At 49.3% G+C, this 288,358-nt stretch overlaps 2 protein-coding genes across 3 annotated transcripts in view; one reads left to right on the forward strand and one right to left on the reverse strand.

Moving 5' to 3' along the window:
* LOC142249191 (caveolin-3-like) overlaps positions 1 to 1,274 on the forward strand; it is a 2,470-nt gene extending 1,196 nt beyond the window's left edge. Inside the window, exon 2 of the mRNA XM_075320795.1 lies at positions 848 to 1,274. Within this exon, the coding sequence (XP_075176910.1) occupies positions 848 to 1,186 (339 nt within the window). The 3' untranslated portion in view covers positions 1,187 to 1,274. The remainder of the gene's footprint in view (positions 1 to 847) is intronic.
* Positions 1,275 to 9,714: 8,440 nt separating this feature from the next.
* Positions 9,715 to 206,478, reverse strand: CACNA2D2 (calcium voltage-gated channel auxiliary subunit alpha2delta 2). 2 transcript variants are annotated; one of them, XM_075321643.1, is made up of 39 exons: positions 206,254 to 206,478; positions 165,068 to 165,149; positions 116,791 to 116,907; positions 84,453 to 84,512; positions 60,281 to 60,325; positions 60,061 to 60,199; positions 58,869 to 59,000; positions 58,688 to 58,745; positions 42,933 to 42,983; positions 42,164 to 42,263; positions 41,922 to 42,080; positions 39,767 to 39,874; positions 39,611 to 39,689; positions 39,478 to 39,527; positions 38,234 to 38,323; positions 38,067 to 38,150; positions 37,799 to 37,882; positions 37,648 to 37,722; positions 36,165 to 36,236; positions 35,707 to 35,778; positions 34,973 to 35,034; positions 34,503 to 34,579; positions 31,364 to 31,384; positions 27,860 to 27,920; positions 27,449 to 27,546; positions 26,934 to 27,024; positions 26,530 to 26,592; positions 24,246 to 24,349; positions 23,803 to 23,901; positions 23,615 to 23,709; positions 23,465 to 23,515; positions 23,239 to 23,310; positions 17,822 to 17,974; positions 16,092 to 16,144; positions 15,953 to 16,008; positions 15,444 to 15,567; positions 15,244 to 15,353; positions 14,730 to 14,812; positions 9,715 to 12,903 (listed from the first exon to the last, which is right to left on the reverse strand). In XM_075321643.1, exons 1-39 carry the CDS (start codon positions 206,346 to 206,348, stop codon positions 12,781 to 12,783), a joined length of 3,348 nt encoding a protein of 1,115 aa, XP_075177758.1. In that variant the 5' UTR covers positions 206,349 to 206,478; the 3' UTR covers positions 9,715 to 12,780. The 2 variants fall into 2 exon arrangements, with proteins under 2 accessions (XP_075177758.1, XP_075177759.1); XM_075321644.1 differs by lacking the exon at positions 31,364 to 31,384.
* Positions 206,479 to 288,358: the final 81,880 nt, after the last annotated feature.

Below are 288,358 nucleotides of genomic sequence, written 5' to 3' on the forward strand. Positions count from 1 at the left end.
CCCACTGTCCCGCACAACATACTAAACCTGATCCTGATGACAGGTTCTTTAACATGTCAGCACTATTTTCTATTGTAAATACATGGCTGTAATACCGATTAAATTGATACCTTTGGTATCTGCTTTTTGTTTCTTCTTTAATCACCATTTGAAGTTTTCTGCTAATTAGATTTCAGTGCACAGGGGCCGGATTGTACACTGGGTCTTTTCCTCCTGCCTGTGATCCCTTGCCACTCTGCCTGCCTCTGGTCTGTGATCCCTGGCCTGTCCACCTGCCCCCGGCTGGTCCGCCTGCCTCCGGGCTGCAATCCCCGGCCGGTACGCCTGCCTCCTGTCTGTGATCCTGGGCCCCTTCGCCTTCCTTTGGTCTGTTAGCACCAGTCGGTCCACCTGCCTCCGGTCTGTGATCCCCAACCAGTCTGCCTGCTTTCGGTCTATGATCCCAGGCCCCTCCCTCTTCCTTTGGTCTGTGATCCTCAACCCTGCTTATTTAGTGACCTATCTCCTCAGTTTGAAATCTCAGCAGTGACCGGTGATTCACAAATCTGAAGCAGGCTCACAGATCGGAAGCAGGGGTCGGGGATCACAAATCGTAGTCAGGCAGAGGGGCCAAGGATGACGGACCGAGGCAGGCAGAGGGTGAAAGATGACAGACCGAGGCAGGCGAAAGGGACAAGGACTCGGAGAGTAGAAATCCTAGGATTGGTAGATTTTGGGGATCACCTGGGATATAATAATGTTACTGGCAACTTATTAGGATTCTAGTGACAATATATGCAGGTCAATGGGCTGAGCATCCGGGGAACCCTCCACTCATGGATCCTACGTTTTTGTACTTTTCTTCCAGGTTCTCTTTGAAGATGCTTTCGGGGAGCCTGATGGGTCTCACAGCATCCCCGGGGTCTGGGGAATGTCCTACAAGACCTTTGGAGGGGTGAAGAATTGCTGCTACATTGTGCTTTCGGTGCTGTGCGGTTGCCCGTTGGCTTTCTGCTGGGCGCTGGAGTTCGCCTGCATCCAATGCTGTCACATCTGGTGCATCGGACCCTGTATAAAGATATGGAACATGAACTTCTCCTGTCTGAAGCTGTTCTGGAGCTCCTGCGTCCACTGCTTGTGTGACCCGTGTTATGAGGCCTGCGGCCTGTGCTTCAGCCTCATTCGGGTGCAGAATAAGAACGGATAACCCCAGTGCACATCCAAGGCACCCCATAACTACCATCTGCCATCAGGTCAATGAGCCGACTTACCCACCATCCCCCGATCAGACACGAAGTCGAGCTGTAGCTCCGGTAAACATCCTGTGCTTGAATAAAGAGGTTTTCACATTAGACTCTGTGTCATCTAATGTATCACAAGCCCTAAAAATGCCCCACACCCCGGTGTCCCTGCCCCAGGTAACCGCCCTCTACACCTACTTAGCAATGTTACCTTTCTCTTAGTGGCACAAAGGATCGCATCACAGGTACGGTGATCTAAACCTCTCCACCGTCTTTGTCGGCGTATTCTGGACTCAACCCGAATGTCATGGGATGATTTCCACGCACCCATAGACTTGAATGGGTGTGCGTGAACTGATTTATACTGCAATTTTTTTTTCTCATGCCAAATCTGCATGCGAAGAAAAAAATGCTGGCCGGCACTGCGCCATAGTATATCATGGGAGAGAGTACTATCCAATAAACCATCAGATAAGTCGTCCAATTTTTATGCTTATTGTGATGATGGGAGGTTGTAACTGTAAACCGTTGTATTGGACGGTGGAGCTGAGATTCCTGGTCACTCACATGCAGACATTGTTATTCGCCCCTCCCTTGTCGATTTGCAGCCACTCGCTTTACACACAGATTTATGACCAATCACAACAATGTTACAGATGATGAAATTGGTCGTCATTTACACCAACAGATAATCTCCCACCCTGATAATGTTGGCGGTTTTCATCTCGTCACTTCCACATTCATCGCTAATGGCAGATTCTAAGCATTAGATCAGTCCTAGCCAAGGAGACCAGTTTGACATGGCAATTATGGCCAAATTGGTCAGATATATGTATCTGGAGATGTATCTGCAAATTAAGAGCTAGGAATCCCCACATGACAAATTATAGTTATAATAGTGCCCCCCTATTGATTATGGGAAGCTGCAAATTATTTTATCCTCTACATTGTCATAGCTGCATCAGAGCCTCAAAAAAAATATTACCTCCTCCACTGCAGAACTTCATAAGGCCTGAAACACACATCCGTGAAAAAACACGCACGTGTGTTACGTCCGTTTTTCGGGTCCTTGTCCCGTTTTTGTGTCCGTTTTTATGGTACGTGTGGCATCTGTGTGAACTGCGTATGCTAGCCGTGTGTGCGTGTGGAATGTCAGTGTGTGCGTGTGAAACTTAACTGACGTGTGAGTGTGTTGTCCGTGTGAAATGTCCGTGTGTGATGTAAAATGTAGTTGCTACATGTCGGCAGACAGCGACGCGCGCTGAGAATGAACTCAGGTGAACTTCACCCGACTTCATTGTCATACCGCGGCTCTGTCTGTGTCGCGTCCTGATTAGCGGTCACCCGTGAAGGACTCACCGGTTACCGCTAATCCCCTGAGTGACTGAAATGAGCAGCACGATTAGCGCTGCCGTCACTCAGGTTACCCGCGGCTAGCTGGATCCTCCCCCCGTGACCGCAACTCATCTGTGACTTCATCGCTGTCACTCGGGCGACTTGTTGTCACAGGTGGGGGATCCAGCGGTGGCCGCGAGTAAACTGAGTGACAGCTCAGCTGATCAACTCAGTTGCTGCATGGAGCTGTCAGGAGCAGCGGTGTTCTTCTGCAGCTCCTGTCACCTTCATGTAGCAGAGCTGGAAGCGATGCGAGACCTCCGTGGATTACGCCGGACATGGATGGGTATTTGGGGCATAATAAATTGGTGAACGCGGGTTTTTTGAAGTGTTTATTATTTCAAATAAAGGATTTTTTCACTGTGTCTATTTATTTACTGTAACTTACAGATTAATCATTGGGGGTGTCTCATAGACGCCTGCAATGATTAATATAGGACTTAGTGGCAGCTATGGGCTGCCAATAACTCCTTATTACCCCGATTGCCAACGCACCAGGGCAAATCGGGAAGAGCCGGGTAGAGTCCCAGAACTGTCGCATCTATTGTATGCGGCAATTCTGGGCGGCTGCTGGATGATATTATTAGGCTGGGGGGCTCCCCATAATGTAGAGCTCTCCATAATGTGGAGCTCCCCATCCTGAGAATACCAGCCTTCAGCCGTATGACTTTACCCTGGCTGGTATCAAAATGGGGGGGACCGCACGTCGTTTTTTTTTTTTTTATCTTTTTTTTACTGCACAGTATAGACCCGCCAACCGGCGGCTGTGATTGGTTGCAGTGAGACAGCTGTCACTCAGCGTGGGGGTGTGTCTCACTACAACCAATCATAGGTGCCGATGGGCGGGGAAAGCAGGGAATACGAGATTGAATAATGAGCGGCCGGCTTTTTCAAAATAGTAAAAGCCGCCGGAGTTTATTGAACAGCCGTGCAGCGCCGCGCCGGTGATCGGGGAACGGTGAGTATGAGAGAGGGGGGAGACTGACTGACAGACTGTCAGAGAGGGACAGAAAGACAGAGAGACCAACCGATGGACTGAGGGAGATTGACCGACATACACAGAAATAGAAAGAATGACAGACATCGCTAGAAAAAAGCACAAAACGTACACGGAACATACAGAGATGCATCCATGTCACGTTATTGTGCGCACATACCCATTGACTTTCATGGGGTCCGTGTGTGCGTGTTCCGTGCTGAAAACGGACATGCTTCCATGCAAAACGGAAACACATACGGATCACGGACACGGACACACGTACCTTATGGAATCACGCATGTGTGACCTCAATGATAGATTAACATTGGTGCATGTTTGTCCGTGTCTCCGGTACATACGGAAACGGGACAAACACGCACGTGTTTAACGGATGTGTGTGTCAGGCCTCATAGAAAGAGCACCACAGCTGCTGCAGAACCTCATTATATGGTCACCACCTCAGCTGCTGCAGAATCTAATAATGCAGATACCGACTAAGCTTCTGCAGAACCTTATAAAAGAGAGCACCCCAGAGGCTGCAGAACCTCATCATAGACACCTTCTCACATGCTGCAGAACCTCACAATTCAGAGAGCACCTCAGCTGCTGCAGAATCTCACAATATGGAGAGCACCTCAGCTGTTGCAGAACCTCATCAAACAGCAACAGCACCTCAGCTGCTGCAAAACTGATGGACTCGCCTCCTCTGTGGCTTCTGCAGCAGTCAGGAGGGCAATATGGCGAAGACCCCATATATACCACACAGGGTCTCACCGCTGGAGTCCAGACGTGGAGATCACATCAGATCTCAGCTCATGTTTAATTTTCTGCACCTGCAATTGCTGGACACACATGGGCCCTCACCCACGGACAGCTGTAATGTGCACTAAGGTGGCCCCAAGCTGCCATCTCTACTGTGAACTACCATTAATCCGGAGAGGCGAAGGGTACGTCGGTTGGTGGAAGAGGCCAATCCACCCGGGTATTTTGTTCATCTCTACAGCGCAAGTTATCCTTTTGACGTATACACTGACAGCAGAGCCTACACATACTGAGGGATTGAAATACAAAGTTTTTATAGAAGATTGCAGAAATTTTTATTACTTGCTTATTTAGATTTGTTTAGAGAAGATTGGACGACGGCCCTTTAATATCTGCAGACGGTGATTAGTGAAGCTTCTTTAAGGCCCTCTTAACACATCCGTGTCTCCAGTACATGTAACGTCTGTTTTCACACGTACCGGAGACATGGACACACGTAGACCCATTATAATCAATGGGTTTGGCAAACAAACGTGTTTTGACACGAACCATGTGCTCCACACGGCGACATGTCCTTTTTCTGTCAACAGCACGGGTGTCACACGGACCACACACTGATATGATCTGTGTGAGACCGGAGAAAACACAGGTCACATAAAAATAAAGAATTTTTATACTTAACTGTCTCTGCTGTTATTTCCGGGTCCGCTCACTATGCGCATGAATATTCACTGCACTCACTGTGGACCCAGAAGTAACAGCAGCACCGGAGACAGGTAAGTATACCAGCTCATGCTGTCCGTGTGCTATCAAGATGTCACACAGCTAGCACAGGGACAACACACATAAAACATACACACGGACACACATACGTACCTTCACTACGGACAGTGCGAAACGTTTGTGACTTCCTTCATTTACATGTTCACTCCCTAACCATGAGCCTTTTGCACCCCCTTATTGTGGGCACCTTGCACCCCTTGATCGTAGGCCCCTCGCATACCATAATTGTGGGCCCCATGCACCCCATGATTGTGGGCGCCTCACTAACAGCAGCTCCTTGGAGGGGGATCTGTACATTAACATAATCAGTCTTTATGTACTTGCACATCGGCTCCTCTGGACACATATAGCAGTGGGAGTATAATGTGTGTCACTGACCTTGTCCAAAGCAATAATGGAGGCCATATTGGTTGTCACATTGTTGTCCCTGGAATTATTAGGAGATTCAACCACATAAGGCCACCTTCACACGTCTGTGATTCTGGTACGTATGTGCTTTTTTATTTTATACGTACCAGAATCGCTGACATACGCAGACCCATTATAATCAATGGGTCTGCTCACACATCAGTGATTTTTCACTGAACGTGTCTCCGTGCAGAGTACACCCGTGGCCGTGATTCTGCACGGAGACAAGTCAGTTTTTTTTCTGGCATCACTGATGACCCACGGACCACACTATGGTGTGATCCGTGTGTGATATGTGAAACACGCACCAGAAAATCACGGACATATTAAATATTTTCAACTTACCTTGCCTGCGATTCGCTCTGGAGCCTCCGCTCTCGACAGCTCCTGCCTGGCTCATGAATATTCATGAGAGCAGGAATAGCTGACCTGGAAGTAGCTGCAGAGAGCGGTGGGCGGATGCTGCAGAGCCGAGGAGTTCAGCACCATGGACAGCAGGAGCGAAGGCAGGTGAGTAATGTCCATATGCAATCACGGATTGCACATGGACAACCCAAGTGTGCCGTGAATCACGGAACACGGAGGGACATGTGCGTGTTTTACACGTCAGTGAAGAATGTCAGTGTTTTTCACTGACGTGTGAAACGGGCCTAACACATTGGATTCTGTCTGCACTTTTCAGGATTTGACATGAAGAAACGCTCACCCCTGTCATCTGCTGCATGGACAGCCGGGCCCCCATGGGACAATCTTCTGTCCCCGTTCAGATAATGAATGGTTTCCAAAATGGTAGAGTTGTCACCGCTCTGGGCAGGAATGGGTGAAGTGTTGATTATCTCTTAACATCGAAACTTGGGGTATAAGAAGAATTAAATCTGCACGAAAAAAATAAGTAACGTGTGCTTGAGACTTAAGGAATCTCAGTCCCTTTGCTGGCATCAGGAAACCCTTCAGGTTTTATGTGACATACATAAATGTCACACGTCAATTCCTTCAGCATTGTTACTGCAGATTTCACTCATACTAATGAGTGGGGAAAACCTGCACCAAAATGCATAAAAAAATGCACCTACTTAACGCATTTTTCTTGCCAGATGCAGAAATGGTGCAGAAACTTCTGCTTAAAATCCTTAATGTGTGCACATATCCTATAATGTCATACATTGCCGATTTAAAAGCATAAGGGAGGAGTATTAGACCAGGTTTTTCGCAGTGGGTGCCACCATGAGGAGGGGGAGAATAACCCCCTAATACAGAACATGAGACTGGAATGATTCTGCGATGCTGAGTGTCTGACACGTCATGGCTGTGAAGCTGATACTTATGATGCAGTCTCATGGGGTCTCTTTGAAGACACTTTTTGGGAGACTAATAGGTCTCGCAGCATCCCTGGGGTCTGGGAAATGTCCTACAAGGCTTTTGGAGGGGTGAAAAATTGCTGCTATATTGTTCTGTCGGTGATGTGTGGTTGCCCGTTAGCTTTCTGCTGGGTGCTGGAGTTCGCCTGCATCCCGCGCTGTCACATGTGGTGCATCGGACCCTGTATAAGGATGTAGAACATGGAGCGTCTGTCTGAAGCTGGTCTGGAGCTCCTGCGTCCACTGCTTGTGTGACCAGTGTTATGAGGCCTGCGGCCTGTGCTTCAGCCTCTTCTGGATGCAGCTTAAGAACAGGTAACCCTAGTGCCCACCCTGAGCAGTTCAAGTCACCCAACTACGGTACCATTAGACTAAGAGTGGATAACCACAGTGCCCACCCCGGCCTGTCCAAGTCCCCCAACTACCATTAGACTAAGGGGGGCTTTACACGTTGCGACATCGCACCGATATATCGTCGGGGTCACGTCGTTAGTGACACACATCCGGTGCCGGTAGCGACATTGCAACGTGTAAATCCTACCGGTAGGTGCGACAATGAACGAGCACAGAATTGTACAATATCGCTGATCTGTGTAACGTCGGTCATTTCCATAATGTCGGTTCGACCGCAGGTATGATGTTGTTTGTCGTTGGTGCAGCTCCACACATCGCTGTGTGTAAACCCGCAGGAGCAACAAACATCTCCTTACCTGCGTCCCGACGGCAATGCGGAAGGAAGGAGGTGGGCGGGATGTTATGTCCCGCTCATCTCTGCCCCTCCGCTTCTATTGGCCGGCCAATTAGTGACGTTGTGGTGACGTCGCTGTGACGCCGAACGCACCTCCCCCTTGAAGGAGGGATTGTTCGGCAGTCACCGCGACGTCGCCGAGCAGGTATGTGCGTGTGAAGCTGCCGCAGCAATAATGTTCGCTACGGCTGCAGTCACCACATATCGCATGTGCAACGGGGGCGGGTGCTATCGCGCTGGACATCACTAGCAATTGCTAGCGATGTCCCAACGAGTAAAGTACCCCTAAGAGTCAATAACTACAGTAGCCACCGCAGCCCCTCCAAGTCATCCAACAACTACCATTAGAATAAGAGCGGATAACCACACTGCCCACACCTGGCCCCTCCAAGTCACACAACAACTACCATTAGGCAAAAAGCGGATAACCACAGTGCCCACCTAGGGCCGCCCAAGTCTTCTGACAACTACCATCAGACAAATAGTGGATAACTCCAGTACTCACCCCGACCCATCCATGTCAGCTGACAACTACCATCTGGTGGCTTCCTTCGGACCTTTGAGTCCAACCACACGAGGAGACGGAGGCCTTAAGGAGTCTCCATGAACATGATTCTACGAACAGATGAGCATGACTCCTCTCTCTTGACACTTCCCTCTTGTGGCAGGGGGACTTTGAGTCTCCTAGGTTACTGGAGTCCAGGGGTGGCTTCTATCTCTGCACCCCTGACTATATATCTGTATACAGTGTGTCCACCCATAGCCTGGCCACCGCCATTAACTTGAACGGCGACAGCTATAGGAATAGAAGTGGTGTCTAGGTATAGTAAAGTAGCCATGCGCTACGCAATGAAACCACCTATAGCGCCACCTGGTGAAAAGCAACGGTTTTAGCATTTTTATCTTGAAAATGGAACGAGATAGAGAAAAAAAAGCGAATTAAAAATTGTAGGGCATCATCAATTCAATACGAATCGACACCTTGCATACAGAAATGCTATGATATGAAATCCATGACCCCCCATAAACATTGAATGCTGGTCACGCATATGGCACTCATTTAACTTTGATGCTCAAAGTGGCCCCCGTCAGCTGCAATACACATCTGGACTCTGGACAGCATACTGTATCTTGCTGCCCGTTGTGCAATATGGTAGGTGACACGTTTGCACAAGCATCTGTGATACGTCGTCGTAGCTCCTGCAATGTTGGTGGAGAGGTCGCATACACCTGCTGTTTGATGTGACCTCACAGAAAGAAGTCCAATGGGGTCAGGTCAGGTGAGTGTGGAGGCCCCTCCACGCAGCCACCATACCCAATGACTTGTAGGAAGGTCTCCCTGAGGTATCGCTTCACGTCCGCAGCTTTGTGAGTTTTACACGTTCTAATCATAGCATTTCTGTATGCAAGGTGTGGATTCGTATTGAATTGATGATGCCCTACAACTTTGTAATTCACTTTTTTTCTCTATCTAGTTCCGTTTTCAAGATAAAAATGCTAACTCCGTTGTTTTCCACCAGGTGGCGCTATAGGTAGTTTCATTGCGTAGCGCATGGCTACTTTACTATACCTAGACACTACTTCTATGCCTATAGCTGCCGCCGTTCTCAAGGTAATGGCGTTGGACAGGATATGGGGGGACACACTGTATAAAATGACCTTCTGTATATAGTGGCACCCAGAAAGGGGCTGCTCCAATAATAACATTCAGTGGCCTACTACACAATATTCTGCAATGTTGATACCAGACCCATTAACCCCCTCCTTCCTATAGAATATTACCTTTTCCCTGTTTCCCTATGACAACACTTCCAGCCCTTGTGTTGTGGAAGCTCACAGAGAAACATTACAGACAAGAGAGATTTTTCCCCATGACACTTTTTGCCTTTTTGCTCCATCAGGGCCTTACGGCAGCCAATCAGATTGCAACATGCTTTATTCCTGAAGAGGCAGACATCTGATTGGTCATTGAGGCGCCATGTTCCTATGATAACACTGCAGGTGTTGTCATGGGGACACAAAGGTGATACTCAGACAGTGAAATGAGGGACGAGGCCGAGCTGAAGTGAAAATATGCACATTATTTATTAACTGATTCTTTGTAATAAACCATTTGAAAATATTTTACAGGAATCACGCACGACTCATACAAACTTTCTGTCACTTGTGGAACTTTTTTTCTGTACAAATAAATAAATAAACTTTTGCTCCAGTCACCGGATAAAAGCCACTAACTGATGAGGAGAAGTCGATGACCTCGCGCCGGCCGCGGACGGGATATATATACTATTTATAGATATTTATACCTATTTATAGCTCTCTCGCTCTGGAATGGAGGATCGGACTAGAAACGCGACGGACGCCGGGCGCACGCACATCACCCACCCCCTCAAAACAAGATCCAAACACACAGCCAAGCTACAAGCAAAGAAAATCACCATTTAGGGGTTCGACCCTCCCCCCCGTCCCCGAGCTCTGGCCTGGGGCGTCTCTTGGCAGAAGGAGGGGGTTCCCTCCCACCTCCCCCCCATTGTTCATACGGGGTCTCATCATCACTGGAGGTGGACAACAAGCAATATGGCGGCATGAATGAGACGTAGACGAGGATGAGGATGGACGCCAGAAAGGCAACAAAAGGAGCCAAGTCCACAGATTGGGGGACGTTACCCCCCAGAAATATAAGACCACCCCTCACTATCTGCTCTGGAGAAAGCTGGGTGATACAGCCGCCAATACACAAGCAGAGGAGGATTGTGGGCGCTATGATTTTGGGGGGCTTGGCACTTCGTTCTCACCTTCTGCTCTTAATACTGGATTCAAGGATCGGATCGCGTGGCGCTGGTTCAGCAGAAATTGAAAACGATTGGGATCAGGGCGAAGCAAAAGTGAGTCCCCTCCCCCATCTTGTGCTATGACTGGACAGTGTGCTGACCCGGTGTGACAGCTTCATGTGCGGTTTTTGGGGCTCGCAGTTCCCCTGTGCTTGTGAAATGGTTGTGCCCTCTGTCCTGGGATTATCACAGCTGGCGCTAAGTATTTCAGCAACAGCGTCTAAACGATGGCAACACTACAAGAGCGACGCGCCGTCATGAATAAGGGGACCGGCTGAAGACAGTGATCCCAAAGAGACGGTAACCCATGAGAGTGCACTAGGGCTTCACCTTTTGCCTCGCACTGTGTCGCGGAGCGGACTGGTGACAGCGACAAACCGGACTCTTTGGTGCAATTGCATATGATGGGGACAGTAGTCTGTGGGGGCAGAGCTTGGTGGCCCCAGGACCAGAGGGTGAAGGAAGGAAAACGCAGCTTTGGCACTTAATAACCTGCAGAACTGTAAGATCCTGGAAGTCGCAGTTCTGTAGGAAGGAGTGAAAAGGCAAAATGCTCCACGCTACTGAAGGGGGCAGCCGGGCCTGTAGTCAAGGAGCAACGTAGCAGCCGGGCCTGGAGTCCAGGAACTAAGGGGCAACTGGGGTCCAGGAACTAAGGGGTAACCGGGGCCTGGGGTCCAGGAACTAAGGGGTAGCCGGGGCCTGGGGTCAAGGAACTAAGGGCCAGCCGGGGCATGATCCCTAGGAACTAAGGGGTAGCCAGTGCCTGGACTCCAAGAACTAAGGGACATCCGGGGCCTGAAACCCAAAGGAAAAGTGGCAGCTGGGGCATAGTGTCCAGGGGCAATGGGGCAGTTGGAGCCTGTAGTCAATGAGTAAAGTGGCAGCCGGGGCCTGGAGTCCAGGAACTAAGAGGCAGCTGGGACTGGACTTCAGAAAATAAGGGGCAGAAAAGGCTTGAACCCTAGAGGAAAAGGGGCAGCTTGGGCCTTGTTTTCAGAGGCAATGGGGCAGCCGGGGCCTGTAGTCAATGAGCAATGTGGCAGCGGAGACCTGAAGTCCAAAAACTAAGGGGTAGCCGGAGTCTGGAGGCCAGGAACTAAGGGGCAGCCGGGGTCTGGAGGCCAGGAACTAAGGGGCAGCCGGGGTCTGGAGGCCAGGAACTAAGGGGCAGTCGGGGCCTGGAGTCCAGGAACTAAGGGGCAGCCGGGGTCTGGAGGCCAGAAACTAAGGAGTAGCCGGGGCCTGGACCTGAGGAACTAGGAGGCAGTTGGGGCCTGGACCCCAGAGGAAAAGGGACAGCTTGGGCATCGTTTTCAGGGGCAAAGGGGCACTTGGGGCCTGTAGTCAATCAGCAAAGTGGCAGCCAGGGCCTGGGGTCCAAAACCTAAGGGACAGGTGTGGCCTGAATTTCAAAGGAAAAGGGGCAATGGGGCCTGGAGTCCAATAACTGAGGGGCAGCTGGAGCCTGGAGTCCAGAGGAAAAAGAGCAGCTGGGGTCTGGAGTCGAGGAGTCACTGCTCACTTTTTGCTGAATGTCATTTGTCCTGATCCCCTCCCCTGATGTGAGCAAAACTCCAACTCTTTTGTATATGATAATGATATGGAAAGCTGTGACAAGATGACAAAAAACAGCAGTGACGTCATCACCAAGGACAGCAGTGACATCATCACCAAGGACAGCAGTGACATCATCACCAAGGACAGCAGTGATGCTATCGCCAATGGGTGGATATGTCTGTCAACCTGCTAGCAATGACTTCATCATGGGTACATGACATCACCAAGGACAGCAATGACATCATCACCCTGAGTATATCGTCACTATGGGAAGCTAGAACATCATTACTAACAGTAGATATGACATCATCGGCCTGGGAAGATATGACATCATCACTACGAGCTCTGGCTGATACAGCAGCTGTAGAAATGGATGAGGACGTTGAAGGCCATTGACCCTGTGTCCCCCACAACTTATAAAACAGAAATTCAGGTGAACAGACAGGAACCATGGAGACAGACGAACAGGAAACAGGGAATCCTGGGAGCTGCCATGGCTCCACCCGCTCGCTGGGTAGGTGCTACTACTCCGCCATGATGGTTTGTTTTCCTGGTTGCCATGGTAACTCCTGATGACATTAAAAGGTCTCCTTGTTGTCGCCGTAAAATCATCCAAATCAAGTGGTGGTTGTCGTGGTAACAGCCCAACGCGCAAGAGGCGCTCGCCTGTTTGTCATGGTAACCACGTCACTGAACAAGAAGTGGCCTCAGGAAGGAGGGAGGAAGTGGAGACGACCTAAAGGCCCCGGCCCACGGAGGACGAGGTGCAGCCGCCCAGCAGGAGCAGGAGCTGAAGACACAACAGCAGGAGCCACGACGGCCGAAACATGGAGCCCCGACCACAGTCCGAGGTGTCCTCCTGCAAGGCAAAAATGGGAGTGACAGGTGACACAGCAAGGGGAGCCGAGCCCAGCAATTACATGGGACTGCAGGCTATAACTAATGTATGCAGTGTTACATAGGACTGCAGGTAATATCTACTACATTATCTGTATTCAGAGATATATCACCATTATCTGTGGTGTTACATAGGACTGCCGGTAACATCTACTACATTATCTGTATTCAGAGATATATCACCATTATCTGTGGTGTTACATAGGACTGCAGGTGACGTTTGCTATACTATCGGTACTCAGAGATAACTAGTTATCACTGTGTTATCCATGGTGTTACATAGGACTGCAGGTGACATCTGCTACATTATCTCTACTCAGAGAGATAACACCATTATCTGTAGTGTTACATAGGACTGCAGGTAACATCTACTACACTATCAGTACTCAGAGTTATCACTGATATCTGTGGTGTTACATAGGAGTGCAGGGGACATCTACTACATTATCTGTACTCACAGAGATATCACTGTGTTATCTGTGGTGTTACATAGGACTGCAGGTGATATCTACTACACAATTGGTACTCTGAGATATCACTCTGTTATCTGTGGTGTTGCACAGGATTGCACATGACATCTACATTATCTGTACTCAGAGAGATAATACTGCGATCTTGTGGTGTTACAGAGGACTGGAGGTGACATCTACTACACTATCGGTACTCAGAGATATCACGGTGTTATATTTGGTGTTACATAGGACTGCAGGTGACATACATTATTTGTACTCAAGAGTGTTATCACTGTTATCTGTGGTGTTACATGGGACTGCTTGTAATGATGAGCGAGTTTCAAAATACTCGGATTCGTGATACTCGTAACGAATACTGTCTAATACTCACGTATTCATTCCGAATAGTGTGTGCAATGCAAGTCAATGGAGGAAAACTCGCAATGTAACGAGTAACCTGAATGCTGTACTATTTGTGCGAGTAGTGAATAGTGAAGAATTCCGGTTACTCGTTACATTACGAGTTTTTATAAACTCGTGTGATCTGGGCCTAAGGGGTACTTCTCACATAGCGAGATCGCTACCAAGATCGCTGCTGAGTCACGGTTTTTGTGACGCACCAGTGACCTCATTAGCGATCTCGCTGTGTGTGACACTGAGCAGCGATCTGGCCCCTGCTGTGAAATCGCTGCTCGTTACACACAGTGCTGGTTCATTTTTTGGACGTTGCTCTCCCGCTGTGAAGCACACATCGCTGTGTGTGACAGCGAGAGAGCAACGATCTGAATGTGCAGGGAGCCGGCGTCTGGCAGCCTGCGGTAAGCTGTAACCAAGGTAAATATCGGGTAACCAAGCGAAGCCCTTTGCTTGGTTACCCGATATTTACCTTGGTTACTAGCGTCCGCCGCTCTCAGGCTGTCAGTGCCGGCTCCCTGCACAAGTAGCTGGAGTACACATCGGGCAAATAAGCAAAGCGGTTTGCTTATTAACCCGATGTGTACTGTGGCTAGGAGTGCAGGGAGCCAGTGCTAAGCGGTGTGCGCTGGTAACCAAGGTAAATATCGGGTAACCAAGCGCTTGGTTACCCGATATTTACCTTAGTTACCAAGCGCAGCATCGCTTCCACGCGTCGCTGCTGGCAGGGGGCTGGTCACTGGTCGCTGGTGAGATCTGCCTGATTGACAGCTCACCAGCGACCATGTAGTGACGCACCAGCAATCCTGACCTGGTCAGATCGCTGGTGGGATCGCTGGAGCGTCGCTAAAGTGTGACGGTACCCTAAGAAGCACAATCAGCTCTGCTACATCTGTGATAGGTAAAGTAAACAGACCAGTACCATTGTGTTGTAGTCAAAGCAGACGTGAGGTCCTTTCCGATATCGAGGCATCTGCACCAGCTCACACTGCTCCGGACCCTCAGCTGTGACGAGTTAATGGAAAAAAGCAAGCAACACAGGAACTAATGATATAAAACTGCACATTTCAGTTCTAAGTCCTCATGACACTCAAGATCTCTGCTTGCTGTCAGTGTATAGGGAAAGCGGTATCATCAGAGGTTTATGCTGCTTTGTTTAGGTCATGGTGAGTCCATCACTTTGGATAGGGTTGGCCATAGACCTGAGTTCCCCAACTCCAGTCCTCAAGGGCCACCAACAGTGCATGTTTTTAGGATTTCCTTAGCATTACATGGGTGTTGGAATGATCACCTGTGCAATACTAAGGAAACCCTGAAAACATGCACTTTTGGTGGCCCTTGAGGACTGGAGTTGGGGACCCCTGCCCTAGACAATCTGGCATTCTGACAGACACCCCATTATGTGCGCCCCCATATTATTCTTGCCAGAAGGATACAGCGCGTCTCCACCTGGTCCAGCTTCATGGAGTCGCACTGGCTGCAGATCATCGTCTCCGCCACCACAAAGAGCAGGTTTGTGTTTGCGAGTCTCTGGGCATGAAAATATCTGACGGAGGAAAAAGGTTAAGACACAAAGGGGTTAATTAACCCTTAACACCTGTGCCTGACCAACCCCCAGCCCCTGAACCTGACTGACCGGGAGCAGGGCCCGCAGTCGATGACAGCCGTGTACGTGGCATTGACGCTGCTGAAGTAATACTGTGTCTGCTTCATGATGCAGCTGGCTTCTCGGGGCTCCAGGTTTTCAGCCATGATGTCATCTGTGGAGACAATGGGGAAAGTGGGAACAGCAGAGTCACAGGGACAGACAATATGGCGTCATCCCACTACTCCATGATGGCAGCATCTGTGTAACACAATCTTCTGAACCTTTACTGTTCATTTGTGTCCGTATGTTGTGCATGGAAACCATCAGCAAGTAGGCGTTAGGTCTGTATGTGGTTATCGGACTATTTGAGTCCTAATATGGTAATTGGCAGCTTACTGACGGTTTCCAATTCTATTGTACAGGAAAAAAGCAAAGAGGGCCCATCAGGAAGAGGCGGTGGAGCCGTCAGTCGCCATGCTGAGGGTCCTCGCAGTAATCCCACCACCACTGTACAACTTGGGTGTAGTCACTTAGTAGAGGAGCACCCCGGCTCTTACCCGCGTGCATCCAGCTGGTGTACATCAGACTGACGAACAGATGCTGCAATAATGACCTGTGGAGAGAGACGATTATAAGGTGGAGATTATAAGCACAGGGGCCGCAGACTCTGGGAAATGTGGAGCCGAATCTACTCACCAGGCAGCAGCAGATGACAGCCAGGCCAGATTCAGCATGTCAGCGATTGTCGGCTGAGGAACAAGAGACGAAATTCAGCCGCGTAAAGTCAAACACATTCATTTTACACTCTAGTTGCATCCACAGATGTGCAGTCCATTTCTCATGGTGCACCGCTCTGTGGAGGAGGAGCACCGCTCTGTGGAGGAGGAGCACTGCTCAATGGAGGAGGAGCACTGCTCAATGGAGGAGGAGCACTGCTCTATGGAGGAGGAGCACCGCTCTGTGGAGGAGGAGCACCGCTCTGTGGAGGAGGAGCAGCGTCGGTGGAGGAGGAGCACTGCTCTGTGGAGGAGGAGCACTGCTCTATGGAGGAGGAGCACCGCTCTGTGGAGGAGGAGCAGCGTCTGTGGAGGAGGAGCACTGCTGTATGGAGGGAGCACCGCTCTGTGGAGGAGGAGCACTGCTCTGTGGAAGAGGAGCACTGCTCAGTGCAGACACAGCTAGAATAAGCAAGCAAGTCTGGGTAAAGCTCTGGCTGTGACTGGAGTATAGACTTTAATTCAGAATGCAGCAGCCTCAGGGAGGATCTGACGCTCATGTGGAGGAGGAGCACCGCTCTGTGGAGGAGGAGCATTGCTCTGTGGAGGAGGAGCACCGCTCTGTGGAGGAGGACCACCGCTCTGTGGAGGAGGAGCAGCACCGCTCTGTGGAGGAGGAGCAGCGCTCTGTGGAGGAGGAGCACCGCTCTGTGGAGGAGGAGCACCGCTCTGTGGAGGAGGAGCACTGCTCTGTGGAGGAGGAGCAGCACCGCTCTGTGGAGGAGGAGCACCGCTCTGTGGAGGAGGAGCAGCACCGCTCTGTGGAGGAGGAGCAGCGCTCTGTGGAGGAGGAGCACCGCTCTGTGGAGGAGGAGCACCGCTCTGTGGAGGAGGAGCAGCACCGCTCTGTGGAGGAGGAGCACCGCTCTGTGGAGGAGGAGCAGCACCGCTCTGTGGAGGAGGAGAACCGCTCTGTGGAGGAGGAGCACCGCTCTGTGGAGGAGGAGCAGCACCGCTCTGTGGAGGAGGAGGACCGCTCTGTGGAGGAGGAGCAGCACCGCTCTGTGGAGGAGGAGCACCGCTCTGTGGAGGAGGAGCAGCACCGCTCTGTGGAGGAGGAGCACCGCTCTGTGGAGGAGCAGCACCGCTCTGTGGAGGAGGAGCACCGCTCTGTGGAGGAGGAGCAGCACCGCTCTGTGGAGGAGGAGCAGCACCGCTCTGTGGAGGAGGAGCACCGCTCTGTGGAGGAGGAGCACCGCTCTGTGGAGGAGGAGCAGCACCGCTCTGTGGAGGAGGAGCACCGCTCTGTGGAGGAGGAGCACCGCTCTGTGGAGGAGGAGCACCACTCTGTGGAGGAGGAGCACTGCTCTGTGGAGGAGGAGCACTGCTCTGTGGAGGAGCAGCACCGCTCTGTGGAGGAGGAGCACCGCTCTGTGGAGGAGGAGCACTGCTCTGTGGAGGAGCAGCACCGCTCTGTGGAGGAGGAGCACTGCTCTGTGGAGGAGGAGCACTGCTCTGTGGAGGAGCAGCACCGCTCTGTGGAGGAGGAGCACCGCTCTGTGGAGGAGGAGCACTGCTCTGTGGAGGAGCAGCACCGCTCTGTGGAGGAGGAGCACTGCTCTGTGGAGGAGGAGCACCGCTCTGTGGAGGAGCACCGCTCTGTGGAGGAGGAGCACTGCTCTGTGTCTCCTGCTTGCTCGAACAACTTACCACAAAGATCCCTCTGGGGGCCGCGCCTTTGTTGCTCTCGGTTTTCGGGGCACACAGTGACTGGTAATCGTAGGACTCCTTTCTGGTGAAGAATGAGCTGTTGTACAGAGCACCCATGAGGTTGGGGTCCACTTCACTGAAGAACTTCCCAACCTAAGAGAAACATAAGGGGTTAATGTGATGAGGAGCATGAGGGCAGAACAGACTGCAGGTGTACTGCAACTCCCAGCATACTTTAACCTCCTCTGATGTAGTCTCAGGGTAAAACCGCAAATTTCGTGCACTTTTCCCATTTCCCAGAAGTTATTGGAAATTGTTCCAGCTATCTTAGATCATCAGTGTCACAGTCTGATTTGATTGATAACAGAGAGCAGCAGATCTACACTGTTATTGGGTTCTGGATACACCCAGCTCCACAATCTCTCCATCCTCATCACTGACGGCTTTTCCTGTCACTTTTTCTGTTTCTCAAAATACCTGATTTCTAAATTCCCGGAGCCTTAACACGGCAATTACCAGCACGAAAGATCCATGAAAGGGCAATTAACCTCCAGAACGATGCGCGTGTTTATGTATCAGCATCGGCTGCGGAGCAAATAAACCGACACCGCGCCAATCAGGAGGATCCAACACCGAACGCAACACGTGTTTATGTATTTAGTCACATAAAAACGATAAAATATACGTCAGCAACAATCTGATCCGTGTGTCATATATACAAATCAGATCACACATATATACAGTCACTGTGTACATACATTACATTATTTATATGAGTTACCTCCTGTATTATACTCCAGAGCTGCACTCACTATTCTGCTGGTGCAGTCACTGTGTACATACATTACTTATCTTATAGTGGTCTTAAGTTACATCCTGTATTATACTCCAGAGCTGCACTCACTATTCTTTTTTTTTTTTTTAAATCAGATCTTTTTTTATTAAACAACTAAGAATCAATACAGAGAAAATATATTGTATCTTATATAACTAGTAAAAGCGTACATTGAACCAACATATGTTGTCTATAAATCAGGTTCTTCCTCTGTATATATAAAAAAAAAAAAGATTCTAAGGCCATGTGCCCACGGGAGCTTGCTGCGGAAAACCTGTGGATTTTTCTGGATTTTCCAGATAAATCCGCAGGTTCTAGCATGTACAGGCACTCCCCATGTTACCCTATAGGACATGGGGGGTGCTGTGTCCACGCTGCGGAAAGTGCGGCTGCGGAATCTCCTGCGGAGATCCCTCAGCCGCACCTAACTGCATGTCAATTATTCATGCGGATTTACTTGCGGAGATCCCGGCCCTCCGCTATGGAGATAGAGGCCGGGACGTCCACAGGTAAATCGCGTGAAACTCCGCATGTTTCCCGCAGCTATTCCGCTGGAAACTCGCAGCTGAAAATAGCTGCGGATGCCGGCGGGCAGCTGCGGGAAACATGCGGCCGTACCTGCGAATATATCCGCAGGTACGAGTGTCCCGTGGGCATATGGCCTTAGGCTATGTGCCCACGGGAGCTTGTTTCTGCGGATTTTGCCGTGGAAAACCTGCGGATTTTTCTGGATTTTCCAGATAAATCCACAGGTTTTAGCATGTACAGTCACTCACCATGTTATCCTATGAGACATGGGGAGTGTCTGTGTCCATGCTGCGGATGTAGGCATCCGCAGGTATAATTGCATGTCAATTATTCATGCGGAATTACCTGCGGATGTCCCGGCCCTCCGCTATGGAGATAAGAGGCCGGGACGTCCGCAGGTAAGTCGCATGAATGTCCACATGTTTCCCACAGCTATTCCGCTGGAATCTCGCAGCTAAAAATAGCTGCGGACGCCGGCGGGCAGCTGCGGGAAACATGCGCTCGTACCTGCGGATACATCCGCAGGTACGAGCGCCCGTGGGCACATAGCCTTAGATCACAGTTATATAAATTGAGCCTACAAACAACATGGCTCCACAGATAAACAAAAGTTTAAATTATGCAATAATGCCTCAGTCTAATAGAAAAGTCTCCTCCATTAGCCGTGTCGCTCCACATCATATCTCCATACCCGCTTGCCTCTCTCTCCCCGTTTAATCATCAATCGCACCCTTCCGGCCCCCCCCCACAGCGCCGCTCAAAGTCCACTCCGCCACGTAAAACACTAGTTTTAACTTTTACTCCCCAAACGTTCCATTCACTGCAAGCACAACAGTAACTGGTCCAGCATTGCACCCTGCACTAGTGCCCCAGAGGGAGACCCGGACACTCCATCCATGGCTGACAGATTTTGTAAAACTTTCTCAGTGTTTTTCTCTTTAAATAAACTCCCCTTTCCAATCTAATGACATTATTTAATTTATTTTTAAGCTCCAGTAATGTTGGTGGTAGAGGATCTAACCAATGGTATGCCAGTATCTTCCTTGCTTGATACAGGATACGGGCTATTCCCAGGGCTGTTGGAGAGTCCGGGTCTACTCCTCCCTCCCACAGACTCAACAAACATAAACAAGGGGACGGCTGGATTGTGATATGATATATTTGGTCTATGAGTCCCAGGGTTGGTTTCCAGAAATCACCAATGTGTCCACACTCCCACATAACATGCATCAAATGGGCATCATCCTGTCCACACCTAACACATTGTGCATTTGGTCTAAGTCCCATCCTGAATAATAGGCTGGGAGTTTTATATACCCTGTGGATGAGATATATTTGAGAAAGCCTTTGGCACTCAGAGACCGCCAGTTTAGGGACCTGTTCTAGAATGTCGGACCACTGGTCTTCCGTCAGGGGACCAACGTCCCGTTCCCATTTACTTTTAACAGTCAGTGGGTATGTCTCCAGATGGGCAGGTAATAATCTTTTGTATAGTTCAGAAATAAGACCTTTAGAGGACTCAGATGTAAGTAGCATATGTAATGTTTGATTATGTGTCCCTGTCACCGGGTTTGTCCTCCCCTGTCTTTCCAGTGCGTGCCTCAGCTGTAAGTATTGATAAAAGAAGACATGCGGGAGGTGAAACTCCGTTCTCAATTGCTCAAAACTCTTAAGAATACTATTTTGTAGTACTTGTGACACTAAATGGATCCCTTTATCTTCCCATCCTCTGAACCCCACTAATTCTTTAATTTCTGGCAAATCCGGGTTCCGCCACAGTGGCCAGAGCTCCGTAGGCCCATTTATCTTCAAAAGAAACTTACCTCTGTCCCATACCCGAAATATCATAGCCAACGTGGGATATCGTGCCCCATTTATCTGTCTTTGTCTCACATCCAACCGGCAACCCGGATATTTCCATACCGATCCCTCTCTCACTAGATCACCACTGGTATCATACCCTCCTTCTTTGCCCCAACCCCTAAGATGTTGCATCTGGGAGGCTATATAGTATATATATGGGTTTGGTACCGCCAGTCCTCCCTCCTCCTTTCCCCGCTGTAGCACTTCCAGTCGAATCCTAGCCTGTTTTTTCTTCCAGATAAGTTCTCGGAATAGTGTATTAATTTTTGCAAAAAATTCCCTACGTATCCACACTGGAGAATTATGTATAAGATATAGCAATTGTGGCATCATTACCATTTTGATTAAGTTGGATCTACCGATATTTGATAGCGGCAAGCGACACCAGGTGTGTACCTTTGCTCTGAACTGCTGCAACAGGGGTTCCAGATTTAGGGCCTGGAAATCCTTCGGATTTGGGCTAACAGTTACTCCCAGATACTTAAATTCTCGGACCACAGGAACCGGTATCTGCAAGTCCGAGAAATCCACCGGGGGAGGGTCTATCGGCATTAAAGCCGACTTGGACCAATTAATCCGAAGGCCAGACCTCCGCCCAAATTCTTGAAGGATATCCATTGCCGGCAAAATCGAGGAATGTACCCTGTCTAGATATAAAGGTAGGTCATCCGCATATAATGATACTTTCTGCTCCACTGTTCCACACCTAAATCCCGTTATCTCCCTGGACTTCCGTATTGCAACTGCCAATGGCTCCACTGCAGTAGCAAATAGCAAGTGCGAGAGTGGGCTCCCCTGTCTAGTACCTCTTCCGAGAGGAAAAGACTCAGAGACCCTGCCATTAGCCCTAACCTTCGCCACCGGTGAGTCATATAGCAGCTTCACCCAATTTATAAATCTGTGTCCAAAACCCATTTTCCGAAGTACCGCCCACAAATACCCCCATTCTAAGCTATCGAACGCCTTAGCGGCGTCTAAGGACAAAATTGCCCTTTCCCCTGGCTTCTCAGAACTATGCTGAATCCCTAAGTATAATTTTCTAAGATTCATAGATGTGGCTCTACATGGAATAAATCCTGTTAGATCATTCTGTATAATAGATGAGATGACTCGGGACATCCTATTGGCGAGCACCTTGGCCAGTAATGCACTCACTATTCTGCTGGGCCAGTCACGGTGTACATACATTACTGATCCTGAGTTACATCCTGTATTATACTCCAGAGCTGCACTCACTATTCTGCTGGTCAAGTCACTGTATACATACATTACTGATCCTGAGTTACATCCTGTATTATACTCCAGAGCTGCACTCACTATCCTGCTGGTGCAGTCACTGTGTACATGCATTACTGATCCTGAGTTACATCCTGTATTATACTCCAGATCTGCACTCACTATTCTGCTGATCAAGTCACTGTATACATACATTACTTATCATGTACTAATTCTTAATCATGTCCTGTATTCAACTCCAGAGCTGTACTCACTATTCTGCTGCTGCAGTCACTGTGTACATACATTACTTATCCTGCACTGATCCTGAGTTCCATCTTGTATTATTCTCCAGAGCTGCACTCACTATTCTGCTGGTGGGATCACTGTACACATACATTACATTACACACCCTGTACTGATCCTGAATCAGTTTATAACTAAACCAGCAAAAATGTGAGTGCAGCTCTGGAGTTTGGTGACTGCCTATGTAGCTTTATTCTATATATAAACTGTAATCTGAGGCTCCTATATGTGTATATAAATTATTTATCCTGTACTGATCATGAGTTACATCCCTTATCATACTCCAGAGCTGCACTCACTAGTTTGCTGGTGCAGACACTGTGTACATACATTAAATTACTTATCCTGTACTGATCCTGAGTTATATCCTGTATTATACTCCAGAGCTGCACTCACTATTCTGCTGGTGCAGTCGCTGTGTACTTACATTACATTACTTATCCTGTACTGATCCTTAGTTACATTCCTTATTATACTCCAGAGCTGCACTCACTATTCTGCTGGTGCAGTCGCTGTGTACATACATTACATTACTGATCCTGACTGAGTTACACCCTGTATTACACTCCGGAGCTGCACTCACTATTCTGCTGGTGGGAGTCACTGTGTACATACAGTACATTGCATTATTTATCCTGTATTATACTTCAGAGCAGCACTCATGCATTACCTGTGACCAGTGGTCCACCTGATTTGACATGACAAGGAATCCGCCATCATCAATGAGAACACAGAGTAAATCCTGAAGGAGAAACACATCATACATGTCGTCTACACAGAGAAGAGAGCTCCGGTGGGGCAGGGACGCTTTATGGGGGTGCTACATTAATAGATAACCGGGGTGTTGATTGTACCGGTGGGGGGCTGTTGGGTCACAGATGATGGGGGACACTTACCTCGCTGTTGATGTCGCAGTCCATCTCGCAGCTGCTGGAAGGACTACATTGCTGGAGACAAGAGAAGTCGCTTCAGTCTACAGAACAATGTGAGGCCAGAGGGACATATCAGAATTGGACGAGATCTGGGGGGATGCAGGGGCCGCTCACCTTGCGGGGTCCTTGAGGATTTACTTCTGAATGGTTACTGGCCAGGATTTTGAACTTTTCCACCCAAGCCTCAAGATCCAATTTTACTCCAACAACTAGAGGAACAATGGAGAATGATGATGTCTCCAGTCTCCCCTCATAGTCCAGCTGAATGTAGCGCCCCCCACAGTCCCAGCTATGCAAATCACCTGCAGGTTTGAGCTTTTTGCCGTCAATCTCGAGGTCCACAGCCGTGCTCACCAGTATCCCCACAGTGTTATTCTCCAGATCTGATGGTTGGTAACCAGCTGATGAGGCAAAAGAGGATCAGGAATTTAAGACTTGTTCTCTTCTGTCCTCAACTCATGTCTTCCTAAAAGAATCCATCCCCATCCCCAAGGCTCATCCCGCACTTCTGACTAATGCTCATGCTCCTCATCACTCTTCTCCAGCCCATCCTTCAAGCAGATTTTCTTCTTCCCTCCATACTTCTCGCTTCTTGCGCTCCCTGCGCTCCTCCTCGCCTCCTGAGCGCTTTCTCACCCTCCCACTCACCTTCAGTGCTCCTCCTCACCCCCCTAAGCTCCTCCTCACTTCCCTCCCTCCCTCACGTTCTTGTCATTTCTCAGCTCAGTTAATGGTCATAACTCACGTTCTCTATAAGGTGCACGGAATATATAGCCCTTGTTGTCAAGACTTCTTCTATAAAATGTGGAGTTATGAGGTTCCATGTCCTCCATCCAGTCATCTGCAGCCCTGGAAATGCACAAATCATGAAAAAGCAGACGCGAGTCCAGAAGGTGGGGCAGACGAAAGTCCAGAGGACGGGGAAGACGCGAGCCCAAAGGGCGGGGCAGACGTAAGTCCAGCGGACGGGGCAGACGTGAGACAGACACGAAAGAGAAGGCAAGACAGACGCAAGTCTAGAGGGAGGAGCAGATGAGAGTCCAGTAGGTGGAGCAGAAGCAATACAGAAAATGGAACAGATGAGAAACAGAAAGCAGGGCAGACGCAAAATAGAGGGCGGGGCAGACGCAAAACAGAAGGCGAGACAGATGCAAAACAGGGCGGGGCAGATGCAAAACAGGGCGGGGCAGACGCAAAACAGAAGGCGGGGCAGACACAAAACAGAAGGCGGGACAGATGCAAAACAGAAGGGGGGCAGTTTCGAAACAGAAAGCGGAGCAAATGCGAGACAAGGTGGAGCAGCCACAAAACAAAGGGTGGACCGGACGCGAGAGAAGGCGAAACAGACTCGAAACAGAAGGCGGATAAGAGGGGAAACCAGAGGTTGGAGCAGGAGCTAAAGAGGAGGTGGATCAGACGTGAAAACAGAGAGTGGAGCAGAAGCTAGACAGAAGGCAGAGCAAATGCAAAACAGAGGGCAGAGCAGATGTGAAACAAAGAGCAGAGTAGATGCAAAACAGAGGATGAAGCAGATATGAGAAAGAGGACAGAGCAAATGCGAAACAGATGGCGCAACACATGCGAATCAGATATGAAACAAAGGGCAGAGCAGATGTGAGATAGAGGGTGCAGAAAACATTAGAGATGCGAGACAGCGAGTGCAGAAGATATGAGAGGTAGAGCGCAGAAGCCGCGAGAGGGAGGGCGCAGAAGCCGCGAGAGGCAGGGCGCAGAAGCCGCGAGAGGCAGGGCGCAGAAGCTGCGAGAGGCAGGGCGCAGAAGCAGCGAGACAGAGGGCGCAAAAGCCGCGAGACAAAGGGCGCAGAAGCCGCAAGACAAAGGGCGCAGAAGCCGGGAGACAGAGGGCGCAGAAGATGAGACACAGAGGGCGCAGAAGATGAGACACAGAGGGCGCAGAAGCCGGGAGACCGAGGGCGCAGAAACCGGGATACAGAGGGCGCAAAAGATGCGAGACAGAGGGCGCAAAAGATGCGAGACAGAGGGCGCAAAAGATGCGAGACAGAGGGCGCAAAAGATGCGAGACAGAGGGCGCAAAAGATGCGAGACAGAGGGCGCAAAAGATGCGAGACAAAGGGCGCAAAAGATGCGAGACAGAGGGCGCAGAAAATGGGAGAATGGGGGGTGCAGAAGATGCAACACAGAGGGCGCAGAAGATGAGACACAGAAGGCGCAGAAAATGAGACACAGAGGGCGCAGAAGATGAGACACAGAGGGCGCAGAAGATGAGACACAGAGGGCGCAGAAGATGAGACACAGAGGGCGCGCAGAAGCCGGGAGACCGAGGGCGCAGAAACCGGGAGACAGAGGGCGCAAAAGATGCGAGACAGAGGGCGCAAAAGATGCGAGACAGAGGGCGCAAAAGATGTGAGACAGAGGGCGCAAAAGATGCGAGACAGAGGCCGCAAAAGATGCGAGACAGAGGGCGCAAAAGATGCGAGACAGAGGGCGCAAAAGATGCGAGACAGAGGGCGCAAAAGATGCGAGACAGAGGGCGCAAAAGATGCGAGACAGAGGGCGCAAAAGATGCGAGACAGAGGGCGCAAAAGATGCGAGACAGAGGGCACAAAAGATGCGAGACAGATGGCGCAGAAGCCGGGAGACAGAGGGCGCAGAAGCCGGGAGACAGAGGGCGCAGAAGCCGGGAGACAGAGGGCGCAGAAGCCGGGAGACAGAGGGCGCAGAAGCCGGGAGACAGAGGGCGCAGAAGCCGGGAGACAGAGGGCGCAGAAGCCGGGAGACAGAGGGCGCAGAAGACAGGAGACAGAGAGCGCAGGAGACAGAGGGCGCAGAAGACAGGACACAGAGGGCGCAGAAGACAGGACACAGAGGGCGCAGAAGACAGGACACAGAGGGCGCAGAAGACGCACAAGATATAAGAGATTGTGGAGAACATGAGAGAGTGCAGAAATCATGTGGTATAGAGGGATGTGAATACGATGGGCCCATGATATATTCATGCTGTCTTTAGACTGTGCTGTTTCCAGAAATATTCTCGGCGGAGAACTCACTTGTTCGGGAAGACTCGGGTGATGCCTCCATCTGTAGCAGAAAAGACGGCAAGGAGCCCATACCTGCAAGGAGAAAAAAATGAATGAGAAGAACATAGAAATACAGGGAGAAGGCATCATCTACAGTACAGCAGTCAATGGACTTCTCTGCACCAGTGACAGCTGTAGACGGTCTCTGATGAGACGTTAGGTGCTGTCTATAGTATTGGTAGATGTAACACCAGGTAAACATGTAGAGTAACCCGTGCCATGACCCGAGGGTCACATTGTCATGCTGTATCTTTTGGACAATTCTTGTTTTCCTGATGACAGTCACCCAGTCTTCCTCTGACGATCACCACTCATGGCCGGGTGCTGTCCCTCTTTGGGGTGTTCCTGTGAAACCAAAGTCAGAGTCTCCTTACGTGAGAAGGTCTTTATCCTTCCAGACTCGGTCTGCCAGATCACGCGTGATGCCTGTATCCAGGATCAGGTTATGAAGGAGGAAGCTGTCACCTGTGGAACAGGAAAACAATGTCATCATCATCATCTTCCATCACTATCATCATCATCCACCACCACAATTATTATTATCCGCTACCATCATCATTCACCACCATTATGCTCGTCTAGCACCATTATGATCATTCACCACATTATCATCAGCCACCACCATTATGATCATCTACCACCAATATCATTCATCACTATTATCATCATCCACCATATTATCGCCATCCACCACTGCAACAACTTTCATCATCATCATCATCATCATCAACCACTACTGCATCCCTAATGATCATCTATCACCTTCACCATCATCCACCACTGCATCATCCCTTCGCCCACTATCATATCATACTCCGCGGCATTATTATATCACATCGGCTTCAAACATCACCACCATCATCCTCCATGACCCCTCTACAATACTCACACTGCTTGGAGTCTGGCGTCACTTTCTCCATAAGTGAGATGAAGTTCAGCAAAAATTCGGTGTTGTTTTCTGACTGTTCCAGGTCCTGGCAGTACTGCCTGTGAGCGAGGAGATGAGGAGAAAGAAGAACATGGAGGAGAAAACGGAGAAGCCTCGTCAGAAACCAAGACCAGGAGGGATGAGTATTGGGTACTGTGACGGCTCTTTATAATATGGCCACTGGGTGGGCACCCAATCCCTTGACAAGTCATGTGATCGATCTCCTTTCTACTGATTGGCTTATACAGAGGCAACTGGACTCTTCCTGTGATTGTAGGAGTCCAGGGGGTGGAGCTCTATTTGCCTTATTTGCATTTTGAGGGATTATACAGGTGTGGGGTCTGGTAAAGTTCAATATGAAGGTTACGTTACCTTGGAGCCAAAAACACGCGACCTTCAGACTCAAAGGTATTCGGCATCAGAGACTCAAAATCTGTAACAGATAAAAAGAATTATCCAGCAAGTGAGAGGAGAGGCCCTTCCTGTCCACATAGGGGGTCGCACCCTGTGTGGGGGCTGCTCCTGCAATGGTGGCTGTAGGGGACCCCTCGCTGTGCTGGCACCAGGATCTGCTCGGCATGGATGGATGGACGAGCGGGATCCGGCCACAACCTTCAGATGAACGATGGAAGCCAATGAGGTGGAGAGGAGAGAAGGAGGAAGAATTGCCCAAGTGCTGAGGAGGCAGACGAATCTGCCATGGCATGCTGGGACTTGTGGTGGTAGTCGGACAGTCCCAGAGTGCTGCCGCTGGGAGGATGGAGGAAGACTATTTATGACCTTGGGAAAAGCTTAGGCGTCGTAGAAAACCATAGCTGCTTTGTTCCAAAAACCAGTCCACAGCTCAGCCCCATTCACTTTAATATAACGGTGATGCTGGAAGAAAGCAGCCATGTTTTTGTAATCCTGACCAGTCAAGATGTCACCAACCCTGAAAATCCAAACCATCGTCTGGGAGAGCTGCAGTACCCAGTCTGTGAGGACACACAATAACCAGGTCTAATGGTTTAGTCATCCATGAGCACTGGACAGCGCCATCTAAGTCCATCAGCGGAACTACAGTGTAAGGAAAGGGAAGACTACAGACTGCATTCTGCACCATTGTTTATTTTTGGCCATACTGATGATTACCCAGAGTATAATGCAGCGGGTTCAGGATTCTGTGGTCCTGCATCTAACCACTGTCAGTACAGGGGACATCACCTCAATAACGGGGCCCATATGGAGTCTGTATCCCGCCACTCGTTCCTTGCCATGACCCTCAGGTCATTTCTCTTTCCTTGTGTTCACTATCCCATCAGTTCCTGGAGAGGGACATCAGACCCAGGTCCTCATCTCACCAGCCAGGAGCCAATGTGACAGGACCAACCATGGACCTCAAGGGTCCATAACTACATAAATACAGCACCTCCTAGTGGTCTAATGTCTGTATTGCTTGTGATATAAAGAACAGAAGTGAATGTATATGAGCCTCAGATTACAGTTTATATATAGAATAAAGCTACATAGGCAGTCACCAAACTCCAGAGCTGCACTCACACTTTTGCTGGTTAAGTTACAAACTGATTCAGGATCAGTACAGGGTGTGTAATGTAATGTAATGTATATGTACAGTGATCCCCCCCCAGCTGGATACTGAGTGCAGCTCTGGAGTATAATATAGGATGGAACTCAGGATCAGTATATAAGTCATGTAATGTATGTATACAGTGACTGCACCCGCAGAAAAGTGAGTGCAGCTCTGGAGTATAATACATCATCTAACTCAGGATCAGTACAAGATATGTAATATAATGTATGTATACAGTGACTGCACCAGCAGAAAGTGAATGCAACTCTCGAGGATAATACAGTATGTAACTCAAGATCAGTAAAGGTTAAGTAATGTAATGTGCAGTCAAGTCACTGTGTACATACTAGCAGAATAGTGAGTTCAGCTCTGGAGTATCATACAGAATGTAACTCAAGATTAGTGTAGGATAAGTAATGTAATGTGTAGTCACTGTGTAAATACTAGCAGAATAGTGAGTGCAGCTCTGGAGTATAATAAAGGATGTAATTCAAGATCAGTATAGGATAAGTAATGTAATGTGCAGTCACTGTGTACATACTATTAGAATAGTGAGTGCAGCTCTGGAGTATAATACAGAATGTAACTCAAGATCAGTGTAGGATAAATAATGTGATGTACAGTCACTGTATACATACCAGCAGAATAGTGAGTGCAGCTCTGGAGTATAATACAGGATAAATAATGAACATACATAATGACGCCATTCATTATAGAGGCTCTTTCTATATATGAGCTGTAACATGGGGGTTCACTCTTTTTTTGCGTTTGTGATCGGACGCTGGTTGGGCTATTTTTGCTCTTGGCGAGGAATGAAGGTAACTTACCTGTGTACTGCGCGGCCGTGCTGCTCAGCAGTGTGTGCTACGTTCATTGTGTGCTTGGGTGTGTACGTACACGTGTGGCACGCTTGTTACTACGCTGATAAGTGGCCGGTTCCCCCGCATCTTAGTAAGTGCCCATTAGACATGCATGGAGTACTTGGGTGCTAAGTTCAACTGGACCATTCGGGGAGCACGGAAATACTGTGTTCAGGCACCTACAAAGCCACACCGAGATACCCAGCAAGTCAGTCCAAGCATACGAGCCACCCAGACAGGAGGCACAGTGCATTGTGGGGGACCGGGTCGGCACTACCATGTACTGGTCAGATGCAGGCCATCTTGCCCATGGTTTGGATTAATAACTGGGATTTAATATGGTCCGTGATGCAAATATTGGATTAATTTTTGCACAAAGATTACTCTTTTCTCTGTTTTTGAGATGATGTTGCCGAAAATTTACCACCCACAATGCACTGGGGTGCACAGCTGTGGGGTGGCCTGGAAACACGCAACTGATTGGACTGTTACCTTCTAATAGAGGTCAAGGTGGGGGAAGGGCAAGCGATGGCAGGAGTGGGGGTCGGAGTCAGATTACAGAACACTACCATTGTGTCATCAGCATCGCCAATACAGGATCACTGGGGATTGGGCAGAAGCTGCAGGGGTCCGTGCTGGCTCCAACAAGCTCTTCTTCTGCAACTGGATGATGGAGAACCCCGACCCCCCAAAAATTCAAAATTATCCCTCGTGTGGTCTACCCAAGACTCAGCACGGACCCCTCCCAGCTTGTGCGGAAATAAAGAAGGTGAAGGAGTGAGAGGAACGGGGGAGACGGGTGGTACCAAAACTAATACCCATTCATGAGAACTAAATGATAGCCACAACTCCATCGCAAGTGGCCGCACAAGGAGAGGCAGCAAGGCAGATGAGGGGTGAGGTGGACGGAGACACCCGGTGAGGAAACGGGTGGGGACTTACAAGGAGACAGGAGGGCGACAGACAGGAGGGCGATGGGGAAACAAGAAAAGAAAAGGGACGGAGACATCTGGAGAGAGAGGAGGTCAGAGAAGAGTAAGGAGCAAGAGGGATTGACCATTACTTGCCTGATTTAACCCCTTAATTAAGATAGCTAAATTGGGCCTAGAACCAGCCATCATCATGTGCACACGCTTCCCCTATATATATATTGCCAGGAATATATATATATATATGGCGCCACATGAGACCGATTATCACTGAGGGGATCAGAGAAGGCAGTAACATGAAGAGGACGGATGCAGGAGGAGGAGATGCACGAGGGTCCCACTTCATCCCACAGGGAGGTCCGGGGGACTGACAGGAGGGTACAGACAGGAGGAGGAGTGACAGGTTCTGTGAGGTGGTAGTAGGCATCACGGGCAGGGTGACGGGCAGGCAGGCGGGTGGTTGGGTGGGTGGTGGGTTGTGGGGGGGCAGGAAGATCTATTGCTGGAATATACTTGCCCTTAGTTTTCTTGTTTGGATCTGTGAAAATCCACCAGAGAGGCAGAAAAACAACACAAAGAAAAAGAACACAAAAGAAAAAGAAGGAGGAACGGGTGGAAAGGAGGAGGCATTACAAACAATATTTTATTCAAGAGCGGATTGAATAAAAATATTGTATCTCATAATTGTACTGAAACCAAAACAGAAAAGAAATACCGCAAGAAACACCATGAAACATAAGCAGCAAACAAGAAATGGAGAGAGAGAAAGGAGGAGAAGGAAGAGAGCGAAGAGAAGGAAGAGAAGAAGAGAAGAAGAGAAGAGAGCGAAGAGAAGAAGAAAAGGAAGAGAAAAAGAGAAGGAAGAGAGCGAAGAGAAGAAGAAAAGGAAGAGAGCGAAGACAGGAAGCAGAGAAGGAAGATAGTCAAGAAAGAAAGAAGAGAAGAAGAAAAGGAAGAGAGCGAAGACAGGAAGCAGAGAAGGAAGAGAGCCAAGAAAGAAAGAAGAGAAGAAAGAGAGTGAAGAAAGGAAAAAGAAAAGGAAGAGAGAAGATAAACAAGAAAGAAAAAAGAGTGAGGAAAAGGGAAGAAAAGGGAAGAAAAGAAGGTAAAAAGAGAGAAGTGAGAAAGAAAAGAAAGAAAGAAGAGAGGAAGAAAAAATGTAGAGAGAGATCGAGAGGGAGAGAAAGAGAGAAGAGTACAAGATGAATAAGAAAGAAGAAAGACAGAAAAGAGAAGGAAGAGAGAAACAAAAGATCGAAAAGAAGGAAACGCGAAAAGAAGTAGAAGAAAGAAGAGAGACTATCTGGAAGAATAGGATGAGAGAAGATGAACAAAATGACAGAAGAAAGAGAAAATGAAGAAAGAAAGGAAAGAGAAGAGAAGGAAGAAGAACAGGAAAAGACAGAAAAGAAGAAAAAGAAAGGAGAGAAAGATAAGCAGGAAGAGAGAGAAGACAGAAAGAAAAGAAAGAAGAGAAACGAAAGGAAGAAAAGGAAGAGAGAAGAGAGGAAAAAAAAGAAGGAAAATAGAGGAACAAATGAAGGAAGAGAGAAATGAGGAAGAACAGATGGAAGAGATAGAAGAGAGGAAGTAGAAAAGGAAGTAAGAAGAAAGAAGAGAAGAAAGAGAGGGAAAAAATGAAGAGAAAGAAGAGAAGAGAAAGAAGAAGAAAAGGAAGAAAAGAAGGAATAGAAGTAAGAGAGAAAAGCACAAGGAAGAGAAGAGAGGAAGAAGTGAGGGAAGAGAAAGAGGGAAAAAAAGAAGGAAGAGACGAAAAAGAACAGGAAGAGAGAGGAGAGTGGCAGTAGAGAAGGAAAAGAGAAGAGAGGAAGTAAAGAAGGAAAAAAAGATGAGAAAGAAGACAAAAGAGAGGAAGAAGATAGAAAGAGAAAAGAGAAAGTGAAGGAATAAAGAGAAGAGAGTGTAAGAAGTGACAAGATAGAGAAGATAGGAATAAAAAAATGAAAAGAAAGAAGAGAGGAGGTAGTGAAACAAAATAAAAATGAGAGGAAGAAAAGAACGAAGAAAGGAAGGTGAGAAGGAAGAGATAGAAGACAGGAAGATAATCATGAGGAATAAGAGAAGCAAGAGAGGGAAGAAAAGAAGAGGAGGAAAAGAGAGAAGAGAGGAAGAAAAGGAGGAAGAGAAGAAGGAAGTGAGGAAAGAATAGAAGAAGAAGAGAATCAAGAGAGAGGAGAGTGATAATAGAGAAGGAAAAGAGAAGAGAGAAAGAGAAGAAAGAAAAGAGGAAGACAAGAAGGAAGAGAGAAAGAAATGAAAAAGATATGTGAGAGGAAGAGGAATGAACTAAAAAAGTGCTAGAGTGTACAATTGTGCTGCAGAGAGAGCGCTAGAGTGTACGACAGAGCTAGAGAGAGAACAGTAGAGTGTAAGAGAGCATGGCAGAGTGTACGAGAGCGCTGTAGAGAGCAGAAGAGTGTGAGCACTGTAGAGGGCGCGAGAGCGCTGCAAAGAGCGGCAGAGTGTCCGAGAGTGCTGGAGAGAGTGGCCGAGTGTATGAGAGCAATGTAGAAAGCGTCAGAGTGTGCAAGAGTGCTGTAGAGAGCGTGGTAGTGTGTCCGAGAGCGCTGGAGAGAGCGGCAAAGTGTCAGAGAGAGCTGGAGAGTGTGGACAGCGGCAGAATGTCCGAGAGCACTGGAAAGAGCAGCAAAGTGTCCGAGAGTGCTGGAAAGAGCGTGGTACTGTGTCCAAGAGCGCTGTAGAGAATGGCAGAGTGTCTGAGAGCGCTGGAGAGAGCGGCAGAGTGTCAGAAAAAGCTAAAGAGAGCGGCAAAGTGTACGAGAGCACTCGCGAGAGCAGCGGAGTGTACGAGAGCGCTGGAGAGAGCAGTAGTGTACAAGAGCGCTGGAGAGAGCATCAGAGTGTACAAGAGCGCTGGAGAGATTTGGTACAGTATATGAGAGTCCTGGAGAGAGCAGGGTAGATTGTATGAGAGTGCTGGAGAGAGCAGGGTAGAGTGTATGAGAGAGCTGGAGAGAGCAGGATAGAGTGTATGAGAGAGCTGGAGAGAGCAGGGTAGAGTGTATGAGAGAGCTGGAGAGAGCAGGGTAGAGTGTATGAGAGAGCTGGAGAGAGCAGGGTAGAGTCTATGAGAGAGCTGGAGAGAGCAGGGTAGAGTGTATGAGAGAGCTGGAGAGAGCAGGGTAGAGTGTATGAGAGAGCTGGAGAGAGCAGGGTAGAGTGTATGAGAGAGCTGGAGAGAGCAGGGTAGAGTGTATGAGAGAGCTGGAGAGAGCAGGGTAGAGTGTATGAGAGAGCTGGAGAGAGCAGGGTAGAGTGTATGAGAGAGCTGGAGAGAGCAGGGTAGAGTGTATGAGAGAGCTGGAGAGAGCAGGGTAGAGTGTATGAGAGAGCTGGTGAGACAGGAAAAGACAGAAGCATCTGATCAGAGATTACTCTGAATGACTTGAACTGAAAGACATCCATTATGGATCCGATGGACAGAGAGCGTCATGCACACACCTCCCGGGCAGCGAGTGACTGCCAGGCTCCGCATGCTGCCAACTTCTGCCCTCACCCCCAGACATGTCCCCCCTGAACAATGACAAATCTGGGGGATGGCCGGGGGCAGGCGTGAGCTGGGGGACAGGAAAAGGGGACGCACTGGGAGACAAACAAGCAAAGGGGGAACTTACACTGAACCTGGAGGATCTGATCGCTCAGATTAGCGCGGAGGTAATAGGAGCTGTACAGAGGCAACACCAGACCCAGGCTGCGGCACCAGGAGCGGGAGAGAATGGGGGGATGGGGGTCCGGGAGAGTGATGGAGAGAAGCCGGAGAATGGGGGCGGACAAGGAACAAGGGGAGAGGGAAGAGAACATGTTACTACAGGTTCAGAGCTCAGCAGCCAAATACTACACGTCACTGCACACATAAAGGGGCACCCCGCAGCAATAGTGCTAATATGATAACTAGTGGCGGCCTCGGTCTGCAGGTCCGCTGCAAGCCCTATGCTTGTCCACAAGATGGCAGCACACTGGCCATGGGCAGAGGAGCATTATGGGAGTGTGGTGCATTGTGGCATCTGTGTAAGTGGACAAAATCTCCTGAAGAACATGGGACATCTGCAGCAATGGAGGCCCCTAGGAGCTGGCCCCAGCTCACCTGTAATTTGTGCTGTGTATGGGGGCGTAGGTGTAGGTCCGCTCCACTTCATCAATGTATCTCTGAGGGCATATAACACAGCAATGTGACAAAGAACCACAGCAATAATGACCCTACCCCTTGGGTATCACCCTACCCTAACCTCACCACGAGTGTGCCCCTGCCCCAAGTGTCCCCCCTACACTGCCTACCATGTCATGGGTCTCACCCTACCCTAACCTCACCACGAGTGTGCCCCTGCCCCAAGTGTCCCCCCTACACTGCCTACCACGTCATGGGTCTCACCCTACCCTAACCTCACCAAGAGTGTGCCCCTGATACCGCCCCAGGTGTCCCCCCCCACATTGCCCACGCCTCAAGGATCCCCTCATTGTCCTTGAACCATGGGTCCTGCCCTACTATAACTGCATAACTGCACCCTGAGTGTGCCCCGGGCACTGCCCTGCCCCCATTACACTGAATCCATCCCAGGTGTGCCCCTAAATGGCCTTAAGTGTCCTCCCCAGCACTGCCCCAGCACTAAGGGTCTCCCCTACCCTTACCCCCCTGAGTGTGCCAGCACACCAAGAGTACCCCTCACCCCCTAATTGGCCCCAACATCCTAATAATTAATGTGACCCGGCCACTGCCCGGCCTGTACCCCCCTACACTGACCCTGTCTGAAATTTCCCCCGCTACACTGCCCTCACCCCAAATGCCCCCCAAAATCATCAGTTCCTGTACCCATTCCCTACCTCATCCAGTGATTTCACCAGCGTCCGGATAAACTGATGTCCTTCTAAACCATCAATCATTCTCCTGCGAATCTGGTGAAAGATGCAGAAATGATAAATAAACAAGCAGCTGATGCGGACACCGAGGGGCACGGGCGGCACAAGCTGGGAGGCACAGCACGGCACCTTCCGGGGGGCACAGCACGGCACATGCCAGGGGGCAGAGCACTGCATACACAAGGGGGTACATAACTGCACACACTGGACTGCACTGCACTAAACACGCCAGAGGGCACAGTGTGGCTCACACCGGGGATACAGAGTGGTGCACACAAGGAGGCACAGAGTGGCGCACATCGGGGGGGCACATGTGGCTCACGCCAGGAGGCACAGAGCAGCAGAGACTGGGGTCAGAGTGCGGCACACACCAGGGAGCACATGTGGCATAAACCACGTATCAGAGAGCGGCAGACACTCACCTCCTCCTTGTTCTCATCCTCCAGCTCCGCGTCCAGGAAATCCAGTGTTACCGGTTCCTGGAAGTTAATGACCTGTAAGGAGAAGAAGAAGCCAGATCAGCCAGAGATGGAAATGGCGCTGAGCTGAGGATTCCATGGATGTTGTCCCACAATATTACCTCCATTACATAGAGTGGATATAAAACCTCTACACTCCTGATAAAATCCCAGGTTTTTATCATGTAAAATAATCCTACCAAGAATCATTTCAGAACTTTTTTCACCTTTAATGTCGCCCATATCTGTAAAAATCCGTTGAGAAACAGAATTAAATTTTTTTTGGAGAAATAAAAATAAGAAAACGACAATAAAGAGTTGCATATGTGAGACCCCCTCTTACAATTGTTCAGAATCGGCCACAATCAATTACAGCAATTCTGATCACCCTATAGAAGGTTTTGCTGTTTTAGGAGGATTTTCCTGACACCTTTCTGGTCTATAAACAGCTGACAACCCAGCAAAGGATCTCATTATGGAAACCTATCAATCAGGAAAAGGTACAAAATTATTTCCCAGGCTTTAGATAGATCATGTACACTGTGAAGACGTAATCAAGAAGGAATAGGATGACAAGACAGAGGTTTTTCTTTGTAAGAAAAGGTATCAAGCCCAGTTTTGCATTATCAAAAGCTCAATGACATCTACCAAAGCATGTGGGAAATGTGTTATGTCTGATAAGACAAAGAAAAACCTTTTGGCTATGATTCCTAAAGGTACAAAGTCACCACTGTGCTTCACCAAAAGATCACCATCCCCACAATGAGGCATGGTGGCGGAAATATTACGCTTAGGGGCTGTTTGTCAGCAGCTGGGACTGGGGCTTTAATAAGAGTGAAGGAATTAAGAAATATCAGTCAAATAGATATTAAAACTTTCAGGCCTCTGCTAAAAAGGTGAAGAGGAAGAGGCATTTCACCTTGGAGCAATCTGCAAAGCACCAAAAGAACGGCTTCACCAGAAAATGAGGAGAGTTCTGGAGTGGCCCAGACCAAGACCAGACCTGAGTCCATGTGACAATCTGTGGTGACCTGTAGTTGGTGCTGTACACCAGAGATGCCCCCTCAATCTGACAGATGTGGAGCTACTGCAAGGGAGAGGGGACAAAGATTGCCAATTCTAGATGTGCCATGTCCGACCCAAAAATACTAAAAGCGACAGAAAATTTCTGGCACCTTTACCAAAATATCAGTCTTAGGGTGTGCAGATTTATGCAACCACAGTTAATTTTACTGCTTTCTTTTTCCACCAGAAATTATATCAGTTTGTTTCTCAATGGATTTGGACAGATGATGGGCGACATAATAGGGAGAAAAAGTCCTGAAATGTTTATCCTTGGTAGGATTATTGACAAGACAAAATCCTGCCTGGGATTTTACAGGGATGTGTAGACTTTTTAAATCCACTGGCCATACAGACATAACACTCGCTGCTATCTGCATCTTACTTGTGGCTTCAGGTTGGGATGAAGCAGGACGTAGCCATTCAGGTCAATGGCGAACATGTAACCATTGGCCCCCAACTGTGAAGAGAGACCCCAGAATTACAGGTGGGAACAAGGAACACATCCCTTCCCCCCACATCTACCCGGCACTTACACTATAACGCGGCATCAGTCTCTGGATATCGTCCAAGGCGACGTCAATGCCCATAACCCCGAGGATCAGCTGGTTCTGCCGATTCTGAGACGAGAGGAACATGGAGAAAGTAAGAAGTCAGCATTACAGATCAGTGACGTCATCCTGGGTGTCATGTGACATCACCGCAGCACTGTGCGGGACGCCTGCGTCATCATGTCATGTGACCACAGCTTTCTTGCTATTTCAGATGATAAGGAATGACATGAACGTGCTTGTGGGTCCTCACCTTACTGGGGTTTCCAGATTCATCTGGTCCAGAAGACGTCAGGTTAAATACGGGCAGTGTCCCAGTCACCACCAGACCCAGACCCTGCGAAGAAGAGGGGGATTGAGACAGGGATGAGTGGGTGCAGGGTGACGGTAATGCTCTATGGGCGGTGCCACACTCCTCACCAGCGCATCCTGGTAGACGTTCGTCCATTGAACTTGCTTCGCTTCATTTCCAGCTAAAACCATTGGGCGCCCAAGAACGTCCAGATATTCCTAAGTCACATAAAAGCCGAGATGGAAAAAGAAATAACATCAAAAAAGGGAACTGCAACATAGAAAAAGAAAAAGAACTGCAACACAGAAGAGGCGCCACAGCACAGGAGAGCCATCGCAGCACGGAAGAGGCGCCACAGCACAGGAGAGCCATCGCAGCACGGAAGAGGCGCCACAGCACAGGAGAGCCATCGCAGCACGGAAGAGGCACCACAGCACAGGAGAGCCATCGCAGCACGGAAGAGGCGCCACAACACAGGAGAGCCATCGCAGCACGGAAGAGGCGCCACAACACAGGAGAGACACCACAACACAGGAAAGGCACCAAAACACAATTGCAACGCAGAAGAGGCGCCACAGCACAGGAGAGCCATCGCAGCACGGAAGAGGCGCCACAACACAGGAGAGCCATCGCAGCACGGAAGAGGCGCCACAACACAGGAGAGACACCACAACACAGGAAAGGCACCAAAACACAATTGCAACGCAGAAGAGGTGCCGCAGCAGAGAAGAGGCACCGCAGCATGGAAGAGGAGCCACAGCACGGAAGAGGAGCCACAGCACAGGAGAGCCATCGCAGCACGGAAGAGGCGCCACAGCACAGGAAAGCCATCGCAGCACGCAGCACGGAAGAGGCGCCACAACACAGGAGAGACACCACAACACAGGAAAGGCACCAAAACACAATTGCAACGCAGAAGAGGCGCCGCAGCATGGAAGAGGAGCCACAGCACGGAAGAGGAGCCACAGCAGGGAAGATTCACCGCAGCACGGAAGATGCGCCGCAGCACAGAAGAGGCGCCGCAGCACAGAAGAGGCGTCACAATATGGAAGATGTGCTGCAGCACGGAATAGGAGCCACAGCACGGAAAAGGAGCCACTACATGGAAGAGGCACCGGAGCACGGAAGAAGCACCACAGCACAGAAGTGGCATTGCAGTCCAGAACAGACACCGCAGCACACAAGAGGAGCAGCAAACCAAGGAGAGGCACCACAACACAGGCGTGGCACCACAACACAGGCGTGGCACCACAACACAGGCGTGGCACCACAACACAGGCGTGGCACCACAACACTGGAGAGGCACCACAACACAGGAGAGGCACCGCAGCACAAGAGAGGCAAACCACCACCCCCACACATCCCCGATTACCTGAGTGTTTATGCGGATTGCTCCAATTGATGGGATCTCAAAATAGTAACCTGTAAAAACAAAGACATTGAGACGAGGCAGACACATGTGACGCCATACTGCACAACGCCCGGAGCTGGTGGCGCACAATTACCCTTGTTAGCGCAGGCCATCCACTGCAGGGGAGTGACATCATAATTATGCTGTCCGACTGAGAACGTGAAAACGCGAACCTGCAGACAAGCGTACAGTTATTCTATGTAATCTGTGTAATACACAGCATCTCGTATTATAATGGACGGTGACTTACAGTCTTGTTTGGCCAGTTGTATTTCTCAAAAACATCCTGCACCCGATCCTCACCGCCGTCCGTGAACATCATAATCATCTTATTACAGTTTGCACGAGTGACGTTCGTCTGAAGAGAGAAAGGAGTGTGACCTCTGCTGGTGACAGTGATGTACTGCACGTGATAGAGACCCCTGGTGGTGACAGTGATGTACTGCACGTGATAGAGACCCCTGGTGGTGACAGTGATGTACTGCACATGAGAGAGACCCCTGGTGGTGACAGTGATGTACTGCACATGAGAGAGACCCCTGGTGGTGACAGTGATGTACTGCATGTGATAGAGACCCCCTGGTGGTGACAGTGATGTACTGCACATGAGAGAGACCCCTGGTGGTGACAGTGATGTACAGCACGTGATAGAGACCCCCTGGTGGTGACAGTGATGTACTGCACATGAGAGAGACCCCTGCTGGTGATAGTGATATACTGCACGAGATACATCTGCAGGTAAAAATGATGTTCTGTATGTGATAGAGACCCCTGCTGGAGAAAATGATGTACTGCACATGATACATATGCTGGTGATAATGAAGTTCTGCATATAACGGAGACCCCTGCTGGTGACAGTGATGTACTGCATGTGATACTGACCCCTGCTGGTGTTAGTGATGCACTGCATGTGATAGAGACCCCTGCTGGTGACAGTGATATGCTGCATGTGAGAGACCCCTGCTTGGGACAGTAATGTACTGCATGTGATAGAGACCCCTGCTGGTGATAGTGATATAATGCATGTGCTAGTGACCCCTGCTGGTGATAGTGATATACTGCATGTGAGAGACCCCTGCTTGGGACAGTAATGTACTGCATGTGATAGTGACCCCTGCTGGTGATAGTGATGTACTGCATGTGATAGTGACCTCTGCTGGTGATAGTGATGTACTGCATGTGATAGTGACCTCTGCTGGTGATAGTGATGTACTGTATGTGATAGTGACCTCTGCTGGTGATAGTGATGCACTGTATGTGATAGTGACCTCTGCTGGTGATAGTGATGCACTGTATGTGATAGTGACCTCTGCTGGTGATAGTGATGCACTGTATGTGATAGTGACCCCTGCTGGTGATAGTGATGTACTGCATGTGATAGTGACCTCTGCTGGTGATAGTGATGTACTGCATGTGATAGTGACCTCTGCTGGTGATAGTGATGTACTGTATGTGATAGTGACCTCTGCTGGTGATAGTGATGTACTGTATGTGATAGTGACCTCTGCTGGTGATAGTGATGCACTGTATGTGATAGTGACCCCTGCTGGTGATAGTGATGTACTGCATGTGATAGTGACCTCTGCTGGTGATAGTGATGTACTGCATGTGATAGTGACCTCTGCTGGTGATAGTGATGTACTGTATGTGATAGTGACCTCTGCTGGTGATAGTGATGTACTGTATGTGATAGTGACCTCTGCTGGTGATAGTGATGCACTGTATGTGATAGTGACCCCTGCTGGTGATAGTGATATAATGCATGTGCTAGTGACCCCTGCTGGTGATAGTGATATAATGCACGTGCTAGTGACCCCTGCTGGTGATAGTGATATAATGCATGTGAGAGACCCCTGCTTGGGACAGTAATGTACTGCATGTGATAGTGACCCCTGCTGGTGATAGTGATGCACTGCATGTGATAGTGACCCCTGCTGGTGATAGTGATATACTGCATGTGAGAGACCCCTGCTTGGGACAGTAATGTACTGCATGTGATAGTGACCCCTGCTGGTGACAGTAATGTACTGCATGTGATAGTGACCCCTGCTGGTGATAGTGATGTACTGCATGTGAGAGACCCCTGCTTGGGACAGTAATGTACTGCATGTGATAGTGACCCCTGCTGGTGAGGTACAGCATGTGATAATGACCCCTGCTGGTGACAGTAATGTACTGCATGTGATAGTGACCCCTGCTGGTGATAGTGATGTACTGCATGTGATAGTGACCCCTGCTGGTGATAGTGATGTACTGCATGTGATAGTGACCCATGCTGGTGACAGTGATGTACTACATGTGACGTTGATGTCTGTTAGTTTCACCAGCGAGGTATTACACCTCAATGTTGGGGACAACAATGATTTCGGGTGATTGTCGGCCATTCTGTTGTTTCTATCACTCACATTCTGGAGCTGGCTGAAGGCGTATTCAAATCCTGCTTTGTAGTCCGTGGTTCCTCGCGCCACCATGTCCTGCACGGCTTCTTTGATCACCTTTTTATTCCTCACGTTGGCCTGGACCAGCTGCCGGAAGCAGGACACGGGCTCGGCCTTCTCATGAAACTATGGACAACGCAAATCATTCTTATATGTGTCGCCCCGATCCCTCCACCCCCCGCATGCCATCCCATTATGGGGAGACTTACAGAAGCCACGGTCACATAGTCATCATCAGACAGAGTATCCAACATCTCCATGACCGACGTCTTCATAAGCTTCAGGGTGAGACCACTCACACTGCCGCTCCTGTGACAGGGGGTACATTACATAGAGCACGCTCATACAGCAGAAAGCAAAGGGGTAACAGCAGCGCCTCTTCATGTCCACCACTTTCCCTCATCACAGCCTTCCCCTTCCTTTAGGTGTCAGTCTTCACTGCTGCTCTGGCATTAAATTCCTGAGCCAAAATGCCCATAATCAACTATCCTCCCATACAGTAAAGAACTGTATGGATCCATTATATTATATGATATAATCTATGCCCAGGATCGGTACCGACAACTGAAGCCTCATTACATTCCTGCCGCCACGCTCTGTATCTGACATTACGTGGCGACACTTATAATTTGGCGGTGAGGCCTGTCACCACGTCTCCACATTATTGGCATGTGCTGCCGACTGTTGTGACACCGAGGCGCTCACCGGAATTGAAAAATAAATTGATTTAGAAAGAAACATGTGAAGGCGAGCGGCCGCAGCGCAGAGGAACGTCTGCTCCGGGGGTTAACGCCTGACATGCTGCAAGGAAATGACAATGTGACGAGGACAGAGCGACGCACTACAGCGGAAGCGGCCACTACATATACCGCAGAGGTGTCCTCCAGACTGGATGCACATAATAGGATCAGATATGGGCGTCACCCGAGGATTCACAGGAATGTCACACGTACACCCCGATGGCGGCTGCATACTTACACGTCCACTATGATCACCATGTCCTTCGGAGAGGACGCCCCCTGGATATACCTGAAATACACAGATGAGAAGCACACCGATTAATGTATAGAGTTAGCAGAAAAGAAAGCTGATAACAGAGAATAATAGATTGAATGCACCTGCATATGCAGGTTAGTGTCCCATTAGGGAGAAGTCTGCAGCGACTAAGAAGTAGAACGTGCTAATTATGACTCTGCTCCCCAGAGATGGACCTGATAATGCGGCCGAAATAACCGCATGTTCTGATTCTGGCGATTACGGAACGTCACTCACATATCAATATTACTGCTCAGATGTCGCCGACGTAAAAATGGCGATAATTGAAATAGTCCCAATATATTGCGCTAACGCTCATAGTCTGTTTCAGTGTCGTCTGCTCACTCTCACATTCATCTCTCTTCGTGTCTCCTGCTCGCTCTCACATTTGTCTGTCTCAGCATCTTCTGCTCGCTCTCCTGTTTGTTTGTCTCAGTGTCTCCTGCTCGCTCTCACGTTTGTCTGTCTCAGTGTCTCCTGCTCACTCTCACATTTGTCTGTCTCAGTGTCTCCTGCTCACTCTCACATTTGTCTGTCTCAGTGTCTCCTGCTCGCTCTCACGTTTGTCTGTCTCAGTGTCTCCTGCTCGCTCTCACATTTGTCTGTCTCAGCATCTTCTGCTCGCTCTCCCGTTTGTCTGTCTCAGTGTCTTCTGCTCGCTCTCCCGTTTGTCTGTCTCAGCATCTTCTGCTCGCTCTCACGTTTGTCTGTCTCAGTGTCTCCTGCTCGCTCTCACGTTTGTCTGTCTCAGTGTCTCCTGCTCGCTCTCACGTTTGTCTGTCTCAGTGTCTTCTGCTCGCTCTCACGTTTGTCTGTCTCAGTGTCTTCTGCTCGCTCTCCTGTTTGTCTGTCTCAGTGTCTCCTGCTCGCTCTCCCGTTTGTCTGTCTCAGCATCTTCTGCTCGCTCTCACGTTTGTCTGTCTCAGTGTCTCCTGCTCGCTCTCACGTTTGTCTGTCTCAGTGTCTCCTGCTCGCTCTCACGTTTGTCTGTCTCAGTGTCTTCTGCTCGCTCTCACATTTGTCTGTCTCAGTGTCTTCTGCTCGCTCTCACGTTTGTCTGTCTCAGGGTCTTCTGCTCGCTCTCCCGTTTGTCTGTCTCAGTGTCATCTGCTCGCTCTCCTGTTTGTCTGTCTCAGTGTCTTCTGCTCGCTCTCACGTTTGTCTGTCTCAGTGTCTTCTGCTCGCTCTCCTGTTTGTCTGTCTCATTGTCTTCTGCTCGCTCTCAAGTATGTCTCTCAGTGTCTTCTGCTCACTCTCACATTCATCTCTCTTCGTGTCTCCTGCTCGCTCTCACATTTGTCTGTCTCAGTGTCTTCTGCTCGCTCTCACGTTTGTCTGTCTCAGTGTCTTCTGCTCGCTCTCACATTCATCTCTCTTCGTGTCATCCACTCGCTCTCACGTTTGTCTGTCTCAGTGTCTCCTGCTCGCTCTCCCGTTTGTCTGTCTCAGCATCTTCTGCTCGCTCTCACGTTTGTCTGTCTCAGTGTCTCCTGCTCACTCTCACATTTGTCTGTCTCAGTGTCTCCTGCTCACTCTCACATTTGTCTGTCTCTGTGTCTCCTGCTCGCTCTCACGTTTGTCTGTCTCAGTGTCTCCTGCTCGCTCTCACATTTGTCTGTCTCAGCATCTTCTGCTCGCTCTCCCGTTTGTCTGTCTCAGTGTCTCCTGCTCGCTCTCCCGTTTGTCTGTCTCAGCATCTTCTGCTCGCTCTCACGTTTGTCTGTCTCAGTGTCTCCTGCTCGCTCTCACGTTTGTCTGTCTCAGTGTCTCCTGCTCGCTCTCACGTTTGTCTGTCTCAGTGTCTTCTGCTCGCTCTCACGTTTGTCTGTCTCAGCATCTTCTGCTCGCTCTCCTGTTTGTTTGTCTCAGTGTCTCCTGCTCGCTCTCACGTTTGTCTGTCTCAGTGTCTCCTGCTCACTCTCACATTTGTCTGTCTCAGTGTCTCCTGCTCACTCTCACATTTGTCTGTCTCAGTGTCTCCTGCTCGCTCTCACGTTTGTCTGTCTCAGTGTCTCCTGCTCGCTCTCACATTTGTCTGTCTCAGCATCTTCTGCTCGCTCTCCCGTTTGTCTGTCTCAGTGTCTTCTGCTCGCTCTCCCGTTTGTCTGTCTCAGCATCTTCTGCTCGCTCTCACGTTTGTCTGTCTCAGTGTCTCCTGCTCGCTCTCACGTTTGTCTGTCTCAGTGTCTCCTGCTCGCTCTCACGTTTGTCTGTCTCAGTGTCTTCTGCTCGCTCTCACGTTTGTCTGTCTCAGTGTCTTCTGCTCGCTCTCCTGTTTGTCTGTCTCAGTGTCTCCTGCTCGCTCTCCCGTTTGTCTGTCTCAGCATCTTCTGCTCGCTCTCACGTTTGTCTGTCTCAGTGTCTCCTGCTCGCTCTCACGTTTGTCTGTCTCAGTGTCTCCTGCTCGCTCTCACGTTTGTCTGTCTCAGTGTCTTCTGCTCGCTCTCACATTTGTCTGTCTCAGTGTCTTCTGCTCGCTCTCACGTTTGTCTGTCTCAGGGTCTTCTGCTCGCTCTCCCGTTTGTCTGTCTCAGTGTCATCTGCTCGCTCTCCTGTTTGTCTGTCTCAGTGTCTTCTGCTCGCTCTCACGTTTGTCTGTCTCAGTGTCTTCTGCTCGCTCTCCTGTTTGTCTGTCTCATTGTCTTCTGCTCGCTCTCAAGTATGTCTCTCAGTGTCTTCTGCTCACTCTCACATTCATCTCTCTTCGTGTCTCCTGCTCGCTCTCACATTTGTCTGTCTCAGTGTCTTCTGCTCGCTCTCACGTTTGTCTGTCTCAGTGTCTTCTGCTCGCTCTCACATTCATCTCTCTTCGTGTCATCCACTCGCTCTCACGTTTGTCTGTCTCAGTGTCTCCTGCTCGCTCTCCCGTTTGTCTGTCTCAGCATCTTCTGCTCGCTCTCACGTTTGTCTGTCTCAGTGTCTCCTGCTCACTCTCACATTTGTCTGTCTCAGTGTCTCCTGCTCACTCTCACATTTGTCTGTCTCTGTGTCTCCTGCTCGCTCTCACGTTTGTCTGTCTCAGTGTCTCCTGCTCGCTCTCACATTTGTCTGTCTCAGCATCTTCTGCTCGCTCTCCCGTTTGTCTGTCTCAGTGTCTCCTGCTCGCTCTCCCGTTTGTCTGTCTCAGCATCTTCTGCTCGCTCTCACGTTTGTCTGTCTCAGTGTCTCCTGCTCGCTCTCACGTTTGTCTGTCTCAGTGTCTCCTGCTCGCTCTCACGTTTGTCTGTCTCAGTGTCTTCTGCTCGCTCTCACGTTTGTCTGTCTCAGTGTCTTCTGCTCGCTCTCCTGTTTGTCTGTCTCAGTGTCTCCTGCTCGCTCTCCCGTTTGTCTGTCTCAGCATCTTCTGCTCGCTCTCACGTTTGTCTGTCTCAGTGTCTCCTGCTCGCTCTCACGTTTGTCTGTCTCAGTGTCTCCTGCTCGCTCTCACGTTTGTCTGTCTCAGTGTCTTCTGCTCGCTCTCACATTTGTCTGTCTCAGTGTCTTCTGCTCGCTCTCACGTCTGTCTGTCTCAGGGTCTTCTGCTCGCTCTCCCGTTTGTCTGTCTCAGTGTCATCTGCTCGCTCTCCTGTTTGTCTGTCTCAGTGTCTTCTGCTCGCTCTCACGTTTGTCTGTCTCAGTGTCTTCTGCTCGCTCTCCTGTTTGTCTGTCTCAGTGTCTTCTGCTCGCTCTCAAGTTTGTCTCTCAGTGTCTTCTGCTCACTCTCACATTCATCTCTCTTCGTGTCTCCTGCTCGCTCTCACATTTGTCTGTCTCAGTGTCTTCTGCTCGCTCTCACATTCATCTCTCTTCGTGTCATCCACTCGCTCTCACGTTTGTCTGTCTCAGTGTTTTCTGCTCGCTCTCACGTTTGTCTGTCTCCGTGTCTCCTGCTCGCTCTCACGTTTGTCTGTCTCCGTGTCTCCTGCTCGCTCTCCCGTTTGTCTGTCTCAGGGTCTTCTGCTCGCTCTCCCGTTTGTCTGTCTCAGGGTCTCCTGCTCGCTCTCCCGTTTGTCTGTCTCAGTGTCTCCTGCTCGCTCTCCCGTTTGTCTGTCTCAGGGTCTCCTGCTCGCTCTCCTGTTTGTCTGTCTCAGTGTCTCCTGCTCGCTCTCCCGTTTGTCTGTCTCAGTGTCTCCTGCTCGCTCTCCCGTTTGTCTGTCTCAGTGTCTCCTGCTCGCTCTCACGTTTGTCTGTCTCCGTGTCTCCTGCTCGCTCTCCCGTTTGTCTGTCTCAGTGTCTCCTGCTCGCTCTCACGTTTGTCTGTCTCAGGGTCTTCTGCTCGCTCTCCCGTTTGTCTGTCTCAGTGTCTCCTGCTCGCTCTCACGTTTGTCTGTCTCAGTGTCTTCTGCTCGCTCTCACGTTTGTCTGTCTCAGTGTTTTCTGCTCGCTCTCCCGTTTGTCTGTCTCAGTGTCTCCTGCTCGCTCTCACGTTTGTCTGTCTCAGTGTCTCCTGCTCGCTCTCACATTCATCTCTCTTCGTGTCATCCACTCGCTCTCACGTTTGTCTGTCTCAGTGTTTTCTGCTCGCTCTCACGTTTGTCTGTCTCCGTGTCTCCTGCTCGCTCTCACGTTTGTCTGTCTCCGTGTCTCCTGCTCGCTCTCCCGTTTGTCTGTCTCAGGGTCTTCTGCTCGCTCTCCCGTTTGTCTGTCTCAGGGTCTCCTGCTCGCTCTCCCGTTTGTCTGTCTCAGTGTCTCCTGCTCGCTCTCCTGTTTGTCTGTCTCAGTGTCTCCTGCTCGCTCTCCCGTTTGTCTGTCTCAGTGTCTCCTGCTCGCTCTCCCGTTTGTCTGTCTCAGTGTCTCCTGCTCGCTCTCACGTTTGTCTGTCTCCGTGTCTCCTGCTCGCTCTCCCGTTTGTCTGTCTCAGTGTCTCCTGCTCGCTCTCACGTTTGTCTGTCTCAGGGTCTTCTGCTCGCTCTCCCGTTTGTCTGTCTCAGTGTCTCCTGCTCGCTCTCACGTTTGTCTGTCTCAGTGTCTTCTGCTCGCTCTCACGTTTGTCTGTCTCAGTGTCTTCTGCTCGCTCTCCCGTTTGTCTGTCTCAGTGTCTCCTGCTCGCTCTCACGTTTGTCTGTCTCAGTGTCTCCTGCTCGCTCTCACGTTTGTCTGTCTCAGGGTCTTCTGCTCGCTCTCCCGTTTGTCTGTCTCCGTGTCTCCTGCTCGCTCTCCCGTTTGTCTGTCTCAGTGTCTTCTGCTCGCTCTCCCGTTTGTCTGTCTCAGTGTCTCCTGCTCACTCTCACATTTGTCTGTCTCTGTGTCTCCTGCTCGCTCTCACGTTTGTCTGTCTCAGTGTCTCCTGCTCGCTCTCACATTTGTCTGTCTCAGCATCTTCTGCTCGCTCTCCCGTTTGTCTGTCTCAGTGTCTCCTGCTCGCTCTCCCGTTTGTCTGTCTCAGCATCTTCTGCTCGCTCTCACGTTTGTCTGTCTCAGTGTCTCCTGCTCGCTCTCACGTTTGTCTGTCTCAGTGTCTCCTGCTCGCTCTCACGTTTGTCTGTCTCAGTGTCTTCTGCTCGCTCTCACGTTTGTCTGTCTCAGCATCTTCTGCTCGCTCTCCTGTTTGTTTGTCTCAGTGTCTCCTGCTCGCTCTCACGTTTGTCTGTCTCAGTGTCTCCTGCTCACTCTCACATTTGTCTGTCTCAGTGTCTCCTGCTCACTCTCACATTTGTCTGTCTCAGTGTCTCCTGCTCGCTCTCACGTTTGTCTGTCTCAGTGTCTCCTGCTCGCTCTCACATTTGTCTGTCTCAGCATCTTCTGCTCGCTCTCCCGTTTGTCTGTCTCAGTGTCTTCTGCTCGCTCTCCCGTTTGTCTGTCTCAGCATCTTCTGCTCGCTCTCACGTTTGTCTGTCTCAGTGTCTCCTGCTCGCTCTCACGTTTGTCTGTCTCAGTGTCTCCTGCTCGCTCTCACGTTTGTCTGTCTCAGTGTCTTCTGCTCGCTCTCACGTTTGTCTGTCTCAGTGTCTTCTGCTCGCTCTCCTGTTTGTCTGTCTCAGTGTCTCCTGCTCGCTCTCCCGTTTGTCTGTCTCAGCATCTTCTGCTCGCTCTCACGTTTGTCTGTCTCAGTGTCTCCTGCTCGCTCTCACGTTTGTCTGTCTCAGTGTCTCCTGCTCGCTCTCACGTTTGTCTGTCTCAGTGTCTTCTGCTCGCTCTCACATTTGTCTGTCTCAGTGTCTTCTGCTCGCTCTCACGTTTGTCTGTCTCAGGGTCTTCTGCTCGCTCTCCCGTTTGTCTGTCTCAGTGTCATCTGCTCGCTCTCCTGTTTGTCTGTCTCAGTGTCTTCTGCTCGCTCTCACGTTTGTCTGTCTCAGTGTCTTCTGCTCGCTCTCCTGTTTGTCTGTCTCATTGTCTTCTGCTCGCTCTCAAGTATGTCTCTCAGTGTCTTCTGCTCACTCTCACATTCATCTCTCTTCGTGTCTCCTGCTCGCTCTCACATTTGTCTGTCTCAGTGTCTTCTGCTCGCTCTCACGTTTGTCTGTCTCAGTGTCTTCTGCTCGCTCTCACATTCATCTCTCTTCGTGTCATCCACTCGCTCTCACGTTTGTCTGTCTCAGTGTCTCCTGCTCGCTCTCCCGTTTGTCTGTCTCAGCATCTTCTGCTCGCTCTCACGTTTGTCTGTCTCAGTGTCTCCTGCTCACTCTCACATTTGTCTGTCTCAGTGTCTCCTGCTCACTCTCACATTTGTCTGTCTCTGTGTCTCCTGCTCGCTCTCACGTTTGTCTGTCTCAGTGTCTCCTGCTCGCTCTCACATTTGTCTGTCTCAGCATCTTCTGCTCGCTCTCCCGTTTGTCTGTCTCAGTGTCTCCTGCTCGCTCTCCCGTTTGTCTGTCTCAGCATCTTCTGCTCGCTCTCACGTTTGTCTGTCTCAGTGTCTCCTGCTCGCTCTCACGTTTGTCTGTCTCAGTGTCTCCTGCTCGCTCTCACGTTTGTCTGTCTCAGTGTCTTCTGCTCGCTCTCACGTTTGTCTGTCTCAGTGTCTTCTGCTCGCTCTCCTGTTTGTCTGTCTCAGTGTCTCCTGCTCGCTCTCCCGTTTGTCTGTCTCAGCATCTTCTGCTCGCTCTCACGTTTGTCTGTCTCAGTGTCTCCTGCTCGCTCTCACGTTTGTCTGTCTCAGTGTCTCCTGCTCGCTCTCACGTTTGTCTGTCTCAGTGTCTTCTGCTCGCTCTCACATTTGTCTGTCTCAGTGTCTTCTGCTCGCTCTCACGTCTGTCTGTCTCAGGGTCTTCTGCTCGCTCTCCCGTTTGTCTGTCTCAGTGTCATCTGCTCGCTCTCCTGTTTGTCTGTCTCAGTGTCTTCTGCTCGCTCTCACGTTTGTCTGTCTCAGTGTCTTCTGCTCGCTCTCCTGTTTGTCTGTCTCAGTGTCTTCTGCTCGCTCTCAAGTTTGTCTCTCAGTGTCTTCTGCTCACTCTCACATTCATCTCTCTTCGTGTCTCCTGCTCGCTCTCACATTTGTCTGTCTCAGTGTCTTCTGCTCGCTCTCACATTCATCTCTCTTCGTGTCATCCACTCGCTCTCACGTTTGTCTGTCTCAGTGTTTTCTGCTCGCTCTCACGTTTGTCTGTCTCCGTGTCTCCTGCTCGCTCTCACGTTTGTCTGTCTCCGTGTCTCCTGCTCGCTCTCCCGTTTGTCTGTCTCAGGGTCTTCTGCTCGCTCTCCCGTTTGTCTGTCTCAGGGTCTCCTGCTCGCTCTCCCGTTTGTCTGTCTCAGTGTCTCCTGCTCGCTCTCCCGTTTGTCTGTCTCAGGGTCTCCTGCTCGCTCTCCTGTTTGTCTGTCTCAGTGTCTCCTGCTCGCTCTCCCGTTTGTCTGTCTCAGTGTCTCCTGCTCGCTCTCCCGTTTGTCTGTCTCAGTGTCTCCTGCTCGCTCTCACGTTTGTCTGTCTCCGTGTCTCCTGCTCGCTCTCCCGTTTGTCTGTCTCAGTGTCTCCTGCTCGCTCTCACGTTTGTCTGTCTCAGGGTCTTCTGCTCGCTCTCCCGTTTGTCTGTCTCAGTGTCTCCTGCTCGCTCTCACGTTTGTCTGTCTCAGTGTCTTCTGCTCGCTCTCACGTTTGTCTGTCTCAGTGTTTTCTGCTCGCTCTCCCGTTTGTCTGTCTCAGTGTCTCCTGCTCGCTCTCACGTTTGTCTGTCTCAGTGTCTCCTGCTCGCTCTCACATTCATCTCTCTTCGTGTCATCCACTCGCTCTCACGTTTGTCTGTCTCAGTGTTTTCTGCTCGCTCTCACGTTTGTCTGTCTCCGTGTCTCCTGCTCGCTCTCACGTTTGTCTGTCTCCGTGTCTCCTGCTCGCTCTCCCGTTTGTCTGTCTCAGGGTCTTCTGCTCGCTCTCCCGTTTGTCTGTCTCAGGGTCTCCTGCTCGCTCTCCCGTTTGTCTGTCTCAGTGTCTCCTGCTCGCTCTCCTGTTTGTCTGTCTCAGTGTCTCCTGCTCGCTCTCCCGTTTGTCTGTCTCAGTGTCTCCTGCTCGCTCTCCCGTTTGTCTGTCTCAGTGTCTCCTGCTCGCTCTCACGTTTGTCTGTCTCCGTGTCTCCTGCTCGCTCTCCCGTTTGTCTGTCTCAGTGTCTCCTGCTCGCTCTCACGTTTGTCTGTCTCAGGGTCTTCTGCTCGCTCTCCCGTTTGTCTGTCTCAGTGTCTCCTGCTCGCTCTCACGTTTGTCTGTCTCAGTGTCTTCTGCTCGCTCTCACGTTTGTCTGTCTCAGTGTCTTCTGCTCGCTCTCCCGTTTGTCTGTCTCAGTGTCTCCTGCTCGCTCTCACGTTTGTCTGTCTCAGTGTCTCCTGCTCGCTCTCACGTTTGTCTGTCTCAGGGTCTTCTGCTCGCTCTCCCGTTTGTCTGTCTCCGTGTCTCCTGCTCGCTCTCCCGTTTGTCTGTCTCAGTGTCTTCTGCTCGCTCTCCCGTTTGTCTGTCTCAGTGTCTCCTGCTCGCTCTCACGTTTGTCTGTCTCAGTGTCTCCTGCTCGCTCTCCCGTTTGTCTCAAGGTCTCCTGCTCGCTCTCCTGTTTGTCTGTCTCAGTGTCTCCTGCTCGCTCTCACGTTTGTCTGTCTCCGTGTCTCCTGCTCGCTCTCCCGTTTGTCTGTCTCAGTGTCTCCTGCTCGCTCTCCCGTTTGTCTGTCTCAGGGTCTCCTGCTCGCTCTCCTGTTTGTCTGTCTCAGTGTCTCCTGCTCGCTCTCCCGTTTGTCTGTCTCAGTGTCTCCTGCTCGCTCTCCCGTTTGTCTGTCTCAGTGTCTCCTGCTCGCTCTCTCGTTTGTCTGTCTCAGTGTCTTCTGGTTGCTCTCACGTTTGTCTGTCTCAGTGTTTTCTGCTCGCTCTCCCGTTTGTCTGTCTCAGTGTCTCCTGCTCGCTCTCACGTTTGTCTGTCTCAGTGTCTTCTGCTCGCTCTCACGTTTGTCTGTCTCAGTATTTTCTGCTCGCTCTCCCGTTTGTCTGTCTCAGTGTCTCCTGCTCGCTCTCACGTTTGTCTGTCTCAGTGTCTTCTGCTCGCTCTCCCGTTTGTCTGTCTCAGTGTCTCCTGCTCGCTCTCACGTTTGTCTGTCTCAGTGTCTTCTGCTCGCTCTCACGTTTGTCTGTCTCAGTGTCTTCTACTCGCTCTCACGTTTGTCTGTCTCCGTGTTTCCTGCTTGCTCTCACGTTTGTCTCAGCATCTTCTACTCGCTCTCACGTTTGTCTGTCTCCGTGTCTCCTGCTTGCTCTCACGTTTGTCTCAGCATCTTCTACTCGCTCTTATGTTTGTTCTGTCTCAGTGTCTTCTGGTCGCTCTCACGTTTGTCTGTCTCAGTGTCTTCTGCTCGCTCTCACATTCATCTCTCTTCGTGTCATCCACTCGCTCTCACGTTTGTCTGTCTCAGTGTTTTCTGCTCGCTCTCACGTTTGTCTGTCTCAGTGTCTTCTGCTCGCTCTCACGTTTGTCTGTCTCAGTGTTTTCTGCTCGCTCTCCCGTTTGTCTGTCTCAGTGTCTCCTGCTCGCTCTCACGTTTGTCTGTCTCAGGGTCTTCTGCTCGCTCTCCTGTTTGTCTGTCTCCGTGTCTCCTGCTCGCTCTCCCGTTTGTCTGTCTCAGTGTCTTCTGCTCGCTCTCCCGTTTGTCTATCTCAGTGTCTCCTGCTCACTCTCATGTTTGTCTGTCTCAGTGTCTTCTGCTCGCTCTCTCGTTTGTCTGTCTCAGTGTTTTCTGCTCGCTCTCTCGTTTGTCTGTCTCAGCATCTTCTACTCGCTCTCACGTTTGTCTGTCTCCGTGTCTCCTGCTTGCTCTCACGTTTGTCTCAGCATCTTCTACTCGCTCTCATGTTTGTTCTGTCTCAGTGTCTTCTGGTCACTCTGTTTGTCTGTCTCAGCATCTTCTGCTCGCTCTCACCTTTGTCTGTCTCAGTGTCTCCTGCTCGCTCTCACGTTTGTCTGTCTCAGTGTCTTCTGCTCGCTCTCACGTTTGTCTGTCTCAGTGTCTTCTACTCGCTCTCACGTTTGTCTGTCTCCGTGTCTCCTGCTTGCTCTCACGTTTGTCTCAGCATCTTCTACTCGCTCTTATGTTTGTTCTGTCTCAGTGTCTTCTGGTCACTCTGTTTGTCTGTCTCAGTGTTTTTTGATCGCTCTCATGTTTGTCTGTCTCAGCATCTTCTGCTCGCTCTCACCTTTGTCTGTCTCAGTGTCTCCTGCTCACTCTCGTTTGTCTGTCTCAGCATCTTCTACTCGCTCTCACATTTGTCTGTCTCAGTGTCATCTGCTCGCTCTCATGTTTGTCTGTCTCAGTGTCTCCTGCTCGCTCTCATGTTTGTCTGTCTCAGTGTCTCCTGCTCGCTCTCATGTTTGTCTGTCTCAGTGTCTCCTGCTCGCTCTCCCGTTTGTCTGTCTCAGGGTCTCCTGCTCGCTCTCCTGTTTGTCTGTCTCAGTGTCTCCTGCTCGCTCTCACGTTTGTCTGTCTCAGTGTCTTCTGCTCACTCTCTCGTTTGTCTGTCTCAGTGTCATCTGCTCGCTCTCTCGTTTGTCTGTCTCAGTGTCATCTGCTCGCTCTCCCGTTTGTCTGTCTCAGTGTCTTCTGCTCGCTCTCACGTTTGTCCGTCTCAGTGTTTTCTGCTCGCTCTCATGTTTGTCTGTCTCAGTGTCTCCTGCTCACTCTCCCGTTTGTCTGTCTCAGTGTTTTATGATCGCTCTCACGTTTGTCTGTCTCCGTGTCTCCTGCTCACTCTCCCGTTTGTCTGTCTGTGTTTTCTGCTCGCTCTCACATTTGTCTGTTGCAGTGCCTCAGAGTCTTCTGCCTGCTGTAATGTTTGTCTGTCTCAGTGTCCTCGTATTTTCTGCCTGCATCTGTGGCTATTTACTGGGTGTGGCTACTTGCAGATCAATCATAATATTGAGGCCACATAGCCACACCCCATTGGTCAGCTTCTGGCGCCTGTTGGCAGATGGTTCACCTTTCCAGCTGTAATTGCGCCAATTCTCATACACTGGCTGATATATCCCTCACCCTCCCGCGCCCGTGACAAACATCGCTTAGTGTTTACCAACTTAATCGCACTCTTCTAATAAAAACACGAAGCCGGCGCGGCGGCAGCAGAACATATACATAACAATGTACACACGAGCGTCTCCAGGCGCCGAGCCGTTATTTGAGGCATTTTCCAGTAGCAATGATGCGTGAAATGAAAATTGGACAGGGGTGTACAGAGGTGGGAGAGAGAGACAGAGAGACAGAGAGAGACAATCTGCAGAAGATGCTGGGACAAGGAGACAGGCGATGAGCATGAGAGTGAGCAGGAGACGCGGGGAAAAGGAGACAGACAACTAGCATGAGAGCAATCAGGAGACGCGGGGACAGACGAAGAGCATGACAGTGAGCAGGAGACGTGGGGACAGACGAAGAGCATGAGAGTGAGCAGGAGACGCGGGGACAGACGAAGAGCATGACAGTGAGCAGGAGACGCGGGGACAGACGAAGAGCGTGAGAGTGAGCAGGAGATGCGGGGAGAAGGAGACAGACAACTAGCATGAGAGCAATCAGGAGACACGGGGAGAGACGAAGAGCATGACAGTGAGCAGGAGACGCGGGGACAGACGAAGAGCATGACAGTGAGCAGGAGACGCGGGGGACAGACGAAGAGCGTGAGAGTGAGCAGGAGATGCGGGGAGAAGGAGACAGACAACTAGCATGAGAGCAATCAGGAGACGCGGGGACAGACGAAGAACATGACAGTGAGCAGGAGACGCGGGGAAAAGGAGACAGACAATTAGTATGAGAGTAAGCAGGAGACGCAGGACAGACGAAGAGTGTGAGAGTGAGCAGGAGATGTGGGGACAAATGAAGAGTGTGAGAGTGAGAAGGAGTTGCGGGGAGATGGAGACAGACGAAGATCATGAGAGCGAATAGAAGACAAGGGCATAGATGAAGAGCATGAGAGCGAGCATGCGATGCAAAACTGGACGAAGAGTGTAAGAGCAAGCAGGAGATTTGGGGACGGACGAAGAATGTGAGATCGAGCAGGAGATGCGGGGACAGACGAAGCGCTCAAGAGTGAAATAGGAGACACAGGGATAGGCAAAGAGTGTGAGAGCGAGCAGGAAACGTGGAGACAAATGAAGAGTGTGAGAGTGAGCAGGAAATTATCACAATGGCATTTCAGGAGGAAAAACAAAAGCAGGAAGGAAGTACAAAACAAGAGGGGTAAACTCCACAACTGCAGAAATAAATAAGCACAACACTAGCAGGTTTTGGACACCACACCTCACAGACCAAGAAAAACAAACTATATCTGGCATGGGTGGAAGGATTCAACCAGCATAAATAGAAGGGAAGCAGATGTGATAGGCCCTCCCATAACATGTGATCAAAGTAGGAAGCAAACCAGCAGAGATTAACTCTTGCTAGCTTGCCTATGAATCAGCACACATCAGGTCGACGCCCAAGTCAGTCTGTGTTGATCTCAGACATCAGAGATACCACTGGGTATACCGATTGTCAGAATCTGCAATCTCAACAGAGCCCGACATTGCCATTACAGTTGGCGAACTTTGTGCAAAACTCTGTGTGACAGATGAAAAGTGTGATAGTGAGCAGGAGACGTGGAGACAGACGAAGACTTAAAGAGTGAGCAGAAGATGAGAGGACAGACGATGAGTGTGAGAGTAAGCAGGAGATGCAGCACAGACAAAGAGTGTGAGAGCAAGCAGGAGACGTGGGAACAGACGAAGAGCATGAAAGCAAGCAGGGGACACGAGGACAGCTGAACAGTGTGAGAGCAAGCAGGAGACACGGGGACAGACAAAGTGCATGAGAGCGAGCAGGAGACGTAGGGACAGATGAAGAGTGTGAGAGTGAGCACTAGATGTGGGGACAAGGAGACACACGATGAGCGTGAGCGAGCAGAAGAACTAAATATGACAACTGGACAAATTTAATGGGCAGTGGCTTCAGAGTTGACACTGTGTAGGATGTACAGTGCCTTGAAAAAGTATTCGTCCCCCCTGGCTTTTTACCGATTTTGTTATATTACAGTCAGCACAGAGACCAAAGGTAACCCCTGAAGTAGCTGCAGAGTTCCCATACAGAGAGTCGAGGATCTGTCCATACGACCATAATAAGCGGTATACTCCATAGAGCTGGCCTTTATGGAAGGGCGGCCAGAAAAAAAGCCATTACTTACAGTCAAAAACTGGACGGCTTGTTTTCAGTTTGCCAAAAGACATGTAGGAGACTCCCCAAATGTATGGAGGAAGGAGCTGTAGTCAGCTGAGACCAAAATTTAACTTTTAGGCCATCATGGTAAACACAATGGTAGCGCCAAACCAACACCCCAAGAACACCATCCTCACAGTGAAACAAGGTAGTGGCAGCATCATGCTGTGGGGAGGTTTTTCAGCAGCAAAGACAAGAAAAATGGTCAGAGTTGAAGAGAAGATGGATAGTGTGAAGTACAGGGATATTTTTGAGAAAACCTGTTTGTCTGTCAGTAATTTGAGACCAGGATGGATATTCACCTTCCAACAAGACAATGACCCAAAGCTGCTGCTCAAGCAACACTCGAGTGGTTTCAGGGGAAACATGTAAATGTATTGCAGAGGCCAAGTCAAAGCCCAGACCTTAATCCAACTGAGAATCTGGGGTCGGACTTGAAGATCGCTGTTCACCAAAGGAAACCATCTAAGGCCTCTGCCACACTCACGTGAAAATCACGCATGTGCCGAGAGACACGTATTTCCCCTGCGTGTTGCGTGCAGGTAAGTACGTCTCTCTGGTACGTGCGGGCCACGTATGTTCTACATGTGCTATCTGCGATAGCAGACGTAGAACCGGTAATTTACATACTCTTGTGGTCCTTCCTGCTGTCCGCGCTGCTGTCCGTGGTGCTGATCCTCGGTCTCCAGCCCTCCCGTCTCCCCGCTGCTGCTGCTGCTGCCAGGCAGTGAAGTGAATATTCAATGAGCATAATGAGCGGCGGTCGGCAGCAAGTGGCAGCAGCGGCAGAGACAGGAGGGCTGGAGAAGGTGAGTAAATGTTTTTTTTTTCCCTGACACGTGTATTTTCTCCGGCGCGTGTCACACGGGACCACATCCACACTACACCCGTGTGGTAAGGGTGCGGGCCGTGTGACACCCGTGCTGCGGGAGAAAACACTGACATGTCAGCGTTTAGAAAAACGCACACACGTACAAACGCACACGGACACACGTTCCGTGTGGTTTTACGTGTGTGTGCCTGCTACAATAGGGTAGCATTGCTTAACGTGTCTCCGTGCCGCTGGTACATGCAAAAAATGACAAACACGTGCCGGTGGCATGGATGGGTGTCGCAGGCCTTACCTGAAGGAGCTGGAGTAATTTTGCTTTGATGAATGGACAAAAATCGCAGTGGCAAGATGTGGAAAGCTCATTATCCAAAGTGACTTGCAGCTGTAATTACCGTAAAAGGAGGCTCTACACTGTACTGATCTTGGGGGGGGGGGGTGAATACTTATGCACACTAACGTTTTCAGTTATTTTGTCCTATTTGTTGCTTGCGTCACAATAAAGAGAAAACCAAAAGTTCACAGTTGTAGCCATGATCTTTACATAAACTGATGCAACCCTCGCAAAAAAACAAAACTGTGAAATTCCAGATTGAGGTAGAAAACCCCGAAAAACATCAAGTGGGGGGGGGATACTTTTACTATGCCCTGCATCCACTTACAGCACTCATCACTTACACAGAAAATAATGGCGCCCCCCACAGGACAAGTCTAAGAAGTGAAGGTGTCCAATCAAATACAACTGATAGCGTAAATTACGTCATAAACATGATTAACCCTGATCAATGGAGTCACCTGTAATAATGGAGAGTTTTGCAACATTTAAATGCATGTTTCAATGGTATCCAAGATCTCTGCTTGCTGTCAGTGAATGCAAGCATTGGAGTAAATACAGAGGCTACAGCCTTGCACAGGTCTAATATGTTCCACTGCTGATGGTTTGCTACAATTGTATCCTCTACAGAATGGTCTCCAGACTGATGCATTTCATGTACTGACACATTGAAACAAATCAACATGGTAGCAAAAATGGGTTCTGTTGATGTATCCGGTGTTCCTAAATACAGACCCCCCCAGTTACAATGTATCAGTCTGGTGAATGGTCTAGACTGGATACAATTGTAACAAACCCTCAGCTGTGAGCAATATCGCTTCAGGAGAGATTTTCCATCTTTGAATGAGAAGAACAATCCCCGTTACTGAAAAATGTAGATGCAAAAGTGAAGTTGGTCGGGAGGCGACTGCCCGCTATACTCACCATGGTCTCCTGCGGACGTCGTACAGGTCGATCTTACTGGGAGCCCTCCAGGGGGTGGCTGCGAAGACAGAGAGAGTTAGAATCTAATTATATATATCTAAGTCACTAGATGAGTCCATCCCCAATCATCCAGAAGACGCCATTACACCCCTGTATCCTCAACTGCAAGGTCAGCCCTTACCTGGGTAGTATCGGGTCACACCGGTCGCACTGCCGAACACCTGCCACAGCAGTGTGGGGTCCTCCTGCCGATTCTGGATGAAGACGTTCTCTAGGGCGTCCGTCCAGTTCAGCTCGTTCAGGATGACTGTAGCTGGGGGGACACGAGGCAGCGGTGGGGGAGAATGATCAGCCATGGGGGGACTGGGGTCATAAGGGGTCTAAATAAGGTTTCAGTGCTCAGGAGGTAAAATAAAAAGTAGTAGAGAGGAAAAACACCCAGGAGGAGGCGGGGCAGTGGGAGTGACATTTGGGGGTTCACAATTGGGTTCTTAAAGGGAATTTATCAGCAGGATTTTGTTATGCAAGCTAAAGACAGCATGCTGCAAGGGTTAAAGCATAGAATTCAGGGATGCCTGCGTTGTCAAGGTCCAATCTATTATTTATTTGCTATATTTGTTTAAGCAGCAGGACTTATCATTACTCAGACTACAATGTCACGTACGTCCACTCCTCTGATTGACACCTCACTCTAAATGCACAATCTCTATTGAAACCTCTGTTGCATGGCTAAATGTTCTGTCTGTGTTGTTTGTGGGGTTTGTTACAGTGTGTACAGCCTGACTCAAGGGTGGGGGAGAGGGTAAGTAAGAACAGGGCTCGGACAGGAGTCAGGGTCACATTGGGGGCTCAGACCTGGCTACAATTAAGCTTACCTCTGGGATAAGGGACAGGCAGGGACCCCAGTATGAGGGCCAGTATAGGTGTCCTGATTTAGTCATTTTATACCCCGTGATACAGACTTTGCATTTCAATTCCTCTCCATTTTGGTGATCTCTGTTTGCTGTCAATGAAATGAAACAAACCCTAACTTCTTACATTGAGAGGTGTTAAATTGCTCTGTTCCCAGACTGCTAGAATGTATCAGAAGCCAATCCTGGACACATACACACTGTAGCAAACCCTCAGCAGTGTTAGCAGTAATAGGTCAGCGCAAGTTTTATATCTCTGAATGGAGACGAAAAATAGATCACAGTCAATGACAAAAAGCAGAGATTCTGAAAATGTCACAGAATGGAAATACGAGGTGCACTCCTATTCCTATTCCCCAATTTGCTTTGTGTCGCCTGAAGACTACAACTCCCAGCATGCCGTGACACCTGGATAAGGAGTGACATGACCGCGCGGTTCTTCAGGGGGCTCGGGGTACTCACAGCCCTTGTAGATGTCCGTTGGGATCTGCACCGCTGTGTACGAGTAATTCACTTTTGCCCTGAAGTTTGGATCATCACTGAATTCTAGTTTTAGAGAGTTTGACTGCTCCTTAGGTTCATCCTCGCCCTCCAGATCATCCTAAAAGAGGAAAAAGACAATAAGCCCCCAACGAGGCGACACAAAACCGCAGATCACACAGGGGACGTTGCGGGGGCTTACATATTCTGTGTCTGCCTTGGAGTCGTAATACTCGATATCTTCTTCCTATCAAAGAAGAAATAAAAGGAAAGTTATGATATCAGAATCTCACTTCAAGGCGCTGAAATACTCTGTGCTGCTGGGCGAGACCCTACTCCTTCTACGTCTATAACGTCCCATGACATACTCTGTGCTGCTGGATGAGATCCTACTCCTAAGTCTATAATGTCCCATGACATACTCTGTGCTGCTGGGCGAGATCCTACTCCTAAGTCTATAATGTCCCCTGACATCCTCTGTGCTGCTGGGCGAGATCCTACTCCTTCTAAGTCTATAATGTCCCCTGACATACTCTGTGCTGCTGGGTGAGATCCTACTCCTTCTAAGTCTATAACGTCCCATGACATACTCTGCGCTGCTGTGTGAGATCCTACTCCTTCTAAATCTATAATGTCCCATGACATACTCTGTGCTGCTGGGCGAGATCCTACTCCTTCTAAGTCTATAACGTCCCATGACATACTCTGTGCTACTGGGCGAGATCTTACTCCTTCTAAGTCTATAACGTCCCACAGACGTCAGCAGAGTTCTCTCCTGACATACTCTGTGCTGCTGGGTGAGATCCTACTCCTTCTAAGTCTATAACGTCCCATGACATACTCTGCGCTGCTGGGTGAGATCCTACTCCTTCTAAGTCTATAACGTCCCACGGACGTCAGCAGAGTTCTCTCCTGACATACTCTGCGCTGCTGGGTGAGATCCTACTCCTTCTAAGTCTATAACGTCCCATGACATACTCTGTGCTGCTGGGTGAGATCCTACTCCTTCTAAGTCTATAACGTCCCATGACATACTCTGTGCTGCTGGGTGAGATCCTACTCCTAAGTCTATAACGTCCCATGACATACTCTGCACTGCTGGGCGTGATCCTACTCCTTCTAAGTCTATAACGTCCCATGACATACTCTGTGCTGCTGGGTGAGATCCTACTCCTTCTAAGTCTATAACGTCCCACAGACGTCAGCAGAGTTCTCTCCTGACATACTCTGTGCTGCTGGGGACCCAGCTCTCAAAAATCATTTCACTATGATGTCATACAAGGCAGCGGCGGCTGATGTCTTAGGTGGTCATATCTATAATATTGGGTGTTTTATAAGATTGGCGCTGATTTCTCCAGAATCACGTTCCATATTCGCGGGGCGATGTAGCGGATTGTGCGCACGTCTTTGCCTCTGTTATGTTGTGGCACAGGAGGGGGTTTGGATTCTACCAGTGATGACACATAAGTCCCCCCCACCCTGACCATGAAGGCGGCTCGGACATGAGTGTGGAGACGCGTCCGTCCGCGCACTGACAGTAACAGATCATCGCGTCTTCCAGGCTGCAGTCTCGCTTCAGCTCCATTCCATTGCTATTCCAGTCATTCATCCCCCCCGATTCCCGCACTGTCGCCCCCTCCTCCTCCTCGCTGACCCCCCCTTCTTCCCTCCCCCCCTCTCCGCTCCTCGCCCTGGAGCGTAATGAAACCTGACATTATATCAAACATTATAAAGACTCTCATTTGATGAAGATCATTCGTCAACACACAAACCTATTAACCAGCAGAAAATTCTCGCCGTGCGCCTCTCCCCGAGCACGTGCGCTGTGTATCTGAGAGCGACGCACCTCACGCCGCAGACTCATTCCGACTGCAGATCACACGCTCCACGCTCCCTGCTACCAACTTTCAGGTGAACTCAGCCTCAAGGTCATTGCCAAGGACGAGACTGACAAATTCTTTTCTTAAACGATCGCACTTTGCTTACTGGAAAGGTAAATTTGTGCAATTGCACATTACTCAGACAGTCCACAGAGCAAACACAGGCGAGGCCGCGGGATAACGGCATTTCTGTACAAAAACAGGGAAAATGCACAACCAAGAACACAGTGCAAACATACAAGAACTCACACCTCTCTGCAGTATTATATATTCTTGTACATAGGGGGCAGTATAATAGTAGTTATATTCCTGTACATAGGGGCAGTATTATAGCAGTTATATTCTTGTACATAGGAGGCAGTATTATAGTAGTTATATTCTTGTACATAGGGGCAGTATTATAGTAGTTATATTCTTGTACATAGGGGGCAGTATTATAGTAGTTATATTCCTGTACATAGGGGGCAGTATTATAGCAGTTATATTCTTGTACATAGGAGGCAGTATTATAGCACTTACATTCTTGCACATAGGGAGCAGTATTATAGCACTTATATTCTTGTACATAGGGGCAGTATTATAGTAGTTATATTCTTGTACATAGGGAGCAGTATTATAGCAGTTATATTCCTGTACATAGGGGCAGTATTATAGCAGTTATATTCTTGTACATAGGAGGCAGTATTATAGTAGTTATATTCTTGTACATAGGAGGCAGTATTATAGTAGTTATATTCTTGTACATAGGGGCAGTATTATAATAATTATATTCTTGTACATAGGAGGCAGTATTATAGCAGTTATATTCTTGTACATAGGAGGCAGTATTATAGTAGTTATATTCTTGTACATAGGAGGCAGTATTATAGCACTTATATTCTTGCACATAGGGAGCAGTATTATAGCACTTATATTCTTGTACATAGGGAGCAGTATTATAGCAGTTATATTCTTGTACATAGGGGCAGTATTATAGTAGTTATATTCTTGTACATAGGAGGCAGTATTATAGTAGTTATATTCTTGTACATAGGAGGCAGTATTATAGTAGTTATATTCTTGTACATAGGAGGCAGTATTATAGCACTTATATTCTTGCACATAGGGAGCAGTATTATAGCACTTATATTCTTGTACATAGGGAGCAGTATTATAGCAGTTATATTCTTGTACATAGGGGCAGTATTATAATAATTATATTCTTGTACATAGGGGGCAGTATTATGGTAGTTATATTTCTATACATAGACGCAGTATTATAGTAATTATATTCTTGTATATAGGGGCAGTATTAGAGTAGTTATATTACTGTACATAGGGGCAGTATTATAGTACTTATATTCTTGTACATTGTGGCAGTATTATAGCAGTTATATTTTTGTACATAAGAGGCAGTATTATAGTAGTTATATTCTTGTACATATGGGCAGTATTATAGTAGTTATATTCTTGTGCGTAGGGGCAGTATTATAGTAGTTATATTCTTGTACATAGAGGCAGTATTATAGTAGTTATATTCTTGTACATATGGGCAGTATTATAGTAGTTATATTCTTGTATATAGGAGCAGTATTATAGTAGTTATATTCTTGTACATATAGGCAGTATTATAGCAGTTCTATTCTTGTACTTAAGTGGCAGTATTATAGTAATTATATTCTTGTACATAGAGGCAGTAGTATAATAGTTATATTCTTGTACATAGGGGGCAGTATTATAGTAGTTATATTTCTATACATAGGGGGCAGTATTATAGTAGTTATATTCTTGTACATAGGGGCAGTATTATAGTAGTTATATTCTTGTACATAGTGGCAGTATTATAATAATTATATTCTTGTACATAGGGGGCAGTATTATTTTAGTTATATTTCTATACATAGGGGCAGTACTATAGCAGTTATATTCTTGTACATAGGAGGCAGTATTATAGTAGTTATATTCTTGTACATAGGGGCAGTATTATAATAATTATATTCTTGTACATAGGGGGCAGTATTATGGTAGTTATATTTCTATACATAGACGCAGTATTATAGTAATTATATTCTTGTATATAGGGGCAGTATTAGAGTAGTTATATTACTGTACATAGGGGCAGTATTATAGTACTTATATTCTTGTACATTGTGGCAGTATTATAGCAGTTATATTTTTGTACATAAGAGGCAGTATTATAGTAGTTATATTCTTGTACATATGGGCAGTATTATAGTAGTTATATTCTTGTGCGTAGGGGCAGTATTATAGTAGTTATATTCTTGTACATAGAGGCAGTATTATAGTAGTTATATTCTTGTACATATGGGCAGTATTATAGTAGTTATATTCTTGTATATAGGAGCAGTATTATAGTAGTTATATTCTTGTACATATAGGCAGTATTATAGCAGTTCTATTCTTGTACTTAAGTGGCAGTATTATAGTAATTATATTCTTGTACATAGAGGCAGTAGTATAATAGTTATATTCTTGTACATAGGGGGCAGTATTATAGTAGTTATATTTCTATACATAGGGGGCAGTATTATAGTAGTTATATTCTTGTACATAGGGGCAGTATTATAGTAGTTATATTCTTGTACATAGTGGCAGTATTATAATAATTATATTCTTGTACATAGGGGGCAGTATTATAGTAGTTATATTCCTGTACATAGGGCAGTATTATAGCAGCTATATTCTTGTACATAGGGGGCCGCATTACAGTAGTTATATTCTTGTACATAGAGGCAGTATCATAGTAATTATATTCTTCTACATAGGGGCAGTATTATAGTAGTTATATTCTTGTACATAGAGGCAGTATTATAGTAGTTTTATTCTTGTACCTAGGAGCAGTATTATAGTAGTTATATTCCCTTTTCCATGACTAATAACAGGTCGAAACGCGTAGGAAAAAGCTCCTCTGTCCTACTATTTGTGCCTCTTTTCTTGTACCGATGATAGATCATTTTAAAGATTAAATAAAGAATCTATTTTTATTCTACTATTATCCTGGAGACGCTGGAGTTTTCTTCTGTACATTCCCTTACATAGGGGCAGTATTATAATAGTTATATTCTTGTACTTTGGGGGCAGTATTATAGTAGTTATATTCTTGTACATAGGAGCAGTATTATAGTAGTTATATTCTTATACATAGGGGGCAGTATTATAGTATTTATATTATTGTACATAGGGGGCAGTGATATAAAAGATATACGCTTGTACATAGGGGCAGTATTATTGTAGTTATACACTTGTATGTACAGGCAGTATTTTAGTAGTTATATTCTTATACAATCGGTACACTATTATAATAGTTATATTCTTATACATAGGGGCAGTATTATATAATACAGTAGTTATATTCTTGTATATAGGTGCAATGTGATAACTGTTATATTCTGATTCATTGATTTTATAAATATGGGTGGTCTTTTCCTGGGGGGTTCATGTACTTAATATGTTCCTTGATTATATTTACTGGTGCTCGCTGCTGAACTACCATCCTCACCAGTAACATCGGACAATGTCTAATTATGTGACTGCCGCATCCTCAGGACAGAGGACAGAACGTTCCATCAGACGGAATCATAATGACACAGATTTACCCCACCAGGAGCCTGCGGCAGCCGCTCACGTGATGACATTTCTTTTGCACAGATCATTAGGATCTGGACGTGTCCGAACCCTGAGCAATAAAAGTTGAGCCTCCAGATGTGAAGTTGAATGGCCAGACTCTATCACCAGAATACAACCATTGATTTCTAAGGGGAAGAAGGAAGACGAGGAATTCATGACAATGTTGGCGGCACATGTCCCATTGATGGTTACACACTTCCATCTGTATTTTCCCCTACACATTGGCGCAGTACGACAATTGCTCGTAAGATGAGATGTCAGACCGCACACCCCCGTCATTCTGTGAGCCTGGCACATACATCCAGACAGCAGCCATCTGCTCTGCTGAGCCAACTGTCTGGACACAGTGCCCAGCGCGCTGCCCAGACTTCAGACCGGGCGCACTGCTCGGAGAGGAAATACAGGGGTCCCAGAGTGAGGGATGCGGGGGTCACTTTTTTTTTTTAAACAATTCACTTAGCTTGATCCATCCAGCTCGACTTGTCATTACATCACCGACAGTCACATCCAGAGCTGCAATCACAATTCTAACTGCAGTTTTTCACAGTTTATATAAGACACTGTCTCATTGCATAATGGGAGCCTCAGCGCAGATGTGGAAGGTGCGGACCAAAGCTCTAACAAACATGAAATAAGCAGGTAACAGCCAACAACTCCAGCATCAAACACTAGATTAATTTTTATATCTAGATAGAGTTAAAGTTTTGTAGTTTTTCAGATATTAGTATATATTTATAGGGGTCAGATGTTTCTGATACATAGCACTAAATTCCCTATAAGTAAAGTTACTTGATACATTTAGTCATTCTGCTGTCATTAATAGTGATTGCATAAATCTGTATACAGGGAGCTCCCCCTAGTGGTGGCTGCAGACAGAATCTTATTATGTATTTCTGTATACAGGGAGCTCCCCCTAGTGGTGGCTGCAGACAGAATCTTATTATGTATTTCTGTATACAGGGAGCTCCCCCTAGTGGTGGCTGCAGACAGAATCTTATCATGTATCTCTGTATACAGGGCGCTCCCCCTAGTGGTGGCTGCAGACAGAATCTTATTATGTATTTCTGTATACAGGGAGCTCCCTCTAGTGGTGGCTACAGAAAGAATATTATGTGTTGTGAATGTCAGTTATGTTTTTGCTGCTGTGAGGCTCCCTCTTGTGGCCAGGAATGGTTTGGACAGAGACCAGGTGTGTTGAGCAATGGGCGTTTCCATTGCTAACTCTCTGCTTATTTAAGCCCTGATCTGATAGCAAGCTATGCCGGATGTCAGTTGTTCTTTTTTCACCAGCCTGCTTCATCCTGCTCCACACCACATCTACCTCAGATAAGTGCTTTGCTCTTTATTTGTTGTCTGAATCTTTTGGCTCTTATCTGAGTGTCATTTGCTGTGGTTTTTGTCAGTTTATTTGCATGCAGGGATCTTCCCTCTCAGTTGCTTTGCTGGGAAGCTCCCTGCAGCCATGTTTGGAGTAATGCTCCTATAAGTCCATGTGTTTGTTTCTTCTTGAATTTGTAATGATTCCTGCTTTCTATTCTTTGTTATGACAAGAGCACCTGGTATAGGACGGAGTTCAGATCTAGTGATCTGAGGGCTTTTTGTACTATCAGGTTTTTGGATTTTTGCAGGGTTTTTCTCTGGCCACCATCAGTGCCTTTCCTATCCTGTCCTATTTAGTCAGTAGGGCCTCACCTTTTGCTAATCCTATCATCTGTGTATTGTGTTTTCCGATATCACCGCAGTCTTTGAATGTGGGGGGCTTGCTATTCTTTATCTATTTTCTGAGGCAGAGAGTTATTCATCTTTCCTTCCTTTAGGATAGCTAGTTCTCCGGCTGGGTTCGCGGTGCACAGGATGTTAGTTCACCCCTCGGCTACTTCTAGTGTTGATGGTTAGTAAGAGGATGGCGGCCAGATTAGTTGCCAATGATCTTGTCACCTTTTACCAATGATTTATGGTGGTCTGACATGGTTCCAGATCATAACAATTATGTATCTCTGTATACAGGGAGCTCCCCCTAGTGGTGGCTGCAGACAGAATCTCATCATGTATCTCTGTTTACAGGGAGCTCCCTCTAGTGGTGGCTGCAGACAGAATTTTATGTATCTTTGTATACAGGGAGCTCCCCCTAGTGGTGGCTGCAGACAGAATCTTATCATGTATCTCTGTATACAGGGAGCTCCCTCTAATGGTGGCTGCAGACAGAATATTATGTATCTTTGTATACAGGGAGCTCCCCCTAGTGGTGGCTGCAGACAGAATCTCATCATGTATCTCTGTATAGAGGGAGCTCCCCCTAGTGGTGGCTGCAGACAGGATCTTATCATATATCTCTGTATACAGGGAGCTCCCCCTAGTGGTGGCTGCAGACAGAATCTTATCATGTATCTCTGTATACAGGGCGCTCCCCCTAGTGGTGGCTGCAGACATATTCTTATCATGTATCTCTGTATACAGGGCGCTCCCCCTAGTGGTGGCTGCAGACATAATCTTATTATGTATTTCTGTATACAGGGAGCTCCCTCTAGTGGTGGCTGCAGACAGAATATTATGTGTTGTGAATGTCAGTTATGCTTTTGCTGCTGTGAGGCTCCCTCTTGTGGCCAGGAATGGTTTGTGCAGAGACCAGGTGTGTTGAGCAATGGGCGTTTCCATTGCTAACTCTCTGCCTATTTAAGCCCTGATCTGATAGCAAGCTATGCCGGATGTCAGTTGTTCTTTTTTCACCAGCCTGCTTCATCCTGCTCCAGACCACATCTACCTCAGATAAGTGCTTTGCTCTTTATTTGTTGTTTGAATCCTTTGGCTCTTATCTGAGTTTGTCATTTGCTGTGTTTTTTGTCAGTTTATTTGCATGCAGGGATCTTCCCTCTCAGTTGCTTTGCTGGGAAGCTCTCTGCAGCCATGTTTGGAGTAATGCTCCTATAAGTCCATGTGTTTGTTTCTTCTTGAATTTGTAATGATTCCTGCTTTCTATTCATTGGTATGACAAGAGCGCCTGGTATAGGACGGAGTTCAGATCTAGTGATCTGAGGGCTTTTTGTACTATCAGGTTTTTGGATTTTTGGAGGGTTTTTCTCTGGCCACCATCAGTCCCTTTCCTATCCTGTCCTATTTAGTCAGTAGGGCCTCACCTTTTGCTAATACTATCATTTATCTGTGTATTGTGTTTTCCTATATCACCGCAGTCTTTGAATGTGGGGGGCTTGCTATTCTTTATCTATTTTCTGAGGCAGAGAGTTATTCATCTTTCCTTCCTTTAGGATAGCTAGTTCTCCGGCTGGGTTCGCGGTGCACAGGATGTTAGTTCACCCCTCGGCTACTTCTAGTGTTGATGGTTAGTAAGAGGATGGCGGCCAGATTAGTTGCCAATGATCTTGTCACCTTTTATCAATGATTTATGGTGGTCTTCCATGGTTCCGGATCATAACAATTATGTATCTCTGTATACAGAGAGCTCCCCCTAGTGGTGGCTGCAGACAGAATCTCATCATGTATCTCTGTATACAGGGAGCTCCCTCTAGCGGTGGCTGCAGACAGAATTTTATGTATCTTTGTATACAGGGAGCTCCCCCTAGTGGTGGCTGCAGACAGAATATTATCATGTATCTCTGTATACAGGGAGCTCCCCCTAGTGATGGCTGCAGACAGAATCTTATGAATCTTTGTATATAGGGAGCTTCCCCTAGTGGTGGCTGCAGACAGAATCTTATCATGTATCTCTGTATACAGGGAGCTACCCCTAGTGGTGGCTGCAGACAGAATATTATGTATCTTTGTATACAGGGAGCTCCCCCTAGTGGTGGCTGCAGACAGAATCTTATCATGTATCTCTGTATAGAGGGAGCTCCCCCTAGTGGTGGCTGCAGACAGAATATTATGTATCTTTGTATACAGGGAACTTCCCCCTATTAAGGGAAACTAAATATCTTAAGATAAAAACACATTACTAATAAAGCCCTTACATAGATCCACTTTGTCCTGCACTGGTGCCCTCTGTTACACGAGCGTGGTTACCAAAAATGTATAATAGAGGAAGGGTAATGATGAGTGAAACATTGTAAAGAGTAAACAGGGGCGGCGGTGCAGGATCTTCCTCGTCCGTCGTGGTCGGATGAGATCAGTAACGCCGTAGTCATTAATATGAAACGTTCCTTTGGCGATGTAAGATGGAAAGGCAGCCGAGTCTTCCTGGAGGACGGGAGTGACAGGAAGAGAATGAATTTCGTCTATGAAAATGGGCGATTACTGCAAGGATCGTGCGGCTAACGCATCTAAGGTCGTTTACCTAAAATACACGCGTGTTCCCCGCAGAGCACCGGAGCGCTCAGGGCCAGGAGAGCGCGCAATATTCCCTTACTGACAACCTTGAAGCAATCAGTGAGCAGCCATGCAGGGGGGTGTAATCAGAGCGAGGGGCAGGCGGGAGGCACGAGGTGAGGATACGGCTCTGGGCTCTGTCGCACATAACACCTCTTGGCCATCTGTCTGCACTGGGCAATGAGAAAACACAGGGACAAGGCTGGCAGGATCTGCATGATGATCAGTGGAGGAGGGGGCACAGGACATCTGGATGGAGCCTCAATCAGAACCGGAGAGGGAGGGCACGGCGGCTGCCAAGCCATGAAATCACTGCTCTAACGGTGCCCTGCACAGCCAAAGCCGGGCAAGGGGGTGCTCATGTCATGGCATCCTTGGCATCGAATGAAGGAATGAACATTTGTTTTTTTATTTGCATAAATGGCTTAATTTCATCTGTTGTGGCACTACAAGTGCCAGCGTCAATAAATGCTGGAACCTTGGCAAAGCCAGTAACATATACTGAAGACACATCGAAGATTCACAATTATGCTGCATTACTGTTAGCCAGCGAGCTCAGTGACTTTACACCTCTGTGCACCCCCTGCTGCTTCAGTGTCTGCACAGAACATGATCTCTATTTTGGGGGACATTGGGGCTCATTCACTAGTAGGGGTTACTGAACATCGTGGACTGGTAGCGGTATGTGTGGTACTGTAGACTGAGTCCTCGCGGGCAGAGACCTCTCTCCTCCTGTAGACTGTGAGCCCTCGTGGGCAGGGTCCTCGCTAATCCTGTAGACTGTGATCCATCATGGGCATGGTTCTCCTGTAGACTGTGAGCCTTCATGGGCAGGGTCCTGTCTCCTCCTGTAGACTGTGAGACCTCGGGGGCAGGGTCCTCTCTCCTCCTGTAGACTGTGAGCACTCGGGGGCAGGGTCCTCTCTCCTCCTGTAGACGGTGAGCCCTCGGCGGCAGGGTCCTCTCTCCTCCTGTAGATTGTGAGCCCTCGGGGGCAGGGTCCTCTCTCCTCCTGTAGACTGTGAGCCCTCGGGGGCAGGGTCCTCTCTCCTCCTGTAGACTGTGAGCCCTCGGGGGCAGGGTCCTCTCTCCTCCTGTAGACTGTGAGCCCTCGGGGGCAGGGTCCTCTCTCCTCCTGTAGACTGTGAGCCCTCGGGGGCAGGGTCCTCTCTCCTCCTGTTGACTGTGATCCTTGTGGGCAGGGTCCTCTCTCCTCCTGTAGACTGTGAGCCTTCATGGGCAGGGTCCTCTCCTCCTGTAGACTGTGAGCCCTCGGGGGCAGGGTCCTCTCTCCTCCTGTTGACTGTGATCCTTGTGGGCAGGGTCCTCTCTCCTCCTGTAGACTGTGAGCCTTCATGGGCAGGGTCCTCTCCTCCTGTAGACTGTGAGCCTTCATGGGCAGGGTCCTCTCTCCTTCTGTTGACTGTGATCCTTGTGGGCAGGGTCCTCTCTCCTCCTGTAGACTGTGGGCCTTCATGGGCAGGGTCCTCTCCTCCTGTAGACTGTGAGCCCTCGGGGGCAGGGTCCTCTCTCCTCCTGTAGACTGTGAGCACTCGGGGGCAGGGTCCTCTCACCTCCTGTAGACTGTGAGCCCTTGTGGGCAGGGTCCTCCCTCCTGCTGAACACTGTGATCCCTTGTGGGCAGGGTCCTCTCTCCTCCTGTAGACTGTGAGCCTTCATGGGCAGGGTCCTCTCCTCCTGTAGACTGTGAGCACTCGGGGGCAGGGTCATCTCACCTCCTGTAGACTGTGAGCCCTCGGGGGCAGGGTCCTCTCTCCTCCTGTAGACTGTGAGCACTCGGGGGCAGGGTCCTCTCACCTCCTGTAGACTGTGAGCCCTTGTGGGCAGGGTCCTCTCTCTTCCTGTAGACTGTTTGTCCTTGCGGGCAGGGTCCTCCCTCCTGCTGAACACTGTGATCCCTTGTGGGCAGGGTCCTCTCCTCCTGTAGACTGTGAGCCCTCGGGGGCAGGGTCCTCTCTCCTCCTGTAGACTGTGAGCACTCGGGGGCAGGGTCATCTCACCTCCTGTAGACTGTGAGCCCTTGTGGGCAGGGTCCTCTCTCCTCCTGTAGACTGTTTGTCCTTGCGGGCAGGGTCCTCTCTCCTGCTGAACACTGTGATCCCTTGTGGGCAGGGTCCTCTCTCCTCCTGTAGACTGTTTATCCTCGCGGGCAGGGTCCTCTCTCCTGCTGTAGACTGTGATCCTTTGTGGGCAGGGTCCTCTCTCCTCCTGCAGACTGTGATCCCTTGTGGGCAGGGTCCTCTCTCCTGCTGTAGACTGTGAGCCCTTGTGGGCAGGGTGCTCTCTCCTCCTGTAGACTGTTTGTCTTCGCGGGCAGGGTCCTCTCTCCTGCTGTAGACTGTGATCCCTTGTGGGCAAGGTCCTCTCTCCTCCTGTAGACTATGATCCCTTGTGGGCAGGGTCCTCTCTCCTCCTGTAGACTGTTTGTCCTCGCGGGCAGGGTCCTCTCTCCTCATGTAGACGGTGAGTCCTCGCGGGCAGGGTCCTCTCTCCTCCTGGTGACTGTGAACTCTCTCGTGCAGGGTCCTCCCTCCTCCTGCACATGTCTGTGCCTTGGATTGTTCATTAATATTGTACTTGTTTTTATTATGTACACGCTTTTTCACATGTAAAGCGCCATAGAATAAATAGCAATATAATAATAAATAATCATTTTCTCCAGCACAGCGTCCCCCATGTTGGGGAGTATACTGCAGAAAACAGCAGCTCAGAGACAGCAGCTAATGCTGGAGAAGATAGCAATGGCTGAGGGTTAATTCTCCCATAATGGGACCTAAGGTATGGTGGTGGAGTCTGTCAGCACAGTGCTGATGGATTCCTACTAGCAGGTTGCAGAATTATGAATGCAGCTCTGGGTGTGACTGAAGTATAATAAATGGAATGATATGAGCTGTGATGGGAATATTATAAGATCCAGTAGGTCTCTGGTTAGTGACTATTAGGTCGGTATTGTGGGAGCTAAACATTAAAGGGTTATTCCTATAATCATAATGTTTTCTGTACCTCTATTATTCAATCTGCCCTGTTTGCTGCCTTGAACTCCTAGTGATGCCCTCACCCCAGGTTTTCTTTACCTTATATTGCCATTAGATCTGACCTCCAGTGTTTCTGATGGTGTTGGTCCAGCATGCTCAGATGCACCTAATGACACTGTACAATTTACATCTGACAGCCGGGTTTTAGCTCTGTCGTGCTAAACTCTGCCGCGCTATGCTAGGAGATGCAGGGTCATACTATGAATATCCGCATAACCACCAATGAATTGTGGAGTTTGTGCATAGCAATGAATATTGGTCACATAGTGGGTCCCATACTACATTCAAAACTATCAAAGGTAACCTCATTTATAAGAATATACATTTCCCATGTTGAGATCCATCAATCAGGAGCACAGAGGAGAGCTGAGGGAGGAGCCTGCAGCACTGAGGAGAAGCAGGGTGCTGCTGGGAAATGTATTTTCAGCAGATAAGAATACGAGTGCCCATTGTTGCAGCAAAGGAAGGCAGAAGGAGATGAGAAATGACACAAAAAGGTACAAGAAAGAAACGTTATGTTGGGTTTACATTGGATATTAACAACAGTCATGCAGATACTGAGCTACACAAAACAATACTGCCAATGTGGTAAAAACCCTTTAATCCTGTGTATCGTGGCCTGCCAGCAAGACGGAATATGTGTTCCAGTCCCGCTCGCTTATTAAGCGCTTTATATTGATGTGTGGACAGCAAACATTGGCAGATAGGTTCTCATTATTGGGAGGATAACTAATTGGCGGTGATTTATCAGTTCCAGCCATTGTCCTAGATAGCTGTGTTTAGCGTGAACACTGCTATTCCTTAATCTCGTAAAAACTGGATGAGAACGGCTGCGCCAATCGCAAAAGTGAAGAAGGGGGCTTAAAATCCGGGAACACACGTGTATATGAGATTAGCACAGGAACAAAAATCCCACGGGAAGAAAACATGGTAAAACCAGAGACCACAGTAAAGTGAACAACGTGGCAGCTCTTGTAATCTCTCCACATTAGACTCCCGCACAGTGCAAACACTACAACCTCCAGCATAGCAGAGCCAGCACAGTTGTCAACATCTCACATCTTGGCTCCTTCATCCACTATAATGTGGTTCACCTGATACAAACTATATTTCCCACGACGACTCTCATGCTGCAGAGAGTGAAGTATACAGTATACTGCGTGATGTGTATACAGCAGTGTGGGTGTATCCTATGTGATGTGTATACAGCAGCCTCATTTCCTATGTGATGTACATACATTACATAGGATACATTTAGAATGTTGTATGTACACAACAGTCTCACTATATCATATGTGATATGTAAACAGTAATCTGGATGTCTTCTATGTGATGTGCATATATCAATCTGAGTATCCCCTACATGGGGTGTATACAACATTATGTGTGCCTCCTATGTGATATGTATACAGCAATCCTAGTGTCTCCAACATGATGTGAATATAGCAGTCTGGGTGTATCACCTGTATGTCTTTATTGTAGTCTGCGTGCATTCCATGTGAGGTGTATACAGCAGTCTGAGTGAATCATACGGTATGTGAATTGTATACAGTAGTCTGGGTATATTCTATATAAAGTATACACAGCAATCTGGTTGTATCTCATGTGAAGTGTATACAGCAGTCTGGGTGTATCCCATGTGAGGTGTATACAGCAGTGTGAATGTACCCTACAGCATGTGAATTGTATACAGCAGTCTGGGTGTATTCTATATAAAGTGTGTACAACAATATGGTTGTATCCAATGTGAGGTGTATACAGCAGTCTGAATGTATCCTACAGTATGTGAAGTGTATACAGCAGTCTGAATGTATCCTACAGTATGTGAAGTGTATACAGCAGACTGGGTGTATTCTATATAAAGTGTATACAGCAATCTGAGTTTATCCCATGTGAGGTGTATACAGCAGTCTGAATGTATGCTACAGTATGTGAAGAGTATACAGCAGTCTAAATGTATTCTATATGAAATGTATTCAGCGATCTGAGTGTATCCCATGTGAGGTGTATACAGCAGTCTGAATGTATCCTACAGTATGTGAAGTGTATACAGCAGTCGGGATGTATTCTATATGAAATGTATTCAGCAATCTGAGTGTATTCCATTTTAGGTGTTGTGAGATAGCGACCACCAATGTTGTGGATGGTCGCAGTGGAGAAGGATCCCCCTGTGATATTAAACTGAAGGTGTGACTGTGGGACTTGTAGTTCCACAGAACTTGGGTTGTAATTAAGGGTTAGGTTCCCTTTAAACTGTGACCAGTGTGATGGACAGAGCTGGAGAATCACATACCTCCACCTGTGGGTGTGTCCGGTTGGGTTTTAAGAGACTGTTAGTTTTAGAAACAGGGAGAAGCCTGAGAGTGCTGCACATGGAGGATGTGTGCTGGAGTTCTCAGTCTGTGTCAAGACTGAAGAGAGACTCCTGGAAATCAGTCCAGGTGAGGGCTGGGGGAAAATACTGCAGCCTAGCTGGAGAGGGCTGGAGGCTGCAGGAAGCACCACAGTGATTTGTGTTCGCTGGCTGGAGCCAGAGTGTGGAGAATCCACTATGGACATTTAATTGGACTGGAAGCCCACGGTATGTGGATGTTATATTTTCCTTTAAGCCAGGAGAGGCTTTGTTACATTTGGAAGGGCAGTTTATGTTGTACTAATAAACTGCTGCATTTTTGAGAGACTGCGTTGCCTGTGTATGCCTAAGCTACCCTCCACCGCTGCAAGCGAGTAAACCCCCCGGGTTGCGGTAAGCAACGTTCACATATGGTGTCTCGAATGCGGGCATGCGGTCTGGTTGCTAAGGGCAACTGCCTAGGACGTATTGCTGTGGATCGGCGGGTCCACGAAAATTCTGTCTGCGCACTCAAGCAGCTGGCGGTGGATCGGCGGGTCCACGAACAGGGACAGCGTGCTCCAGCTGCTGGCGGTGAATCAGTGGGTCTGCAGGGTTCTGTGCTGCAGTGGCGAGAGACCAGTGACTGGAGGTTCCAGGCCAACCCGGAATTGCGGGGCCCTGTTTGGTGAGCAGTGATACACCACAGGCTGGAGATCCTGGTTGTACGGGCGGTACAACCAGGAAAGGTTAGTGGTTCTCTAACCCCCTCCCCCCTCTTTAGACCACCGGGTATTACCCATTGGAGCGCCCCTGCTGTTTGTTTTCTTGTTTCAGCATGGAGGGTGCACAAATGGATGCTATGGAGGAGCTGTACCAGTTCCTTGTGCGTGGACAGCAGGAGCCGTCAGTGCGGACCGATGTGGCAGCAGTGGACCAGTTGATAAACTCCCTTCTGGGGCCAGTACGAACACAGGGTGCCCAGCAAGATAAAGGGGAACTGTGTGAACTGGGGTCTAAAGACACTGCAAGGAAGCCACAGAAACCCCAAAAGGGGGTGGAATCCCATGAAGGGGTGGTTGCCCAAAAGGGGATGGAGCATCCCATAGACAAGGGTGCAGTGGCGCAGATGGACAGTAGTCAAGCACAAAGGTGTTCATGCTGCAAGTGTCCTGTCTGCAGTATAGACCACCCATCTGACGAGAAGCCACGTCTGTGTACCGTGGAAGTGGATGGGGAATCTGTAACTGGACTTGTAGACTCAAGGAGTTTGGTGACCCTGGTGAGGGCCACATCTGATGTCTACCTGATTCCTGGAAAGAAGTTCCACGCCAACTGCACCCACAATAATGATAAAGAATACCCAATGACCAGTGTGGTCATTAAGACCAAAACAGTAGTGGTGATGTCCCCTATGATTTCCTGGTGTGAGGCTGATGGTCTATTGAGTGAAAACCCTATAGGAGAAGAAATCCTGGAGGCTGTTGGTGGAGGAAAAATCCACAAAGGTCATGGTGAGCAGACCAGTGATCCAACCAGTGCTGGCGTGAATAATAGTGCAAACGGCACAAAAGCTGTTGTAGACCCCAGAGAATCTGAGGTTGAAGGTATGGAGTGCAAGAAAGCCTCTGAAGTTGCAGAGAATCAAGAGGAAATTGAGGGAGATTCTGCAGAGTCCCAAGAGATGGCTGAAGTTGCAGAAATTGAGAGAACCCTTAAAGTAGGGAAATTTAGCCCAGAAGTCCCATCAGCAGCTGAGAGCTTAACTGAACTTACTGGTAAGACCAAGATGGAGGCCATAAAGATGGACTTGGTACAGAAGATTGAGAATCTTGAGCCCAAAGCTGAGGAGAATGCAACTCCAAAGGTGGAGCCTGTGATAAGAAAAGAGGATGGATATGGAAGACCCAAGGAACGGTCCGATGGCCTTACAGGTAAAGAAATTCGGCCAGTCTTTACGTGCATGGTAGAAGTCCCTGCAGACTTGAGAAAAGCCTGTGCCAGTGAGGCGGTACATGAAAAATTCAAGACGGCCGTAGGAGCCTATAAAGTGTACTTTGCCCCAGAGTCTTGTCGCTTGGTGGTGTGCTCTGTAAGTGATGTCACAAAGAAGCGGGTGGCTATCCTGAGTGGCATGCACCTACAGTGTCTTCGCACGAAGTGGCTCATCTCTACAAAGATGGAAGAAGACACCAGACGATTGGAGCATATGAAGCGGCTCGCCGCAGCGTTTCAAGAAGTGGTGGTTGTGAAGAAACCATTAATTGGGCTTGCAATAAGAGCGCTGAGAAGTAACATTCAGCAAGCCAGGAAGGTTCCAGGTATTACAGCTATTGAAGTGGAAAAACCCAGTGGAACATTCCGAATCTATGGGAAAACTGCAGAAGCAGTCAAGACAGCTCGAAGGTTGTTGGAGTTTGTGGAGGAGGTCACACAAGTGCCCAGAGAACTGGTTAAGAAGCTTATTGGAAGAAATGGAAGAGTCATGCAGGAGATGGTTGACAAGTCCGGTGTGACGAGAGTAAGAATTGATATTCATACTGAAGCCAAGATACTCTGTGAAGTCGGTATGGTCCCATGTGTCATTGTGGGAACAAAGGAGTGTGTTGGAAATGTACGAGTCCTACTAGAGTACCGCCTGGGTTACCTGGAAGAACTAAGGCAGTTGAACCTAAAAAGGCAGAATATTGCAGAACAACTCCATCAAGTGGGTATGAGATGGAGACCGCTTTCAGGCTGGGGCCAGGAGAAGGGTTGCCCACCTGATAAAGGTGTTGCTTCAGTTGGCACAGAAAGTAGGTCCTATAATGAAAGGAACCAAGGTCATGGAAGACCTAACTACACTTTGGGCTATAGCATAGACTCTGAATGGTCCAAGTCCTCTACTCTAAACTCCAAAGGAATGGATGAAGGGAGTGATGCATCTACAGCGAAGGATGGTCTTGAGAAAACACACCAACAGAGCGATGACAACCGAAGACGCCATGGGAGAACAAGCCATAGTAAATCTGCAAAAAGAGAATGCAGACGGTCTAGATATAGCAGATCGTCTATCCGCTCAGTGCTTAGGTGCCCAGACAGTAGCCCTTCTAGTGGATTAGATGGCTCGGAGTCAGACCAGACAGTAGTTTCGACTGGAAGAGACTTTCGCTACTACACTAGCCGTTGGAGACAGTCATGGAGAGATAGGTCTGACTGGGGGGCGTACCTGACAAGGAGGTTGACTGAGACGAGTCTGGTGGCAATGACCGACTTTCTGTCAGGAGCTAAAGCTCGAATTTATCAGAGAGGGCCCTCTCGACTTGTAGGGCAAGGTGACACTAATGCCCTGTCTCAGGGCCCCTGTGGGTTATCAAATGTTCAACCCTACAAGTGTGAACAGAGGGGGGGGATATGTGAGATAGCGACCACCAATGTTGTGGATGGTCGCAGTGGAGAAGGATCCCCCTGTGATATTAAACTGAAGGTGTGACTGTGGGACTTGTAGTTCCACAGAACTTGGGTTGTAATTAAGGGTTAGGTTCCCTTTAAACTGTGACCAGTGTGATGGACAGAGCTGGAGAATCACATACCTCCACCTGTGGGTGTGTCCGGTTGGGTTTTAAGAGACTGTTAGTTTTAGAAACAGGGAGAGCCTGAGAGTGCTGCACATGGAGGATGTGTGCTGGAGTTCTCAGTCTGTGTCAAGACTGAAGAGAGACTCCTGGAAATCAGTCCAGGTGAGGGCTGGGGGAAAATACTGCAGCCTGGCTGGAGAGGGCTGGAGGCTGCAGGAAGCACCACAGTGACTTGTGTTCGCTGGCTGGAGCCAGAGTGTGGAGAATCCACTATGGACATTTAATTGGACTGGAAGCCCACGGTATGTGGATGTTATATTTTCCTTTAAGCCAGGAGAGGCTTTGTTACATTTGGAAGGGCAGTTTATGTTGTACTAATAAACTGCTGCATTTTTGAGAGACTGCGTTGCCTGTGTATGCCTAAGCTACCCTCCACCGCTGCAAGCGAGTAAACCCCCCGGGTTGCGGTAAGCAACGTTCACAGTGTATACAGTAGTCTGAATGTATCCTACAGCATTTGAAGTGTATACAGCAATCTGGGTGTATCCATGTGAAGTGTTACAGCAGTCTGGGTGTATCTCATGTGAAGTGTATACAGCAGTCTGGGTGTATCTCATGTGAAGTGTATACAGCAATCTGGGTGTATCCCATGTGAAGTGTTACAGGCGTCTGGGTGTATATCATGTGAAGTGTATACAGCAGTCTGGGTGTATGTTATGAAGTAAGAACCCCAGCACTCAAATCGTAGACAAATATGGTAATTTTGAATATTTTTATAAGTATTTTTTTGATAGTCTGCAAAAAAGTGCACCAAGTAATTTAGCAAAACTCACGACGTTTCGACTACTGGGGCCTTTTTAAGGCTTTGCGTGTAGGTAAAGGAGAGGCGACATGGGTCACTGGCGGACTGCCATCAAGGACACGCTGTGAGGTGCCACACTTTCACAGTATATCAAATTCGACCAAAGGTCAGGAAATGAGGAAATTATGGAAATGAAATGCCTCTGCAGGTGATTGCCTGGGGAAGAGGAAGATTCTTGGTGGAGTAGTGGTGACAGTAGTGATGATGCCGCCATCACTACTGTCACCACTACTTCACCAGGACTCTTCCTCCTCCCCAGGCCCTCACCTACAGAAGCATTACATTTCCATCATTTCCTCATTTCCTGACCTTTGGTGGAATTTTATATACTGTGGAAGTGTGGCACCTTGATAGCAGTCCGCCAGGGACCCATGTCGCCTCTCCTTTACCTACACGCAAAACCTTGAAAAAGGCTCCAGTAGCCGAAACGTTGGGTGTTTTGCTAAATTACTTGGTGCACTTTTTTTTGCAGATTATCAAAAAAATACTAATAAAAATATTCAAAATTACCATATTTGTCTACTATTTGAGTGCTGGGGTTCTTACTTCTTAGTTTGTCTATTTACCCCAATAGCACCTATTTACTTAACATGGTTGAGCCTGGCTTATCCTACCTGCGTGTATCCCATGTGAAGTGTATGCAGCAGTCTGAATGTATCCTACAGTATGTGAAGTGTATACAGCAGTCTGGGTGTATTCTATATAAAGTGTATACAGTAATCTGGGTGCATCCCATGTGAAGTGTATACAGCAGTCTGGGTGTATTCTATGTGATGTATCCAAAACAGTTCAGTGCACCCTATGATGCATCATCACAAGTCTTAGAAAAATACAGAGACAAATGCTGGGTGTGGGGAGAGAGCTGCCAGCAGGAATTGCCTGATTGGAGTTCAAATGATAAATCTTCCCAAAATGAATGGGTTAATGTATCTACGGAAAAACTACTGGGATGAAATCAGTCACATCTGAAATCAAATCTGCAATGTTGCTGCCGAGACACCATTAAATGTGCAATAAAAAATATAGAAATACTAGTGTAAGCCGTTAGATATTGTTCTCAGAGACCCCCACTGTTCCCTCCATGTCCCAGCCGCCATCTTCCTGCATACATGTATAACTGAGACAGAAGTGCACGAGAATCCATCTTTCTGTGACCTCTGCAAGCTGGCGGCGGCTGCAGATTTTCTTTCCTTCTCTCCTCCATCCAGTCTCCAGTGAAGGCAGACCCTCCACAGCCGCAGCAGAAGCCCCCCTCACCTCCTACTTATATGTCCGAGAGCTGACACCGGGCAATGACAATCTGATCCAAATTACCTCATTCACTTTCATCAGATCTGGCAGAAGCCGGGAGAGCGGAGGAATGAGGGGAGAATAAAGCAAAGGAATAATGAGAGGAAAGAGGCGGGGGAAGAGAATGAAGATGGAGAAGAGCAAGAGGAAGAAAAAGGAAAAAGAAGAAGGTAACAGGAAGAAAAGAAGAGGAAAGCGAAGAAGGTAACAGAGGAAGAAAAGAAGAGGAAAGCGAAGAAGGTAACAGAGGAAGAAAAGAAGAGGAAAGAGAAGAAGGTAACATAGGAAGAAAAGAAGAGGAAAGAGGAGAAGGTAACAGAGGAAGAAAAGAAGAGGAAAGAGAAGAAGGTAAAAGAGGAAGAAAAGAAGGAAGAGGGAGAAGAGCAAGAGAAATTACAAGAGGAAAGAGAAGAAGGTAACAGAGGAAGAAAAGAAGGGAAATGGAGAAGAGCAAGAGGAAGAAAAAAGAGAAGAAGGTAACAGAGGAAGAAAAGAAGAGGAAAGAGAAGAAGGTAACAGAGGAAGAAAAGAAGAGGAAAGAGAAGAAGGTAACAGAGGAAGAAAAGAAGAGGAAAGAGAAGAAGGTAACAGAGGAAGAAAAGAAGAGGAAAGAGAAGAAGGTAACAGAGGAAGAAAAGAAGAGCAAAGAGGAGAAGGTAACAAAGGAAGAAAAGAAGAGGAAAGAGGAGAAGGTAACAGAGGAAGAAAAGAAGAGGAAAGAGAAGAAGGTAACAGAGGAAGAAAAGAAGAGGAAAGAGAAGAAGGTAACAGAGGAAGAAAAGAAGAGGAAAGAGAAGAAGGTAACAGAGGAAGAAAAGAAGAGCAAAGAGGAAAAGATAACAGATGAAGAAAAGAAGAGGAAAGAGGAGAAGGTAACAGAGGAAGAAAAGAAGAGGAAAGAGAAGAAGGTAACACAGGAAGAACAGAAGAGGAAAGAGAAGAAGGTAACAGAGGAAGAAAAGAAGGAAGAGGGAGAAGAGCAAGAGAAATTACAAGAGGAAAGAGAAGAAGGTAACAGAGGAAGAAAAGAAGGGAAATGGAGAAGAGCAAGAGGAAGAAAAAAGAGAAGAAGGTAACAGAGGAAGAAAAGAAGAGGAAAGAGAAGAAGGTAACAGAGGAAGAAAAGAAGAGGAAAGAGAAGAAGGTAACAGAGGAAGAAAAGAAGAGGAAAGAGAAGAAGGTAACAGAGGAAGAAAAGAAGAGGAAAGAGAAGAAGGTAACAGAGGAAGAAAAGAAGAGAAAAGAGAAGAAGGTAACAGAGGAAGAAAAGAAGAGCAAAAAGGAGAAGGTAACAGAGGAAGAAAAGAAGAGGAAAGAGAAGAAGGTAACACAGGAAGAAAAGAAGAGGAAAGAGAAGAAGGTAACACAGGAAGAAAAGAAGAGGAAAGAGAAGAAGGTAACAGAGGAAGAAAAGAAGAGGAAAGAGAAGAAGGTAACAGAGGAAGAAAAGAAGAGCAAAGAGGAGAAGATAACAGAGGAAGAAAAGAAGAGGAAAGAGGAGAAGGTAACAGAGGAAGAAAAGAAGAGGAAAGAGAAGAAGGTAACACAGGAAGAAAAGAAGAGGAAAGAGAAGAAGGTAACAGAGGAAGAAAAGAAGGGAAATGGAGAAGAGGAAGAAAAAAGGAAAGAAGAATGTAACAGAGGAAGAAAAGAAGGAAGATGGAGAAGAGCAAGAGAAATAAAAAGAGGAAAGAGAAGAAGGTAACAGAGGAAGAAAAGAAGAGGAAAGAGAAAGTAACAGAGGAAGAAAAGAAGGAAGAGGGAGAAGAGCAAGAGAAATAAAAAGAGGAAAGAGAAGAAAGTAACAGAGGAAGAAAAGAAGAGGAAAGAGAAGGTAACAGAGGAAGAAAAGAAGGAAGAGGGAGAAGAGCAAGAGAAATAAAAAGAGGAAAGAGAAGAAGGTAACAGAGGAAGAAAAGAAGGAAGAGGGAGAAGAGGAAGATAAATAAAAAGAGGAAAGAGAAGAAGGTAACAGAGGAAGAAAAGAAGGAAGAGGGGGAAGAGGAAGAGAAATAAAAAGCGGAAAGAGAAGAAGGTAACAGAGGAAGAAAAGAAGGAAGAGGGGGAAGAGGAAGATAAATAAAAAGAGGAAAGAGAAGAAGGTAACAGAGGAAGAAAAGAAGGAAGAGGGGGAAGAGCAAGATAAATAAAAAGAGGAAAGAGAAGAAGGTAACAGAGGAAGAAAAGAAGTAAGCGGGAGAAGAGCAAGAGGAAGAAAAGAGGAAAGAAGAAGGTAACAGAGGAAGAAAAGAAGGGAAATGGAGACGAGCAAGAGGAAGAAAAACGAGAAGAAGGTAACAGAGGAACTGAAGAAAGAAGAACAAAAGACAAACAGAACAAGAGAAAAAAAACAGTTAAGAGGGAAACGAGAAAGAACAAGAGAACAAGAAAAGAAAAAGTGAAAAAAGAATGAGAAGAGGAAAAAGAAAGAACAAGATAAAAAAGAAAGCAAGAACAAGAGAAAACAAAAGAAAGAAGAGAAGGAGAACAGGAGAAGAAAGAGAAGAAGCTAAGAAAAGAAGTAGAAAGAATGAGAAGAGGAAAAAGAAAAAGGTATAGAGAAAAAAGAGAATAAAGTTAAGAAAGGAAGAAGTGAGGAAAGATGGAGATAGGAAAGAGACAAAAAAGGAGAAGCAAAACGATATAGCAAGAAAAGGAACATTGAGAAGAACAAGAGAGGAACATACATAAGAGTAATGGAAGAAAACAAAAAGAGTGAAGAAAAGAAAGGAGGAAATAAAGAGATAGAAGAAAAAAAGAGAAGGAACATGAAGTAGAAGAATGAGAAGAGAATAAAGGAGGTTAAAAGAAGAAAGGGAGAGAAGAAAAAAATAGAAGAGGAAGAAGGAGCAGAAAACAATGAAGGAGATAAAACACGAGGAAGGAGAAGGGGAAGAAAATGGAGAAAGGAGAAAGAAAAGAAGAAATAAGAAAGGTAGAAAAGGAAAGGAAGTAGAAGAAAAAGTAGGAGAATTGGTGAAGGGTAAAGGTGAAGAGAAAGGAGAATTTTTTAAGATAAGAATCAAAAGGACAGAAAAGATGAATACGTTAGCAAAGAGAAAATAAGAATTAGCAGAAGAAAGTGAGGAAAGGAGAGAAGAAATGTAATTAAGAGGAAAAACATAAAAAAGAGAATGAAGGGGAGGCAGAAGAAAAAATAGACAGGAGATGAGATGTGGTAATGGGGAAGGATCAGAATGAAGAGGACGGATCACACATCAGGTCTGTAGAAGGACGGCAAGAGCGGCCAGGAGGCATCAGATATGAGCGCAGTGGGGGGGTCCCACAGGAAGACCACTCTAGGTGCCCACTGCGCCACACTGGACCCATGGGATGACGTGATTGCAATCGCTTTACATATAAAACGCTGTGTGGGTGAGGAGGAGACGTCAGTGGATCCTGCTGGGCGCACACAGAGAAGCGAAACACACGGGTGGAATGGGCACTCACCCTAATGTTATCCTGCCAGCGGTGATTCCTCTGGAACTCCTCTGCAGCGCGCGCCAATCTCTGCAAAACAAAAGCCACAAGAGGTTATCAGCACGATAGAGCGGCACAATGCACCCGATATCACACCATAAGCGCCCCCCATAGTTGGCCGTGTAGGTCTTGACCCCTAAAGTCAGTAATGGCTTTATACCCCCGAAAACCAGACCCAGAGATACAAGCGACCGCACAGCAGCCATTACTGGACCCACAGTGGTGTCGGCAGGGTACGTGTCAGTCTTCACTATTCTGGAGTTCTGCTCATGATAACCTGAGTCAGCAGCCTCCTGGATACGGGGGGCGCAGAGCATGGGAATATGGGGGTGTAAGGAAACTCATTGACGACACTGCAGCAGTGAGAGCGTCAGATGAGCCCCCTCCAAGAGGGATATAGATTTATTCAGAAAAACTATCACGTGTACGGAGAGTAAAGCGCAGAACAGCGTCCCACCGGGAGGAGAGCGAGCGGAGAATGCCCCCCACACCGATAACAGCACTGCTCCACTGGACTACAACTCCCAGCATGGCAGGACATCATCCACTCCAGCCCAATATGACAGAGCGAATCCCGTCAGATTAATAATGCATAATCCGCGCTCCTTCCCTGTGCTGTCCAGCGGATGACGCTGCTTTACTGCCATCCCAGACCTGTTACCATCCCATAACTATCTCTCCTAGAGCCGTGCTCCCTGACACTGGCACACGTGCACTCGGGCATCGTCCGTATGTCCTTGCAGCGAGCGGCGCACAGAAGCGGCTGCTCAGCGAGTGCAGTTCATGCAATAATTGCGCAGTAAAAGCTCTACCTGAAAGGCGGATATTCTGTGGGCGGAATAAGTGGCGGAGCACAGCGGGAGCTGCCAGTGACTGACGGCAGCGGTAACCCCTCCACTGCCAGAGCACTTACCGCCACACAGGACTGCCGCTAACAATACACAGTACAGGCACCCACACAGCACTGCCGGCCGAACAATGTGCCGCCATAGACACAGGTACAGAGACGTTACATAGGACTGCAGGTGACAACTACTGCATTATCTGTCCTCAGAGAGGTATCACTGTGTTATCTGTGGTGTTACATGGGACTGCAGGTGACATCTACTACATTATCTGTACTCTAAGCAGTATCACTGTTATCTGTGGTGTTACATGGGACTGCAGGTGACATCTACTACATTATCTGTATTCAGAGCAGTATCACTGTTATCTGTGGTGTTACATGGGACTGCAGGTGACATCTACTACATTATCTGTACTCAGAGCAGTATCACTGTTATCTGTGGTGTTACATGGGACTGCAGGTGATATCTACTACATTATCTGTATTCAGAGCAGTATCACTGTTATCTGTGGTGTTACATGGGACTGCAGGTGACATCTACTACATTATCTGTATTCAGAGCAGTATCACTGTTATCTGTGGTGTTACATGGGACTGCAGGTGACATCTACTACATTATCTGTACTCAGAGCAGTATCACTGTTATCTGTGGTGTTACATGGGACTGCAGGTGACATCTACTACATTATCTGTATTCAGAGCAGTATCACTGTTATCTGTGGTGTTACATGGGACTGCAGGTGACATCTACTACATTATCTGTACTCAGAGCAGTATCACTGTTATCTGTGGTGTTGCACGGGACTGCAGGTGACATCTACTACATTATCTGTATTCAGAGCAGTATCACTGTTATCTGTGGTGTTACATGGGACTGCAGGTGACATCTACTACATTATCTGTACTCAGAGCAGTATCACTGTTATCTCTGGTGTTACATAGGACTACAGGTGACATCTACTACATTATCTGTACTCAAGAGAGTTATCACTGTGTTACCCGTGGTGTTACATGGGACTGCAGATGAAATCTACTATATGATCTGTACTGAGAGATTTATCACTGTTATCTGTGGTTTTACATGGGACTGCAGGTGGCATATACTACATTATCAGTATTTAGAAATATCACTGTTATCTGTGGTGTTACATAGGACTGCAGGTAACATCTACTGTATTACCTGTACTCAGAGATATCACCATTATATGTGGTTTTACATGGGACTGCAGGAGGCATATACTACATTTTCAGTACTCCCAGATATTGCTGTTATCTGTGGTGTTACAATGGACTAAAGGTGACATCTACTACATTATCTGTACTCAGAGAGATATCAAAATTATCTGTGGTGTTACATGGGACTGCAGTTACGCCTATTGCACTTGTTTTCAGGGGTTATTGTGGTATTTAGAGATCAGTTCCTAGCTCAGCTCTGCTACATGTGTAGTACACGGCGGTGCAGTGTAGGTGTGTGTTCTTGATGCCGAGCACACGGCGCTGGCCTGGCGTCACGCGTCTCCTCATCTCTGCCTCTGCGGCTGTATTAAAGCATTTAGAGGAGATCAGTGAGGGGTTAGCAGACTTAGCACAGCGAGGTGGAGGCGCGCGGAGCTCTGCAGACCGTACATGGAGCAGCAGATAATATTCTTAATCCAAATATATAAATAAAAAGAAAATAAATCATACAAACAGCCGCGGGCGCAAACTATCAAGTCGCCGGCGTTTCTGCAGCTACACGGAATGTGACCTTTTCCAGCCCAATCTCCCGTGTTCCGGTCGCCGCGTTGATGGAAAAATTAATACAATAGATTTTATTTAAAGGGAAAAAGGTCACGAAGAAACGGGGAAAACTAATCTCAGGATGTAGGATCAGACCTTTCCAGAGAGTGACTGTGCCCCTCCCCCGCCTGCACCCCCACAGGCCGCTACAGTCTGGTTCTGCGCCAACAGGTAACTCAAAAGCACGGAAATCACACCCTCCCATACCACAGAAATATGCTGCGTGCCACATCTTGGGCACCTTGCTGGCTGCAGGCTGTGTGGGCAGTGGTTTGGGTGCAGCCATAGATGGATGTATGGGCATAGCCTTGGGTAACGGTCTGAGGGTATGAATAAACTATTAGATCATCCATGGGCAGCAGTGCGGGCACACCCATGGGCAGTAGTGTGGGCACACCCATGGGCAGTAGTGTGGGCACACCCATGGGCAGTAGTGTGGGCACACCCATGGGCAGTAGTGTGGGCACACCCATGGGCAGCAGTGCGGGCACACCCATGGGCAGCAGTGTGGGCACACCCATGGGCAGCAGTGTGGGCACACCCATGGGCAGTAGTATGGGCACACCCTTGGGCAGCAGTGTAGTCACACCCATGGGCAGCAGTGCAGGCACACCCATGGGCAGCGTGTGGGTCCACTTATGGGTCGCAGTGTGGCCATACCCATGGGCCGCAGTGGGAACCCTCCTATGGGCAGCAGGGTGGGCTCACAAATGGACCACCCTGTCGGCAAATCCATGGATGGTAGTGTGGGCACACTTGTGGACCACAGTATGGGCAGCGTAGGCACATCCATGGAAAACAGTGTAGGCACATCCATGGAAAGGACACCAGTGTAGGCACATCCATGGACAGGACACCAGTGTAGGCACATCCATGGTCTGCAGTGTGGGCCCTCCCATGGGGCAGCAGTATGGACTCACAAATGGGCTGCCTTGTAGGCAATCCATGGGCGGCATTATGTGTAGTGTGGGCACTGCCATGAGCATCAGTGTAGGTACATCCAAGGGTGTATGAGCACACCCATCGGCCGCAGTGTGGGCACATCCATGGGCCACAGTGTGGGCACATCCATGGGCAACAGTGTGGTCACACCCATGAGCCGCAATGTGAGCACATCCATGGGCCGCAGTGTGAGCACATCCATGGGCCGCAGTGTGAGCACATCCATGAGCTGCAATGTGGGCACATCCATGGGCCGCAATGTGGGCACATCCTTAAGCCGCAATGTAGGCACATCCATGGGTCGCAGTGTGAGCACATCCTTGAGCCGCAATATGGGCACATCCATTGGCAGTGGTGTGAGCAAAGCTTTGGATGGTGGTGCAGGCAAAGTCTTGGATACCGCTCTAAGAGTATCCACGAGCATCAGTATTCTGTGGGTACATCTAAGGGTAGCAGTTAAGGCCCACCTATGGACAATATTTGGGGCTAATCTATGGGCAGAAGGATGAATCTATGACTGTGAAGGCACAAGAGTGGAGATCTTACAGCAACGTGAGCAGTGCCGGTGATAGACATCAGTGCCCTTCCATGGTGGTGATGGGACATTACAGGGCACACAGAATTATACAATCATATATAACCCGTCCCTGCTGGCACGTGGCTTCCAGCCGTCCGACAATGACAGTCCTGCTTTTTGGGAGATTTGACACACCGTGTCCTGTCCTGTGTTGGATCCCACAGGGACCCGACTCCTAAAATATCCCACATGAGAGTCTCCTTGACTATATTAACATTAGGAGTCTAATCAGCAATCAGGCAGCTCATAATTTTCTGATTAGCTCTGATTAAACTCCCGGCATTGCCAGAGCACAAGGAAGACTCAGGAAGCAGAAACCTAAACATGGAGCCCGGGCCCCGAACACAACTGAAGGTGGCACCCTACAGGGAGGATGGAAGAGAGTGAGGGGAGCAGGCAGGCATCAGGAGTACACAAAATACGGTGCAGTGATGTCATCACCAGGGGGCGGGGCTGACAACCTCTCATACACCATATACAGGCTGGTTGTCAGCAGTAATAGATGAAGGTGCTGTAGTATAAGGGGAGTGGTCTTGTGTCTGATCACGCCATTATATCAGTGATGTCATCACCAGGGGGCGGGGCTGACAACCTCTCATACACCATATACAGGCTGGTTGTCAGCAGTAATAGATGAAGGTGCTGTAGTATGAGGGGAGTGGTCTCGTGTCTAATCACGTCATTATATTAGTGATGTCATTACCAGGGGGCGGGGCTGACAACCTCATACACCATATACAGGCTGGTTGTCAGCAGTAATAGATGGGGAGCTGGTGCTGTAGTATAAGGGGAGTGGTCTCGTGTCTGATCACGTCATTATATCAGTGATGTCATCACCAGGGGCGGGGCTGACAACCTCATACACCATATACAGGCTGGTTGTCAGCAGTAATAGATGAGGAGCTGGTGCTGTAGTATAAGGGGAGTGGTCTCGTGTCTGATCACGTCATTATATCAGTGATGTCATCACCAGGGGGCGGGGCTGACAACTTCATACACCATATACAGGCTGGTTGTCAGCAGTAATAGATGAACTGATGCTGTAGTATGAGGGGAGTGGTCTCGTGTCTAATCACGTCATTATATTAGTGATGTCATCACCAGGGGGCGGGGCTGACAACCTCTCATACACCATATACAGGCTGGTTGTCAGCAGTAATAGATGAAGGTGCTGTAGTATGAGGGGAGTGGTCTCGTGTCTGATCACGTCATTATATTAGTGATGTCATCACCAGGGGGCGGGGCTGACAACCTCTCATACACCATATACAGGCTGATCGTCAGCAGTAAGTACCACCTTGGATCTCTTGAGATGTGAATCAGCCTGGATTTTCAAACTAGATTGTCTTGCCCCATCTGGTATAAATGAGGATCTTTTATTTACGGGGTTTTACAAACGGAGGTGATTTTCCCCTTTTCTTTCCCTCTGTCTGGGACTCTGGGCTATCCTGGTTTGTGTTGGGAACTCTATAGGTGATTTACTTCACATTTGTGGCTCTCTTTAGTCTGGGCCTTGGAAAGAAGAAAAATAAAATATGTGCCTTTTTTGTATGTAGATTATATGTTGGGGGGTTCAATATCCCTTTATTTGGGGAACTTCCCTGGTGTTTTCATTATATGCACACTATACCAAATAACACTAAACTACTTTCCAGACTATACGGGCCCAGATTTGAGCGATCCTTAAATGGGAGTGATTTAGATAATATATATAACTGTTCCCTTTGCTCTTGGCAACCCATGCTTAATCTGCTCCTTTTCCATCTTATGCTTTGAGAGGGGGTTTAAAATAAGGTACTCTTGATTTGTAATATTCCTTGCTTCATTGAAAGAACGGCACTTTTTGAGCATTTGTCTCCATACATGGCGGCCGCCATGTTTTCGGAGTCCCGCGCATGCGCGGTGCCCGAAAATATTCAATACTCTTTTTCGTCCTCCTGATTGGACGCCAGCGAGCATGTGACTTCCGGGACGCCGGGCACACGCTGAACGCGGCGATTTCAACTAACAGGTGAAGTTACAAACAGCTGTCATACTAATTTTTGGGTTATTTAAACCCTAGCCTTCTATGTGGGCACAACTTACCCCTGATGAAGCTGTCCTAGGGGACAGCGATACGCGTGGGGACTCTTCCATCCTACCCTGGCTATCACTTGAATCTCTATATGGTGTCCTCAGTATGGGCTGGTAACTTGGTTATCCTGGGGTTTTATATCTCCTCGGCTGCTATTTATGCTAATACTTTATTAGCTGGTGAATGCTTTACCCTATGCAAGTGAATCTTTGTGTAATTTAACATGAGTATATCAGCTTTATGTTGTTTGGGCTACTACTTATGCTGACACCTTGCACTGCCATTGTGATCTATGGTATCTGGTGGTTATACCACTATCAGCTTTATACTATTTGGGTTATTACCTATGCTAAATGTTTTGTACTCTATGATACCTGGTGGGTACACTACTTAGGGTAATTACACTTGTCGTTTAAATCAATATATTTACACTTATCATGATGTTGCATTATTAGGATTTACTATGTATTAGCTACAGCCTTACCAGGTTAACCCTGTGACTTTCTTTGGGGGATCTATGGTATCTGGTGGTTATACCACTGTTAGCTGTATATTGTCTGGGTTACCACCTATATTTATACCCTATACTGCTATTGTGTTTTTGGTAGCTATACCATCTTGGTTAATTACATCTGCTGTTTAAACCAACACATTTTTGTATTACCAGGATCCCCTTGTATTAGTTACAGCCATACTGGGTTAACTTTGTGACCTCTTTATTGTGCCAGGGGGATGTTGTTTATCCCTTATAGGGGATAAAATGATTTATATAGGCTCTATACGCCTTTTTTAAGTGGTTTTAATATGTTTGTGTCCACATACTTTGTTATAAATAAAGACTCTTTTTGTATTGTCACACAGGTGTATCCCTGTTAATTTGCACACCGTCTTTCTCTCCTTAATCCAATATATCAGTGATGTCATCACCAGGGGGCGGGGCTCACAACTTCATACACCATATACAGGCTGGTTGTCAGCAGTAATAGATGAACTGATGCTGTAGTATGAGGGGAGTGGTCTTGTGTCTGATCACGTCATTATATTAGTGATGTCATCACCAGGGGCGGGGCTGACAACCTCTCATACACCATATACAGGCTGGTTGTCAGCAGTAATAGATGAAGGTGCTGTAGTATGAGGGGAGTGGTCTCGTGTCTGATCACGTCATTATATTAGTGATGTCATCACCAGGGGGCGGGGCTGACAACCTCTCATACACCATATACAGGCTGGTCGTCAGCAGTAATAGATGGAATTGCTTTTCCGAAGGCGAACAATTGATTATTATGTAGGGTTAAATGCTTATGGTAAAGGGCAGACGCTACAGATTACTCTGGATGAGTGAGTGCTGGGCGATGCTGTTGTTCGCTGTTATCAGTCAGTCCCGCCGTGCTTTATACTCCGGTCTCGGTGGAGATTTTGTCACATTAGCTGCAGCATTTACAATGGTTGCTTGGATACGCGCTGCGGTGGAACGTATACGTGTCATTACTGGGGCTGAGCAGGAGTCTGGCTGCTTGGCTTGTGGGCGATATATGGGAACAGAGGGTACAACACCCACCGGAACGCCACGGGGCGACTTCAAGAGGAACGCCGAGTACTGGGACAGGAGCGCGGTCTGTACGTCCGGGATCATCGTTACTAGGACTGGTCGGGATATCTCCCTCGCCGTCACTCCAATCACAGACACACGGAGCGTATATTGAGCGGCCATTTTTATTGTGGCCGTTGTTACAACCCTCACCCCCCAGCCCTCCTCCCATGGAAGAGCTGAAATTTACTTTCAGATATCACCGACACAGCATTTGAATAACAGGAATAGTGAATGGCATGTTAGCAGCATGGCATACATGACGTTGTGCCAACATGGCTAATTAAACGCTGCGCCTGGGATCTCCGAAAGTTAGAGATTTGTGAACCTCAAGGTCAGAGACTCCTGACCTACCCAACAGCCCTAGTCCCTCGCAGTGATCCACCCATCACCAATATGTGATATCACAGCTCACCTCCGCCTTTTCCCTGAAGAATTACCTCTGAACAGGTCACAGAGCATGATTACAACATTCTCGATGAGCTCGGGGCAGGCAAGGAGTTCCCAGATGGGCCAGGGGCAGGCAAGGTACTCCACAATGGGCCGTGGGCAGGCAAGACGCTCCCTGACGGGCCAAGGCAGACAAGGCACTCCCCATTAGGCCAAGGGCAGGCGAGGTGCTCTTCAATGAGCCAAGGGCAGGTAAGGTGCTCAACTATGGGCCAGTGGCAGGTAAGGCACTCCATGATGGGTCGGGGGCAGGTGAGTCGTTCCCCGATGGGCCGGGAGCAGGCGAGGCGCTAACCAATGGGCCAGGGGCAGGCGAGGCGCTAACCAATGGGCCAGGGGCAGGAGAGGCGCTGACCAATGGGCCAGGGGCAGGAGAGGCGCTCCCCAATGGGTCAGGGGCAAGTGAGGTGCTCCCCAAAAGGTCAGTGGTAGGCGAGGCGTTCCCCGATGGGCTGGGGGCATGAAAGGTGCTCCGCAATGGGCCGGGGGCAGTAGAGGTGCTACCCAATGGGCCGGGGGCATGCGAGGCGCTCCCCAATGGGCCAGGGGCATGCGAGGCGCTCCCTGATGGGCCAGGGGCATGTGAGGCGCTCCCCAATGGCCTGGGAGCAGGCTAGGCGCTTCCCACTGGGCCCGGGGCAGGTGGGGCACCATCCAGTGTCTGCTTGCTGTCAGTGAATGCCAACGCTCTGGTTCACATACAGACACAGAAGCGTCATTGACCTAACACTTTTCACAGCAGATGTTTTGTCACATTTGCATCCAAGCCTGGATTATAGTAGACGTTCTGGACTGACACATTGTAACGACCTGTGCTGCTGCATTACATGCTTTACACATGTGTGATGTGTATCTGGGGCGCACCGGCGTGCAGGGTATACAATCGGTTACAATGCGGGTATGTAATTAGCCAGGGGTGACCTCTACCAAAAAAAAAAAAAAAACACTTCAATGATAGCGAGAAAATCTCTCCTAATGTTATGCAAATTGTCAGAAAGGCAATCAGCCTGTGCAGCCCGTTAGCGAGGCCGGCTACCGCTGGCGTGCAGCAATTTGCATGCAATTACCCAGAGTGCCCTGAGACTACCCCATTCCTGGTCCTGGCAGAGGCACATGATCAGACAAGACGGAGGAGGGGAAGACAAGCCGGTGAACAAGGGGTGCAAGGATAGGCACGGTGACCAGACGGCACGGAGCGGTTACCTCTAATTACCTCCATTAGCAGATTATACCCCCCAGCATCAGGGCCGCCTCTTCAGACGTCCGCAGCTCGATGAGGGTTATAATACGGAGAGGTGATGGCGGGAATTTAGATTGTGAGTCCCAATGGGGACAGTGTTGCTGATGTTTGTAAAGCGCTGCGGAATATGTTGGCGCTATATAAAAATAAAGATTATTATTATTAGGAGGGTGAATACAGCCCCCCACTCTATCACCCCAGTAATACCAGGAGTGCGCAGACGGGGACGTGACCGCGCACAATGCCCGCCGGTGCCCTTCACCTTCACGTGGTCTGATGTGTTCCCATTCAGCAGAGTTCCTCTGATCTTGTAATTATCTTCCATTTCTAAAAGAGCAAAAGCAACAGTGACACAAATAAGCCCCCGATCGATATCGCACTGCGCTCCGCCACCATTGTGCCGAGGGGTCGGACCGCTTCGATCCATGCTGCAGCAAGAAGAAAAGAGATCAGACAAGCCGGGCCGAGTGGCAAGACTATAATCATTAACCCGCTCACTCTATCAGATGTAGCGCGCCTCTCCGGGCTGGCACCTCGGTCACTGGCAGCGCCGTACCATCTTCATGCCAACCTGCCTGCGCCAGAGACAAGCAGCAGTCTAGTGCCAAGTCATTGTCACATACCGCCAAAGTGTGTGCCGCCCTGATACACTAACTCCTGTGCCACCCTATAGGTTCTGTGCCACCTTATCACTGTGATGCCTGTGCCATCCTGCCACACTGTCAGGTCTCTGCAGTCCATGTTTGCCATGGCTGACACCCTCCTCATGCCAGTTTGCCGGTGCCAGAGCCAAGCCTCAGTCTAGCACCAAGTCATTGTCACATGCCACCAGAGGAGTGAAGTCTGTGCCACCCTGACACTATGTAATTCACATTTCTGAGGACTGGCACCCTTTCCCTGGCAATTGGGCATCATCCACATGCCAGTCTATCTGTGCCAGTGCAAAACGTTAGTCTATTAACAAGTAATTGTGGCATACCAAAGAGGAGCGTGCCATTTGGACATACTAATGTCATGCCATCCTAATAACATGTACTCTCTTCCTTTGCCCATACCTGCGGTAACCTTCTGCCTGGCACGGCCTCTCCTGACATCCTTCCATGCCCCCGCACTACACATTATATGTTACCGGTGCCATCTGATCGCTGCTGGTGTCACTCCTTCCTGGCAGCGCCACCCTCCATACTGATGATGTGACACATTACACAAGTGAGCAGACACTTTCCTTTCCAAATAGGTCATCGTCCGACACTGCCAACTGTGGCGCCCAGTGACTAACACCTGTCACCGTCTTCTCAGACACCTGTGCCACCCTACGCCAGCTGTCCGTACACTTGCCCACCTGCTGAATCTACTGCAAACACTTAACATTCCAAGCTGCGGTCATCACCCATTATTCACCCGCTGCATGAGGGACCCCCTTAATCCAGGCACCCCCCTAATTAGAAATATGGGTGGCAAAGCTAGATGACGCCCAATGTGGGCACTGACCAGCGGGTATCACCATGTAACCAGGTTGATCCTCAATGCGAACATCACTGACATGAATGAAATGATGAGAGCGCAGAGCCTCGTCCGCAGAGCTGACACTCCGGGGTGACTGGCACTATTTGGCAGGCGTGGAGGAGGGCAGAGCGCGGTGCTTGTCTTTCTCTTACTGACATTATGACTCACGGCTTCATTAAGTCACAAAAGGGACAAATTATCTCTTGTCAGACGTGACTGACGTCTAATTGTCGCATAATTGCCGCATCGCGCAGACAACACTTCCCTCGCTGGATCGCAGGATTACCCAGAAGCCACTGCAAAGACGCCGATATGATGGTGGCAGCTTCCCCCACCGCCACCTGATGCTCCAAGGTTCTTGTGTATCCATTCTTTTTTCTGCGGGAGGCTCTGGAATATTCATATAGGATGACTGAAGGAGAAAAACAACTATCCCCAGCATGGCTGAGCCTCGCAGGAGAGGTCAGCCCCAACTGCAGGGACTGGGGATCAGCGCCGCAGCGACAAAGCTACAGGAAGAGACGTTACAGCAAAAAGAGTTCATGTCCTAACAAAACTGCGGATAACCCAATAATAAATGTGGTGATGTCACCGCTGATCTCTGGTGATGGATAGGCAGCATTCTCAGTGATGTCACCGCTGATCTCTAGTGATGGATAGGCGGCATTCTCAGTGATGTCACCGCTGATCTCTAGTGATGGATAGGCGGCATTCTCAGTGATGTCACCACTGATCTCTAGTGATGGATAGGCGGCATTCTCAGTGATGTCACCGCTGATCTCTAGTGATGGATAGGCGGCATTCTCAGTGATGTCACCGCTGATCTCTGGTGATGGATAGGCGGCATTCTCAGTGATGTCACCGCTGATCTCTAGTGATGGATAGGCGGCATCCTCAGTGATGTCACCGCTGATCTCTAGTGATGGATAGGCGGCATTCTCAGTGATGTTACCGCTGATCTCTGGTGATGGATAGGCGGCATCCTCAGTGATGTCACCGCTGATCTCTAGTGATGGATAGGCGGCATCCTCAGTGATGTCACCGCTGATCTCTAGTGATGGATAGGCGGCATTCTCAGTGATGTCACTGCTGATCTCTAGTGATGGATAGGCGGTATTCTCAGTGATGTCACCGCTGATCTCTGGTGATGGATAGGCGGCATTCTCAGTGATGTCACCGCTGATCTCTAGTGATGGATAGGCGGCATTCTCAGTGATGTAACCGCTGATCTCTAGTGATGGATAGGCGGCATTCTCAGTGATGTCACCGCTGATCTCTAGTGATGGATAGGCGGCATCCTCAGTGATGTAACCGCTGATCTCTAGTGATGGATAGGCGGCATCCTCAGTGATGTCACCGCTGATCTCTGGTGATGGATAGGCGGCATTCTCAGTGATGTAACCGCTGATCTCTAGTGATGGATAGGCGGCATTCTCAGTGATGTCACCGCTGATCTCTAGTGATGGATAGGCGGCATTCTCAGTGATGTCACCGCTGATCTCTAGTGATGGATAGGCGGCATCCTCAGTGATGTCACCGCTGATCTCTGGTGATGGATAGGCGGCATCCTCAGTGATGTAACCGCTGATCTCTAGTGATGGATAGGCAGCATTCTCAGTGATGTCACCGCTGATCTCTGGTGATGGATAGGCGGCATTCTCAGTGATGTAACCGCTGATCTCTAGTGATGGATAGGCGGCATTCTCAGTGATGTCACCGCTGATCTCTGGTGATAGATAGGCGGCATTCTCAGTGATGTCACCGCTGATCTCTGGTGATGGATAGGCGGCATTCTCAGTGATGTCACTGCTGATCTCTAGTGATGGATAGGCGGCATTCTCAGTGATGTCACCGCTGATCTCTAGTGATGGATAGGCAGCATTCTCAGTGATGTCACCGCTGATCTCTAGTGATGGATAGGCGGCATTCTCAGTGATGTCACCGCTGATCTCTGGTGATGGATAGGCGGCATTCTCAGTGATGTCACCGCTGATCTCTAGTGATGGATAGGCAGCATTCTCAGTGATGTCACCGCTGATCTCTAGTGATGGATAGGCGGCATTCTCAGTGATGTCACCGCTGATCTCTGGTGATGGATAGGCGGCATTCTCAGTGATGTCACCGCTGATCTCTGGTGATGGATAGGCGGCATTCTCAGTGATGTCACCGCTGATCTCTGGTGATGGATAGGCGGCATTCTCAGTGATGTCACCACTGATCTCTGGTGACGGATAGGCGGCATTCTCAGTGATGTCACCGCTGATCTGTGGTGATGGATAGGCGGCATTCTCAGTGATGTCACCGCTGATCTCTAGTGATGAAGCGGTAGCATTCTCAGTGATGTCACCGCTGATCTCTAGTGATGGATAGGCGGCATTCTCAGTGATGTCACCGCTGATCTCTAGTGATGAAGCGGTAGCATTCTCAGTGATGTCACCGCTGATCTCTAGTGATGGATAGGCGGCATTCTCAGTGATGTCACCGCTGATCTCTAGTGATGGATAGGTGGCATTCTCAGTGATGTCACCGCTGATCTCTGGTGATGGATAGGTGGCATTCTCAGTGATGTCACCGCTGATCTGTGGTGATGGATAGGTGGCATTCTCAGTGATGTCACCGCTGATCTCTAGTGATGAAGCGGTAGCATTCTCAGTGATGTCACCGCTGATCTCTAGTGATGGATAGGCGGCATTCTCAGTGATGTCACCGCTGATCTCTAGTGATGGATAGGCGGCATTCTCAGTGATGTCACCGCTGATCTCTGGTGATGGATAGGCGGCATTCTCAGTGATGTCACCGCTGATCTCTAGTGATGGATAGGCGGCATTCTCAGTGATGTCACCGCTGATCTCTAGTGATGGATAGGCGGCATTCTCAGTGATCTCACCGCTGATCTCTGGTGATGGATAGGTGGCATTCTCAGTGATGTCACCGCTGATCTCTGGTGATGGATAGGCGTCATTCTCAGTGATGTCACCACTGATTTGTGGTGATGGATAGGCGGCATTCTCAGTGATGTCACCGCTGATCTCTAGTGATGAAGCGGTAGCATTCTCAGTGATGTCACCGCTGATCTCTAGTGATGGATAGGCGGCATTCTCAATGATGTCACCGCTGATCTCTAGTGATGAAGCGGTAGCATTCTCAGTGATGTCACCGCTGATCTCTAGTGATGGATAGGCGGCATTCTCAGTGATGTCACCGCTGATCTCTGGTGATGGATAGGCGGCATTCTCAGTGATGTCACCGCTGATCTCTAGTGATGGATAGGCGGCACTCTCAGTGATGTCACCGCTGATCTCTAGTGATAGATAGGCGGCATTCTCAGTGATGTCACCGCTGATCTCTGGTGATGGATAGGCGGCATTCTCAGTGATGTCACCGCTGATCTGTGGTGATGGATAGGCGGCATTCTCAGTGATTTCACCGCTGATCTCTGGTGATGGATAGGCGGCATTCTCAGTGATGTCACCGCTGATGTCCAGTATAAGCTGCATTATGGTGTTGATCTCTTGATATACAGTTAGGTCCAGAAATATTTGGACAGTGACACAATTTTCGCGAGTTGGGCTCTGCATGCCACCACATTGGATTTGAAATGAAACCTCTACAACAGAATTCAAGTGCAGATTGTAACGTTTAATTTGAAGGTTTGAACAAAAATATCTGATAGAAATTGTAGGAATTGTCCACATTTCTTTACAAACACTCCACGTTTCAGGAGGTCAAAAGTAATTGGACAAATAAACCAAACCCAAAAAAAAAAATTTTATTTTCAATATTTTGTTGCGAATCCTTTGGAGGCAATCACTGCCTTAAGTCTGGAACCCATGGACATCACCAAACGCTGGGTTTCCTCCTTCTTAATGCTTTACCAGGCCTTTACAGCCGCAGCCTTCAGGTCTTGCTTGTTTGTGGGTCTTTCCGTCTTAAGTCTGGATTTGAGCAAGTGAAATGCATGCTCAATTGGGTTAAGATCTGGTGGTTGACTTGGCCATTGCAGAATGTTCCACTTTTTTGCACTCATGAACTCCTGGGTAGCTTTGGCTGTATGCTTGGGGTCATTGTCCATCTGTACTATGAAGCGCCGTCCGATCAACTTTGCGGCATTTGGCTGAATCTGGGCTGAAAGTATATCCCGGTACACTTCAGAATTCATCCGGCTACTCTTGTCTGCTGTTATGTCATCAATAAACACAAGTGACCCAGTGCCATTGAAAGCCATGCATGCCCATGCCATCACGTTGCCTCCACCATGTTTTACAGAGGATGTGGTGTGCCTTGGATCATGTGCCGTTCCCTTTCTTCTCCAAACTTTTTTCTTCCCATCATTCTGGTACAGGTTGATCTTGGTCTCATCTGTCCATAGAATACTTTTCCAGAACTGAGCTGGCTTCATGAGGTGTTTTTCAGCAAATTTAACTCTGGCCTGTCTATTTTTGGAATTGATGAATGGTTTGCATCTAGATGTGAGCCGTTTGTATTTACTTTCATGGAGTCTTCTCTTTACTGTTGACTTAGAGACAGATACACCTACTTCACTGAGAGTGTTCTGGACTTTAGTTGATGTTGTGAACGGGTTCTTCTTCACCAAAGAAAGTATGCGGCGATCATCCACCACTGTTGTCAACCGTGGACGCCCAGGCCTTTTTGAGTTCCCAAGCTCACCAGTCAATTCCTGTTTTCTCACAATGTACCCGACTGTTGATTTTGCTACTCCAAGCATGTCTGCTATCTCTCTGATGGATTTTTTCTTTTTTTTCAGCCTCAGGATGTTCTGCTTCACCTCAATTGAGAGTTCCTTAGACCACATGTTGTCTGGTCACAGCAACAGCTTCCAAATGCAAAACCACACACCTGTAATCAACCCCAGACCTTTTAACTACTTCATTGATTACAGGTTAACGAGGGAGATGCCTTCAGAGTTAATTGCAGCCCTTAGAGTCCCTTGTCCAATTACTTTTGGTCCCTTGAAAAAGAGGAGGCTATGCATTACAGAGCTATGATTCCTAAACCCTTTCTCCGATTTGGATGTGAAAACTCTCATATTGCAGCTGGGAGTGTGCACTTTCAGCCCATATTATATATATAATTGTATTTCTGAACATGTTTTTGTAAACAGCTAAAATAACAAAACTTGTGTCACTGTCCAAATATTTCTGGCCCTGACTGTATGTTGCTCAGGGCGCACACCAGCCATACATTGGTCTATAGAGTGATGATGCACCGGGTTCTGCCCACATTCACAGCACCACCTTCTCTCATACTGCGGCTCAGCATGTCTGTGCCAGTGTCCGGGCATGCCTAGCACTCAGTGGGTTAATCGCTCTTCTGCATTTAATGCGTCTGCAGGATTACTCACCGGCATATTAAGCCCCCCACTCCCCTGACACAATAAATACAGTGATTTGTAGCACTCTCCTCCTCTCATACTCAGCCCCCCACAGGCAGGACCTCTTGAATTAGCTCATATACATAGCTCCCAGAATGCTCTGCTCAGACACTATGGAAAAAAAAACCTCAAGCAGAGTGGAAAAAGTAGAGAGTGCAGCTCCGAAGGACGTGGAGGAATAAGAAATGCAGAAACAGCGATTCCAGAGGATATGAAGTCCACTAATGTTCTGCATCGCACCCCACACTGCCCAAAATGTCAGTCCACCCCTATGTTTTTTTCCACACGCAGCCACGCTGTCCACATCATAGAGCCACCACCATCCCCGTCACACACGGACCCCACCGTCCCCGTCACACACGGACCCCACCGTCCCCGTCACACAAGATCAATGAAAACCCAATAGTCATTATCTCAAAAAAATTAGAATATTATATAAGACCAACTGAAAAAATGAATTTACCCTCAGAAATGTTGGCGCCTACTGAAAAGTCTGTACAGTAAATGCCTCAATACTTGGCTGTGGCTCCTTTTGCATGAATTACTGCATCAATGCGGCAATGTGGCATGGAGGTGATCAGCTGTGGCACTGCTGAGGGGTTATGGAGGCCCAGGTTGCTTTGATCGCAGCCTTCAGCTCATCTGCATTGTTGGCTCTGGTGTCTCATAGATTCTCTATGGGGTTTAGGTCAGGTGAGTTTGCTGGCCAATCAAGCACAGTGATATTGTGGTTAGTAAACCAGGTATTGGTACTTTTGTCAGTGTGGACAGAGGCCAAGTCCTGCTGGAAAATGAAATTGTAATTTCCAAAAAGCTTGTCAGCAGAGGGAAGCATGACGTGCTCTAAAATGTCTTAGTAGACGGCTGCGCTTTGGTCTTGATAAAACACAGTGGAGCTGCACCAGCAGATGACATGGCTCCCCAAACCATCACTGATTGTGGAGGCTTCACACTAGACCTCAGCAGCTTGGATTGTGGCCTCTCCACTCAAATTCAAATTCAAATTCAAATTCAAATATGCTTTATTGGCAGGACCAAAATGCAGTTAGTGTTGCCAAAGCAAGAGTAATACAGTAAGTAAGGTGGGAGGGGATCAGGGTTATGGGGAGTTGGGAGGCACACTCTTCCTCCAGACTCTGGGACCGCGATTTCCAAATGAAATGCAAAATTTACTTTCATCTGAAAACAACATCTTGGACACTGAGAACAGTCCAGATCTTTTTCTCCTTGGCCCAGGTAAGACGCTTCTGGCGTTGTCTATTGGTCATGAGTGGCTGGACACAAGGAATGTGACACTTGTAGCCCATGTCCTGGATACGTCTGTGTGTGGTGGCTCTTGAAGCACTGCCTCCAGCAGTGAATCTGTGCATTGAACTGAGCAGTGAACTGCCTCCTTGTGAATCTCCCCCAAATTTTATAATTTAATTTTCTTAACAATCCTATCAAGGATGCGGTTATATACCGGTTGCTTGTGCACCTTTTTCTATCACACTTTTTCTTTCCACTCAACTTCCCATTAATATGCTTGGATACAGCACTCTGAACAGCCAGCTTCTTTAGCATTGACCTTTCGTGGCTTACCCTCCTTGTGGAGTGTGTCAATGACTGCCATCTGGACAACTGTCAAGTCAGGAGTCTTGTGTAGCCTACTGAACCAGACTAAGGAACCATTTTAAATGCTTAGGAAGCCTTTGCAGGTGTTTTGTGGTAATTACTCTAATTTTGCAAGATAATGACTTTTGGGTTTTCATGGAATGTAAGCCATAATCATCAACAATAACAGAAATAAAACACTTGAAATAGATCCCTCTGTGTGTAATGACTCTATATATCTATATAATATATAGGAATAGATCCCTCTGTGTGTAATGACTCTATATAATACAGTTAGGTCCAGAAATATTTGGACAGTGACACAAGTTTTGTTATTTTAGCTGTTTACAAAAACATGTTCAGAAATACAATTATATATATAATATGGGCTGAAAGTGCATACTCCCAGCTGCAATATGAGAGTTTTCACATCCAAATCGGAGAAAGGGTTTAGGAATCATAGCTCTGTAATGCATAGCCTCCTCTTTTTCAAGGGACCAAAAGTAATTGGACAAGGGAATCTAAGGGCTGCAATTAACTCTGAAGGCGTCTCCCTCGTTAACCTGTAATCAATGAAGTAGTTAAAAGGTCTGGGGTTGATTACAGGTGTGTGGTTTTGCATTTGGAAGCTGTTGCTGTGACCAGACAACATGCGGTCTAAGGAACTCTCAATTGAGGTGAAGCAGAACATCCTGAGGCTGAAAAAAAAGAAAAAATCCATCAGAGAGATAGCAGACATGCTTGGAGTAGCAAAATCAACAGTCGGGTACATTCTGAGAAAAAAGGAATTGACTGGTGAGCTTGGGAACTCAAAAAGGCCTGGGAATCCACGGATGACAACAGTGGTGGATGATCGCCGCATACTTTCTTTGGTGAAGAAGAACCCGTTCACAACATCAACTGAAGTCCAGAACACTCTCAGTGAAGTAGGTGTATCTGTCTCTAAGTCAACAGTAAAGAGAAGACTCCATGAAAGTAAATACAAAGGGTTCACATCTAGATGCAAACCATTCATCAATTCCAAAAATAGACAGGCCAGAGTTAAATTTGCTGAAAAACACCTCATGAAGCCAGCTCAGTTCTGGAAAAGTATTCTATGGACAGATGAGACCAAGATCAACCTGTACCAGAATGATGGGAGGAAAAAAGTTTGGAGAAGAAAGGGAACGGCATATGATCCAAGGCACACCACATCCTCTGTAAAACATGGTGGAGGCAACGTGATGGCATGGGCATGCATGGCTTTCAATGGCACTGGGTCACTTGTGTTTATTGATGACATAACAGCAGACAAGAGTAGCCGGATGAATTCTGAAGTGTACCGGGATATACTTTCAGCCCAGATTCAGCCAAATGCCGCAAAGTTGATCGGACGGCGCTTCATAGTACAGATGGACAATGACCCCAAGCATACAGCCAAAGCTACCCAGGAGTTCATGAGTGCAAAAAAGTGGAACATTCTGCAATGGCCAAGTCAACCACCAGATCTTAACCCAATTGAGCATGCATTTCACTTGCTCAAATCCAGACTTAAGACGGAAAGACCCACAAACAAGCAAGACCTGAAGGCTGCGGCTGTAAAGGCCTGGCAAAGCATTAAGAAGGAGGAAACCCAGCGTTTGGTGATGTCCATGGGTTCCAGACTTAAGGCAGTGATTGCCTCCAAAGGATTCGCAACAAAATATTGAAAATAAAAATATTTTTTTTGGGTTTGATTTATTTGTCCAATTACTTTTGACCTCCTAAAATGTGGAGTGTTTGTAAAGAAATGTGGACAATTCCTACAATTTCTATCAGATATTTTTGTTCAAACCTTCAAATTAAACGTTACAATCTGCACTTGAATTCTGTTGTAGAGGTTTCATTTCAAATCCAATGTGGTGGCATGCAGAGCCCAACTCGCGAAAATTGTGTCACTGTCCAAATATTTCTGGACCTAACTGTATATAGGAATAGATCCCTCTGTGTGTAATGACTCTATATAATATATAGGAATAGATCCCTCTGTGTGTAATGACTCTATATAATATATAGGAATAGATCCCTCTGTGTGTAATGACTCTATATAATATATAGGAATAGATCCCTCTGTGTGTAATGACTCTATATACTATATAGGCTATATAGGAATAGATCCCTCTGTGTGTAATGGCTCAATATAATATATAGGAATAGATCCCTCTGTATGTAATGACTATATATAATATATAGGAATAGATCCCTCTGTGTGTAATGACTATATAATATATAGGAATAGATCCCTCTGTGTGTAATGACTCTATATACTATATAGGAATAGATCCCTCTGTGTGTAATGACTATATAATATATAGGAATAGATCCCTCTGTGTGTAATGACTCTATATACTATATAGGAATAGATCCCTCTGTATGTAATGACTGTATATAATATATAGGAATAGATCCCTCTGTGTAATGACTATATAATATATAGGAATAGATCCCTCTGTGTGTAATGACTCTATATACTATATAGGAATAGATCCCTCTGTGTGTAATGACTATATAATATATAGGAATAGATCCCTCTGTGTGTAATGACTCTATATAATATATGTGTTTTCCCTTTTTGTATTGAATAACTGAAATAAATTAACTTTTTGATGATATTCTAATTTATTGAGAAGCACTTGTGTAGAAGAATAACAACTTATCATGGACTTTGAGTTTCACTTCTGCAACCGTCAAGATCTCTGTGGCTGTCAGGGAATGAGGACATTTGTTTTCATTCACAGGCAGTAATCCTGTTCTGCCCTCAGCTGTGATTTGGAGACAATCATATCCAGTGTGAGGACAACAAAACTCTGATTAGGCTCCAGAATGATACATAGTAACAAACTCAGAGCAAAGTGAAGACCATGCAGGTCGCTCAGCTCTCGAATTATCCCAGAGAGGTGGGCACTTGCTCCTGCAGAGTGGACCACTGTGCTCCGAGCTGCAGATGTGCTGAGCTCACAGAGCGTTGTCTGCACTGGGTGTGATGCACGTCACCAGCAGAGGGCTCACTGGTGGTTTGGTACAATGTAACAGTCCTCTTCCGACTTTCTGCCTCTGAACAGAAACAAGATTGTTAATGTTCTCACTCACTGATACAGGTCTTGAAAATGTTGAATCAAAACAAAAAAATCTAGTTTTAGAACTGTTCATTTATGCCGGAGGAAGCTTCAGCGCCAGGCCCCAATCTGGGACTACTCTGTGCTCCATGCCAATACCAGGGCACCTTAAAATTTCTTCTGCCGCAGACTCAATCATCACGCTTTATAACTTTCATTATTCAGTCACTTGACATGTAACGTCGCTCCAATGTCTCCATGTATCGTCTGGTCTGTCCACAAGCCCCCTACACCACAGCAAAGAGCAAGAACCTGCTGCCCCAGGGCAAATACCACAAACCCGCCACCCGAGAGCAAAGCTCAAGAACCCGCCATCCCAGAGCAAAACCCAAGGACCCGCCAGCCCAGAGTGAAGACTAAGAACCCGCCGCCCCAGAGCGGAGACAAGGAACCCGCCGTCCCAGAGCGGAGACAAAGAACCCGCCGCCCCAGAGCGGAGACAAAGAACCCGCCGCCCCAGAGCGGAGACAAAGAACCCGCCGCCCCAGACAAGAGACAAAGAACCCGTCGCCCCAGAGCAGAGACAAAGAACCCGCCGCCTCAGAGTGAAACCCAAGAAGCCACCGCCACAGAGCGCAGTCAAAGAACCCGCCGCCCCAGAGTGAAATCAAACAACCTGCCGCCCCAGGGTGAAACCCAAGTACCTGCCGCCCCAAAGCAAAGAGAACCCGCCGCCCCAGAGCAAATAACACGCTGCCCCAGAGCAAAGAACAAGAATCCAGCGACCCTCAGCAAAGATCAAGAACCCAGCGCCCCAGAGCAAAGACCAAGAACCCAGCGCCCCAGAGCAAAGACCAAGAACCCAGTGCCCCAGAGCAAAGACCAAGAACCCAGCGCCCCAGAGCAAAGACCAAGAACCCAGCGCCCCAGAGCAAAGACCAAGAACCCAGCGCCCCAGAGTAAAGACCAAGAACCCAGCGCCCCAGAGTAAAGACCAAGAACCCAGCGCCCCAGAGCAAAGACCAAGAACCCAGCGCCCCAGAGCAAAGACGAAGAAGTCACCGACCCAGAGCAAAGACCAAGAACCCAGCGCCCCAGAGCAAAGACCAAGAACCCAGCGCCCCAGAGCAAAGACGAAGAAGTCGCCGACCCAGAGCAAAGACCAAGAACCCAGCGCCCCAGAGCAAAGACCAAGAACCCAGCGCCCCAGAGCAAAGACCAAGAACCCAGCGTCCCAGAGCAAAGACCAAGAACCCAGTGCCCCAAAGCAAAGACCAAGAACCCAGCGTCCCAGAGCAAAGACCAAGAACCCAGCGCACCAGAGCAAAGACCAAGAACCCAGCGCCCCAGAGCAAAGACCAAGAACCCAGCGCACCAGAGCAAAGACCAAGAACCCAGCGCCCCAGAGCAAAGACCAAGAACCCAGCGCCCCAGAGCAAAGACGAAGAAGTCGCCGACCCAGAGCAAAGAACAAGAACCCACCGCCCCAGAGCGAAGACAAAGAACCTGCTGCCCCAGAGCGAAGAATAAGAACCTGTCGCCCCAGAGTGCAGAGCAAGAGCCCGCCACCCCAGAGCAAGAATTCGCCGCCCCAGAGTGGAGAGCAAGAATCTGCTACCCCAGAGTGAAGCCCAAGAACCCACCGCCACAGAGGAAATCCCAAGAACCCACTGCCTCAGAGTGAATCCCAACAACCTACCGCCCCAAAGCAAAGACCAAGAACCTGCTGCCCCAGAAAAAACACCACAGACCTGAGAGAAAAGATGAAGAATCCGTCGCCCCAGAGCTGCCCCAGAGAGTAGAGCAAGAACCTGCCACCCCACAGCGAAGACCAAGAATCCGCTGCCCTAGAGCGAAGACCATGAACCCGCCATCCCAGAGCAAAACCCAAGGACCCGCCAGCCCAGAGTGAAGACTAAGAACCCGTCGCCCCAGAGCGGAGACAAGGAGCCCGCCGCCCCAGAGTGGAGACAAGGAACCCGCCGCCCCAGAGCGGAGACAAGGAACCCGCCACCCCAGAGCGGAGACAAGGAGCCCGCCGCCCCAGAGTGGAGACAAGGAGCCCGCCGCCCCAGAGTGGAGACAAGGAACCCGCCGCCCCAGAGCGGAGACAAGGAACCCGCCACCCCAGAGCGAAGACCATGAACCTGCCGCACCAGAGCGAAGACCATAAACCTGCCGCCCCAGAGCGAAGACCATGAACCTGCCGCCCCAGAGCGAAGACCATAAACCTGCCGCCCCAGAGCGAAGAAGACTATGAATCCGCCACCCCAGAGAGAAGACCAAGAATCTGCCGCCCCAGAGCGCCGGCCATAAGAGTACTACTCCAGAGCATTTACAATTAGACTACTACTCCAATCTTTGTCCCCCACTTCCGCTACCGTTGCACCCCTTACAAATCAGCGGATAGTAATTACGTGTGATCTCCCACGGTAAAGAAGTGTCCTCTCCTTGGTGTCTGCACACGATCCGGCCTCACCAGTCTGAAGTTTCCGCGCCCCCTCCCCGGTTTGCGGTTTCTTTTCTTCAAGATGCTACAGCAGATGGTGTTGACATATCCACAATCTCACTCACCGCTGCACCAGACGGTATTGTGGGTAAACCCATGGATAGGTGCCCTCCTTCCGCGGCTGGCACATTCAGTGCCCGGACTCCCAGAGAGACAAGCATTTGGCAAAGAGATAACTTGGCAGTCAGCAGGGAAGTGTTATCAGCTTCCTACCGACTACCCCACGTACGAGTGGAGACCAACCGCGCAGAGCCGGCGCCAAAGACACACCGTTAACCCTTCCATCGCTGACAAAGAAATACACCAATCGAGAAATTCTGAGCAGTAAATAGCGGGAATGTTTGGGGAGGTGACGGGAATGATGGGGTGGGAGTAGCGGGAAGGTTTGGGGGGGTGACGGGAATGATGGGGTGGGAGTAGCGGGAAGGTTTGGGGGGGTGATGGGAATGATGGGGTGGGAGTAGCGGGAGTGGTGAGGGGGGTTTGCCAGGTCTTTCATCCAGGAGGATTACAATGAAGCCACGAGTCCAAGATTTCCTGTATGAAGGGATAAGACGGAGCCGGCAGGACATACTCAGAACCTCTCGACTCAATGAGGCAGACAATGGCCGCACCGCCAGATGTAAATGAGGTGACACACAACATCAAGGAGCTCTTCAGCTTCCGTTGGACCCAACATCTAGGCGGCCATTTTATCAGTAAGACACATGAGCACCTTTATCACATTTCAGGGCCGGGGCACCAGCTGCCTCGTACCTCCGTGCCCAGGTGAGCCACGCCATGCTGTCACATGATCACGATGCCCGCACATGGAGCACCCCCCATGGGGCAGTCGGGGCCTGTGCTAATAAAACCATCAGTGAATGAGGAGGAGGGGGCGGCTGCAGACTAATCAGCCTGAACTAGAAGCATTTGGAGCAGAAAAGCCCTGACAGCGCCGCCTCGCCCTCAGTATTCACTACTAATTGGCACTCGGAGCATCACTTCACCCTCCAAGAGATAGAAATTACAGGCCGAGGTTGTCCCATGTCCAATTGTGGATCCTAAAATCACATGTGGGAGACACCAAGCAGTGCCCAAGGGACCGCACCGGACAAGGAGCTGGACAATCAGGTGACTAGCTGCACCAAGTGTCACTGTATGAAAGCGAGGGACAGGGGCTCCTATGCTGTCCCTCACGCGAAGATCCCTAACCTCAGAGTTGCCCCTAATGGTGTGATGCTTGAGTCAGATGCCACACTATGCTCCTGACCAATCTGATTCCCCCCTCCGACCGGGGAGGGAAGGGGCAGGAGTGAGATAGAAACACAGATAACGACAGACAGGGGAAAACCAAAACTCTAACACACTAAAAACACATAGAAAAACAAACAATGAAAGACTCAGGAGAAAAGCAAGAGCAGGAAGGTAGCAAAAAAAACACAACAAGGGTTAAAGGGAACCTGTCATCGGATGTTTATAATACTCACCTAACGGTCGGTGCAGTGCAGACTGGTCGGATGGAAGTCTCCATTCTCCGGGTCCACGAATCCTCTTTCGGCCATCTTTGTCCTCTTTCTGAAGCTAGTGTGGATCACACCTTCTACGTCATCCACACTATCCGACATTGAGGTCCTGCGCAGGCGCACTACAATACTTTGATCTGCCCTACTCAGAGCAGATCAAAGTGCGCCTGCGCAGGACCTCAATGTCGGCTAGTGTGTATGACATAGAACGCATCATCCACATTAGCTTCAGAAGGAGGACAAAGATAGCCGAAAGAGGAGGCGCGGACCTGGAGAACAGAGACGCCCATCCAACCAGTCTGCTCCGCACTGACCGTTAAGTGAGTATTCTAAACATCCGGTGACAGGTTCCCTTTAACTGCACAAAGCAACAAGTGCTACAACCACCAGTAATCTGGATCACACCTCACCAGACCAGCTTAGATAAACTATAGCTGGCATAGAACGAAGGATCTAGCCAGCATATATAGGAGGGGAACAGATGTGATTGGCTCCCCCACAACATGTGACCAAAGGAGACTCACAAGCAGACTAACAAAGATTAACTCTTGCTAGCCTGCCTATGAACTACCACTTTGCAGATCGATATCCGAGTCTGCCTGCGCTGATGACCAACATCAGAGAAGTTATAAGGCGGAGTGCAAGAATCTGTAGTCTGATCAGAGCCTGACTCCGCCATGACACTCGGTGAGGTTTTAAAAAACCTCCATGTGACACCAGGAGAGTCATTAATATGAGCGAAGGATAAAGCCAAGAGACGTCGGACGACCCACTCTACCGGACAATGTCAGGACCCCTCATATCTGACCACAAGAGTCAAAGAAAAGAGGAGACGGAAAGAAGGGGGGGGGGGCACAAAAAATACTAAATAAATCGTCCTCCTCCGGAGAGGCCAGTACAGAGTGACAGTCTCCGATTTCCAGGAATCTAAGGACTAGACCCCACAGTGACGACCCTCCAGCTGTGAGACGCTTGCTTCTGGATGCATTTTAGAAACAGTGATGAATGGAAACACGAAGTTTATAAGAAAGTGGCAGAACTTCTGGTAGCAAGATGGTCGTGTTTTCATGGACGCCGGCCCTTTAAAACAAAATGTAAAAGGAAAAATGCGCAGAGAAGGAAACGAGAAGCAGAACGTGAGCGGAGGCCGCTGCGCGCTGCTCTCTGGTATCTGCCCAGCTCCAGGACAAACAATACAAATAAATAAAAGGCGTCTGGATTTGAAGAATTAAAATGATAATTAAAACAATGCAGGGAGCGGGTAATTAGCGGCGGGGGAAGGGGCCGCATTGTCATTATTAATTACCCTGAGAGGATTTGCTGAACTCTCCGACTGCCGGAGTTTAGTGAAGGATTTGTGCGCCGTTCACTGCTTCAGGGGGAAAAAAGCCGCTGCACGAAAGCCATCAAGTCCGCACCGGGGGAGGGGCGGACAGCGCTAAAAAACCCGTCAATGTCAGTCACTACGGACCACTGACAACAAGGAAAGTCACCGACACGGTGGAAACATCCAGACATCGGGGGACTGGGACGAAGATCCAGGAAATGTGATTATAAAGAGCGCCGCAGGTCAGCTCCTGTGCCAAGTCCCTATGATAACTCTTCCTGTCACTGCATTCTGACAGCTCAGTATTGTGATGGGGTCTGAGACAATGATAGGGAGAATCAGATTATAAAACGATGCTCCAGTTAGAGGATCTGGGCTACATCTGCGGTATGTCCACATGATAACTCTTCTTGTCTCTGCATCCTGACTATTGTGGTACCAGGTCTGAGATCCGATTGTTAGGCTATGTTCACACTAGAAAAATGATTTTTCTTAAGAAATTTCTTAAGAGTGAAGGATTAGTGCACCTGCGTTTTTGCCGCGTTTTGGTGCGTTTTTGGTGCGTTTTTACCGCTGGTTGCTCCCTGCGTTATTGTGCCAATTATCTATGGCAAATAACGCAGTTAGCTGCAGAAAAGAAGTGACATGCTCATTCTTTTTCTTAAGAAAATCTACTGAATGAATTTTCTTAAGAAAAAAACGCAGTGTGCGCACAGATAATTTTTTTTGCCATAGGTTTTGCTGGGGAATGTCTGCAGAAAGGTTACAAGAATTTCTCAAATTTCTGCAGCAAAAACGCACAAAAAACGCAGGTAAAAAACGCAGTGTGTGAACATAGCCTAACCATAGGACCCTCAGATAAACCTGCAGGGAAATCTTCCCTACTGGCGACATCAGAAGAAGGCAAGGGTTGTTTATAGCCCCCTGCACACCGTCCATCATGGCCACCACTTGCACTCTGTCGATCATAGCCGCCCCCTGTCCATCATGGCCGTCCCTGCACACCGTCCATCATGGCCGTCCCCTGCACACCGTCCATCATGGAAGCCCCTGCACACCGTCCATCATGGAAGCCCCTGCACACCGTCCATCATGGAAGCCCCTGCACACCGTCCATCATGGAAGCCCCTGCACACCGTCCATCATGGAAGCCCCTGCACACCGTCCATCATGGAAGCCCCTGCACACCGTCCATCATGGAAGCCCCTGCACACCGTCCATCATGGAAGCCCCTGCACACCGTCCATCATGGAAGCCCCTGCACACCGTCCATCATGGAAGCCCCTGCACACCGTCCATCATGGAAGCCCCTGCACACCGTCCATCACGGCCGCCCCTGCACACCGTCCATCACGGCCGCCCCTGCACACCGTCCATCACGGCCGCCCCTGCACACCGTCCATCATGGAAGCCCCTGCACACCGTCCATCACGGCCGCCCCTGCACACCGTCCATCATGGAAGCCCCTGCACACCGTCCATCACGGCCGCCCCTGCACACCGTCCATCATGGAAGCCCCTGCACACCGTCCATCATGGAAGCCCCTGCACACCGTCCATCACGGCCGCCCCTGCACACCGTCCATCATGGAAGCCCCTGCACACCGTCCATCACGGCCGCCCCTGCACACCGTCCATCATGGCCACCATTTGCACTCTGTCGATCATAGCCGCCCCCTGTCTATCATGGCTGCTACCTGAACCCTGTCCATCATGGCCGCCCCCTGCACACCGTCCATCACGGCCGCCCCCTACACCCCGTCCATCATGGCCGCCCCTGCACACCGTCCATCATGGAAGCCCCTGCACACCGTCCATCAAGGCCGCCCCCTGCACACCGTCCATCATGGCCGCCCCCGCACCCCGTCCATCATGGCCGCCCCCTGCACACCGTCCATCATGGCCGACCCCTGCACACCGTCCATCATGGCCGCCCCCTGCACTCTGTCGATCATAGCCGCCCCCTGTCCATCATGGCCGTCCCTGCACACCGTCCATCATGGAAGCCCCTGCACACCGTCCATCATGGAAGCCCCTGCACACCGTCCATCATGGAAGCCCCTGCACACCGTCCATCATGGAAGCCCCTGCACACCGTCCATCATGGAAGCCCCTGCACACCGTCCATCATGGAAGCCCCTGCACACCGTCCATCATGGAAGCCCCTGCACACCGTCCATCATGGAACCCCCTGCACACCGTCCATCATGGAAGCCCCTGCACACCGTCCATCATGGAACCCCCTGCACACCGTCTATCACGGCCGCCCCTGCACACCGTCCATCATGGAAGCCCCTGCACACCGTCCATCACGGCCGCCCCTGCACACCGTCCATCATGGAAGCCCCTGCACACCGTCCATCACGGCCGCCCCTGCACACCGTCCATCATGGCCACCATTTGCACTCTGTCGATCATAGCCGCCCCCTGTCTATCATGGCTGCTACCTGAACCCTGTCCATCATGGCCGCCCCCTGCACACCGTCCATCACGGCCGCCCCCTACACCCCGTCCATCATGGCCGCCCCTGCACACCGTCCATCATGGAAGCCCCTGCACACCGTCCATCAAGGCCGCCCCCTGCACCCCGTCCATCATGGCCGCCCCCGCACCCCGTCCATCATGGCCGCCCCCTGCACACCGTCCATCATGGCCGCCCCCTGCACCTCGTCCATCATGGCCGCCCGCTGCACACCGTCCATCATGGCCGCCCCCTGCACACCGCCCATCATGGCCGCCACCTGCACCCAGTCCATCACGGCCGCCCCCTACACCCCGTCCATCATGGCCGCCCCTGCACACCGTCCATCATGGAAGCCCCTGCACACCGTCCATCATGGAAGCCCCTGCACACCGTCCATCATGGAAGCCCCTGCACACCGTCCATCATGGAACCCCCTGCACACCGTCTATCACGGCCGCCCCTGCACACCGTCCATCATGGAAGCCCCTGCACACCGTCCATCACGGCCGCCCCTGCACCCCGTCCATCATGGCCGCCCCCTGCACCCCGTCCATCATGGCCGCCCCCGCACCCCGTCCATCATGGCCGCCCCCTGCACACCGTCCATCATGGCCGCCCCCTGTACACCGTCCATCATGGCCGCCCCCTGCACACCGTCCATCATGGCCGCCTCCTGCAGACCGTCCATCATGGCCACCCCCTGCACCCCGTCCATCATGGCCGCCTCCTGCACCCCGTCCATCATGGCCGCCCCCTGCACCCCGTCCATCATGGCCGCCTGCTGCACACCGTCCATCATGGTCGCCCCCTGCACACCGCCCATCATGGCCGCCACCTGCACCCAGTCCATCATGGCCGCCCCCTGCACACCGCCCATCATGGCCGCCACCTGCACCCAGTCCATCATGGCCGCCCCCTGCACACCGCCCATCATGGCCGCCTCCGCACCCCGTCCATCATGGCCGCCCCCGCACCCCATCCATCATGGCCGCCCCCTGCACACCGCCTATCATGGCCGCTCCCGCACCCCGTCCATCATGGCCGCCTCCTGCACACCGCCTATCATGGCCGCCCCCGCACCCCGTCCATCATGGCCGCCTCCTGCACACCGCCCATCATGGCCGCCCCCGCACCCCGTCCATCATGGCCACCCCCTGCAACCCGTCCATCATGGCCGCCCCCTGCACCCCGTACATTATGGCCGCTCCCTGCACCCCGTCCATCATGGCCGTCCCAGCATATGTGTAGTACGTGACCTCTGACATTTGCGCCGTCTTCCTTCCATTTTGCAGCACCTGTATCAGTAAGGATCGTAGGACCTCCCGTGCCGCTGTCAGGACCCCTCCCCCGCCCCGAGGAGTCATGTCTTCATTAGTTAATCTGCTTTACTGCTGCATTTCTAATCCAATAAAAGCCGTGAGCCCCGAGTGATGGAGATCAGCAGTCGCTCCGGACAGGACAGCGCCAGAAATACTGAGGGGCAGGAAAGACCCCAACCAGCGCTGAGCTCCTACAACATGCTGCGCTCAGTACCAGTCTGTACAGATGATGCCGTCCTGAAACCATGAGCACAATAGTCTGGAGGGGGCACCACGAGACCACCGGCAATGTTTACTATTATTGGTTAATGTCACACCATTACAATGCACAGATCGCCTTTTTCCTCTGCTACACCTCCTGTCACTGTAGTACTGAATATCTATTCATGAACCAGAAGTCTCAGGATGAGCACAGCAAGCGACAGAGAGCAGCGTCCGCTGTGCGCCATTACTGACACGTTTCATCTGGGTGCCTTTTATATCTGGCTGCCTGTAGAATGGCGCAGGTCACATGACCCACGCAGGGCGCTCAGCTCCAGGCGGCGATACACAGGGGACGTTTCACCGCCGGATTTCACGGGTGGTTTTGTCTCGCTGCGTCCCATTAGTAACGTAATGAGGAAGGAAAACGGATGGAAGAAACTGCTGGAGCGACTGGAGAACGGCGGGTGAGAGCAAGCGGGGCAAGGAGAGCGCCAACATATCCAACACAGAGGGGGGCGGCGGCTGCCGGGTACACACACAAGCTATTACTCCCTGTTATCAGCCATTACTGGGAGAGAGGAGACTGTAGGACAGAAGACTACAATCTATTACTCTCTGTTATCACCCATTACCGGGGAGAGGTGACTGTAGGACAGGTGAGTACAATCTAGTACTCTCTGTTATCAGCCATTACTGGGGAGAGGTGACTGTAGGACAGAAGACTACAATCTATTACTCTCTGTTATCACCCATTACCGGGGAGAGATGACTGTAGTTCAGGTGACTACAATCTATTACTCTCTGTTATCAGCCATTACTGAACAAGGCGACTATACTATAGGTGACTACAATCTATTACTCTATCTACAATCTATTACTCTGTGCTGTCAGCCATTACCGGGGAGAGGTGACTGTAGTACAGGTGACTACAATCTATTACTCTCTGTTATCAGCCATTACTTGATGAGGCGACAATACTACAGGTGACTACAATCTATTACTACCTGTTACCAAGCATAAGTCTACATGCGCACGCTACATCTTTTTGTGTTCACAAACTGCACCTTGTCAGAGAGAGCCTGGAAATGTCACAAAAAACGCATGTAATTTTAGGTGCGTTTTTGGTGCGTTTTTGTGACAAATGTTGACAAAAACGCAGAAGAATGAACATGCTGCATTTTTTTTGTCACAAACCTTTGACAAATAAAACGCTGACAAACTGCAACGTGCGCATGACAAATCTGACTTCTCATAGACTTTGCTGGGAAGTCAAATGTCAGAAAGTTCTGCTGACAAAACTGCAGCCAAAAAAGCAGCAAAAAAGCAGGAAAAAAAGCAGCGTGCGCATGTAGCCTTACTGGGAAGAGGCGATTGTAGGACAGGAGACCACAATCTATTACTCTCTGTTATCAGCTATTACTGGCACAGATGACTACAATCTATTACTCCCTGTTATCAGCCATTACTGGGAAGAGTAGATTGTAGCACAGGAGACTACAATCTATTACTCCCTGTTATCAGCCATTAGTGGGAGAGGAGACTGTAGGGATCGGAGACTACAAACTATTACTCCCTTTTATCAGCCATTACTAGGACAGGTGACTAGAATCTATTACTTTCGGTTATCAGCCATTACTGGGAAGAGGCGATTGTAGGACAGCTGACTACAATCTATTACTCCCTGTTATTAGCCATTACTGAGGAGAGGTGACTGCAGGACAAGTGACTACAATCAATTACTCTCTGTTATCAGCCATTACCGGGGAGAGGTAACTGTAGGACAGAGGACTACTATCTATTACTCCCTGTTATCAGCCAGCGTGTGCCCAGGTTATCACCACACAGGGTCCGTAATCACAGATCACCAGAAGGAGAGAAGCAACATGGCGACAGCAGCGCAGACAGAATTCACTCACCTTCAGAGCTCGCACTTTCTTGGCGAGGAGGGTCTCGACGTCGCCTGCCACCTTCTCCACCAGCCTGCGGGGGACATTCTCCTTCACTTCAAACAGATTCCTCTTGTCTCTGTAGAGCTGCGGGAAGATGGAAAACAAATGTCAGGAAAGTGGGCACCGTGCAGATGATGACACAAAAAGCCCGGACTGATACACTGTAACAAATCATCAGCTAATACTAGTAAGGAAAGGTCGAGCTCTGGACAAGATCTTATTCACTGACACCAAGCAGAGATCTTAAGGCTATGTGCGCACTTACCGGATTTTGCCGCGGATTTTCCGCAGATTTGCTGCATGTTTCGCTGCAGAAAATGTTCATAACATCTCTGCAGTGAATCACCAGCAAATCCTATGGAGAAAAAAAATCCTGTGCGCACTATGCGGAATTTGACAGCTGCATGTTTTGCTGCGGAAATCCCGCAGCAAAAACAATTGCATGTCACTTCTTTTCCGCAGGTAGCTGCGGGTTTTCCCTAATCTAATGTAAAAATCACGCAGGGAACAGCTTGCGGAAAAACTGCACCAAATCCGCACCAATTCCGCACCAAATCCGCAACAAAACGCGACAATCCGCATGCGGATTTGGGTGCGGATTTGAAGCGGATTTCTTCCGCAGGTGATAAGATCTTTGAGAGCCTGCGGAATTTACGCAAGGAAATTTCATTTCCCAGTGCGCACATAGCCTTAAAGTGGTTGGAAATTGTAGCAAAAAGTGTATTAAAAAGTTTCAGAACGTCTTGTTGTACACAGACTGGACACCGGCCCTTTAAGTATGAGATTCGGTGCCCCCGATATTCCCTCTCCCCATTATTTCACTGCTCCGTCCTCTCTTTGCTGAGCTCAGCTGCTTGTCTGCCGCTCCCACCGGACCCCTCACAGCTGTGCTCATCGCCGACCGCCTGAAGATTATGGGAAGGGGATTGCGCTCTTACACGGCGGCGCGGTGCTGAGTCAGCATCTGACAACCGCAGATATTAAATCAGATCTTTATGTGCTGAGTCTGAAGATCTGAGCCGCGAATCCCCAAACTCCAGTCCAAGCACCTAATGGGGGCAAGCGGTGGTCCGGAGGCAGAGAGGGGGTGTTATCCCTTGTAGAGACCCCTGAGGATATCAGCAGACTCTATGCAGTGGTCCGGTCACAGAGGGGGAGCGTTATCCCTTATAGAAACCCTGAGAACACCAGCAAACTCTGTGCAGTGATCCAGGGGCAGAGAGGGGGTGTTATCCCTTGTACCCTGAGGGGTGTTATCCCTTGTATCCCTGAGGACACCAGCAGAGTCTGTGCAGTGGTCCGGGGGTAAAGAGAGGGGGTGTTATCCCTTAGAGACCCCTAAGGATATCAGCAGAGTCTGTGCAGTGGTTCGGTCGCAGAGGGGGAGCGTTATCACTTATAGAGACCCTGAGAACACCAGCAAACTCTGTGCAGTGATCCGGGGGAAGAGAAGGGGTGTTATCCCTTATAGAGACCCCCAACGAAACCAGCAGAGGATACGCAGGGGTCCAGGGGCAGAGAGAGGGGGTGTTATCCCTTATAGAGACCCCTGAGGACACCAGCAGAGAGTCTGTGCAGTGATACGGGGGCAGAGAGGGGGTGTTATCCATTACAGAGACCACTGAGGACACCAGCAGAATCTGCGCAGTGGTCCGAGGGCAGACAGGGGGAGCGTTATCCCTCATAGAGACCCCCGAGGACACCAGCAGAGAGTCTGTGCAGTGGTCTGGTCGCAGAAGGGGATCGTTATCTCTTTATAGAGACCCTGAGAACACCAGCAAACTCTGTGCAGTGATTCGGGGGCAGAGAAGGGGTGTTATCCCTTAGAGACCGAGCTAGCACCAAGTGCACAAATCCTGCCCTGTCTCACCCCTGCCCCTACTATTGTCTATACTGGAACTGGAAGATGGCTGCTTAGAAATCTAAGGCCTGGACTCACAAGAAACCAGCAGAATAGTGACTACAGCTCTGGAGGTGACTGGAGGATAAGACACAATGTAACAGCAGAATAGTGACTGCAGCTCTGGGAGTCACTGGAGGATAAGACACAATGTAACAGCAGAATAGTGACTATAGCTCTGGAGGTGACTGGATGATAAGACACAATGTAACAACAGAATAGTGACTGCAGCTCTGGAGAGAAGACATGATGTAATGGCAGAATAGTGATTGCAGCTCTGGAGGTGACTAGAGAAAAAGAAGAGGTAATGGCAGAATAGTGACTGCAGCTCTGGAGCTCACTGGAGGATAAGACGAGATGTAAAAGCAAAATAGTGACTGCAGCTCTGGAGGTGACTACTTAAAGACATGAGGTAACAGAAGAACAGTGACTGCAGCTCTGGAGGAAAAAACATGATGTAATGGCAGAATAGTGATTGCAGCTCTGGAGGTGACTGGAGAATATGATATGACGTCACTTTAGTACCATGAGATTGCAGTATAGTGTAGCGGTCGCTTGTATCACTTTACACATCAGATCATGCCAAAGTAACATATGAGAGCTATCCGGGGTCCCCATGGGGTGATCTGGCAGCAGAACCTGTCAGTCCCGGGATTGTGGAGCGCATTATCCGGGCCATGGGGCCCAGCAGGCAGTGACCTGTGACGGCCGAGCTCCTCCCACCGCGCAGCTATTCCCAAATCTCTCAATTACTCAGAGAATCTGAATCCTGCTGCAGGAAGGCATCGATCTGTGCCATCATCCTCCTCGGAGACCTGCAGAGCATCGCTCCCCGGCGCGCACCTCACATCACGGAGGCGATTTATTATTCCGGAACATCTGTCAGGCTTTTATGGAGGCGATTACTCCCGGAGATGGGAAGGGGCGAGAGGCGGAGGGGAATCGCAGATTCTTCCGAGTCACAAATGTCACGTCCGGGTTTATGCTTCATCGCCAATTCTGCCTCTCAAACGTCACAAAATCCCAGTAAACATATTGGTGTCTATCTGCTACCGGGAAAGCTGGCCGGCCACCAATATACCGCCATGTCAGCCTCCACAAAACACAGCACTCAGCTTTCCAGGCTCCTGAATGGCAGATCTGCAGTAACACAAGGAGAGAATCATTATATAACAAGGGCTATGAACCTTTCAGGAGTCTGAAAAAGCCGAAAACCTCATTTGCTCTAGTCACCCCCAGAGCGGTACATCGGCCAGAGTATTTGCCTATTTCTTTCTATAACAAGGCAGGTTGTCCGGAGCCTGAGAAAGCTGGGTGACCATAATGGATGCCGTAATGGTTAGTACCATAACAATCGCAGTCGCAGGGATCGTGATCGTGACCGATCCTGGGGGTACAGGGCGCCCGCAGACCCCAGGAGCAGATGAAGAAATATATACCAGGATGGGGATATTGTGGGGCCATATATACCAGGATGGGGACATATACCAGGATGGGGCAATGATGGGGACATATACAGTGCCCACAAGTAGTATTCAACCTCCTGCAGATTTATCAGGTTTGATAAGATGCAAATAAGTTAGAGCCTGCAAACTTCAAACAAGAGCAGGATTTATTAACAGATGCATACATTTTACAAACCAACAAGTTATGTTGCTCAGTTAAATTTTAATACATTTTCAACATAAAAGTGTGGGTCAATTATTATTCAACCCCTAGGTTTAATATTTTGTGGAATAACCCTTGTTTGCAATTACAGCTAATAATCGTCTTTTATAAGACCTGATCAGGCCGGCACAGGTCTCTGGAGTTATCTTGGCCCACTCCTCCATGCAGATCTTCTCCAAGTTATCTAGGTTCTTTGGGTGTCTCATGTGGACTTTAATCTTGAGCTCCTTCCACAAGTTTTCAATTGGGTTAAGGTCAGGAGACTGACTAGGCCACTGCAACACCTTGATTTTTTCCCTCTTGAACCAGGCCTTGGTTTTCTTGGCTGTGTGCTTTGGGTCGTTGTCTTGTTGGAAGATGAAATGACGACCCATCTTAAGATCCTTGATGGAGGAGCGGAGGTTCTTGGCCAAAATCTCCAGGTAGGCCGTGCTATCCATCTTCCCATGGATGCGGACCAGATGGCCATGCCCCTTGGCTGCGAAACAGCCCCACAGCATGATGCTGCCACCACCATGCTTGACTGTAGGGATGGTATTCTTGGGGTCGTATGCAGTGCCATCCAGTCTCCAAACGTCACGTGTGTGGTTGGCACCAAAGATCTCGATCTTGGTCTCATCAGACCAGAGAACCTTGAACCAGTCTGTCTCAGAGTCCTCCAAGTGATCATGAGCAAACTGTAGACGAGTCTTGACATGATGCTTTGAAAGTAAAGGTACCTTACGGGCTCGTCTGGAACGGAGACCATTGCGGTGGAGTACGTTACTTATGGTATTGACTGAAACCAATGTCCCCACTGCCATGAGATCTTCCCCCGGAGCTCCTTCCTTGTTGTCCTTGGGTTAGGCTTGACTCTTCGGACAAGCCTGGCCTCGGCACGGGTGGAAACTTTCAAAGGCTGTCCAGGCCGTGGAAGGCTAACAGTAGTTCCATAAGCCTTCCACTTCCGGATGATGCTCCCAACAGTGGAGACAGGTAGGCCCAACTCCTTGGAAAGGGTTTTGTAACCCCTGCCAGCCTTGTGACCCTCCACGATCTTGTCTCTGATGGCCTTGGAATGCTCCTTTGTCTTTCCCACGTTGACCAAGTATGAGGGCTGTTCACAAGTTTGGGGAGGGTCTTAATTAGTCAGAAAAGGCTGGAAAAAGAGATAATTAATCCAAACATGTGAAGCTCATTGTTCTTTGTGCCTGAAATACTTCTTAATACTTTAGGGGAACCAAACAGAATTCTGGTGGTTTGAGGGGTTGAATAATAAATGACCCTCTGAATAAACTTTTCACAATTTAAAAAAAAATAAATAAAAGAAATAACATTCTTTTTTGCTGCAGAGCATTTCACACTTCCAGGCTGATCTACAGTCCAAATGTCACAATGCCAAGTTAATTCCGAATGTGTAAACCTGCTAAATCTGCAGGGGGTTGAATACTACTTGTAGGCACTGTATACAAGGATGGGCTATGATGGTGACATATATACACTGTGTGCAGAATTATTAAGGCAAATGAGTATTTTGATCCCATGATACTTGTTATACATGTTGTCCTACTCCAAGCTGTATAGGCTGAGAGCTAACTATCAATTAAGTAAATCAGGTGATGTGCATCTCTGTAATGAGGAGGGGTGCGGTGTAATGACGTCAACACCCTATATAAGGTGTGCTTAATTATTCGGCAACTTTCTTTCCTTTGGCAAAATGGGTCAGAAGAGAGATTTGACGGGCTCTGAAAAGTCCAAAATTGTGAGATGCCTTGCAGAGGGATGCAGCAGTCTTGAAATTGCCAAACTTTTGAAGCGTGATCACCGAACAATCAAGCGTTTCATGGCAAATAGCCAACAGGGTCGCAAGAAGCGTGTTGGGCAAAAAAGGCGCAAAATAATTGCCCATGAATTGAGGAAAATCAAGTGTGAAGCTGCCAAGATGCCATTTGCCACCAATTTGGCCATATTTCAGAGCTGCAACGTTACTGGAGTATCAGAAAGCACAAGGTGTGCCATACTCAGGGACATGGCCAAGGTAAGGAAGGCTGAAAACCACCACCTCTGAACAAGAAACATAAGATAAAATGTCAAGACTGGGCCAAGAAATATCTTAAGACTGATTGTTCAAAGGTTTTATGGACTGATGAAATGAGAGTGACTCTTGATGGGCCAGATGGATGGGCCAGAGGCTGGATCAGTAAAGGGCAGAGAGCTCCACTCCGACTCAGACGCCAACAAGGTGGAGGTGGGGACTGGTATGGGCTGGGATCATCAAAGGTGAACTTGTGGGACCTTTTCGGGTTGAGGATGGAGTGAAGCTCAACTCCCAGACCTACTGCCAGTTTCTGGAAGACAACTTCTTCAAGCAGTGGTACAGGAAGAAGTCGGTATCGTTCAAGAAAAACATGATTTTCATGCAGGACAATGCTCCATCACATGCATCCAACTACTCCACAGCGTGGCTGGCCAGTAAAGGTCTAAAACATGAAAAAATAATGACATGGCCCCCTTGTTCACCTGATCTGAATACCATAGAGAACCTGTGGTCCCTCATAAAATGTGAGATCTACAGGGAGGGAAAACAGTCCACCTCTGGGAACAGTGTCTGGAGGCTGCGGTGGCTGCTGCACGCAATGTTGATCGTAAACAGATCAAGCAACTGACAGAATCTATGGATGGTCGGCTGCTGAGTGTCATCAGAAAGAAAGGTGGCTATATTGGTCACTCATTTTTTGGGAGTTTGTTTTTGCATGCCAGAAATGTTTATTTCTAAATATTGTGCAGTTATATTGGTTTACCTGGTGAAAATAAACAAGTGAGATGGGAATATATTTGGTTTTTGTTAAGTTGCCTAATAATTCTGCACAGTAATAATTACCTGCAAAACTGATATCCTCCTAAGAAAGCCAAATCTAAAAAACCCACTCCAACTTCCAAAAATATTAAACTTTGATATTTATGAGTCTTTTGGGTTGATTGAGAACATAGTTGTTGATCAATAATAAAAAAAATCCTCTAAAATACAACTTGCCTAATAATTCTGCACACGGTGTACAAGGATGGGCCATGATGGGGACATATATACCAGGATGGAGCCATGATGGGGACATATATACCAGGATGGAGCCATGATGGGGACATATATACCAGGATGGAGCCATGGTGGGGACATATATACCAGGATGGAGCCATGATGGGGACATATATACCAGCATATAGTCATGATGGGGTCATACACCAGGATGGGGGACTTATTTACCTGGACGTGGTCCAGGATGGAGAGACATTAGTACAGGACGGGGAAGTGGAGCGTCATACTACACAATTAAGGGGATGTGGGGGGGTGCAACTCATATGTCTTTATAGTATTTTGAATGCTACAATGGCCCAAATGGGGGAGCCCCGGATCAAACTTTGCACCGGGGCCCATTGGACTCCAGTTATGCTACTGGTTAGTACTCAGCTGTCCTGGACTCAGATATGACTGGAGGGCTGGTTATATGAGGGTGCCGCACCCCAGTATGTATTGGTCACATCTCTGTACAGGGCTGGCTGCAGGGGGCAGTCTCATCCGGGCCCTGGAGATTGATGAGGGTCTAATGGACCGGGACCAGAGTCTCAAGTTCACAGATCTGTCAGATGAGCGGGTACACTGGAGCCTGGCCCCTGCTGGCGCCACACCTGATTTTCTCCGCTTGGTCACATGGGGAGAGAGCATCGGCAGCACCACCTTCCATGTGATGGTTGCGGGGTCCGGGGCTGGCGGGAGGCTACAGGTGGTCACCTTATTAGCGCACTTTCTGCCATTAATGATCAGAAGAAAACGATTTTTCACTGGGTCAGACGGCACAATTAGCACGCAGCGCGGAATATTAATTGTCGCGGCTGAATGAACGGAGCAGTTATTAGGACTGGAACAGATTCCCATCTTTTCTCATTCCTCCCCCCACCAATCCTGATAACGGCGTCATTTCTGAGACCGCCGATCACACGCTACCATCTAACGATGAGGATTTAAAGGGTCCGACCGCTGTGGGCTCAGATGATCTCTGGTAACATGGGGGTCCACTGACTGCAGCAGTTGACCAGGCATCTGTGGAGTAAGCCGAGCAGGCTGGACGGATGTGGGGTATGACGGTGGAGCGATTTTTAGGGCCACGCTAGTGAGACCCCCGACAGAGTCAGTTTCTGCTAGAAAGCACAGTTGGTCGGATGCATATTTTGTGGGGAGTCCAGAAGCTCCATGTTACTCCTGTGGATCTTCATCTATACATACACAGCTTTGGTGCAGACTAAAGAAAGTTGTAATATGGTTCTGGCAGGGGCAGAACGATCGCGGTCACCAAGGCCTGGGGATGCAGGGCGCCTGATGGTCCTAGCCTCTGCTTCAGCTGGATGTGCGTCCGAGGCGGCATAGCCAGCTGAAATGCATCGCAGTGCAGAAACCCGTCAGGTCCCTGCTCTGCAATACACGCTGCCAGCCAAACAGTGGCAGCTAACATTGACATCCCCGTGACTGAGGCGACGCATGACAATGACGTCATGCTTTGCCATAGCATGGATGCCAATGAAAGCTGCCTGCCACTGCGTGCCGGCTATAGAGGAGGATGCCGTATGACGTGGGAGCTGGGGATGGTGAGTATAGTCTATACCAGGAGGGGGACAGTAAGTTCCAGGAGGGGCCCAGAAGAGGAACCTATATACCAAGAGGGGGGCAGTATATAGCACGAGGGGTCCAGGAGAGGAACATATATACCAGGAGGGACCCAGGAGAGGAACATATATCCCAGGATGGGGACAGTATATACCAGGAGGGACCCAGGAGAGGAACATATATACCAGGAGGGGACCAGGAGAGGAACATGTATACCAGGATGGGGACAGTATATGTACCACCCCCGTGCCAGCAGCCGGGCTGCTCAGATCCAGATCCGCGGTGGCTCGAGGGGTCTTCGGACCAGGGGGTCGTGCGGCCACTCGAATTAAAGGGGGAATATTTACAGGGGACAGTGTCTATAGTTCGTGATGCCACCCGTGGTGTGTAGTAAGGTGCAGCAGCTGGGAGTGGGCAGCCAGGTGTTTAACCTCTCCACGGGTAGGGGGAATGCCCCGGGACTCAGTGATGGTGACAGGGAGGTGCCGTTGGGGAGGTAAGGGTCACTTGCGTTCTCACTCAGTCCAATAATGCTGACACCGACAACTGTAGTAAACCAAAGTTCTGGACACCGCTGCCGCTGAGGGGAGCACGCCTGGATCATGTGCCTGTTGGTGTTGCCTGTTGATCTGTGACCTTTCGCTTGGCACTCTGTTTCTCACTGGTTGGTCCCTGTAGCCTGAAACTAGTCGGGTCCCGCTCCCCAGTATGGCTAACTGAGGGAGCTTGCTCTCAGGGTTCACGCTTGGGATTTCTTGGACCATATTTGTGGAAAGTCCTATCCCCCTCGTTGCGCTAGTACCCCAATTTTGGAGCGGGTGGAGAGCGGATCTTGAAGGCTCCGTTCTCGTCGGGTAAATTGTCAGGTTGCCTGAAGCTAGTCCCTGACCAAGGGTCCACGTACCCCGTCGTGCCCTGTTCCCAGCCAGGTGATGGTACAAGGCCGCCAGCCGTCCTCCACAACAATGCCGTGCCCCTTGTCACGATCCCCTGTGACCGGGGTCCAGCTCCTACCAGGCCCAGACCAACTTCCAAGGAGCCCAGCTCCTGACCTCCTCTCACTTTCTCCTCCAACTACAACTGACTGACTCCTGACCCTATTCCACTCAGGCCGTCCACTGGTGTGTGTGGTGGGTGTGGTGCAGCGTGTTCCTAGGATTTCGATTAGCTGGTCTTTGGCAACACCATTTGGTTAGGGACCCGTAACCAAGGAGGAGGCGGATATTGCACAGAAAAGCAGATTGCACAATACCCTGTGACAACCTGGTAGGCCAGGGCATCACATATATACCTGGAAGGGGACAGTATATACCAGGAGGGGGACAGTATATACCAGGAGGGGCCCAGGAGGAAGAAAGCATATACCAGGATGGTGGACATATTTACCAGGAAGGAGCCCAGGATGGGGGACATTACTACATAATGGGGGAGAGGGCAACTCGTATAGGATTTAGAATGCATATACACATACATACATCTGACCAAATATACCGGGATGGGGGGGCACCAGGTCCAATTTTTGCACTGAGGCCCATCAAACACTAGTTATGTCACTGGGTTCTGGTAAATGCATGCCCTGGCAAGAGGGGCAGAATCAGGCACAGCAGGGGCAAGTTATGTCCCCCCCCATCCTGCTGTTCATTCTACATCAAATACTGAAAAATCAACGACTGCAGGGAGAGGTGGGAGGACCCCAAACCCCACATCCCACCGTCCTTCCACTCACAGACAGAAATTAGGAGGCAGCAAAATGGATGAAATTACAGCTTCCAGGACGCGGCGGATAATAACGCGGCTTCAATCTGCAATCTGCAGCGCTCTGCATGGGAATTAATTGCTTCATAACTGACCCCGGACAGCTGGAGATCACAGGAACATTGCCCACACGGGGCGAGAGGCGCAAAAACGAGGAGGAGAGAGACGAGCGGCGCCATCATCACAGAAATCAGATACTGCGCGAAAAAGACGGAAAATCAAGAGCAGCTCGGCCGCCGCCGCACCATAGTACGCCATTTATAGTATGCAGACAGTCGTGAGTGCCAATAATGACACAGGTGTCTGCTAGGCTAGGAAAAGCCGAGCCCAAGAGGGAAGAACAGCAGCCATTCACTAACAGCAAGCAGAGATCCTGAAATGGTGTAAAGAATGATGCACAACTTGTTATTATATTATGATGAAGCTTAGGTCTTCAGATGGGACACCAAGCCTTGAGGACAGCCCCCCAGAGTCCGTGCAGCCCCCCAGTGTTTGTACAGCACCCCAGAGACCGTGCAGCATCCCCAGTCTATACAGGCCCCCAGAGTCCTTGCAGCCCCCGCAGAGTCCGTGCAGCCCCCTAGAGTCCGTGCAGCCCCCCAGAGTCCGTGCAGCCCCCCAGAGTCCGTGCAGCCCCCCCAGAGTCCGTGCAGCCCCCCCCAGAGTCCGTGCAGCCCCCCCCAAAGTCCGTGCAGCATCCGCCAGAGTCCGTGCAGCATCCGCCAGAGTCCGTGCAGCATCCCCAGAGTCCATGCAGCAACCCCAGAGTCCATGCAGCAACCCCAGAGTTCGTGCAGCAACCCCAGAGTCTGTGCAGCAACCCCAGAGTCCGTGCAGCGCCCAAATGTCCGTGCAGCATCCCAGTGTTGGTACAGCCCCCCAGAATCCGTGCAGCCCCCCAGAGTCCGTGCAGCCACCCAGAGTCCGTGCAGCCCCCACCACAGTCCGTGCAGCCCCCACCACAGTCCGTGCAGCCCCCACCACAGTCAGTGCAGCCCCCACCACAGTCCGCGTAGCGTCCCCCAGAGTCCGTACAGCTCCCCAGTGTCTGTATAGCTCCCCAGAGTCCGTGCAGCACTCCAGCAATATATGTATCAGTCACAGGTCAGCAGAGATGCTGGGAGTGGTAGTTCTCCAGGCAGCTGCTCCTTCGTCCGTGCACTAATCCTCGGCTCCATGCGATGTGCGCGGCGGGCCGGCTCAACTGCAGGGGTCACACTCATTTACTGTTTTAATCCGTTATCATGGCTTCATCTAAGAGGATTTCTCCGGACAGACGAGATTTGCACAAATTCTCTCTGCGATAAATATATTCATTTAATGGGTTTATCTTGTAGAGGATGGAACATATTGTCTGCAGATAGCAATAAGAAACCGAGCGCGGACACGACGGGGACAGTGCAACCAGCGGCGGCGGCCATATTGGAAGCTCACCCCAGAAATCACTAAATCCCCAGAAAAGATAAATCCACAAGTCGTCTCCATCTGCAGAGAGGATAGAAAGACGTAAGATCCGCTACCTCGTTGTTTACGTTTCTGGGAAAGCTGGGTGACACCCAACATGGCCACCATTACCACTCCATCTGTGCTCATGGGGCTTGGCTGTCCTCGGATAGGCTACTTTCACACATCAGTTTTTTGGCATCAGGCACAATCCGGCGTGTGCCTGATGCAACGGATCCGGCGCAAAATATGCAAAAACGGATGCGCCTGATCCTTTTTTTTTTTCACAGATCTGGTATACCTGATCCGTCAAAAAACGGATCCGGCGCATCCGTTTTTGCATCCGTTTTTTCCAATACATTGGAGCATGCTCAGTTTGCAAAAACGGATCTGGCGGCTGCATCCGTTTTTTGCCGCATTACGCCGGATCCGGCGTCCATAGGCTTTCATTGTAAATTTCGCCGTATCGCGCCGGATCCTGCAACGCAAGGCCATCAGGCACAATACGCCGCTAATACAAATCAATGGGGATAAAACGAATCCGGCGCCGGATCCGTTTTATCCGTTTTTTTCCGGATTGTGCCTGATGGAAAAAAACTGATGTGTGAAAGTAGCGATACATTGTTACGAGGAGCGGCGCCATCCTCTTCTCCTGGAAACAATGTATCGCTCCCCGCTCTGGATGTGCTCGGCTCCCGGGGGCACAAGTCATGTGATCAGAGGAAAGCGGCAGCTTCATCCGTCATTACCTGCCTGATAACCAGCGCTAACGGGCGGCTAATTTGATGACAGCAGCGCGGCCTCCTCTGTGGCTTCAGATAAGTAAATGAGATGTGCGACGTGTCACCTATTATCGGCACAGAGCGCAGCAGCACGAGCGTCCTCCGGAGCGGCCGTTATCATGCCGATGCATCTACACTCATCAGCCGGAATAATAAGGCCCCCTCCTAATATTGTGCAAGACCCCCCAATCTATCCATCCCCAGACTTCACATCCTCTGTAGGCTCCTGTGCCTGCTCCGTGCAGCCGCCATGGGTCGGGGAGATCTTCAATCCTAGATCATTCCTGACCGACCATTAGGGAATCTGCTGCCATGAAGGGAGCGCTGTACAATATTTGGGTACAAGTTACATCCATAAGTCCATTTGATGCCAGAACATTGCCGTCAACTAGAATATCGCAACATCATCCAGCAGAGCCTCGCCCCATCATCCAGCAGAGCCTCGCCCCATCATCCAGCAGAGCCTCGCCCCATCATCCAGCAGAGGCTCGCCCCATCATCCAGCAGAGGCTCGCCCCATCATCCAGCAGAGGCTCGCCCCATCATCCAGCAGAGATTCGCCCCAACATCCAGCAGAGCCTCGCCCCATCACCCAGCAGAGCCTCGCCCCATCATCCAGCAGAGGCTCGCCAGTTGCCCCATCATCCAGTAGAACCTAGCCCCATCATCCAGCAGAGCCTCGCCCCATCATCCAGCAGATGCTCGCCAGTTGCCCCATCATCCAGCAGAACCTAGCCCCATCATCCAGCAGAGCCTAGCCCCATCACCCAGCAAAACCTAGCCCCATCATCCAGCAGAACCTAGCCCCATCATCCAGCAGAACCTAGCCCCATCATCCAGCAGAGCCTAGCCCCATCATCCAGCAGAGATTCGCCCCAACATCCAGCAGAGCCTCGCCCCAACATCCAGCAGAGCCTCGCCCCATCATCCAGCAGAGGCTCGCCCCATCATCCAGCAGAGATTCGCCCCAACATCCAGCAGAGCCTCGCCCCATCACCCAGCAGAGCCTCGCCCCATCATCCAGCAGAGGCTCGCCAGTTGCCCCATCATCCAGTAGAACCTAGCCCCATCATCCAGCAGAGCCTCGCCCCATCATCCAGCAGATGCTCGCCAGTTGCCCCATCATCCAGCAGAACCTAGCCCCATCATCCAGCAGAGCCTAGCCCCATCACCCAGCAAAACCTAGCCCCATCATCCAGCAGAACCTAGCCCCATCATCCAGCAGAACCTAGCCCCATCATCCAGCAGAGCCTAGCCCCATCATCCAGCAGAGATTCGCCCCAACATCCAGCAGAGCCTCGCCCCAACATCCAGCAGAGCCTCGCCCCATCACCCAGCAGAGCCTAGCCCCATCACCCAGCAGAGCCTTGCCCTATCATCCAGCAGAGCCTAGCCCCATCACCCAGCAGAGCCTCGCCCCATCACCCAGCAGAGCCTCGCCCCATCATCAAGCAGAGCCTCGCCCCATCATCCAGAAGAGCCTCGCCCCATCTCATTGCAGAGCCTCACCCCATCATCCAGCAGAGCCTCTCCAGTCATTCCATCATCCAGCAGAGCCTCACCCCATCATCCAGCAGAGCCTCACCCCATCATCCAGCAGAGCCTCGCCCCATCATCCAGCAGATTCTCGCCCCATCATCCAGAAGAGCCTCGCCCCATCATCCAGAAGAGCCTCGCCCCATCATCCAGAAGAGCCTCGCCCCATCATGCAGAAGAGCCTCGCCCCATCATCCAGAAGAGCCTCGCCCCATCACCTTAGCTTCTAACCCAGGTAAGTGACGCGCACACCTCCGATCATCCATGTGTTAGTACACGTTATGTATTGGACTGATCCTCAGATAGAGGCTAATCTTATTTTACTCACTTATAATACTCCATTGATTCCGCAGCGCTTTACAGATATGATCATCACTGTCCCCATTGGGGCTCACAATCTAAATATCCTCTCAGTATCTCTTTGTAGTGTGGGAGGAAACCAGAGTACCTGGAGGAAATCCACACAAACACGAGGAGAACATACAAACTCCTTGTAGATGCTGTCCTTGGCTGATGATCAACCTCGACATGTGACAATCCGTCCTAGGCCTTGTCAGCGGTCAGGGGCTTCCTCACTGGGTATTTCCGGGTAAGCCGGCTTCCACTGGTCACTTGCAGTAATAGCGGCCATATTGGTGGTCACCCAGCTTTCCACAGAATTTCTGTATTTTTGCCATCGTCCCGCCTGATCTGTCACAGACGCTGCGGTGGAGGAAGTAACCGGCAGAAGATGGATAGAAGATGGAGGCGATTTCCTTTCCTATAAGCCAAGTATTGATTTCACATCGTGTCCTGAGGCGAGAGGGCAGGAGCCGGAGAAATATCCTCTTGAGAAAGATGAACGGGCCTATTAACCAAGAGACAGACTGTGTCCTGTGCGAGGGCCGAGGCGGGAAATTGAGAGAAGGCTTCAGAGCAAAGGTCTAATTACTGCAGGACTACAACCCTCAGCAAGCTCTTATGCGGCCCTATAAACCGTAATCACAGTGGGGGTAAGTGATCCTGCTGATAACGGAGGACAACAGCGCGCTCTGGTGAGGTCATCATCGTTTTTCTCATTTGTGAATCAGGTCATTCGTGGTGACCTCTGGGCGCCGTCCGCACACAGCCGCGCGTGGTCAGACACAGATTTACTGGGGGTGTACGCAGCTGTCAGGACTGAGCAATGGCGGTCGGGGACCTCGGAGATCAGGAGACGGACGGCCAATCTCCCAGCGCAATGAATCTTCGCTCAAACAGAGGACAGTGAAAAATCCTCAACAGCAAACAATCAAAGGAAGATGGAAGGCTATGAAAAATGCGCCACGTGCCGGGTTAAGTAGGACAGAAATATGGCACCGTCCAAAGACGACGCTGGACACGTGAGTAGTCCACGAATCCAACAAGAACTGGCTGTGAAGAATCAAAACAAAACTGTGCCCGGGGCGGACGAGCTTCAACGAGGATGATGGAATATAGGGTGTGTAGGACAGAATATGGCGGCACTATACATAGGAAGGAAAGTATGAGGAAGTACCAAGCGAACGGCGGAAGGGAAACCTGTGTCTAGGGAAAGGGAAGATGGTGACCCCTGACCAAACCTACTGCTGGTCCCTGGGGTCCTCACCACCCTAGATAGGTTCCTCACCTATGCGCCGAGCCGGATACCTGGCCCTAGGCATCCCTAGTGTTGAACCCTAAATAGGGAACGGATGGGATGAGCTCTTCATCAACCCCAATAAACGCTAAAGAAGACACAAGGAGGACACATGGGGAAAAACATGAACTACTTATCCATAAATGACTCAGGTAGAAGTTTAGCAAAGTTTCAGCAACCATACCACAGAGGAGAACAAGCCACCTGCTTGCAATCAAGGCTTGAACAAACTGAAAAATATCATCAGCACCAGTCCAAGGAAGGAAGGGAGTATTTAAGCACCAAGAGAATACTGATAATCAGCAGCTGGATGGAAGGAGAGCTCTGCTGGGTCCTAAAGGGGAAGAGATGAAAACCCAGCAGGAAAGATACCTAATACAATGAATACTGATAGAAGGAACAATGGAAAGTCAGGGAGCATTCTACTCAGCCAAACGCTGTGACCTTCTATGGCCAGAAAGCAAATGACTGTCTGTCACTTATGAGAAAAGGTTGGGCTGATGTCTGACGCTCTGCCTCATATGATGCAGATGCCGCCACTTTATGCGACACTAGACTCAGTGGTACACAACTATCCAGAAGAGATCTGAATGGCGGCCATTTTTATTACAGTTCTAGAGTCACTGACAAAGCATGGAGGTCGATGGAGGAGGACCAGATTGGGGTGTGTATACTTCCAACCAGATCCCTCGCCGTTATCATACATGGGTTGAACAGATCGGATTGATCTGCAGATCTCTACACTTGGAGGATCGTTTACGCCATTGAATTCTGTAACCTGGAGAATCCGTAGGTTTGGTGAATTGATCGGGTTGATTGTTCTTCTGGACAATTCTGTCTGCAGATACAGAGTATCCGGATCTGCCGGGGAGATGGCTCTGTGGGGCCGGGCTGTGTGACGTGATGCAGAGTGGCATCACAGGGCCGCGGGTGAAGCCAAATCGCTGCACTCAGCGCATCCTACAGAAATAGGCAGCAGAGCAGACGCCGGAGCGCCCACTCCAGGCTTCCACGCCAGTAATGCCCCTATCTCTGCCACCATGAACCAGGCACTTGGCATTTAAGTGCTCCAGCAGGCAAATACCGTCAGAGCGCAGGAGCTAGCACTCCATCACAATCCGGCTGAATATCCGCAGCGCGGTGATCTGGCACGCAGGAAACAAGCTGCTGACTAATTAACTCAAGGCTTTGATGTGTCTAATTAATCAGCGAGTCTTCACTCCTCCTTCTACCGAGCTACAAGCACTGCGAGCGCGAAGGGGACAATGCACCCTAAAAGGGCCAGTAATCCTCGCAGTGCGGCGCTAAGGGGCAGGAGCGGCCGATATCACCCACATATAGAAGGGTCTCAGCACTGGAGATAAAGAATGGACTCAGCCGCTCCCCAGACGAAAATGGCTGATAACACAGAACAATAGATTGTATGGAACTGCCCAATAATACTTCTCTACATGCAAACTCTGTGCAAACAATGAATACGCAGGGAATGCTGGGAAATTGCACCTCTGAAGCTGCAGAATATTGAGTGCAGCTCTGGAGTATACCGTAATACAGGATGGAACACAGGATAAGTAATGTAATGTATGTGCACAGTGACTCCACCAGCAGAATAGTGAGTGCAGCTCTGGAGTATAATACAGGATGTAACTCAGGATCAGTACAGGATAAGTAATGAAATATATGTACACAGTGACTGCACCAACAGAATAGTGAGTGCAGCTCTGCAGCATAATACAGGATGAAACTCAGGATCAGTACAGTATAAGTTATGTGTGTACACAGTGACTGCACCAGCAGAATAGTGAGTGCAGCTCTGGAGTATAATACAGGATGTAACTTAGGATCGGTACAGGAGAAGTAATGTATTGTGTGTACACAGTGACACCACCAGTAGAATAGTGAGTGCAGCTCTGGAGTATAATACAGGGTTAGTAATGTATGTACATGGTGACTCCGCTGTTTATACAGATTCATCCTATATGTAACGGTATTTAAAGGTGAGCAGACGCTGTAGGGCTCGTCGTCGGGTACAAGGCTCACTGTACTTCTAGTTTGATTTATATAATGTATTTTCCATCACTTCAAAGACTTCAATCAGGATGTTAATATCAGTCTCTGCCACCTGCGGAGCCGCCTCGGGCACATACACAGGCACCAGGGCCAGTTTCACAGGGAACCAATTAACCTAGCAGTATGTTGTTGGGCACATGAGAAGAACATACGATCTTCATGCAGACGTTGCAGTGCTGGGATTTCTGCCCGGGGCCTCGGTGCAGCTACGAGACAGTTATCCACCGCCGCAGACAAACATAACCAGAGCCGAGGCAAAGGTTAAAGACAGTAGAGTGGTTACTGACTGTGATGTCGGGGTCCTCCCACAATCTTCTGCAATGTTCATCCTGAGCCTCCTGGTTCATGAGTAGACTTGCAGCAGCACAGTATTGATCCGTGTGCTGTGGTCCTCATGGGCGTATTGGGATGGCGGTCTTGCACAGCTTTCTTTGCAGCACAGACACATCGGGAAGACGTCAGATTAGCGTCTTTGTTGTGTGAACGAGACAGATCATTTAGACACCGCGCCGGTCAGGGACTTAACTGCTAAATGAGCTGTAACGTGTCACATTTCCTATGCCTTCCACTTGACAGCCTCCGCTGCGCAGCATTATCCTCTCCTGCATGTAGCACATCAGCGGCGGATGTGGAACTACAAGCATCACAATGTCCTAGAGATTATATAGGCCTACAAGGTACTACAACTCCCAGTATCATCACTCCGCCAGCTCTGCAGCACTGCTGGATTTCAGCACAACCCAACACATCTGCAATCCCATCCGAAATCTCCCATGATGCTCAGCTCACTGCACGCGGCCGCCCATGAGCCCCTCAGGGTAGAAATTATGACAAGCGATCATATGATCACATAAAACAGCCACAGACGTGACTCTGGGGGTGCGGACTGGAGAAATATACCCATGTGGGGGTAATATATATACAGGGTGGTCCAAAAGTAGGTGGAGAGTATGTGTAATAGGGTTATCAAACATGGTGTAAAGTGAAACTGACTCAGTTGCCCTTAGCAACCAATCAGATTCCACTTTTCATTCTTCACAGACTCTTTGGAAAATGAAAGGTAGAATCTGATTGGTTGCTAAGGGCAACTGAGTCAGTTTCACTTTACACCATGTTTGATAACCCTATTACACATACTGTCCACCTACTTTTGGACCACCCTGTATATATACGTATTGTCAACGGTCAAAACCCGCCTGGAATTGAGTAAAAATGGTCGGATGCAAAGTTACGGCGATGGCGACAGAGCGGTCCTGTGCGTGACCACCCTATATACCCCCTCCCCCCACTACACATAAGGAGTGGGGCCCACCGCCCAGAAAGACACAAATCCCCCCGCCTCAATCATTCTGGGTAGAGGAGATGTAAATCTAGTCCTAGGTATATATGGCGCGGGCCGCGGACCTCTCCCGGCAGCCGTCACTAAAAATTAGGTCACATTCGCTTGTGTCAGGAAGGAAAAAAAAATTCTGCAGATCTGTAAAAAAAAAAAAATGACATGAGCTTCCCGGAGCGGAGGAGCTGCGGTTATTATTATCGTCAGCAGCGTGACAGCGCCAGGACTGGGCGGCCCGGCCTCTCGACAGTAGAGCTCGCAATCTAATGTGGGAGGATACAAGTGTCGACGGAAATCGCTTGTGTCAATGTAAAAAAGTAATCTCGGACTCGTCACAATGTATCCAAAGACGGGCGCAGAGTAATGGCGGCTCTGGTCACTCATCTGGACCATATAGAGCCAGGCGCCAAAATCTGACTCCTCCGTACACCGCGGACACTGAGAGAGATAGCATCTGGAGGAGCGCAGCACAGAAACTGAGGGAGACGGCATCTGGCAGAGTGCAGCGCAGAAACTGAGGGAGACGGCATCTGGCAGAGCGCAGCGCAGAAACTGAGGGAGATGGCATCTGGAGGAGCGCAGCGCAGAAACTGAGGGAGACGGCATCTGGAGGAGCGCAGCACAGAAACTGAGGGAGACGGCATCTGGCAGAGCGCAGCGCAGAAACTGAGGGAGACGGCATCTGGCAGAGTGCAGCGCAGAAACTGAGGGAGACGGCATCTGGAGGAGCGCAGCGCAGAAACTGAGGGAGACGGCATCTGGCAGAGCGCAGCGCAGAAACTGAGGGAGATGGCATCTGGAGGAGCGCAGCGCAGAAACTGAGGGAGACGGCATCTGGCAGAGCGCAGTACAGAAACTGAGGGAGACGGCATCTGGCAGAGCGCAGCGCAGAAACTGAGGGAGACGGCATCTGGCAGAGCGCAGCACAGAAACTGAGGGAGACGGCATCTGGCAGAGCGCAGCGCAGAAACTGAGGGAGACGGCATCTGGCAGAGCACAGCGCAGAAACTGAGGGAGGCGTCATCTGGCAGAGCGCAGTACAGAAACTGAGGGAGATGGCATCTGGGAGAGTGCAGCGCAGAAACTGAGGGAGACGTCATCTGGCAGAGTGCAGCGCAGAAACTGAGGGAGACGGCATCTGGTGGAGCGCAGCGCAGAAACTGAGGGAGATGGCATCTGGCGGAGCGCAGTGCAGAAACTGAGGGAGATGGCATCTGGCAGAGCGCAGCACAGAAACTGAGGGAGACGTCATCTGGCAGAGTGCAGCGCAGAAACTGAGGGAGACGTCATCTGGCAGAGCACAGCGCAGAAACTGAGGGAGGCGTCATCTGGCAGAGTGCAGTGCAGAAACTGAGGGAGACGTCTTCTGGCAGAGCGCAGCACAGAAACTGAGGGAGACGTCATCTGGCAGAGTGCAGTGCAGAAACTAAGGGAGACGTCATCTAGCAGAGTGCAGCGCAGAAACTGAGGGAGACGTCATCTGGCAGAGTGCAGCGCAGAAACTGAGGGAGACGTCATCTGGCAGAGCGCAGCGCAGAAACTGAGGGAGACGTCATCTGGGAGAGCACAGCGCAGAAACTGAGGGAGGCGTCATCTGGCAGAGCACAGCGCAGAAACTGAGGGAGGCGTCATCTGGCAGAGTGCAGTGCAGAAACTGAGGGAGACGTCTTCTGGCAGAGTGCAGCGCAGAAACTGAGGGAGACGTCATCTGGCAGAGTGCAGCGCAGAAACTGAGGGAGACGTCATCTGGCAGAGTGCAGCGCAGAAACTGAGGGAGACGATATCTGGTGGAGCGCAGCGCAGAAACTGAGGGAGACGACATCTGGCAGAGTGTAACGCAGAAACTGAGGGACACAGCATCTGGAAGAGCGCAGCGCAGAAACTGAGGGAGATGGCATCGGGAAGAGCGCAGCATAGAAACTGAGGGAGATGGCATCGGGAAGAGCGCAGCACAGAAACTGAGGGAGATGGCATCGGGCAGAGTGCAGCGCAAAAAACTCAGGGAGACGGCATCGGGCAGAGCGCAGCACAGAAACTGAGGGAGACAGCATCAGGCAGAGTGCAGCGCAGAAACTGAGGGAGATGGCATCGGGCAGAGCGCAGCACAGAAACTGAGGGAGACAGCATCAGGCAGAGTGCAGCGCAGAAACTCAGGGAGACGGCATCGGGCAGAGCGCAGCACAGAAACTGAGGGAGACAGCATCAGGCAGAGTGCAGCGCAGAAACTGAGGGAGATGGCATCTGGAAGAGCGCAGCACAGAAACTGAGGGAGACGGCATCGGAAAGAGGGAAGTGCAGAAACTAAGGGAGACGACATCGGGCAGAGCGCAGCGCAGAAACTGAGGAAGACAACATCTGGAAGAGTGCAGCGCAGAAACTGAGGGAGAAGACATCTGGAAGAGTGCAGCACAGAAACTGAGGGACACGGCATCTGGTAGAGTGCAGTGCAGGCCAGCTTCCACCAGCACCAGCACTATGGCATCGGGCGCGGATCAGATGGATTTGCGGTTTTGGCGCAGTCGTATTTTGCTTATTTTCTGCTACACCCTGGAAATAGAAACGCTGTTGGTATTATACCGCCACGGTGCTCCGCATCTCCCGGGTCTGCAGAGTGGAGGAGGCCTGTGTAATCCGGGCTGTCGCCCCCTCCGCTCGCCCTTCTCCCCCCTCCTACACATGAAATCTGTGCACACAGACAAGGAGCAGGTAATTTTCCGCCGTTCCACACTGCATCCCGCACTCGTGTCCCAGGATCCTCAGGTTGGACAGATTAGCGTTTAGCAGATTGGATACTGGTGGGGGTAGTAGATGAGAACGATGGGGGTTATTAATATTCAGAGAAGAAACCATCTCCAGAAGTCAAGAAGCCAAAAAAAAAGAAAAAAAAAAAATCAACTATAAATAGGATAAAGCTGCCGGTTAATCGGGACGAAGAGCGGAGCGGCGTACAGTCGGCGGCTTTCCTTTACACTGAGCCCCCGTCCTGCACAGACCACTGCGCCGCTATCCGCAGACGCCGTGCCCCCGCCAAATATCTAATTACACTGCACCGAGGCTGCGGAGAAGGGGTAACGGTTTATTGTTTTAATTTTTGGAAAAAGATAAGGCGAGAACTGAAGTTATAATCTGTATATAGCAACAGAGCCCCCTCCCCTACTGGAGCCCTCTCCCCCCCAATACAAGAGCCCCTAAATACATATAAACCCTCCTCTTCCATCAAGGAGGGTAACCACTATTACTGTCAGGTATGTCACAGAGGACTAGTAACGTGAGGGGATGTGGCCACTAAGTGACAACCAACATGGCCGCCGTCACAGCTCCCATGGAGGTGATATCCAGCTCTACTGAACCCCTGAGTGGTAAATCTGCCTACAGCAATGGTAGATGTTATAGCCCGCACTTCAATGGTCACCCAGCTTTCCTAGACAACCAAGACGGCTGACAAGCAATATGGCCGCTGATATCTCCCGCAGTGGTAGTCACCCAGCTTTCCTGACTCCTGCATGGCAGGTCATCCCAAATACTCTCGGTATCACTATATAGGTAAGCAGATTTGTGGGGTCTCCCCCAGGGAGAACATGGAGACCCCAGTTCCCACCAACATAGCCGCTGTCACAGCTCCCGTGGAGGTGATCTTCCAGCTCTACTGAACCCCTGAGTGGTAAATCTGCCTAGAGTAATGGTGGATGTTACAGCCCGCAACTTGGTGGTCACCCAGCTTTCCACACAATCAATATGGCCTCTAATATCTCCTGATGTGGTAGTCACCCAGCTTCCCTGACTCCTGTATGGAAGATCATCCCAAATACTCTAGGGATCCCTACATAAGAAATCAGATTTGTAGGGTCTTCCTCTCGGGAGAACATTGAGGCCCCAGTTCCCGTTTTTGGAGGAGAGGAGGAAGTGCGGACAGTGATACCATCAAGAATCTAGGAAAGCTGGGTGAAGACCAATGAACATGACTGTAAAAGCCACCAGCAGCCCCGTGATCCCGGCGCCACAGCTCCGAGCATTGGCCCCGATGAAAAATAAACGTCTGTACGAGCCGACGCCGAAGAGCCGCTCTCCTCCCCATCCATCCATCGAGCGCCACGGGCCCTGGGCAGACCACGCACCGCGGAGATAAATATTTTAAATAGCGACACTCCGGTAACACACGGTTCTGCCAGACAAGGAATAATTAGAAAATAAATTACATTTTTTTTTCCTCTGCCCCATTGGATGAATTAGATTAGGGGAAAAGTGTGCGCCCCTCCTCCCGCCGCCGCCAGAACCTGCAGATAAGACCGCGCTCGTGTGTGCGGAGAGGAATCAGCGCCGCGTTCAGACATAGGCAAGACGCACAGCAAACATGTCCGCCTAAGAAGAGCTCCTGGGCTACAAGTGAGGGGGCAAACACTATAGAGTGTCAGACAGCATAGAGAAGAGACAGAGAGATGTGACATATGAGACAGTCACGAGAGACAGCCAGTTATACAGGAGGGGGAGAAGAGACAGGCAGTTATACAGGAGGGGAAGAAGAGACAGCCAGTTATACAGGAGGGGGAGAAGAGACAAGCAGTTATACAGGAGGGGGAGAAGAGACAGCCAGTTATACAGGAGGGGGATAAGAGAAAGGCAGTTATACAGGAGGGGGAGAAGAGACAGCCAGTTATACAGGAGGGGGAGAAGAGACAGGCAGTTATGCAGGAGGGGGATAAGAGACAGGCAGTTATACAGGAGGGGAAGAAGAGACAGCCAGTTATACAGGAGGGGGATAAGAGACATCCAGTTATACAGGAGGGGGATAAGAGAGAGGCAGTTATGCAGGAGGGGGATAAGAGACAGCCAGTTATACAGGAGAGGGAGAAGAGACATCCAGTTATACAGGAGGGGGATAAGAGACAGCCAGTTATACAGGTGAGGGAGAAGAGACATCCAGTTATACAGGTGAGGGAGAAGAGACAGGCAGTTATACAGGTGAGGGAGAAGAGACAGGCAGTTATACAGGAGGGGGAGAAGAGACAGGCAGTTATACAGGAGAGGGAGAAGAGACAGGCAGTTATACAGGAGAGGGAGAAGAGACAGGCAGTTATACAGGAGGGAGGGGGAGAAGAGACAGCCAGTTATACAGGAGGGGGAGAAGAGACAGGCAGTTATACAGGAGAGGGAGAAGAGACAGGCAGTTATACAGGAGGGGGAGAAGAGACAGCCAGTTATACAGGAGGGGGAGAAGAGACAGCCAGTTATACAGGAGGGGGATAAGAGACATCCAGTTATACAGGAGAGGGAGAAGAGACAGGCAGTTATACAGGAGAGGGAGAAGAGACAGCCAGTTATACAGGAGAGGGAGAAGAGACAGGCAGTTATACAGGAGGGGGATAAGAGACAGGCAGTTATACAGGAGGGGGATAAGAGACATCCAGTTATACAGGAGGGGGATAAGAGACAGGCAGTTATACAGGAGGGGGATAAGAGACATCCAGTTATACAGGAGATGGAGAAGAGACATCCAGTTATACAGGAGGGGGAGAAGAGACAGCCACTTATACAGGAGAGGGAGAAGAGACAGGCAGTTATACAGGAGGGGGAGAAGAGACATCCAGTTATACAGGAGAGGGAGAAGAGACAGGCAGTTATACAGGAGAGGGAGAAGAGACAGGCAGTTATACAGGAGAGGGAGAAGAGACAGGCAGTTATACAGGAGAGGGAGAAGAGACAGCCAGTTATACAGGAGAGGGAGAAGAGACAGGCAGTTATACAGGAGAGGGAGAAGAGACAGGCAGTTATACAGGAGGGGGAGAAGAGACAGGCAGTTATACAGGAGGGGGATAAGAGACAGGCAGTTATACAGGAGGGGGAGAAGAGACAGACAGTTATACAGGAGGGGGAGAAGAGACAGGCAGTTATACAGGAGGGGGAGAAGAGACAGCCAGTTATACAGGAGGGGGAGAAGAGACAGGCAGTTATACAGGAGGGGGATAAGAGACAGGCAGTTATACAGGAGGGGGATAAGAGACAGGCAGTTACACAGGAGGGGGATAAGAGACAGCCAGTTATACAGGAGGGGGAGAAGAGACAGCCAGTTATACAGGAGGGGGAGAAGAGACAGGCAGTTATACAGGAGGGGGATAAGAGACAGGCAGTTATACAGGACGGGGATAAGAGACAGCCAGTTATACAGGAGGGGGAGAAGAGACAGGCAGTTATACAGGAGGGGGATAAGAGACATCCAGTTATACAGGAAGGGGTTAAGAGACAGACAGTTATACAGGAGGGGGATAAGAGACAAGCAGTTATACAGGAGGGGGAGAAGAGACAGCCAGTTATACAGGAGAGGGAGAAGAGACATCCAGTTATACAGGAGGGGGATAAGAGAAAGGCAGTTATACAGGACGGGGAGAAGAGACAGCCAGTTATACAGGAGGGGGAGAAGAGACAGGCAGTTATACAGGAGGGGGAGAAGAGACAGGCAGTTATACAGGAGGGGGATAAGAGACATCCAGTTATACAGGAGGGGAATAAGAGACAGGCAGTTATACAGGAGGGGGATAAGAGACAGGATGTTATACAGCAGAGAGGTATAAGACAGTTATACATGAGGGGGATATAAGATAGTACAAGAGACAGCCAAATATACAGAATGGGGGTACAAGATACAACCAGATATACAAGGGGAGTAAAAAGAGACAGGCAGTCGTACAATGGGGGAATAATAGAGACAGGCAGTTATACAGGAGGGGGGATAATAGAGACAAGCAGTCGTACAGTGGGGGGATAATAGAGACAGGCAGTTATATAGGAGGGGGGATAATAGAGACAGGCAGTTATACAGGAGGGGGGATAATAGAGACAGGCAGTCGTACAGTGGGGGGATAATAGAGACAGGCAGTTATACAGGAGGGGGGATAATAGAGACAGGCAGTTATACAGGAGGGGGGATAATAGAGACAGGCAGTCGTACAGTGGGGGGATAATAGAGACAGGCAGTTATATAGGAGGGGGATAATAGAGACAGGCAGTCGTACAGTGTGGGGATAATAGAGACAGGCAGTTATACAGGAGGGCGGATAATAGAGACAAGCAGTCGTACAGTGGGGGGATAATAGAGACAGGCAGTTATATAGGAGGGGGGATAATAGAGACAGGCAGTTATACAGGAGGGGGGATAATAGAGACAGGCAGTCGTACAGTGGGGGGATAATAGAGACAGGCAGTTATACAGGAGGGGGGATAATAGAGACAGGCAGTTATACAGGAGGGGGGATAATAGAGACAGGCAGTTATACAGGAGGGGGGATAATAGAGACAGGCAGTTATACAGGACCTCGACTGTCAGGTAAATGGTAATGACATTCCAATCTGGATATTTGTGTAATAAAACTGCCTCCTGTCCTGTGCCCCTTCCTTCTCGTCTATGCCCCCATTAACGCTTCCCTCACCGCAGTCTGCTGCGCTCTGAGCCTTCAGGTGAGAGCGGGCGTCTCCATCCTCCTCCTGACTGCAGACACCTGGTGCCCTCCGCCTGACCCGAACCCTGTAGCTGCTGTGCCCGTCTACGTGCCGCCGCTTAATCCTACCTGACAACTGACAACACATCCCTGCCCCATCCGACCCTGCATGATCCTTCACCGCTCTTCCCTCTCAATGATCCTGACGGCTCGTCCTGTTCAGTTCTGTTATTTCCAGTCTAGTCTCCCCGCCGAGCCGCCATTGCCGAGCCGCCATCCTATGCTCTTTAAACATTCTGATTAAAACAATCTACAACTTTCTAATAAAGTTTCAATTCTCAGCAATCAATTACAGATAATCTGTCAGCAGGTTTGTGTGGCCCCATCTGACAGCTGCATGATTCCGGCAATGTGTCACTTGCTGCACTGCTTGCTGCAGTTTTATCTGCTGCAGATCTACGGTGCTCTGAATGCTGAGCCCTGTATAAGCCCGTCCTCAGCACTGATTGGCAGCTTTCTCTGTATAACCCAATACTCCCCACTAAAAGGCAGCTTTCTCTGTATAACAGTGCCCACGCCATTGATTCGCAGCTTTTTCTGTATAACCCCACCCACACCTCTGATTGGCAACTTTCTCTACTTTCTCTATATATAGCCCAGCCCACACCTCTGATTGGCTGCTGCCTCTGTATAACCCTGTCCACATCACAGAATGACAGCCTTGTCTGCATAACCCCGCCCACACCATTGATAGGCAGCTTTCTCTGAATAATCCCGCCCACACCTCGTCGTGTGGGCATGGCTGGTGAAGTCATAATCTCCTGCTTTATAAAACTACAGCAGACAGCCCAGTAAATGACATTGCTGGAATCAAGGCCTCATGCTGCTCTTAGACTATAGGCTGCTTTACACGGTGCGGCATCGCTAGCGATCTCGTTAGCGATGTAACACGCCAGATCGCACATACGGTTTGCCAAGATCACACATGCGACCGGTGCTAAAAAAAAAAAAAAACCTATGTGCGATCTCGGCAAATCTTATCTGCGATCTGGCGTGTCACATCGTTAACGAGATCGCTAGCGATGTCGCAGCGTGTAAAGCACCCTTATGGAGGAAAAATTTGCTGACGGATTCCCTTTAAGATCTCTACTTGCTGTCAATAAAGAAATCATTCATTGTTTATACCCAGTAGCTGAAAACCGAGCACTTCTCATGTCAGATCTGTGCTTCTGTTCCGCTCACTGAGGATTGTCCAGACTGAATATATTGTAACAAACCCTCAGCTGTGTGTATTTTCTCACTGCAAGCAGAGGTCTTGTACTGACATTATTCAATGATTCAGCTCTATTTACTTTAACTAAAAAACCTGATTCACATCCACAGGGATTTTCCTGGCACCTCGGCCCGCCGGCCATTGACCGGGGCGTTTCTTCTTTTACAGGAACACTGATTGATTTGGGTACCGAAAAAAAAGACAAAAAAATGTTAAAATGTTATCTTGCCAAAATGCACTGAACTGACGCCAGGACGATCACCAGCTCCTCCAATGTGAAAAAAACGGGAAGCCGGAGAGGCCCGAACTGCCGGAGCCGCAGGTTCCTCCTCTCCATCCTCCCGCACTGAATAATTAACGGTGATCAATATTTCACACGCTGCGACTGGAGCTAATTATCCGAACAAAGGAGTCACTGTATACTATGTACCCCAGCCCAGCCCCCCCTATCACACGCCCGCTCCACTGTATACCCCACACATTACATGTCCGACCCACTGTATACCCCACACCACAGCCCTCCATCCATCAAATGCCCGCCCCACTGTATACCCCACACATCACATGTCCGACCCACTGTATACCCCGCACCACAGCCCTCCACCAATCACATGCCCGCCCCACTGTATACCCCAGACCACAGCCCCCCACCAATTACATGCCCGACCCCCTGTATACACCACACTACAGCCCCCTAACCAATTACATGTCCAACTCTCTGTATACCCCGCACCACAACCACCCACCCATCAAAGGTCTGACCCTCTGTATACCCCAGACCACAGCCCCCCACCAATCACATGCCCAACCCTCTGTATACCCTGCACCACAGCCCTCCAGCCATCACATGCCCGCCCCACTGTATACCCCAGACCACAGCCCCCTACCAATCACATGTCTGACCCTCTGTATACCCTGCACCACAGCCCTCCACCCATCAAATGCCCGCCCCACTGTATACCCCAGACCACAGCCCTCCACCAATTACATGCCCGACCCCCTGTATACACCAAACTACAGCCCCCTAACCAATTACATGTCCAACTCTCTGTATACCCCGCACCACAACCACCCACCCATCAAAGGTCTGACCCTCTGTATACCCCAGACCACAGCACCCCACCAATCACATGCCCAACCCTCTGTATACCCTGCACCACATCCCTCCACCCATCACATGTCTGACCCTCTATATACCCCAGACCACAGCCCCCCACCAATCACATGCCCAACCCTCTGTATACCCCGCACCACAACCACCCACCCATCACATGTCTGACCCTCTATATACCCCAGACCACAGCCCCCCACCAATCACATGTCCAATCCTCTGTCTACCCCAGACCACAGTCGCCTACCAATCACACGCCCGCCCCACTGTATACCCCAGACCACAGCCGCCTACCAATCACACGCCCGCCCCACTGTATACCCCAGACCACATCCGCCTACCAATCACATGCCCTCCCCACTGTATACCCCAGACCACAGCCCCCTACCAATCACATGTCTGACCCTCTGTATACCCCAGACCACAGCCCCCTACCAATCACACGCCCGCCCCACTGTATACCCCAGACCACAGCCCCCTACCAATCACATGTCCAATCCTCTGTCTACCCCAGACCACAGCCCCCTACCAATCACATGCCCGCCCCATTGTATACCCCAGACCACAGCCCCCCACCCATCACATACAAGCCCACTTTATAACTCGAACAACCCCCCACCCATAAAATGCCCACCCCACTGTATACCCTGCACTTCACATGCCCGCCCCACTGTATACCCCACACCACAGTCCCCCACCTATCACATGCCTACCAAATTGTATAACCCCCAGCCCCCCAACCATCACGTGTTCGACCTGCTGTGTACACTGTACCTCAGTCCCCCATCCATCACGTGTCCAAATCACTGGATACCCCGCATCCTGGCCCAACCCCACACCCATCACATGTCCAACTCTCTGTATAGCCCACACACCAGTCCCCACCCATCACATATCCGCCCCACTGTATACCACACCACAGCCCCTCACCCATCACAGCCCCTCAGCCACTATATACCCCAACCATCACATGTTCACCTCACTATATACCCCACACCGCAGCCCCCCACCCATCAGATGTCCCAACCTCTGTGTACCCTGTACAATAGCCCCCCACCAATCATATGTCCGACTCGCTGTGTAGCCTGCATCTCAGTCCCCCACCCATCACGTATCCAAGTCGCTAGATACCCCGCACCCCGGCCCAGCCCCTCACTCATTACATGTCTGAGCCACTTTATACTCAGTACCTCAGACCAGCCCCCCTACACATCACATGTCCAGGCTGCTGTATACCATACATCTTAGGCCTGCCCTCCCCACCCATAACATGTACGAGCTACTGTGTAACCCCCAGCCCAGCCCCTCATCCTAAACAAATGCGAGCTGCTGTATACTCCATGTCCCAGCCCAGACCCTCATCAATCATGTCTGAGCTGTTGTATACCCCACACCTTAGCCCAGCCTCCACACATCACATGTACAAGCTGCTGTATACGTTCATATCCCAGCCTAGACCTGCACCAATAATATGTCTGAGCTGTTGTATACCCCACAGCAGCCTCCACCAATCACATGTGAAGACAGAAGATATTACTCCAGTGTCATCTTCATTACTTGAAATGTGCCCAGTGCGGTTGTCACATCCCCTCCCCCACCCTCTCAGTCAGTGGAGGCACAATGAGTGCGGGAAGAGGGAACAGACGCCTCCTTTCTGGGACCGACACATTCAGAATAGGGGCTCAACCACGTATTATATATAAAGCAGTATAAATTCTGTCATTCCTTTCCAGATGCATTTATATAATTTCCATGAGCTGCACATTCCAGCAAATTAGAATTTACCATTTTTACACCCTAGAAACAAACGAGATCCATGTTTCAACATTCATATTACGGATTTCTTACGTTTGCATTTTTTTTTTCGTATTTTTGCAGAAAAACAGATAAAGAATAAAAAAAATGATCTACAACTATATAAAAAAAACCCGGAACAAGCAGTGATAAAAAAAAAAATCACGCCTCTATATCTGATCCGTATTTTGGTGTGAATGAGCAGCGCCTCTGATCTGGATCCAACTCTGATGCAGGAAATGAGACGGCGCGATCATCGCTGCGGAGCATCACGGCGCAGGACGCGGAGGAGCAGGGCGAGGGACGCAGTGGAGTAGGGTGAGGGACGCGGTGGAGTAGGGCGAGGGACGTGGTGGAGCAGGGCGAGGGACGCGGTGGAGCAGGGCGAGGGACGCGGTGGAGCAGGGCGAGGGACGCGGTGGAGCAGGGCGAGGGAGGCGGTGGAGCAGGGCGAGGGAGGCGGTGGAGCAGGGCGAGGGACGCGGTGGAGCAGGGCGAGGGACGCGGTGGAGTAGGGCGAGGGACGCGGTGGAGAAGGGCGAGGGACGCGGTGGAGCAGGGCGAGGGACGCGGTGGAGCAGGGCGAGGGAGGCGGTGGAGCAGGGCGAGGGAGGCGGTGGAGCAGGGCGAGGGAGGCGGTGGAGCAGGGCGAGGGAGGCGGAGGAGCAGGGCGAGGGAGGCGGTGGAGCAGGGCGAGGGAGGCGGTGGAGCAGGGCGAGGGAGGCGGTGGAGCAGGGCGAGGGAGGCGGTGGAGCAGGGCGAGGGAGGCGGTGGAGCAGGGAGAGGGACGCGGTGGAGCAGGGAGAGGGACGCGGTGGAGTAGGGCGAGGGACGCGGTGGAGCAGGGCGAGGGAGGCGGAGGAGCAGGGCGAGGGACGCGGAGCAGCAGGTCGATGGATGCGGAGGAGCAGGGCGAAAGAGGCGGAGGAGCAGGGCGAGGGACGCGGAGGACCATGGAGACGGATGCGAAGGAACAGGGAGAGGGACGCGGAGGAGCAGGGCAAGGGACGCGGAGGAGCAGGGCGAAAGACGCGGAGGAGCAGGGCGAGAGACACGGAGGAGCAGGGCGAGAGACGCGGAGCAGCAGGGCAAGGGAGGCGGAGCAGCAGGGCGAAAGAGGCGGAGCAGCAGGGCGAAAGAGGCGGAGCAGCAGCGCGAGGGACGTGGAGGAGCAGCGTGAGGGATGCGGAGGAGCAGCGCGAGGGACGCGGAGGAGCAGGGTGAGGGACGCGGAGGAGCAGGGCGAGGGACGCGGTGAAGCAGGGCGAGGGAGGCGGAGGAGCAGGGCGAGGGACGCGGAGCAGCAGAGTGAAAGAGGCGGAGGATGGAGACGGACACGGAGGAGCATGGAGACGGACGCGGAGGAGCATGGAGACGGACGCGGAGGAGCATGGAGACGGACGCGGAGGAGCATGGAGACGGACGCGGAGGAGCAGGGCGACGGACGCGGAGGAGCAGGGTGACGGACGCGGAGGAGCAGGGCGAGAGACACAGAGCAGCAGGGCGAGGGACGTGTCGAAGCAGGGAGAGGGACAAGGAGGAGCAGGGAGAGGGACAAGGAGGAGCAGGGAGAGGGACAAGGAGGAGCAGGGAGAGGGACAAACTGGAGCAGGGAGAGGGACAAGGAAGAGCAGGGAGAGGGACAAGGAAGAGCAGGAAGTGGGACAAGGAGGAGCAGGGAGTGGGACAAGGAGGAGCAGGGAGACGGACGCGGAGGAGCATGGAGACGGACGCGGAGGAGCATGGAGACGGACGCGGAGGAGCAGGGCGACGGACGCGGAGGAGCAGGGCGACGGACGCGGAGGAGCAGGGCGACGGACGCGGAGGAGCAGGGCGACGGACGCGGAGGAGCAGGGCGGGGGACGCGGAGGAGCAGGGCGAGGGACGCGGAGGAGCAGGGCGAGGGACGTGTCGAAGCAGGGGGAGAGACAAGGAGGAGCAGGGAGAGGGACAAGGAGGAGCAGGGAGAGGCACAAGGAGGAGCAGGGAGAGGGACAAACAGGAGCAGGGAGAGGGACAAGGAAGAGCAGGGAGAGGGACAAGGAAGAGCAGGAAGTGGGACAAGGAAGAGCAGGAAGTGGGACAAGGAGGAGCAGGGAGAGGGACAAGGAGGAGCAGGGAGAGGGACAAGGAGGAGCAGGGCGAGGGACAAGGAGGAGCAGGGCGAGGGACGCGGTGGAGCAGGGCGAGGGAGGCGGTGGAGCAGGGCGAGGGAGGCGGTGGAGCAGGGCGAGGGAGGCGGTGGAGCAGGGCGAGGGACGCGGTGGAGCAGGGCGAGGGACGCGGTGGAGAAGGGCGAGGGACGCGGTGGAGAAGGGCGAGGGACGCGGTGGAGCAGGGCGAGGGACGCGGTGGAGCAGGGCGAGGGACGCGGTGGAGCAGGGCGAGGGAGGCGGTGGAGCAGGGCGAGGGAGGCGGAGGAGCAGGGCGAGGGAGGCGGTGGAGCAGGGCGAGGGAGGCGGTGGAGCAGGGCGAGGGAGGCGGTGGAGCAGGGCGAGGGAGGCGGTGGAGCAGGGAGAGGGACGCGGTGGAGCAGGGAGAGGGACGCGGTGGAGCAGGGAGAGGGACGCGGTGGAGTAGGGCGAGGGACGCGGTGGAGTAGGGCGAGGGAGGCGGAGGAGCAGGGCGAGGGACGCGGAGCAGCAGGTCGATGGATGCGGAGGAGCAGGGCGAAAGAGGCGGAGGAGCAGGGCGAGGGACGCGGAGGACCATGGAGACGGATGCGAAGGAACAGGGAGAGGGACGCGGAGGAGCAGGGCAAGGGACGCGGAGGAGCAGGGCGAGAGACGCGGAGGAGCAGGGCGAGAGACACGGAGGAGCAGGGCGAGAGACGCGGAGCAGCAGGGCAAGGGAGGCGGAGCAGCAGGGCGAAAGAGGCGGAGCAGCAGCGCGAGGGACGTGGAGGAGCAGCGTGAGGGATGCGGAGGAGCAGCGCGAGGGACGCGGAGGAGCAGGGTGAGGGACGCGGAGGAGCAGGGCGAGGGACGCGGTGAAGCAGGGCGAGGGAGGCGGAGGAGCAGGGCGAGGGACGCGGAGCAGCAGAGTGAAAGAGGCGGAGGATGGAGACGGACACGGAGGAGCATGGAGACGGACGCGGAGGAGCATGGAGACGGACGCGGAGGAGCATGGAGACGGACGCGGAGGAGCAGGGCGACGGACGCGGAGGAGCAGGGCGACGGACGCGGAGGAGCAGGGCGACGGACGCGGAGGAGCAGGGCGGGGGACGCGGAGGAGCAGGGCGAGGGACGCGGAGGAGCAGGGCGAGTGACACAGAGCAGCAGGGCGAGGGACGTGTCGAAGCAGGGGGAGAGACAAGGAGGAGCAGGGAGAGGGACAAGGAGGAGCAGGGAGAGGCACAAGGAGGAGCAGGGAGAGGGACAAACAGGAGCAGGGAGAGGGACAAGGAAGAGCAGGGAGAGGGACAAGGAAGAGCAGGGAGAGGGACAAGGAGGAGCAGGGAGAGGCACAAGGAGGAGCAGGGAGAGGGACAAACAGGAGCAGGGAGAGGGACAAGGAAGAGCAGGGAGAGGGACAAGGAAGAGCAGGAAGTGGGACAAGGAAGAGCAGGAAGTGGGACAAGGAGGAGCAGGGAGAGGGACAAGGAGGAGCAGGGAGAGGGACAAGGAGGAGCAGGGAGAGGGACAAGGAGGACCAGGGAGAGGGACAAGGAGGAGCAGGGAGAGGGACAAGGAGGAGCAGGGAGAGGGACAAGGAGGAGCAGGGAGAGGGACAAGGAGGAGCAGGGAGAGGGACAAGGAGGAGCAGGGAGAGGGACAAGGAGGAGCAGGGAGAGGGACAAGGAGGAGCAGGGAGTGGGACAAGGAGGAGCAGGGAGTGGGACAAGGAGGAGCAGGGAGAGGGACAAGGAGGAGCAGGGAGTGGGACAAGGAGGAGCAGGGAGAGGGACAAGGAGGAGCAGGGAGTGGGACAAGGAGGACCAGGGAGAGGGACAAGGAGGACCAGGGAGAGGGACTCAGCAGCCAGCCTCATGGTTCTCTAGTCTGTTAAGTGTCAGTGTTAATGATGAGTGTATTAACCTAGGTGCCACTAATCTGCTGCCTAATTATGTCCCCCCTCCCGGCTGGCACGCTCCCACCACACGCCGCTGTCTCTTTATAGTAACACTCTGTGAAAGGTGAAAAAAAAAAAAAAATCTTATTGCTATGACTGTCAGCAGCCGCCCACCTCCTCTCCTAGAGAGACGGGAGACGTGCGAGCCCAGCGAGGCAGCAGACGCCCTAAGCCCCCGATCTGTGCAGCCGCAGCGACAGGGAGGCTCAGATTCATCTCTTCGTATTAAAGGGACCTGGAAGAAAAAAAAAACAAAAAAAAAAAACAAAGGCGCGCTCGTATCCGCCGCTGACGAAATTGAAAACAATGTAATTTTATGGCCGCTATGCATTATAACTGCAGCGGGAAGCGGGGTCACAAGCCATCAGCGCCGAGAGGTTTAAAATAAAAAAAAAAAAAAATGAAAAAAAATAAAAAACATGGCCGCTGCTGTCGAGCTGGATGAAGATTTTGCAGCCTAATGACAAGCCTCCTTGCACACGAGATTACAGACAAAATGCAAAGTATTTGCAGCGAGCTGCGGCCGGCTTAAGCACAGCTGGGCAAATTTCCTTATCTCTTCTGGCCGCCAAAGGTCAGCGGGCAATGCCAGGCGCGGAAAACCTTCTGCTGCATAATCCCGGAGGTTTGTCCCTCCGGACGCCTCTTCTAGTATTTGATGGTGGCAAATGAAACAGATGACTTTACGCAGAATTTAGCATCGTCTTGTAACTCTGTGCAATCTGCAAGCTCCTCCGGCGAGGGTCAAGTCATCTGGTGCTGGGTCACTCCGCTTTATCGGGAAAAACACCAGAAATGATCGTAGTAAGGTAAATATGGCGACTGGATGACAAGTGGATGAACCATGGCTGAGCGCAAAAATGCCAGGCTACACCCCCCTCCGACACCAAAGATAAAGCCACCAGGACATCGGCAGATATGGCGCCCTCATCTGCCCGTCCAGTTCCGAATTTCAGTCCAACTATCGGGAGGCGTTCTTGGACCTGGAGCCGCTAGGATAACCTTGCCCTAAATGTAGATACAAGGCCATGGGCACAAGAGCATTTTACTTTTCTTCTCCTGATTTTGGCTCTAAAATATTGATGTAACATACTAACTAAATACTCAACGTGTGAACGTGGCCTAAGACTGATCATCCAAGATACAGATCTACAGGGCATGAGCATTGGTCGGGCCACCTCTAAGATGACGATTTTTCATCGGTGCGGGGCACAAGCATTGGTCAGGCCACTTCTAAGATGACGATTTCCCATTCGTGAGGGGGCATGAGCATTGATTGGGTCACCACTAAAATGATGATTTCCGATTTGTGCGGGGCATGAGCATTGGTCGGGCCACCTCTAAGATGATGATTTCCCATTCATGCGGGGAATGAGCATTGGTCGGGCCACCTCGAAGATGATGATTTCCCATTCATGCAGGGTATGAGCATTGGTCGGGCCACCTCTAAGATGACGATTTACCATCTAAGCATGGCATGAGCATTGGTCGGGCCACCTCTATGATGACGATTTACCATCTAAGCATGGCATGAGCATTGGTCGGGCCACCTCTAAGATGATGATTTCCCATTCATGCGGGGCATGAGCATTGGTCGGGCCACCTCAAAGATGATGATTTCCCATTCAGGCGGGGTATGAGCATTGGTCGGGCCACCTCTAAGATGACGATTTACCATCTAAGCATGGCATGAGCATTGGTCGGGCCACCTCTAAGATGACGATTTACCATCAAGCATGGCATGAGCATTGGTCGGGCCACCTCTAAGATGACGATTTACCATCCATCCTTGTCATGAGCATTGGTCAGGCCACCTCTAAGATGACAATTTCCCATCTGTGCGGGGCATGAGCATTGGTCGGGCCACCTCTAAGATGATGATTTCCCATTCATGTGGGGTATGAGCATTGGTCGGGTCACCTCTAAGATGACGATTTACCATCTGTATGGGGCATGAGGAGAGCATTGGTCGGGGCACCTATAAGAAGACTATTTCCCATTCATGCGAGGCACGAGCATTGGTTGGGCCACCTCTAAGATGATGATTTGCCATCTGTGCAGGGCATGAGCATTGGTCGGGCCAACTCTAGGATGATGATTTCCCATCCGCAGACAGGTCAACTACATAGAGTCGGAAATGGTGAATATGACACACTGAGCATGGATGACGTGACCGCAGTAAGTCTGGTATCAAACGGCATCGTGGACATGAGCAGCCTTTTGGATACAGTTAGGAGCGATTTTGTGACATTTTGCTGAGAGTTGCAGCTTCACAGCCAATGCTACCAATTGGAGAAAGCGGAGAGTTATTTTGGGGGTTATACAGCTGCTTCATCATGTCCCTTCTGTAAATGAACCCTGTAAAATTGTGTTCTGCGCACATACGAGGCCCCAGCGCTTTTTTCTGATATTTTCTCTACTTTGATCCACAATGGAGGTCACCCCAGGTGAATCTCTGAGACATTTTGTAATGTAAATGAACTAAGTGCAGAAAGGTGATGTGAAGGCAAGCTCGCGAGCATGCTGAGACTTGTGCTCCCCCACAACTACCTCCAGCAGGACACCATTAGTCCTTGGGACGTGCCAGCTGTTCCTCGCTCAGTGTGGCTCTATACTGCGGCACAGTCAGTTGCTAGGAAGGCACGTCACCCTGACACTCTGCCCGCGGGGGATAATGAGACGTCTCTTTCACGGGCTCCAGCGCTGAAGTGGTCGCTGAAATTTTGCACGCCTCGCACTAATCTAAGATCTGCTATTTATGGGCCCGAAATTAGTAGCTGCAGGATAAATTTAGCTGTCCACCTGCAGGTCACGTGAGAGGAAGGAGCGGGGGGCCGGCGCGCACATCACCCAGACGTGCGCCAGCCTCCCTGCGCCACGCTGAGTGCCAATGATCAGGAACTGATCTGCACCTTCAGCTGCCACGTACCGGAGCGGATCTGCCGCTGGCACAGGTCGTGTGCACAGGACTGCTTGGCCTCTTCGCCCGTTCACTCCGCTCGACCCCAATTATTGCTCCATTGTCTGTTTATTCCGTCTCATTTCACCATCAAATAGCGACAATTTCAGCTCCGGCGAGGAGACAACTAAACGAATTAGTGTCCGTGACCCCATCCCTGACCGGCAGGTGTCCCCCGGGGAGACGCCGACAGATCGAAACCCTCATCAACACCAAAAAGTGTGGATTACGTGAGCGGCCGCGGCAGCCAACACAGCGGCACAACCTTTACCCTTTGGATTATGTTTTCACCACTTTAGGAAGCAAGTGCAGATACACGGGAAACGCTGCGGATAGTCACGCTGCACATCATCCTTTCAGTGTGACATGGACTAATACATCTCAAAGCTGAGGGTTTGATGCAATTGTATCCAGCGTAAAGCATACACTATAAAAATCGACCCGAATAACTTGCAGGACTCAGATCGGCCACATTTGTAGTCTGTGGCTACCAGACCAGGGTCCTACAAACCTCCTACCTGCCGGCACCTCTTCTAATTAGTAGATCTGCCGTGATGTCATCATTGCGGCATGAAGCGCGTGATGTCGCACCGGCCCAGGTCATCAGAAGTAGTTGGGATGCCGGCAGGCGTCTCTGATCTGACAACGATGGACAGATGTGGCCACTGGACCAGGGTCCTGCACACCTCCTATCTGCTGGCTACTTTTCTAATTAGTAGATCTAATGTCATCATTGCGGTACGAAACGCATGATGATGTCGCATCGGCCCAGATGATTAGAAGAGGTGGGGATGCCGGCAGGCGGCTTTGATAACCATGGACAGATGTGGCTACTGGACCAGGGTCCTGCATACCTCCTACCTGCCGGCACGTCTTCCAATTAGTAGATCTGCTGTGATGTCATCATTGCGGCACAAAGCACGTGATGTTGCACCGGCCCAGGTGATCAGAAGAAGCAGACGGCTCTGATCATGGACAGATGTGGCCACTGGACCAGGGTCCTACAAACCTCCTACCTGTCGGCACCTCTTCTAATTAGTAGATCTAATGTCATCATTGCGGTACAAAACGCATGATGTCGCATCGGCCCAGATGATCAGAAGTGGTGGGGATGCCGGCAGGCGTCTCTGATCTGATAACTATGGACAGATGTGGCTACTGGACCAGGGTCCTGTGTGCCGCCCCCGTGCCAGCAGCCTACCGCTGCTTGGATCCGGACCTTCCGGTGGGTGGCTCGAGGGTCTCCGGACCCGGGGGATCCCGCGGACACTCCGAATGAAAAGGGTGAGGGATGGTGGACGTAGGACGTATATTTACGGGCTGAGCCATATTAAGTTCGTGACGCCACCCACGGTGTGTGGTGAGGTTGGACACCACCGCTGCATTTACGGGGCACCCGGGGGAGATGTTATGCAGCAAGTTGTTAACCCCTCCGTGGGCAGGGGTAGTGGCCCCGGGACCTGTTGGGGTTTGGTGCAGGAAGATGGGCGACCGCAGGGTGCTGGTGTACTCACTATTAAGGAAACACAAGAGTCTCTGGTAAACCAAGGTGATGGTGGTCGGTGCCCGCAGCCGGCTGCATTCCGATTCCCACACCCGGCTGGTGGTCTCTGTCTTTCTCCTGCACCTTTTTAGAACGGTGGACTGCCTGTGCTTGCAACTTCAGGAGTCCGCTCCCGGCTGGATGTGGCCTCAGGAGCCCTTGCCCGCAGACGCTGGCCCGTGGGATCTCTGAGCCCTGGCGGTGGCCTTCTATCCCCCTCGGTGTTCTGTTGTCTTCTAATAGGGACTTTGGGTGGGACAGGACCTCTAGTCCTAGCCTCAATCGGTTAATTAACCGGTTCCAGTTGCTTCTGGTCCCGGCTTCAGGGTCCGAGTACCCCCCTATGTGCTCCGGTTTCTGAATCGGGTCCCCGGGTTCATACCGGCGGGCTACAACCCTGTCCCGGTCCACCTCGGTTCCACCGAGCCGTCTTCCCGACTCCTGCAGACGGAGACCGCCGTCTGCCTCCTAGCCAATGGCACCAGGGCTCCTAAGCTGGCGCCGTTCAATTTGGGGTATTCGCCTCTGCTGGAGCTGGACACAGCTCCAGCCCACACTCCTCTCCAACTTGAACTCCAACACTTCACTGTTTACTTTCCCGCCCCGGACTGTCTAGACTCCTCGGTGGGCGTCTTCCAACCGCCTGGTTCCGCACCCTGGTGTGTCTATCTAGCCCTGAGGGGGGTGACTAGGATTTTGAAGGTCGGCTGCTATTACCTGTGAGGGAAGGTGTTCTGCAGGGGCCTATTTATGACTACCTGGCCCGGCCAGGGCGTCACACCTGCATACCTCCTACCTGCCGGCACCTCTTCCCATTAGTAGATCTGCCGTGATGTCATCATTGCGGCACAAAGCGTGTGATGTCGCACCGGCCCAGGAGATCAGAAGAAGCAGGAAGCTCTGATCATGGACCGTTGTGGCCACTGGACCAGGGTCCTGCCAATCCGGAAATTCAACTGTGCTCATTATAAAATAAAGATCTACAGTAGAGCTGATCCATGGTAACAATCAGAAGAGAAAGAACTGTGCAGCTGATATAAATTTAACAACCCCTCAATTGTGACAAACCCTGGACATCCTGATGTGTTTAACCCTATAGGAGCGGCCGTCGACTCGGTCAGATGTGATGTGATACAGCGCACGGGATAACGCCGTTATCTCCGCAAACACCTCAATCTGTGCAAGGGGTGAGGCTTATCAGCCAATCACATCGAGCAGCCGGCCTGATTAATTGCGTGTCCGCTCAGAATTGCCGCGTTACCAGAAAACTGCCAACGTCTGGACAGATTACACACACAAACCCCGCAATGTGACAGAGGGGACATATACCAACATGGCGACTGTGAGAAGGACACTAACCAGAGAGGAAAAGCCTGACAGCGAGGCATCCGAGACAAACACCAGACTATACAGAGGAGCGGCGAGGACCACGGCTAGAAGAAGAAAGAGAAAATATTCATCTCACACTTTGTGGTTTCTCACAAACTAAGTTCATTTTAAGGTTGCTTTTAATCAATAGATCTTGGAATAATAATAATTTCAACAATTGGATGTGATTAAAAAATATTCCTCTGCTGAGATAATCTTATATATATTCTTTTACCTAGGAGCAGTATTATAGTAGTTATCGTCTTGTACATAGGAGCAGTATTATAGTAGTTTTATTTTTGTACATAGGGGGGCAGTATTATAGTAGTTATATTCTTGTGCATCGGAGCAGTATTATAGTAGTTATATTCTTGTACATAGGAGCAGTATTATAATAGTTATATTGTTGTACATAGGGGGCAGTATTATAGTAGTTATATTCTTGTACATAGGGGGCAGTATTATAGTAGTTATCTTCTTGTACATAGGAGCAGTATTATAGTAGTTATATTCTTGTGCATAGGAGCAGTATTATAGTAGTTATATTCTTGTACATAGGAGCAGTATTATAATAGTTATATTGTTGTACATAGGGGGCAGTATTATAGTAGTTATATTCTTGTATATAGGGAGCAGTATTATAGTAGTTATATTCTTGTATATAGGGAGCAGTATTATAGTAGTTATATTCTTGTATATAGGGAGCAGTATTATAGTAGTTATATTCTTGTATATAGGGAGCAGTATTATAGTAGTTATATTCTTGTATATAGGGAGCAGTATTATAATCATTATATTCTTGTACATAGGGGCAGTTATTATAGCAGTTATAATCTTGTACATAGGAAGCAGTATTATAGTAGTTATATTCTTGTACATAGGGGCAGTATTATAGTAGTTATATTCTTGTACATAGGGGGCAGTATTATAGTAGTTATATTCTTGTACATAGGGGGCAGTATTATAGTAGTTATATTGCTGTACATAGGGGGCAGTATTTTAGTAGTTATATTGTTGTACATAGGGGGCAGTATTATAGCAGCTATATTCCTGTACATAGGGGGCAGTATTATAGTAGTTATATTCTTGTATATAGGGAGCAGTATTATAGTAATTATATTCTTGTATATAGGGAGCAGTATTATAGTAGTTATATTCTTGTATATAGGGAGCAGTATTATAGTAGTTATATTCTTGTATATAGGGAGCAGTATTATAATCATTATATTCTTGTACATAGGGGCAATTATTATAGCAGTTATATTCTTGTACATAGGGGGCAGTATTATAGTAGTTATATTCTTGTACATAGGGGGCAGCATTAGGCTATGTTCGCACGTACCTGCTGAATATTCTGCAGCGATTTGACAGCACATGTGCGCTTCAAATCGCTGCAGAAACACTGCGTAATGAATGCAGTGTTTCAGCAGAACAAATGCAGAATTCATGCGCTTGGGATGCTGCCCCCACCACAGACAGAGTGGGAGCTGCATCCAAAGCGCACAAATTAATTGACATGTTGCTTTTTTGAACGCACAGATTTGGGTCAAAATTTAAGCATCCCAATCGCTGCGTTCAAAAAAGCATCATGCGCTTATCGATTATGCACAATCTTCATAGATTGTGCTGGGGACGCAGGACGCATGCATTTACACTGCAGTGCTAGACGTAGCGTAAATGCATGCAATACGCACACATGTGCACGAGCCCTTATAGTAGTTATATTGTTGTACATAGGGGCAGTATTATAGTAGTTATATTCTTGCACATAGGGGCAGTATTATAGTAGTTATATTCTTGTACATAGGGGCAGTATTATAGTAGTTATATTCTTGCACATAGGAGCAGTATTATAGTAGTTATGTTCTTGTACATAGGAGCAGTATTATAGTAGTTATATTCTTGTACATAGGAGCAGTATTATAGTAGTTATGTTCTTGTACATAGGAGCAGTATTATAGTAGTTATATTCTTGTACATAGGAGCAGTATTATAGTAGTTATGTTCTTGTACATAGGGGCAGTATTATAGTAGTTATGTTCTTGTACATAGGAGCAGTATTATAGTAGTTATGTTCTTGTACATAGGGGCAGTATTATAGTAGTTATATTCTTGTACATAGGAGCAGTATTATAGTAGTTATGTTCTTGTACATAGGGGCAGTATTATAGCAGTTATATTCTTGTACATAGGAGCAGTATTATAGTAGTTATGTTCTTGTACATAGGGGCAGTATTATAGTAGTTGTTGGGTGGAAGCTTCTCTGTGTGTAGGATCCCAGCATGGTCGTCCCCACATCTTGCAGTAATACACATACTTTTGCATTGCGGAGCATGGTGTCCGGTCGTCCCTGGATTTTCTCTCTGTATTATGGCAGGTGGATGATTTCTCAGTCCACTCGCTTTTCTCTGGTCTCCTGGAGTCGTGTCACTCGCCCGTCAGTGCTGAGAGCTCGCCCCGGGGAAGATGCAGAACGAGTGATTTAATGGTAATAACAGGATTAGGCGGCCGCCTCCTTCTCGGCCTCTGTCACCCACAAGTGTCACCTCCAGGGACAAGAAATCCAATCAAGATCCGCCACTGTCTTCAGGAAGCTCGCAGCCCAAAGCACAGCGCAGATTGCCAAAAAAAAAAACGCTAGCAGCGCCGGGCGCACATTAATCACCACCCAGGGGGACAGGTCCCAGCCACATTCATTTGTCAGAAGCCGCTCCACATAAGTTATTGCAGACACATTAGCATCTCATTTGCATGTCATTAGCGGAGCGAGCGCCTGGTGTTTGTGGGACGCGGTATACGACGCTACCAGCACCATCAATTGCTGGAACCAGCTCTCCGAATCACAAAGCTGGAAAGGGGGAAGGGGGGATATGAGGGAAGCATCTAAATTATTCCACCCTGCATGATTTAATAGCGCTAAATGGCTGCATTACTTCCTGTAAGTGCTGCTATCATTTAACCTCTCCCAAAATGGCCTCTCCCCGCTGCGCATAATGTGCATTGATTGCTCCGCAGAACGTGCCCAACGATGATCCCTGACCCCCCAGCTGTTGTCAGGCAGCGCCGGACACTGGAGATCAGCAACAGCTAAAAGAAAAGTTCTGTGTACAAGGTCTCGCTTCCAGGGTCCTGCACCAGCACTGCCACATCCAAACCCGCCACGTCCTAACCCAATAAATATAAAACCGCCATATCCAAACTCAATCAATCCAAAACTGCCACATCCTAACACAAAACAATCCCAAACCGCCAAATCCCAAACCAATATATCCAAACCCAGTAAATCCAAACCTGTCACGTCCATACCCAATAAATCCAAAACTAACAAATCCTTACTCAATAAATGCTAAACCGCCACATACTAACCTAATAATTGCAAAACCGCCACATCCTAACCCAAGAAACCCCAAACAGCCAAATCCAAACCCAATAAATCCAAAACCGCCTTGACTACTGTAATTCACTATTAATTGGTCTCCCCCTAACTAGACTCTCTCCTCTACAGTCCATCCTTAATGCAGCAGCCAGGGTCACCTATCTGGCTAACCGCTCCTCGGATGCCTCTGCTCTGTGCCAGTCATTGCACTGGCTGCCCATATATCACAGGATCCAATTCAAACTGCTTGTTCTCACCCACAAAGCTCTCCACAATGCGGCACCCCCCTACATCTCCACCCTCCTCTCTCTATCACCCCACCCGTTCTCTACGCTCTGCTAATGACTTTCGACTAGCATCTACACTAATGTGAACCTCCCACTCCCGGATCCAAGACTTCTTCCGAGCCGCACCAATCCTCTGGAACGCTCTACCCCAAGAAGCTAGGACGAATCACAACTTACTCAGCTTCAGACTCACCCTAAAAACGCATCTTTTAGGGTACCTATCTCACTCCCTAGCCAAACTAAATTCACATAGTCCCTCCACAACTTCTCAGAACATAACCCCACGTCAAACTCCATGGCACCCAGATGCATCTCAAGGTTCTGGCCAACTGGTCCAGGAAGCCATTATCTATCCCCCATTTCCTTGAGATGGCACGGATTGTGATTGTAAATAAGCACTTGTACCTTGTCCCCCCCCCCCCATTTCATTGTAGATTGTAAGCTTTCTCGAGCAGGGTTCTTTTTTCCATACTCTATAACTGTTACTTGTTTGTATATGATCCTCCTGAATTGTAAAGCGCTGCGGAATATGTTGGCGCTATAGAAATAAAGATTTATTATGATTAAATATTATTATTAATTATTATTAAAACCGCCACATCCAAACCTGCAGCATCCCAACCCAATAAATCCAAAACTAACAAATAAAAGACTATTAAATCCGAGCAAAATAAATCTCAAACCGCCACATTTAAACCCAATAAATCCAAAACCAATAGATCCAAAACCTCCATGTCCTAACCCAATAAATACAAGTTATTAGAAAAAAACTCACCAAAATGATGTCTCCACTACCGTCATAAGCGTAAGATGGATCATTCAGCCCTTCAGTCACAACCGGGCAGTAATCGACCAAGAGGTCTTCATCGTAAAATCGTTAATGGAATTTGAATAAAGAAACTATTTTATGATAATACATCCAAAAACAGGCACCTACTAACCCAAAAATTCCAAAACTACCATGTCCTAACCCAATAAATTTAAAACAGCCAAAACTGTTAAATACAAAGTTAATACATTCTAAACCGCCATGTCCTAACCCAATAAATCCAAAATCGCTACATTAAAACCCAATAAATCCATACCTGACACATACTACTCAAATAAATCCAAAACCGCCAGGTCCAAACCCAATAAATCCAAACCCAATAAATCTAAACCCAATAAATCATAGCCCACAAAATCCAAACCCAATAAATCCACCACGTTCTAACCCACTAAATCTAAACCGAATAAATCAAAGCCCACAAAATCCAAACCCAATAAATCCGTCACGTTCTAACCCAATAAATCGAAAACTGCAACATCCTAACCCAAAAATTCCAAATCGGCCACGTTCTAACCTAAGAAGTTGAAAACCGCAACATCCAAACCCAATAAATCCAAAACAGTCAAATCCAAAACTGTTAAATACAAAGCCAATAAATCCAAAATCGCCGCATTCAAACCCAATAAATCCAAACCTACCACATACTAACTAAATAAATCCAAAACCGCTAGGTCCAAACCCAATAAATCCAGACCTAATAAATCTAAACCCAACAAAATCTAAACCCACAAAATCCAAACCCAATAAATCCGCCACGTTCTAACCCAATAAATCCAAAACCAATAAATCTAAACCCAATAAATAAAAAACTGCAACATCCAAACCCAATAAATCTAAATCCGCCACGTTCTAACGCAATAAATCGAAAACCGCAACATCCTAACCCAAAATTTCCAAATCCGCCACGTTCTAACCCAATAAAACCAAAACAGCCAAATCCAAAACTGTTAAATACAAAGCCAATAAAGTCTAAACCGCAACATCCTAACCCAATAAATCCAAATCCGCCACATTCTAACCCAATAAATCTAAACCGAATAAATCAAAGCCCACAAAATCCAAACCCAATAAATCCGCCACGTTCTAACCCAATAAATCGAAAACTGCAACATCCTAACCCAAAAATTCCAAATCGGCAACGTTCTAACCTAAGAAGTTGAAAACCGCAACATCCAAACCCAATAAATCCAAAACAGTCAAATCCAAAACTGTTAAATACAAAGCCAATAAATCCAAAATCGCCGCATTCAAACCCAATAAATCCAAAACTACCACATAATAACTAAATAAATCCAAAACCGCCAGGTCCAAACCCAATAAATCCAAACCTAATAAATCTAAACCCAACAAAATCTAAACCCACAAAATCCAAACCCAATAAATCCGCCACGTTCTAACCCAATAAATCCAAAACCAATAAATCTAAACCCAATAAATAAAAAACTGCAACATCCAAACCCAATAAATCTAAATCCACCACGTTCTAACCCAATAAATCGAAAACCGCAACATCCTAACCCAAAATTTCCAAATCCGCCACGTTCTAACCCAATAAATCCAAAACAGCCAAATCCAAAACTGTTAAATACAAAGCCAATAAAGTCTAAACCGCAACATCCTAACCCAATAAATCCAAATCCGCCACGTTCTAACCCAATAAATCGAAAACCGCAACATCCAAACCCAAAAATTCCATAACCGTAACATCCAAACCCAAAAATTCCATAACCGTAACATCCAAACCCAAAAATTCCATAACCGTAACATCCAAACCCAATATACCCAAAACAACCACATCAATAATCACTGCATCCTAACCCAATAAACCCCAATTTGCCACATCCAAACCCAATGAATCCCTGACCGCCAAATGCAAAACCGATAAATCTAAACCCAATAAATAATAAAACGCCACATCCAAACCTGAAGCATCCTAAAGGGTACTTTACACGCTGCGACATTGCTAGCGATCTCGTTAGCGATGTGAAATTCTAGATCGCAAGTGCGATCTTTTGAGATCGCACATAGGTCCTTTTACTCATGTGCGACCTCGAAAGATCGCACTTGCGATCTAGAATTTCACATCGCTAACGAGATCGCTAGCGATGTCGCAGCGTGTAAAGTACCCTTAATCCAATAAATCCAAAACTGCCACATCTAAACCCAATAGTCCTAAACCGCCACATCCAAACCTGACACATTCTAACCCAATAAATCCAAAACCGTCCCATCCAAAACCGCAACATCCAAACCCTATAAATATAGAACCGCCATGTCCAAAACCAAGAAGTCCAAAACTGCCACATCCAAACCCAATAAATTAATGAATGACCACATCCAAACCTGCTGCATCCTAACCCAATAAATCCAAACCCGTCACATCCATTACCAATAAATGTAATACCGCCACGTCCAAACTGTCACAAATCCACCCACAGTTCTGTCATATGTTCATTTTATTCATCCTTCTCTGGAAAAAATGGGTGACAACCTGACAGCCATACGAGCTATACTTAGAAAAGGTAATTGTCACCCCGTGGGGACGTAGTAATGGAGGCCATTTTGTTTGTCAATCTGCTTTCTCAGATATGGATACAAGTCTCTGAGGAAATGCAATCTGGGAAATGACAGCTGTACTAAATAATTACTGGGACTTGTAGTGCGCCTGCATCGGCTGACAACGCAAGATGGATCACGTAGATTTAGCGCGCACGATATTCTTGAAATTGCACAATCCAGACGTGTGTAACAGACCAGGCCGCGTCCGGCGGTGCTCACAGCGGAGATAGCGCCAGGCCGGCTCCTCCTGATGCGACATTACGACGCCGCTCTTAATTAAAATAATAAACAACATATCAGTGACAGTGTGACACCATCCGGAGGAGGCCACCGCCGGCAGGACGCACATGCATTATTCATGAGAGGCGGCCTCATTATGCAAATTCATTAAGAGCCACAACATATGTTCCTCCTAGATGTGGAGAGAGATGGATGACGAGGGAGGGCGGCACGCTGCTTTCCCAGAACCCTGAAAGGAGATTATACGGGACAGAGCGGCCAATCAGAAGGAAGCTGACCGACACCTCCCAGAGCTGCATTGACAGCCATTGGTTGTCAAATCCGAATGCAACACTACAGGTATTGGGAGAAGCGTCACCGTGTATCCGGGCAGATCCGCTCAGGGGTCAGGGAAAGCTTGGTGACTTCATATTCACGACAGCTCAGCGCCATCACCTCCAGCCATCTGTTCACAAACGGCAACCTAACGGCACAATCAGACTGACCAGATGCCGGACAGAAATTGGAATGAATCTGAAGACAAGAGAAGTCCCAAAATGTCAACAGATGACGCAGCGGAGCCCCTGGAAGCCCCCCGGACTGAGGAATCACAGACTCGGATCTGACGGTTCATGTCTGGGATGATGGAGTAGTAGTACTCACCCCCTGTAACTGCTGAGACCCCGCAAAGTTCCTCATGACTTGGTGAAACTCTCGCTCCAGACGGGTGGCCCAATACTGCATCCTGCAAGAGAGAATGGAAGGGGTCAGTAAGAGGATAGGGGCAACAAAAGGGGCAGAGGACGGGGCAAAAAAGAGGGACAGAGGACACAAGCAATAAAAAGGGCAGAGGACGGGGCAATAAAGAGGGACAGAGGACACAAGCAATAAAAGGGGCAGAGGACGGCACAAAAAAGAGGGCCAGAGGACACAAGCAATAAAAGGGGCAGAGGACGGGGCAATAAAGAGGGACAGAGGACACAGGCAATAAAAGGGGCAGAGGACAGGGTAATAAAGAGGGACAGAGGACAAGGGCAAAAAAACGGGTCAAGAGTACTGTATGGAGACAATAAATGGTCAAAGAAAACAGGCAATAAAAGGGGCAGAGGACACAGGCAATAAATGGTGCAAGTGGACGGGGCAATAAATAGGGGCAGTGTACAAGGGCAAAAAAACGGGGAAAGAGCATGTGGACAATAAGCGGTGCAAAATGACAGGGGCAATAAACAAGGGCAGGGGCTGGGGCCTATACAGTGTCATCAGTCATGACTATATAGAGTTCTCCAACTTTCCAGCTCGTAGCTGGGTTTGGCTTCGCTCATGGTTAATAATCAGGGCTGAGCGGCCTCTGTTGGCAGATGATGACCCTTTGCTGCAAGATTTCTCGTCTTGGCCTAGTTCTGCTCTCACAGCTGAAGGTTTATTACAACTGAATCTAGTAGCACACATTTTTCTTTGGCCCCGACATCCTGCAGCATTCCCTTACCCGACACTCTGCAGCCAATGCCCGACACCCTGCGGCGCCCCTACCTTGAAGTATTCCGCTCCCCGACACCCTACAGCTTTCCGCTCCCTGACACCATGCAGCGTTCCCCCACCCAACGCCCTGCAACACTCCCCTCCCCAACACCCTGCAACACTCCCCTCCCCTTCAACCTGCAGCGGCCCCCTCCTTGACACCCTGCAACACTCCCCTACCTGACTCCCTGCAGTGTTCCACTTCTCAACACCCTGCAGCGCTCCTTTACCTGCAGAATCCAACTCCCCGACACTCAGCAGCCAGGTCCAACACCCCCTGCAGCACCCCCCTCACTGACACCCTGCAGCGATCCACTCCCCAACACCCTGCAGCACCCCCCTCACTGACACCCTGCAGCGTTCCACTCCCCAACACCCTGCAGCACCCCCCTCACTGACACCCTGCAGCGTTCCACTCCCCAACACCCTGCAGCACCCCCCTCACTGACACCCTGCAGCGTTCCACTCCCCAACACCCTGCAGCACCCCCCTCACTGACACCCTGCAGCGATCCACTCCCCAACACCCTGCAGCGGCCCCCTCCTCGACACCCTTCAACACTCCCCTCCCCGACACCCAGCAGCGCCCACCACCTCAACACCCTGCAGTGCTCCTTCCCCTACAGCATCCACCTCCCCGACACTTGACCCTGCAGCGTCGGACAAATACCCTGCAGCATCCCCCTACCTGACACCCTGCAGTGTCATCCCCGAAACACTACAGAACCGGACAGACACCCTGCATCACCCCGTGTCCTGCCTCCTAGCCAACACACTGCAACTCCAGACAGACACCCCATAGCGCCCCCTCTCGCCACACACATACCCTACAGCCAGAATAAAGACTTTGCATGAAAATTATTCCATTTCCATTCACTAAAAGCAAGCGGAGATTTTGTATATACTGTAAAATGATAACAGCCTGCGGGAATATCCCTGTGGTTCTCCGTACGCACAGATTCTGCGTCACTTGCAGGACGCTGGACGTGGCGTTTATCGCAGCCAATCAGGTGACAGATCTGCAGCATTTGATATTTTTTTACATTATAATTAATAAAACATAAAAAGTCGTCCGTCACGTAGCGACACGAGCGGCAGTGATGAATGACTGGACCGGCGCGAGCCGTAACGCACAGCTTATAATGAAGTGCTATTAATGGCGGTGGCGGCGGTGACCGTCATTAAACACTGCGCACAGGACCTGTCCCCCGCCGCCTGCTTTATCAATGTAAACCAGGACATCCGGCTCAATCAATAGCGCATTATCAGCGTGTAATGGCGGCATCCGCGCCACAGGGCAGCGTCCCCATCGTGTCTCCATCACTCAACGGAGGGAACCTGTGATGAGATTAACCCTTAGAAGTCGCTGTGAAGAGCAGACAAAGGTGAGACAGGGTAAAGCAAGGAGAGCGGGCATTTACACCTGTGTAGGACTACAAGTTCCAGCATGTCACTGCTCACACTACCAACACTGTTACTGCTCACACAACAGTGATAACCAATATGGTCGCCTTTACAGCAGAGTCTTGGAAACCAATCGAAAACCAGCTCTACAATAGTCAGGGCTGCCATGTTGGTTGTCACTTAGCCCTACAATATTCAAAGCAAGAAGGCCTGCGGAGACACCATCACATGTTTCTCAACGCTGGCAGGAAACTAGCCAGGTCTTTCACCGGGAAGGAACAACCACGGGAAGGACAGTCTCCAGTCAAGAAGACCACCTATGCCAAACATGGTATCCATCCACAGACAGCCGTTTCGGGGTATTTGCCCCTCATCAGTGTGGAGTAGGAATCTGGCTAGTGGGACATTGCCTAGTAAAAGACTATGTGAGCAAGGATGGTTGACCTTAGGGAGATCAACATCCACCACTGCGGAGACACCATCACGTGTTTCTCAACGCAGTGATTCTAGAGCAATGGTGGATGTTGATCTCCCTAAGGTCAACCATCCTTGCTCACTTAGCCCTACAATAGTCAGGGCGGCCATGTTGGTTGTCACTTAGACCTACCATAGTCAGGGCAGCCATGTTGGTTGTCACATAGCCCTACAATAGTCAGGGCGGCCATGTTGGTTGTCACATAGCCCTACAATAGTCAGGGCGGCCATGTTGGTTGTCACTTAGCCCTACAATAGTCAGGGCGGCCATGTTGGTTGTCACTTAGACCTACCATAGTCAGGGCAGCCATGTTGGTTGTCACTTAGCCCTACCATAGTCAGGGCAGCCATGTTGGTTGTCACTTAGCCCTACAATACTCAGGACAGCCATGTTGGTTATCACTTAGCCCTACAATAGTCAGGGCGGCCATGTTGGTTGTCACTTAGCCCTACAATAGTCAGTGCAGCCATGTTGGTTGTCACTTAGCTCTTCAATAGTTAGGGCGGCCATATTGGCTGTCATTCAGCCCTACAATAGTCAGGGCTGCCATGTTGGTTGTCACTCTGCCCTACAATAGTCAGGGTGGCCATGTTGGCTGTCACTCAGTTCTGCAATAGTCAGGGCGGCTATTTTGGCTGTCACTCAGCCCTACAACAGTTAGGGGGGCCATGTTGGTTGTCTCAGCTCTGCAATAGTTCAGGTGGTATTGTTGGTTGTCTCTCAGCACTACAATAGTCCTGGCAGCCGTGTTGGTTGTCACTCAGCTCTGCAATACTCAGGGCGGTCATGTTCGTTGTCAGCCAGCACTTCAATAGTCAGGACGGCCATGTTGGTTGTCTCTCAGCTCTGCAATAGTCCTAGTGGCCTTGTTGGTTGTCTCTCAGCACTACAATAGTCCTGGCGGCCATGTTGGTTGTCACTCAGCTCTGCAATAGTCTGTGCAGCCATATTGGTTGTCACTTAGTTCTGCAATAGTCCCGGCGGCCATGTTGGTTGTTACTCAGCTCTGCAATAGTCCGGACGGCCACGTTGATTGTCACTCAGTCCTGCAATAGTCCTGGCGGCCATGTTGGTTGTTACTCAGCACTACAATACTCCTGAATAGAATATGCCCCACTACACAGGGATGGGATGTTTAGCTGCATTTGAGAAAGTTTTGTAACAGCTATTATGGATGCCATGTTGGTAGTTACTCAGTTTTCCCAAAAATGGCCTTTATCATAGGAGCATGAAGATTCTCAGCACCGCACGTACATGTCCCTGCTGCTGCTCTACAACTCCCATCATCAGCCATTCCAATCAGTATGATCTGACACCGACTCCACACTCATCCTATGATTTATCGCTGGTTGTCAGACCCTCCAGCCATCTAAAATACGCCAGAATTTCCGTCCGTGCGCAACAGCGGTGGTATTAACCAGGCGTGTGCCGGGAGGCGCCGACCCTGAAAGGGTTAATGGTGCTCATGACATCATGATCTCTTTTTTAGCTAGAATAATGGCTTCCTTCACAGGCCGACAGATTGGAAATTACCTGTGAAATATATTTCCCCAGGCACACAATCGGCAGCCATATAAATTACCCGGTTTAATGGCCTTTGGAATTTTTCTCCCACTAAATTCCTGTCAGGGTCTCTTCTTCCTTATTGTACTGGACGCTGCAAAGTAAAAAATTCGAACGATGTTATGAAGGCGCCGTCCGGCGAGAATGTGCTGCCGCCTGGTGCCCCGGATTCATCCCCTCCCCCAGTAACGGGAGAATCGGCCTCGTTCCTAAATTCAGCACTGACCTCGTTACTGTCAGCGGTTTGCAGTATTTCGCCGAAGTTTATGCTGTGGAGTCAAGAATCCTGTGTGACAGCGCCATAAATGAGCAAATTATAAGGGGCGCATGCGAGGACCCCCACACTTCTCTATAATGCTACCGGATGGAGAGTTTCGCAGGAAACCGTGGCCAACACAGGTGACTGCAATTACAACCTTCTAAACAGACACCGGACCTGAAGAAAACGACGCAGATGGTGACAACCCCGCGCTGAGCAGCCAAACCCTGAGCCCACCGACTGCCACCAATGACACAGCAAATCCAGCTTACCCGGTGAGCATGCGCCCCCATGCCAACATCGGCAAGCTCGAGCCCCTGACCAACGTCGAGGAGCCCGAGCCCCCTGCCCAACAACGGCAAGACCAAGCCCTTGAACAACGTCGGCGAGCCCGAGCCCCCTGCCCAACATCGGCGAGCCCGAGCCCCCAGCCCATCATCGGCAAGGCCATACCTATGCCCAACATCAGCGAAGCCAAGCCCTATGCCCAACGTCGGCAAGACCGAGCCCCCTACCCAACGTCGGCAAGTCCGTACCCCTGCCCAACGTTGGCAATCCCATACCCCTGCCCAATGTCGACAAGCCCCTACTTAACATCGGCAAGCCCCTGTCCAAAGTAGGCAAGCCCGTACCCCTGCCCAATGTCGGCAAGCCCGTATCTCTGCCCAAAATCGGCGTGGCCATACCCCTGTCCAGCATCGGTGAGGCCATACCCCTGCCCAGTATCAGTGAGGCCGTACCCTTGGCGAGGCCGAGCCCGCTGTCCGAGCCATGGCCTTGTTTTACGCTTAACTCATATTGCCATACTGCACAAACACTTTCCCACTGACAGCTGGTCTTTCCCTTTTCCCAATCAGAGTTGGTCTTTCCCTCAACCTAATCAGAGCTGGGCTTTCCCTTTACCTCAGCAGTGTAAGCGATGCCTGTGGCCTGTGCCTGTCAGTCGGGTGTTTCTCTGCGGAGGGCGGTCGTGTCGTGTGATAGTGGAGTCAATGTACATACAGAACTGTTCTGCTGCTCGGTGTCTGTATGACGCCCTGACAAAACCAGGTAGTCACAAATAGGCCCCGTTACCTTACTAGGAAACACACAGCCAACCATTAAACCCTAGTCAACCCCTTAGGCACAGATAGACACACCAGTGGGCGTGGCCAGGCGGTTGGTGCAAGCCCACCCAGGGGTTTAGACAGCCCAGGGCGGGAGAACAGTCAGATCAGTCTTTGAGTTCAGTAGTGGTCAGGCCTAAAGTAAACTGACAGGTATCAGGGTAGGAGCCCTGGTGCCTTGGCTAGGAGGCAGATGGTGGTCTCCGTCAACAGGAGACGGGAAGACGGCTCGGTGGAACCGAGGTGGACCGGGACAGGGTTGTAGCCCGCTGGTACCGACACGGGGAACCGACCCGGAAACCGTAGCACAAAGGGGGGTACTCGGACCCTGAAGCCAGGAACCAGAACCAACTGGAACTGGTTAATTAACCGATTGACGCCAGGACTAAAGGTCCTGTCCCACCCAAAGTCCCTCATAGAAGACAACAGCCCACCGATTAGGGATAAGAGGTCACCGCCAAGGCCCATAGATCCCACGGGCCAGCGTCTGCAGGCACGGCTCCTTAGGCCACATCCAGCTGGGAGCGGACTCCTACTTTTCATACAAGGAAGTCTTTTCTACTAAAAAGGTGCAGGACAAGGCTAGAGACCACCAGCCGGGTGGGGGGATCCCGAACGCAACCGACCGCGGCACCGTCCACCACCATCTTGGTTTACCAGAGACTTGTGTGTTTTCCTAGCTGTGAGTACACTAGCACCCTCTGTCGTCATTCCCCCTGCACCAGAGCCATCGGGTCCCGGGGCCACCATCCCTGCCCACGGAGGGGTTAACAACTTGCTGCACAACATCTCCCCCGGGCAGCGGTGGTGTCCCACCTCACCACACACCGTGGGTGGCGTCACAAACCTATTACGGCCTAGCCCATACAGCTACGTCCCCCATTTTATTCGGCGTGTCCGCGAGACCCCCGGGTCCGGAAACCCTCGAGCCACCACCCCTGAACGTCCGGATCCGAGTAGCAGCGGCTGCTGGCACGGGGGCGGCACATCTGCTCCTTCCCTCTGCAGTAATAAGCCGCATACACGGGACCCCGTGGCCAATGACCATATAACAGACGTCCAGGAGAGGATTGTGAGAAGCCCTGGAACGCTGTACAGTACGGCCGTCACTCCTTCTTTATTCCATACATACCACACCTGGATACAAGGGGATCAGGAGGGATAATCATGGCCGACCCTATGCTGCTGCTGCCGCCATCCTGTGCATCACCATCATTAATCCCCCACAGTGAATGACCCTGAGGGCAGGAAATGGCGCCGCGCTGCTGATGGCAGCTCGTTACTCAAGAACGTGTGGATGTAGAATGACCGGGCAGAACCCCAACTCTTCCCTTCACCACGGCAACCGTGCGACAGCACTAATTATAGTCATATACAGTATATACATATACAGACTGCTGGTCAGCAGGAATGTCACATCAGTGATGTCATCACCAGGGGGCGGGGCTGACAACCTCTCACACAGGATATTCAGGCCGGTGGTCAGCAGTATTAGGCCTTGTGCGCACGGTGCGGTTTTGATGCAGTTTGGTGCCCAAATCTGCATGTCTATCCTTATGCCAGCAAAGTCAATGACAATTCAGAAGCGCTGTGCGCACGTTGCTTCTTTTTTCCTTGCAGTTTTGGGTGCAGAAAGCATGTCAGCTGTTGGTGTGTTGTTTTCCTGCGTTTTTTAGCCTTTCCAGACACTGATTTTGCAAAAAAATGAATGACACAAAAATGCACCATAAACGCATGTTTTTTTTGGTGCGTTTTTCTGCCACAAGGTGCTTTTTCTGGGGTAGAAAATTTCTGCACCAAAAACTCAGCGTACCCTTAGATAATGAGTTGTATTATACGGTATGTGGATACTTTCTGTCCTCCTTTATGATCACATTAGTCTTAAGCCCACTTTACACGTTGTAATTAGTTGTACAATCGCATTTGCGATGTGACACGCCCAGGTTGCATACGGGATCTTATGAGATTGCACGTTGGTCGTTCATTTGCTGTCACACGTGCGTTAGTAGTCTATGTTAAATTGATCAATTTTATGTGCGATCCTTTAGATCATGTGTTCTGTGACGTATGCATTGGGCACCCTTTTTTTTTTTTTATTTATTGACTTGCCAAGCGTGTGTACTGTGTAGGGATGTGTTTTTACTATGTCACCTGCCATTCAGCTCTGCTACATGGCCGCTGACAGCAGCCACAGACAGCCATGTAGCAGAGCTGAATGGTAGATGACAGCAGACACAGAAAGAGCCGCACTGTCAGAATGAACTCGGGTGAACTTCACCCGACTTCATTGTCATGCTGCGGCTCTGTCTGTGTCGCGTTCTGATTAGCGGTCACCAGTGAAGGACTCACCGGTGACCGCTAATCCCCTGAGTAACTGAATTGAGCAGCCCTCTCTCATATACTCACCGATCCCCGATCCCCGGCGCTGCACGGCATTCACACTGCTCCGGCGGCTTTTACTGTTTTGAAAAAGCCGGCCGCCCATTAAACAGTCTCGTATTCCCTGCTTTCCCCGCCCACCGGCGCCTATGATTGGTTAGTGAGACACGCCCCCACGCTGAGTGACAGGTGTCACACTGCACCCAATCACAGCAGCCGGTGGGCGTGTCTATACTGTGTAGTGAAATAAATAATTAAATAATTTAAAAAAACGGCGTGCGGTCCCCCCCAATTTTAAAACCAGCCAGATAAAGCCATACGGCTGAAGGCTGGTATTCTCAGGATGGGGAGCTCCACGTTATGGGGAGCCCCCCAGCCTAACAATATCAGCTAACAGCCGCCCAGAATTGCCGCATACATTAGATGCGACAGTTCTGGAACTGTACCCGGCTCTTCCCGATTTGCCCTGGTGCGTTGGCAAATCGGGGTAATAAGGAGTTATTGGCAGCCCATAGCTGCAAATAAGTCCTAGATTAATCATGTCAGGCGTCTATGAGACACCCTCCATGATTAATCTGTAAATTACAGTAAATAAACACACACACCCGAAAAAATCATTTATTAGAAATAAAAAACACAAACATATACCCTGGTTAACCACTTTAATCAGCCCCAAAAAGCCCTCCATGTCCGGCGTAATCCAGGATGGTCCAGCGTCGCTTCCAGCGCTGCTGCATGGAGGTGACCGGAGCTGCAGAATACACCGCCGCTCCGGTCACCTCCACACAGCAACTGAAGACAGCCGCGCGATCAGCTGAGCTGTCACTGAGGTTACCCGCTGTCACTGGATCCAGCGGTGGCCGCGGGTAACCTCAGTGACAGCTCAGCTGATCGCGCTACTCACCGCCGCTCCTCTTACCTCCACGCAGCAACTGAGGTGAGTAGCGCGATCAGCTGAGCTGTCACTGAGGTTACCCGCGGCCACCGCTGGATCCAGTGACAGCGGGTAACCTCAGTGACAGCTCGGCCGATCGCGCTGCTGTCTTCAGTTGCTGTGTGGAGGTGACCGGAGCGGCGGTGTATTCTGCAGCTCCGGTCACCTCCACGCAGCAGCGCTGGAAGCGACGCTGGACCATCCTGGATTACGCCGGACATGGAGGGCTTTTTTGGGCTGATTAAAGTGGTGAACCAGGGTATATGTTTGTGTTTTTTATTTCTAATAAAGGATTTTTTCGGGTGTGTGTGTTTATTTACTGTAATTTACAGATTAATCATGGAAGGTGTCTCATAGACGCCTGACATGATTAATCTAGGACTTATTGGCAGCTATGGGCTGCCAATAACTCCTTATTACCCATGATTTGCCAACGCACCAGGGCAAATCGGGAAGAGCCGGGTACTGTCCCAGAACTGTCGCATCTAATGTATGCGGCAATTCTGGGCGGCTGCTGGCTGATATTGTTAGGCTGGGGGGCTCCCCATAACGTGGAGCTCCCCATCCTGAGAATACCAGCCTTCAGTCGTATGGCTTTATCTGGCTGGTTTTAAAATTGGGGGGGACCGCACGCCGTTTTTTTTAATTATTTAATTATTTATTTCACTACACAGTATAGACACGCCCACCGGCTGCTGTGATTGGGTGCAGTGTAACACCTGTCACTCAGCGTGGGGGGCGTGTCTCACTGTAACCAATCATAGGCGCCGGTGGGCGGGGAAAGCAGGGAATACGAGATTGTTTAATGGGCGGCCGGCTTTTTCAAAACAGTAAAAGCCACCGGAGCAGTGTGAATGCCGTGCAGCGCCGCGGATCGGGGATCGGTGAGTATATGAGAGAGGGGGATAGACTGACATGGACAGAGAGTGAGGGACAGAGATAGTGACCGACTGACAGAGATTAGTGAATGACAGACATTGTGAGGCGCTTCAGAACGCAGCTTTTCAGATGCGCTCTGAAGCGGACCTTTTTTAAGCTGCGGTGCAGAGCGCACACCTGCGCACATAGCCTCAGACATCAAAATCGTATGAGGGATGTCACACGTTACAATTGACTAGGTTCGTGCAACAAAACGCTCAATTCTAGACAAAGATACGATGTGTTTGCGATCAACGGTTTTGCGTTCAATCCTGATCGCACTTAGGTGTCACACGCAGATACCTCACAAACGATGCCGGATGTGCGTCACTTACAACTTGACCCCAACGACGGATTGTGAGATATATTGAAGCGTGTGTAGCGGGCTTTAGATATAGACCTGTTTTTGCCTAGCTGACCGCACGCTCCGTTCTTCTTGACACCGCTTTGCTGCCCAGTTATGCGGGTGGAGGACACATATCAGAGAGAAGAAGCCGCCGTGACCTCCCGAGTAATCCGTGTTGGTGGCAAGGAGATCAAGGCTTCCATGAAGAGGATAACGGGGCGTTGTCCTGGCACCTCCAGGGCCCCAAGATGCCAAAATCAGAAGCACCCTCCAAATATAGAACCTGATGGCAGATACGAAACTCTCGGCTGAAGTTCAGCCCCCTCCCCCGGCAGGGAATCTCCGGTTAGTATCACTTCGCCCTTGTCCGTCTGCTTTAAAGCTTTACTCAGATGTTTTTTCATTCAATCAGATTCTAGTAAAGCTGGGTGACAACCAACTAAGATATTGACAGCTGAGCACTCGGCTTCCGCAGATGCCTCAAGATGAGCCACAACATTTCCAGCACAAAAGCCACATCCATACTTTGGTAGCCGGACCAGAGCCCTGCGATCCTCCCCGTACATACTGGGGTCTCCGGCACCTCTTCTGATTAGTAGGAGCAAAATTATCCTGCACCTATTTAGAAAATGCAATACACAAATAACCCCCTAAAAAACAACACAAGGCATCTCCGAAAAACAATACCTGCTCATATAATAGAATTAACCCACAGTGGGGACCAAGAGTACAAATTGTCTTTATATCAAGCACCTACGCACCAAACCAGTGACGGATCAGTAACTATTTATTACATTTAGATATAGAAGGTCGGCACTCACATAAATCCTGTTCCTTTTCTATTTTAATTCATTTCTAAGAAGGTTTAGAGACACGCGTTTCGGTCTGTTTGAGAAAGGACTGATATGTGAGATCGAAACGCGTCACTGTAAACCTTCTGAATATAAAAGGAACAAGATTTTCGTTAGTGCCAACCTATATTTTGTTTGTCCTGGGGTCCATTCTAGGATTCGTGTACCACAATAGAGAAGAAGTGCCCGCCGGATTTTCTATTGGATCTATCTATTACATTTATGGATGCAGCACGGGTTTCGATGGATGGGTGCACGTTGTAAAGACTTTTTGTGCCTTTGTTTCCCACTTTAGCAGGTATTTTTGCCGATGCCCTGTGCTGTTTTTAAGGGGGTCATTTGTGCATTGTCTTGAGGGGGTCCTTTCTATTTAATCACAAGAGCCATCCCAGATGCCATCAGGAAGGAGGGGTTTCGTAGGGCTCGGCCGGGGGCCACAAAGAACAGACATGGCTTTTGGACCAGGGTCCAGCCAATCATCTAGCTCAACTGTACTTGATATCGAGTTATAACTAGTGTTGAGCGGACCCGGATCGGCAAAATCCGGATCCGCACGGTTCAAGAGTCCGATCCGAGTCCAACCATTACCCGGGATTCGGGGTGCACGATCCAGTTCCGGAATTTTTTTTTTTAACTCATGCCAAATACAGCTGAGAAATAAAAAAACTAGATCTGCACTGACTCATTGAATAATATTAGTCCGAATGCAATCCCTTTTTTTTGGATTTCACTTGTCCAATTTATAAGCACGTGTGAGTGAGCCCTTACACAATTTCTCTTCCCTTGTGTCTATTAAGCTCATTCTAAGCGGTTAATGATGCATCATAAGTAAAAGATACAACTTTCCAATCAATGATAATTGAGTCATATCAAAGTTTGACCTCTGGGACCCCAATTCATCAGCATAATGAAGGGGCAGCCGAAATCTGGCATACCAGAAGAGCTGTGGTATTGGGCACAGCCAGTGGTAAGGATGAGGGTCGTAGAACCATTGTTGTACTGATCTTTGAATCTCCCCAAAATAAGCATTGATGTCTTGATGTCTATATTATAAGTATTGATGTGTATATCATAAAAGTGAGTACACCCCTCACATTTTTGTAACTATATTTTTGTAAATATTGTATTATATCTTTTCATGGGACCATTGATCTGACCCTGTGATACAATGTACAGTGTCAGTGTGCAGCTCGTATAACAGTGTAAATTTGCTGCCCTCTAAAAAAAACTCAACACACAGCCATTAATGACTAAACCGCTGACAACAAAAGTTAGTACACCCCTAAGTTAAAATTGACAAATTGTGCCCAATTAGCCATTTTCCTTCCCCGGTGTCATGTGACTCATTATTGTTACAAGGTCTCAGGTGTGAATGGGGATCAGTGTGTTACAATTGGTGTTATCGCTCACACACTCTCTCATACTGGTCACTGGAAGATCAACATGGCTCCTCATGGCAAAGAATTCTCTGAGGATCTGAAAAAAAAAAATTGTTGCTCTACTTAAAGATGGCGGAGGCTATAAGAAGATTGTCAGCACCCTGATACTGAGCTGCAGCACGGGGGCCAAAACCATACAGAGGTTTAACAAGACAGGAACCGCTCAGAACAGGCCTCGCCATGGTCGTCCAAAGAAGTTGAGTGCACGTGCTCAGCATCATATCTAGAGGTCGTCTTTTCAAAATATATGTAGTCCAGCCAGCATTGCTGAATAGGTTACAGTGGTGGGGGAGGGGTCCGCCCTATCAGTGCTTAGGCCATATGCCGCATACTGCATCAAATGGTCTGCATGGCTGTCATCCCAAAAAGGATGCCTCTTCTAAAGATGGAGCTTAAGAAAGCCCACAAACAGTTTGCTGAAGACCATCAGACTAAGGATATGGATCACTGGAACCATGTCCTGTGATCTGATGAGACCAAGATAAACGTATTTGGTTCAGATGGGTTCAAGAGTGTGTGGTGGCAACCAGGTGAGGAGTACAAAGACAAATGTGTCCTGCCTACAGTCAGGCATGGTGGTGGGAGTGTCATGGTTTGGGGCTGCATGAGTGCTGTCGGATGTGTTCACTGACGGAACCATGAAGGTCAACATGTACAGTGACATACTGAAGCAGAGCATGATCCCCCCTTCCCTTCAGAAACTGGGCTGTATTCCAACATGATAAGGACCCCAAACACACCTCCAAGATGACCACTGTATTGCTAAAGAAACAGAGGGTAAAGGTGCTGGACTGGCCAAGCGTCTCCAGACCTAAACCCTATTGAGCATCTGTGTGGCCTCCCCAAACGGAAGGTGGAGGAGCGCGAAGTCTCTAACATCCACCAGCTCCTCGATGTCGTCATGGAGGATGGAAGAGGCTCCTCCTGTGAAGTTCAGAACTCCATGCCCAAGAGCGTTAAGACAGTGCTTGGGAATAATGGAGATCACACCAAGTTTGGGCACAATTTTGCCATTTTTACTTAAGGGTGTACGCACTTTTGTGGACAGCGTTTTAGACATTAGCTGTGTGTTGAGTTATTTAGAGGACACCACATTTACACTGTTATACAAGCTGCACACTGACTACTGTACATTGTATCAAAGTGTCAGATCTTCAGTGTTGTCCCATGAACAGAGCTAATAAAATATTTACAAACATGTGAGGGGTGTATTAATTTTTGTGATATACTGTAAGTTATAGTCCTAGATTCCTAGAAGATCATAAAGGGTATTGCCTAGCTGCCATGTTCCCCAATAATGAGTTGATCATGGGGACCCCACCGATGATCAGGTCTAATGACCAAGGAAGTGGTCATTTTCCTATAAATATGGAGCGTATCAAGGTCAACGAGAGCCCAGAATGGTGTCTTGTCTGGTGGATACTGCCCCTTCTCATTACTCGACCACCATCATGGCCGGATAATCTGCCCCTAACCAACGCTATGCGTCAATTTCCCACCAAATAGATATGAGTCAATTCAGTTCAATTTCCCAAAAATAAGCGAGAAACATGCAATATGGATTTGGTAAGTTACATAGGTTGAAAAAAGACCTAGGTCGATGTTCCGAAATTCAGCGCAATTTAGACCAGATTCTATTTTAAATGCTTAGATCTAGATGGAACCAAAACGAGATCCGACAACTGCTCTGCCCCCGATCCTCGCCCACCCCGGCCGCTGCCACTCCACATTCCGAGAGCGTCAGCGCTCAGAAAGGGCAACGCATAATGGGAAACAAAGCAACAGCTCGGAAAACAAATGAGCCCTCACCACACGGAGCGGCCAAGAATAATCATTATAATAAGCTGCGTCCAGCTCCACCGACCGGGGAGAGAATACAAAATGGATCAGATCTACCGCTGAGCGGACGGCGAACACCATAGAGATACGGCGACTGTATGGAAAGCACCGGGTGTCACTGTGATGTATGGCACCGTATGTTATAAATAAATAAAGCACCGCGTGCAGCCTGCAAATATACAGCTGCCGGCTTTACATACAATCCACCGGTGGCAGCTGGACAGGAAATGGTTAGTATAGGGAGCTGGGGGGGCAATGAGGGGTGTCACAATCAGACAGACAACGATCCGCTGCAGACCATTAACAGCAGCTTGTGTCAACATCCCACCGCTACACAACTTAATACCCAATCAATAAGCTATGAACTGCCTGCCGCAGGACCGCCGGGAGCATAACCCCTTCCCTGCCGCCTCGCTGCACCACTCAGCCCAGAGAACAACCAATCTGATTGATTCAGCCTGAATTGGTTGGAAATTGTGGACGAAGGATGAACAGTTGACTTTGGTGGTTGTGTGTGAAGGAGGCCTAATAGGGTCAACTATTTTTACCGTTTTTTTATATTTTTTTTATTATTTTTGCATTTTGTAACGTGTGTTTTTTTATGGAGTTTTTCCAGTCCACGATGAGTATTTTGAGTGTTTTTAGGCAGTATTTCTACACCTATTCGGCAGAGATCTGAGCCAGGTGAGATAAAGCCACCATTATTGTCCCACACAAGATGTGACGAAGATTTCATTGTATAAATGGATATATCGGACAATCAGAAGCCCAATAACCAATGTGGGGGGCTCCACCTGTGGCCGGATGGTAACCCCGCTCTCATAGGGTCCCCAGAAGATTTACCATACAGGAGGCAAGGAAAGCGATCAACTACTCAGGAGTCACAGAAAGCCGGGTGATCACGGACCACTGGAGGAGCCCCAACTGCAGCCATAGTCACCCTACGTAAGAACAGATGTTAAATATATTCAAGAAATTAGATTTACTTGTTATTTTGGGGGGATATGATGGGTGTGACAGCTAGAAATGCTGACCAGTGATGGGAGATAGCAGGGCGTGTAAACATTTGCATCTCAGATGGGAACAGCTGTGAGTGAGGTTAAAAACGCTTACAGAGTGGTATCAGTTGCATCCTAAATAGTATGTTCCCCACCCCATCGCTATGTACAGGGAGAGCCCCTCCCAGCACACAGGCGTCCATATTTATCTACGAATTTCAACAGATCACATCCCCCTACCCAGAGCCAAGTATAGACACCCGTCATGTCCCTCCGGTATAGACGCCTCCTCCCCCGCACAGTATTTACAATGTACATAAATCTCAGGTTTCATCGATCAATAATCAGTGAAAACACAAGTTCTGCGCACATTGATTCTGTCACATTAACAATGATGGACGGTAGAAACTGGGAAATGTGATATTCCCTGAATGCGGTCAGACATCCGATGACCAAAAGTATTAACACCCTCCTCGATTATAGGCTGAGCAAGCAGATGACAGGCGGAACGCAGGAGAAAACCGCTCAGTGACCACGCAACGAAAAGGGGACAAATAGCCTGAGTTTATGGATATGTCTATTACAGGGTTATTCTCCCCCCATATTCAGGTGCAGGGGGGGGCACGTTTATCAATTTGATCTGATTGTCACACAATGCAAACCGAAACGAAAAGAATCTGAAAATTCCACAGATGGATCACACTGGTTTATGCCGTTTCATAAACACGGATTATTTTTAGGACCACATAGACTAACTTTACTGTTACTTTGCTTACTTTGTTCCAGAGATCTGTGCCAAAATTTTGGCATATGTTTAAAAATTGGTGGTACCTCATGTTACAGTAAGAAAAATCCACAATAGTCACTGGAATAACTTTACAAAAGGAATTTTCAATGTAAATTTACATATTCTGAACTTTTGACTTTCAGTCTCCATATCTCACCATCCACTACAGCTTTGAGCCTGAGACTACCTTCATTATATAGACAATCATCTCGGCTATCTCATACATAAATTTGACTTGCATGTATTTAGCGTATGATTAGTTATGCAGATTCTTGTCATGTCACAGCATTGTTACAGTTTTGCTCCTAAAAATCAAAATTTATATTTTTATTATTTTGTTAGTATATTGAAAATCCACTTTGGGCCTTCTACACTGCCTGAATTCTTTTGGGCTTGCTCTTGATCAGATTGAAGCATCAGTCAACCGAAATTGGATCCCAGGACTCTTCTACATGGGCCCTATGTTGATGTACACTGGTCGGCTCTCTTGGGTATGTATACAGATTTCTTCAACTCTACGCACAAGTGTTTAATTGGGGACTGAGGGGCCAATCCAGCTCCTCTACTTCATTGTCATTGAACCATTTCTTTGCCAACCTTGACGTATGCTTTGGGTCATTGTCTTGCTGGAACACTATGTCGTCCTTTTCATACCAATAGTACTCGAGTGTACGAAGTAACTTGTCTTGTAGGATACTCATATATAGCTCAGCGATGAGACCACCATCGATCCTGGTCAAGTATCCAACGCCTATGACTGTAAAACAACCCATATCATCAGGCTTCCTCCACTGAACCTGACTGTTCCTTCTCAATCCGTTTGTGACGCCCTGGACCCCAGGGGTCACAGTACACTAACACCACACACACACACCCTCCCCTGGTTACACCAGTCAAACAAAATCCTTGTTTCCTCCCTCTAGGCTTGATGTCCACACCAGGTGGGGCGGAGCCAGGCGGTTGACCCCACCCACCGAGGAGTTCACAGGCGTAAAGGCGGGAAAAGTAGTGAGTTCAGTTGAGTTTTGGAGTTGAAGTGGAGAGGTGGAAGTGAGAGGAGCAAAGACTGTGTGTGTCTGGGTCGGAGCCCAGGCACAATCAGCAAGGTCGGCAAACGGTGGTGGCCGTCTGCAGGAGTTGGCGGAAGTCAGCGGAACCGTAGGACAGGGGTCGGGCGGTGGCCCGCCGGTACCGAACGGGGGAGCAGATTGAAGCCAAGCACCAAGGCAGGGTACTCAGACCCTGACTAGGCTAGGAGCCGCCGTAAAGGTCAAATTCTCTGATTGCGGTCTGGACCTCAGGGGTTCATTCCCAACCAAGTCCCGTCAGAAGGCAACAGCCCAACCCGTCCGGATAAGAGCCACCGCCAAGTGCCAGAGATCCAAGGGCCAGCGCCTGCGGGCAAAACGGGCTCTCCCGACACGTACACGCCGGGGAGCGGACTACCCGTGGGAAGCCATAGGAGTCAAACACACATACAGGTGCAGGAAACGACAGCCACCATCAACCCGTCCGGGGAGAGTGAGAACACCGCAGCCGGCTGCGGGCCCCATCCATCCAGCCGTTTGGTTTACCAGAGACTCTGTCCTTCTGTGTCTGAGTGAGTACAACAGTGCCATCCGGCACCGCGCTGCACCGCAACGTTGCACCCGCGCCCACGCTTCCTCCCCGCATCGGCACCTGCACCTATACCTCCTCCCAGCTACCCAACCGGGGCCCCGGGACCAACAGCCCCTACCCACGGAGGGGTCAACACCTTAGCTGCACTCCGCCATCGCTCCCAGGATCCCCCGTCACCAGCAGCGGTGGTGCCCACCATCACCACAACCCGTGGGTGGTGTCACAACCGACATCCCACCACAAACCTCCCCCTTTTCACTCGTGGGCGAGGAGGCGCTGCTCGAGCCCCCGGGTCCGGCACCGTGCTCGAGCCACCGAGGAGCAGAAGCACCGGACCCGAGCACCAGAGATTCCCACAGGCGAGCGGCGTTCCCAACCCCTCCGCCCGCGACACGTTAGCCAGCCCCTTTTTCCCTTGTTTCTTCCAGACCCATTTGCACCCATCAGAGACGTCTTTTGTCTTTCATCTCATCGCTCCAAATCACCCATTTCCAATCTTCCACTTTTCATACTTTTTTGCAAACTCGAGCCGACACTTCTCATGATGATATTGAAGTTGAGGGCTGCTTCTTCACTTATTTCGGACCACCATTCCAGACTTGTGTCACACGATGCCTGTATGGACATCTGTAATCTCACTATGATGAAGTATACGAGCCGCCTCCACTGCCGGGTGTCACCAGAACTGATAGACCTTGTGATGAGCTGAGTTGTTGACTCCGATATTTGGCCTGGACGTCACCTCTTGGCTTTTGAATGGATGGACGGACTTCATTTGGCATTCTTCCAACTGTCATGGCCTCACATGATGCAGTTTGGCAATTTTCTTGGTAGCGATACCGCTATCGATGAGCTGGATGCTGCTGCTTCTCTTTTTTTGGGAAATCTTCATGGCTGCTCCTCGATTTGAACCTGTGACCTTTTTTGCTTGGGAATCAACCTAATAAAATACTGAGCTATCAGGGAATGTGAGAACAGGTTGTAATTTGAATTGTGCGTCAACAAAACAATAACAAATAAATATATATCTCAATACACTCTGGGCAATATTATAACAGTTCTATTCTTGCACATAAGAGCAGTATTATAGTGGCTATATTTTTGTACATAGGAGCAGTATTATAGTAGTTATATTCTTGTACATAGGAGCAGTATTATAGTAGTTATATTCTTCTACATAGTGGGCAGTATTATAGTAGTTATATTCTTCTACATAGGGGGCAGTATTATAGTAGTTATATTCTTCTACATAGGAGGCAGTATTATAGTAGTTATATTCTTCTACATAGTGGGCAGTATTATAGTAGTTATATTCTTCTACATAGTGGGCAGTATTATAGTAGTTATATTCTTCTACATAGGGGGCAGTATTATAGTAGTTATATTCTTCTACATAGGAGGCAGTATTATAGTAGTTATATTCTTCTACATAGTGGGCAGTATTATAGTAGTTATATTCTTGTACATAGGAGCAGTATTATAGTAGTTATATTCTTCTACATAGGGGGCAGTATTATAGTAGTTATATTCTTCTACATAGGGGGCAGTATTATAGTAGTTATATTCTTGTACATAGGAGCAGTATTATAGTAGTTATATTCTTCTACATAGTGGGCAGTATTATAGTAGTTATATTTGTCTACATAGTGGGCAGAATTATAGTTGTTATATTCTTCTACATAGTGGGCAGTATTATAGTAGTTATATTCTTCTACATAGTGGGCAGTATTATAGTAGTTATATTCTTCTACATAGGGGGCAGTATTATAGTAGTTATATTCTTCTACATAGGAGGCAGTATTATAGTAGTTATATTCTTCTACATAGTGGGCAGTATTATAGTAGTTATATTCTTCTACATAGTGGGCAGTATTATAGTAGTTATATTCTTCTACATAGTGGGCAGTATTATAGTAGTTATATTCTTCTACATAGTGGGCAGTATTATAGTAGTTATATTCTTCTACATAGGGGGCAGTATTATAGTAGGTATATTCTTGTACTTAGAGGGCAGTATTATAGTAGCTATATTCTTCTACATAGGAGGCAGTATTATAGTAGTTATATTGTTGTACATAGGGGCAGTATTATAGTGGTTATATTCTTGTACATAGGGGCAGTATTATAGAAGTTATATTCTTGTACTTAGGAGCGTGATTATAGTAGCTACATTTTTTATGTAGCGGGATGAGATGGTCCCTGCTGTCAGTCCATTGTATGTTTCGGTTGTCCGCTCTTGTATTAAGTGATTCATTATTCCAGACGTATACAGCACTTTATATACTGCGCCAGCGGCCGCCTGTATTATCCTATACAGGTGCCAGTCAGGCATTGTACAAAAGGTTTATATTCTGTGCCCACGTTCCGTGAACAGTCCTCGGGGTATAGAGGCTGCCAGTCTGCTCTTGGCTTAAGCCAGGTTTCCATTAACCCACGTATGACCCTCAGCTCATATCACTGAGGGGGGAGGGCAGGACGAGGGGGGGAGCGCGGCGTTCGCAGCACGCGATAGTGATCTCGTGAACCTGATTAGCGGTTTATGGACCAGGACAGCAGAATGAACGCAGCTTTCATCTGTCCGCAGCGCCAATTGTCAAGAGGGAAAAGCAGACGAGGCGGGGGAGAGAGAGGACGAGAAGAGTGCGAAGAAAGTTCTGCAGAGGCTGAGATAAAGCCGAGACGCGGTGTTCCGAAATTAACCTACTTCTGAGCTGAAAAGGAAATCAAGGACCTTGTTATGAAATGAGGTCCTCTTTAAGATCCAGGAGATAGCAGACAAGAAAGCGGGCACAAAAGGCACAAGAGTCCGAGACGAAGGATTATCAGCGGCGGTTAATTCTCCGAACGCATGGTCTGTGATTGGAGAGGGAACTAAAGGGAGATTTGTTAGATTGGGGGCTTTAGGGGGGATAAGAAAAGTATTGATCTCTCTTATAGGCCGCAGCGCTGAGATGTGTATTCAGGTCCAGAGACCCATGCATTTGTACAATTGGGCTGTGTGCACACCTTGCGTTTTTGCTTGCACATTTTCACAAGTTTTGTACACACAACCTGGATTTTTTGAAAATTTGGTTGCAGAAAAAAATCAGCAGTATGTCAATTCTTTTTATGTTTTCAGCTACATTTTCACCATTGAACTCAATGAAAAAAATGCATATAAAATCATAAAAAACACGGCAAATCGCTATAAAAATGCACGCTTTTTGCTGCAGCTTTTTTCCTGCCAGAGCATGCAGATTTGGTTGCAGAATGTCTGCAAGGTGTGCACATAGCCTAAAGGCCCCGTTACACGCAACGACGTATCTAACGATATATCGCCGGGGTCACAGATTCCGTGACGCACATCCGGCATCATTAGCGACGTCGTTGCGTGTGACACCAACGAACGGCCGTTAACGATCAAAAATACTCACCTTATCGTTGACACGTCGTTCATTTTCAAAAAATCGTTGATTGTTGCAGGACAGAGGTTGTTCGTCATTCCCGAGGCAGCACACATCGCTACATGTGACACCTCAGGAACGACGAACTACAGCTTACCAGCGGCCGCCGGCAATGCGGAAGGAAGGAGGTGGGCAGGATGTTCCGGACGCTCATCTTCGCCCCTCCGCTTCTATTGGGCGGTCGCTTAGTGACGCCGCTGTGACGCTGCACGAACTGCCCCTTTAGAAAGGGGGCGGTTCACCGGTAACAGCGACGTCGCTAGGCAGGTAAGTCCGTGTGACAGCTCCTAACGATTTTGTGCGCCACGGGCAGCGATATGACCGGGGGCCGGGTGTTTTCACCAGCGATATCGCTAGCAATGTCGCTGCCTGTAAAGCCCCCTTAAGTCACACGAGATCCTGATAATGCGTAAACTCAGTTTCCTTACCTTTTACCACCCATACAGCCGCTTCTCCGCCAGGCAACACTGTTCTTGGGGCTGTAGCGGGTCTGAATAGGTAAATGAATTTTACATCCATATCATATGTGGTGTGAAACCCAATGTCTCCATACAACGATTCTGCTCCATCGCTTGCATTTTGCACAACCTTACCGCTCACGTCTATGCTCCAGATTCTGCACAGAGCTCACCCAACTGTGCAAGATGTCATGTTTACAAAAGCATACAGAATATGGGAAGAAAAAGTTAAAGCGCACCAATCACCAGGATTTTCCTATATAACCTAAAGCCAGGGCTATACTGGCAGTATCAGGCTGAGTCTATACATACCTGTAGTGGTCAGCTTGGATGTTTGTTTTGAAATCCAATAAAGTAAATTTTATAAAATTGGCAGCTTCTTGAGTGACAGCAGCTGAGGAGCAGATAATACCTGGGGGGTGTATTCATAGTTATCCCCTCCCCCTGTTAGAATTAGCATAAGTAATATACAATAGATGTAATGTTTCACTTCCAGGACCTGTGGTGAGGTCATACCCATGTGACCAGAAGGGGTGGGGCCTCAGCCAACAAAGCTGATACCATGAAGCAACATTTTCCTATTGGCTGAGGCCCCGCCCCTTCTGGTCACATGGGTATGACCTCACCACAGGTCCTGGAAGTGAAACGTTACATCTATTGTATAATACTTATGCTAATTCTAACAGGAGGAGGGGATAACTCTGAATACCCCTCAGATATTATCTGATCCTCAGCTGCTGTCACTCAAGCAGCTGCCGATTTTATAAACTTTACTTTCTTGGATTTCAAAACCTAAACATCTGAGCTAACCCCTAAAGGTATGTATAGAATCAGCCTGATAGTATCAGTATAGCACTGGCTTTAGGTTATATGGGAAAATCCTGGTGATTGGTTCCCTTTAAATACAGTAAATCATGTCTTTTCAAGTCTACAGGTTTCCTGTTAGCTCTCAGGATCTGCTCCCGCCTGGTTCATTGCCTGTAGAGAGTCTGATTTGCTGCCGTGCACGGGAAAATAGGGGGCATTTACTTTATGGAGCCCTTTTGGAAAGGAGAACAACCCAAAAGGTATTTTCGAACCACCAGAAGTAGAAGGCCTTGGAGGACCCACTTACTGCTCCTCAAAATGAAAATCATCTTGGTCCTGGTATTTGTAGGGGACTAAAGAAGTTCCTGTCTCCTCTCTTTAGCCTGTCCTTGTAACCGACCCTACATCCTACAAGAAGCAGCGATCAACGAAATAGAAAGTTGATTGATGGTTGTGTACTAAAATTTCCGTATGCAATTATCAGGAGTGGGGGTGGCGAGTTGTGCCATTGTTGCCCCCGACCTACAGTTTACAGCATAACAAGATCGTGCGAAAGTTTGTAAAAGGCCCTTTTAGAGATCTGTTTACATTGGTAGCAATTTTTTGAGGGTGGCTCCATCTGATAAATATTCCTGTCTGATTGTGAGAGTCTTGTGAACGGCTCAGGACCTACAATGTGCAGAGAAGGTCAGGAGAGATGAGGGAGCAGCCACGTAAGGAGCCGAGTAGACAGTCACTCTCTGCATTCTGCCCGTGTCTTGTTTTTCTCTGTCGTGCGCAGCACAGGTGGCAGGAATGCTAAGAGGGAGCCGAGCCGCACTCCATTAACAGGGATCAATGGCTGCCACCTTCCAGCCTGACGCTGCTCATCTACCGGGCGCCTAGAGAGATAACGTATCAACACGTCATCAGGACAACGAGCGCGGCTTTAGGAAAATCTTCATTAAAGTCTGGCACAGTGGCACTGACCTCCACATCATAATGCCAGCACCAAGCCAAGGGGCTGTCACCTCGTCCTACAGACACTCAGTGTGCTGAAAATAGAAACCGGGCTACCAGCCCCAAGCGGGTGACCCACCGAAGCAGCCAATGCCACCTGTAAGACCACCCATCCCGATCCATACAGATAGGGGCCTTGCTGTACACTGCTGCACACTCCAGACCGCCTCACACAATCCCTGCTGATAGTTGTCTCACTGTAGATCAAGCCTCCCATAAATCACTTTTATAGAACGCCCCTCACATACATTGCCTCTCCGCCCTTTACCACTTGTGTACAGTGCCCGTCTACACCTCGTGCACATTGCCCCTCCGCCCTTTACCACTTGTGTACAGTGCCCCTCTACACCTCGTGCACATTGCCCCTCCGCCCTTTACCACTTGTGTACAGTGCCCCTCTACACCTCGTGCACATTGCCCCTCCGCCCTTTACCACTTGTGTACAGTGCCCCTCTACACCTCGTGCACATTGCCCCTCCGCCCTTTACCACTTGTGTACAGTGCCCCTCTACACCTCGTGCACATTGCCTCTCCGCCCTCTACCACTTGTGTACAGTGCCCCTCTACACCTCGTGCACATTGCCTCTCCGCCCTCTACCACTTGTGTACAGTGCCCGTCTACACCTCGTGCACATTGCCTCTCCGCCCTCTACCACTTGTGTACAGTGCCCCTCTACACCTCGTGCACATTGCCCCTCCGCCCTTTACCACTTGTGTACAGTGCCCCTCTACACCTCGTGCACATTGCCTCTCCGCCCTCTACCACTTGTGTACAGTGCCCCTCTACACCTCGTGCACATTGCCTCTCCGCCCTCTACCACTTGTGTACAGTGCCCCTCTACACCTCGTGCACATTGCCCCTCCGCCCTTTACCACTTGTGTACAGTGCCCCTCTACACCTCGTGCACATTGCCTCTCCGCCCTCTACCACTTGTGTACAGTGCCCCTCTACACCTCGTGCACATTGCCTCTCCGCCCTCTACCACTTGTGTACAGTGCCCGTCTACACCTCGTGCACATTGCCTCTCCGCCCTCTACCACTTGTGTACAGTGCCCCTCTACACCTCGTGCACATTGCCCCTCCGCCCTCTACCACTTGTGTACAGTGCCCCTCTACACCTCGTGCACATTGCCTCTCCGCCCTCTACCACTTGTGTACAGTGCCCGTCTACACCTCGTGCACATTGCCTCTCCACCCTTTACCACTTGTGTACCCCACATGATGGACCTTCCACTCCCATGATCACTACTGATAGGAGCCCTACTGTACACTGCGCCACCCTCCGAACCATGTCATACAATCCCTAAAGATGGTAGTCCCACTGTATATGATACTATTCTGCGGACCACCGCTCATACACAATGCCCCTCCACCCTAACATCTTGATAAATCTCTTTGGATATGTGTTGCAATGAATATCAGATGGCGTCCATATACATATTTGTACTACCAGATTGACGCTGCGCTTTTAGAATCTGCTGCGCATTTTTCAGCGACACAGGACATTATAATTCAGAAGAGTAAGAAGATAAAAGAGGAATGAAATTGCACCGCGCGCCCTCCCCACCTGCTCCCTCCCCACCTGCGCCCTCCCCACCTGCGCCCTCCCCACCTGCGCTCCTGCATCCAAGCCATAAACTGGAGCTGCTTCCCGTTTAATAGGCCACTAAAGCGTATGGCGCCCGAATCCTGCGCCAGCCTCCTGCTGTACCTCTCTGGGCCGCAGTGCCCAGTGTCCACAGTACAGGAGCGGGGGCTAAAGTAATAAAACGCTCTCACAATAACCTGCCGAAACCAACGAGAAACTGGAAAAGTGTATGGAAAAACACATGTTGGGGGTCAGTTGCGATCCAGGTTCCTAAGAAATTGACATGAAAAAAAAAAACCAGAAAAATAAACTTGACAAATAGCGTAAATATATACTGCTGGTGCACAATCAGTAAATGTGTCACATGTGGTATTACATAGGACTGCAGGTGACATCTACCACATTATCTGTCCTCAGAGAGGTATCACTGTTATCTGTGGTGTTACATAGGACTGCAGGTGACATCTACCACATTATCTGTCCTCAGAGAGGTATCACTGTTATCTGTGGTGTTACATAGGACTGCAGGTGACATCTACCACATTATCTGTCCTCAGAGAGGTATCACTGTTATCTGTGGTGTTACATAGGACTGCAGGTGACATCTACTGCATTATCTGTACTCAGAGAGGTATCACTGTGTTATCTGTTGTGTTACATAGGACTGCAGGTAACATCTACTACATTATCTGTACTCAGAGAGGTATCACTGTTATTTGTGGTGTTACATAGGACTGCAGGTGACATCTACTACATTATCTGTACTCAGAGGTATCACTGTTATTTGTTGTGTTACAGAGGACTGCAGGTGACATCTACTACAATATCTGTACTCAGAGGTATCACTGTGTTATCTGTTGTGTTACATAGGACTGCAGGTGACATCTACTACAATATCTGTACTCAGAGAGGTATCACTGTTATTTGTGGTGTTACAAAGGACTGCAGGTGACATCTACATTATCTGTACTCAGAGAGTTATCAGTGTTATCTGTAGTGTTACATAGGACTGCAGGTGTCATCTACTACAATATCTGTACACAGAGAGGTATCACGATGTTATCTGTGGTATTACATAGGACTGCAGGTGACATCTACATTATCTAGGGCGGCACGGTGGCTCAGTGGTTAGCACAGCAGTCTTGCAGCGCTGGGGTCCTGGGTTCAAATCCCACCAAGGACAACATCTGCAAGGAGTTTGTATGTTCTCCCCATGTTTCCGTGGGTTTCCTACGGGTTCTCTGGTTTCCTCCCACACTCCAAAGACATATAGATAGGGAATTTAGATTGTGAGCCCCGATGGGGATAGTGTTGCCAATGTATGTAAAGCGCTGTGGAATTAATAGGGCTATATAAATATTATTATATTATTATTATATCTGTACTCAGAGAGTTATCACTGTTATCTGTAGTGTTACATAGGACTGCAGGTGACATCAACTACAATATCTGTACACAGAGAGGTATCACTGTGTTATCTGTGGTGTTACATAGGACTGCAGGTGACATCTACTACAATATCTGTACACAAAGAGTTATCACTATGTGTTATCTGTGGCGTTACATAGGACTGCAGGTGACATCTACTACAATATCTGTACACAGAGAGGTATCACTGTGTTATCTGTGGTGTTACATAGGACTGCAGGTGACATCTACTACAATATCTGTACACAGAGAGTAATCACTATGTGTTATTTGTTGTGTTACATAGGACTGCATGTGACATCTACTACATTATCTGTACTCAGAGAGGTATAAGTGTGTTACCTGTGGTGTTACATAGGACTGCAGGTGACATCTACTACAATATCTGTACACAAAGAGTTATCACTATGTGTTATCTGTGGTGTTACATAGGACTGCAGGTGACATCTACTACATTATCTGTACACAGAGAGGTATCACTGTGTTATCTGTGGTGTTACATAGGACTGCAGGTGACATCTACTACAATATCTGTACACAAAGAGTTATCACTATGTGTTATCTGTGGCGTTACATAGGACTGCAGGTGACATCTACTACAATATCTGTACACAGAGAGGTATCACTGTGTTATCTGTGGTGTTACATAGGACTGCAGGTGACATCTACTACAATATCTGTACACAGAGAGGTATCACTGTGTTATCTGTGGTGTTACATAGGACTGCAGGTGACATCTACTACAATATCTGTACACAGAGAGTAATCACTATGTGTTATTTGTTGTGTTACATAGGACTGCATGTGACATCTACTACATTATCTGTACTCAGAGAGGTATAAGTGTGTTACCTGTGGTGTTACATAGGACTGCAGGTGACATCTACTACAATATCTGTACACAAAGAGTTATCACTATGTGTTATCTGTGGCGTTACATAGGACTGCAGGTGACATCTACTACATTATCTGTACTCAGAGCGGTATCACTGTTGTATTTGTGGTGTTACATAGGACTGCAGGTGACATCTACTACAATATCTGTACACAAAGAGTTATCACTATGTGTTATCTGCGGCGTTACATAGGACTGCAGGTGACATCTACTACATTATCTGTACATAGAAAGTTATCACTATGTGTTATCTGTGGCGTTACATAGGACTGCAGGTGACATCTACTACATTATCTGTACATAGAAAGTTATCACTATGTGTTATCTGTGGTGTTACATAGGACTGCAAGTTTACGGCTTTATTCCGATAAAACCTGGTAATGGCCTCGAGCACTGAACAGGTTAACCACAGGATGGAAGGAAAAACAAGAGCATTAGTGGCGGTGTATAATAATGGAGGCCGTTTCCTATTTTCGCGGTACAATGGCGCTTTGTTATCTCGGGAATGTTTCAGGCCGCTACTTACAGGGCAATTTTTAATTGGCACCAATATGGCTCCAGCCTCCTCTTATCTCGCGGGGTCGGGATATCTACCGCAGTCGAGAAAATTACTAGGATGCAGAACAGAAGGTTATAGCTTTTGGCTGTGGCGGAGATTGCGCCCCTGCACCCCCACCTTTTCCCGAGCTCAGGTGATGGGGGAAGGACTAGTCTCCCCTATTATTAAGGGTGATGGCAAAATGTGGCGCCTGTCAGCGTAAGTCACACACACAATCGCCAAATGCATCTGCAATCCATAAAAACATTTCTCCTTCCCGTCCCCCATTAATGTCACCGCGACGCTGCCCCGGTAATGTCATTAAACCTTCAGCCCGGGCACAAGAGAGAGAAACAATTTGCCGGGGGAACAATGCGCAGAGAAAGCCGCCTATTTGTGAAGGGCTTTATTACAGGAGAGCAGAAGAAGGACACATATCATCTCTGGATTGCAGAATCGCCGCCGTCCTCCCCGAATTAAGACTCAAATTGCCAGCTCAAAACATATATCTAAGACTGAGTCCCCCGGACCCCGGAGCCAAAGATGAGTGGGCAAGACACAAGACCTGCATGAGAATGAGCCCTGGAACCGCTGCAGTCGCTGAGCCACAAATCCCACCCTGGTCCCATGTATAATGTGTGCGAGCCCCCGCGGAAGCCACGCACAACGAGGGGCCACATTGCTGCACCTCTGCTCCTGTAGACCACCTCTCATGGTTCCTTCTACAATACCGTCCTCGCCAAATTTTCAGACAGATCAGACGATGACAAGAAAGAGTGACGCCATCATTATATGTGAGGACGAGATCAGGGTGGACACACAAGGTCCATGTCCCCATGACCACTGGTACTAATAGCAGGATCAGGCACAGCCAGTGTAGGAGATGTGGAGGTGCACTTGTAGGTTTCCACACCATATGTCCATAGAGAATTAGAAACAAGGCACTCTCAAATGGTGATACAAACGAAGAATTTATTCCATAAGTCTTAAAGCAACATGTGACGTTTCGGCCAGGTGGCCTTCATCAGACAACTTGTTATTAAGACTGTCAGGGTAGTGGTAAAGGCATGATGCAGCATAGTGGTGGATACCACTGCCTTTACAACTACCCTGACAGTATGCAGCATAGTGGTGGATACCACTGCCTTTACCACTACCCTGACAGTATGCAGCATAGTGGTGGATACCACTGCCTTTACCACTACCCTGACAGTATGCAGCATAGTGGTGGATACCACTGCCTTTACCATTACCCTGACAGTATGCAGCATAGTGGTGGATACCACTGCCTTTACCACTACCCTGACGGTATGCAGCATAGTGGTGGATACCACTGCCTTTACCACTACCCTGACGGTATGCAGCATAGTGGTGGATACCACTGCCTTTACAACTACCCTGACAGTATGCAGCATAGTGGTGGATACCACTGCCTTTACCACTACCCTGACAGTATGCAGCATAGTGGTGGATACCACTGCCTTTACCACTACCCTGACAGTATGCAGCATAGTGGTGGATACCACTGCCTTTACCACTACCCTGACAGTATGCAGCATAGTGGTGGATACCACTGCCTTTACCATTACCCTGACAGTATGCAGCATAGTGGTGGATACCACTGCCTTTACCACTACCCTGACGGTATGCAGCATAGTGGTGGATACCACTGCCTTTACCACTACCCTGACGGTATGCAGCATAGTGGTGGATACCACTGCCTTTACAACTACCCTGACAGTATGCAGCATAGTGGTGGATACCACTGCCTTTACCACTACCCTGACAGTATGCAGCATAGTGGTGGATACCACTGCCTTTACAACTACCCTGACAGTATGCAGCATAGTGGTGGATACCACTGCCTTTACCACTACCCTGACAGTATGCAGCATAGTGGTGGATACCACTGCCTTTACCACTACCCTGACAGTATGCAGCATAGTGGTGGATACCACTGCCTTTACCACTACCCTGACAGTATGCAGCATAGTGGTGGATACCACTGCCTTTACTACTACCCTGACAGTATGCAGCATAGTGGTGGATACCACTGCCTTTACCACTACCCTGACAGTATGCAGCATAGTGGTGGATACCACTGCCTTTACCACTACCCTGACAGTATGCAGCATAGTGGTGGATACCACTGCCTTTACTACTACCCTGACAGTATGCAGCATAGTGGTGGATACCACTGCCTTTACTACTACCCTGACAGTATGCAGCATAGTGGTGGATACCACTGCCTTTACCAATACCCTGACAGTCTTAATAACAAGTTGTCTGATGAAGGCCACCTGGCCGAAACGTCACATGTTGCTTTAAGACTTATGGAATAAATTCTTCGTTTGTATCCCCATGACCACTGGTGGCCGGGAGAACTTCCAAGCGCTGAAAAACCTGGAAAGAAGACATTTTCTGTCACTTTTTGCTTCCAGGTGCACCCATTGGTGCTGCTGGGAGGAGCTCTGATCAGAATTAGAAGGAAAAGATATCGGCACATCCAACGTAAAATAATTTATTTCTTTATTTTCACATGGTATTAAAAAAGTCCATCCATATTTAGAAGACCCTGACGCGTTTCCAACGCAAAAGAGCGTCCTTAATCATAGGCCTATGATTAAGGACGCTCTTTGGCGTCAGAAACGTGTCAGGGTCTTCTGAATATGGATTGACTTTAATACCATGTGAAAATAAGAAAGAAATTATTTTACGTTGGATGTGCCGATATCTTTTCCTTCTATTCAAGTTATAGTCCACCTGGCGGACTTCATATCGTTGCACTCCATGGATGTGTGGTGACCTATTCCATTGGGCGTGTCAAGCTTTCCTCCACTTCATATGTTGCTGATCAGAATTAGTCTCCTTTCCCCTCTGGCAGCTGACATAATAGTCTCTTACTTTCTCTATAAAGAGGTCTTCTTAGCTACACAGCAATGTACTTCAAGGGCACTGATCCTCTCCCGCCAAACAGGCAGAAAGCCATTTGTATTGACTGCCCTGCACTGATCAGAGTGACTGCGCATGCGCATCTACCAGTAGTCGGCTCTTTAAGTGGAAGTGATGGAGCATGTGCATCTTGGGACTGGTTCCTTAGATGGAGTTGACTGAGCCTTCGTTTTCCAGCACCTACCTCCTTAGCTGGAGGTGAGAGAGTATTTATGTTCTCCAGCATCCAGCTCTTTAGGTGGAAGTGACTGTGTGCATCGTCAAGCACGTAGTTCTTTAAGGGGAGGTGACTGAGCATGCGCATCCTACAGCACCCAGCTTTTTAGGTTGAGGTGACTGAGCGTGTGCATCCTCCAGCATCTGGTTCTTTAGGTGGAGGTGACTGAGCGTGTGCATCCTCCAGCACCTGGTTCTTTAGGTGGAGGTGACTGAGCATGCATGTCCTCCAGCATCCAGTTCATTAGGTGCAGATGACTGACCGTGCACATCCTACAACACCTGGTTCGTTATGTGGAGGTGACTGAGTGTGTGTGTCTTTCACCACCCAGCTCTTTTTAGTTGGAGGTGCCTGAAAGTGTACATCTGACCGCACTCAGCTCTTTAGATGGAGGTGACTGAGTGGGCGCATCTTCCAGCACCCAGTTCATTAGGTGGATGTGACTGAGTGTGTGCGTCCGCCAGAACCCAGCTCATTAGGTGGAGGTGGCTAAGTGCGTTTGTCCTCTAACATCAGGTTCTTTCGATGGAAGTGACTGAGCGTGTATGTCCTTCAGCACCTAGCTTTTTAGATGGAGGTGACTGAATGTGTGCATCCTCCAGCATCCAGCTCCTTAACACTAGAACTACTGGACTCGTGACACCTATATAGAAATACATAGTGCAAAGTAGTCAATATGGCTACCTCAGTAGTTCTAGTGTTAAGTGGAGGTGACTGAGCATGCGCATCCTACAGCACCTGGTTCATTAGCTGGAAGTGACTGAGCGTGCACGTTTGCCAGCACCCAGCTCTTAAGGTGGCTGAGAATGTTGATCCTACAGCAGCAGTTCATTAGGTGGAGGTGACTAAGCATGCACATCCAGAACACCTAGTTCATTAGGTGGAGGTGACTGAGTGTGAGTGTCCTCCAGCAATCGGTACATTAGATGGAAGGGATTGAGCAAGAGCATCTTACAGCACCTTACAGTTTATTGGGTTGAGGTGACTAAGCATGTGTCCTTCAACACCCAGCTTTTAAGGTGAAGATGACTGAGCATGTGCGTCTTTCAACACCCGGTTCTTAAGGAGGAAGTGGCTGAGCATATGCATCCTTCAACACCCGGTTCTTTAGGTGGAAGTGACTGAGCATGTGTCGTTTAGCACTCAGCTTTTTAGGTGAAGGTGATTGAGCGTGTGCATCCTACAGCAGCTGACTCTTTAGGTTGAGGTGACCGTGTGCGTGTCCTCCAGCACACAGGTCAATGGGTGGATATGACTCAGTGTGTGCTTCCACCAGAACCTAGCTCTTTAAGTGATGGTGGTTAGCTGAATGCGTCCCCAAACACCCAGTTCTTTAGGTAGAAGTGACTGAGCATGTGCATCCTCCAGCACCCAGCTCCTTAAGTGGTGACTGAATGTGTGCGTCCTTCAGCATCCAGCTCCTTAGGTGGAGGTGACTGAGCGTGTGTGTCCTCCAGCACGCAACTCCTTTAGTGGAGGTAACTGAGAGTGTGCGTCCTGCAGCACTCAGCTCCTTGGGTGGTGATAGCGTAGAGTGTGTGTCCTCCTTCACTCAGTTCCTTAGGTTGAGGTAACTGAGAGTGTGCGTCCTCCTCCAGCACTCATCTCGTTAGGTTGAGGTAACTGAGCATGTGCGTCCTCCTCCAGCACTCATCTCGTTAGGTTGAGGTAACTGAGCGTGTGCGTCCTCCTCCAGCACTCTTCTCGTTACGTTGAGGTAACTGAGCGTGTGCGTCCTCCTCCAGCACTCATCTCGTTAGGTTGAGGTAACTGAGCGTGTGCGTCCTCCTCCAGCACTCAGCTCCTTAGGTGGAGGTGACTGAGCATGTGCGTCCTCCAACACTCAGTTCCTTGGGGGGAGATAGCTGAGAGTGTGCGTCCTGCAGCACTCAACTCCATGGGTGGTGATGGCTGAGAGCGTGTGTCCTCCAGCACTCAGTTCCTTAGGTAGAGGTGACTGAGCATGTGGATCCTCCAGCGCCTAGCTCCTTAGGTGGAGGTGACTGAGCATGTGTGTCCTCCAGAACTCAGCTCATTAAGTTGAGGTGCCCAAGCATGTGCATCTTTTAGTACCTGGGTCATTAGGTGGAGGCATCTGAGGGTGTACATCCGCCAGCATCCTGCTATTTAGATGGAAGTAACTGACCACCACCCCTAAGACCATTATGCGGAGGTGCACATTACTATACATTCAACACCACGTGGCTTCATACTATGTAAAGTAATGTCAGAGTTCTGCACTGCATGCAGGGAAATGGTGAATATATGATCTGTGGAATTAAGATATTTAATAATGTACTGTCCCTTTAATAAAAAACAATTAAAAAAATCTTCCACTAGTGGAATACAAACAATATAATTTAAATGGGTTACCACATAAACAATATAAAGTTCTGCCTATCACAGAAAAAATTATGAAAGCAGGATACATTGGAGGTCTGACCGCTTGGACGCCCACGACCATAAGAACAGGCGCCCCAATCTCCCCTATTGAACAGGGAGGTGCATGCAGTCCTGTAACATGTCCAATTTAAAATGTTTGCTCACAATCAATGAATAGAAACATTCTCATATACATGAAGCTCTGAAACCCTGGTCTTGGCCCAATCTAATTCACAAAGCTGAGGGTTTGTCACAATTGTCAGATAAATACATGGGCAGCACATGTCCTGTCCTGGGCTCCTGGCTGAACGATTCATTGTAAATCCAGGATGGATTTTCAACCTCTGGATGTAAACAAAACAATTTTCCATTCACTGACAGCAAGCAGAGCTTGAGACCTAAAGTCTATTAGAAAGTTAAAGAATTGTGAAGACTTATTGGACGGTTCCCTTAAGCCCCTTACTGCCCTCTCTAAACATTTTGTTGCCCTGCAAACCAGTTTCAGCATATGGAGCTATTTCTGTAATCAATGGTTCCTCAAGAGCCCTGATCAGCTCCCCCCCCCCAAACCATAAGTGACAAATGGGTCCAGAGACTCCGCCATAAGGTCAGTGCACACTCAGCGGGTGCAGCAATGTGAGTGGTCTGTCCCTACCGCCACGTTACTCTCTGGTTACTGTGATCATAGCGGTCAGTCCAGCATGAGATGACATCATGAATGGGCACCTGATCAATGATGTCAACAGCAGGAAATACGCCATACAGAAATAAAACCGCCAAACAATGCCAAACAGGAAAGGGTCAAAAGAGATATCCAAGACTCCAGTGATGCCTGCACATTAGGGCATCAGACTACTGAGGCTAGTGATTGATTGGCTGCAGCCAATCATCAGGATTTGTATCATCATCAGAAACCAAACCAAGGATGTCAGAAAGAAATAAAGCCGCCACACAATGCCGAAAAGTAAAAGATTTAAAGGGATTCCTGTACCCACCAATGGTCTTCAGTGATGCCTGCATGTACATCATGAGTCTAGTGATTGGCTCTATACAAGTTATGTCATCAATGCATGGAAGGAAACCCAGATCGCATGCCTGGCGACTGGAAGTCAAGGTGTGGTCCAGCTCCAATTGTGGGGCGCAGTGATTGGCGCCTTGACCCAGCTTTAGGTTTCAGTGTGGCCTACACCAGTCACTTGTTGCCATACATTGCGGTTTTGTGTACCTGGTGTATGGGGGCGTTTTGGGGTTTGACACTCAAGAACCTTATGAAACTGTCTACAGTTTATTAATATAATGGCACCACAGCGTGTGAAGTTCCCTGGGCCTTGTGCGCTGCGACCACAATACTGTCTGCAGACTGAACCAGCTCCATAGTCAGTGAAATAATGAAGCGTCAACTGCACCAGGGGGGGGCGCATAGCCCACGCTCAAATAGTGTACACCCATTCCTCTTTTCTCTGATCTCTCCAAACACTGTTCCACCCACCCTATGCACTCTGTTCCTGACCAGTCTCTCGCCCTGCAACCTCTTGTGAACCCTCCACTACTTCTTCTCTCTCCCCACCCCCCACGCACTCTTGCCCTCTCTCTCCCCACCCCCATGCACTCTTGCCCTTTCTCAAAAATCCCCTATGCACTCTTGCCCTCTCTTCCACCCCCCCATGTACTCTTGCCCTCTCTATCTCCCCACCCCTCACGCACTCTTGTCCTCCCCCCCGCTCTGCTCCCACTCTTTTGCCCTCACCCCCTCTTCCCACCCCCCACGCACTCTTACCCTGTCTCTCCCCACCCACTCCACACACTCTTGCCCTGTCTCCCTGCATTCTTTTGCCCTCTCCCTACCCCCCCCCACTCACTCTTGCCCTCTTTCTTCCCACCCCCTCGCACATTTGCCCTTTCTCTCCCTGTCCCCCACATATTGCTGCCCTCTCCCCCCCCCCTCTGCCCGCACTCTATTACACTCTCTCCCCCTTCTGCCTGCACACTTTTGTCCTCTCTCCCTCCATCTCCCGCCCTCTTTTGCCTTCTCTCCCCCCTCTGCCTGCACTCTTTTGCCTTCTCTCCCCCCTCTGCCTGCACTCTTTTGCCTTCTCTCCCCCCATCTCCCGCATTCTTTTGCCCTCTCTCCCTCCATCTCCCGCACTCTTTTGCCCTCTCTCCCTCCATCTTCCGCACTCTTTTGCCCTCTCTCCCTCCATCTCCCGCACTCTTTTGCCCTCTCTCCCTCCACCTCCTGCACTCTTTTGCCCTCTCTCCCTCCATCTCCCGCACTCTTTTGCCCTCTCTCCCCCCTTTGCCAACACTCTTTTGCCCTCTCTCCCTCCATCTCCTGCACTCTTTTGCCCTCTCTCCCTCCACCTCCTGCACTCTTTTGCCCTCTCTCCCTCCACCTCCCGCACTGTTTTGCCCTCTCTCCCTCCACCTCCTGCACTCTTTTGCCCTCTCTCCCTCCACCTCCCGCACTGTTTTGCCCTCTCTCCCTCCACCTCCTGCACTGTTTTGCCCTCTCTCCCTCTACCTCCTGCACTCTTTTGCCCTCTCTCCCTCCACCTCCCGCACTCTTTTGCCCTCTCTCCCTCCATCTTCCGCACTCTTTTGCCCTCTCTCCCTCCATCTCCCGCACTCTTTTGCCCTCTCTCCCTCCACCTCCTGCACTCTTTTGCCCTCTCTCCCTCCATCTCCCGCACTCTTTTGCCCTCTCTCCCTCCACCTCCTGCACTCTTTTGCCCTCTCTCCCTCCATCTCCCGCACTCTTTTGCCCTCTCTCCCTCCACCTCCTGCACTCTTTTGCCCTCTCTCCCTCCATCTCCCGCACTCTTTTGCCCTCTCTCCCTCCACCTCCTGCACTCTTTTGCCCTCTCTCCCTCCACCTCCCGCACTCTTTTGCCCTCTCTCCCTCCATCTTCCGCACTCTTTTGCCCTCTCTCCCTCCATCTCCCGCACTCTTTTGCCCTCTCTCCCTCCACCTCCTGCACTCTTTTGCCCTCTCTCCCTCCATCTCCCGCACTCTTTTGCCCTCTCTCCCTCCACCTCCTGCACTCTTTTGCCCTCTCTCCCTCCATCTCCCGCACTCTTTTGCCCTCTCTCCCTCCACCTCCTGCACTCTTTTGCCCTCTCTCCCTCCATCTCCCGCACTCTTTTGCCCTCTCTCCCTCCACCTCCCGCACTCTTTTGCCCTCTCTCCCTCCATCTTCCGCACTCTTTTGCCCTCTCTCCCTCCATCTCCCGCACTCTTTTGCCCTCTCTCCCTCCATCTCCCGCACTCTTTTGCCCTCTCTCCCTCCACCTCCTGCACTCTTTTGCCCTCTCTCCCTCCATCTCCCGCACTCTTTTGCCCTCTCTCCCTCCATCTCCCGCACTCTTTTGCCCTCTCTCCCTCCACCTCCTGCACTCTTTTGCCCTCTCTCCCTCCATCTCCCGCACTCTTTTGCCCTCTCTCCCTCCACCTCCTGCACTCTTTTGCCCTCTCTCCCTCCATCTCCCGCACTCTTTTGCCCTCTCTCCCTCCACCTCCTGCACTCTTTTGCCCTCTCTCCCTCCATCTCCCGCACTCTTTTGCCCTCTCTCCCTCCACCTCCTGCACTCTTTTGCCCTCTCTCCCTCCATCTCCCGCACTCTTTTGCCCTCTCTCCCTCCACCTCCCGCACTCTTTTGCCCTCTCTCCCTCCATCTTCCGCACTCTTTTGCCCTCTCTCCCTCCATCTCCCGCACTCTTTTGCCCTCTCTCCCTCCATCTCCCGCACTCTTTTGCCCTCTCTCCCTCCACCTCCTGCACTCTTTTGCCCTCTCTCCCTCCATCTCCCGCACTCTTTTGCCCTCTCTCCCTCCATCTCCCGCACTCTTTTGCCCTCTCTCCCTCCATCTCCCGCACTCTTTTGCCCTCTCTCCCTCCATCTCCCGCACTCTTTTGCCCTCTCTCCCTCCATCTCCCGCACTCTTTTGCCCTCTCTCCCTCCATCTCCCGCACTCTTTTGCCCTCTCTCCCTCCATCTCCCGCACTCTTTTGCCCTCTCTCCCTCCATCTCCCGCACTCTTTTGCCCTCTCTCCCCCCTTTGCCAACACTCTTTTGCCCTCTCTCCCTCCATCTCCCGCACTCTTTTGCCCTCTCTCCCTCATTCTCTTGCCCTCCCCCCCACTACTCACTCTTCCTCTCCCCCACCCCCTGCATGCTCTTCCTCTCTCTTCCATTATCACATTTTGCAGCAGTCTCTATCCTCCAGAGACGTCTGACGATAATTATCTTAATTGACTTTAATATTTCCCTTTGTAGCGTTCTGGGTTTTTTTGGAAATTAGCCACCATTGCTGCACTCGTCCCCGCAGCACCTGATGCATAGGGCTGCAATGTCCGGCACAGGATGGTCCCCGGCCCCTGGAGCATCTGGCTGCTGCGTCCCAGAAGAACAATGTTTTATCTGCTTCTGGAAACACCTGTCACCTTATTAGCTAAGGAAAGATGGCAGCTGGGGAAATGAGGACCCGAGGCGTTACGTAACTGGGAAACTGCGAAGCAGCGAGACGAGGAGCCTCACTACTGCTGCATCTCCCCGATTAACGCCGTAACCCCGCACCCCTAATTATCAGACCCTGCAAATAAGACTAAATATCCAAACAATGACAATCACAACCTTACAACTGTAGCGGAGCTGAGCACGTCAGTATGGCGGGGGGTCCGAGTACAGCTACATTATCTGTGCGTTCTATGGCGTTACATAGGACTACATTATGTGTGGTCAGGGAGTTATCACTGAACTGTTATCTGTGTGTTACATAGGACTGCAGATGATACATGCTACATTATGTGGACTTAGTTATCACTATTAGATTTGGTGTTACATGGGACTGCACATGCTATATACTATATTATCTGTACTCATAGAGATATCACTATGTTATCTGTGGGGTTACATAGGACTGCAGGTGACATTTACTACTTAGATAAATTAATACCGTACATGTATAATAATTAACCATTTCAGTAACCAGATCTTCCAGACCTGCAGCAACATTTCCATCATCACTAGAACAAGAACAGCAGAGCACGGGTCTCCGACTGACGGCCGCAATCCGCTATACATCGAATAGACAGTGTGTGTATAATTATATATATATATATATATATATATATATATATATATATACACACACATGTATATATGTGGAGACGACCACTGGGATCTTGAAAGCAGCAACACACAAGTAACAGGCGGAGGTGCGATGTATCTGACACTGGTCACTTAAAATTCCACATTCTGCACAGATGAAGACAGACACATCAGCTGGTGCGGGGGGGGGGGGGTTGGGGGCGCCTTGCCTTACAAGTTAGAGCCCCCAACTGATTCTGAGGAAGGCAAAGGCCATACAATAATAACCCCACAATGCATGTATGGGTGCAGGTTGGAAGGGGGGTGCCTTTTATATCACAAGTACTAGTGAAGGGGGGGAGGCACAGTCACAGGGGTCGAGAGGGGGCATAGTCACAGGGGTCAAGAGGGGCCACAGTCACAGGGGTCGAGAGGGGGCAGAGTCACAGGGGTCGAGAGGGGGCAGAGTCACAGGGGTCGAGAGGGGGCAGAGTCACAGGGGTCGAGAGGGGGCAGAGTCACAGGGGTCGAGAGGGGGCAGAGTCACAGGGGTCGAGAGGGGGCAGAGTCACAGGGGTCGAGAGGGGGCAGAGTCACAGGGGTCGAGAGGGGCCACAGTCACAGGGGTCGAGAGGGGCCACAGTCACAGGGGTCGAGAGGGGGCAGAGTCACAGGGGTCGAGAGGGGGCAGAGTCACAGGGGTCGAGAGGGGGCAGAGTCACAGGGGTCGAGAGGGGGCAGAGTCACAGGGGTCGAGAGGGGGCAGAGTCACAGGGGTCGAGAGGGGGCAGAGTCACAGGGGTCGAGAGGGGCCACAGTCACAGGGGTCGAGAGGGGGCACAGTCACAGGGGTCGAGAGGGGGCAGAGTCACAGGGGTCGAGAGGGGGCAGAGTCACAGGGGTCGAGAGGGGCCACAGTCACAGGTGCTGAGAGGGGGCACAGTCACAGGGGCTGGAGGGGGCACAGCTGCTAAAATGGGGGCACAGTCACAGGTGCTGAAAAGGGGTACAGTTGCTAAAAGGGGGCACAGTCACATGTGCTGGGAGGGGGCACAGGTGCTAAGAGGGGGCACAGTCACAGGGGCTTGGAGGGGGCACAGTCACAGGGGCTTGGAAGGGGCACAGTCACAGGGGCTGGGAGGGGGCACAGTCACAGGGGCTGGGAGGGGGCACTGTCACAGGGGCTGGGAGGGGGCACAGTCACAGGGGCTGGGAGGGGGCACAGTCACAGGGGCTGGGAGGGGGCACAGTCACAGGGGCTGGGAGGGGGCACTGTCACAGGGGCTTGGAAGGGGCACTGTCACAGGGGCTTGGAAGGGGCACTGTCACAGGGGCTTGGAAGGGGCACAGTCACAGGGGCTTGGAAGGGGCACAGTCACAGGGGCTTGGAAGGGGCACTGTCACAGGGGCTTGGAAGGGGCACTGTCACAGGGGCTTGGAAGGGGCACAGTCACAGGGGCTTGGAAGGGGCACAGTCACAGGGGCTTGGAAGGGGCACAGTCACAGGGGCTGGGAGGGGGCACTGTCACAGGGGCTTGGAAGGGGCACAGTCATAGGGGCTGGGAGGGGGCACTGTCACAGGGGCTTGGAAGGGGCACAGTCACAGGGGCTTGGAAGGGGCACAGTCACAGGGGCTGGGAGGGGGCACTGTCACAGGGGCTTGGAAGGGGCACAGTCATAGGGGCTGGGAGGGGGCACTGTCACAGGGCTGGGAGGGGGGCACTGTCACAGGGGCTTGGAAGGGGCACAGTCATAGGGGCTGGGAGGGGGCACAGCCACAGGGGTACGGGAGGGGGCACAGCCACAGGGGTACGGGAGGGGGCACAGTCACAGGGGTACGGGAGGGGGCACAGTCACAGGGGTACGGGAGGGGGCACTGTCACAGGGGTACGAGAGGGGGCACAGCCACAGGGGTACGGGAGGGGGCACTGTCACAGGAGCCGGTAAGGGGCACTGTCACAGGGGCTGGGAGGGGGCACTGTCACAGGGGTACGGGAGGGGGCACAGTCACAGGGGTACGGGAGGGGGCACAGTCACAGGGGTACGGGAGGGGGCACTATCACAGGGGTACGGGAGGGGGCACTATCACAGGGGGTACGGGAGGGGGCACAGTCACAGGGGTACGGGAGGGGCACAGTCACAGGGGTATGGGAGGGGGCACAGTCACAGGGGTACGGGAGGGGGCACAGTCACAGGGTCTTCTAGGTTTCTGGTGTTTGGAGAATGGTACTCTGGGCTGTCAGGTCACAGGTGTTGGAGCTGTAGGGACACTTGGTCACAGGTGATGGAAGCGGAGCTGGCAGACACAGTGTGGGGTCAGGTTCTGTGCCGGGGGTTGTCAAAGCAACTCGGGTATGAGGTGACGGGCGTCTCGGGGACTCGGGTGTCTTGGGGTCACCGTTGCTGCTATTCAGGGGCTCGGCTATATTAGAACACATGAGCGGAGGGGGCTGTGCAGCATGGGGGATACGCGATGGATAAATGTAACATGACGGCATCCGCCGCTGTGATCTCCGAGGAGGGGGCACCGAGCGCCCGGGGGCTCCGCAGCTCGCAGGGCACCGTGCTCGGGATCAGGGGGATCAGCGGGGAATATCGGGGGCTCTGCCGAGTACTCACGTGTGCTGCTGGGGGAAGCTGTAGCCTCCGGCCCCGGGGAGCAGGGAGAGGCCGGCGTGCAGCAGGCACAGGGCCGGGAGCAACGGGCACATCATCCTTCGGAGCCGAGAGATGCTGGAGCCGAGCTCTACACTGCCGGGGACCGGGGGAGGGAGGCAGTGCCCAGAGACTGCCCTATATGTGAGCCTGCCCACTGCAAGAAGAGTCTGCCCTATATGTGAGCCTGCCCACCACAGAGAGAGCCTGCCCACCACAGTCATAGACTGCCTATATGTGAGCCTGCCCACCACAGAGGGAAACTGCCCACCACAGAGAGAGCCTGCCCACCACAGTCATAGACTGCCTATATGTGAGCCTGCCCACCACAGAGGGAAACTGCCCACCACAGAGGGAGCATGCCCACCACAGTCAGAGACTACCCTATATGTGAGCCTGCCCACCACAGGAGACTGCCCACCAGTCTTAGACTATGTCTCTATGTGAGCCTGCCCACCACAGAGAAAGCCTGCTCACTATAGTCAGAGACTGCCCTATATGTGAGCCTGCCCACAACAGAGAGAGCCTGCCCACCACAGTCAGAGACTGCCTACATGTGAGCCTGCCCACAACAGAGAGAGCCTGCCCACCACAGTCAGAGACTGCCTATATGTGAGCCTGCCCACCACAGTCAGAGATTACCCTATATGTGAGGCTGCCCCAGAGCCCACCACAGAGAGAGACACCCAGACCATCACACACAGAGATTGCCCACTACAGAGAAGCTACTGCCTCATGCCTTCAGACAGTACCAAAGAGAGACTGCTCTGTGAGAAACTGCTAACATACTCAGAGATTCCCCTATAGCTGAGACTACCCACCTCTCAGAGACTGCCTCCTCACATGCTCACAGACTGCCTACTACAGAGAGCCTTCCCACTTTACATACAGACTATCTACCATACTGGGAGACACACACAGAGGTACAACAAACATTCAGCCCACCATAAAGAGACAGCCCACCTTATACAGACATAACCAGAGACTGCTAAATCTCACAGAGAACAGTGCATTATAGACTGAAGGACGATCCTACTTTCAGAGACTGACAACCAAAAATGACGACCTTCCCTCCGTACACAGATGCTGTCCACCATATAAACAGAGGCCGCCCTCCTTACACCCCAGAATACTGCCCGCCTTAAACAGAGAAACTCCCTTCACGGAATGCTGACAACCTTCCTTATGTGTAAATGTAGCGCCCCACGGGGCAGGCGGTTAACTTACTCCTCGCTGGGCCGTTTCGGGTCGGGTCAGGCGCTGTCATGGGGTGGCCTTGCCCGGTTCCGTTGCTGCGAGGCGTACAGTTAATTGGTGGGGGAAGCGGGGCGATTAGGAAAAGTTTGTTGTGACGCCACTTGTGTTACGCGGCCAGTAGTAACCGCCGCTGCAGAATTCCTGACCAGGGGAGGTGTTAAAGAAGCCGGGATGGTATCGGCGGAGCGGGCCCAAGGTGGATGATGAAGGTAATGGCCGTTGGCGCCTAAGCGCTGGGCGGCACCACCGGTAAGGATGAGTCAACACAGTCTCTGCGGGTTCAGGTGGTAATTTACTCACAACTTCAGCTGCCAACCCGGTCACACTGGTCACTGCCGCGATGGGCTCAGTTCAATCCTGAATCCGCGGGAGGTCAGAACCGGTCCAGTAATCTGTGGGTCCTTCCTCACTGAGCTTTGTAGTTCAGGTCCCTGTGGCTTGAAGCACTTAGAGTCCCTTCCGTACTAGGTAGAGTACTGTTCCCTATGCCAGTAGCGGGGATCCCCTTTAGTCTGACCGTGATCTAGGCCCCGGGAGTCCTTTATGCCACCTGGCTCTGGAAACTTGGCTGGTCGAATAAGCGTGGAACTTCTCCATCCGGCAGAATCTGGTGATGTAATGTGGAATTACACCACCCTAGGGTGCTGCACCCTGAACAGCGCTGGTCCCGGGGGAACTGACACGGTATCCTCCTCAGCAACCATTAAACTCCTATGTCCCACAGGAGCTACCGGGAAAGACGTCCACTCACTGTCTCTCCTGCTGGAGAACTCTCTCAAGTTGTAAACTGCATGTGTGACTCCTAACTCCCCCTGATGGCCGCTCCTCCCCCTACCCAGGTCCTAAACTAGTGGATGGGGCCTCTATTGTGATGGCATCCTGTAAATGCCACACACTGTTGGAAATTCCTTTTTTACCTGACCGTAGCCCAGTCCCCAGTGGGGAAGGGGCAACCCTTGTGTGTATGTGGTTGTGGATGATGAAACCGGCACCGACCTCCTTTTGATCCATGATCAGCACCACACCCTGAGTAGGCCGCAGTACCCTGTGGCGACCTGAGCCTCAGGGGTGCCACATAGAGACTGCCCACCTTATACACAGAATTATAACAGTCTGTAAATACTTACAGACAGACCAACATAAAATAGGAGAAGGCCAGCCTCACAGAACATACCCATCAGCTACTGCCCGGAATACAGCGACTCCACAATAGCCCCACTCCTACTCACAATGGACAAAATATGTCTAAAATAACATACAGTCCCTACACCCCCCTCTACTGCAACCTACTGCTCTGGTCATACAGGGCATGAGAGCTCTGGTTATACAGGGCAGAAGAGCTCTGTATATACAGGGCAGAAGAGCTCTGGTTATACAGGGCAGAAGAGCTCTGGTTATACAGGGCAGAAGAGCTCTGTATATACAGGGCAGAAGAGCTCTGTATATACAGGGCAGAAGAGCTCTGGTTATACAGGGCAGGAGAGCTCTGTATATACAGGGCAGAAGAGCTCTGGTTATACAGGGCAGAAGAGCTCTGGTTATACAGGGCAGAAGAGCTCTGTATATACAGGGCAGAAGAGCTCTGTATATACAGGGCAGAAGAGCTCTGGTTATACAGGGCAGGAGAGCTCTGTATATACAGGGCAGGTGAGCTCTGGTTATACAGGGCAGAAGAGCTCTGTATATACAGGGCAGAAGAGCTCTGGTTATACAGGGCAGAAGAGCTCTGGTTATACAGGGCAGGTGAGCTCTGGTTATACAGGGCAGGAGAGCTCTGGTTATACAGGACAGGAGAGCTCTGGTTATACAGGGCAGGAGAGCTCTGGTCCTACAGGACAGGAGAGCTCTGGTTATACAGGGCAGGAGAGCTCTGGTTATACAGGGCAGGAGAGCTCTGGTTATACAGGGCAGGAGAGCTCTGGTTATGCAGGGCAGGAGAGCTCTGGTTATACAGGGCAGGAGAGCTCTGGTCATACAGGGCAGGAGAGCTCTAGTTATACAGGGCAGGAGAGCTCTGGTTATACACGACAGAAGAGCTCTGGTTATACAGGGCATGAGAGCTCTGGTTATACAGGGCAGAAGAGCTATGTATATACAGGGCAGAAGAGCTCTGGTTATACAGGGCAGGTGAGCTCTGGTTATACAGGGCAGGAGAGCTCTGGTTAAACAGGGCAGGTGAGCTCTGGTCATACAGGGCAGAAGAGCTCTGGTTATACAGGGCAGGAGAGCTCTGGTTATACAGGGCAGGAGAGCTCTGGTTATACAGGGCAGGAGAGCTCTAGTTATACAGGGCAGGAGAGCTCTGGTTATACAGGGCAGGAGAGCTCTGGTTATACAGGGCAGGAGAGCTCTGGTTATACAGGGCAGGAGAGCTCTGGTTATACAGGACAGGAGAGTTCTGGTTGTACAGGACAGGAGAGCTCTGGTTATACAGGGCAGGAGAGCTCTGGTTATACACGACAGAAGAGCTCTGGTTATACAGGGCAGGAGAGCTCTGGTTATACAGGGCAGGAGAGCTCTGGTTATACACGACAGAAGAGCTCTGGTTATACAGGACAGGAGAGCTCTGGTTATACACGACAGAAGAGCTCTGGTTATACAGGGCAGGAGAGCTCTGGTTATACAGGGCAGGAGAGCTCTGGTTATACAGGACAGGAGAGCTCTGGTTATACACGACAGAAGAGCTCTGGTTATACAGGGCAGGAGAGCTCTGGTCATACAGGGCAGAAGAGCTCTGGTTATACAGGGTAGAAGAGCTCTGGTTATACAGAGCAGGAGAGCTCTGGGTATACAGGGCAGGAGAGCTCTGGTTATACAGGGCAGGAGAGCTCTGGTTATACAGGGCAGGAGAGCTCTGGTCATACAGGGAAGGAGAGCTCTAGTTATACAGGGCAGGAGAGCTCTGGTCATACAGGGAAGGAGAGCTCTAGTTATACAGGGCAGGAGAGCTCTGGTCATACAGGGCAGAAGAGCTCTGGTTATACAGGGCAGGAGAGCTCTGGTTATACAGGGCAGGAGAGCCTTGGTTATACAGGGCAGGAGAGCTCTGGTTATACAGGGCAGGAGAGCTCTGGTTATACAGGGCTGAAGAGCTCTGGTTATACACGACAGAAGAGCTCTGGTTATACAGGGCAGGAGAGCTCTGGTTATACAGGGCAGGAGAGCTCTGGTTATAAAGGGCAGGAGAGCTCTGGTTATAAAGGGCAGAAGAGCTCTGATTATACAGGGCAGGAGAGCTCTGGTTATACAGGGCAGGAGAGCTCTGGTTATACAGGGCAGGAGAGCTTTGGTTATACAGGGCAGGAGAGCTCTGGTTATACAGGGCAGGTGAGCTCTGGTTATACAGGGCAGAAGAGCTCTGGTTATACAGGGCAGGAGAGCTCTGGTTATACAGGGCAGGAGAGCTCTGGTTATACAGGGCAGGAGAGCTCTGGTTATAAAGGGCAGAAGAGCTCTGATTATACAGGGCAGGAGAGCTCTGGTTATACAGGGCAGGAGAGCTCTGGTTATACAGGGCAGGAGAGCTCTGGTTATACAGGGCAGGAGAGCTCTGGTTATACAGGGCAGGAGAGCTCTGGTTATACAGGGCAGGAGAGCTCTGGTTATAAAGGGCAGAAGAGCTCTGGTTATAAAGGGCAGAAGAGCTCTGATTATACAGGGCAGGAGAGCTCTGGTTATACAGGGCAGGAGAGCTCTGGTTATACAAGGCAGGAGAGCTCTGGTTATACAGGGCAGGAGAGCTCTGGTTATACAGGGCAGGAGAGCTCTGGTTATACAGGGCAGGAGAGTTCTGGTTGTACAGGACAGGAGAGCTCTGGTTATACACGACAGAAGAGCTCTGGTTATACAGGGCAGGAGAGCTCTGGTTATACAGGGCAGGAGAGCTCTGGTTATACAGGACAGGAGAGTTCTGGTTGTACAGGACAGGAGAGCTCTGGTTATACACGACAGAAGAGCTCTGGTTATACAGGGCAGAAGAGCTCTGGTTATACAGGGTAGAAGAGCTCTGGTTATACAGAGCAGGAGAGCTCTGGTTATACAGGGCAGGAGAGCTCTGGTTATACAGGGCAGGAGAGCTCTGGTCATACAGGGAAGGAGAGCTCTAGTTATACAGGGCAGGAGAGCTCTGGTCATACAGGGCAGAAGAGCTCTGGTTATACACGGCAGGAGAGCTCTGGTTATACAGGGCAGGAGAGCCCTGGTTATACAGGGCAGGAGAGCTCTGGTTATACAGGGCAGGAGAGCTCTGGTTATACAGGGCTGAAGAGCTCTGGTTATACAAGACAGAAGAGCTCTGGTTATACAGGGCAGGAGAGCTCTGGTTATACAGGGCAGGAGAGCTCTGGTTATAAAGGGCAGAAGAGCTCTGGTTATAAAGGGCAGAAGAGCTCTGATTATACAGGGCAGGAGAGCTCTGGTTATACAGGGCAGGAGAGCTCTGGTTATACAGGGCAGGAGAGCTCTGGTTATACAGGGCAGGAGAGCTCTGGTTATACAGGGCAGGTGAGCTCTGGTTATACAGGGCAGAAGAGCTCTGGTTATACAGGGCAGGAGAGCTCTGGTTATACAGGGCAGGAGAGCTCTGGTTATAAAGGGCAGAAGAGCTCTGGTTATAAAGGGCAGAAGAGCTCTGATTATACAGGGCAGGAGAGCTCTGGTTATACAGGGCAGGAGAGCTCTGGTTATACAGGGCAGGAGAGCTCTGGTTATACAGGGCAGGAGAGCTCTGGTTATACAGGGCAGGAGAGCTCTGGTTATACAGGGCAGGAGAGCTCTGGTTATAAAGGGCAGAAGAGCTCTGGTTATAAAGGGCAGAAGAGCTCTGATTATACAGGGCAGGAGAGCTCTGGTTATACAGGGCAGGAGAGCTCTGGTTATACAGGGCAGGAGAGCTCTGGTTATACAGGGCAGGAGAGCTCTGGTTATACAGGGCAGGAGAGCTCTGGTTATACAGGGCAGGAGAGCACTGGTTATGCAGGGCAGGAGAGCTCTGGTTATACAGGGCAGGAGAGCTCTGGTTATATACTGCAGAAGAGCTCTGGTTATACAGGGCAGGAGAGCTCTGGTTATACAGGGCAGGAGAGTTCTGGTTATACAGGGCAGGATAGCTCTGGTTATACAGGACAGGAGAGATCTGGTTACACATGGTAGGAACCTCTGCATATACAGGGCAGGAGAGCTCTGGTTATAGAGGACAGGAGTGTTGCACAGCTTCTAACTTCCCAGTTGCAGAAGGAAGTTCACAGAGCAGATTACATGAGATAATAACCTCTTTACTTCTGGAAGAACAGGAGGTAATGATAAGCACAGTCATGCAGCATTGCATCAGGAAGAGAAAGCGAAACCAGAAAGAGAAACAAGAGACTTCTTACAATAGAGTGAGTAAGGACACTTTACACAACATCGCCATCTACTGTTAGATCAGCATAAAATCCTCCTTCACACATACAAAGAAGTCCTTCAACTGTTGTATATACCAACACCCTTTCTTAACAGTAAGGACTTATTAAGTTAAGCCTAATTTCTTCATTAGTCTCTGATGTCTTTCAGCATTGAATGCCTTTGTGAAAATGTCTGCTGTCATATGTTCAGTTGGACAATATTCTAATTTCAGGATTCCTTGTTCCTGGTGATCCCTCAAGATATGATACTTCCCATTTCCCAAGTCTTTGATCTCGAAATGTTGATTCAGAATTCTTAGTATGTCCTCTTTATCCCTTTCTTTTTCAAAACAAACTAAAATATCATCAACATATATGAGTACATAGATCCATCTGTCCATCAGTCTTTTTGTGTATCGGCAAGGATCAGCTTTGCTTCTTTGAAATTTTTCATTTGTGAGCACTTCTGTGATTTTATCATTCCACGCTTTAGTAGCTTGTTTTAAACCGTATATACTTTTCTGTAGTTTACAAATCATGTTCGGGATACTTTTATCTTTGAATCCTGGAGGTTGTTCCATGTAAATATCTTCTGTTAAATCTCCATTCAAAAATGCAGTCTTTACATCTAGGTTCTGTAACTCCATTTGTTTCATTGCTGCAACTGCAAACAACGTTCTTATGTATGTTTGACAACTGGAGCAAATGTTTCATTATAGTCTTCTCCATATTTTTGAGAATAACCTTTAGCTACGAGTCTTGCTTGGTATCATTCAGCTTACCATCTGTTTGGTATTTACTTTAAAAACCCATTTACATCCTATAGCTTTTCTTCCTTCTGGTAATTCTGTCAGTGTCCATGTCTTTGAGTCATGCATGAATTTTATGTCTGTTTCTGTTGCCTTTATCCATTTATTAGCTTCTTCTTCAGGAAGTCGAGATATGTCTTACCAAGAGGTAGGTTCATAAATTTTGCTTGTACTTGCCTTGTAAGAAAGACGTATTGGTGGTTTTCCTTTGTTTTCTCTTATTGAATGTCTTGGTTCTGTGTCTGTTTGTAGTTGTATCGCTTCATTTTCAGTATTCTGTTTTTCATCAATTTCAACTTTTTCATCAGATGTTCTTTGTTATATCATTGCTGTTTTTCTCATTTTTTGTTTCTAGTGATATCATAGTGTCTTCATTTAGATCCTCAATGAATGTCACACTGTTACTCACTGTAACGCTGTCTGTTTTGGTATCTAGGATTCTATATCCTTTGCAATTTTCACTATATCTAACAAATATTCCTTCTATGCATCAGTTTTGAAGTTTGGAACATTTTTCTGTTGGAATAAATACAAAAACTTTACATCCAAAAACTCTTAAATGATTCACACTTGGTTTCTTACCCTGCCACAGTTCATATGGGGTTTTTTTTTCAGTTTTCTAGAAAAAATTGGTTTTGTAGGTAAGTAGCTGTCATTGCTGCTTCACCCCAATATTTCTTTGGTAGTTTGGAATCTGTTAGCATATAGTTACTTAGGTTGAAAAAAAGACCTAGGTCCATCTAATTCAACCTTCCTCCACCAGTTCTACATTTGGTCACTAAGTCATTTATAATGAACAATGTTGTGTGTACTGAGGAAATAATCCAGCCCTTTTTTAACCCCTTCAGCCCTGGGGCACTTTCCGTTTTTGTTTTTTGCTCCCCTTCTTCCGAGAGCCGTAACTTTTTTATTTTTCTGTCAATCTTGCCATATGAGGGCTTGTTTTTTGCGGGACAAGTTGTACTTTTAAATGAAACCATAAGTTTTACCATATGGTGTACTGGAAAGCAGCAAAAAAATTCTAAGTGTGGAAAAATTGCAAAAAAAGTGTGATGGCACAATAGTTTTTGGCATGTTTTAGTCACGGTGTTCACTATATGGTAAAACTGATGTGTGGGTATGATGCTTGAGGTCGGTGCGAGTTTGTAGACATCAATATGTATAGGTTTACTTGTATCTAAGGGGTTAAAAAAAATTCACAAGCTTGTCCAATAAAAGTGGCGTATGTTTTGCGCCATTTTCCGAAACCCGTAGAGTTCTCATTTTTTGGGATCTATGGCTCAGTGATGGCTTATTTTTTGCGTCTCGAGCTGATGTTTCTAATGGTAGCATTTTTGCGCAGATGCTACATTTTGATCGCCTGTGATTGCATTTTGCGTAAAACTTGCAGCGACCAAAAAACGTAATTTTGGCGTTTGGATTTTTTTTTGCCACTATGCCGTTTACCAATCAGATTAATTTATTTTATATTTTGATAGATCGGGCATTTCTGAACGCGGCGATACCAAATATGTGTATATTTATTTATTTTTTTTTAACCCTTTAATTTTCAATGGGGGGAAAGGGGGGTGATTTGAACTTGTAGGTTTTTTTGTTTTTTTTTATTTTTTAAAACTTTTTTTTTACTTTTTTTATTTTATTTTACTAGTCCCCCTAGGGTGCTATAGCAATCAGCAATCCGATCGCTATCTGCTGATCACAGCTATACAGCTGTAAACAGCAGAAATAGTCACTTTCTTTTTCCATCTGCTCCCGGCCGAGGAAAAACGAAAGTGAAACTTCGTAGCTGCAGGCGTCATCACATGACCCTGTGCTACGATGGCAACCACCCAACGTCACGTGATCACTCACGTGACTTCTGGTGGGGGCGGCGGTAAGTAACAAACATGGCCGCGTGCATATAGATCTCGCTGCCAGACTTTGGCAGCGAGATCTAAACGGTTAATGTTACGGGTGGAATGCGAGTCCACTCGTAACATGCAGGCACACATGTCAGCTGTTGAAAACAGCTGATATGTGTGCCGATCCACACCGCCTGCCCGCGGCAGGGGGCAGGGCTTAACGGGACATGCTCCATGACGGAAATATCCGTCCATGGTCGTGAAGGGGTTAAAAGCTGTTATAGTATCAGCCATTACTACTGTGACGACATGGACTCTCATGGGTTAAAGTTTCTTAAAATTCAGCCAGACAGGATGATAGATTGTTTATAGACGGGGGATAAGTCCCTCATTGTTTTTACAAGACTCTTGTTGACTCATGTAATTGTGTTGGCCACTGAAAGCCAGACGTATTGTTTCTCCAGACTCTTCCAGTAATCATTGTATTGTAGCTGTGTATTGCTAATGTAATTACCTTAGTAGCCATTGTCGAGTCTGTGACTTGCAGACTTCATGTAGATATCCTCAGTCTTTCTATACACACCATTTAAATGAAAATTATCCATGCAGCTTGAAATTCATCCAATGGGAGAAGCAATCTTGTCCAACCAATCCGATGAGGACGCAGTGTATCCAAGTCTGAGACTCTGTTGCCTGTTACATTTGTGTGTTATGTGTTATGTGCCGTTAATTGTTTGGGGATCCAATAAAGTCTAATTATTGTGGTTCCCTCACCCTGTGTTGTCTGAGTAGTGTTACGCCCACGGTTAAGGAGGCCGGCGTTCAGTTGGGATGAGCCCTGAGCCACGCTGTCTTTCTAAAGGAGGTGGGTTTTAGTGGACGAGAGCACCCACTGAGCCCCGTGTCTCCACAATTGGTGGCAGCGGTGGAATACTACTCAGCCTGGTTTACTCAGGGGAGCTGCAGCGGACTGGTCCGTTGGGATGCCCAGAATGATGCAGAGGACGATGAGGATCCCGCCGATATTGACCCAGAGGATTTAAACTATGTGCCACATCATGGATCTAGTGACAATCGGGAATCAACTTTGTCCAAAATGGCCCAAGCCACAGTGTTGTTGGATGCATTGGGGCCTAGATCCTCAAGAGAAGAGAGGGCTTGGGTTCTGCAATATGTTTATGGGATTCCAGCTGCCGTACTGCTAGCACCAGCCGCTCGAGAAGGATGGTCCCGCTACCTAGCAGAAGCTGCACCAAAACAAAGGACTACAAACAGGACCGGTGACTTGCCCAATCTATGGCGCTGTTATACATGTGGGCGCCATGGACATATAGATTAAGATTGTCTCCAAAACCGAGGCCGCATGCTTGGAGCCCATCTGCCAGCTCAGCCGGTCAAGAGCCAGGGACTACGAGACACTGGTTCCTCCATTACCCTGGTAAGCCCAGTTATTGTTTCCCCAGAAGACCCTTTACCAGATTCCCAATTATCCATCTCCCTGGCTGAGGGCCAGCGCTCAAACGTCCCTCTGGCATGTGTGCAGTTGGACCTAAGGACCGACCAGGGTGAGGTCGAGGTGGAGCTTGTGGACAGCCTCCCCACACCTGGTATTTTGGGGACCAACCAGGAAGTGATCGATGTGGGGATTGTGAACAGCCTCCCCATACCGGTCATTGTGGAGACTGACGAGAGCAAGGCTGATGTGGAGCTTATGAACAGCAGCCCCACCCCTGGTATTTTGGGAACTAACCAAGAAGCGATCGATGTGGGACTTGTGAACAATCTCCCTATACCTGTCATTGTGGAGACTGACCAGAGCAAGGCTGATGTGGAGCTGATGGACACCGTCCCCACACCAGTTACTTTGGGGTCTGAGCAGGAAGAGGTCAAAAGTGGAGTTTATGGACAGCCTCCCCACACCTGTTGTTTCGGGGACTAGCCAGGAGGAAGTTGAAGTGGGGTTCATAGATGGCCCCACCAAGCCTGTTTCGGATACCACTCAGAGGGAAGTGAAAGTGGGGCTTGGGGATTACCTGCTCACACCAGTCATTTTGGAGAATGACCTAGGACAAGGACTATCCAGTCAGTTTGAAGCAGCCATCACCCACTTCCAAGCCAAGCAGGACTCTGATGTGGATCTAACATCTATTCCAAGGATAATTCACATTCCCAGTCTCCAGCATCCACTTCTGAGCCAAGAACCGTGAGTAAGCCTAACCACACTGTGGCTATTGACTGGGGAAAGATTGATACTAAGAAATGTATGCAGGCCCAACTCATGGACCCCACCTTAGTGCTTGCCGGCAATATGGCTGCTCAATTGTAGTTGTGTATTGCTAATGTAATTACCTTCGTAGCCATTGTCGAGTCTGTGACTTGCAGACTTCATGTAGATATCCTCAGTCTTTCTATGCACACCATTTAAATGAACATTATCCATGCAGCTTGAAATTCATCCAATGGGAGAAGCAATCTTGTCCAACCAATCCGATGAGGACGCAGTGTATCCAAGTGGAAGGCTGTGGCTATAAAAGGGATTTCTTTAAGCCACCAGTGGTTGTTGATAGATGCTGATGGATCCAGTCTAAGCTCTTAGGAGCTGACTAGAGGATCAGGATATCTTATCGCTTCAATCTAGGGACTCCGGTTCCGGTTGGAGACCATATCCACAGCCTAGGGATTTCGACTCCGGCTGCCAGGATTGTATCATCATACCAGGACTATCTAAGGAGGACACTCAGGTTGGGACAGTTCAGTCACCTGTTACAGCCTTTGCAGACCTCAGCCAGCTTCCTAAATCTGGCGTTATTCAAGTCACGGTGGGTGCCCGCCGAAAGCGGGGTGCTGCTGGATTGGAGTAAGTAGCCCTGGAACCTGTGAGGCATGGACATTCTAAATCCCTGGTGAGCCAGCGGAAGGCTGAGACTCTTTTGCCTGTTACATTTGTGTGTTATGTGTTATGTGCCGTTAATTGTTTGGGGATCCAATAAAGTCTAATTATTGTGGTTCCCTCACCCTGTGTTGTCTGAGTAGTGTTACGCCCACGGTTAAGGAGGCCGGCGTTCAGTTGGGATGAGCCCTGAGCCACGCTGTCTTTCTAAAGGCGGTGGGTTTTAGTGGACGAGAGCACCCACTGAGCCCCGTGTCTCCACAATTGGTGGCAGAGGTGGGATACTACTCAGCCTGGTTTACCCAGGGGAGCTGCAGCGGACTGGTGTTCGTGGACACTGTCCAGGGCTCAACAACCAGGGAGGCACATAAGCATACCCAGCAGGCCATAGGGGAGGCATTAAGATTTCGGACGCTGCCATGTCCAACCCCACCAGCTCAGCCATGGGACAAGGACAAGAGAGGAGTTACAACCGTTGCAGTAAATGGATGCTACAGGATCTGTGCCAGAGGCGAAAGATTATCTACTGGAACGCTGAGACTCGGTCGGACTTGATCCAGAAATTAGTCCGTTGGGATGCCCAGAATGATGCAGAGGACGATGAGGATCCCGCCGATATTGACCCAGAGGATTTAAACTATGTGCCACATCATGGATCTAGTGACAATCGGGAATCAACTTTGTCCAAAATGGCCCAAGCCACAGTGTTGTTGGATGCATTGGGGCCTAGATCCTCAAGAGAAGAGAGGGCTTGGGTTCTGGAATATGTTTATGGGATTCCAGCTGCCGTACTGCTAGCACCAGCCGCTCGAGAAGGATGGTCCCGCTACCCAGCAGAAGCTGCACCAAAACAAAGGACTACAAACAGGACCGGTGACTTGCCCAATCTATGGCGCTGTTATACATGTGGGCGCCATGGACATATAGATTAAGATTGTCTCCAAAACCGAGGCCGCATGCTTGGAGCCCATCTGCCAGCTCAGCCGGTCAAGAGCCAGGGACTACGAGACACTGGTTCCTCCATTACCCTGGTAAGCCCAGTTATTGTTTCCCCAGAAGACCCTTTACCAGATTCCCAATTATCCATCTCCCTGGCTGAGGGCCAGCGCTCAAACGTCCCTCTGGCATGTGTGCAGTTGGACCTAAGGACCGACCAGGTTGAGGTCGAGGTGGAGCTTGTGGACAGCCTCCCCACACCTGGTATTTTGGGGACCAACCAGGAAGTGATCGATGTGGGGATTGTAAACAGCCTCCCCATACCGGTCATTGTGGAGACTGACCAGAGCAAGGCTGATTTGGAGCTTATGAATAGCATCCCCACCCCTGGTATTTTGGGAACTAACCAGGAAGCGATCGATGTGGGACTTGTGAACAATCTCCCTATACCTGTCATTGTGGAGACTGACCAGAGCAAGGCTGATGTGGAGCTGATGGACACCGTCCCCACACCAGTTACTTTGGGGTCTGAGCAGGAAGAGGCCAAAAGTGGAGTTTATGGACAGCCTCCCCACACCTGTTGTTTCGGGGACTAGCCAGGAGGAAGTTGAAGTGGGGTTCATAGATGGCCCCACCAAGCCTGTTTCGGATACCACTCAGAGGGAAGTGAAAGTGGGGCTTGGGGATTACCTGCTCACACCAGTCATTTTGGAGAATGACCTAGGACAAGGACTATCCAGTCAGTTTGAAGCAGCCATCACCCACTTCCAAGCCAAGCAGGACCCTGATGTGGATCTAACATCTATTCCAAGGATAATTCACATTCCCAGTCTCCAGCATCCACTTCTGAGCCAAGAACCGTGAGTAAGCCTAACCACACTGTGGCTATTGACTGGGGAAAGATTGATACTAAGAAATGTATGCAGGCCCAACTCATGGACCCCACCTTAGTGCTTGCCGGCAATATGGCTGCTCAATTGTAGTTGTGTATTGCTAATGTAATTACCTTCGTAGCCATTGTCGAGTCTGTGACTTGCAGACTTCATGCAGATATCCTCAGTCTTTCTATGCACACCATTTAAATGAACATTATCCATGCAGCTTGAAATTCATCCAATGGGAGAAGCAATCTTGTCCAACCAATCCGATGAGGACGCAGTGTATCCAAGTGGAAGGCTGTGGCTATAAAAGGGATTTCTTTAAGCCACCAGTGGTTGTTGATGGATGCTGATGGATCCAGTCTAAGCTCTTAGGAGCTGACTAGAGGATCAGGATATCTTATCGCTTCAATCTAGGGACTCCGGTTCCGTTTGGAGACCATATCCACAGCCTAGGGATTTCGACTCCGGCTGCCAGGATTGTATCATCATACCAGGACTACCTAAGGAGGACACTCAGGTTGGGACAGTTCAGTCACCTGTTACAGCCTTTGCAGACCTCAGCCAGCTTCCTAAATCTGGCGTTATTCCAGTCACGGTGGGTGCCCGCCGAAAGCGGGGTGCTGCTGGATTGGAGTAAGTAGCCCTGGAACCTGTGAGGCATGGACATTCTAAATCCCTGGTGAGCCAGCGGAAGGCTGAGACTCTGTTGCCTGTTACATTTGTGTGTTTTGCTGGTTATGTGTTATGTGCCATTAATTGTTTGGGGATCCAATAAAGTCTAATTATTGTGGTTCCCTTACCCTGTGTTGTCTGAGTAGTGTTACGCCCACGGTTAAGAGGCCGGCGTTCAGGTGGGATGAGCCCTGAGCCACGCTGTCTTTCTAAAGGCGGTTTAAAGGTTTTAGTGGACGAGAGCACCCACTGAGCCCCGTGTCTCCACAACTACCTCTTGTGGTAGGGCATTCCACAGTCTGACTGCTCTAACTGTAAAGAACCCTTTCCTATTTAGCTGTCGGAATCGCTTTTCTTACAGTCGCAGTGAGTGCCCCCTGGTCCTTAGTATTGTCTTTGGAAGAAATAAGTCATGTGCCAGTCCTTAATATTGACCACACATGTATTTAAATCTATAAATGAGATCTCCTCTGAGACATCTTTTTTCTAAGCTAAACATATCTAACTTTTTCAACCTGTCATCATATGGGAGGCTTTCCAATCATATGGGAGGCCATACATCTTATCATTTCAGAGTTCTGTTTTTCCTTTCTGCTACCCCATTTTGTTCAGGTGTGTATGGAACAGTCTTTTGATGCTCTATACCATTTTGTCTAAAGGTCCAGTCACACATAACGAGATCGTTAACAAGATCATTACTACGTCACAGTTTCCAGATTGTTGTTAAATCGTTGGTGAGATGTCACACACTTATTTTCCCAAAGACTTTAGTAACGATGCAGCGACCTGTATAATGATCTCTTTGGTTGTTGGGACCCTGTCACACAGCAGCTATGTAACGATTCCAACCTCGAATAGGGGCGTAGTGTTTGACGCTGTAAGCAACGTAGGCGTGCATATGTGTCGCCTTTTCCACACCCCTCTGCTCCGATTGGTGGTCAATACTGCGTTCTGATTAGGCGGCCAGCCTAGAAGGCAACTTTGTATCGCTTCATCCTTTGTCCCTTTTTGAGCCTTGCTTTGAGGATAGAACCTGCGACTTCAGCTTCGATCTGAAAAGCAAGCAAGCAATCGGGAACAAAGTACGAATGAATCCGGGTGTAGTCGCAGGTTCTATCTTCAAAGCAAGACTCAAAAAGAAACAAAGCATGAAGTGATACCCAATCAGAACGCAGTACTGTTCTCAGCGCCAACCAATCGGTGCAGAGGGGGCGCAGAAAAGGTGACGCAACTACACGCCTACGTGTCACATTTTAAGTTCTCATCTAGGTCGTTAACGAGATCGTTGGTAGGTGTCAGACATGCAGATCCATCCTGCCCAGCAGGACTGCAACGAGCCAAAAATGGCCCAGGACATTCAGCAACGACCAAGGATCTCACAGCAGGGGGCGGATCGTTGGTACGTGTCAAACATAACGGTGAAGTCGTTGTTTCGTCACAGAAACTGTGACGTAGCAACGATGTTATTAGCAATCTCGTTATGTGTGAAGTGGCCTTTAAGTAGTTTTCTATAACATGTCCTGTGAATTCACCTTCATTATCACTTCTAATGACAATTGGCTTCCTCTGAAAACTTGTTATTCGACTTTGTCACGTAGTCTACTAATTTATTGAAAACTTAATTTTTGTTCTTGATCAAGTATGTGACTGTGTATCTTGAGTAATCATCTATAAAAGTCCCTATATATCTATTGCCTCCTGATGTAGTCACTTTCATGGGTCCTCATACGTCAGTATGCACGAAACCAAGTGGTCTTGTGTGTTGTGAATGTCAGTTATGCTTTGGCTGCTGTGAGGCTCCCTCTTGTGGCCAGGAATGGTTTGGTCAGAGACCAGGTGTGTTGAGCAATGGGCATCTCCATTGCTAACTCTCTGCCTATTTAAACCCTGGTCTGATAGCAGGCTATGCCGGATGTCAGTTGTTCCTTGTTCACCAGCCTGCTTCATCCTGCTCCAGACCACATCTACCTCAGATAAGTGCTTTGCTCTTTATTTGTTGTTTGGTTCTTTGGGCTCTTATCTAAGTTTGTCATTTGCTGTGGTTGTTGTCAGTTTATTTGCATGCAGGGACCTTCCCTCTCAGTTGCTTAGCTGGGAAGCTCCCTACAGCTATGTTTGGAGTAATGCTCCTATAAGTCCATGTGTTTGTTTCTTCTTGAATTTGTAATGATTCCTGCTTTCTATTCATTGGTATGACAAGAGCGCCTGGTATAGGACGGAGTTCAGATCTAGTGATCTGAGGGCCTTTTTGTACTATCAGGTATTTGGATTTTTGCAGGATTTTTCTCTGGCCACCATCAGTCCCTTTCCTGTCCTGTCCTATTCAGTCAGTAGGGCCTCACCTTTTGCTAATCCTATCATCTATCTGTGTATTGTGTTTTCCTATATCACCGCAGTCTTTGAATGTGGGGGGTTTGCTAATTTTTACCGTAAATGTAGAGCCAATTTCTCTGCCATTGTCAAACCTCTCACAGATTTGACCAAGCAGGGAGCTGATGCGGAGCATTGGACCCCAGAGGCGATTGTGGCCTTCCAGGAGCTTAAGAGGCGATTCACTTCTGCCCCAGTCCTGCAGCAACCTGATGTGTCTCGCCCATTTCAGGTTGGGATCGATGCCTCAGAGATCGGAGCAGGAGCTGTTCTGTCTCAACGAGACGCTACTTCGGGTAAACTTAAGCCCTGTGCCTTTTTCTCTCGAAAGTTTGCTCCTTCTGAACGCAATTATGATGTGGGGAACCGGGAATTATTGGCTATAAAGTGGGCATTGGAAGAGTGGAGACATTGGTTGGAGGGGGCTAGACATCAGGTTGTGGTGCTTACGGACCACAAGAATCTTACCTATCTGGAATCTGCCAAGAGGTTGAATCCTCGGCAGGCCAGGTGGGCTTTGTTTTTTACCCGGTTTAATTTTGTGGTCTCTTTTTTGCCAGGCACCAAGAATGTTAAGGCCGATGCCCTTTCCAGGAGTTTCTGTGCTGACTCTTTGGTGGTTGTCGAGCCGATTACTATCCTGAAGGATGATGTAGTTCTCTCGGCCATTTCGCCTGATCTGCGGTTGGCACTGGTGAAATTTCAAGGGGATAAACCTGAGAGATGTCCTGCGGGGAAACTGTTTGTCCTTGACCAATGGAGAGACCGAGTTGTCTCTGAGGTTCATTGTTCTGTTTTGGCAGGTCATCCTGGCATTTTTGGTACTCGAATCTTGTGAGCCGCTCTTTTTGGTGGCCTTCCCTGTTCTGGGATGTCCGTAGTTTTGTGCAATCGTGTGGAGTTTGTTCTAGGTCCAAGCCCTGTTGTTCACGTTCTAGTGGGCTATTATTGCCTTTGCCGGTACCTAAGAGACCTTGGACGCACATCTCTATGGATTTTATTTCAGAGCTTCCCGTCTCTCAGAAAATGACTGTGAATTGGGTGATCTGTGATAGGGGAACCAAGTGGACCATCTTGGAAAATCTATCTAAGTTGCCGTCTTCATCAGAGTTGGTGCCTTTGTTTTTCCAACATGTTGTTTGTTTGCATGGTATTCCCGAAATATTGTTTCTGACAGAGGGGTGCAGTTTGTATCCAGATTTTGGAGGATTTTTTGTTCCAAATTGGGTGTTCAGCTGTCTTTCTCCTCGGCGTTTCATCCTCAGACCAACGGTCAGACTGAAAGGGCTAACCAGACCCCGGAGACTGATTTACGGTGTTTTGTTTCTGCGGATCAGGATGACTGGGTTTCGTTTTTGCCTTTGGCTGAATTTGCCCTTAACAATAGAGCTAGCTCTACCACATTGGTGTCCCCCTTTTTCTGCATTTTTGGGTATCACCCCAGGTTCCTCTCGGGGCAGCTTGAAGCGTCTGATTGTCCAGGGGTGGATTCGGTGGTAAACAGAATGCAGCAGATTTGGGGGCAGGTAGTGGATAAATTGTTTCAATCCCAAGAATCTGCCCAGAAGTTTGCCAACCGGCGTCGGACTGTTGGTCCCCGGTTTAAAGTGGGGGACATGGTGTGGTTGTCCTCTAAAAATATTCCTATGAGAGTTCTGTCTCCTAAATTTAAGCCCAGATTTATTGGACCTTATAAGATTTCGTAGATTATCAACCCTGTATCTTTCCGTTTGACTCTGCCTGTGTCATTTAAGATTCACAATGTCTTCCATAAGTCCTTGTTGAAGAGACACGTGGAGCCAACAGTTCCTGCAGCAGCGCCTCCTGACCCTGTTTTGGTACAAGGGGATCTGGAGTATGAGGTTGAAAAAAATTCTGGATTCCCGTCGCAGTAGGCGACAGCTTCAATACCTTGTGAAATGGAAGGGTTATGGGCAGGAGGATAACTCTTGGGTTTTGGCTTCTGACATTCATGCGGACAGGCTGGTTTGCGCCTTCCATCATGCTCATCCTGAGCGACCCGGTGGCGTTGGTGAGGGTTCGGTGACCCCTCCTCAAGGGGGGGTACTGTTGTGAATGTCAGTTATGCTTTGGCTGCTGTGAGGCTCCCACTTGTGGCCAGGAATGGTTTGGTCAGAGACCAGGTGTGTTGAGCAATGGGCGTTTCCATTGCTAACTCTCTGCCTATTTAAACCCTGATCTGATAGCAGGCTATGCCGGATGTCAGTTGTTCCTTGTTCACCAGCCTGCTTCATCCTGCTCCAGACCACATCTACCTCAGATAAGTGCTTTGCTCTTTATTTGTTGTTTGAATCTTTTGGCTCTTATCTGAGTTTGTCATTTGCTGTGATTATTGTCAGTTTATTTGCATGCAGGGATCTTCCCTCTCAGTTGCTTAGCTGGGAAGCTCCCTACAGCTATGTTTGGAGTAATGCTCCTATAAGTCCATGTGTTTGTTTCTTCTTGAATTTGTAATGATTCCTGCTTTCTATTCATTGGTATGACAAGAGAGCCTGGTATAGGACGGAGTTCAGATCTAGTGATCTGAGGGCCTTTTTGTACTATCAGGTATTTGGATTTTTGCAGGATTTTTCTCTGGCCACCATCAGTCCCTCAGTCCCTTTCCTGTCCTATTTAGTCAGTAGAGCCTAACCTTTTGCTAATCCTATCATCTATCTGTGTATTGTGTTTTCCTATATCACCGCAGCCTTTGAATGTGGGTGGCTTGCTATTCTTTATCTATTTTCTGAGGCAGAGAGTTATTCATCTATCCTTCCTTTAGGATAGCTAGCTTCTCCGGCTGGGTTCGCGGTGCACAGGATGTTAGTTCACCCCTCGGCTACTTCTAGTGTTGATGGTTAGTAAGGGGATGGCGGCCAGATTAGTTGCCAATGCTCTTGTCACCTTTTACCAATGATTTATGGTGGTCTTCCATGGTTCCGGATCATAACACTTCTGCTTTTCGGCTCACTTTCTTTAGGTATAGATATTCTTGTAACTTTAGATTTTATACATCATTCACATCTTACGGTAATTGAGCAATCAAATATCAATAGATCCTTTGTCAATTCTTTCTTTTGTAGCTCCATTATACTTTCAGGATGTCTGTGTCCTAGACGTCTGTGCCACATGTGAATACAATTCTTGTGATCATGTGTACACAACTTCATCTCTTCCTTTAATGTGTCTAGATGATATAATTGTTCATCTGCCTTGACATTGGTTATTAACATCATTTCCCGCTATAATTGTACATTATTATTATTATTATTATTATTATTTATTTATAGAGCACCATTGATTCCATGGTGCTGTACATGAGAAGGGGGTTACATACAAAATACATGTACAAGTTACAGTAGACAGACTAGTACAGAGGGAAGAGGGCCCTGCCCTTGCGGGCTTACATTCTATAGGATTATGGGGAGGAGACAGTAGGTGGGGTGTAGGTGGGGCAGCAGCTCCGCACGGTGGTGGGGCGGCAGCTCCGCACGGTGGTGGGGCGGCAGCTCCGCACGGTGGTGGGGCGGCAGCTCCGCACGGTGGTGGGGCGGCAGCTCCGCACGGTGGTGGGGCGGCAGCTCCGCACGGTGGTGGGGCAGTGAGGTCATTCAAGGTTATAGGCATTTCTGAACAGATGAGTCTTTAGGACTCAACTTTGAATTTTACAGTAAGTCCTTTAGCTGTTAGACATTTGTAGTGTTCTGTCCAGGAGTGGATCCACGGGACCATGCACCGGACTCCCCAGGGAGGCCACCAGGAGCGGACCCCTATACAGGGACTGTCTGGCGACCACCTCAGAGGGCCTAGATGCACAGCAGCCGGAGCACAGGCGGGATACGGGAAGTGTCCTTGGAAAGTCCGGGCAGAATACAGGGACCGATCCCGCGGTGGTTTCGGACCGGAGGGAATCTAGACGGATGACCGGAGCCGGGCGAAGACAGCAGGCGAAGTCCGGAACCAGAGATAAATGCAGGCTGGAGACGTCGGATGTAATCCAGAGCCGGTGGCGGAGTGAAGCAGAGGGAAGATGGTGAGATCCACTGCTAACAAACACCAGGGAATCTCCAGGGAGCCGGAAGAGCTGAGGCATACACCGGGCGACAGGTTCTGAGGGTAGAGACAGGGTTAATCCAGGAACAGAACACAGAGGGCTTGAACACTAGCACAAGAAACTAAGCTGCAAGAACTCGTTGAACAAGCACCGCCTGTATGCAAAAGGAAGTCTATTATACCCTGCACCTGTAATCGGCCATATCCTGTTCCAGGGATGCTGGCCTTTTAAGAAGAGGTGAATGAGCGTGCCCGCGCCCTAATGCGCATGCGCGAAGCTCGGGAGCCGGAGACAAGCACAGGAGGCCGGGGACAGGATGCAGGGGAACCGGGGACAGAGTCCAGAGCCGCAGCACGCCGGTGGGACCGCCGAGCAGGGAGCACGGGAGACGCAGGGGAGCAGGAGCGGGAGCAGGGGCCGCGGTCGGTACGCATGTGGACCGGATCAGTGGGTAAGGAGCGGCGCCGGAAGCATGACAACATTTTTCAGATAACAATCCTCCTTCTAATCCTGGAACATATAACACATCCTGTACAAGTATTTTTGAATCATGCCCATACTTATTAGAACAGTTTAGCATTCCTTGTCCAATACCTTCCGCAGTTATTTTGCTCCCATCTGCAAGATAAAAGGCTTCCTTCTTATTTAAATCAAGTTCAGTATAGAGACTTTTATTACTTGTCATGTGACTTGTTGCTCCTAAGTCAATAAACCAACCTGATGATGATTTCTTATCATTTACTTTAAATGTGCCATTCCAATTATTTACACATCAATCAGAAATTGTGTTTTTCACCTTCTGTGTATTCTCTTTATGGTGTAATTTCTGTTGTTCTGCTTTCCATATAGTACAGGCTTTCTTTAAATGTCCCTTTTTCTTACATTTGAAACATTCTTCTGTCTCTTTATTATGGGGTCTTTGATTCTGTAGCTTTAAGAGCATTTCCACCATCTTTTTCAGTATAATCATTTGTTTGCTCTTTCCTTCTTTGATATTCATCTATGAGTCTGGTATTCACAAACTCTAATGTAATGTCTGTTTCAGGTCTTGTCTCTAGTGCATTCATTAAAGCAGTGTATGCACAATAATATTGCTGCTATGTGGCTATCCTTAATATCTTCACCAATTGATCTCAGCTGTGATGTCACTTCCGTCATAGAGAATATATGCTTTTGCATGTCATTCTCTGCACTCAGTCTCATGCTGTAAAGCTTTCTTAGCAGAAATAACTTGTGATTTAAGCTGGGTCTTTCATGCTGCTTTCTTAATGCTTCTCACATTCCCTGTGCTGTATTCTCATTCCTTATGTGAATTAATTGACAGTCTTCCATTAATAGGCTGATAGTAGCTCTTGCTTGCCTATTTTTCTTATCCCATGTCTGATTATTTTCATTTGGTCTATCTTTAGTGATTACTTCCCATAAATCATCTTTAGACAATAACATCTTCACTTTGAACTTCCATAACTGGTAGTTCTCATTATTCAGATTAGCTACTGTGAATTTTAGCTGCTCTGTGCTACTCATCATTATTAACTTGTCTTACTTGTTTGGAGGTAATTGTTCTGAAGAATTCTTCTGCATTCACCAGGGTCTTGCTGAGCTTTCTGGTGTCCTGGTTGTCTGGAATCTTTGGTTCCTGGGATCTTTGGTGCCTGGGAATCTTGGGTGTCTGATATCCTTTTTATATTGGGGTGCCTGGGCCCATAAACCGTTGCACAGCTTCTAGCTTCCCAGTTGCAGAAGAAAGTTCACAGAGCAGATTACATGGGATAATAATCTCTTTACTTCTGGATGAACAGGAGGTAATGATAAGCACAGTCATACAGCATTGCATCAGGAAGAGAAAGCGAAACCAAAAAGAGAAAACAAGAGACTTTTTACAATAGAGTGAGTAAGGACACTTTACACAACATTGCCATCTACTGTTAGATCAGCATAAAGTCCTCTGTCACACATACAAAGAAGTCCTTCATCTGTTGTATATACCAACAAGGAGAGATCTAGTTATACAAGACAGGAGAGTTCTGGTTATAGAGGACAGGAGAGCTATTTTATAGAGGACAGTGCTATATGGTCAGGAATGCGGCTTGGCGCATAGGTGCAGAAGCTATCTAGGGTGGTGAAGGACCCCAGGGACCAGCGGTGGGTTTTCAGGGGTCACCATCTCCCCCTTCCCTAGACACAGGGTCTCTCCTCCATTCCCTACTGACGTTCGCTTGGTACCTACCCGTGTTTAGCATGACGACAACACTTTTTTGGACATGAGATACAGATTTTTTCTTAATAATGTGATCAACTTTGGAGGAAGTTTTCGGTAGTCGTCCACTTCTACGCTTATCATCTGTTCCATAACCTTCTATTTCTTTCTTTATTATATGTGACACTTGAGTCTGAGAACAGTTGGTTCCATCGCTGCCTCTTTTTGGCTTTTGCCTGACTTCACTCTCAGAATAATAAGCTTCCTGACATCCGGTGATAAATTTGTCTTTGCCATGTTTTATCCGAAAAACAAAAAACAATTTAGGAAAAATTAGACTACCCATGACAAAATAGCAAATGTGGAAAACTAAAGCCTGCTTTACACGCTACAATGTATCTTACAATGTGTCGGCGGGGTCACATCGTAAGTGACGCACATCCGGCATTGTAAGGTACATTGCAGTGTGTGACAGGTACGTGCGATTGCGATTGAACGGTAAAACGTTCATCGCATACACATCGTACCTTTCTCTAGAATTGCACTTCAGATTGTTCATCGTATCCGGGGTAGCGCACATCGCAGTGTGTGACACCCCGGGAACGATGAACAGATCTTACCTACGTGCTGCGGCTCCCAGCCCACAATGCGGAAGGAAGGAGGTGGGCGGGATGTTTACGTCCCACTCAGCTCCGCCCCTCCGTTTCTATTGGCCGGCTGCCGCGTGACGTCAATGTGACGCCGATAGTCCCTCCCACTCCAGGAAGTGGACGTTCGCCGCCCACATCGAGGTCGTATGGAAGGTAAGTACGTGTGACGGGGGTTAATCGTTTGTGCGGCACGTTCAACAAATTGAACGTGCCACACATACGATGGGGGCGTTGCAAATCGCATACGATATCGTATGCGAAATTGCAACGTGTAAAGCAGGCTTAATACATAAAGGGATCAAACAATGTCAGACACAATTTTCATCCTTAGAGCTGACAACCATTTGCTTTCGGTTTACTAAAATCACCAGGAAAATGGCAACAACCAGACAGAAGTAATCAAACTTAAAAGAATGTTAAAATTGTGGTCACTGCTGTATATACACAGTGACTGCACCAGCAGAATAGTGAGTGCAGCTCTGGAGTATAAGGCTATGTGCGCACTTACCGGATTTTGCCGTGGATTTCCTGCGGTTTTGCTGCATGTTTTGCTGCAGAAAATGTTCATAACATCTCTGCAGTGAATCACCAGCAAAACCTATGGGAAAAAAAAAATCCTGTGCGCACTAGGCGGAATTTAACAGCTGCATGTTTTGCTGCGGGATTCCCGCAGCAAAAACAATTGCATGTCAATTCTTTTCCGCACGTCGCTGCGGGATTTCACTCAATTGACTGCCATGTAATCGTGAAATCCCACAGGGAATAACGCAGGCAGCAAATTCTGTGCGGTTCACTGCATTTTCCTGCATTATTCCCTCCGGTATTTTGTGGTTTACGTGCGGTAATGTACATCTCTTGCCTGCGGTTTTGCAGGGAAGTGATGTCATTATGACAAGAAGAGTAAGCGGAGCAGAGAGTAAACACACACACACACACACACACACACATATCACAGACCTACACAGACATCACAGACATAGAACACAGACACAGACATATAGAACACACATAGAAATCAAACAGAAATATAGAAAACAAAACACGTGGGCTCCGCTGTATTTTTACCTTCCAGCCGAGGTAAGCACACAGCGGCGGCACGGTACTCTCAGGCTGGGGAGGGCGAGGGGCAGGGTTAATGTCCCCCGCCTCCCTCCCACCTTCCGCAGCCGAGAATATCAGCCGCAGCTGCCCCGGGACTGTCACATGCATTATGCGGCAGTATCGGAGTGCCCCCGGCTCTTCCTGCTGCCGTGATGCAGTGGCAGTCAGGGTAATACAAGGAGTTAATGGCGGCGGATCACCGCCATTAACTCCAGGCTTGATCATGGCAGCGTCTATGAGACAGCTGACATGATCAACCCGTAAGTAAAGTGAAAAAACACAGACACCGAAAAATCCTTTATTTTAAATAAAACACAAATAAGCCTCGTTCACCCTTTTATTAACCCCTCCAGAAACAAAGCTCCGACGTAATCCACAGGTCCTGCGCTGCTTACATCCAGCTGCGACTGACACATAGCGCTGAATGCAGCCTCGCAGCAAGACAGCAGAGGTAATTACCGGTCATTTCCCATGGCCGGTAATGTCAACTCACTACCGACCGTGAGAAATGCAGTGATCTGTCCTCTATCTATCCCTCTATCTATCCCTCTATCTATTGTCGCGGGCGGAGGAGGTGATCGCGTCCAAGATGGCGGCTTCTCCAATTTTTCAGCCTGACACCTCCGGCGGTAACAAGGCGCACCTCTACCAAACGGCAGAGCGGTAAGATCCTGTTCGTGACGCCAAGTTGTCGCGGGCGGAGGAGGGGACGCTGCACTCTCCCACTGCTCGGGTCCGGTTGCTGCCGCCGCTGCTCGGTGGTGGCTCGAGCGGTGGGCCGGATCCCGGGGACTCGAGCGGCGTTCCTCGCCTGTGAGTGAAAAGGGTGGGGATTGATTGTGGGGATTGGATATTGTCCGTGACGCCACCCACGGTTGTGGTGATATTGGTGACACCACCGCTGCTCTGGACGGGGATCCCGGGAGCGATGACAGGGAGCAGCCTGGATGTTCGTTCTCCCCTCCGTGGGTAGGGGGGGTTTGGTCGTCCCGGGGCCCGGTGATGGGGGTAGAGGTGAATGGCAGGCGGGTTACGGGGCCTGGTGAGTTGCAGGGTCGCGGGGGCAGCGCTGTGCCGCACGGCACTGTGGTACTCACTCAGCCAATGATGACACAGTTCTCGGTAAACACACGGCTGGATGGACGGGTCCTACAGACGGCTGCGGTGTTTCTCCTCCCGGCAGGTTGATGGTGACTGCCTTTCCCTGCACCTGTGTAACGTGTATGGTTCAAATGGGTTCCCACAGGTAACCCGCTCCCCCAGCCTGGATGGGTGCTGAAGGAGCCCCTTTTGCCCGCAGGCTCTGGCCCTGGGAACTTTAGCCTTGGCGGTGACTGTGTTCCCCTCTCTCGGTTGGACTGTTGCCTTCTGTCGGGACTTGGCTGCTGGGAAACCCAGGAGGTTCCCTTCGCTAACGGATTTGGCAAATTCACGGCAACTCCTAGCCTTGCCGGGGTCCGTAAGCCCCTGCCGGATGGTGCTGGCTTCTCTTTGCGTACCGGTCCGGTACCGCCGGGCCACCGCCCGTCCACGGTCCTTACGGCTGGCTCCAATAGGCCTCTCCTGCAGACGGTCACCACCGTCTGCCAACCTTGCTGATCCGTCCGGGCCACACACCCGGACCAACTTCAGGCTTCTCTACTGCCACTTTCCTCCTTCCACTTGTACTTCCAAAACTAATCTCCATATTTTTCCCGCCTCCAGGACTGTGAACTCCTCGTGGGTGGGGCCAACCGCCTGGCCCACCCCCTGGTGTGGACATCAGCCCCTGGAGGAAGGCAACAAGGGTTTTTGTCTGACTTCGGTGTGCCTGACCGGAAGTGTGGGGTGTGTTGGTGTTGTGCTTGTGACGTCCTGGCTTGTCCAGGGTGCCACACTATCCCTCTATCTATTCTTCTATCTATCTATTTATCTATCTATCTACTATCTATCTCAGAAGGAAATGATTTTTTTTTTCAATGTTCTTTATTGCATTGAATGCAATAAAGCACATGTACCAACCCACACGCGGCAATACCACAAACAATACCGCGGTAAAACCGCAGCAAACCGCATGCGGTTTTCGGGTGCGGTATGCCGCGGTTTTTTACCGCGGGTGCGGTAATCTTTCAGTGCCTGTGGAATTTTCTTGAGAAAATTCCATTTTCCAGTGCTCACATAGCCTAATACAGGATGTAACTCAGAATCAGTACAGGATAAGTAATGTAATGTATGTACACAGTGACTGCACCAGCAGAATAGTGAGTGCAGCTCTTGAGTATAATACAAGATGTAACTCAGGATCAGTACGGGATAAGTAATGTAATGTACAGTACAGACCAAACGTTTGGACACACCTTCTCATTCAAAGAGTTTTCTTTATTTTCACTCTAAAAATTGGAGATTCACATTGAAGGCATCAAAACTATGAATGAAAACAAGTGGAATGAAATACTTAAAAAAGTGTGAAACAACTGAAAATATGTCTTATATTCTAGGTTCTTCAAAGTAGCCACCTTTTGCTTTCATTACTGCTTTGCACACTCTTGGCATTTTCTTGATGAGCTTCAAGAGGTAGTCACCAGAAATGGTTTTCCAACAGTCTTGAAGGAATTCCCAGAGACGCTTGGCACTTGTTGGCCCTTTTGCCTTTACTCTGTGGTCCAAACCATCTCGATTGGGTTCAGGTCTGGTGACTGTGGAGACGAGGTCATCTGGCGTAGCACCTCATCACTCTCCTTCTTAGTCCAATAGCCCTTACACAGCCTGGAGGTGAGTTTGGGGTCATTGTCCTGTTGAAAAATAAATGATGGTCCAACTAAATGCAAACCGGATGGAATAGCACGCCGCTGCAAGATGCTGTGGTAGCCATGCTGGTCTAGTATGCCTTCAATTTTGAATAAATCCCCAACAGTGTCACCAGCAAAGCTCCCCCACACCAACACACCTCCTCCTCCATGCTTCACGGTGGAAACCAGCCATGTAGAGTCCATCCGTTCACCTTTTCTACAAAGACACGGTGGTTGGATCCAAAGATCTCAAATTTGGACTCATCAGACCAAAGCACAGATTTCCACTGGTCTAATGTCCATTCCTGGTGTTCTTTAGCCCAAACAAGTCTCTTCTGCTTGTTGCCTGTCCTTAGCAGTAGCTTCCTAGCAGCTATTTTACCATGAAGGCCTGCTGCACAATGTCTCCTCTTAACAGTTGTTCTAGAGATGAGAAGGTGTCCAAACTTTTGGTCTGTACTGTATGTACACAGTGACTCCACCAGCAGAATAGTGAGTGCATCTCTGGAATATAATACAGGATGTAACTCAGGATCAGATTGATTTCCATAATCAGATTATACATAAGTTATAGTGTTGCGATTTTTATAAACCCGCCGCCTCAGCTGGGGGTATGCTGGAGGAAATACATTGATAAATCTTTAGCTCACAGTTTTTTGCGTTTCTCATATACCTGGACTTATCCTTGACTACGTGTAATACTGTAAGTAGAATAGACAGAGAATCCTGAGCATATTCCATAATGGAGCTGGTTTCTCGCTGGACTCTGCTCCTGGTCACTCTGCGACTTGTATACATCTAGACAACTTATGAGGGTACTTTCACACTTGCGTTGTGTTGAATCCGCTGGGTCCGTTGCTGCGTCGTTTTGACGCATCCGTTATTTTTGTGGTGTCAACGGATGCAACGGGTCCGTTATTTCACAGGAATCCGTTAGCTGATTCCTGTGAAATAACGGACCGTTACATCCGTTTGGCGTCCGTTAGGCGTCCGTCTAACGGAATCCGTCGGCTCTGTTTTATTTATTTTTTTATTTTTTTTCATTCTGGGCATGCGCAGAATAAATTAGCGGAATCCAGCAGCGGATTCCGTTGTTAAGCACTTAGCAACGGAACCCGCTACCATAGGGAACCATTATAAATTTTAACGGAACCAACGGAATCCGTTGGTTGGCGTCATTTTGACGCCAGCATTTAACGTTACATTCTGCGTTGCTTCCGCTTGGCGGAAGCAACGGAGCATCAGCCAACGGAAGCAACGCAGGTACTTTTGGCACAATCCGTCATCAATGCAAGTCTATGGGAAACAACGGAATCCGTTAACGGATTCCGCTGTTTCCCAAGACAGCGGATTGCGCCAAAAAAAAAAAAACAACGCAAGTGTGAAAGTACCCTGACAGATATGATGAAACAATGTATCATTCTCCAGGATCAATATCTGCAGCATCCCATCCTCACTCTCCTTCAGCCCACAGTGACCTCAGCTTCATTACTGAGATAATAGTTCAGAGCCAAGGACCCAATACAATGTCCCAAGCCCATGAATTCATGTTCACACTATCCAATTCAGGGTAGTCAGAAAATGTGGTTTATACATGAAAATTCTGGTGACGGTTCCCTTTAAAACCCTACTAGCCAGGGACAGCTCTCCTATAGCCCCTGGCCAGTTTGTGCAATGCAACCCATCATTTTTTTTTTTACACTCATTGATTTTAGAGAACGATGTTATACAGGGCTGGTTGGGGAGGGAATTTTGATATGCACATGTCAATTCTGATGGCTTGGATGGCATAAAGGACCTGTCAGGTTCCCTTTAATGCAGAATCTCAGCTTTAATTTGAGGATATTCACATCTTAATTGGAGAAAGGGTTTAGGAATTACAGCTCTTTAATATGTAGCTGCCTCTTTTTCAAGGGATCAAAAGTAATTGGACAATTATACCAAAAGCTCCTTAATGAGCTGCATGTGCTATTCCCTCATTAATCCATCATCAGTGAAGTAGGTAAAAGGTTTGGACAGGGCCGGCTCCAGGTTTTTGTGGGCCCCGAGCGAAAGAGTTTCAGTGGGCTCCATGCACAAGCAGACACGCACATACACAGATACATGCACATACATGTATACGTACATATACATATTTAAAGGGAACCTGTAAGGTCCAATATGCACCCAGAACTACGAGCAGTTCTGGGTGTATATTGCTAATCCCTGCCTAATCGTCCCGGTATACACTTGCATAGATACAGAGATCTTTAGAAAACATATTGGGCAGATCAAAGTATTGTACTGCGCCTGCGCGGGACCAGCGAGTGTGTATGACATAGGACGCATCATGCACACAATCAAAAAGACTGCTGGAACACCATTGTAAATGTGAACAGGGTGCTAGTGTGACGACGACCCAGGACTATTCAGGTCGTCACAGGGTACTGCACAAACTGTCCTACCCATGCAGTATTTAACCCCCCATGGTTCTGGGTCTCTATCCTGCAGTGCTGCCTCCACCAGCTTGCACAAATCCTAGATACACTTTGCACCACACCTGTCAGGCACACCAGTGGGCTGCTTAAAGGGAACCTGTCATCAGAAATTTAGCTTTAAACCTAAAAGTCTCCCCCTCTGCAGCTCCTGGGCTGCATTCTAGCAGGTTCCTGTACTTTTTGTGGCCCCTTTTAAACCAAATTAAATACTTTATAAACTTGTACCTTTTGCTATGTAAATTTTGTAAATCGTCCATGGGGGCGGGCTCTCTGCTGACCGTTGCTGTTCCTCCAGCAGATTTACGCCGCCCCCCAACGCTGAATTTCATATCTCAGGACGCCGCCCCTGGGCGCCCGTGGTCCCGCGCATGCGCTGTGCGACTGTAGCGGGACTGTGCACTGTGTGCACGTGTGACCGCTGGTGACGTTTTGCGCAGGCATGAGGTTATGGGCGGCGCTGTGAGTGTCATCAGCAAGTGCCGCCCATAACCTTGTGACCACACTTTCCCCTCTGCCTCCAGCGTTCTGCGCAAGCGCTTGCTGGCCAGATGACCCGACGTCACCTCTTTCCCATCTTGCCCTGCTGCAGGGTAAGATGGGAAGGAGGTGACGTCAGGTCATTTGGCCGGCGAGCGCTTGCGCAGAACGCTGGAGGCAGTGGGGGAAAGCGCGTCCACGAGATTATGGGCGGGCACTTGCGATGCAATCACAGCGCCGCCCATAATCTCGTGCTTGTGACACACGTCACCAGCAGTCCTGGCGTGGGCGGCAGCTCGGGCGCTGTGGGCGGCGTCCTGATGGATGAAATGGAGCGTGGGGGGACGGCGTCAATCTGCTGGAGGAACAGCAACGGTCAGCAGAGAGCCCGCCCCCATGGACGATTTACAAAATTTACATAGCAAAAGGTACAAGTTTATAAAGTATTTAATTTGGTTTAAAAGGGGCCACAAAAAGTACAGGAACCTTGCTAGAATGCAGCCCAGGTGCTGCAGAGGGGGAAACGTTTAGGTTTAAAGCTAAATTTCTGATGACAGGTTCCCTTTAAGCAGGAATAGGGCCGCCCACCTAGGCGTCAGGCAGGGAGCTGGGAGGTGTCAAGTTCAGAGAGTCGAGTGGTAGCCCTCGAGCCATGAGGAGCTCTGTGGAAGCTGGGAGTTGGAGCTCCCAGGGGAGAGGAAACTAGGTCGCAAACGGAGGAGTCGGACCCCCGGTCGCAGGGGATTGAGGCTAGGTGTCTGGGATTTGTCGAGGAGGACAGCCGCCACCTGGTCCTATCGCCGGTGCAGGACCAAAGGCACGATGGGGTACACAGACCCTAGGTCGGGGAGAAGCTTCAGGCAACCCAGCAATTAACCTGAGGAGAATGGGGCCTTTATGGACTGTTCCCACCAGCTCAGAGATCGGGGGCACTAGCGCAACGAGGGAGATAGGGCTTTCCTAGCAAGCAGCCCACTGAAATCCCAAGCGTGAGCCTTGAGAGCAGGCTCCTTCACTTAGCCATAGTGGGGAGCGGGGCCCGGATAGCTCCAAGCTACTGGACAACAACGGACAATCTAAAACCTAGTGCCAGGAGGCAGGTTACGGACCACCAGCAGCACTGTAGGGAAAGGGACCCTGACAAGCTCCCCTCGAGAGGTAACGGCATTCAGAGACTTGGTTTACCCAGTTGTCAGCGTCTGCTACATTGCTGAGTGAGTACTCGACTGACCCCTGCACTGCGTCCCAGCACCTCCAGGGTCCCGGGGCCTGTCCCTACCCGTGGAGGGCAACGTCACCTAGCTGCCCCACTCCATCACCCCGGGTACTCCCAACGGCAGTGGCGGTACTCCTAATTACCGTACACTACGGGTGGCGTCACAAACTATACCAAATACCCTGTAAACACCCCCTTTTACATTTGAGTGTGGCCCCTAAGCCCCCGGGTTCGGAGACCCTCGAGCCACGAATGAACACCACCCCCGGATCCGAGCGGTTCGATCCGCTGCTGGGGCGGCACACTAGCCAAAATATACACAATCTATATGAAGTGAAAGCTGCACACCAAATTCAGAGAAATATGAACACGCATAACTGCTTTATAATACACTAGAAGGTGGCCCGATTCTACGCATCGGGTATTCTAGAATTTACGTATTGTGTAGTTCATGTATGATTTTTGTTATATATATATAATGTTGTTGTGTGTAGTTACCAAGTGTTTGTGTAGGGGCTGTACATGTTCTGGGTGTTGTCTGGGTGTGACGGGGGGTGAGAGCGGTGTTGTATGTGTGTTGCGTGTGTTGCGTTGTTTGTGGAGCGCTGTGTGTCTGTAGCGTTGTGTGTGTGTTGCGCGGTTTGTGTGTGTGTGGTGTGTTTTGGGGGGAGGTATGTTTTGTGCAATGTGTGTGTTGTGCGGTATGTGCGTATATTTGTGTGTGCAGCGTTGTCTGTGTGTGTGGGTGTCTGTGTAGGGCAGTTGTTTGTGGTTCCCAGTGTGTGTGTGTGTGTGTGTGTGTGTGTGGTGTGTGGTGTGTTGTGCAGTGCGCGCGCGTGTGTGTGTGTGTGTTGGGGGGAGGTGCGCACTCCCAAACGTGCTCCATCCCCCATGCAGCGCACTCCCCATCGTGCTCCATCCCCCATGCAGCGCACTCCCCATCGTGCTCCATCCCCTATGCTGCGCACCCCCCATCGTGCTCCATCTCCCATGCTGCGCACTCCCAAACGTGCTCCATCCGCCATGCTGCGCACTCCCAAACGTGCTCCATCCGCCATGCTGCGCACTCCCAAACGTGCTCCATCCGCCATACTCCGCACTCCCCATCGTGCTCCATCCCCCATGCAGCGCACTCCCTATCGTGCTCCATCCCCTATGCTGCGCACCCCCCATCGTGCTCCATCTCCCATGCTGCGCACTCCCAAACGTGCTCCACCCGCCATGCTGCGCACTCCCAAACGTGCTCCATCCCCGATGCTGCGCACCCCCCCCATCATGCTCCATCCCAGATGCTGCGCACCCCCCATCATGCTCCATCCCAGATGCTGCGCACCCCCCCATCGTGCTCCATCCCCCATGCTGCACCAGCATCAGCCTCTCTGCCCCCAGCATCAGCTTCTCTGCCCCCAGCATCAGCTTCTCTGCCCCCAGCATCAGCCTCTCTCCTCCCAGCATCAGCCTCTCTCCTCCCAGCATCAGCCTCTCTCATCCTAGCATCAGCCTCTCTCCTCCCAGCATCAGCCTCTCTCTTCCCAGCCTTCCCCAGCATCAGCCTCTCTCCTCCCAGCCTCCCTCCTCCCACAGCATCAGCCTCCCTCTACCAGCCTCCCCCAGCATCAGCCTCCCCCAGCATCAGCCTCTCTTCTCTCAGCCTACCTCTCCCAGCCTCCCTCCTCCCAGCCTCCCTCAGCATCAGCCTCCCTCTCCCAGCCTCCCCAAGCATCAGCCTCCACCAGCATCAGACTCTCTCCTTCCAGCCTCCCCCAGCATCAGCCTCCGCCAGCATCAGCCTCTCTCCTTCCAGCCTCCTCCAGCATCAGCCTCCCTCTCCCAGCCTTCCCCAGGATCAGCCTCTCTCCTCCCAGCCTCCGTCCTCCCAGCCTTCCCGAGCATCAGCTTTCTCCTCCCAGCCTCCCTCAGCATCAGCCTTCCCCAGCATCAGCCTCTCTCCTCCCAGCCTCAGCCTCTCTCCTTCCAGCCTCCCCCAGCATCAGCCTCTCTCCTTCCAGCCTCCCTCAGCATCAGCCTCTCTCCTTCCAGCCTCCCTCAGCATCAGCCTCCCTTTCCCAGCCTTCCCCAGGATCAGCCTCTCTCCTCCCAGCCTCCTTCCTCCCAGCCTCCCCCTCCCAGCCTCCCTCAGCATCAGCCTTCCGCTCCCAGTCTCCCCCAGCATCAGCCTCCCCAAGCATCAGCCTCCACCAGCATCAGCCTCTCTCCTTCCAGCCTCCCCCATGATCAGCCTCTCTGCTCCCAGCCTCCTCCAGCACGCCGTGCTCCTCTGCCGACACTCACACACCCGATCGCATCCACTCACACACACCCGATCGCATCCACTCACACACACCCGATCGCATCCACTCACACACACCCGATCGCATCCACTCACACACACCCGATCGCATCCACTCACACACACCCGATCGCATCCACTCACACACACCCGATCGCATACACTCACACACACAGACACTGACGATATCGCACATACGCGCTCACAGTCACAACATCCGGGAGATATCACATGCTTCTGGCCATGTGATCCTCCGGCAGGTCCTGGAAGCTCACAGCACAGTATCGAGGCCGAGAAGCAAGCGATATCGCCGGATGCTGTGAGTGTGTGGATGCGATGTGTGTGTGAGGTGTGTGTGAGGTGTGTGTGAGGTGTGTGTGAGGTGTGTGTGAGGTGTGTGTGAGGTGTGTGTGAGGTGTTTGTGAGAGTGAGTGCGATCTGATGTGAGTGATGATCTGATGATGCGTGTGTGTGTGCTGTTATGTTTGTGCGTGTGGAAGTCCCGCCGCTGCAGGACCTTGATTTACTGGTAACTATGCAAGCATGGTTACCAGCGCAACACGTCCCCCGCTCGCACGGGAGCCCACACCAGCATACGGCGGCGTACGCTGATGTGGGCTCCCGTTAGTGAGGGGGAAAAGGGGGGGGGGGGGAGTACAGTACTCACCTGGGATTCGTGGCTCCGTGACCGTGTCAGTTTGGGCAATGCGGGGGGGGGGGGGGGGCGAGAGCTAACGTCTATTGCGTGAGGGGGGCGTGGCGTGGCACCAGCATACGGCGGCGGCGTACGCTGATGTGGGCTCCCGTTGGTGAGGGGGGAAGGGGGGGGGAGTACAGTACTCACCTGGGATTCGTGGCTCCGTGACCGTGTCAGTTCGGGCAATGCGGGGGGGTGGGGCCAGAGCTAACGTCTATTGCGTGAGGGGGCGGGGCGTGGCGTGGGCGAGTTGCCAATGCCTGCAGGGTGCCGGGGCGAGAGGCCAATCTGTGGAGGGGGCAGAGCCTGGGCGAGCGGCTGGCCAATCCGTGTGGGGGCGCAGCCGGGGCGAGAGGCCAATCCGTGTGGGGGGGGCGGGGCCATGGCGAACCCAGCGGCCAATCAGCTTTGTGTCACCGTAAGGACATGTCACGGTGACACAATGTCACCGTGACACAATTTTGGAGCATGACAGACAGACAGACAGAATAAGGCAATTATATATATAGATAAGGAATGAAAAATACAATTAGCCATATGAAAAATTGAAATGTGACATTGCATAATTGCTGAGGATTATTTGAAAAAAAAAAAAAAAAAGATATTTAGCTAATGTATTGATCAATTCATTACTGGCCCATAACCAACTTCACGGTAATCTCTTATTTATGGGGTCCCTAACCAAATGTTAACCCTATATGCGGTTAAAACCTGCTAGTGTGTATGGGTCCCTAACCAAAAGTTACCTCTATCTAGGGAATCTGGCAGCAGCCTCACTCAACTCCCCGCTTGTCTCCCGTCCAGCTTCTCTAGGGCATGTGGCTGTGCAGTCATGATTGGTGGCCGTCACTAACAGACATGGCTGCACACAGAGCACACTGACACTCCTGTATATACATCACAGGAGAGGCTGGGGATATACACATTACTGGGGGATATACACATTATTGAGGAGGGGGGCATACAGCTCCAGAGGGGGGATACAACTCTGAGAGGTATACAGCACGGGGATGGAGGGGGTCATACAGCACTGGGGTGGAAGGGACATACAGCTCTGAGGGGGTATACAGCACTGGGGTGGAGGGGGACATACAGCTCTGAGGGGGTATACAGCACTGGGATGGTAGGGACATAGAGCTCTGGGTGGTATACAGCACTGGGGTGGAGAGGATATACAGCTCTGGGGAGGTATAGAAGTATGCAGCCCACCTAATGCCTCCATATAACGTAATGCATCCATATTTCTCCACGTAATTTAATGCAGCCTCATATTACTCCATATAATGCACCCGCATATTCCTTTACATAGTATTATGCAGCCCCCATAGTCCTCCATATAGAATAATGCACCAAATATTCCTCCATATCATATAATGCACCCCAGATTGCTCCACATAATGTAATGCAACCTCCATATTCCTCCATAAAGTATAATGCACCCCAGATTGCTCCACATAATGTAATGCAGCCTCATATTCCTCCATATAGGGTTATGAAGCCCCCCATATTCCTCCATAAAGTATTATGCAGCCCCCATGTGGCAGCATTATGCAGCCCCATATCGCTTAATGCAGCCCCATAGTCGTCTGGCCACATACACACTCACTTCTCCTTGTTCCCCCACTGCTCCAGTCTCCTCAGCGTGTCCACAGTTCTGCTGCTTAAAGAGCTCAGCCCACAGGCACTCACAGTAATGACGTTAACGCGCTCCACTGTACTGAACTGTCAGAGGCTGAGCACAGACACACGCTGCAGGAGAATGATGAGAGAGAGCATGCCGCTCCCTCTTGTCATCATTGCTTTTAATTGTATTGGCATATGCAATGCCGATACAATTGAAAGTGCAATCCTCAGCGGGGAGGGGCGCCCGCATGAGGGGAGTGGTGGGCAGTTCAGTGCTGGTACCTGGCTTCTTTGACTCACGGTCTCCAAAGTGGCTGCATGGCCTGCCACGATTGGCGGTACGGCACCCTGCTGTCTGTGAGTGGACACCCTCAGCGGTCCAGGACCCCAGCCTTTGACCAGGTGCGTCGGGTGCTCACGCAGGCCCTGGGTCTGGTGGTGATTCCAGGTGTGACCTTTGCATTTGCAAGCTGTTACTGTGAACCCACAATATGTGGTCAAAAGAGCTCTTAATGAAAGAGAAACATACATGGGGGTCAGGACATAATATACAACTTTTAGAATGCAGCACAGAGGCTGAGTAAGGTGGTGGTATTAGCTCATACACAAAAAAACTGGTGACAGATTCCCTAAGGCAGAAATGTGGCATCCCTGAGGCTTCAGGCGCCACAGGGTACTGCGCCTAACTTAAGACGCAGTATTCATCCTGGGTTCAGAGGAGGTCATTGCTGGTTCCACACCACTCATCCACACATACACACCATTGCCCTTTTCATACTTGGGACCAGGCTAGGCTCGGGTCACATGGATGGCCACCTAATGGTAAGGGTCTTCTCACCCACTAATATAGGCACCCGGGAGGGGGAGGGGTGATATCCGTGGGAAGAGAGGAGACAATCCAGTTAGTTAGGCTGGTGGAGTGCAGTTCCAGACAGAAGAACAGAAATACCTTTGGATCTGGTGGGACACAGGAGAACACTGTCGCTGAGGGGATACAGAGTCAGCTCCCCCAGGACCAGCGCAGACAAGGTGCAGAGCCCTAGATTAAGGGGAACTTCAAGTCCTTTTAATAATTCTGCCGGATGAGATTTCTAGTTTCCTTCACCCACCTCAAGTGCCCGGGGCACAGCAACACATAGAGCCCGAAGTTGAGACCACCATCCAGTCCCATAAAAGGACTTGCACTGCCTGCGAGACAGGATGGGACTTAAAAACTATAGAGAAGAGACACTGTGTAGCTACAGGCCACGGGGACCATTACAAACCACGCAAGGAGGAAGGGCTTACCATCCACAACACCGGTACTGGCTTCCGAATTATCCGGGATCGGCTGGAGCCCATCTTGGTGAAAATCGGCACTCCGAGGGCGATAATCTGAAAGTGAGTAAAGAACTTGAACCACAGACCATGTGTCATCCCTTCCATTGCCGACGCCATCGCCCCTGCGCTCCGGAGCTATAGACTACCACCGTCATCATCCTCCCTGGGGCGAGCTCTACCTGTGGAGAGTTGAAACACCATCAGCCCCAGACGTGAGCAACATCCCGCAGCGGCGGCTCGCCTCATAGCCGCATACCACAGGTGGCGTCACGAAAGACAACTGCTCCCAACATCCTCATTCCCATTTTTATTGACACCTCGGGGCCATGAAGCCGGGCAAGGCCACTGTGATATCCCAAACCACCACCACCAGTCCGGTGATGAGTACAACCCCTGGCCCCGTGGGCACGTCAGAAAGATCCTCAAACAAGCAACAACTGGAGTCAGCTGCAGTAAAGGCAATAAAGCCTCACACAGAGGAAACCAGCGATGGTGACGTCCATGGCTTCCAGACTTCAGGCCGTCATTGCTGCAAAGGTTCTCTACAAAGTATCAAAAATGAACATTTTATTTAAGGAAAAGTTAATTTGGCCAATTACTTTTGAAATGAGGAGACTTTGTAGAAAAATGGCTGCCTATTTATTCCTCAATGTCTCACAGGATATTTTTGTTTAACCATTTTAATAAAAACTGGGAGTGAGAGCTCTAGACACATATGACCTGGGCTGGATCGCGACTAATCACCGATCCAACTACAAGCCCCGGACCGATACTGTAGCAGTGATCCAGGCTGAAATATGGCCATCAGTAGCCATGATGTATCGCAAACATCCTTGGCTGCGGAGTTGCTATCCTTCAAGAACAGGACAGCAAATATGAACTCTTTATGTCAGGAGCTAGTGTGAAGGTTACACTTATTTTTTTTATTTTAGGATGTAGTAATTTTAGGTTTTGCTATTAGGGCTCCCAATCCTCTTAGCACCTACAGTACCCTCTCCTCCTTCTTCCACTTTCTCAGCTCTGTGTTTGTTGCTTTTCTTCAAATTACTGGTGAAAATGGAAAATTGTGATATGAATGGGAAGCGGCTCTTCTGTCACTAGGAACCACAAAGGAGGACATTGAGGATTGTAGTCCAGGAATAGCCCCCAATGTAGGGAGGACCAATGCATGAAACCTGAAGCAGTTGGACCATTAACACAGGGGGCCATAGCGTACCCATGATTATGAGTGGCCAGAGCAATACTGCATCTACACATACAGGGGAAGTCATTGGTAGTTAATTTGGGATCCAGGCATGTATTTTGCATAGGGGCCAAGACATCCAATCTACCGCTCTGACCAAGAGCTCAATACTGACTATCCAGGTACATTTTAGATAGAGAGCTCCTGTGTCACATGGAGTTTTGCAGAAACTTCGTCAAATGTCATAGTGGCATTCTGCGTTGTTCAGATTGCAGATTCTGACACTCTCCACAATGGTTTCACTGGAGCCTGGCATCAACCTGGTATGTGCTGATTCATAAGCAGGCTAGCAAGAGTTAATCTCTGCTGGTCTGCTTGCTCCTTTGGTCACATGTTGTGGGGAGGCCTATCACATCTGCTCCCCTTCTATTTATGCTGGTTGAAACCTTCCACCCATGCCAGCTATAGTTTATTCTATGTTGGTCTGTGAGGTATGGTGCCTCAGAATTACCAGTGAAAGTTGTGCTCATTGCTTGGTACGGCTGTGTAGTTTACCCCTGTTTTGTAACTTCCTCTCTGCTCTTGTTTTTCCTCCTGAACCTCTTATTGTCTTTACCTTTGTGTGTGTGTGCTGTGTGACAGAGTTTTGGTTTTCCCCTGTCTGTCTTTATCTGTGTATTTCATGACACTCCTGTCCCGTTCTTCCCTAGAGGGAGGGGGAATCAGATCAGGACTGGTCAGGAGCAGGGCCAGGAAGGAGACTCAGGCCTCTCCACCATCAGGAGTATCCCTGACGTTAGGGATAGCCTAGGGTCCCCGGTTCCCCGCTATCCTATAGTCTTTGTAATATCCTGTAGAAAAGCTCCGGCTATGGATGTAGGTGCTGATCTATATAAATCACAAGTGCTACTCTGTTCCTGGCGGATGCTCGCTCTGGAGTCTGATTGTTATGGTTCTTATCCCTAGTATAAGGGATTTGGCTCTTAATAAGATATAGTCCTAAATCTATGGTTTAAGGGGCCCTGATGGTGAAGAGCACAGATCACCTGGTACCCGGGATTACTAGAGGCCGGAATCTTCCAGCATGGGCTGATACAATGTAATGACACCTGAAGTCACTTTTCAGCCTCCTCAGAGTATGGATATAATTCATGGGTGCTCTGCAGAGATAGAGCCGACAGCGACACAGGCAAGGTGCAGGGAACGGGGGGTCATTTCCTACGCAGTTGCCCGTGAAATCACACAGACAAAGATGCTGCCCACAGGGGATCTGCTCATTGGAGGCTGCACGGCAATGACACTTGCTTTTATGCCGTCCTCAGTCAGAGATTTAGGATTTGTCTCACTGTAATGCGGCCTTTGCAGCTTCATGTCAGAGAAATGCTGCATCCAACTGCCGGCGCCATAAACCGAGCCACATCCAGGTAATGGTCAGCCTCCCCTGCAGAATCAGAGGAGATGCTGCATCCTCCCACTGGCGCCATAGTCCGGGCCACATCCAGGTAATGGTCAGCCCCCCCTGCAGAATCAGAGGAGATGCTGCATCCTCCCACTGGCGCCATAGTCCGGGCCACATCCAGGTAATGGTCAGCCCCCCCTGCAGAATCAGAGGAGATGCTGCATCCTCCCACTGGCGCCATAGTCCGGGCCACATCCAGGTAATGGTCAGCCCCCCCTGCAGAATCAGAGGAGATGCTGCATCCTCCCACTGGCGCCATAGTCCGGGCCACATCCAGGTTATTGCTGTCCCCACTGCAGAATCAGAGGAGATGCTGCATCCTCCCACTGGCGCCATAGTCCGGGCCACATCCAGGTTATTGCTGTCCCCACTGCAGAATCAGAGGAGATGCATCCACCTGCCAGAGTCATAAACCGGGCCACATCCAGGTAATTATCTCCCTACCCTTGTGGAATCGGGGGAAATGCTGCATCCACCTGCCGGTGCCAGTGATTCCAGGCAGAATAAGTCAACTAGAGGAGGTGAGAGCTGCGGCCGGCCGCTCACTTACTACTGATTACTTATACGTCCAATAGCGGAGGAACCGGTGCAGCCTGAGCGCAGGGCTTGTGTGATGTTACAACCTCCTCATATGAGCCCCGGGAGAGCAAGGGCCGACATAGCAGTAACGACGCCGGCAGAAGGGGTGAGTATAAGCTTTATTTTAACAGGGCAAACATGGGGCATGAGAAGACATTGTCCAAGTAGTGGATAACCGCTTAAAAGGAATTACCAAGAACTTTTGACACATTAATGAATTATTCTTATTATAGGTAGTCAATATCAGATCAGAGTGGGTCTGACAACTGCACCCCACAAATAATAATAAATAGCGCCAACATATTCCGCAGCACATTACAATTCAGAGGAGTCTTGTACAAATAAGATAAGACATTACAGAGTAACACATAATTCAATGGCAGTGGTTGGAGGTAAACAATGGATAAATCTGGAGCACCACAGTTCCATACACTGTCTAGTGGTCATTCCCAGGTACTGTAGATCTGCTTCTACAGAAGTGAATGTGATCTGAGCTGCAGTACTGAGCACGGCCACTACACGGTGTACGGAGCTGTGAGGAGCTGAGCTGCAGTACTGAGAATGGACACTACATGGTGTATGGAGCTCAGCTGCAGTACTGAGAATGGCCACTACATGGTGTATGGAGCTGTGAGGAGCTGAGCTGCAGTACTGAGCACTGACACTACATGGTGTATGGAGCTCAGCTGCAGTACTGAGAACGGTCACTACACGGTGTATGGAGCTGTGAGGAGCTGAGCTGCAGTACTGAGCACTGACACTACATGGTGTATGGAGCTCAGCTGCAGTACTGAGAATGGCCACTACACGGTGTATGGAGCTGTGAGGAGCTGAGCTGCAGTACTGAGCACTGACACTACATGGTGTATGGAGATGTGAGGACCTGAGCCTGCAGTACTGAGAATGGCCACTACATGGTGTATGGAGCTGTGAGGAGCTGAGCTGCAGTACTGAGAATGGCCACTACACAGTGTATGAGGCTGTGAGGAGCTGAGCTGCAGTACTGAGAGTGGCCACTACACGGTGTATGGAGCTGTGAGGAGATGAGCTGCAGTACTGAGCACTGCCACTACATGGTGTATGGAGATGTGAGGAGCTGAGCCAGCAGTACTGAGAATGGCCACTACACGGTGTATGAGGCTGTGAGGAGCTGAGCTGCAGTACTGAGAACAACCACTACATGGCGTATGGAGCTGTGAGGAGCTGAGCTGCAGTACTGAGAGTGGCCACTACACGGTGTATGGAGCTGTGAATAGTTGAGCTGCAGTACTGAGAGTGGCCACTACACGGTGTATAAAGCTGTGAGTAGCTAAGCTGCAGTACTGAGCACGGCCACTACACGGTGTATGGAGCTGTGAGGAGCTGAGCTGCAGTACTGAGCACGGCCACTACATGTCCCTGAGTATGGCACACCTTGTGCTCTTTGATACTCCAGTAACGTTGCAGCTCTGAAATATGGCCCAACTGGTGGCAAATGGCATCTTGGCAGCTTCACGCTTGATTTTCCTCAATTCATGGGCAGTTATTTTGCACCTTTTTTGCCCAACACGCTTCTTGCGACCCTGTTGGCTATTTGCCATGAAACGCTTGATTGTTCGGTGATAACGCTTCAAAAGTTTGGCAATTCAAGACTGCTACATCCCTCTGCAAGACATCTCATGGTGTATGAAGCTGTGAGTAGTTGAGCTGCAGTACTGAGCACTGCCACTACATGGTGTATGGAGCTGTGAGTAGTTGAGCTGCAGTACTGAGCACTGCCACTACATGGTGTATGGAGCTGTGATGAGCTGAACTGCAGTACTGAGAATGGCCACTACACGGTGTATGGAGCTGAGCTGCAGTACTGAGAATGGCCACTACACGGTGTCTGAGGCTGTGAGGAGCTGAACTGCAGTACTGAGCACTGCCACTACATGGTGTATGGAGCTGTGAGGAGCTGAGTGCAGTACTGAGAATGGCCACTACACGGTGTATGGAGCTGTGAGGAGCTGAGCTGCAGTACTGAGCACTGCCACTACATGGTGTATGAAGCTGTGAGTAGTTGAGCTGCAGTACTGAGCACTGCCACTACATGGTGTATGAAGCTGTGAGTAGTTGAGCTGCAGTACTGTGCACTGCCACTACATGGTGTATGGAGCTGTGAGGAGCTGAGCTGCAGTACTGAGAGTGGCCCCTACACGGTGTATGGAGCTGTGAGGAGCTGAGCCTGCAGTACTGAGAACAACCACTACATGGTGTATGGAGCTGTGAGGAGCTGAGCTGCAGTACTGAGAACAACCACTACACGGTGTATGGAGCTGTGAGGAGCTGAGTGCAGTACTGAGAATGGCCACTACACGGTGTATGGAGCTGTGAGGAGCTGAGCTGCAGTACTGAGCACGGCCACTACATGGTGTATGGAGCTGTGAGGAGCTGAGTGCAGTACTGAGAATGGCCACTACATGGTGTATGGAGCTGTGAGGAGCTGAGCTGCAGTACTGAGAACAACCACTACACGGTGTATGGAGCTGTGAGGAGCTGAGCTGCAGTACTGAGAATGGCCACTACATGGTGTATGGAGCTGTGAGGAGCTGAGTGCAGTACTGAGAATGGCCACTACATGGTGTATGGAGCTGTGAGGAGCTGAGTGCAGTACTGAGCACTGCCACTACATGGTGTATGGAGCTGTGATGAGCTGAGCTGCAGTACTGAGAATGGCCACTACACGGTGTATGGAGCTGTGAGGAGCTGAGTGCAGTACTGAGCACGGCCACTACACGGTGTATGGAGCTGTGAGGAGCTGAGTGCAGTACTGTGAATGGCCACTACATGGTGTATGGAGCTGTGAGGAGCTGAGTGCAGTACTGAGAACAACCACTACACGGTGTATGGATCTTAGTTATTTTTGCTCTGTACATTGCTCGGTTTCAGGTGCTCACCATTCTGATATTGATTGATTACATATCCTAAATGTAAGTTAATATGTTAAAAGTCTTATACAACCCCTTAAATGATTTGGAACCCAGGGACAGATGCTTCATGAATACTCGCACAAAAAAGAGACTTCTGCCGTTGCCTTTACATGGGAATCTCAACTGAAGGTAAAATAATCTTCAAAGAAAAGAAGTGGCAATACATGACCTACGAACCAGGAGAGGGGTGTATGGTATAACGGGACATCACAGAATGCTCCTCCATGCACTGGATACATCCACAAGTGACACCCCGTCATGAATAGAATGAGCTGTGAAAAATGGCCAAAAACATCAATCTGGGTTCAGCCCTGAGGCTTGAGGGTCAGTCTAAAAAATGTCATCCTGCGACAATTCCCACAGCGGTCATTGGGAAATTACGTGCATGTTCTTTTACAGGAGGAGCTCCAGCCACACGCTGTCACTGCATGCTGAGAGTTGTAGTTGTACATCTGAAGATCCCCAAGAAGGAGACGTGTGGAAATCATGCTCCATGTCTGGGACAATTTACCTACAGCCAGGAGCGGACACAGAGCCCCTGTGCAAGAACAGTATAGGGGCCTTTTGAAGTGCAATAGCTCCTCATAATGCACAATTCCACCTTTTGAAGTGGTGGCCCCCTCATCTCCTGGATCCCAGTGTAGCAGATGAATGGGTTGGACCAATATTACGTCTGCCCTGAATACACTGTGTGCAGAATTATTAGGCAAGTTGTATTTAAGAGGATTTTTTTTTTATTATTGATCAACAACTATGTTCTCAATTAACCCAAAAGACTCATAAATATCAAAGCTTATTTTTTTGGAAGTTGGAGTGTTTTTTTTTTAGATTTGGCTATCTTAAGAGGATATCTGTTTGTGTAGGTAACTATCACTGTGCAGAATTATTAAGCAACTTAATAAAAAATCAAATATATTCCCATCTCACCACAGCCTCCCAGACACTGTTCGGAGAGGTGGACTGTTTTCCCTCCCTGTAGATCTCACATTTTATGAGGGACCACAGGTTCTCTATGGGGTTCAGATCAGGTGAACAAGGGGGCCATGTCATTATTGTTTCATCTTTTAGACCTTTACTGGCCAGCCACGCTGTGGAATAGTTGTATGCATGTGATGGAGCATTGTCCTGCATGAAAATCATGTTTTTCTTGAACTATACCGACTTCTTCCTGTACCACTGCTTGAAGAAGTTGTCTTCCAGAAACTGGCAGTAGGTCTGGGAGTTGAGCTTCACTCCATCCTCAACCAGAAAAGGTCCCACAAGTTCATCTTTGATGATACCAGCCCATACCAGTCCCCACCTCCACCTTGCTGGCGTCTGAGTCGGAGTGGAGCTCTCTGCCCCTTACTGATCCAGTCTCTGTCCCATCCATCTGGCCCATCAAGAGTCACTCTCATTTCATCAGTCCATAAAACCTTTGAAAAATCAGTCTTAAGATATTTCTTGGCCCAGTCTTGACGTTTTATCTTATGTTTCTTGTCCAAATGTGGTGGTTTTTCAGCCTTCCTTATCTTGGCCATGTCCCTGAGTATGGCACACCTTGTGCTCTATGATACTCCAGTAACGTTGCAGCTCTGAAATATGGCCAAACTGGTGGCAAATGGCATCTTGGCAGCTTCACGCTTGATTTTCCTCAATTCATGGGCAGTTATTTTGCGCTTTTTTTGCCGAACACGCTTCTTGTGACCCTCTTGGTTATTTGCCATGAAACGCTTGATTGTTCGGTGATAACGCTTCAAAAGTTTGGCAATTTAAGACTGCTGCATCCCTCTGCAAGACATCTCATAATTTTGGACTTTTCAGAACCCGTCAAATCTCTCTTCTGACCCATTTTGCCAAAGGAAAGGAAGTTGCCTAATAATTAAGCACACCTTATATAGGGGTGTTGATGTCATTACACCGCACCCCTCCTCATTACAGAGATGCACATCACCTGATCTACTTAATTGGTAGTTGGCTCTCAGCCTATACAGCTTGGAGTAGGACAACATGTATAAAAAGTATCATGTGATCAAAATACTAATTTGCCTAATAATTCTGCACACAGTGTATGTCCACCACTATGGTGCCCTCCATCATTGTGGGTGAGGACAACTGGAACTCTGCTGATATCATGGGGGAGGTGGCGTCCAGTGAAATAATATGTACACCCTGGATCTCCCACAGAGTGAGCCTCTTCTCTGGCTAAATAGGGGGTCCTTAACAAGAGACCCCGGAATGTGAAATCCATTTTGCCTCTTGATCCTCTTGCCTGGGGTGGTCCGATCCATACCTTTTTTTTAAGCTGAGTTGTTAATGGTGTAAGGACATTGCCGGAGACCCCCATGTCCTTCCCATCGGTGAATGTTGCTGTGCTCCCTCTGCGGCTGCACTAATTATAATGATTCCGCTAATTACCGGTGAGACGATGTGTGTTATTTCTCCGCCACTGCGTCCATTGTCACCTCTGTTTATTGATGGATTGTATAGGAGAATGAATAGGAAGTATGGATCTCACATCCAATATATGAAGAGTCCAATCTATGGTGGACACCTCACGGCTAATATGAGTCGACACGATCTGTGTTTGTGAATATGTGTGGGAAAGGGGAACATGCGGAGGTGCGGCAAAAAGAGGGAGATGTGCAGGTCTGCAGCTGATTGCAGACGACAGCTCTGCATTGGCATCCGGTCATTATGATGAACATTCATGAGATGATGTCAGAAATATCCACGCACCCATAATAATGTAAATCAACGGGTCAGATGTGGGCATCATCTGGCCGTCACATTGACCCCATCCTCTGCGTAATCCACAGCGGTCATGTAACAACCTTATATTTCTACCGTTGTGACCCGATGTAGAAGCAGGAACATATGTCACGCTCACCGCCAAGTGATGGTACTGCAGCAAGCTAGAAAGTGGACCTACTGGACCACAGAGGAGCCCCGGGTCTACCAAAATGTGGGGTAGAGAACCGGGACTGTGGGAGCTGACCCCCAGGACAGGGGTGGACACAGGGGCAGGCAGGACAGACACCAGGGCAGGATGGACAGGCAGAGTTCAGTTACAGGCAGGAAGGGCAAGAAGAGTCTCTAGCACCAAAAGGGGAGGCAGACTCCAGGTACAGGGAGGACGGGGACGGATAGGCAGAGTTCAGGAAGGGGCAGGACAGGACTGGAACTAGATGCCACCAGGCAGGACGGGCTCGTAGCCAGGTACGGGACACAACAGGCTGGACCAAGTAGCCAACAGGCTGTACGGGCTGGGAACCAGGTATGGGCAGGACAGGACGGGACGGGTGACCTGACAACTGATTAGACAGAGCAAACTGACTAACAGGAACTATGGTGTTGAACAGGGGAGATTGCCCCAAATACCCAGTGTGTCTCAGCGACAGGCTGAGAGACACCTCCTGGGAGTGGCGCGCTGGCTCTTCAAGACAGGGGCAGCGGTGCGAGCACACTCCCTAGGCGCGTTCCCGAAGATGCCTTGTCGCGCGCACAGTCTTTGGGAGGTGGGGGAGCAGAACCTACGTGGAGGAGAGGCAGTGACGCCGGACAGCGTGGAGGGACCCAGCTGCGGCAGTGATTCAGAGCGTGTCCTGCAGGATGGCAAGGAGTGCAGGGACACAGCATTACAACAGTCCCTCAACTACGATACTCTCATAGGGAGAAGTGTAACCTCTTACTTTTGGCGGAATTACCCTTTACTAATAGACACTGATGTCTCTCTCCGCTCACGTCTTTCATACTCCATTGTCATGATTAAGTCTCAGCCATGTATCTTCAAGGGATTGTCTCCGAATTATACATGACTAATCCATCATAGGCGCACACATTGGTGCAGTGCCCCCTCCCATCCCCTTTGGTTTCTGAAATATTTTTCCCGTTATTGGCTTGTAGCATCTTGACAGTAAATAGGACTCCGAGGCCGGCGCGACCTTTATCTGCCTGACTGCCAGCGACTAATATGTCAGTAATACAGGAACGAGTGTGAGCAGGAGGTAAACGCTGACCTGATCCGTGCGGTCCGGAGAGCGGTGGTCACTAGAAACAAAATGTCACATCAGGCTCAACAACGATACAGACAAAATGTCGCAGAATACAAAATAAACCATCAAAAACAAAGAAGGCGTCATTTATCTATTTATAGCTTTGCAGACTTTTTTCACACTATATTACATTATACATTTATTATATTACGGTGTATATTATATGACTTTATATCATAACCCCAGTTCCAACAAAGTTGTGTAAAGTGTGCAGAAAAGAAGAATGCAATGATCTGGAAATCTCTTATCTCCACATTTTATTCATAGCAGAACATACGGTAGAACTGAAAAGTAGAAGGTAGGACATTCTCCATTTTACAGTGGAACCTCGGTTTACGAGTAACTTGGTGTGCGAGTATTTTACTATACAAGCAAAGCTTGCTGTAAATTTGTAACACAGTTTACGAGCAAGCTTTGCCGTACGAGCAAATACTCACCGCACACACTTCCGGTTCCGTACTTTAACCGCGCTCTGACCCGCTCTTGCAGTCCGCTCAAACACGCACACACATATTATGCTCACCTTACCTTCCGTTCCATCGCTGGCCTCATGGTTCTTGTAGTTTGCCGATACAGCATGTGTATCCGGTAACCATTGCAACAATGGAGGAACTTCTGCTGTCAGCTGCTACTCAAAGGCAGCGCACTGACCAATCAGAGGCAAGCGCCTCCTGCTTTTGACGTCAGCGCTCTGGCAGCGGAAGTTCCTCCATCGTCACGATGGTTACCTGATACACATCCTGTACTGGCGAAATACAAGAACCATGAGGCCGGCGATGGAACGGAAGGTAAGGTGAGCATAATATGAGTGTGTGCTTGTTTGTGTGTGTTTGTGCATGTGTGGAATGGCACAATAGGGGACCAGGAAGGGACATTGAACAAGCTGTGGAACGAATTGTCTGAGCTTGCATTATTTCCTATGGGAAATTTTGCTGTGCTAGACGAGTAACTTGGTTTAGAACGGATTGTTCTCGTAAACCAAGGTTCCAGTGTTAGAAATTGATGGGCGACACATCTCAGAACAAAGGCTGGAAAAGTAAGCAGTACTAATGAAAAGCAGCCAGAGGGTCAGTGGTCAACTAAGTTCAATGACTGTATAAATGAGATTGTGGGAGAGGCAGAGTCTTTAGCAAACATGGTCAGAAGTCACCAATGTGTGAACAACTGGGTCTAGAAATTGAGGAAAATTTTCAGAGGTAGAGCAAAATTGCAAAGACTTTGAAAGTCCACTATCTACTCCACACAATATCATCACAAGATTCAGAGATTCTGGAAAAATCCACAGGCACAAGAGACAAAGCCAGAGTTCAGTAATGGATGCTCATGATCTACGACCCAATCGGGCGTCGGTGCATTAAATAAAAGCATGATCATTGCATTTGCTCAAAAATAATCCAGAAATCATTGTCTGTGATCACAGTTCACCATACAATCTACAAATGCAAGTTATAGCTCCATTTTGTAAAAAAGAAGCCGTACATTAGCACAATCCAAAAATACTGTCTTCTTCTTTGTGCCAAAGCTAATTTATAATGGACTCAGGAAAAATGGAAAATTCTTCTATGGTCGGATGAATCAAAATGTGAAATTCTTTATGGAAACCCTGGATGCCATGTCTTGAGGACTAAGGAAGAGAGGGACCATGCAGCTTGTTATGGAGAGAAGAGATCATCCAGCTTGTTATCAAGACAAGAGACCATCCAGCTTGTTATCGAGGAGAGGGACCATCCAGCTTGTTATCAAGACAAGAGACCATTCAGCTTGTTATCGAGGAGAGGGACCATCCAGCTTTTTATCAAGACAAGAGACCATCCAGCTTGTTATCGAGGAGAGGGACCATCCAGCTTGTTATCAAGACAAGAGACCATCCAGCTTGTTATCGAGGAGAGGGACCATCCAGCTTGTTATCAAGACAAGAGACCATCCAGCTTGTTATCGAGGAGAGGGACCATCCAGCTTGTTATCAAGACAAGAGACCATCCAGCTTGTTATCGAGTAGATGGACCATCCAGCTTGTTACTGAGACAAGGGACCATCCAGCTTAACAAGTAAAGGGACCAACCAGCTTGTTATCAGCACACAATTCTGCATCTCTGATGGTATAAAAGGTGCCATCAATGCTGAGCCTTATATAGAGGTGTGAGAACAACATTGACTCCATGCAGACAATGTATATATCAGCAGCAGAATGATAAACTACACACCCACCTCATGACATCCATATGTCATATATAGGCTGTTTTTGTTGCATTGTGTCAAACGCGTGCGAGAACATGAAGAACACAGAACTGCATTGACGTCATTAATCACAGTGCTTTGTAGAGTAAATCCAATTTTCCTAAACATCTGACGTCATTGTTCCTAGATTAGCGGGAATAATATATTCAGTAATATTTTAATATGATAAGGTTCATATTTTCTTATTCGTGTTACTCTGGTGTATAATTTGCATTGTTATTGTGTCATGCTGTAGTGTATATATATATATATATATATATATATATATATAGTATATATATATATATATATACTGTATATTTACGTGTTTACGATAAAATGGCGACTAATGATCATTTCCCGCACACTCGCTTTTCGCGGAGGGTTCACGCCATTTTCTCCTGTTTGTATCCGGATGAGTGGAGATGCAGCGAGGGATGTGACAGGCCTCCCATTTATTTGCAGGAAGTTTTTTCGCCTTCTTGCTCGTCTCTCTCCCTCCGGGAAGGACGATTTGTGTCTGGGAACGTGCACAAAGATTTCCATCCTTATCTTATTAATTACCCCAGCGAGGCTGCTCCACACGGGCACACACGCCTCAGACCTCACTCACAGGCGCATCCAGGCGCTCAGGAGATCATCAGCAGTCAGGAGGGGACATCCCAAAATAGCTCAGCATTAATATCAGGGACGATGCACCCGGAATAGCACAGGAGACATCTGTGTAATCTCTCAATCTGCCGCTGTTAGGGGCGCAGCTCAGGCAGTGTGAGGGGCTCTCACTATAACCATGCTGTGCGCTACAAAAAGACACCGAAAACATCATGTCTGACGAGGTATCTTCAACACCTTGTGCCAAAGCAACATAAGACCCAGCACCACCCACTGCATAAAAATACATATGGGAAGATGGACCATGCAGGTACAGAACCCATGTCAAAGAACAAGGCACAACCCCCAAGGGAGAGAACAAGCCACAGCACCCATGAGAGAAAAAGGCACAGCACCCATGGGAGAGAACAAGGCGCAGCACCCATGGGAGAGAACAAGGCGCAGCAGCTGTAACACCCGGGGTCGAGGGGGATTTCACCCGACACGTTGGGGGTGCAGATCCTCTGCGTCGTCACGGGCTGGCCTGGCCCGGTTTTGTGACCCCGAGACGTACAAGAGGGAGGGAAGGGAGTGGACGGGAGGCATGATGGAGGATGAGGGTGGTAGTGACGGTTAGGAAAGTCTTTTATGATCGTGACGTCACCCGTGGTACGCGGCCAGAGATGGGCTGTCACTGCGGGTGCTGCTCTCCAGGACTGATGGTAGAAGCAAGAACTGTGGAAAAAGAAGCGCAATAGGGTCTTACCCGAGTAAATACGGGGTGTTAAGAGTAAATACCCTCACCAAATCGACTTGTGAAAGTCACAACTACTATGCATGCATGGAATCCAGGTCAACGGCAGCAGCACCCAGGATGGCTGATAACAGAGAGTAATGAAGTAGGGCTTTCAAAGCCGCGCCAATGACCGCTATGACCGATTGTAAGATTAATGTTACTTTTTATTACATATTCAGGTCAACGCGTTTCTGGAGTCTCTGCTCCCTTCCTCAGGACATACAGGAAAAACTACATCAAATTTGATGTACTTTTTCCTGTATGTCCTGAAGAAGGGAGCAGAGACTCCAGAAACGCGTTGACCTGAATATGTAATAAAAAGTAACATTAATCTTACAATCGGTTATAGCGGTCATTGGCGCGGCTTTGAAAGCCCTACGTCCAGTGGCGTAACTAGAGTTGGATGGGCCCCGGTGCAAAGTTTAGACCTGGGCCCCCCCTCCACATACACAGACACTTGGGGTAAGGCATACCTCCCAACTGTTAAAGAAGGAAAAGAAGGACAAGGCAAATTTTTAGGCCACGCCCCCTAACCACACCCATTTCACAGTCACGCCCATATCCACTCCCCATCCACACCCATTCAGCATGGACACGCAGGCAGCCGGCGGGCCTCCAGCATGGACACGCAGGCAGCCGGCGGGCCTCCAGCATGGACACGCAGGGAGCCACAGTGAGGTGGCCGGTCGCCCACACAGTGAGGTGGCCGGTCGCCTTCACAGACAGGCGGCAGGGGGGCGCCCGCACAGACAGGCGGCAGGGGGGCGCCCGCACAGACAGGCGGCCGGGGGGCGCCCGCACAGAAAGGCGGCCGGCCGACCGCACAGACAGGCGGCCGGCCGACCGCACAGAGAGGCTCCGGCCGGGGGTGAGGGGGGGGAGGGAGGGAAATCAGCGCTGGGGAGATTTTAGTGTACCAGCAGCAGCACAGGCAGCGCTCCTCTCTGTTATGCCACGTCTACTGGGATGGTAGGAGGGAAAAGCAGGGAGGCGGAGAGAGAGTGGGTGGGCGGAGCCCGGGAGCCGGCCGTCCCGATCGTGGCAACGGGACAAACAACGTAAAGCGTGAAAATCCCGCTGTATCCGGGACGGTTGGGAGGTATGGGGTAAGCGATAATGACACTGACACTCGGGGTACAGGATAATGACGCTGACACTTGGCTCTCACCCACAGCACCCTGAAATCCCTCTATCAGCACCCAGCTTTCCTATGTTCTGATATTTATCTTGTCCTCAGCACCCAGCTTTCCCATATCAGAGCATGAGAAAGCTGGGTGCTGAGAGATGTATATCAGAACATGGGAAAGCTGGGTGCTGAGAGATGTATATCAGAACATGGGTGTGAGGCAAATCCCGGGATATGAAGATGAATTATGACTCCAGTCATAATCGCTCATCACTCCCTGGCAGTGCCCCCCCCCCCTTCTTGTCCTCAGATGTCCAGCATCTGTGAAGCACACAACTGGTTTAGCAACAAATCCCATGGCCATGTCCTGTGATATGGAAATTAGGTGGCTTTAGGACAATGGACACAGGATGACTCCCTGCCGTCACCCTGTAGTAGGAGCTGCTAGCTAGTTAGCAAGGCTATGGAAATAGCCAGACAGAACGACTCCAGTAAAAAATGGTTCATATCTCGCAAGCCATATTTCCGATAAATATGGCAACCATAAAAATGGTGTCTCCGCATGTGGACGATGCCGGCACCCCCTTTTTATGGGAGCAGGACATTGGGAAATGCCCCAGGCGTGATATCAGCCAATGGGGAACTGGCAGACAGGTCATGAGTCCCCTCGTTCTGTAGCTAAATTCATAACTGTCACAATGAGAGCATTGGCGTCCGCCTACGACGCTCCCAGGCAAAGTTATGGCCAATATCCCCTTTGCTGGATAATTCTGATCCATGCAGGGGGAGTGGCAGTGCTTCCCTGTGAGGTCACTAAGGTAGGAGGGGACCTGGATTTGGCCAGGTTGATAACCCTACTTCGGCCATTTTCCAGCGTTCTTCTGCTCGGGGGCCTGGTTGGGAAAGACCTGTGAGGGAGTTCCTGGAAACCTGGTCTACAGCGCCCCCCTGTGGCCAGACGCAACAAGGTAACTGCTGGAACTGTGTATGCCTGTTTGTAACCCATGCTTTGATTGTAACTGTACTCTGACATATGTATATTCTGTAGATTCCCTATTGTATATATTGTAGTTTCTAGTGTGCTTTAGGCTGATTAAATTATATAATTAATCTTGGGCTGTTCTGTTATCTCGATCTTGAATCCCACGTCTGTGTGTTCGGCTAATAGTTACCGTAAATCGGTTGGTGGCAGCGAATTGTGCCAAGGATTATTGTGGGGAGGCCAGTGAGATTCGGGGAGATTTTATATATTCCGCCCGCGGAGGTCGGGGGAATATATACCTTACTCTCACCGGGGACCCTTCAATAATCGGCATAAGTAGTATAGCGGCCTCCTTGCTTATTGTCGGGCAATTCCATAATTGGCCTGACTATAAGAGGGGCGCTAGAGAGCGCGTCACGTGCTCTGTCTGTCGGTCGGGAGGTATAAAGGAGGGGTGACCCCCACTTGTTACCCCCCGATTGTGACGTACTGGTAGCCAGCGCGGGGGATTTCTGAGTGACCCCCCCGGTGGTTTGTGACATATTGGTGGCATAGCGGTGGGATCGAGATAATAGTGTGTGTGAGTGTGAGACCCATACTCCCAGACACTAAAGACTGCCTGCAGCAGCTGTGGCTGCTGGGGTCTTCAGACTAGCTCAACACTAGAGTGTCAGAGTGCAGATACTGTAAGGTGTGTGGAGGCATCAGGTGTCAGTTCTGTGTCAGTGACCAAAAGTCTGCAAGAATGGCTGATGGCACCAGGAGCAGAGCTATGCAACTGGCCAATGCTAAGGCAGGAGCCGAAGAGAGGGAGGACGGTGCTGTGGACAGCAATGAGGAGGTTGCCCACGAGTCCTCCAGGAGCTCGACGCCAGAAAACCGTTCTGCCGAGGACATTGCGCAACCTGGCACTGCTGGACAAGATGAGGAGGAGCTCACCCAAGGTTCCTCAACGAGCCAGATGCCAGCCCTCCGCTCTGAAAGGGACAGTGAATCACCAGGCTCCGCAGCGTGCCGCAGATCACCACGTGCCATTCCACCGAGCCTGGGAGGCTCGGATAGCCTTCTTCAAATGGCTATGGCCCTTCTCCAGGCTGGAGACCAGAAGGGCTACAAGGAACTCCTGGCAGAGCGCAGGGCGGAGCGGCACGCAGAGCGTGAGGCTGCGGAGCGAGAGCGGCAGGCAGCGCGTGAAGAGCGAGAGCGAGAGCGACAGGCAGACCGTGACTACCAGCTGCAGCTAGCTCAGCTCCGGCCCTCATCAGCCACACGTGACCTTCGAGACACCAAACTTCCAAAGGTCCGTGTTGAGGACTTCCCAGTGCTGGAGAAGGATGGAGACTTGGACTCTTTCTTGACTGCTTTTGAACGGACTTGCTTGCAGCACCATCTGGACAAGGACCAGTGGGCCAAATACCTGACCCCCCGTTTAAGGGGTAAGGCCCTAGATGTCCTTGGGGACTTGCCTGCTGAGGCAGATCAGGGCTACGACACCATCAAGCGGGCCCTGATCCAACAGTACAACCTCACTCCAGAGTCCTACCGCAAGAAGTTCCGGAGCCTACAGAAGGGACCAAAGGACTCCTGGGCTGACCACCGGCGGGCACTTGCCCGAGCTGCCGACCACTGGACCCAAGGCCTGCAGCTTTCCACCGGACCGGAGATCCTGGACTTGTTCATCACGGAGCAACTCTTGTGGAACTGCCCTGAGGATCTCCGCCAGTTCATCCGAGACCAGAAGCCAAAGGGGTCCACGGCTACAGCTGCCCTTGCCGATGACTACACCAACAACCGGGCCCCTGAGGCCAGGAGAGCGGCCACCAGCAGCACCTGGAGAGGGGGTAAGATGAATTCTGCGACTGCCCCACCTGCCCCTAGACTGCAGGGGGTGTCCCCCTCAACTCCCCTCTCCAGGCCCGTGGCGGAACCAAGACGGTGCCACCAGTGCAACCTACCTGGACACTTCAAGGCCATGTGCCCTCAGCGTCCCAAGGCCCCGGCTCCGTCCCCGTCCCAAGGGCCGCCCAAGGTGTATTGTGTGGGTGGGGGTGGTGGTAGGTCCCTGGACAGCTTCCAACCTGTCACCGTCGGCCGGTCTGTGACCATAGGACTGCGAGACAGCGCCTCGGAGGTGACTCTGGTGCGGCCTGAGATGGTGTCCCCCCAAGACTTGATCCCTGGAAAAACCCTCGCTGTCTCCGGGATTGGAGGCACTGACCCGGCGCTGCCTGTTGCTGACATTTATGTGGACTGGGGCGCAGGGCGGGGGGTGAGGGAGGTGGGGGTAACTGATCGGATCCCTGCAAACGTGCTACTTGGGACAGATTTGGGGCAGATAACCTCCCAGTTTGGGCCCCAACCAAGGGCTGAACCTTCAGCCCGTACTGACATGCCTCCGGACAATGTTAATGTGTTATCTATGAATGATGTAAGGGAGGAGGGAGTGAACTCTGATATTTCTGCTTGCATAGACACCATAGACACACACACAGCTGCAGCTGTGACAGGGGAGGGGGTCAGAGAAAGGTGTGACAATGCCTCTACAAGTAACCAGCCTGTGAGCTGGGATCTGTTGCCCTCTGCAGGGATAAGCAGAGAGCAGGGTGCTGCAGGTGGAGGACCAGTGTGTGGGGTGGGGGCTACCACAGCAAATGTGGGGTCCCCAGAGATTTCACAGCGGGGTTCTGTTGCTGCAGGAGGGGAACAGGCAGGTGAGATTGGGGCCGGTCCAGGAGCGGAAGTGCTCCCAGGTAAGATCTCGGTGCATGGTTCCCCCACAACCGGGGTGTCAGGAAGCCAGGTAGGTCTGCCTGAACCGGCGACTTGGTCAGGAACGGAGGAGGAGCAGGCACGACCCACGGTCGCAGCGGCTGTGGCCGCTGTCACCCGCAGTGGGAGTGCTGGAAGCCAAGGGGCCTCCCGGAGGTCCGATAGCTCTTCCCCTTCTGACCAAGTGGCAGCCGAGTCAGGTGGAGGCCAGGACACAGGTCCCGGGGTACTGACTGAAGATGTGACAGTCTCGTCGATTCTGGCCACATCTAGTCAGGGGTTTCAGGCAGCGTTAGAAGCTGACGACAGCCTGAAAGCTCTTAAGGAGCAGGCGGCACAGCCTCCCTCGGACTCGGACCCGGAGCGAGTGGTCTGGGACCAAGGACGGCTGTACCGGGCCACGGTCCAGCAGGGTTCACCGGAGGCGTGGCCCAGGGACCGACAGTTGGTGGTACCCTATCCGTTCCGGACGGAGTTGTTGCGGATCGCACATGAGATTCCGATGGCCGGACACCTAGGGATCGCTAAGACCAAGGCCAGGTTAAACCAGCATTTCTACTGGCCAAAAATGGGGGCCGATGTGGCTGCCTACTGCCGTTCGTGTGAAACCTGTCAGAGAGTGGGGAAGGCGGGGCCACGCCCCAAAGCCCCACTGGTATCTCTGCCAATCATCGATGAGCCTTTCAGGAGGGTGGCTGTGGATCTGGTCGGCCCGCTGGCCATCCCCAGCAGCTCCGGGAAACGCTTCATACTGACGGTAGTGGACTATGCCACCCGGTACCCAGAAGCAGTGGCCTTGTCGTCCATTCGGGCTGACAAGGTGGCCACCGCATTGCTGGAGATTTTCTCCCGAGTGGGTTTTCCCCAGGAAATGCTCACTGACCGGGGGACCCAATTCATGTCCCAGCTGATGGAGGCCCTCTGTAAGCAAGTCCAGGTGCGACATCTGGTGGCCAGCCCGTACCATCCACAGACTAATGGCCTGTGCGAGCGGTTCAATGGCACCTTAAAGCAGATGCTTAAGATGTTGGTCGACTCCCATGGGCGTGACTGGGAGCGGTATCTCCCACACCTGTTATTTGCTTACCGGGAGGTTCCACAGGCCTCAACAGGATTCTCACCGTTTGAGCTCCTGTACGGGCGACGTGTGCGGGGCCCCCTGGCTCTGGTGAAAGAGGCTTGGGAAGGGGATTTGGCCACCCCTGGAGTGTCGGTTATCGAGTATGTCATGCGCTTCCGGGACAAAATGCAGGCCTTGACGCAACTGGTACACGACAATATGGCTCAAGCCCAGGCCGATCAGAAGCGTTGGTACGACCAGAACGCTTGTGAGAGGACCTACCAAGTGGGTCAAAAGGTGTGGGTACTGGTCCCCGTACCACAGGACAAGCTTCAGGCAGCCTGGGAAGGCCCATACCTCGTGTACCAGCAGCTCAACCCTGTAACGTACCTGGTCACCCTGGACCCTGCCCGTGGAAGGCGGAAGCCCTTCCATGTGAACATGATGAAGGCACATCATGAGCGGGAGGCATGTGCGCTCCCCGTGTGCAACCTGCCCGAGGAGGGAGAAGCGGAAACCCTCCTGGATATGCTAGCCCAGGTTAGGGCAGGCGGATCCATTGAGGATGTGGAGGTTGGCCACCAGCTCTTGGAGGACCAACGGTCCCAGCTGTGGGCCACCCTACACCCCTTCCGGGGGTTGTTTACCAACCAGCCCGGAAGGACTGACTTGGCTGTCCATCACGTGGACACTGGGGATCATCCCCCGATCCGGCGTTCAGCATATCGGGTCTCCCTGGAGGTGCAGCAACACATGCGCCAGGAGATTGACGAGATGCTGAAGCTGGGGGTGATCCAGGCATCCAACAGCGCTTGGGCCTCGCCTGTAGTCCTCGTCCCTAAGAAGGACCGAACCACTCGGTTCTGCGTGGACTACAGGGGGCTCAATGCGGTCACGGTCGCCGATGCGTACCCAATGCCACGCATCGATGACCTGCTCGATCAGTTGGCCGGGGCTCAGTACCTGACCATCATGGATCTGAGCCGGGGATATTGGCAGATCCCCCTGACTCGCAAGGCCAGGGAACGCTCTGCCTTTATTACCCCATTTGGACTGTACGAGTCCACGGTGATGCCATTCGGGATGAGGAATGCCCCTGCCACTTTCCAGCGGATGGTCAACACCCTGCTCAAGGGACTTGAAGGGTACGCGGCCGCGTACCTGGATGACATTGCCGTCTTCAGTCCCACCTGGGAGGACCACCTAGAGCATCTAGCACAGGTGCTCAGGCGGATCCACCGGGCAGGTTTGACCATCAAGCCGGGAAAGTGTCAGCTGGCCATAAGCGAGGTCCAGTACCTCGGTCACCGGGTAGGTGGGAGAACACTGAAGCCCGAGCCTGAGAAAGTGGAGGCCATCGCATCCTGGCCCACCCCCAGGACCAAGAAGCAGGTGATGTCCTTCTTGGGGACCGCTGGGTACTATAGGAGGTTTGTTCCATGCTATAGTAGCCTGGCAAAGCCCTTGACGGACCTCACCAAGAAGAAGCTGCCCTCTGCAGTCGATTGGACAATGGACTGCGAGACAGCCTTCCGGGCCCTAAAGGACGCCCTGTCCAGCCCGCCCGTGCTACAGGCAGCCGACTTCACGCGGCCGTTTGTAGTACAGACCGACGCCAGTGACTTCGGCCTCGGTGCGGTGCTCAGCCAGGTGGACTCTGCGAGCCAAGAGCACCCAGTCTTGTACCTGAGCAGGAAGCTGTTACCAAGGGAAGTTGCCTATTCCACGATGGAGAAGGAGTGCCTGGCCATAGTGTGGGCCCTGCAGCGTCTGCAACCCTATCTATACGGGCGCCACTTCATCGTGGAGACGGACCACAATCCCCTCAGCTGGTTGCACACCGTCTCTGGGACGAATGGGCGATTGTTGCGATGGAGCCTTGCGCTCCAGCAATACAACTTCACCATTCGCCACAAAAGGGGCCGTGACCACGGTAACGCAGACGGGCTGTCCCGACAAGGAGAGGTCGCGGACGGGCGCACGGGGGAACACCGGAGTGTGCTGCCCCCTAGCGCCCTCAAAAGGGGGGAGGTGTGAGGCAAATCCCGGGATATGAAGATGAATTATGACTCCAGTCATAATCGCTCATCACTCCCTGGCAGTGCCCCCCCCCCCTTCTTGTCCTCAGATGTCCAGCATCTGTGAAGCACACAACTGGTTTAGCAACAAATCCCATGGCCATGTCCTGTGATATGGAAATTAGGTGGCTTTAGGACAATGGACACAGGATGACTCCCTGCCGTCACCCTGTAGTAGGAGCTGCTAGCTAGTTAGCAAGGCTATGGAAATAGCCAGACAGAACGACTCCAGTAAAAAATGGTTCATATCTCGCAAGCCATATTTCCGATAAATATGGCAACCATAAAAATGGTGTCTCCGCATGTGGACGATGCCGGCACCCCCTTTTTATGGGAGCAGGACATTGGGAAATGCCCCAGGCGTGATATCAGCCAATGGGGAACTGGCAGACAGGTCATGAGTCCCCTCGTTCTGTAGCTAAATTCATAACTGTCACAATGAGAGCATTGGCGTCCGCCTACGACGCTCCCAGGCAAAGTTATGGCCAATATCCCCTTTGCTGGATAATTCTGATCCATGCAGGGGGAGTGGCAGTGCTTCCCTGTGAGGTCACTAAGGTAGGAGGGGACCTGGATTTGGCCAGGTTGATAACCCTACTTCGGCCATTTTCCAGCGTTCTTCTGCTCGGGGGCCTGGTTGGGAAAGACCTGTGAGGGAGTTCCTGGAAACCTGGTCTACAGCGCCCCCCTGTGGCCAGACGCAACAAGGTAACTGCTGGAACTGTGTATGCCTGTTTGTAACCCATGCTTTGATTGTAACTGTACTCTGACATATGTATATTCTGTAGATTCCCTATTGTATATATTGTAGTTTCTAGTGTGCTTTAGGCTGATTAAATTATATAATTAATCTTGGGCTGTTCTGTTATCTCGATCTTGAATCCCACGTCTGTGTGTTCGGCTAATAGTTACCGTAAATCGGTTGGTGGCAGCGAATTGTGCCAAGGATTATTGTGGGGAGGCCAGTGAGATTCGGGGAGATTTTATATATTCCGCCCGCGGAGGTCGGGGGAATATATACCTTACTCTCACCGGGGACCCTTCAATAATCGGCATAAGTAGTATAGCGGCCTCCTTGCTTATTGTCGGGCAATTCCATAATTGGCCTGACTATAAGAGGGGCGCTAGAGAGCGCGTCACGTGCTCTGTCTGTCGGTCGGGAGGTATAAAGGAGGGGTGACCCCCACTTGTTACCCCCCGATTGTGACGTACTGGTAGCCAGCGCGGGGGATTTCTGAGTGACCCCCCCGGTGGTTTGTGACAATGGGAAAGCTGGGTGCTGAGAGATGTATATCAGAACATGGGAAAGCTGGGTGCTGAGAGATGTATATCAGAACATGAGAAAGCTGGGTGCTGAGAGATGTATATCAGAACATGGGAAAGCTGGGTGCTGAGAGATGTATATCAGAACATGGGAAAGCTGGGTGCTGAGAGATGTATAGCAGAGCATGGGAAAGTTGGCTGCTGAGGGAAAGAGCCTTTTTCCCTCAGCACAAAACATTTCCATCCCATACTTGTATCTTTGTCCCCCCTGTATAAAGTTCTCAAAATACTATAACAGCCCCCACATAGCCTTCCAAATAATTGTATAAAGGGTCTCACATAACCCTTCATATATTAGAATGCAGATACATAGCCCTCCATATATTATAATGCACCCCCATAATCCTCCATGTATAAAGTAGCTCTTCAATTATAATGCATTTCCCATAGTTCTCCATGTATTAAAATTCACCCCATAGTTCTCCATATATTATACTGCACCACATAGTCCTCCATGTTTTATAATGCACCCCCATAGTCCATGTATAAGGTAGCCTCCATAGTCCTCCATATATTATAATGCAGCCCCCATAGTCCTATATGTATTATAACACAACCCCATAAAACTTCAGATGGTATTATGCAGCCCCATACTCCTCCATGTATATTTCACCCCTATATTCCATGTATAAGGTGTCCCTTCATTTTGTATTATACAGCCCCCCCCCGACCTCCATTTTAATGCAGCCCTATAGACCTCCAGTATAATGCAGCCTCATAGACCTCTATGTATATTACACCTCTATATTCAATGTATAAGGTGTCCTTCATGTTTATTATGCAGCCTCACCAGGCCTCCATATATAATAATGCAGCCAACCTCTCCAGGCCTCCATGTATAATATAGCAGCCAGCCTCCCAGGCCTCCATGTATAATATAGCAGCCAGCCTCCCCAGGCCTCCATGTATAATAATGCTGCCAGCCTCCCCAGGCCTCCATGTACAGTATAATGGAGTCTCCCCAGGCCTCCATGTACAGTATAATGCAGCCTCCCCAGGCCTCCATGCACAGTATCATGCAGCCTCCCCACCCCAGGCCTCCATGTACAGTATCATGCAGCCTCCCCACCCCAGGCCTCCTTGTACAGTATCAGGCAGCCTCCCCACCCCAGGCCTCCTTGTACAGTATCAGGCAGCCTCCCCACCCCAGGCTTCCATGTACAGTATCAGGCAGCCTCCCCACCCCAGGCCTCCATGTACAGTATCAGGCAGCCTCCCCACCCCAGGCCTCCATGTACAGTATCATGCAGCCTCCCCACCCCAGGCCTCCTTGTACAGTATCAGGCAGTCTCCCCACCCCAGGCCTCCTTGTACAGTATCAGGCAGCCTCCCCACCCCAGGCCTCCATGTACAGATGCAGCCTCCCCACCCCAGGCCTCCATGTACAGTATCATCCAGCCTTCCCACCCCAGGCCTCCATGTACAGTATAATGCAGCCTCCCCACTCCAGGCCTCTGACCACCGTGTACTCATATATATATAAAAAAAAAAAACAAGTACTCACCGCTCTCCTCCTTCCACTGCTGCTCTGTCCTGACGTCTCCTTGTTCCACTGATGCTGTACTCCCTGCTCTCCTCCTTCCACTGCTGCTCGTCCTCCCGGTGCTGCGGTCGGCGTCCTCCCTCCCTGCGCTCTGTGCACTCAGCACAGCAGTCGCACAGGAGTGACGTCACCGCCAGGGCCGGCTCCAGTTTTTTGTGGGCCCCGGGCGGAAGAGTCCCAGTGGGCCCCATCCACACGCAGACACACATACGTACACATACATATACATATTTAACGACAAACTCACAAAAATACATATAGAACTGACACATCTATACAGTCATATACACTGACATACATAGATACACATCATACATGCATACAGACAAACACACACAGCTCTGCTGGATACATACATACAGACACAGCGCTGCTACATACATACACACATAGCTCTGCCACATACATACACACATAGCTCTGCTATATACATGCACACATAGCTCTGCTACATACATAGCTCTGCTACATACATAGCTCTGCTATATACATACACACATAGCTCTGCTACATACACACATAGCTCTGCCACATACATACACACATAGCTCTGCTACATACACACATAGCTCTGCTATATACATACACACCTAGCTCTGCTACATACACACATAGCTCTGCTATATACATACACACATAGCTCTGCTATATACATGCACACATAGCTCTGCTATATACATGCACACATAGCTCTGCTATATACATGCACACATAGCTCTGCTATATACATGCACACATAGCTCTGCTATATACATACACACCTAGCTCTGCCATATACATACACACCTAGCTCTGCCACATACATACACACCTAGCTCTGCTATATACATACACACCTAGCTCTGCTATATACATGCACACATAGCTCTGCTATATACATGCACACATAGCTCTGCTATATACATGCACACATAGCTCTGCTATATACATACACACCTAGCTCTGCTATATACATACACACATAGCTCTGCTATATACATACACACCTAGCTCTGCTATATACATACACACCTAGCTCTGCTATATACATACACACCTAGCTCTGCTATATAAATGCACACATAGCTCTGCTATATACATGCACACCTAGCTCTGCTATATACATGCACACATAGCTCTGCTATATACATGCACACATAGCTCTGCTATATACATGCACACATAGCTCTGCTATATACATGCACACATAGCTCTGCTATATACATGCACACATAGCTCTGCTATATACATGCACACATAGCTCTGCTATATACATGCACACATAGCTCTGCTATATACATGCACACATAGCTCTGCTATATACATGCACACATAGCTCTGCTATATACATGCACACATAGCTCTGCTATATACATGCACACATAGCTCTGCTATATACATGCACACATAGCTCTGCTATATACATGCACACATAGCTCTGCTATATACATGCACACATAGCTCTGCTATATACATGCACACATAGCTCTGCTATATACATGCACACATAGCTCTGCTATATACATGCACACATAGCTCTGCTATATACATGCACACATAGCTCTGCTATATACATGCACACATAGCTCTGCTATATACATGCACACATAGCTCTGCTATATACATGCACACATAGCTCTGCTATATACATGCACACATAGCTCTGCTATATACATGCACACATAGCTCTGCTATATACATGCACACATAGCTCTGCTATATACATGCACACATAGCTCTGCTATATACATGCACACATAGCTCTGCTATATACATACACACATAGCTCTGCTATATACATACACACCTAGCTCTGCTATATACATACACACCTAGCTCTGCTATATACATACACACATAGCTCTGCTATATACATACACACATAGCTCTGCTATATACATACACACATAGCTCTGCTATATACATACACACATAGCTCTGCTATATACATACACACATAGCTCTGCTATATACATACACACATAGCTCTGCTATATACATACACACATAGCTCTGCTATATACATACACACATAGCTCTGCTATATACATACACACATAGCTCTGCTATATACATACACACCTAGCTCTGCTATATACATACACACCTAGCTCTGCCACATACATACACACCTAGCTCTGCTATATACATACACACCTAGCTCTGCTATATACATACACACCTAGCTCTGCTATATACATACACACATAGCTCTGCTATATACATACACACATAGCTCTGCCACATACACACCTAGCTCTGCTATATACATACACACCTAGCTCTGCTATATACATGCACACCTAACTCTGCTATATACATACACACCTAGCTCTGCTATATACATACACACATAGCTCTGCTATATACATACACACATAGCTCTGCCACATACACACCTAGCTCTGCTATATACATACACACCTAGCTCTGCTATATACATGCACACCTAACTCTGCTATATACATACACACCTAGCTCTGCCACATACATACACACCTAGCTCTGCTATATACATACACACCTAGCTCTGCTATATACATGCACACATAGCTCTGCTATATACATGCACACATAGCTCTGCTATATACATGCACACATAGCTCTGCTATATACATGCACACATAGCTCTGCTATATACATACACACATAGCTCTGCTATATACATGCACACCTAACTCTGCTATATACATACACACCTAGCTCTGCCACATACATACACACCTAGCTCTGCTATATACATACACACCTAGCTCTGCTATATACATGCACACATAGCTCTGCTATATACATGCACACATAGCTCTGCTATATACATGCACACATAGCTCTGCTATATACATACACACCTAGCTCTGCTATATACATACACACATAGCTCTGCTATATACATACACACCTAGCTCTGCTATATACATACACACCTAGCTCTGCTATATAAATACACACCTAGCTCTGCTATATAAATGCACACATAGCTCTGCTATATACATACACACCTAGCTCTGCTATATACATGCACACATAGCTCTGCTATATACATGCACACATAGCTCTGCTATATACATGCACACATAGCTCTGCTATATAAATGCACACATAGCTCTGCTATATACATGCACACATAGCTCTGCTATATACATGCACACATAGCTCTGCTATATACATGCACACATAGCTCTGCTATATACATGCACACATAGCTCTGCTATATACATGCACACATAGCTCTGCTATATACATGCACACATAGCTCTGCTATATACATGCACACATAGCTCTGCTATATACATACACACCTAGCTCTGCTATATACATACACACCTAGCTCTGCTATATACATACACACCTAGCTCTGCTATATACATACACACCTAGCTCTGCTATATAAATACACACCTAGCTCTGCTATATAAATGCACACATAGCTCTGCTATATACATACACACCTAGCTCTGCTATATACATGCACACATAGCTCTGCTATATACATGCACACATAGCTCTGCTATATACATGCACACATAGCTCTGCTATATAAATGCACACATAGCTCTGCTATATACATGCACACATAGCTCTGCTATATACATGCACACATAGCTCTGCTATATACATGCACACATAGCTCTGCTATATACATGCACACATAGCTCTGCTATATACATGCACACATAGCTCTGCTATATACATGCACACATAGCTCTGCTATATACATGCACACATAGCTCTGCTATATACATGCACACATAGCTCTGCTATATACATGCACACATAGCTCTGCTATATACATGCACACATAGCTCTGCTATATACATGCACACATAGCTCTGCTATATACATGCACACATAGCTCTGCTATATACATGCACACATAGCTCTGCTATATACATGCACACATAGCTCTGCTATATACATGCACACATAGCTCTGCTATATACATGCACACATAGCTCTGCTATATACATGCACACATAGCTCTGCTATATACATGCACACATAGCTCTGCTATATACATGCACACATAGCTCTGCTATATACATGCACACATAGCTCTGCTATATACATGCACACATAGCTCTGCTATATACATGCACACATAGCTCTGCTATATACATGCACACATAGCTCTGCTATATACATGCACACATAGCTCTGCTATATACATGCACACATAGCTCTGCTATATACATGCACACATAGCTCTGCTATATACATACACACATAGCTCTGCTATATACATGCACACATAGCTCTGCTATATACATACACACCTAGCTCTGCTATATACATACACACCTAGCTCTGCTATATACATACACACCTAGCTCTGCTATATACATACACACATAGCTCTGCTATATACATACACACATAGCTCTGCTATATACATACACACATAGCTCTGCTATATACATACACACATAGCTCTGCTATATACATACACACATAGCTCTGCTATATACATACACACATAGCTCTGCTATATACATACACACCTAGCTCTGCTATATACATACACACCTAGCTCTGCCACATACATACACACCTAGCTCTGCTATATACATACACACCTAGCTCTGCTATATACATACACACCTAGCTCTGCTATATACATACACACATAGCTCTGCTATATACATACACACATAGCTCTGCCACATACACACCTAGCTCTGCTATATACATACACACCTAGCTCTGCTATATACATGCACACCTAACTCTGCTATATACATACACACCTAGCTCTGCTATATACATACACACATAGCTCTGCTATATACATACACACATAGCTCTGCCACATACACACCTAGCTCTGCTATATACATACACACCTAGCTCTGCTATATACATGCACACCTAACTCTGCTATATACATACACACATAGCTCTGCTATATACATGCACACATAGCTCTGCTATATACATACACACATAGCTCTGCTATATACATACACACATAGCTCTGCTATATACATACACACATAGCTCTGCTATATACATACACACATAGCTCTGCTATATACATACACACATAGCTCTGCTATATACATACACACATAGCTCTGCTATATACATACACACATAGCTCTGCTATATACATACACACATAGCTCTGCTATATACATACACACATAGCTCTGCTATATACATACACACATAGCTCTGCTATATACATACACACATAGCTCTGCTATATACATACACACATAGCTCTGCTATATACATACACACATAGCTCTGCTACATACACACATAGCTCTGCTACATACACACATAGCTCTGCTATATACATACACACCTAGCTCTGCTACATACATACACACATAGCTCTGCTATATACATACACACATAGCGCTGCTATATACATACACACATAGCTCTGCTATATACATACACACATAGCTCTGCTATATACATACACACATAGCTCTGCTATATACATACACACCTAGCTCTGCCACATACATACACACCTAGCTCTGCTATATACATACACACCTAGCTCTGCTATATACATACACACCTAGCTCTGCTATATACATACACACATAGCTCTGCTATATACATACACACATAGCTCTGCCACATACACACCTAGCTCTGCTATATACATACACACCTAGCTCTGCTATATACATGCACACCTAACTCTGCTATATACATACACACCTAGCTCTGCTATATACATACACACATAGCTCTGCTATATACATACACACATAGCTCTGCCACATACACACCTAGCTCTGCTATATACATACACACCTAGCTCTGCTATATACATGCACACATAGCTCTGCTATATACATACACACCTAGCTCTGCTATATACATACACACATAGCTCTGCTGCATACATACACACCTAGCTCTGCTACATACATACACACATAGCTCTGCTATATACATACACACCTAACTCTGCTATATACATACACACATAGCTCTGCTATATACATACACACCTAGCTCTGCTATATACATACACACATAGCTCTGCTGCATACATACACACCTAGCTCTGCTACATACATACACACATAGCTCTGCTATATACATACACACCTAACTCTGCTATATACATACACACATAGCTCTGCTATATACATACACACCTAGCTCTGCTATATACATACACACATAGCTCTGCTATATACATACACACCTAGCTCTGCTATATACATACACACCTAGCTCTGCTATATACATACACACCTAACTCTGCTATATACATACACACATAGCTCTGCTATATACATACACACATAGCTCTGCTATATACATACACACATAGCTCTGCTATATACATACACACATAGCTCTGCTATATACATACACACATAGCTCTGCTATATACATACACACTTAGCTCTGCTATATACATACACACATAGCTCTGCTATATACATACACACATAGCTCTGCTATATACATACACACCTAGCTCTGCTATATACATACACACATAGCTCTGCTATATACATACACACCTAGCTCTGCTACATACATACACACCTAGCTCTGCTATATACATACACACATAGCTCTGCTATATACATACACACTTAGCTCTGCTATATACATACACACCTAGCTCTGCTATATACATACACACCTAGCTCTGCTATATACATACACACCTAGCTCTGCTATATACATACACACCTAGCTCTGCTATATACATACACACCTAGCTCTGCTATATACATACACACATAGCTCTGCTATATACATACACACTTAGCTCTGCTATATACATACACACCTAGCTCTGCTATATACATACACACCTAGCTCTGCTATATACATACACACATAGCTCTGCTATATACATACACACTTAGCTCTGCTATATACATACACACCTAGCTCTGCTATATACATACACACCTAGCTCTGCTATATACATACACACATAGCTCTGCTATATACATACACACATAGCTCTGCTATATACATACACACCTAACTCTGCTATATACATACACACATAGCTCTGCTATATACATACACACATAGCTCTGCTATATACATACACACATAGCTCTGCTATATACATACACACATAGCTCTGCTATATACATACACACATAGCTCTGCTATATACATACACACATAGCTCTGCTATATACATACACACCTAGCTCTGCTATATACATACACACATAGCTCTGCTATATACATACACACTTAGCTCTGCTATATACATACACACATAGCTCTGCTATATACATACACACCTAGCTCTGCTATATACATACACACATAGCTCTGCTATATACATACACACCTAGCTCTGCTACATACATACACACCTAGCTCTGCTATATACATACACACATAGCTCTGCTATATACATACACACTTAGCTCTGCTATATACATACACACTTAGCTCTGCTATATACATACACACCTAGCTCTGCTATATACATACACACCTAGCTCTGCTATATACATACACACATAGCTCTGCTATATACATACACACATAGCTCTGCTATATACATACACACATAGCTCTGCTATATACATACACACATAGCTCTGCTATATACATACACACCTAGCTCTGCTATATACATACACACATAGCTCTGCTATATACATACACACTTAGCTCTGCTATATACATACACACATAGCTCTGCTATATACATACACACATAGCTCTGCTATATACATACACACCTAGCTCTGCTATATACATACACACATAGCTCTGCTATATACATACACACCTAGCTCTGCTACATACATACACACCTAGCTCTGCTATATACATACACACATAGCTCTGCTATATACATACACACTTAGCTCTGCTATATACATACACACCTAGCTCTGCTACATACATACACACCTAGCTCTGCTATATACATACACACATAGCTCTGCTATATACATACACACCTAGCTCTGCTATATACATACACACCTAGCTCTGCTATATACATACACACCTAGCTCTGCTATATACATACACACCTAGCTCTGCTATATACATACACACATAGCTCTGCTATATACATACACACATAGCTCTGCTATATACATACACACATAGCTCTGCTATATACATACACACATAGCTCTGCTATATACATACACACATAGCTCTGCTATATACATACACACATAGCTCTGCTATATACATACACACATAGCTCTGCTATATACATACACACATAGCTCTGCTATATACATACACACATAGCTCTGCTATATACATACACACATAGCTCTGCTATATACATACACACCTAGCTCTGCTACATACAGACAGAGACAGACACGCGCGGCTCCGGGGGGGGCATAAATCGGGGTTGGGGAGGGCACATACCGCTCAGGTCACGGTGGAGAAGGGGCCCACACAGCGCCGGAGGGACACGCTGTGCTGGGGGTCGCTGGCTGGCACTGCAACTCTCATCTGTGGGACTGAGCAGGATGCCGGTCTGTAGCTCCGCCCACAGATGAAGTTCAAACCAGGAAGTCTGCGCGCCTTAAAGAGACGGCGCCGCAGATTCCTGCCGAGGACTGCGGTCCCCGGAACTCGGCCCGGGGACCGCAGAACTAAGGAGAGTGGGCCCCGGCCAAGGTGCACCAGAGCTGACGAGGCCGAGTGGGCCCCCCCGGCTCTCCAGGGCCCCGGCATATGCCGGGTGCTGACGCCGGCCCTGGTCACCGCACAGGCACAGGGGCAGAATGATGATGCAGAGCGGCGCCGGCCGCTCTTTGCTTCATTATTACTGTGCGCGGTGACGGGGGAGGGGGGCCCCGGTGCCGCCGCTGACATCGGGCAGGAGGGCCCGGTGTCGGGGGCGGCAGCGGGTCATATAGTGGGCGCGTGCACTGTGATAGATCAGCGCAGCTTCTCTCTCACTGAGAGGAGCTGGCTGCTGATCTGCCGGGTCCCCGCGGGCCCCAAACCGCCCGGGCCCGGTCGCGATCGCGACCGCTGCGACCGCGGTAGTTACGCCACTGCCTACTTCATTACTCTCTGTTATCAGGACTGATGGTGAAAGTCGCAGCTGGGATGGTGTCGCTCCCCAAAGGTGGAGCGGGGTTACCTTGGGGAGGATCATGGAGGTGGTAGTCCCCGTTGGCGCCGCAGCACTGGGCAACAGCGACGGCAAATGAAAGGCAGAGGCAGGGGCTGCGGTACCAGGTCTTTTACTCACAAGCAGTTCAGGCGCTGCCCCAGAGTAACGATCTCTGCCACGATGGGCTCCAGCCGATCCCGGATAGTCGGCGGTCACTGCCAGTGCCCGTGTAAGTCTTTCTAGTAAAGTGTCCCCCGTTTGCTATCCAGAACCCGGGCCGAGCCTCCAGCTTCAAGCCATGGGCCCACAAAGAAAGAGAAACACTAAACTCCTGTTGTCCGTATGAGATGTTATCCCAAGCTATGCACGGGAAGGTCAGCTTGAAGTGTCATGGTTGCGCCTACTTCTTACCCCAAGTGGTGCCCGCCCCCAGTGGTTGTCCTAGCGACTGGGGAAGTCCCATGCTTCGTGATGGCTAACCTCTCTATCTGCCCTAGTCCAACCCCCTGTGGGAAAGCACCTTACTGTTGTTTATGTGTGGTTTTGTGAAGTCACCGGCAGTTAACCCCCTCCTGACCCGGGATAGATATTACCCCTGAAATGAGGTGTAATACCCTGTGGCGCCTGAAGCCCAGGGGCGCCACACACCCATGGCAGAAAACATGGCATTTCACCCATGAAAGAGAACACGGCACAGCATCCATGACAAAGAGCACTGCAACCGTGGCAGGAAATACAGTAGAAACGAAACCACATTGCAGAGAACACGACACAGAATAGCAAGCAGATTTAGTTGGCTCTTGTTTCTATGATATTGAAAAGTGTCCCTTTTATTGCTACATATAATTAATGCATAAAAGTTTCAGTACTTTGGAACATTATTATTCTTGCTAATATAAAGATGCAGAATATTTTGTTTTGCCAATTTTCTGGTATTTATTTAGAGGAAACTTAGCAACAATTCAAATAATTAAAACATGTACATCAGTGGATTTTGATTCCTGATGAAGGAGTCATTTGGACTCTGAAACGCGTTGAATAATAACAATCATGAAGATTAACCCTTTGCATTCATCTCCTGCTTATATTCACGGCAGCGCGATTAACTCTTTCCTTCCTCCTGCTACTAGATGGAAGATTTGGACACTAAAGTCCACCTCTTCTTGAAACTCCTTTCCAAATGGTTGGCTCTCTCCAGATCATTGGGACTGCAAAAGGCATAGATTGCCTCTTCCCATGCAACCACTGTAAGGTGTGATGAACATCTATTGCAGTATACTTACCGAGCCCTACACTCGTCCTGATAAGCTATTCTGCAGTGGGGGAGGCGGAATGTGAGAAGACAGCATAGGGGTAAAGTGTGAAGAGACAATATGGGGGAAAATATCAGGGGACAATACAGGGGAGGTCACAGAATAAAGAAGTATAGAGAGGGAAGAGTGAGGAGACAGTGTGAGAGCATAGCAGGTAAAGGAAAGTGTGCAGAGTGTTATGAGGGGGCACAGTATAGAAACTGGGCAGTATAGGGGTGACAGTGTGATGGGATAGTGTGTAGAGGGAGTCCAGTATGGAAAGGTGGCAATGTGGTGCAGAACACTTAAGATATGGGCAGTGTGATGGTTATGACTAATGAGGGTACAGCATGGCGGTTATAGTTCATAAGGGTGGACCATGTGGAGGTAATTTTATATAGGAAAGGGCTGTGTAGATGGCATGAACAATATGAATTATAGCATGGGGGGCATATTTTGTGCATGTATCACTGGCAATTATTATTCAGGGGCACGGAGTAGAGCAGGTATATTTAATCAAGAGCTTTATAATGACACTGATATTTTTAAAGACATCGTTTTCGGATATGAAGAAGACAAGAGATGAGAGAAGTCTGCAGAGACGAACTGTAAATGTGAAAAGTCATCATGAATGTGGGGCAAATATAGAAGAAAAGAAAGATAACTTTAAAAAAGAATATGTCATCTATAATGTACCTGAATGTATATGTTTATTTAGCATACTGTCTGCATCTCATCACTACTGTGGTTCCTGTATGGTCCGCCATCTGATGATGACTGGTAACAACAAGTCCCAGTATTGTCTAATCATTGTAAAGGACATACAGGGAGTTGTAGGTTCATGCAACACAATTATATATGTTGCTGACCTGACATTGCAATAGATCGATGTACTAAGCTTGATATAAAAATAGCAACATAAAGAGGAATGAATATCCTCCAAAAATGAAGTATTACTTACAACAAAGATGGGTTGCAGTGTGTACATCACCCAGGCCAAAAACTAATGCTCTAGCAGGATACAGCTAAGCCCCCACTAAGTGGAGGCATCACAGGTGCAGGAGGAGCAAATCACATACACAATTCCAAAGCATAAGGTTCCCATGACGAGGGTTGTAGGCTTTCGTTTTATGGACAGAAAATACCAACTAAAACCTCATATTTTTTGTACAGGATACAGCCAGGCCCCTTTCTGTTAGGCCTTGCATATTAGAGTTTCTGTCCCTGTATGGTATACAGATGGGGTACGGCTTGGCAGCCCGCCTGATCTAATAGTATGGGTGTCACCTAATTATTATTATTATTATTATTATTTATTATTATAGCGCCATTTATTCCATGGCGCTTTACAAGTGAAAGAGGGTATACGTACAACAATCATTAACAGTACAAGACAAACTGGTATAGGAGGAGAGAGGACCCTGCCCGCGAGGGCTCACAGTCTACAGGGAATGGGTGATGGTACAATAGGTGAGGACAGAGCTGGTTGCGCAGTGGTCTACTGGGCTGAGGGCTATTGTAGGTTGTAGGCTTGTTGGAAGAGGTGGGTCTTGAGGTTCCTCTTGAAGCTTTCCACGGTAGGGGAGAGTCTGATGTGCTGAGGTAGAGCGTTCCAGAGTATGGGGGATGCACGGGAGAAATCTTGTACACGATTGTGGGAAGAGGAAATAAGAGAGGAGCAGAGAAGGAGATCTTGTGAGGATCTAAGGTTGCGTGCAGGTAGGTACTGGGAGACTAGGTCACAGATGTAGGGAGGAGACAGGTTGTGCATGGCTTTGTATGTCATGGTTAATGTTTTGAACTGGAGTCGTTGGGCGATGGGAAGCCAGTGAAGGGATTGGCAGAGTGGCGAGGCTGGGGAGTAGCGAGGGGAGAGGTGGATTAAGCGGGCTGCAGAGTTTAGGATAGATTGGAGGGGTGCAAGAGTGTTGGAAGGGAGGCCAGAGAGCAGGAGGTTGCAGTAGTCGAGGCGGGAGATGATGAGGGCATGCACTAATGTTTTTGAAGATTCTTGGTTAAGAAAAGCACGGATCCGGGAGATATTTTTGAGTTGTAATCGGCATGAGTTGAAGAGGGCTTGGATGTGTGGCTTGAAGGATAGAGCAGAGTCGAGGGTTACTCCAAGGCAACGAGCTTGTGAGACTGGGGTGAGTGAGCAACCATCAAGTTTGATGGAAAGGCTTGTTGGAGGAGGTGAGTGAGGAGGAGGAAAGACAATAAACTCTGTTTTGTCCATGTTAAGTTTTAGGAATCGTGCAGAGAAGAAGGATGAAATAGCAGACAAACATTGTGGTATTTTGGTTAGTAGAGAGGTAATGTCAGGTCCAGAGAGGTAGATCTGTGTGTCATCGGCATAGAGATGATACTGGAAGCCGTGGGACTCTATGAGCTGTCCCAAGCCGAAGGTATAGATGGAGAACAGCAGGGGTCCAAGAACTGAGCCTTGAGGGACAGGCTGCAAGCTTGTGACTGTGTATCTGCATGTGTGAACAGCACTCTATGCAAGCCATCAGTGTGCAGTTTTATCATCTAGCAATCGCCCCATCCATTTTTTGGAAGTGTGTGTGTGATTTGCTCCTCCTGCACCTGTGATGCCTCCACTTAGTGGGGGCTTAGCTGTATCCTGCTAGAGCATTAGTTTTTGGCCTGGGCGATGTACACACTGCAGTCCATCTTTGCTGTAAGATGTACTAAGCTTGGCGAAGTATTCAATGGTGGTTCTGGTGAGGTATTTATGTATTGATGGTGGTTGGGGTGATGTATTTATGAACTGGTAATGATTCTGGTAATGTATTCATGTACTGATGGTGGTTATAGTGATATATTCACAAACTGGTAATGGTTCTGGTGATGTATTAATGTACTGATGGTATTTTTGATGATGTATTTATGTACTAATTGGGATTTGTAGTGATGTATTCATGTACTGATGGCATTTACGGTGATGTATTCCTGTACTGATGGTGGTTCTGATGAGATATTTATGTATTAATGGTGGATTTGGTGATGTATTCATGTACTGATGATCATTCTGGTCATGTATTTCTGTAATGATGGTGTCTTGGTGATATATTTATGTACTAATAGTGATTTTGCTGATGTATTTCTGTACTAATGCTCATTCTGTTCATGTATTCCTGTAATTTTTTTGGTTCTGTTGATGTATTAATTTACCAATAGTGATCCTGGTTATGTATTCATGCACTGATGGTAATTCTGGTGAGGTATTAATGTATTGATGGTGGTTGTGGTGATGCAGCTCTCTACTGATGATAGTTCTTGGCGAGATATTCCTCTACTAATTGTGGTTTTAGTGTATTCCTGTACTTATGGTGGTACTGGTGTTGTTTTCTGTACAGATGTGGTACTTGGAATGTAAACTGGTAATGCTTGTGGTGATTTATTCATGTACTGATGGTGTTTCTGATCATTTTTTTATGTACTAATCCGGACTCTGGTGACGTATTGATTTACTGATGGTGTGGATATGGTGATGTATTCCTGTACTGTTGGTGGTTCTGATTATGTATTTATGTATTAATGGTGGTTCTGGTAATGCATTCATGTACAGATATTGATTCTGATCCTGTACACATGAAGCAAAGCATAACTTGTGAGGCTCAGTGGTTAGCACTGCAGTCTTGCAGGGCTGGGGTCCTGGCTTCAACATCTGCAAGGAATTTGTATGTTTTTCAAGTGTTTGCATGTGTTACTTCTGGGTGCTCTGTTTCCTCTCACACTCCGAAAACATACTGATAGGGAATTTAGATTGTGAGCCCCAATGGGGACAGTGATTATCATGTCTGTAAAGCGCTATGACTCTAATAGTGATATATAAGTGAGGAAAATAAATACATTAATAAATAATGTGATACATGACTATGTTATTAATGTATTGTGCTATCTGAAAAGTTAAAGGTTACTACTTCTGTATTTATATTAGCAGCATTATAAAATTAAGCACTGTAGCCAAATACTAACACCATATAATATTTTCACAGTGAGGTCAGCTTTGCTTGTCAGTTTCGTGGTCGTCACATGGCTACTCAAATGTGATCTTCATAGTTATGGTCACAAGCCAACTGGCTTCTGTTCCTTCTTATTTTAATTAATCTGGGGCTGGATATTGAGAAAATTAGAAAAAACAGCTAGTTGAAATGTGACTGTAAGTGTGCAATCGCATGTCAGCGGTTTCATGACGGCTACTGAAACGGCTTAAGCTATGTAAGTGTAGCGCCCCTGAACCCTTCAGGGCACTACTAGGTACTGCGTCCTGTCAAAGATGCAGGGCCTACCCCCAGGGACCTGGAAGCTCAGTGCCGGTACCAACAAAACACATAACATCTTCAGTTCCCTCTCCCAATCGTGGGTGACTGATTAGTTGGGGACCCAATGAATGGCCACCTAGGCGTGGAGCCAATCCAGTCCACTAGCCAACAGCCCGGGGGGAGGAGAGAGTCAGTGAGTTGGTAGTGACAGTAGTAGGAGAAGGACGTGTTGTATAGCAGTGACCTAACTGGTACAGGAGAGTGCTTGCCAGGGAGGATACGACGAGTTACCCCTGGAACCAAAGCACCGACGGGGCACAGGGCCCTAGGTTAGGTGAACGGTTCAAGCTGCCTGACAAATACATGCACAGTGAGGGGACCACCCAGGACCTCACTGACCCAAGAGTCCGAAGGCATCAGCAGTAACGATAGAGCCAGGGACCGGAACAGAACACCAACCCTACAGGGTTCACACTGCCCACCATACGGACCAGAGCCTGACGACAAACAGGAGGGGACCCCCAGACGCTCCAAGCCTCGGGGTTCCACAAAACTAGTAAGAGGTGCAGGGGAAAGAAGCCACCAGGTTACCACACCGGCACTGGGACTACAGGGACAAGGCGTCTGAACCAGCCGTCCTCAGGGAACCATCGTTGTGAGTAAACAACAGTTGTACTGCATTCCCATAGTGTGGTCTCTGTTCTTTCCACGCCGCACTCCATCATCCACTCCCTGGGGCTCAGCCCTACTTGCGGAGAGCCCAACATCCAAGCTGCCTTCAGCACCAGCCCCAGTGGCCATAGACTGTGCAGCGCCGGCTCCAACTACCTGGCCGTAACCCGCAAGTGGCATCACAACATAAACTCTTTCATCTCCCCTGTATATAACCCCGTTTAGATTGACCCTCAGGGTCACGGAACCGGGCAACGGCCATTACAGACCCGTGACACAGCATCCCCGTACATATACGGCCCGGGACCGAGTACCCCATAGCCCTTGGGCAGGTCATAAGGAGTTGCAATCTAAATACCACCTCCCAATTTGGGAAAACCTAGAAATGTCTCTGGTGTTAGAACGTCCCACTCCCAGCCAGCAGCTGGGGAGACACCGCGGACCCCTGCATTAGTCACCTCCCTGTCAGCTGTGCCTGCCTGCCTCCTCCACATATGGCTCTGGTCCGTGCCCCCTCACCCTGGGGCCTGGTAAGTAGAAGAATGAAAGAGGAGGTGCCTGGGCTGCAAGCATGTCCGGGCCCCCCTGTGTGCTTCTGCTCACTGGGTGCACACTCTGACGCGCATCCAGCTGAAGAAAGGCCGGGGCTGTGTTTGGTCCCCCCTCTCCCCCTGCTCTGCACCACAGACCGGGTTTCCAGTTCAGCACATGGCTAATTTGCACACTCCGCCCCTTTGCATGCAAACTAGCCATGTATGGTAGCCGAAGCGATACTGCCGACCCCCTCTGCTGCAGCTGAGACTGGGTCACGGTGAAGAGGGGGGCCCGGCCAGCCCAGGGCTTAATAAATCTAAGTAATTACCCCCGGCCCCCCTACACCAGTCAAGGTTGTAATGCCCTGACGGTGGTCCTGGGTGTTACCCCAAAGAGGATCAAGTCGATCACCAATACTGATCATCTGATAACCAAGGTTATAATAGGAGCAGACTATTTTCTGGCCCAGGGGCAGCATCAAATCAAGACTGACCAGGGCCATGGGCACACGGTGTCCTTGATATATTGCATGGTAACTTTATCATATGTCCTCCATAATTAAACACGTGACCCCCACTTGTACGCTCTATATGTTCAGGAGCAGATCGCTATCCCATGGCTGCATGACTGGGTAGATTTGTTATTCCAGACTGCAGGAATGCTGGGTGCAGGGAGGGATTCATATTAATAATCCCTTCATTTTGCCCCCCCCCCCCCCCCCCGGTTCAATCCCTGGCGCCGCTCTGGTTGGTAGTCTCCTCCATGCTGCATCTTTTCTCTCCCTTGCAGGATAAACATAGGAGCCTGTCACACACAAGTATCCTCGTGCAGCCGGGGGGCAGGCGGCAGCGGTGGCAGCGTCACCATCTCCTAACGCCAGAGGATTACACAACTGATGGAGGCAGGCGGGGAACGGAGGACGGGAGCGGCCGCACATCACCAGCTCCTCTACATGGACAGATCTGCAAATCTTTACTATTATTGACACCCATTATAGCTGATATTACAGCACCAAGGACAGTAATCAGCCAGCCGGGCTGCACTTGTGCATATTCTGATACAGAGTATAAAGAGAAGCATTGGATGAGTGATACATTATATCTAAGGAGTGATCCATTGATTTAAAGGAGTGATCCAAGGAATTGTACAATACATCCAAGGAGTAACATGGTGTATCCAGGGAATGACACATTTTAATCAGTGAGCAATACACATTATATCCAAAGAAAGAGGTGGTGAATCTAGGGAGTGATACATTGTATCAAGGAGAGTCCCTATATACAGTATGTATGTATATATATATATATATATATATATATATATATATATATATATATATATATATATATACTAGCTGTACTACCTGGCTTCGCCCGGGTTAATAACTGCTGTTAACAAAATAGAATGTATTAACAAAAATGTATTCTGCACACAAAAACCACAAAACAAATAGATATAAATGTAATTATAATGTCTGTCTCCCCCTCTGTATATATCTCTCTGTCTCTCTCTCTCTCTTTGTCTGTCTGTCTCTTTCTCCGTCTGTCTCAATCTCTTTCCCTCTCTATCTATCTGTCACTTTCCCTGTCTGTCTCCCTCTCTTTCCCTGTCTGTCTCTTTCCCTGTGTCTGTCTCTTTCCCTGTGTCTGTCTCTTTGTCAGTCTCTTTACTTGTCTTTCTCTGTCTTACCCTGTCTGTCTCTTTCCCTCTCTTTCCCTGTCTGTCAGTTTCCCTGTGTCTGTCTCTTTGTCTGTCTCTTTACCTGTCTGTGTCTGTCTCTTAACCTGTCTCTCTCTTTCCTTCTCTTTCTCTGTCTGTCTCTTTCCCTGTCAGTCTGTCTCTTTGTCTGTGTCTGTCTCTTTGTGTCTGTCTCTTACCCTGTCTATATCTGTTTCTTACCCTGTCGGTGTCTGCCTCTTTCCCTGTCTGTGTCTGTTTCTTTCACTGGCTGCATTGTGACACGCCAACATTCAATATAAGGGCGTGGCTGCGCATTCTTCTGAAGTTCCGGCTTCGCCCGGGTTAATAACTGCTGTTAACAAAATAGAATGTATTAACATTCCCGGGATAGAATGAATAAATAGAATATATTAACGCCCGGGATAGTAACTCTCTCTCTGTTTCTCTCCAATTCTCTGTCTGTTTCCCCCTCTGTATATATCTCTTTGTCTCTCTATCTTTGTCTGTCTGTCTCTTTCCCTGTCTGTCTCTGACTGTCTCTGTCTCTTTCTCCGTCTGTCTTAATCTCTTTCCCTGTCTGTCTGTCTGTCTATCTATCTCTTTCCTTGTCTGTCTATCTATCTCTGTCTCTTTCCCTGTCTGTCTCTTTCCCTGTCTGTCTCTTTCCCTGTGTCTGTCTCTTTCCCTGTGTCTGTCTCTTTCCCTGTGTCTGTCTCTTTCCCTGTGTCTGTCTCTTTCCCTGTGTCTGTCTCTTTCCCTGGCTGCATTGTGACACGCCAACATTCCATATAAGGGCGTGGCTGCGCATTCTTCTGACGTTCTGGCTGCACTGTGGCTCCCAGCTCCATTCGCTTTAATGGAGGCAGGTTTTTTGGCGAATAACTGTAAAGGGCGGGGTTAACATTTCCCCTCGAAACATAGCCTATGACGCTCTCGGGGTCCAGAAGTATGAGTGTGCAAACTTTTGTCACTGTAGCTGCGACGGTGCGGATGCCAATCCCGGGCATACACACACATTCAGCTTTATATATTATATATTAGATAGATAGAGATATATATATATATATATATATATTATATATATATATATATATAATCTATCTATCTATCTATCTATCTATCTCCAGAGAGTGATACATAGTATCCAATGAGTGATAAGTTGTATCCGAGGAATGATACATTGCTTCCAGAGTGATCCAGTGATCGGCACAATACATCCGGGGAATGATAAATGGCATCCAAAGAGTGACACATTTTAATCAGGGAATGATACACATTATATCCAAAGAAAGAGGTGGTGAATCTAGGGAGTGATACATTGTATCAAGGAGAGTCCCTATATACAGTATATATATATATATATATATATATATTATATATATATATATATATACATATATACATATATATACATACACATCCAGAGAGTGATACATAGTATCCAATGAGTGATATGTTGTATCCGAGAGATGATACATTGCTTCCAGAGTGATCCGGTGATTGCCACAATATGTCCGAAGAGTGATACATTGCATCCAAGGAATGAGGTGGGTAATCTAGGGAGTGATACATTGTATTGAGAGAGTGACCCATGTATCCAGAGAGTGATACATAGTATCCAATGAGTGATATGTTGTATCCGAGGAATGATACATTGATACATTCCTTCCAGAGTGATCCAATGATTGGCACAATACGTCCAGGGAATGATACATGGCATCCAAAGAGTGACACATTTTAATCAGGGAGTGATACCTTGTATCCAAGAAATGAGGAGGTGAATCTAGGGAGTGATACATTGTATCAAGAGATATCCAGAGAGTGATACATAGTATCCAATGAGTGATATGTTGTATCTGAGAAATCATACATTGCTTCACTCTGTCCGATGAGTGATACATTGCATCCAAGGAATGAGGTGGTGAATCTAGGGAGTGATACATTGTATTGAGAGAGTGACCCATGTATCCAGAGAGTGATACATAGTA

The sequence above is a fragment of the Anomaloglossus baeobatrachus genome, chromosome 8, assembly GCF_048569485.1.
Source record: "Anomaloglossus baeobatrachus isolate aAnoBae1 chromosome 8, aAnoBae1.hap1, whole genome shotgun sequence".
Lineage (NCBI taxonomy): Eukaryota > Metazoa > Chordata > Amphibia > Anura > Aromobatidae > Anomaloglossus > Anomaloglossus baeobatrachus.

What these genes read in the sequence shown, in the direction of transcription:
- CACNA2D2 (XM_075321643.1), bottom strand. Translation starts at nt 206,348, where the DNA reads ATGATGTGCCCGTTGCTCCCGGCCCTGTGCCTGCTGCACGCCGGCCTC. An exon ending in CAATCCGCATAAACACTCAG is followed by an intron (nt 38,324 to 39,477) that starts GTAATCGGGGAT and finishes TATGTGACTTAG; the next exon opens with GAATATCTGGACGTTCTTGG. An exon ending in AGGTGGACCACTGGTCACAG is followed by an intron (nt 17,975 to 23,238) that starts GTAATGCATGAG and finishes TGTTTCTCTTAG; the next exon opens with GTTGGGAAGTTCTTCAGTGA.